Genomic DNA, 288358 nt, shown 5'->3' with positions numbered 1-288358 from the left:
GAGTATCTTACCCTACAGGAAAGTAGGGGAGAAGGGGATGGGGGGAGATAGAAGGGAGGGCAGATTGGGGGAGGAAGTAGTCAGAAGCAAACACTTTTGAAAAGGGACAGGGTCAAAGGAGAGAATAGAATAAATGGGGGGCAGGATAGGTTGGAGGTTTATATAGTCAGTCTTTCAAAAGATGATTATTATGGAAGTGTTTTGCATAACTCCACATGTATAAGCTATATTGAATTGCTTGCCTTCTCAATGAGGGTGGCTGGGGAGGGAAGAAGGGAGAGAATTTTGAACTCAATGTTTTAAAAACAAATGGTAAATTTTGTTTTTACGTGCAACTGGGAAATAAGACATATAGGCAATGGAGTATAGAAATCTATCTTGCCCTACAAGAAAGTAGTGGGGAAGGGGATAAGAGAGGGGGGTATGATAGAAGGGAGGGTAGATTGGCAGAAGGAGTAATCAGAATGCATGCCATCTTGGGGTAGTAGGAGGGGAGAGATAGGGAGAAAATTTGGAACTCAAAATCTTAGGAAAATGAATGTTGAAAACTAAAAATAAATTAATTAATTAAAAACACATTTCCATATATATATATATGTATACACACACACACACACACATATATACGTGTGTGTGTATGTATGTGTATACACACATATATATTTATATATGTGTATGTATATACATATATACACATACATATATATACATACATACACATATGTGTGTGTATGTATGTGTATACACACATATATTTATATGTGTATGTATGTATATACATATATATACATATACACATACACATACATATATATGTATATATGTATGTGTGTATGTATGTGTGTATGTGTGTATGTTAGCTTTCCAGGTTGTTTTGGGCTGGAGATTTGTTTCACTCTGTCTTTTTGTGGGTTGTGCTGCTCTGGAATTTGTTTAGAGTCATTTTCTACAGGTATTTGGAGGGGTTTGGGAGAGAGCTCAAGGAAGTCCTTGATTTTACTCCACCATCTTGGCTCTGCCCCACTAGGACCATTTCTTTCTCAATTTCATTCAAACAAAAACGATAGGAAGAGGAGATGATGACAATGTTGATTATAGTGATGATAAGGTTGATAATGATGTTGATGATGGTGGTTATGTTTTCTTAGAGGCAACTAGGTAATGCTTTGCGTAGAGCACTGGTTCTGGAATCAGGAAGATCAGAATTAAAATCGGGCACTTACTATCTGTGTGGCCTTGAGGAAATCATTTAATCTCAGCTTCCTCAATTTCCTCAACTGCAAAATAATGATTATTATACCAACTACCTCATAAGGTTGTTGTGACTATCAAATAAGATCATATTGGTAAAGTGTTTAGCACAATGATTGTCACATAGTAAGTTGTATATAAATTTTTGTTGTGATGATGATGATGACCATAATTATTATTTAGCTATGTCATACAGATTGTTAAAAATAACAATTTCTTCATTTTAAATAATTATGCATAAAAATTACTACAGAATATAGTGTCATTATTTTTGAAGTATTTTTTCACATGCAATAAGTACCAAAAAACAGGAGCAGCAGCAACCACAACAGAATAAGCATCATCACTTATTCTTCTTATTATTTAAAATGAAATTCATATAGAAATCATTCTGTTAGAAATGCTTTTACAACCATTACCACCATCACCATCACCACCTCATTCTTGTTATCTTTCTTAATAGAGTTTAGACTGAGGGAATTATAAAAAAAATCACTGGGCTGTGGGGAGGGATACAAAATATAGTTCTATTAATTAAAATAATATAAAAGTAGTGGTTGTTTCAGATGTGGAATACTGTATGCATTTTAGACTAAATAATTGTATTGTTAGGTTTTTTTGTTAAACCATACCTTTCAAAGAATAAGGGGTATCTGTAAATTTTTGTAATATAAAAACAAAACCCAACAATAAAACTTTTTAAAACAGCATTAATAATGATGATTGCACAACAAATCAGTCAAAAATTGGTTACATTTGAATTGCTACAAAATTAATTTGTTCAATTAGATGTGTTTATACCCAAATAATGTCTTAACAATAGCTGATTTTATATCGTGGCGTATGGATTAGCAATTACTTTCCCTATATTATGCCATTTGATTTGACACTCATGCTGTCCCTGAAAAGTTGGTGATCAAGTCACCTTAACCTAATCTTATAGATAAGTAGAGTAATTCTCATAGTCTATGGTTTGCCCAAGACAATACCATTAAATAAGAGAGTACTTAAATTGAGATTATTTGACTCCAAGTTCATTGTATCTTCTATTCCAACATGTGGAATACATTCTTTCCAGCTTTAAAATTCTCTGATTTTGTGATTGGTTTTTGGAAATGAGGTACACTATCAAATCACTTGGGAAGACTTGCTACATGCACAACTTCTTCCAGGTCTACTGGAGGCCTGGATGGAGGAAGTTATGCCTGCATCAATGCTGATTAATCCATGCCCTGAGTATCAGCTGCCTCACACAGAGCTCACTGTAACTTTAAATATTGATAACCAGGCTCATATATCACAGGCTAGGAGGATGACAGTTTCAGTGCATAATGGCTAAGGCTTTCTACAATAATCAGATATTCAATAATTCATGAAAATATATCCCCCCAAATCAAATTGGAAGCTATTTTGTGTAATATATTATTTAAAATTCAATATTATAATGCACACAAGTTCTGCTCAGCTAGCGAAGGACCATTTCAAAATGTGATTATGTGTGGACTCTATTTAAAAGTGACAATTTTGCTTTTCATTTGTTTAACAGCTTAAATGGAGGAGTTCAACTGGAACTAAGTCATCTGACAATGAAGTCAGGGCTGCCACAAGTAACTTTGAAAATAAAAAAAAAAACCTGACATTATGACCTGAAAAATATACATACAGGTAGATTTGGAGAAATATGTGCAGTAGGAAAAAGTTTGTTCAGAATGGGAGCAGTTTTTCTCCAAATCTTCTTTCTAAATTCTCTTCCTGATTTTGCAAATGTAGCAGTCTTTGCCACATCTGAATATTAGAATCATAGAATGTTGGAAAGGACCTTAGAATAAAGATAGAGTCATAAGAGACCATAGATCAATAAATGCCAGACCATAGTACATAAATTGTTAGAACAGGAAAACATTACAGAAATGTGAGCCTTCATTTTTCCTTAGATATTTTGATGGATTGGTGATTTCACTAGTGTGGACACTACCTACATTTATGCAAATCACAAATCATCCTACTCTTCTAATCCCAGTGCTTCCAAGGTGATGTCTTCTAGGGTGAACATATTTTTCTCCTACCTCTTATATTCTTCTCTCAATCCAATCCAATCTCATTACTCCACAGTCCTTTTTCCTACACTTCCACACATTTCCATTTTGCTCAATAGATCTTCTACTCAATTAGTAACAAGTTTTATGTTATATTTTGTTTCTTCACATTTACTCTCCTGTTATCTTTTTGGAGTCAGAGAGACCAGTTCTCTCTAGAAGACTCTATTACTAGACATCTTCAAAGTGCAGATTACTCCTTTTCTCAGGTTCTCTGACACACTTAGCCAAGAGGAAGAGGTGCCATGCTACTTGACCCCTGACTACTACCTCTAGATTTTACCTTTACCATTATCGTTCAAAAATGCTTCTCCTTTAAGTTTCATTCCCTATATTATCCACTTGTCATTCTTGCATGATACAGTGGAATGTATATTAGCTCTGGAGTTCAAGGCTATAGGTTGAAATCTATTCTCTAATACTTAATACATATGTGACTCTTCATGACATTTAACCTTCCCAGGCTTCAGTATTCTAATATGTAAAATGGGAGCAGTTTCTAGCTCTAGATCTGGTAACATTTAAATGTAATTTGCTGCCCCAAGTCACTCCAATTCTTTTTTCAAGAAGTTTGGTAGATTTGTAAGTTGAGCTGCTGTTTAAGAAGATGATGTCTGAAAAGGTATTTGGATTTCTCTGCCTTATCTAAAATTATAAAAATCATAGGACCCCAGAAACTAGAGACAGAATATGCCTTCGAGGTCTGGTAAGAACCTATTGGCAAAGAGCTTCATAAATCTAACCAAAAAGGCTTAAATTAGGGAAGAAAATGGCAGAAAGAAATAACTATATTGATCACATTAGATTCCATGGAATGATAGCAGTAATAATAATAATAAAAGCTAGCATTTATATAACACTTATTACATATTAAACATTATGATAAGAACTCTACAAATATTATTTTATTAAGGAAGAAGCTGTAATGATCCCCACTTTATGGATAAGGAAAATGAGCAGGCAGAAGTAAAATGACTTTCTCAGGGTCTCATAACCGATAAGTGTCTTGATGATCAATTGGAACTTAGGTCATCCTGACTCTAGGAGTACTCTAAACTCTGCATCAGTTAGTGGCCAAAAGATAACAACATAGGGTGGAGCCATGATGGCAGACTATAGGCAGGGACACTTGAGCTCTCCCCCAAAACTCTTTCAAATACATGAAAAAAATGTTAAACAAATTCTAGAGCAGCAGAAGCCACAAAAAAACAGTGTGAAACAAACTTCCAGCTCAAGCCAACCTGGAACATTGACAGGAAAGGTCTATCATACCAGGCTAAGAGAGGATCACAGCCCTATACTGGCAGCACCAGCAAGAACTAGGCCCTGACAAACCCAGAGCAGGCCTCAGGGGACTTGATCACTGTCAACTGTGGTGGTTTCCAGACTTTTCAACCCACAAATGTCAAAGAAAACTTAGAAGGTCAGTAGGAAAGCTCTGTTAGACTTAGGTGAGAGAGGAGCACAGTCCAGCCCTGGCCTCAGCACAGCTCTGGGGCAGCAGTACCAACAGCAACTGCTTCTGGAGCTCTCAGCCCAGAGACAGTAAGTGGATCAAAGAACTGATCAGAAGGAGATTACGGGGGTCTCTTTGCTGAAACTGAGGCAGGTTTCTGTTTCTTTGCCCATATTCACATCTGGGTCACATTTCTGGGTGGCAGTCCAGAGTTAAGGAGGAGCACTGGCACAGCAGAGCTTGTGGCAGCAGTGAAGCGGGAACCATCTTCACAGTTCCAGGGCAGAAAACAGTGCATGTAGTCACTCACAAATCATAGCACAGGCTTGTAGAGGAGTAAACACCTCTCCTTTGATCATACCACTTTGGAAAAACTGAAAACTTTCAAGTCACTGGATGTATCTCTGAAAACAGCTGAACAAATGCCCAAAATTTGGGACGGTATGCCATTCACACTGGAAGCAGAGTTCCACCTTAATAAAGAGTTAAAAAGTCAAGTAATTGGCTGGGAAAGTGAGCAAACAACAGAAGAGAATCAGACTCTAGAAACTTATTTTGATAACAGGGAAGATCAAAGCATACAACCAGAAGAAGACAATAAAAGCAAAGCTCCTAGATCTAAAACTGCCAAGAAAAAAATGCGAACTTGTCCTAGGCCATGGAAGAGCTCAATTTTTTTAAATCAAGTAAGAGAAGTAGAGAAAAAATTGGGAAGAGAAATGAAAGCAATGCAAGAAAATCATGAAAAAAGAGTCAAGAGTTTGCTAAAGGAGACCCAGAAAAATACTGAATAAAATAACACCTTGAAAACAGACTAGATCAAATGGCAAAAGAGCTCCAAAAAGCCAGTGAAAAGAAGAATGCCTTGAAAAGCAGAATTGTCCAAATGGAAAAGGAGATCCAAAATCTAACTGGAGAAAATAATTTTTTTTAAAATTGGAATGGAGCAAATGGAAGAGCTCTACTCTATGGGAAATCAAGAAACTATAAATCAAAACCAGAAGAACGAAAAAAAAGACAATGTGAAATATCTCATTGGAAAAACAACTGACCTGCAAAATAGATCCAGGAGAGATAATTTTTAAAATATTGAACTATCTGAAAGCCATGATAAAAAAAAAGCCTAGACATCATCTTTCAAGAAATTTTCAAGGAATCTAGAACCAGAGGGTAAAATAGAAATTGAAAGAATCAACTGATCACCTCCTTTTCCTAAAAGGAAAACTCCTAGGAATAACATAGCAAAATTTCAGAGCTCCCAGGTCAAGGAGAAAATATTGCAAGCAGCCAGAAAGAAACAATTCAATTACTATTGAACAATAATCAGGAAAACACAAGATTTAGCAGTTTCTACATTAAGAGATTGGAGGGCTGGAATATGATATTGTGGAGGTCAAAGGAGCTAGGATTACAACTAAGAAACACTTACTCAGCAAAGCAGAGTGTAAGAAATAAGGGGAAAAGTTAACATTCAATGAGGTAGAAGAATTTAATGTACACTGGAAATAAAACAGAACTAAATAAAAAAATTGACTTAAGTACAAGACTCAAGAGAAGCATGAAAAGGTAAACAGGAAAGAGAAATCACAAGGGACTTATTAAAGTTGAACTGTTTTCATTCCTACATGGAAAGATGATATTTAGAATTCATGAGATCTTTCTAATTATTAGGGTAGTTGGAGGGAATATATATATATATATATATATATATATACATGAATATATATATGTATTTATGTATATGTATATATACATATATAAAATATCTATACACATATGTGTCTATATGTATATAGACGCGTGTGTGTATATATGAATGTATACATGCATGTATGTATATGTGCACATATATAGACAGAGGGCACAGGGTAAGTTGAATACAAAGGGATGATATCTAAAAAAATAAAATTAAGGGATGAGAGAGGAAATGTACTAGGAGGAGGAAGAAGGGAGATGTAGGATGGGGTAAATTATTTCATATAAAGGAGGAAAGAAAAAGGTTTTTCAGTGGAGGGGAAGAGAGGGGAGGTGAGAGAGAATGAGTGAACCTTACTCTCATTGCAATTGGCTTAAGGAGGCAATAATGTACACTTTCAATTAAGCATAGAAATCTATTGTGCCCTACAGGAAAGTAGGGGGAAGGGGATAAGGTGGTGATGATAGTAGGGAGGGCAGAGATTGGGGGAGGGCATAATCGGAAGCACTCTTTTGAGGAGGGACAGGGTGAAAGGAGAGAATAGAATAAATGGGAAATGGGATGGCATGGAAGAAAATATAGTCTTTCACAATGACTATTACAGAAGTGTTTTACATGACTATTCATTTACAGCTTATGTCAAATCATTTGCCCTCTCAAGAAAGGTGGGTGGGAGGGAGGGAGAAAATTTGGAACTCAAAGTTTTAAAAACAAATGTTAACAACTGTTTTTACATGTAACTGAGAAATAAGATACACAGGCAATGGAGTATGGGAATCTGTTTTACCTTACAGGAAAATAGAAGAGGAAAGGGATAAGAGAAGGGGGTGGGAGATAGAAAGGAGGGCAGATTGTAGGAAGGGGTAATCAGAAGCAAAACACTTTAGAGGATGGACAGGATGAAATGATAGAGAGAATAGAACAAACAGGTGTAGGGGAAATAGGATGGAGGGAAGCACAGGTAGCAGTAGTAACTGAAAAAAAATTGAAGCAAATTTCTCTGATAAAGGTCTCATTTTTCTAAAATAACAGAGAACTGCATCAAATTTATAAAAATAAGAGCCATTCCCCAATTGATAAGTGATCAAAAGATATAAACAGTTTTCAGATAAAATAATTAAAGCTATCTATAGCCATATGAAAATAGTATTCTAACTCACTATTGACAGGAGAAATGCAATTAAAACAATTCTGAGGTACTACCTCACACATACTAGATTAGACAATAGGACAGATAAAGTACTTGACAAATGTTGGAGGGGATGTGAGAAAATTGAGACATTAATGTACTGTTGTTGGAGTTGTGAATTGATTAAACCATTCTTCAGAACAATTTGGAACTATGTTCAAAGGGCTATAAAACCATGCATACCCTTTGAAATAGAAATACAGCTACTGGTGGTAAAGAATTAGAAATTGAAAGGATGTATATCAGTTGCAGAATGGCTGAATAAGCTGTGGTGTGTAAGTATGATGGAATACTATTATGATATAAGAAATGATGAGCAGGATGATCTTAGAAAAAATCTAGAAAGACTTACATGGGTTGATACAAAGTGAAATATACTGGGCACAAAGTAATAGCAATGTTGTAAGACGATCAGCTGTGAATGACTTAGCTATTCTCAGTAATACAATGATCCCTGACAATTCTGAATGACTTAGGATAAAAACATGCTATCCACTCCCAGAGAAATAACTATTGGAGTCTGAACACAGATTGAAGTAACTTTTTTCACTTTGCACTTTTGAGTTTTTTTGGTCAATATTTTCGTTCACAACATAACTATCATGGATATATTTTTTCATGACTGCACATATATAACCTATAAAGAATTGTTTGCCTTCTAAATGCGGGGGAGGGAGAAAGGAGGGAGAGAATTTGGAATTCAAAATTTAAAAAAAATGTTTAAAAAGGTAGGAACACTTAAGGAGACTGATGAGTTAGTGATACTGAGAAAATCATAGAACACAGAATTGAAGAAAGGGAACTAGAAAGAAAATAATGACCTCAGGTATATGAATACAAATGCACAGAATAAAGGTAGCAAACATGATATACCATATACTTTAATTCAAGAAAGAAATAAATGTTACTTTATAGCTACCACTGAGATTGAATAGGATGAAAAACATGACTAGAATATGGCTGTAGAGATTTACTTTATTGAAAAGAAAGAGAATTTGTAAAAAGTTAAGAGGAATAAGTTACATGGTGTGAATATTAAATTTACTGTAGCTTATTGGTATCTTTTATTTTTCCATCACATTTATTTTTAACATATACCTTCCTTCCTTTTCTATACCCAGTGAGTCATACTTTGTAACAAAGATTAAAACAGGAAGATTAAAAATTATGTAGTTTGGCAAATTTGCCTAGCATATCAACCATGTCTGAAAGTATGTTCAATAATCCACATCCTTCACCTATGTAAATAAGGGAAAAGAGTTCACTTTCCATTGTTGTAGTCATTGTGTATACTGTTTTCTTGCTGTTGATTCACTTCACTGTGCTTCTGGTCACAAAAGTCATCCCAGGTTTCTCTGAATTCTTCATATTTGAGGTTTCCTACTATACTATATTACTCCATTGCATTCGTGTTGCATTGTACACTAATAAGATATACTTGTAAGTGAAAATTTAAAAATCAAAAGAGGAAATCATCATGGGATTGTGGATCCAGCACTGGAAGAGACCTTGTAGGACATCTAACCCAATATTTTCATTATTTTTGAGGAAATTAATGTCCAAAGACAGGAATTTACTTTCCCTAACTTTTTCAGATACTAAGGGTACAGAGCTTGAATTCAGGTCTCCTGGTTGCAAATGCAGGGTTTTTGCACTGTTCTATGCTGCCTCTTGTATGTTGGAAAACAATTGAGTAAAGATCAAAAGATACAGAAAGATAATAGCTATTTGTATTCATAATGCATCAGAGACCACCTCAATAGACAGGAGAAATAGATAAGCAATATGAGAATCATATCACTAATATGACAAGACTCATTTTCTTATAGTTAGGGAAGCTCTCCATTATTGAGGTATTTCTTGGAATTCCTTCTTTTTTTTATCTCAAAAAATTATCATTTAATCTCCACTGAATAAGACAGATTTTTAGGGTAGTATAAGATTTTTTAAATTGGCACGATATTTAATCAAGATCATAATACAGTCATGCACTTAGGTTCGAAAATCAACTGCACAAATACAAGGTGAAAGAGATCCATAGCCAGACAGCATTTCATGAGGCTTTGAAATGACTTCTAGTTTTATATGACACTAATGTAACTTGGCTATCATAAGAGATAATACAGATCAATAATGAAAGAAATTGAAATCCTCATTGTTATAAACATCTTTTAAGAAATCTTATACAAACACACATATATACATTTATGCACACACATATTTAAAAGATATGGTATATAATTTTGACATATACAAGGCAGACACTTTGAATCTTCAATGCCTCTGAAGATTTCTCTTACTGATTGTATCATAGCCTTATTCCAACATATTTTTCCTAATTGAATTCATATCACTATCCTTAAAAAAAAATTATGTTCCAGCCAAAATGGTCTGCTTGCTGCTTAAAGAACTGAGCCTTCCCTCTTGTCTCCATGACTTCATACTAGCCCACATTTCTGGAATGTATTTTCTCCTGACTTCTGCCTCTCAGAACCCTTAGCTTTCTTCAAGGCTTATCTCAGATGTCATTCCTGTGAGAAACCTTGATGATAGCAATGGTTGACAGTGTTTTCCACCTTTTCATATTATTTTATATTTTTGTCTGTGTTGTATCTCTCCAGTAGAATATAAACTCCTTGAAGGCAAGGATTTTTTGTGTGTTTTATTTTTATATCCCTAGCAAAGTCTTGCATTGATATTTAGACCATCTATTGTTTACTTGTACAATCTAACCCATAATGCAACTTCAAGTGCTAGCAGCTAATATTTTCAATTAGTCTTCCACTATGCTTTTAGGAAAGATACAAACTTCTCTGTTTGAAATTTAAAGTCATTCTGCCCTCAATCTATATCTCTAGGTTTATCCCACACACCTTTCCCTCCCTTCAAATATTCTACATTCCAGCCAAAATGTCCTACCTATGGTTCCCCAGAGAGTTCATCTCACATCTCCATGCCACTGCACATGTCATTCAAACCCCATGCCTGGAATGCACTTCCTCCTCACACTAGGCTTGCATTTTTAGCTTTCTTCAAGGCTAGGCTCAAGTGCTACCTTCCAAAGGAGACAAGTCCTGTTCCTCTCTACCTCCCCCCAATTACTTTTGCAGTTAACCCTCCTTCCTATCCCCACTGTAAACTCCCTGAGTGCTGCTCTTTTGTCTTAGTAACCCCAATATCTAGCACTCTGTAGGTATGAGATAAATGATTGCTGCAGGGATAGGATATTTTAGTGAACAAAGACCAAAAGATGCCATTTTAAATAATACCTCAGCCATATGGCAAAAAGAGTGACTATTAATGGTCCAAGAATAAATGGGGCTCCAAAAAAACAATTGTTTTAACTGATTAATTAATTTGCATAACAGGAATTAGATCTTAATCTTCCTAGATTCCCTCTGAAACCCACCAAAAATTGAGGCCTTTCTTCCCCAATCAAAACTGCCAAGTTGCAAATGAAAAATGTCAATTCCAAATAAGAAAAAAAATGTACTATTTGAGAGAAGAAATTTGAAAAATATTAATATCTATGGAAATACCATCTCAAGATAAGGCATTCTACCAAATCTTCTTTTTTCTGAATCTGTTCTCTAGACTTTATATGGAGTTATTTCAACTATAAAGATATCCTGAAATCATTCACAAATTATTTCAAAATTCTATATTCTCAAGTAGGAGTTCATAAGAAACATAACTTACAAGTTGAAAAATAGGGAGCAGGAAGGAAATTATGAACTGATGATTTAACAAACACAAATTCCATTACAAACAGACATTTAGTTCTATTCGATGAAAGTATATTAACAAACCTACGTAACGTTGCACAACTAAATATTAACCTTATTTTAAATGTGATAAGAGGCTATATGAGAATATTCTTTCACAGCATTAAACTGATTGAAAGAGTATATGGAATTACCTCTATCTCAACAATTGCTAAAGTCAGTTAATTTTATCTACATTAAGAAAAATAATCAAAGAAGACATTAACTACAAATAATTTCTAAATAAAATTTTATTTACGCCTGAAACTTAAATTTTTACTTTTTATGTTTACAGTCATTGAGCAAATTAAAAATCCTATGCCTTGCTATGAACTAGTAAAATATATATATATATATATATATATATATATATTATATATTTAATTAATTTATTTATTTGACATATTTGGTTTTCAGCATTGATTTTCACAATAGTTTGAATTACAAATTTTCTCCCCATTTCTACCCTCCCCCCCACTCCAAGATGGCTTATATTCTGGTTGCCCTGTTCCCCAGTCAGCCCTCCCCTCTATCATCCCCCTCCCCTCTCATCCCCTTTTCCCTTCCTTTCTTGTAGGGCAAGATAAATTTCTACGCCCCATTGCCTGTGTATCTTATTTTTTAGTTGCATACAAATACTTTCTTTGTTTTTGAACATCTGATTTTAAAACTTTGAGTTCCAAATTCTCTCCCCTCTTCCCTTCCCACCCACCCTCCCTAAGAAGTCGAGCAATTCAACCTAGGCCACACATGTATCATTATGTATAACCCTTCCACAGTACTCATGTTGTGAAAGGCTAACTACATTTTGCTCCTTCCCAACCCATCCCGCTTTATTGAATTTTCTCCATTGCCCATGTCCCCTTTCCAAAGTGTTTGTTTTGATTACTTCCACCCCCATCTGCCCTCCCCTCCATCATCCCCCTCCCTTTTATTTTTTTTTATCTTCCTCCCTCTTCTTTCCTGTGGGGTAAGATACCCAACTGAGTATGTATGGTATTCCCCCTCAGGCCAAATCTGATGAGAGCAAGGTTCACTCATTCCCCCCTCACCTGCGCTCTCCCCTCCTCCCACAGAACTGCTTCCTCTTGCCACCTTTATGTGAGATAATCCACCCCATTCTATCTCTCCCTCTCTCCCTCTCTCAGTATGATGCTCTCTCATCCCTTAATTTCATTTTATTTCTTTTAGATATCTTCCCTTCATCTTCAACTCACCCTGTGTCTGCTCTCTCTCTTTTACATATATATATATATATATATATATATATATATATATATACACATATATATACATATATATAAACACACACATATATATGTACACATACATACACATACATACATATACACATAGATATATACTTACATACACATTCACTTGTATATATACATACATATATATGCATATTCCCTTCAACTACCCTAATACTGAGGTCTCATGAATCATACACATCATCTTTCCATGTAGGAATGTAAACATAACAGTTCAACTTTAGTAAGTCCCTTGCAATTTCCATTTCTTGATTACCTTTTCATGCTTCTCTTGATTCTTGTGTTTGAAAGTCAAATTTTCTATTCAGTTCTGGTCTTTTCACTGAGAAAGCTTGAAAGTCCTCTATTTTATTGAAAATCCATATTTTGCCTTGGAACATGATACTCAGTTTTGCTGGGTAGGTGATTCTAGGTTTTAATCCTAGCTCCATTGACCTCCGGAATATCACATTCCAAGCCCTTCGATCTCTTAATGTAGAAGCTGCCAGATCTTAGGTTATTCTGATTGGGTTTCCACAATACTCAAATTGTTTCTTTCTGGCTGCTTGCAGTATTTTCTCTTTGATCTGGGAGCTCTGGAATTTGGCGACAATATTCCTAGAAGATTTCTTTTTGGGATCTATTTGACGAGGCGATAGATGAATTCTTTCAATTTCTATTTTGCCCTGTGGCTCTAGAATATCAGGGCAGTTCTCCTTGATAATTGCTTGAAAGATGGTACCTAGGCTCTTTTTTTGATCATGGCTTTCAGGTAGTCCAATAATTTTTAAATTATCTCTCCTGGATCTATTTTCCAGGTCAGTGGTTTTTCCAAGGAGATATTTCACATTGTCTTCCATTTTTTCATTCCTTTGGTTCTGTTTTATAATATTCTGATTTCTCATCAAGTCACTAGCTTCCACTTACTCCAGTCTAATTTTTAAAGTAGTATTTTCTTCAGTGGTCTTTTGGACCTCCTTTTCCATTTGGCTAATTCTGCCTTTCAAGGCATTCTTCTCCTCATTGGCTTTTTGGAGCACTTTTGCCATTTGACTTAGTCTGTTTTTTAAGGTGTTGTTTTCTTCAGTGTATTTTTCAGTATTTTTTTTGGGTCTCCTTTAGCAAGTCATTGACTTGTTTTTCATGGTTTTCTCGCATCCTTCTCATTTCTCTTCCCAATTTTTCCTCTACTTCTCTAACTTGCTTTTCCAACTCCTTTTTGAGCTCTTCTATGGCCTGGGGCCAGCTCATGTTTTTCTTGGGGGCTTTTGTTGTAGGCTCTATGACTTTGTTGACTTCTTCTGGCTGTATGTTTTGGTCTTCTTTGTTACCAAAGAAAGAATCCAAAGTCTGAGACTGAATCTGGGCGCGTTTTCACTGCCTGGCCATATTCCCAACCAACTAACTTGACCCTTGAGTTTTTCAGTGGGGTATGACTGCTTGTAGACTAACGAGTTCTATGTTCCACGTTTGGGGGGGAGGTGCCAGCTCTGTCAGACCTGCACTCCTCTTTCCCCAAGAACCCCCAGTCCAGACTGGGCTTAGATCTTCAGCAGGCTGTTGCACTCCTGCTCTGATCCGCCACTTAATTCCTCCCACCAGGTGGGCCTGGAGCCGGAAGTAACAACAGCTGTAGCTGCCCCACCTCTGCTGCCCCCAGGGCTGGAAGCCGAACCGGAACTCCTTCCACTCTCGCAGCTTCTCCCACTAACCTTCTCCGCAGTCTTTGGTGTTTGTGGGTCGAGGGGTCTGGTAACTGCCGCAGCTCACATATTCAGGGCACTAGGGCCCCCTCTGCCCGGCTTCTGGTCTGGATGGTCCATGCCGCTCAGGCTGGGCTCTGCTCCACCCCGTTCCCAGCTCCCAGCTCCCAGCTCCGAGCTCCATGTGGGATAGACCTCACCCAAAGACCATCCAGGCTGTCCTGGGCTGGAGCCCTGCTTCCCTCTGCTCTTCTGTGGGTTCTGCCATTCTAGAGCTCCATTCTATGGAGCTAGCTCTAGTCCCTGCTCACCAGCCGCCATCTTGGCTCCGCCCCCCTGGAATTCCTTCTTAAGGCAACTAATAAGTGGTTGAGTTGTCTTATTGATCACTTCATCATTCAAATGGTAGAAGAATCAATAATGGAACATTCTTTTAAAATAGATTTTCATTAATATAATTTGTTTTCAAATTCACTAGACTTTCCCTGTAATCCTGCATCTCCCACTTCCAGAAAACTCTCTCTTATAAAAAGGAATTTTAAGAGAAAAAGAGCAAGGAGAAGGGGAAGGGGAAGAAAAATAATCAGTTCCTATGTGAGTGCTGCATAAAAATATGACACAACATACAATGTTCCACACTAATGGGCCACCCCCACAAGCACACATATCCACAACAAAAAGGTAGGGGTGGTGTCATCTCATAACATTTCTTTGTAGCCAAATTTGTTTTTCAGAATTTTTCAACACTCATTTTCAAATGCTTTGAGGTGATTATTCTTCCATTTATATTGTGGTTGTTGTTGTGTATACTATTTTCTTGGCTCTACTTACTTCACTTAGCATCAGATTAAGGGAGTCTTTCCATGCTTTTCTATACTTATCATGTTCATCATTTCACACAGCATAATAATATAGTACTGTATATATGTACTGATTTATTTAAGCCATTCGCTGATTGATAGATGTCTACTCTGTTTCTAGTTCTTTGGTACACAAAAAACTACAAAGAATTTTGCATTTATGAAACCTTTCTTTTTGTCAATGCTTGGGATATACACCTAGCAATGGATTCTCTGAGCCAGATGTTATAGACATTTTATCTACTTTATTTGTCCAATTCAAAATTACTTTCCAGAATGGCTGTATGTATTCAAAGCTCTATCAAAAAGACAATAACTGTGTGCCTGTCTTTCCACAATGTTTCTATCACTGTCCTTTGTCATCTTTGCCAATTTCTCAATGTGAAGTGATACCTCAGGCTTGTTTTCACTGAAATTTCTTTTATTTTAATGAGTTGTGGCATTTTACATGTGGATAATAGTTTGTACTTCTTTGCCTAAGAACCATTTGTTTATAATCTTTGACCAGTTTTCAATTGGAGCATGGCTTTTGGTCTTACATATTTGTTAAATATGTACATATCCTGAATAAGAAATGCTTAACAGAAATATTTAGTACAAAGCTTTTTTTTACACAAGTAAATTTTTTCCCAATTCTCTTTTAATTCTGGATACATTAAATTTATGCATGTGTGACCAATGTTCATTTCATGTAATCAAAAATATCTTTTATCTTTGGCCATTGCTCCTGTGTTTGGTTATGAATTCATCTCCTAATTATATCTGTGAATGATGTGATATATTTTAATTTTAATAGTATTACCTTTAACATACAGATGAAGTAGCCATTTGAGATTAACTAAACACTATGGTAAATGATGTTGAAATGGAAATTCTACAATAGATCTGATTCTCACCAAGCCAAAAAAAAAAAAAACTTTGCTGCAGGATTTAAATGATTGGAACCATGGAAGAAACTGAGTGCTTCATTTAACAATTTGGGAGAATAAAAAAGAGAGAACTTTGGAACAGACTAAAATTTATCCTATATTTCAGAAGAAAAGAAAAGATTTTGGGGGGAGGGGGAGGGATAGGTAAGATTCTGTGACCTGCAGGGGAAATCACCCAATGAGATTGCAAGGTATCAGGACTGAAGTCCTCATGACAGCAAGAGAAATAAGTCTAATGAGGAGGAAAGAAGGGCATTATAAAAGAGACCATTTGGGATGCAGAGAAAATTTATTAACACACAGACATATTATATATATAGCATGTATGTGTATACATGTATATGTATATATTTAAAGAAACAAGATAGAAGGAGAAGATGGAAACAAAAACTGCTAATGGAGGATGAATACAAATTCATGGCATAATCCTATAAAAATAAGAAAGGTTTTATAAAGCTCAGAGTGAGCTAAAGCTGGATACCAAAGCAAAACATGACCCAATATGATTTTTTCCTTTTTGTTTTGTTTTCTCTTTTGCTATATTGGGAAAAGGGTTCCACAGAGTCCTACTCTAATGCCACATTTTCACTTAGAAGTGTCCCTTAGTTCTTAAAGACTATTCTAGTATAGTGTAAGCTATAGTAGATTTTACCATGTCAGAAAATTGTCAAATACGCCCTTTGCCAAAGACCAAGTCTGTTTTACAAGGACAAGCTTCGATGGGGCTCATTGCCAAAACACTGGTCAAAACAATCTATAAAAATAGAAAGAAATAAAAAGAAAGAAAGAAAGAAAAAAGAAAGAAAGAAAGAAAGAAAGAAAGGAAGAAAGGAAGGAAGGAAGAAAGGGAAGAAAGAAGGAGGAAAGGAAGAAAGAAAGAAAGGAAAAAAGGAAGGAAGGAAGGAAAGAACGAAGGAAGGAAGAAAGAAAGGAAGGAAGGAAGAAAAAAGAGAAAGAAAGAAAGATGGAAAGAAATAAAGGAAGGAAGGAAGGATAAAAGAAAGAAAGAAAGGAAGGAAGGAAGGAAGGAAAGTATAAAAGAAGGAATAAAAATTCATTTTTATAAATATGGTGGCAGAGAGTCAGAACAAAGGACAAATGATGTAAACAATCGCATAACATTTAAATTTTCACGATCATTAACTTAGCTATTGGCATGACAAAATATAAAAATTTTGACTAGGGATAAAAAATATTCATACTACTAAAGGGATGGAATATTATCAATCTCAGCATTTTCACTGCAAATGAAGGCAGAATAACAGGAGTCCCGGTTAAATGGAAGGACAACCAAAAAGATCTTCTTGATGGGTCACCTAAAGGAGGACTTAAAAGTCTTGCTATTTCATATCCAATGACAACAACAAATATAATTTCATCTGCTATTAGGCCACTTCACATTGCATTGTGCTCAATAAACATTCATGATGACCACAACGAAAAAAAAATTGCAGTTCATATTCAAATATCTATTGCAAAGGGTAAGTAGAAAAATTCTTTGAAAAAAACTGTTAAGGCCTTCTAAATGAAATTAATGTATGATTGAATAGCAGGTGGTTTCAGTGCAAAGGTGCTCATGATGAGGTTTAAAAAATGCATTAGAAAACAAAATTTAGAAATGGGAAATCAACACATTTATTTAATATACAACAGCTTTATGTCAATATAGTACTTTCTTCAAAAGTTTGAATTGGTTTGGAATGTAATGAACAACAAATAACACAACAAAAACTGAAAATGATTATACTTTAAGAGACATAATCAGTTTTCAGTGTTAGAGACATTCACCAAATATAAATTCATTTATTAAGCACTTAATATGTCTAAAGTACCATGCTAAACATTTGGAAAACACAGGGAAAAAATAAATGAACTTTCTTTTCCCTCAAGGAACTTAATGGGGGAGAAAACATTTTAAAAAAATCTTGTTACATGCAAGAGTGATATCCAAATCAGCTACCTAGATAGTCTGACAACTGCACTGTCAGAGCAAATATCAAAATTATTCTTAAACTAGAAGAAAAAATATGAGATGTGTCATGTAACAACTCCAGACGGACTTGTTTAAACAACTTGTTAATGTCAAAGTTGGTAAATGGATACAATAACACATATCAAGAGCAAGTTATTCCCATGTCTTAAGGAAGTTTGATGCAAGTCAGTTGTCACACCACAGAGGCCAAAGCAGCATGGAAACTGTATCATGTAGCAAACACTTGATTTTTTTTCTAAGTGGACAATTAGTTCACTCAAATGACAACATGCTTAAAAAATAAATTTATTTAAGATATTAAAGAAGAGGAAGGAAGGAAATTATGAGCAATATTGCTTTATAAAATTTCAAGCAGTGAAAGAAAAAAAAAGTTTTCAAAAAGTTCTGTATGAAATTCAGATCACAGAGAACATTTAAGGATGTACCTGGAAAGAAGAAAATTTGTAAAATATACTTAAAATAGAAAAAAGACTGAGTACAGGCCCATGGAGAGACAAAGTATTTGCCATCTGAAGGCCACCTTCCCTGTATGGGGAAAGGTTTACTACCAGAAGTTTGATTATCAGGTAAGGATAGAATGGCCACAGCCATTCATGAATACATTTTACTAAGGCATGGATTAGTTGTGATTTCACTCAGCAATATCATTGAAATGATACCTTGTAAATAATTTTGGGAAAAAATATACATCCTATCCCCCCACTTCTGTCACCTGCCACAGATATATATAGAATCTCCTCTGCAAAATATTCAAATTTTTATTGCTGAAATTTCTACACCGCCCCCCCCCCCGGCCACATCATACAAGCATGTCAAGGAAGTTTACACCTCATGTTTACATCTGAAACATCACCAGCCATACCATGTGCACACTACTCAGATTATCATCACCAGCCCAAAATCCATAATCAACTTGAGAGCGTGATAGCCATCGTGGCATTTGATGGGCAACTTTTGCCTTATTATGCTTGTTTTTAGGCCTCCACTATCTTTTGTGGACATTTATAATCATGCCCTTCACACACATTCCCTCCTGCTTTCTAGCTCCCCTTTATGTGTTGTCTTTCTTTTAGAAAGTAAACTTCTTTCCCAAATTGGGAAATTGTCACAGCACATGGACAAACAGCTTTCAAATGAAAAAAAAAATAAAGCTATGTATAGTCACATAAAATGCTCTATTGATTAGAGAAATGCAAATTAAAACCACTCTGAGGTACCACATCATACCTAGCAGATTGGCTAATGTGACAAAAAGAGAAAATTATAAATTTTGTAAAAGATGTGGGAAAATTGGAACACTAATTCAGTTTTGGTGGAGTTGTGAACTGACCCAACCATTCTGGAGAGCAATTTGGAACTATGCCCAAAGGACTATATAACTGTGTATACCCTTTGATCCAGCAATAGTAAGTATGTATTCCAAAGAGATCATTAAAAAATGGAAAAGGTCCCACATGTACAAAAATATTTATAGTAGCTCTTTTTGTGGTGGCAAAAAATTGGAAATTGAGGAGATGCTCATCAGTAGGGGAATGGCTGAAAAAATTCGGGTATATGAATGTAATAGAATACTACTGGTCTATAACAATTCTGAGGAAATGGATTTAAGGAAAAAAAACCTGGAAAGACTTACATGAACTGATGCTGAGTGAAGTGAGAAGAACCAAGAGAACAGTAACAGCAACAGTAACAGCAACACTTTGAGATGACCAGCTTCAATAGATTTAACTCTTCTCAGAAATACAATGATCTAAGATAATTCCAAAAGATGCATGATGGAAAATGCTATCCACATCCAGAAAAAGAACTATGGAGTCTGATACATATTAAGGCATATTATTTTCTCCCTTTTGTTCTGATTCTTTCATCACAACATGACTAATGTGGAAACATGTCTAATAGCATTTACATATATAGCCTATATCAGATTGCATTTCATTTTGGGGAAGGGTGAGGGGAAGGAGGGAGAAAAAAATTTGGAACTCAAAATCTATGAAAATGAAAGCTGAAAAAAAATTACAGGTAATTAGGAAAAAATAAAATACTATTAAATGTGTGGGACAGAGGAGGGAGAATGTAAACTCCTTGAGAGCAGATACTTGTTTTATTTTCACTTCTCACATTTTGGACAACATCTGGCACATTGCAATTGCTTAATAAATGTTTTACCATTTATCAAAGTAGACTCAAGTTACCATTTTGCATAAACACCAGTTTCCAACTTTCGAAAAAAAACCATCTCTATCTTTATCTCTTGGTACAAAGACAGTCAAACCCATCTTTTTTGTTTGTTTTTTTGTTTGTTTGTTTTTAACTTCCTAGCTATATACGTACCTTTAAGCTATCCTGCACTGAACATTCTACACTTAAGTGGCTTCTATATCTCAAAGAAAATGTGTTCCTTCTCTCTTCCCACATATATTCTTCCCTGTCAAACTCTCTTTATTTGTATCAAATTTAGGGAACTTTGTCAAGATCCGTAATACATAAATACCATGTTATCTGTTTATCTCCTTTGATTGTGTGGCTTGAAGAGACCTAACATTAGTAATGCTTGGAGGGGGCGGGCAGAGCCAAGATGGAAGATTAGAAGCAGAGACCTGCTTGAGCTCTCCCCTCAAACCCCTCAAAATCCTGTAAAAATGACTCTAAACAAATTCTAGAGCAGCAGAAGCCACAAAATGATGGAGTGAAACAGATATCTAGCCCAAGACAGTCTGGAAGGCCAAGAGGAAGGGTCTATTACACCATAGCTGAATAGAAAATTTGACTTTCAAACACAAGAATCAAGAGAAACATGGAAAGGTAAACAGGAAAGAGAAATCAGAAGGGAGTTATTAAAGTTGAACTGTTTACATACTTACATGGAAAAATGATATTTGTAACTCATGAGACTTTTCTCTGTATTAGGGTAGTTAGAGGGAATATGTGTATGTGTGTGTGTATGTGTGTGTGTGTGTGTAAAAATGGAAGGCACAGGGTGAGCTGAATACGAAGGGATGATACCTAAAAAATAAAATTAAATGTTGAGATGAATGTACTAAAGGGAAAGGGAGAGGTAGAATGTAGTAAATCATCTCACATAAAAAGTCAAGAAAGGGCTTTCACAATGGAAGGGAAGAGGGGGGAGGTGAAACAGAAGAAGTGAGCCTTATTCTTATCAGATTTGGCTTAAGTCAGGAATAATATACACACTCAAATGGGTATGGAGATCTGCCTTACCCTGCAGGAAAGCAGAGGGAAAGGGGATAAGAGACAGGGGATAATAGAAGGCAGATTGGGGGAAAGGATAATCAGAAGCAAACACTTTTGTTGTGGGACAGGTCAAAGGAGAGAATAGAATAAATGTGTGGTGGGACAGGATAGAGGCAAATATAGTTAATCTTTCACAACATGACTGTTATGGAAGTGTTTTGCATGACTGCACATGTATAACCTGTATCACATTGCTTGCTTTCTCAGTGAGGGTGGGTGGGGAGGGAGGAAGGAAGAGAATGTGGAATGCAAAACTTTAAAAATGAATGTTGAAAGTTGTTTTCACATGCAATTGGAGAATAAGATATACAGTCAATGAAGTATAGAAATCTATCTTGTCCTATAGGGAAATAGAAGAAAAGGGAATAAGAGAAGGAATGGGGAGGGCAGATTGGAGGAATGGATAGTCAGAATGCACCCTGTCCTGGGATAAGGGGAGGGGAGAGATGGAAAGAAAATTTGGAATTCAAAATCTTGTGGAAGTGAATGTTGAAAACTGAAAATAAATATTTTTTAATTAAAAACAAAAATAGTACTGCTTGGGTATTGGCTAGAATGCAGTCCACGAATGGCATGTATCTTTCTTTCACAGTGGAATATATAAGCACATTATCTGAGGTGTCCTACTATGCCCACCCAGAGAGATGTATAAATGCCCATTTTAATGAGAAAATAATTATAGTGGGATGCATATAGAACATGTTTAGGAAAGGCAACATGGGAAAGGGAGAGAGAACACTGTTTTCTATTGTTGTTTTATTTTGGGTTTTATTTTGTTTGTTTTTTGCCCTACTAAACCTTTATTTCTTCTAAATACCTGTCACCACCAATTTCTATATATGGAATCTTGAGCAAATTGCTTTAGCTCTCAGGTTCTCAGTTGATCTTTGGGAGCTATTCAGAGCCCCCAAATGCTTAAAGTGCTTGAAATGACACTGGGTTCAAACCAAATACATCTTGCTGTTAATAAGATCCAATATTATATGTTTAGGAGATATATGCCAAATGAGGGGTTCTGATCACTAAGATTGCTTTTCATCATAACTTTAAAAAAAGCATTATTTGCAGAAACTAAAGACTGACCATCAGAAGTATCTCACACAACCTCTCTCTCTATGGACAACCAACACAAGCTATCCCCCCCTAGTCAGGATGTTTTCCTGATTATGCTCTGCAAAGGATTTGCTCATTACTGCTTACTTGCCTTTGTTCCTGCTATTATCACATCATGGGGCAATTTTTCTCTCCAAGAAGTGTAAATGATTCTGTAGTTATTAATTAGTCTTGTATTTGGGGAAACTACATTGAAATTATCTTCAAAATGGAGCTTTTCCAAGATTTCCTTCTCTCTACCAGTACAACTCCTTCCTATCCTTAAAATCTTAGGTCATGTCCTGTCTTCTTCAAAACACTTCACTGACTACTCTAGTCTCAACAATGTTGATCATTTCATACATTCTCTACATACTTTATAATATATTCTCCTTCTGCCTCTCCACCAACTTCAGTTCAGAACCTAGATTTAGCTGTAAGTGCCAAGCTGTGTCAGCTTTCTGGAAATGCTTGGACCAATGACAAGAAGATCCACAGACCAAGGATGGCCACTAGTTCCTCCTTGCACAGGGAAGAGACTTCTCAAAATGAGTACCTTAATCAATCACTTGAGACCTGGTATGGTCCTATTGACTAGTCTAAGGTAAATAATTCAAAATATAAGGTTTTTTAATTTATATTTTTATAAGGCAAAGAGCTTGATGGACCCTTGGTGGTGATCTAGTCCAACCACTTCATTTTACAGCTGAAGAAACTGAGGCCCAAGGATGGAAGCAAGGTGGCAGAGTAGAAGCAAGGACTTGGTTGGGTTCTCCCCCAAGCCCCTCCAAATACTTGCCAAAATGACTCTAAGCAAATTCTAAAGCTACAGAACCTACAAAATGACAGGGTGAATCAAATATCTAGCCCACAACAACCCAGAAATCCAACACCAGGCTGGGAGTGGAGCACAGTCCAGCATGGGCCATGCTTGTACAGATGGGCTGGAGGAGGCCTCAGGGGATTGAATCACTGGCAGCTATGGTGCTTTCCAGAATTCTTAACCCACAACCAATAAAGACAAAGTAGAAGGTCATTGGGGAAATTCTGAAGGACCTCAGTGAGAGAGTGTGGTCCGGTTCCAGCCCTGAGACAGGAGAGGTAGTGGTGGTGGCAGCAGTTGCCATGGCAGCAACAGTTGCTACTTCTGGAGCTCCAGGCCCACAGATGGTAGGGGGATCAAGAAACTGATCAGAGGGGGATTGCAAGGATCTCATTACTGGCACTGGGCCAGGATTCTCTTGCTTTTTTATGGTAATTTATTTATTTATTTATATTTTTAGTTTTCAGCATTGATTGTCATAAGAGTTTGAATTACAAATTTTCTCCCCATTTCTACCCTCCCCCCCCACATCAAGATGGCATATATTCTGATTGACCCCTTCCCCAGTCAGCTTTCCCATCTGTCACCCCACTCCCCTTCATCCCCTTTTCCCTTACTTTCTTTTAGGGCAAGATAGATTTCTATGCCCCATTGCCTGTATATCATACATCCAAGTTGCATGCAAAAACTTCTTTTTGAATGTCTGCTTTTAAAACTTTGAGTTCCAAATTCTCTCCCCTTTTCCCTTCCCACCTACGCTCCCTAAGAAGGCAAGCAATTCAACATAGGCCACATGTGTATCAATATGCAAAACCCTTCCATAATACTTATGTTGTAAAAGACTAACTATATTTTGCTCCTTCCTATCCTATCTCCCTTCATACAATTATGTCCCTTGACCCTGTCTCTTTTCGAAAGTGTTTGCTTTTGATTACCTCCTCCCCCTATCTGCCCTCCCTTCTATCGTCCCCCCATTTTTATCTCCTTCCTCCTTCTTTCCTGTGGGGTAAGATACACAATTGAGTGTGTATGTTATTCCCTCCTCAGGTCAAATCCAATCAGAGCAAGATTTACTCAATCCCCCTCATCTGTCCCTTCTTCCCTTTCTACAGAACTGCTTTTTCTTGCTACTTTTATATGAGATACTTTACCTGATTCTATCTCTCCCTTCCTCCTTCTCTGAATAAATTACTCTCTCATCCCTTAATTTGATTTTTTTTAGATATCATCCCTTCATATTCAACTCACTGTGTGCCCACTCTCTCTCTATGTGTGTGTGTGTGTATATATATATATATATATATATATGTATGTATGTATATATATATATATGTATGTATGTATATATACGTATGTATGTATGTATATTCCCTTCAGCTACCATAATACTGAGGTCTCATGAATTATACACATCATCTTGCCATGTAGGAATGTAAACAAAACAGTTCAATTTTAGTAAGTTCCTTATGGTTTCTCTTTCTTGTTTACCTTTTCGTGCTTCTCTTGAGTCTTGTGTTTGAAGTCAAATTTTTTATTCAGCTCTGGTCTTTTCACTGAGAAAGCTTGAAAGTCCTCTATTTTGTTGAAAATCCATATTTTGCCTTGGAGCATGATATTCAGTTTTGCTGGGTAGGTGATTCTTGGTTTTAATCCTAGGTTCATTGACCCCTAGATTATCATATTCCAAGCCCTTCTAACCCTTAATGTAGAAGCTGCTAGATCTTGTTTTATCCTGATTGCATTTCCACAATACTCAAATTGTTTCTTTCTGGTTGCTGGCAGTATTTTCTCCTTGATTTCAGAGCTCTGGAATTTGGTGACAATATTCCTAGAGGTTTACTCTTTGGGATCTTTTTCAGGAGGCAATCAGGGGATTCTTTCAATTTCTGTTTTATCTTCTGGCTCTAGAATATCAGGGCACTTCTCCTTGATAATTTCTTGAAAGATGATATCTAGGTTTTTTTTGATCATGGCTTTCAGGTAGTCCAATAATTTTTAAATTATTTCTCCTGCATCTATTTTCCAGGTCAGTGTTTTTTCCAATGAGATATTGCATATTGTCTTCCATTTTTTATGCATTTGGTTCTGTTTTACAATATCTTGGTTTTTCATAAAGTCACTAGCTTTCACTTGCTTCAATCTCATTTTTAAATTAGTATTTTCTTCAGTGATCTTTTGGACCTCCTTTTCCATTTGGGTAATTCTGCCTTTCAAGGCATTCTTCTCCTCATTGGTTTTTTGGAGCTCTTTTGCCATTTGAGTTAGTCTATTTTTAAGGTGTTATATTCTTCAGTATTTTTTGCAGTCTCCTTTAGCAAATCATTGACTTGTTTTTCATGGTTTTCTCTCATCACTCTAATTTCTCTTCCAAGTTTTTCCTGTACTTGTCTAAGTTGCTTTTCCAAATCCTTTTTGCACTCTTCCATGGCCTGAGACCAATTCATGTTTTTCTTGGAGGCTTTTGATGTGGGCTCTTTGACTTTGTTGACTTCTTCGGGCTGTATGTTTTGGTCTTCTGTCACCAAAGAAAGATTCCGAAGTCTGAGTCTAAATCTGATTCCGTTTTTGTTGCCTGGACATGTTCCAAGCCAACTACTTGACTCTTGAGTTTTCCTTTGGGGTATTACTGCTTGTAGAGTAGAGAGTACTTTGTCCCAAGCTTGAGAGGCTGCACTGTTGTTTTCAGAGCTATTTCTGCACAGAAGCTCTGCCATACCAATGCTCCTCCTCCCCCAAGAACTACCACCCTGGACCACGACTCAGATCTAAGCAGGCTCTGCACTCCTGCTCTAATCCACCACTTAATTCCTCCCACCAGGTGGGCCTGGGGCCAGAAGCAACTGCAGCTGTAGTTCTGTAGCTGCACCTCCTCTGCTGCCCCTGAGGCAGTGGCCAAACCATGAACTCCTTTCATTCTGTCCCCCACAGTTTTTCCCACTAACCTTCTCTGTTGTCTTTCATGTTTGGGGGTTGAGAAGTCTGGTAACTGCCATATTTCACTGATTCAGGGCACTAGGGCTTGTTCTTCCCAGCTCCTGGTCTGGTTGGTCCAGGCACAGCCCATGCTGGTCTCTGCTCCCTCCACTCCCAGCTCCATGCTATAGACCCTACCTAGTGACCATCCAGGCTGTCCTGGCTGGGAGCCCTGCTTCCCTCCCCTTTTCCGTGGGTTCGGCAGTTCTAGAATTTGTTCAGAGCCATTTTTATCAGTGTTTTGAGGGTCCTGATGGAGAGCCTTAGGCAAGTCCCTGCTTTCCATCTGCTATCTTGGTTCTGCCCCCAGGATTCTCTTGCTTTTCAAGCTTGGATCTAGGTCACAGTCTGGATGGCAATCCTGGGGTGAGGAGGAAGGCTGGTGTGGCAGATCTTGTGGTGGCAGTAGAGAGGGAATGTTCCTCACAATTCCAAGACAGAAAAGAGTGCTTGTGGTCACTCATAGATCAGAGCACAGGCCAAGAGAGGAGTAAACTCCTATTCTTTGATCATACCACTTTGGAAGAACTGAGAATGTACAGGTCCCTAGAAGTATGTCTGGCAACTGCTGTGTGAAACCTCTGAAAAATTGGACAGAGCACTCTCCACTGTGGAAGCAATCCTACCTTGACAAAGAGCTCAAAAATGAAGTAATTGGCTGGGAAAATGAGCAAATAGTGTAGAAAAACTATAGACTATAGACTATAGAATCTCACTTTGGTGACAAAGATCAAAACATGCAACCAGAAGAAGACAACAAAGTCAAAGATCCTGTAGCCAAAGATTCCAAGAAAAAAAATGAATTGGTCTCAGGCTATGGAAGAGCTCAAAAAGGATTTGGAAAATCAAGTAAGAAAAGTAGAGGAAAATTTGGGAGTTGAAAGGAGAGTGATAAAAGAGAATACTGAAAAATGAGTCAGTATCTTGCTAAAGGAGACTCCTAAAAATATTGAAGAAAATAATACCTTAAAAATAGACTAACCCAATTGGCAAAAGTGGTCCAAAAAGCCAATGAGGACAAGAATGCCTTGAATAACAGAACTGGCCAAATGGAAAAAGAGGTCCAAAAGCTCACTGAAAATAATTCCTTAAAAATTAGGATGGAGCACATGTGCGTGTGTGTGTGTGTGTGTGTGTGTGTGTGTGTGTGTGTGCCTGCATATAGACAGAAGGCACAGAATGAGTTGAATATGAAGGCTTGATATCTAAAAAATCAATATCAAGGGGTAAGAGAGGAATATATTGGGAGATGAAAGGGAAATATAGAATGGGATAAATTATCTTACATAAAAGAGGCAAGAAAAAACTTTTACAATTGAGGGGAAGAAGCAGAAGGTGAGAGGGAGTGGGTGAACTTTACTCTCATCAGATTTGACTTAAAGAGGGAATAACATACACACTAAATTGGCTATATTACCCTACAGGAAAGTAGAGGGGGAGGGTTGGTAGAAGGGAGGACAGATTGGGGGAGATGCTAGTCAGAAGAAAACACTTTTGAAAAGGGACAGGGTCAAAGGAGAGAATATAATAAATGGGGCCAGGATTTGGTGAAGGGAAATCTAGCTAGTCTTTTACAACATGACTATTATGGAAGTGTTTTGCATAACTCCACATGTATAACCTATATTGAATTGATTGTCTTCTCAATGAAGGGAGGGAGGGAGGGAAGAAGGGAGAGTATTTGGAACTCAAAGTTTTAAAAACAAATGTTAAAATTGTTTTCTACATGCAACTGGGAAATAAGATATACAGGCAATGGGGTATAGAAAACTATCTCACCCTACAAGAAGGTGAAGGGAAGGGGATAATAGAGGGAATGATAGAAAGGAGGGCAGACTGGGGGAAGAGATAATCAGAATGTATTCCATCTTGGGGAGGGGTGTAGGGGAGAGATGGAGAGAAAATCTGGAGCTCAAAATCTTGTGGAAATGAATGTTGAAATCTAAAAATAAGTAAATGAAAGATTTTTTTTTAAAAAAAAGAAACACATTTCAGGCAGAGAGACACACACAGTAAAGGTAAGGAGCTGGAGCAGAATCTATTATGGCTCATTTAAAGTTAAAAGAAAAACTAGTATTAACATTTCTGATCTTAGACAAAGTAAAAGCAAAAACAGAGCTAATTAAAAGACATAAGGAAGGAAACTACAACTTTCTAAAAGTTACCATACACAACGAAGCAGTCAAATTAGAAGAGTAAGGAATAGCCTACCTGTCAGATCTATGGAGAAGGGAAGAATTCACTGCCAACAAGAGACAGATAGTATTACAAAATGTACAATGAATAATTTTGATCATATTAAATTGAAAAGCTTTTGTACAAGCAAACTCAATGTGACCAAGATTAGAAGGAAAACAGAAAGCTGGGAAACAATCTCTACAGGATGTGTCTCTGATAAAGGTCTCATTTCTCCAACATATAAAGAACTGAATCAAATATATGAGAATACAATCCATTCCTAAATTGATAAATGCTTATTAATAGGAAGGTTTTAGACAAAGAAATAAAATATATCTATAGTCTTATGGAGAAGAGCTCTAAATAACTTTTGATTAGAGAAATGCAAACTAAAAGAACTCTGAAATATCATTTCACATCAATCAGACTGGCTAATATAAAAATAAAGTAAAATGATAAATGTTGGAGAGGATGTGGGGAATTTGGAACACCGATGCATTGTTGGTAGAGTCATGAACTGATATAACCTCTCTGGAGAGCAATTTGTAACTATGTCCAAAGGGCAACCAAGTTCTGCATACCCTTTGATCCAGCAATACCAGTAGTAGATCTCTATCCCAAAGAGATTATAAAAAGGAGAAAGGACCTACATGTGCAAAAATATTTACAGCAGCCCTTTACAAGGTGGGAATATATTGGAATTGAAGGGATGCCCATCAGTTGGTGAATGGCTGAATAAGCTGTGGTATATGAATGTAATACAATACAATTGTGCTATAAGAATTAATGAACAGGCCGATTTCAGAAAAATCTGGAAAGACTTATACAAACTGATGTGAAGTGAAATGAGCAGAACCAGGAAAACATTGTACACAGTATCAGCAACATTTTATGAAGATCAATTATGAATGATTCAACTTTTTTCATCCACACAATGATCCAAGAAAAGTACAAAGGACTCACAAAAACTACTATCCATATCCACATAAAGAACTGATGGACTCAAAATGCAGGTTGAAGCATATTTTTTCTCACTTACATTATTCTTTCTCATGGTTTTATTTCCATTTGTTCTGTTTCTTTTTCTACAACTGTGATGAATATGGAAGCATGCTTTACTTGATAGCACATGTATACACTATATCAAACTGCCTATCATTTTCAGAAGAGGGGAGGGAAGGGAGCAAGGGAGAAAAATTTGGAACTCATAGTCTTCTAAAAATGAATGTTAAAATTATTCTTTCTATGTAATTGGGTAAAAACAAAAGGCTATTTTTTAAAGACAACTCAAATAACACCTTTAATAGGAAGTCTTTTCCAGTCCTTCCTGCTGCTACTTCCTTCCCCTCAGATATATACAAAGTATATAGCCTGTTGGTATCTAAGTATTTACATGTTGTCTCTCCCATTAAAATGTGAGAAAATAGAAGTCTAGGAAAATCTTAACTTTTTTTTATTTTTAATTTTCTTTATTTAATATATTTAGTTTTCAGCATTGATTTTCACAAGAATTTGAATTACAAGTTTTCTCCCCATTTATACCTTCCACCCCCCCCCCCACTCCAAGATGGTGTACATTCTGGTGGCCCTGTTCCCCAGTGAGCCCTCCCTTGTGTCACCCCACTCCCCTCCCATCCCTTTTTCCCTTCTTTTCTTGTAGGGCAAGATAAATTTCTGTGCCCCATTGCCTGTGTATCTTATTTCCTAGTTGCATACAAAAACTTTTTTTTTTGTTTTTGAACATCTGTTTTTAAAACTTTGAGTTCCAAATTCTCTCCCCTCTTCCCTTCCCACCCTCCCTCCCTAAGAAGTCAAGCAATTCAACATAGGCCACATGTGTATCATTATGTATAACCCCTCCACAATACTCATGTTGTGAAAGACTATATTTTGCTCCTTCCTAACCTATCCCCCTTCATTGAAATTTCTCTCTCGACCCTGCCCCTTTTTGAAAGTGTTTGCTTTTGATTACCTCCTCCCCCATCTGCCCTCCCTTCTATCACCCCCCTTTTTTATCTTCTTCCTCCTTATTTCCTGTGGGGTAAGATACCCAATTGAGTATGTATGGTATTCTCTCCTCAGGTCAAATCTGACAAGAGCAAGATTCACTCATTCCCCCTCTCCTGCCTTCTCTTCTCTTCATACAGAATTGCTTTTTCTTGCCACTTTTATGTGAGATAATTTACCCCATTCTATCTCTCCCTAGCTCCCTCACTCAATTTATTCCTCTCTCATCCCTTAATTTGATTTTATTTCTTTTAGATATCATCCTTTCATCTTCAACTCACCCTGTGCTCACTCTCTCTCTCTCCCTCTCTCTCTCTACATATATATATATATATATATATATATATATATACACACACACACATACATACATACATACACATATGTATATGTATATATATATACAAATACACACACACACACACACACATATATATATGTATATATATATATATATATATATATATATATATATATATATATATATATATATATATATATATATATATAATGCATATTCCCTTCACCTACCCTAATACTGAGGTCTCATGAATCATACACATCATGTTTCCGTATAGCAATGTAAACAAAACAGCTCAACTTTAGTAAGTCCCTTGCAATTTCTTTTTCTTGTCCTTTTTCTTGATTACCTTTTCATGCTTCTCTTAATTCTTGTGTTTGAACATCAAATTTTCTATTCAGCTCTGGTCTTTTCACTGAGAAAGCTTGAAAGTCCTCTATTTTATTGAAACTCCATATTTTGCCTTGGAGCATGATACTCAGTTTTGCTGGGTAGGTGATTCTTGGTTTTAATCCTAGCTCCATTGACCTCCAGAATATCGCATTCCAAGCCCTTCGATCTCTTAATGTAGAAGCTGCTAGATCTTGGATTATTCTGATTGTGTTTCCACAATACTCAAATTGTTTCTTTCTGGCTGCTTGCAATATTTTCTCCTTGATCTGGGAGCTCTGGAATTTGGCAACAATATTCCTAGTAGATTTCTTTTTGGGATCTATTTGAGGAGGCGATCTGTGGATTCTTTCAATTTCTATTTTACCCTCTGGCTCAAGAATTTCAGGGCAGTTCTCCTTGATAATTTCTTGAAAGATGATATCTAGGCTCTTTTTTGGATCATGGCTTTCAGGTTGTCCAATAATTTTTAAATTATCTCTCCTCGATCTATTTTCTAGGTCAGTGGTTTTTCCAATGAGGTATTTCACATTGTCTTCCATTTTTTCATTCCTTTGGTTCTGTTTTATAATATCTTGATTTCTCATAAAGTCACTAACTTCCACTTGCTCCAATCTAATTTTTAAAGTAGTATTTTCTTCAGTGGTCTTTTGGACCTCCTTTTCCATTTGGGTAATCCTGCCTTTCAAGGAATTCTTCTCCTCATTGGCTTTTTGGAGCTCTTTTGCCATTTGAGGTAGTCTATTTTTTAAGGTGTTGTTTTCTTCAGTATATTTTTCAGTATTTTTGGGGGTCTCCTTTGGCAAGTCATTGACTTGTTTTTCATGGTTTTCTTGCATCCTTCTCATTTCTCTTCCCAATTTTTCCTCTACTTCTCTAACTTGCTTTTCCAACTCTTATTTGAGCTCTTCCATGGCCTGAGACCAGTTCATGTTTTTCTTGGAGGATTTTGGTGTAGGCTCTATGACTTTGTTGACTTCTTCTGGCTGTATGTTTTGGTCTTCTTTGCCACCAAGAAAGATTCCAAAGTCTGAGAGTGAATTTGGGTGCATTTTCACTGTCTGGCCATGTTCCCAGTCAACTTATTTGACCCTTGAGTTTTTCAGCGGGGTATGACTCCTTGTAGAGTAAAGAGTACTATCTTCCAAGCTTGGGGGGATGTGCCAGCTCTGTGACACCAGCACTCCTCCTTTCCCAAGAACCCTCAACCCGGACTGGACTTAGATCTTCAGCAGGCTGTGCACTCCTGCTGTAATCCACCACTTAATTCCTCCCACCAGGTGGGCCTGGGGCCAGAAGCAACTGCAGCTGTAGTTCTGTAGCTGCCCCACCTCCGCTGCCCCTGGGGCAGTGACCAACCAGGAACTCCTTCTTTCAGTCTGTTCCCAGCAGCTTTTCCCACTAACCTTCTCTGTTGTCTTTGGTGTTTGTAGGTTGAGAAGTCTGGTAACTGCTATAGCTCACTGATTCAGGGCATTAGGGCACACTCTGCCTGGCTCCTGGTCTGGATGGTCCACGTTGCCTACCTTGGGCTCTGCTCCTCTCTGCTCCGAGCTCCGTGTGTGAAAGACCTCACCCAGCAACCATCCAGGCCGTCCTAGGATGGATCCCTGCTTCCCTCTGCTATTTTGTGAGTTCTGCAGTTCTAGAATTGGTTCAGAGCCATTTTTTTTAGTTTTTTGGAGGGACTTGGTGGGGATCTCACGCTAGTCCCTGCTTTCCATCTGCCATCTTGGCTCTGCCCCCCCATCTTACCTTTTTTTTTCATCCCCTGTTCTTAGCATGATTCTATGCATATGATGAGAACTCAATAAATGTTTTTTTTAATTGACTGATAGATTGGGTCACTTTTTGAACTAAATTATTCTGTGATCCTATTAAGCACCAAGTATATTCAAGGCCTTATTTAAAACATTGGAAATACAAAGATAGATACAGGCTCTGTTCTCAAGAAAATTGATTTGAAAGGGCTAGGCGGGGTAGGTCAGTGGCAATGTGAATAAATGTGCAACGAAGCAGAGTAAGGTTAATGCTAAAAAGAATTCCCTACCAGATTCTAAAATAATATTACTTTTTTGGTGTTTAGAAAGGAAAACAAATCAGCACAATTGCTCAGTATATTGGAAAAAGTCTGAAAACCTCTGCAACATACCACAATTTTAAGAACTTCCACTTCCTTGACAGGACAGGTTAGAAGAGACTTCTCATTCAAGTCCTGCTTCATCTTTATAATTTTATTACATTAATTTTTCAATTTTTGGTGTATAGTTGTTTTTTCTATTTACATGGTTGTAGTTACTGTTTATACTGCTTTCATAGTTTCACTCATTTCACTTCGTGTGAGTTCATGTAGTTATTTCCATGATTATCTGCATGCATTGCTCATATCATTTCTTATAGCATAATACTATTCATGACATTCATGTACCACAATTTGTTTAGCTGTTCCACAATTGATGGATAACTATTTTGCTGCCAATTATTCTCTACCACACAAAAATATTATTAGAAATATGTTAGTATATATGGGGAATTTCTTCTTATTGATGACTTTCTTGGAGTATAAGTATAGTAATGGAGTCCTTGTTTCAAAGGGTGTAGACATTTTAGGTATTTACATAATTCAAAATTATTTTCCAAAATGATTGTATCATTTCATAGTTCCACTCACATTTCACCACTCATTCTTAATTAATTATTAATTAATGTGCCTATCATTCCACAACCCCTCCAACATTGAGTATTGTGAATTTTCTTCCAAATTTGTCAATTTGCATGATGTGAGGAGAAAACTGCATGGTTTAATGATTTGCAGTTTTGTTATTGTTAGTAATTTGGAACAATTCTTCATGTGAACACTTTGCAGTTCTTCTGAGAATTGTTTATTCATGTACTTAAATCACTTATCTATTGTGGAATGGCTATTTTTCAATTACATAGTATATAATATATATATAATTATATGTAATATTATATGCTTATATGTAATATAGTTATAGATACTCTTTATATAGATACATATATATTTTAGATATAATACCTTTAATATATAATATATAAAGTATAAAATTATATAGTACATTATATAATATATAATTAAACACATTACAATAGTATCATTGTTTTTATATTGGCACAGTCCAGCCTTGAGCACTGAATATTACTCCAGCTATTTAAGTTATTATCTTTTATTTCTTTGAAGAACACTTTGTAATTTAATATATTCAAGTATTTTGTGTGCTTTGATAAGTCAATCCCAAGATATTTTATGCACTTTTTAGTTATTAAAGTGGGATTTGCTTTCTATTCTTTCTCCTTATAATTTATGTTTATTACATAGAAATGCTGTTAATTTTTGAGGGCTTATTTTGTAACTTGTAACCTTGCTGAGGCTATTAATTATTCCAGTTAGTAACTTTGCTAATCCCTTAAGATTTTCCAGGTATGCCATTTTATCTTCAGGAAGTCAAGGTTCTTTTATTTCCTTTTGAACTATTTTTATGCCTTTGATTTCTTTTTCTTTTTGTATTGCTGTTGCTAGCATTTCACAAACTTTATCAAATAATAGAGAGAGAGTGGACATCCTTTTATCACTCCTGTGTTATATATTGGGTGCCTATGTTATCTCATTCAATCCTCACAACAATCTTTTGAAGTAGGTCCTATTGTCACCCTCATTTTGAAGATGAAAAACGGAAGATTCATAGCGTTTAAGTGACTAATTGAGTGTAATACAATTACTCAGCATCAGTCATTCATTCTGTCGATAATCATTTGTTAAGTACGTCCTATGCTTCAGACACCACCCTAAGTCCTGGGGATAAAAAAAAATAGCAAAAAGCACTTCCTCTTCTTAAGGAGCTAACAGTCTAATGGAGGAAACAATATGCAATACAGGCTTTCTCAAAAGAAAGACACTAAAATTAAGGACTGGGAGTGTTTCCTTTTCTTTTTTTCTTTGCAGAAGGTGAGATTTTATCTAAGACTTGAAGGAAGCCAGGGAAACTACTTGGCCAAGATGATGAAGGAAAACATCCAAGCCCTGGAAACAGCCAACAAAAATGCCTGGAGTCAGAAAATGAAATATGCTATTTTAGGAACTCCAAGGACACCAGTATCACTGGATCACAAAATACATGGAGGGGAGTAAGGTGTGAGATGACTAGAAGACTAGAAGGGGCTAGGTTATGAAAGGCTTTGAAAGACAAGAAGATTTAGTATTTGATATTGGGGGTAACAGGGAGCCACTGGAGTTTCTCAAAAAGGTCAGACTTGTTTAAAAAGAGTGATCTGACAATCAATTGGAAAATGAATTGGATTTCAGAAAATAAGAGGGACCAATACAGAGAGACCAACCAACAAGCCATTGTAGTAGTCCAAGTGTAGAGTAATGAGGTATCTCGTAATGATGATTATAGTGTTAATAAAAAGAAGTGGATATAAATAAGAGAAATGGCTACAGGAAAAATGCCATAAATTTACCACTGATTGAATATAGGACCTAGTGAGAATGATGACTTGAAGATAATGACTATGTTTTGATCCTGGATTACTTGGAGCTTGAGGTACCCAAAATAATAATATAAAAATTAGGAAGAGAGAAAGATTGTGTTGGGAGGGTGGAGGGGAATAATTGTCTTAAATACATTTGAAGTGAGGTCTTATTGATTCAGTCCAGTATTTTTAATACACTATACCTTGCTATGTCCCAATGCATTTGGGTTTTCAAATTAAAGAATAAAAAATTAACTTTTATGAGCAAGTGAATTGCATCCTGTCTAGACCTCCACTTTATTCTAACTTTGACACTGTCTTTGTGGAGAGTGTAACATTTCAAAATTTTCTCTACCTCTAAGATTCTGGACCAATTCAATTTCCTTAAAATAGTATATTCTAGCAGATGCTAAAATATAGCTGTTTTGGCTTTGATGGTTGAAAAATTCATAATGATTTGCATGTTTCATTATATCAATAGGATCTTGTAGATAAAAGCACATTTGATAATATTTTTAAGACAATAAACACAGACAGAATCATAAAAGATGAGAAAAGTGCACTCTTCTAAGGAAAAAATAAACCAAAATTCAGTCCTGCCTCTAACTCACTCTATGCCTTTAGTCAGAAGACTTGGGCAAGATCCCTAGTGTTCCTTATACCTCTAACATTCAATGATCTACTTGACTATTGTATGATCTCAGTACATTTCCATCTCTGACTCTATTGTTTAAGATCCCTTCAAGTTATATCCTTTGCTGAACTTCAATTCGTCAAACTTTTTTTTTGAATCCACTATATGAATGTGATGTACTAGGTGCCAAATAATAAAAGACAATTACAAAGGAGTCTGTACCATTCAGGAGCTTACATTCTACTCAGGAGGAGGGGGTTGGGATTGACATATGTACATAAATTTAAAATATTCTAAAATTTATGATTTTGTGTATTCTAGTTTTCTCAAAGTTTACGGGTTACCAAGAAGGTTCTAAACTGCATTGGTAGAGCAGGTTGGTCAATGGGAATTCCCTATGCCAAGGAAAACACAGGTTCAGTCAAAAGCAAGTAAACAAACAAAAACAACAAAACATTATCTTAATTATCTCTTCTTCTAGTTCTGACATTCTACTTTCGGTTTTCTACAATTCCACATTCTTTATGTTCTCTGCTTTTCTATGTATAAATTCTATCTTCTGCCTTCTATGATTCCCTACTTCATTTTTTTTCCTTAAGGTTAGCCCTAGTCCTTTCTAAGCTCTTCCATAAAGCCTTCTCAGCTATTCCACTTGGTCAATGTCTCTCCTTTCTGAACTCCCTGCGATATGGATTTTCCTTGACAATTTCTTTTAGTCTAAATATCTCTTGGCCTATTACCCAAGCACAGCTTGATAGAATGGTTCTTGCAAAGCTGTGAGTCAGATCATAGGCAATCATTAAGTCCCGAATAGCCTTTGTACGTAAGTCACTGTCAGCAGACTTTCTTGGCATGAGCCCAAACAGCCTATGTGGTGCTTTGGCTACAATGACTCAGCCTTCTAAATCTTGACAAATGATTCAGTCTTTGTGTATTTTCACACTCTTTCTAAATTTGCTATCTAAGCTCTACAATCTATTTTTAAGTCCTAGTGACAGCATATTCAATGTAGCTATGCACACACTTATATACATATATATTGCATATATGATTTTACATTATCTATCATCATGTTTATCTACATATGTGTGTGTGTGTGTGTGTGTGTGTGTGTGTGTGTGTGTGTATGAATTGGAACAAAGCCTGAATCTGTAATTTTATTCTCATAGGGAACTCATAGGTGAGAAACTACTTCTATCAATGTAGATTATCACCCCTTAAAAATTTATTATCTAAGAGACTTGCCTAAAGAACAAAGAGATTAAGCAACTTGTCTGGGGTCACAGAGCCAATATGCCTAAAATGAGACTTGAAATTGAGTTTCCTGATTTCAAAGTCAGCATTCTATTGCTAAACCACACTGCCACTCTTTGAACATATGTCTGTGTACGTGTATATATGTATATATCTATGTATCTAAGTACGTGTGTGCATACATACACAAATATAAACATACACACATATACACATACACATATCAGCCCACCAGAATACTTGTCTTCATTAGAGAAACAGTATTCCTAACCTGTAACTCAAGTATCTTTTTGACCATCCATCCCACAATGATATCCTCCTCTCCACTCATTTTCTTTCACTCAGGCACTAATATTCTGATTTATGGCATCTGTTTCATTTGTCTTTATTGCATTTGATTCATGTATACTTCTTCTGATTAGATGAATCTCCTTTTCCCAATCAGAGTATGAACTCCTTGAAGACAAAGACTATACACCACATTTTCTTAGTAGACATCAGTTTTAAAATATTATATAGATCGTGGAAAAGTAAATATACAAGGCATCAGAAAAACTAGTTTTGAGTCTTGTTTCTTCCAGAAAATGAGTTTTGTATTTGAAATTTTACATATGAAATGGGGATTATAATAATTGTCCTAATTCCTTCAAAGGGTGATATGAGAATCATAGACAATCCTATTGTTCACTCATTTTTCAGTCATGTCTGACTCTTTTTGACCCCATTTAGGGCTTTCTTGGAAGAGATACTGGAGTGGTTTGTCATTTCCTTCTCTAGTTCACTTTACAGATGGCAAAAAGGCTAAAGTGACTTACTCAGGGTCACATAGTGAGTAAAGGTCTGAGGCCAGATTTGAACTCAGGTAGATGAGTCTTCCTGACTCCAGTCCCAGAACTCTATCCAGTGTACTACCTAGCTGACACTCCTTTGTAAGCCATCTATTTTAACCCCCTCATTTTTCTAGATAAGAAAAATGAGATCCGGAAAGGGTCCATTATTTTTCAATAATAATACATGTAGCAAATAGCAGAGCTGGGGTTTGAACCTGAATCCTCTGCCTTCATATACATAGCATTTGCATATTTAGTGATGGGAGAGACCTTCGATATCATCTAGTCTAACCACTCTCACTTTAAAGATTAAAACTGAGACCCAGAAATTAAGTAGCAGAATTGACATTTGAAAACAGGCTTTTTAACTACAAATACAGAGCTTTTCCCCCACTAGATCACAGTCTATAGAGCTTTACTTCCCCTTTATGTTCACACACTTAGTAAGAATACAATGCTCTGTAACTTTGAGTTATTATTAATTCAATTAATTTAATCTCAATGACCCAACTAGCAGGTGGGGGTGGGGGTGGGTATTTTGCAACATCCTCAAGGTTTAAGCTCTGGGACTATATCTTTCTTCACTTAGGGAATGTAAATCTTCCAAATGAGAATGCTAAAGCATTAGACTTGCCCCTTCTTTGGCCACCTTCAGTCACTTTTTTTTCGTGGATTCTCTTGATAACTTTTGCTCTTTTGTTATTCCAGATGTTTTGCAGTATACCTTTTCTTGCTTTATAAAATGATTTTTGGTACTTTGATTGCTATGGCACTGAAGAAATTAATTCAGGTAGAATTGCTATTACATTGGCTTGGCCTACCCATGAACAAATAATATATCTCCAATTGTTTAGATCTATCTTTATTCATGTGCAAAGGGTTTTGTAATTTGGTTCGTATAGTTCCTATGTTTGTCTTGAAAAATACGTTTGACTCAGTAAAGACGCCATTCTTTACCTCATTTCTTATGTAGCTTTAACCACTGAATAGTTGTTTCCTCAGTCAAACTGAGACCTATTAAAGACATTAGTGTAAAGAGGCCATGGTCTCCAGCTGGATCTAGGGTCGTCTCCAGTCATCCTGATCTATATCTCACCACTGGAACCAGATGACTCTGGAGAAGGAAGTAAGGCAGGTGACTTCACATAGCCCTCCCTCACTTAAAAACAATTCACTTGCATGTCATGACATCACCTCCCTGATGTTATGGTCCTCTTTGAGAATGCAGGGCAAGTAACAACATCTGTGAGTAGAAAATAAATGTCTTTCTTTTCCATTTCCTCTGTCCACAGAGGGAATAATACACTTAACTGTGAATGCTCTAACAAAAGGAATGTAAAATTTTATCACTGAAATGTTTTTTCTTAAAGACCATGCCTTAATCCCAAATCAGTTTGGTTCTCATTGATTGGCCAACAGCAGATCCCAGGCCAACCCTCACTTGGTCATTGTTTGGGCCCTGATTGGCTCAGAGTTAATGTTAATAATAATTATTTCTGTTTTGGCAAGAAACTCTGAGGGTCTTCCCCTCTCAGATTGATGGTTTTTTTTGACTAAGCAAAAAGGCCATTCTTTGCCTCATTTCTTACCTAGCCTTAATCTCTGACTGGCAGTTGCCTCAGACAAACTGAGACCTGTTAAAAACCTTAGCTTAAAAAAATCAGTCTTTACCTACACCTGTACCTTACCACTGGACCCAGATGGCTCTGGAGAAGAAAGTGAGGAGGGTGACTTTTCACAACCCTCCCTCATTTAAAAACAATTCACTTTCATGTCATGGCATCACTTCCCTGATGTCATGGTCCTCTTCGAGAATGAAGGACAAACAACAACAACCTCTGTGGCAGGTAGACTCCCAAGTGTTGTATCTGATCTTCAGTTATTTGAAAAGATTTGTTTCTATCTCTTGCTGGTGGGTTTGTTGATAATATATAGAAATGCTAATGATTTATTTTATTTTATATCCTACAACTTTGATAAAATTGCTTATTATTACAGCCTGTTTTTTGCATGATTCTCTAGGATTGTCTGTCTGTACTACCATTTCATTTGAAAAGAATGATAGTTTTGTTTCCTCATTGCTTACTCTTAATTCCTTCTATTTTTTTGTCTCATTACTATAGATAGCACTAGCATTTTTATTACAGTATAGTAACAGTGGTAATTATGTGCATCCTTGCTTCACTCCTAATTTTATTAGGATGTTTTCTAGTTATTCTCATTATAGATAATGTGGGATCATGGTTTTACATAGATACTACTTACTTTAAGGAAACCTCCATTTATTCCAATGCTTGATAGTATTTTTAAGTGGGAAAGAATGTTGTCTTTTATCAAAAGCATTTTATGCATCTATTGAGATAATCTTATGATTTTTCATTGTTTTTGTTTTTGATATGGTTAATTATGCTTCTATTTTTACTTAATATTGAATAAGCCCTGCATTCTTGGTATAAATCTTATCTGGTCACATTCATGTCTTTGAGATATCTTGCTATAATCTCCTTTCTATTTTATTAAAATTTTGGCATCAATATTCATTAAGGAAATTGATCTAGTTTTCTTTCTCTTTCTTTGCTCTTCTTGATTTAAATATCAGCACTATTTTTTTGTCATAAAAAAGAGTTTGGTTGGACCCCTCCATTACTTGTTTTTCCTGTATGGTATTAGAATTATTTTTTTAGGTTTGGCCACGCAATGGAGAAAGTGCTTCCTGATTTCAGTCAGGAAGACTCACCTTCCTGAGTGCAAGACTGGCTTCAGATGCTTGCTGACTGGGTGACCATGGTCAAGGCACTTATTTCTTCATCTGTAAAATAAGCTGGAGAAGGAAATGGCAAACCACTACAGGATCTTTGCCAAGAAAATCTCAAATTTGGGTAACAAAGAGTCAGACACAGTTGAAAAAACTGTAGACAACAACAACAGAATTCCTTTGTTACTCCATCTGGCAATATGATTTTTTTTCTTAGTGAGCTCATTCTTTTTATAAAGTAGGACTATTTAAGTATTCTATTTCTTCTGTTAATCTGTTAAATTTGTATTTTTGTAAATATTCATTTCACTTAAATTGTCAGATTTATTAGCATGTAGTTGGGAAAAATAGCTCCTAATAATTATATTAATTTTGGTACTTTAATCATTGGGCATGAATTCACCCTTTTCATTGTTGATACTCATAATCCTCTTGCTTCTTTCATTTTAAAAATCCAGGTTAAATAATGTGTATCTATTTTATTGCTTTCTTCCATAAAATCTGCTGAAAGTTTTACTTATTATTTATTTTATTCATTATTTATTTAGATTCTATATATTTTTTTTACTTTAAATTTTCTTTTTTGTTGTTTTTTGCTGGGGCAATTGGCATTAAGTGACTTGCCCAAGGTCACACGGCTAGTACATGTGTCAAGTGTCTGTGGCCAGATTTGAACTCAGGTCCTCCTGACTCCAGTGCCAGTGCTCTACTCACTGCACCACCTAGCTACCCCTTTAAATTTTCTTAATCTTTCTTTTGACTTTCAGGATTTCTAATTTGGTCTTTAACTGATAATTTTTAATTTGTCCTTTATTCATTCTTTAAAAAGAGCATGCATGGCCAATTCATTGATCTGCTTATTTTTCTTAGTTTTATTGGTGTAAGAGTTTAGAAATAATTTTTCTCATAAGGACTGCTGTACGTGCATCCTACAAATTACATCGTTGTCTTTCTCTTTAATGAAATTATTGGCATTTTTTTTATGATTTGTTCTTTTACTATCTCACTCTTTTGGATAACACCAGTCATCCTGATGAATATCTGGCCACTGGACCCAGGTGGCCCTGGAGGAGAAAGTAAGGCTGGTGACCTTGCACAGCCCTCCCTCACTCAATTCAAAGTCAACTGCAAGTCATGTCATCATCACCCTGATGAAATGGTACTCTGAGAACAAAGGACAAACACAACCGGTGAGTAGTCAGAGCTGCCTGAATGGGGACACAGTCAGTTGGGTAACTAAGCTCATCCTCTCTCTCTGCCTCTCCATCTCCCTCTCCTCTCCAAAGGAAAGTTAATTTTGATGGCTGAAAAGCAACTACTTAATTTGGGGTTTACTGGGTAGATTTATTTCTCAAAGACCAAACCTTAAACCCATTTCACTCTGGAGCTCATAGATTGGACAATAGGTCCCTGCCCAAGAATCACTTAATGGCTAATTTTGGGCCCTCCTGGCTCAGAGTGAATGTAAATAGTAACTGTTTCTTTTTTGGTCAGCAACCTTGAGGGTCTTCCCCTCCCAACTTGATTATTATTATTTTTGATTAAAGGGTCCATCCCTTGCCCCACTTCTTAAACAGGCCTTATGTCATTCAAAGTGTGTGTTATTCCCTCCTAAAGCCAAATCTGATGACAGTAAAGTTCACTCATTCCCTCTTATCTCCCCTTTCTTCCCCTCCATTGTAAAATATTTTTCTTGCCTTTTTTATGTGAGATAATTTATTCCATTCTACCTCTCCCTTTCTCCTTCTCCCAGTACATTCTTCTCTCACCCATTAATTTTATTTTTAGATATCATCCCTTCATATATAACTCACCCTGTCCCCTCTGTGTACAAACACATGCACATACACACACACACACACACACACACACAAACACATACACACACACACACCTCTGTTTCATTGAATTTCCATTTTTTTGCCCTGAAGGATTATACTCAATTTTGCTGGGGAGGTGATTCTTGGTTTTAATCCTGCCTCCTCTGACCTCTGGAATAAATATCATATTCCAAGCACACTGTTTCCTTCATTTATAAGTCTCTAAATGTTGTGTTATCCTGATTGTGTTTCCACAATAGTTGAATTGTTTCTTTCTGGCTACTTGCAACATTTTCTCCTTGACCTGGGAACTCTGAAATTTGGCTACAAAATTCCTAGGGGTTTTCCTTTTGGAATCTCTTTCAGTAGGTGATTGGTGGATGTTTTCAATATCTACTTCCTCGCCCCCATTCTAGAATATCGGAGCAGTTTGTCTTGATAATATCTTGAAAGATAATATCTAGGCTCTTTTTCTGATCATGGTTTTCAGATAGCCCAACAACTTTAAAATTATCTCTTCTGGATCTATTTTCCAGGTCAGTGGTTTTTCCAATGAGATATTCCACATTGTCTTAATATGTTTTTTTTCATTCTTTTGCTTTTGTTTTATAATTTCTTTTTTAATTTTATTTTCTTTGCTTGCTTTTTGGAGGGGAGAAGGCAGGGCAATTAAGGTTAAGTGACCTGCCCAAGATCACACAGCTAGTAACTGTGTCAAGTGCCTGAGGCTGCATTTTGAACTCAGGTCTTCCTGACTCCAGGGCCCAGTGCTCTACTCACTGTGCCATCTAGTTGCCCCTGTTTTATAATTTCTTGATTTCTCATAAAGTAATTAGCTCCATTTGATCCATTCTAATTTTTAAGGCAGTATTTTCTTCAGTGAACTTTTGGATCTCCTTTTCCATTTGGCCAATTCTGTTTTTTAAAGGATTCTTCTCCTCATTGTCTTTTTGGAGTGATTCTGCCATTAGGGTTAGTCTATTTTTAAGGTATTATTTTCTTCAGCATTTTGGGTCCCCTTTAGCAAGCTGTTGACTCATTTTTCATGATTTTCTTGCATCATTCTCATTTCTCTTCACAATTTTTCTTCTATTCCTCTTACTTGACATTCCAAGAAACTTTTGAGCTCTTCCATGGCCTGAAACCTCTATACATATACATATACATATACTTATACGTATATGTATACGTATATATAGGTATATATATAAATGTATAGGTATAGGTGTATATATGTCTATATATAGGTATCTATATATATGTATATATAGATATCTATATAAGTATATATGTGTATATGTATATTTATGCGCATGTATATGTATGTATGTGTATGTATGTATGTATATGTATGTACGTGTATATATGTACGCATATATATGATTAATTCATGTGTTTGTGTGTATGCATATATATATAATGCATATACACACATACATATATATTTTTTACTGGAAAAATTTTTTATTGTAGGTGGAGTGGGATAGCTGGACACAGTTTAGATGATCCGATTTTGTTGGCAACATCTAAATCATCATAGACTGGAGCAAGTCAGACATAGGCCTTCTTCTCTTCATCAGGCCAGATCAGTGTATCGACCTTGGCCATATTGACGTCAAACAGTTTCTTTACTGCCTGCTTAATCTGATGCTTGTTAGCCTTAACATGCACAATGAAGACTAGAGTGTTGTTGTCTGCAATCTTCTTTATAGCTGACTCAGTGGTCAAAGGGAACTTAATGATGGCATAGTGATCAAGTTTGTTTCTCTGAGGGTCACTTTTCCAAGGGCATTTGGCTGCCTTCAAAGTCTTAGTGCTTTCGGTATCTGAAAGGTGGGGAATGCTTGGATCTTCTTTTTGTGGTTATGGACACCCTTCAACACCACCTTATTGGCCTTCAAGTCCTTGGACTTGGCTTCTGTCTTGGGAGGGACAACGACTTCTTTCTTTGCCTTCAGTCCCATCTTGGGAGAAAGGCCAATTGATATTTTTCTTGGAGGCTTTGGATGTAGGAGCTTTGACTTTGTTGTCTTCTTCTGGTTGTATGTTTTAAACTTCCTTGTCACCAAAGTAAGATTCTATAGTCTGACTTTTTTCTCACTGTTCCCTCATTTTCCCAGTCAATTACTTGACATTTTAGCTCTTTGATAGAGTAGGTCTCTGCTTTCAGTGTGGAGGATGTACCTTCTCAAGCTTCAGGAGTTTTGTGTAGCTGTTTCCAGAGGAAGATTCCCTCTCCACAGCCTCCACAAGACCAGCTACACTTGTACTCCTCCTTGATCTTGGACTGCCACCCAGGATTGTGACCCAGATTTGAAATACAGTTAACATAAGAGAATCCTGCCTCTGTCCCAGCAAAGAGATCCCTGCAATGCCACTCCCAACCAGCTGTGGGCTGAGAGCTCCAGAAGCAGCCTCTGCTGTTCCCTCTGACTCTGCCACCCAAGCCTGGGATCTGGACGTTGTTCCTCTGTCACCCAGGTCCTGACAGACCTTTCCTACTGACTTTCTAAGTTGTCTTTTGTCTTTGTTGGTTGAGAAGCCTGGACAACACCACAACTGCCAGTGATTCAGACCCCTGAGGCCTGCTGTGGCCATCTGTGCTGGTGCGGCCCATGCTAGACTGCTCTCCTTTCTCAGGTTGGAGCAATAGACCATTCTTGTTGACCTTCCAGGTTGTCTTGGGGTGGGAATTTGTTTCACTCTGTCATTCTGTGTGTTCTGCTGCTCTAGAATTTGCTTAGAGTCCTTCTTTGAAGGCATATGGAGTGGTTTGGGGAAGAGCTCAAGCAATTCCCTCCTTTTACTCCACCATCTTGGTTCTGCCCCCCCTATATTAGGAAGGCAGAATTTATGATTTCAAAGAGAATCTCATATGTGCCTAAAAGGTCCGGAACCGCAGGATATAAGGAATTCTCTAGGCAGAAGGCAGGAGAACTAAAGCATGTATTTACACTCCACAATAACAAGCCCACAAACCAGCGTCCCCATTTTGATATTTTCATCAAAAGCTTCCAGGCCCAATAAGTCCGCCTTACAAGGGTAATCAGAAGGCCACAGAGAAGCGAGATGGTATAAGGCAAAATCGTATACATGCTTCCCCTCTACGGTAAGAAGATTACCCACTAGCCTCTAGTCAGCTCTGCTACCGGCAGCTCAGCTTCGGCTGTAGGTGTCTCTGGCTCCAACCGGAAAAGGAAAGGAGGATCTTCAAGCTGTCCTCTCCCCTCTTATAGAGTTTTTGACATCATCAAGCGCCGCCTGAACGACCAGGGCCGATTGGTTCTTGACTTGGCCCCTCCCCCAGCGTAGACCACGTTAACACACCTCCTCCCCTCAGCCAGCGCCGCGACTCATCACACAGGAAGCTCTGGTCCTGCCCTGGAAGAGCAAGCCCCAGCGTTCAGGGAAGCTCAACGAGGCGAGCTGAGTCATTCAAAGAAAACAAAGTCCATTCTGGCTACAACCCCCCCCCCCTTAATTTTTTTATTTATTTCAGAGATTTTTATGTCCTGCTATATTGTCTATTTTTGTGAAGGTGCCATGTACAGCTGAGGAAAAGGTATTTCTGTTTAAATTCTCATTCAATTTTCTCTAGAGGTCTTCTTCAACTTTTCTAAAATTCTATTTATATTTTTAACATCTTTTTTTAATCTACTTTATGGTTAGATTCACCTAGTTCTAAGAGGGAGAAGTTGAGTCCTACAACTAATATAGTTTATGATCTATTTTCTCCTGTAAATCATTTAACTTTCTCTTTAAGAATTTGGATACTGTGCTATTTGGTACATATATGTTCAGTATTGCTATTACTTCATTTTCTATGAAACTTTTTAGTCAAATGTACTTTCCTTGCTAATCTCTTTTAATTAGGTCTATTTTTGCTTTTGCTTTGTCTGAGATCATGATTGCCACCCCTGCCTTTTTTTTTTAAACTTTGGCTGAAGCATAATAGATTCTTCTCCACCCCCTTATTTTTTACTAAGTGTGCGTCTCTCTGTTTCAAGTGTTTTTTTAATTGTAAACACCATTTTGTTGGATTTCAGTTTCTAATTTATTCTGCTATCTGCTTCTGTTTTATGAGTGAATTCAATTTATTCACATTTACTGTTGTGACTATTAACTGTGTATTTCCCTCCATCCTATTTCGCCTCTCTTTCTCTCTCTCTCCCCTGTTCCTCCCTAAAATTCTGTTTTGCTTCTGACCACTGCAATGCTTAATCTACTCTACTTTCTCTGAGTACCCCTTTCTGACTTTCTCTTATCCCCTTTCCATTATACTTCCCTTTTGGGTAAGACAGACTTCTACACCCAACTGGGTATATTTCTTAGCCCAAGGGTGGGGATCCTGTAGCTTCAAGGTCACAAGTGACCTTCTAAGTCCTTGGGTATGACCTTTTAATTTAGTCCACGTTTTACAGAACAAATCCTTTTATTAAGTGGATTTATTCTGTGAAGTTTGGATTCAGTCAAAGGGCCACACTTGATGACCTAGAGGGCCACACGTGGCCCCGAGACTGCAGATTCCTTACCCCTTTCTTCGTCCCTATTTTAATCAATTCTGGTCAGAATGAGGTTGAAGCTTTACCTACAACCCAAACTTCCATTCCATTGTTGTGTTCCTCCTATATGTGAGATATTTTTCTCCATTCTTCCTCTTCTTTCTCCTTTTCCCAGTGCATCTTTCTTTCTCATCCATTAGTTTTCTTTTGAGATCACTCTATCATAGTAAACTCACACCCATGCAATCTGCCTATATATACTCCTTTAAACCAACCTCATAATAATAAAGTTTTTTTAGGTGATAAAAGTACCATCTTCTCATATGGGAATAACAGTTTAACCTTATTTAGTCCCTTATGGCTTCTCTTTCATTTTTAACTTTTTATGCTTATCTTGAGTCTTGTATTTGAATATCAAATATTCTGGCCGATGTGGTGGAGAGAAGCCAGGATGTTGCCTGAACTTTTCCCAGTTTCTCCCTGAACCAATGTTAAATTAAGCCTCTAAATGGATTCTGGAGGGACAGAACCTGCATTTTGATGGAGTGAAACAATTTTCTAGCTTAAGATAACTTAGAAGGACTTTGGGAAATGTCTGTCTCACTTGGGTAAAAGGAGAAAACAGCCCAGTGCAAATGGTGTCCAGGCAAGCCATAGGGGGTTCTTAGCTACAGCAAAGATCAGCAACCAAGGACTCATGGTCCTGGCTCAGCAGGACAGCAGTGAGGCCTCTAGCCCCATTGCAGAAAGCAAATTTTGAGCCTCAAAACCCTGGCAAAACATGCATGACTAAGCTGGACAACACCAGCGCTGTGGGCAAGCTGCAAGCACCTGAGGCCACAGAACAGAAAGCCAGTGACCAGGCCTCTGGCCCTGAGCATAAGAAACTTGGGAGAGTACACCACGTGCCCCAGAAGCAGAGTTCAATTTTAAAAGTTATGAAATAGGCTGAAAATGAATAAGAAACAGAAGAAAACCCTTCTAGAGTTTTCTAGGGAAACATGGACGATAAAACACAAACTCAGAAAAGGACAACAATGCAACAGAGCCTATATGTGAAGGCTCAAAAGGGAATATCAATTGGTCTAAAGCCCAAAAAGGCCTCTTGGAAGAGCTCAAAAAGAATTTTAAAAATCACGTAAGAGATGTAGAAAAATGTTGGGAAATATATGAGAGTTATGCAAGGCAATCATGAAAAACAATCAACAGCTTGGAAATGGAAGCAGCAAAACTGAGTGAAGAAACCAACTCCTAAAACAATATAATTGGCCAACTGGAAAAAAATCCACTGAAGAAAACAACTCCTTTAAAAGTAGAATTTGTCCAAATGGAAAATGAGATACAAAAGCTAACTGAAGACTGTAATTCCTTAAAAATTAGAACTGAACAAGTAGAAGTTAATGACTCTATGAAACATCAAGAATCATTCAAGCAAAATCCAAAGAATGAAAAAAGAAGAAAAATGTAAAATACCTCATTGGAAAATCAACTGACCTGGAAAATAGATCCAGGAGAGATCTTTTAAGAATTATTGGATTACCTGAAGATCATGATTGAGAAAAAGAGCCTGGACCAAATCTGTTAAGAAATCATCAAGGAAAACTGCTCTATTATCCTAGAACAAGAGGGTAAAGTAAGTAGTCATCGAAAGAATATACCAACTCCTAAAAGAGATCGCAAAATGAAAACTCTGAGAAATATTGTAGTCAAATTCCAGAATTATCAGGTCAAGGAGAAAATACTGTAAACAGGCAGAAAGAAACAATTCAAAAATGAAGGAGCCACAGTCAGTATCGCCCAGGATTTAACAGCTTCTGTATTAAAGGATCAGCAGGCTTAGAATCTGGGAGGCAAAGGACCTTAGATTACAACCAAGAATCAACTACATGGCAAAATTGAGCATAATCTTTCAAGGGAAAAGATGGACATTGAATAAAATTGGGGCTTTTCAGACTTTCCTGATGCATGGAACAGAGCTGAGCAGAAAATTCAGTCTTCAAATACAAAATTCAAGAGAAGCATGAAAAGTCAAATGGGAAACAAAAAAAAATATTCTATAAAATTACTGTTTCCATCCTACACAGGAAGATAATACTCTAAATGCTTACATGAATAAAATAGAGAAAGTGATCAATGAATTCAGTGTGCAACAAAAAAAGCTAGAAATTGAAGAAATTAAAAATTTTCAATTAAGTACCAAATTAAAAGTACTAAAAATCAAAGGAGAGATGAATAAAACTGGAAGTAAGAAAACTCTTGAACTAATAAGTAAAACTAACTACTGGTTTATGAATTTTTTTAAGAAAACAATTAAATAGATAAACCTTTGGTTAATTTGATTTAAAAATGAAAGAAAACCAAATTACCAGTATTAAAAATAAAGAGGGTGAATTCACCATCTATGTAGAGGAAATTTGAGCAATAATTAGGAGGTTTTTTTTTTGTCGAACTGTATGTTGCTAAATTTGAAAATGTTAGTGAAAGGGATGAATATTTACAAAAAATAAAAATTGCTCAGTTTATCAGAAGAGGAAATGACATACTTAAATAATGCCATTTTAGAAAAAGAAATTGAAAAAGCCATCAATGAATTCCATGAGGAAAAAAAATCTTCAGGGCCAAAGAATTTACAAGTAAATTCTACCTAACTTTTAAAGAATATTTAATTCCAATACTATATAAACTATTTAGAAAAATCTGTGTGAGAATGAGTCCTACCATACTCCTCTTATGACACAAATGTGGTGCTGATAACTAAAACTAAGAAAGAAAAGTATAGACCAATTTTCCTAATGAATATCAATGCAAATATTTTAATTTGAATATTAGCAAAGTGAATGCAGCAGGATAATACAATAGGAGCAGGTGGGATTTATGCCAGTAATTCAAGGCTGGTTCAATATTAGGAAAAATATAAGCATAATTGACCACATCAATAAGAAAACTAACAAATCATATAATTACCTCTATAGATGCAGCAAAAATTTTTGACAGAATACAGAATCTATTCCTATTAAAAGCACTAGAGAGCGTAGAAATAAAGGGACCGTTTGTGAAAATGAAAAGCAGTATCTATCTAAAACCATCAGCAAGCATTATATACAATGGGGATATGTTAGAAGCATTCCCAAAAGATCAAAGATGAAACAAGGATACACATTATCACCACTACTATTCAATAATTTTATAGAAATGTTAGCTTTAGCAATAAGAGAAGAAAAAAGATATTGAAGGAATTAGACTAGGACAGGCAGTGAGGAAACAAAACTATGACTCTTTGCAGATGATATGATGGTATACTTGGAGAATTGTAGAGAATCAACTAAAAAAAACTATTTGAAACAATTAACAACTTTGGCAAAGTTGCAGAATATAATATAAACCCACATAAACCATCAACATTTCTACTAACAAAGCCCAGCAGCAATAGATAGAAAGAGAAGTTCCATTTAAAATAACTGTAGATGATATAAAATATTTGAGAGTCTGCCTACCAAGATAAACACAGGAACTATATGAACACAATTATAAAACATTTTTCAAACAAAAGAAGTTAGATATAAAGAATTGGAAAAATATCAATTGTTCATGGCCAAGCCAATTTAATATAAATGACAATTCTACTAAATTAATTTTCTTATTCAGTGCCATAACAATTAAACTACCAAAAAGTTATTTTACAAAGCTAGAAAAAGTTATAGAAAAGTTCATCTGGAAGAGCAAAAGGCAAGGATATCAAGGGAGTTAATGAAATAATGCAACGGAAGGTTGCCTAGCTGTACCAGATCTAAAATTATATTATAAAGCAGGAATAATTGAAACTAATACTGGCTAAGGTGAGGTACAAAAGACACAGTAGTAAATGATTACAATAATCTACTGTTTGATAAACCCACAGTCTCCAGCTTCTGGGATAAGAACTCACATTTCACCAAAAAAAAAACCATACCTTCTAAGCAACCTGGAAAAGAGTATGGCTGAAACTAGGCATAGACAAATACCTTTCACCCTATAACAAGGCAAGTTCAAAATGGGTACATGATTTAGACATAAAGGGTGATATCATAAAGAAATTAGTGGAGCTAGGAATAGTTTACCTGTCAGATCTACAAAGAAGGGACAGATTTATGACCAAAGAAGATGTTAAGAACATTATTAAATGGAAATTAGATTATTTTGAATACATTAAAAAGTTTTTACATAAGCAAAGCCAATGCAACCAAGATTAGAAGGAACGCAGAAAGCTGGGAAAAAATTTTTACAGACAACATATCCGATAAAGGCCTCATTTCTCAAATATATAGAGAACTGAGATAAATTTATAAGAATATGTTATTCTCCAATCGATAAATGGTCAAAGGATATGTAGAGTCAGTTTTAGATGAATAAATTAAAGCTATCTATAATCATATGAAAATTCTCTAAATCACTATTGATTAGAGAGATGTAAATTATAACAACTCTGAGATACCACACCACACCTATCAGATTGGATAATATGACAGAAAAGGAAAATTATAAATGTTAGAGAAGATGTTAGAATATTGGAACACTAATGCATTGTTGGTGGATCTGTGAACTGATCCAACCATTCTGAAGAGCAATTTGGAGCTGTGCCCAAAGGGTAACCAAACTGTGCCTATCCTTTGATTCAGCAATCCACTACTAGGTCTGTACCCCAAAGAGATCATAGAAATGGAAAAGAACTGAAAGGTACAAAAATATTTGTAGCAGCTCTTTTTGTGGTGGCAAAGAATTGAAAATTGAGGGGATGCCCATCATTTGGGGGGAATGCCCAAACAATTTATTGTATATGAATGTAATGGAATACTGTTGTTCTATAAGAAATGCTGAGCAGGTGGAAAGACAAGCAGGATTATTTCAGAAAAAATCTGGTAAGACTTACATGAACTGATGCTTAGTGAAGTGAACAGAACCCAGGAGAACATTGCACACAATAACACCAATATTTTTTGATGAAGAACTTTATATCAGTTAGCTATTTTCATCAATACAATGATCCAAGACAATCCCAAAAACTAATGATGAAGCATACTATCAACCTCCAGATAAAGATTTGAGATTTATTGAATACATACTGAAGCATGCTATTTTTTACTTTCTTTCATTTTTTCCTTTTATTCAAATTTTTTGTCCAAAACAATGAATATGGAAATGTTTTACATAATTGCACATGTATAACCTATATCTGATTGCTTACCATCTCAGGGAGGGGGAAGAGAGGGATTAAAAATAGTGAATAGCAAATAAACCCACTTATTAAAAAAAGATTCAAACAGGATGAATAACAACAATATACAAAGCACAACACTAGATTGAGCATGCAAAGACTCTTCATACAAAATAAACAAGTCTCTGCAGTGTACACATTTGAGAAATGAGGCCTTTATCAGATACACGTTGCAATTTCCCCCCAGTTTTATGCTTTCCTTATAATTTTGATTGCATTGGTTTTGTTTGTGCAATAATGTTTTAATTGTATATAATTGGAATTATCAATTTTATAGTTTGTAATGCTCTCTCTATATTCTTTGGTTTTAAATTCTTCCCTTATCAATAAATCTGACAGATAAATTATTCCATGCTCTTTTAATTTACTTATGTATCATCCTTTATGTGTAAACCATGTACCCATTTTGTCCTTATCTTGGTATGCAGTATGAGATGTTGGTCTATACCTGTTTTCTCCAATACTGTTTTTCCTGGTTTTCCCAGCAGTTTTTGTCAAATAACTGGCTTTTGTTCAAACTGTTGAATCATACTTGTGAGCCTAAAAACATTATCATGTGTAGGGCACTGTGCAAGGCATTGCGCATACATAGATGAAATGAAAAATAGTTCTTTCAAGGAAGTTCCATTCCATGGACAGAATGCACTATATAAATATATAGAGGATAATTTAAGTAGGGACAAAGCATTGACAATTAGTAGAAAAAGTAAAATCCCCCACAGAATGTGGCAAATGAGTTGCTCCTTTAAGAAAAAAATAGATTTTACAAAACAGTTTTGAGGAAAAAATGTCTGTTTCCCACTATGATTATGAGATCTTGAGACTTTTTGGTCTTAGTCCTTTTCAAGGCCTCTTTCCATTTATTAGCTCACTACCACTGTCACTGTAGACTAAATCTTGCATAATATGTAACAATTACCATCCACATCAGATCAAGAGAAACAAAATTAATTATGTTCATCACCAAATACCAGGCATACCCTCCTTTTTGTAAATAATATGTTTTATAAATGAAGTATTTTCATCTCCAAATTATTTTTCATTAGATCTTTCGTAGTAAGGTGATATGGTCTAATGGTTAGAACAAAACTAGGAAAGATGGTTTAGAGGACCAAATTCAGATTCAACTGCCTTATGAGTTAGCCTGAAAATTCCTAAGCAAATGATTTTGTTCCTCATCACCTGGTTATGTCATAATGAATATGCTAATATTGCTAGTGATAATGAGCATTAGAATTCATATTCTGTATTAAAGCATATGTTGTGGTGATATTAATAACAGCATCCATAATATGTGGTGCTTCAGAGTTTATGTAAAGATATTGCATCTATTATGATTACCCTTACTTTAGAGTTAAGAAAATTGAGTCACAGAGAATTTAAATGTATTGCACATATTTTCTAGCCATTAGTTTTCCATATACCACAGGGAAAATGTGAGGTAAAGTTTAAAAATTCCTGCAGCAAAAATAGAAATAATCATTTGTGCTTCCAGGTCACAAAGCACTTCCAAAAATATTTCCTTTTTTAAAAATATTTTTATTTTATATTTTAAATTATGAATTAATTATATATAATTATATAATATAAAATTATAAATAATATAAAATTAATTATATATAAATTATAAATTAAGTATAAATTAAATTAAATTTATATTTTAATATTATATTTTAAAATATTTTAAAAATTCTTATGATAACTGTTCAAGGTAGGCAATGCAAGTATTCTTTCTATAAGAAGGATATTACATTCTTTCAAAAAGACCGTGGTTCAAGTCGGGACAATTCCAATTGCTCTTTTTAAAATTGTGGGTAAGCTACTTTTCCTCTCTGAAACTCACTTTCCTCACCTAGAAAATAAAGATAATACATCTTGGATTACCACAAATGGTTATTTTGAGGATCAAATGAGATAATGCATATGGAAAGTCTCAATAATTGCAAAACAATTTATTTATGTGCAATTTTAGTTCTAAATAGTTGGGTCCAAGATTCTTATAGGATAGATGAGTTACACTCTAAAGAATGGAACAGATCTGGACAGAGACAGAGGAGGGAGGAGAGTCTTCCAGACAAGTATATATTATGAACAAATATTTGACAATAGGTGAGGAAATTGCTCCTTCCTCATGCATGTCTTTCCTTGACTGAAGTCACTGGGATCAGGATACAAAAATTTTGGGGGTCTCTGATACAGAATGTAGGTGGATGAAGACCCTTTACCTGGACTGAGCAACCACCATTTGTTTACAGCACTAGTCTTGGGTCACTAATATTTGAATTAGATTGAAGTGTATATTATGTAATCCGTCTGATAAGTAAGCTATCATCCTTCTGGATCTGAGAGTAGGTTATTTACCAAGGACTCCCATTTTTAAGCCTTTTGTAAAGTGAATCTGTCTAAGTACATTTCTTCACACCCTTCCCTTTTCCCTCTCTCCTCATTGAATGTATTTATGCAGCTACCAGAAAAGTTAATCAATGGAAGAGACCTTAGAAACCATCTGCTACTGTCACTTTATAGATGAGGGAACAGAGACCCAAGGACACAAAATGACATTCTCAAGGTCACATAGATAATAAATAGCAGAGGTAGAATTTGAACTCTGACTATAGATTTATTATGTCTCACCAGTTTATGATAGTGTGTGTCTATGCCTTTATGATTACAGAATAATCAAATTTCAGTGCTGGAAGGAGTTAGAGCAAGGGTTCTCAACTTGCAATCCTTCACTTCATAAAAATAGTTTGATAACTATTACAATGAAATTGGTTTTCTTTGTACTCATATTTTTTATTTAATTCATTTAAAACGTTATTCTGAAAGGTGCATAGGTTTCTCAAGGTTGCTGTAGAGATTCTGGGCACAAAAGGTGCTAAGAACTCTTGGGCTAAAAACCCCATCTAGACTAGTGGCATCAAAAGCAAATAGAAACCAGGGCCACCAAACTGTACATGAAGATCTCTGTGGGCAGTGTATTGACTTAGGAAACCACACATTAATGTTACCTATGTTCTATTGTATTTTTAGATTTCATTAAATATTTCCCAAATTCATTTTAATGTGATTAAGGCCATACTTGAAGTGCTGTAGGAGCCTGGTTGTTGGTGCCTCTAATCTATACCAACTCATCATATGAATTCCTTCTGCATCATTCCTAATAAGTATTCCTTCATACTTTCTGATTATTTCTGCTTACTTAAGTCCTGTTTGCTATCTTCTGGGAAGAATACACTGCTGATAATTTAAATATTTCCTTTAAGATCATGAAAGATTTCCAAGGGGGGACACTCAGTAGTTCTTTTGATCTATGGAGGACCAAACATGAAGAAATAAGCGCAAGGTAAAGTTGATAGGATCATACTTGACAATAGGGAAGAACTTGACTTTGTGGATTCTTACATAAAATACATAAGAAAATTATGGTATATTTGACCTTGGGGAAATATTTGAGTTGTTTGGATATTAATCTGCCTAAATCAGGAAATTAGAACTGATGATCTTTTGATGTCTATTAAGCTGGGTAAGGAGAGTAAAGATGTTGACATTTGGGGATCAGTTTAACATTGGGGGTTTAGTCTGGACAAGTGTAGACATAGTGGGGATACGATAGCTATCTTTACCTATTTGAGTGATTGTCATGTCAAAAGGGGGTTAGAGTGGTTCTGTATGGATAAAACTAGAAGCCATAGATAGAAATTTACAGACACAGAGAGAGACAGACAGAGACACACATAGAGAGACAGAGACAGAAAGGAAAAAAGAGAGACAGAGAGACAAAGTGACAGAAACAGAGAGAGACAGACAGAGGTTGGTTCAATGTAGGGAAAAACTTTCAGGTAGTTACCCCTGTCCCCCAGTGGAATGGGTTGCTATAGAGGACAATGAAAGTCTTCAAGCAGAAGCTGGAGGTCCACCTGCCAAAGTTGTTTAAAGAGATTCCTACTGAAGCATGGTTGGATTTGATGACCTCTGGGGTCCCTTCAAACTCTCATCCTGCAGCTCTGTGATGCTGGAGCTAAAGCAGCTCTTCTGCCACACTTTATGCTACAGGTTCACTCTCCATGAGGTTAAGAACCCCCTCTGTGGTGAGGAAATGAAGTTAAGCAAGCTATCCTATACTCCAGCCTCTCCTCTCTCCCTTCCCACCTGATTTAGGAGAAGGTTTCTCCTGCTGTACATGAGTCCCAGCTGAAACCAAAAGAAAAATATCCAGTGATGAGTCACTGCCAGCTCTCAACATACTTGTCTCCCCCACCATAATGAGAGAGTTGGGAAAGCACCATCATTACCACTCAAGGTGCCATGGCACAGAGTCAGGCTGACAAGTGGAGGCAAGGACAATTTAGGGGCCCTTTGCCAAAAGTCTAGCAGGGCCGGTAATCAGCCAGATGGAGAGGAAATGAAAGCCCTGGGTGGGTGTCCAACCCCTGTTAACTAATGTAATCATGTAAGGCATATAATCTGAAAGTTTGAAGAGAACATAGAGGTCATTTAGTCCAAGCCCCTGCCTGATGGATGAATTTGCTTTATGGCATATTGGCAGGCAGCCTTAGCCCCTCCATTGATAGGGTACCCATTTTTCCTGACCTACTACTTCCATTCTGTGTGGTTGAACATTTCTCTTAATTATTTTTTTAAATCATGTACCAATATTATATAGGGTGTCACAAAAGTTTTGCTGAATTTTTAAGCTATGTAATGTTAAGGTTTACAAAGCAATTTCCCCACAACAACCCAATGAGTGTGATAAAGTTTTATTAGCCCCATTTTATAGAGGAGGAAATTGAGGCTAAGAGGGTTTCAATTAATTGTCCAGGGTTAATGTGCCAGTAAGCATCAGACTGGGGATTCCAACCTAGGTTTCTCATGATTCTGAGTCTAGCATTTTTGCATTATGTCACACTGGCTCTTATGATCTAGTTAAAGGAAATATCAAAGAAATAACCAAATTGGGGGCTAAATCAAGGTCTTGTCTAAAAGCAAAGAGGATTATATCAATTACAGGACAATAAGAATGCTGATATTTCTTATAGTGGGCAAAATTGTGCCACTCTGTAATCTTTCTCTTATTGGTTATAATCTTCTCTTCTGGAGAAACTCAGAACTATAAATAATTATACATTCTTCTAATATCCATTCATCTGTAATATTCCATTATGATTTCTCATTGTTGAGATAAGTTATTTGGCAAAGACTGTTTTGTCTCTATTTTGTCTTTGGGAACCTTTTCTACCCTTTGGAGTACCCTTTGAGTACGCCTGAGCCAGGAGAAGATGTCTCGAGATTCTAGCATTTGGCATTAGGCCATATATTGTTGGCTCCTGGAGATTTTTCTCCTTTTCTATGTGCCACCCACAGTGCTTGGAAACATAATAGACATTTGATGAATGTCAACTAACTGAATGATCAAGAGGTGGTGCTCATTAGCTTCTACTCTGGCCAAACTATAACTCCTGATGAGGCTGTAAATGGATGTAGTTTACCTCAAGTGCTTTCCCACCCAAGGTCTGTTGACAGCTGGGATCTGGAAGCTAGTTAATTGACTGCCCCCCTGCAGTCCAGCAGTGGTGAGCCATTTGGAGAGCCATGTTACACTCCATGAGAATGATGAACATCTAACCAATTTTTGGCTCAGATACGCTCAGAAGTAACTCAATAAGACAAGATTCATGCTTCATCTAAGGAGCGGACCAGATAACCTTTAAGGTTCCACAATCAGAGTTAAAAATGTCTTTAAGGTTATCTAATGTAACCTATAATTTGTAAAGCAATCCTTTACAGAATCCCCAACATGTGGTCATCCATTCCTCATTTGAAGGTCACCACTAGTAAGGGGGATCCCATTACTTCCTGAGGTATCTTAGCCCACTTTTACATAACTCATTTTAGGAACTTTGAATTTGTTTGGTCTTACTTTCTTATATCAAATCCTCAAACTGTCTCTTTGCATATCCTTCCCTTCGTACTTAGTTAGTATTGTCCTTTGAAGGAAAACAGAAATCTAATTTCTTTTTCATTTGACAGTCCTTTAAATGCTGAAGATAACTATCATGTTCTTCCAATGTATCTTTTCTCCAAACTAAACATTTGCAGTTGCTTATTGGTCTCCCATTACAATTACCACTCTAAAAATGTAGCTAATTAGGTGAGTTGCCTTTGATCCCAAATCTGGATGTGGATATACTGCTACTGGATGTGTGTGGCATATACCATCCCCACCCCCAAGCTGTGGGGTTCAATGAAGGAAGAAAACAAACAATTATTAAATGGCTACTATGTGTCAGACACTGTGCTAAATGCTTTACAAGCATTTTATTTGATTCTCATAAGAACTCTAGGAGATAGGTGCTATTAATAGCCCCATTTTATAGATGAGAAAACTGAAGCAAACACAGGTTAAAGGACTTGCATAGGATCAAACAGTTGGTATCTTAGGTTGTATTTGGACTCAGGTATTCTTGATTCAAGGTCCAGTTCTCTATCCAATGCACCACCTAGCTGACTGATAAACCATTCTAGTCTCTTGTTTGACAAAGTACAATGACTAACAAAAATACCATGGGAAAAATTGAGCCATATGTATATCTCAGAGTGCTTTAATATCCAGTATTACATTTTACATTCACAACTTTATAAGAAGCCAGGACAGGGGATTACTTATCTCCATCTTACAAAGAAGAATACTATAAAGTTCAGGAATAGTTATTGTCCAAGGTCACACAGCTATTAAATACCAGAGTCAAGATTCACACTTGAGTCTTCTGTTTCCTGTTTTTTTTTTCAGCATAACGTATTGTTTCTACAAAGTGTTATCCCAGCACTGATTCAACAAAGGCTCAGTTCAATCTAAGAGATATTTATTTAGTGCCTCTTATGTTAAATGCACCTTGCTAGGTGATATAGGAACAAGAGGGAAAAATATCACAGTCCTTTCCTTAGAGGAGCTTAAAAATCTAATAGTTTTCTATTGTTGTCTCCTGACTATACCAGTCCCCAGGGCTGATATTGTCCATTGGAAAGCTAGATCACACCCACAATTAGCCATCCCAGGAGAAGAAAGTTCTGGATTTGTTTAGATGAGAGGAGTATAATGCTCAAGTGAGGGAGAGATGAAGGAAAGTTCTCCAGCTCTGATTCTTGTTGTCAGGAGTTACATGGCTGATCATCCTTTGCCAGCGAGGGGGGCAGAACAAGAATTTTGAGGAAGTTATTTGCAGTGGGTTATTGAGGTAGGAGGTGGGAAGCAGTATATGGGTGGGAAACATACAATATACTCTCAGGCTCAGCTGTAACACTGATTAGTTTTGCTGAACTTCTTTCCCCCTTTCCTTTATAATTTTTGTTATATGAGTTGGCTTACTAGGTAATACAGGAAGAGTAATATATAAAGATGTTGTAAAAGAAAATGCATATTTTTAAAAATATAAAGATAAGTACAGGAAATATGCTGATTCCTAGACCTGAATCTTGTTGAAATTTTGAGAAAGTTTAAGGTTTTGAGTCACTTTATCAGCTTATAAAACATAGAGAGAGAAATTTTCTTCTTTCTCACTCTAAAAATATATCTATATATCTATATCTGTAACAATATTTTATGGTGAGATTCTTGGATGGACTACTGTAGATTCCATTGTTCTTGTAAAGATACTTCTGTAGTCACTAATGTAAGCAGTCTAATTGAACTCAAATATATGTTCATCAGATATGCATATACACCCATATTGAGCTGTATGGATGTGAGACACAGCATATCAGCTATGACAGTCAGATAGAAGGGGAAGGAGAAATTTGCCCCCTCCAAAACTGGGTGAGTCACAAGACTTCAAATGAACTAGCTCATTGAGTGAATATTCAGATAAATGACTGAAGAGTGAATGAGCATTTAATAAGTTCTCACTACCTGTCAGACACTGGATTAAAAATATAAAGAGCAAGATTGTTCCTTCCCTCATGGTGCTTACATTCTTATAGGTGAAGAGAACACATCTATATAAATTGTGGTCCAAGCATCATGTTTGGGGCTGAGGAATTACAAAAAAAAGTAAAAATATAAAATAATTGATTGACATGACATATTTTCCACAAAAGTTAATATTGATGTAGTTACTATTGACAGACCTGGAGGTGAAAGAGGGATAGAGGGATACCTATACATGGAGAATCCTCACCAGGTAAGGTGCCCAGGGCAATAGCTCAATTTCTGTTTTTGAAAGTTGAAAATATAGTGGGATGGCATGATCACTACAATTCCTTATAGCTAAAGCTCTTTCGTCAGGGACTGATTACATGATCAAATATTCTGGAAAGTTATGTAAGGGTTTGGGCTCATACTTCTGGTAGTAGCCATCTTCTAAGAGGTAGGCTTAACTGCATAAAAGTACTCCTACTGACAGGCAGGTTCAATTGAGAGACCCAGGTGTTCCTGACCTCTAAAATTCATAAAGTTCCATCCAAGGATGGAAACTTCCATCTTATTTTTGCTCTCCCTTGCTGATTGGTCCTGTACCAGGGAGGAAAAAAGAAAGAAGCCAACAACACAAAGCAAAGAAGAAGGCAGGGCCTAAAGATCTATGTGTTGTTGTAGATTTCTCATTCAACCTAAGGTTTTGAAAGGCATAAAAGGGGAAATAATTGATGGCAAAACCAGTTATCTGTGGCTTTTCCATCTTGAAAGCATCATTTTTTTCACTGTACAAAATATTTCAAGTAACAAGTCTCCTTGGGTGTGTGGAAAATATCTTGCTGTAATCTGTTTCCTGTGCTCTCATGCTAGAGGTTTCTGATAACATAGGAAATTCTACTGGAATTATAAAAAATTGGTACAGTAATTGTAAAATCCTTTTGCATTGTGTGAGCTAGCTTCTTATCCATTTTCCCAACTGCCAGGAAAGTGGTAGGTTTGTTTCAAATCATCAAGCAAGTCTATGACTGCCTGGGTACTGCTTATCTCTGGATTCCCTTCTCAAATGTAACTGCTAATTGCTAGTTCTTAACTTATTCTTAATTACTTGTGAGATATAGTAGGATTTTAGGAAAAGGAGAGTGGGGAAAAAATTCTGAGAAAGAAGGGAAAGCAGGTTGGAAGATGATTGGTAGATAAGAAGATTCTTTGTCCACACACTGCATAGTGTACATCTTATAATTTTATCCTGATTTAAAACATTACTGTTTCACAGAGATCATGTCCTCAAAGAAACTTTCCAGAATAGAGTATATAAAGAGGCTAGATTTTCCTGAAGGACACAAACTGTGTTATTCACAATGACCATCATGAGCTCTTTAAACTAGGTGGCCAGATTAATTTTTTAAGTGTAGATTCAGTAGCTTGGAAAGGAATATATTTATTTTTTTTTTACTTTTTCCAATATTTATAGGAGTTAACATTTTTAAGAGAAGTGAAAAATGCAATTATCCCATAAAGTGTGTCATTAAAACATCAGAGAGGATATAGAAAAATGAATTCCATTTCAAATAAGCCTCTTTCCCCAATTTTGCTTCATGGACCCTAGAAGAAAAGAGTTTAGGAACTAATGACAGGCAGACAGAAAGAATGGAAAGGGCCTTTAAGATCTTTCTCTTATGAGGGGGCAGAACCAAGATGTCAACTGGAAAGCAGGGACTTGTTTAAGCTCCCTAATCAGGTCCTTCCAAACACCTATAAAAATTTCTCTAAACAAACAATAGAGCTACAGAACCCACTAAATAGCAAAGGGAAGCAGGGTTCCAGCCCAAGACAGCCTAGATGGTTGCTGGGAAGGGTCTATCACACAGAGGTGGGAGCGGAGCAGAGCAGAGCCCAGCATGGGCTATGCCAGGACCAACCAGACCAGGGAGCTGGGCCGAACATGCCATAGTGCCCTGAATCAGTGAGCTGTGGCAGATACCAGACTTCTCAACCCACAAACACCAAAGACAACAGGGAAGGTTAGTGGTAAAAGCTGCTGGGACAGAGTGAAAGGAGTTTGTGGTTGGCCATGACCCCTGGGGTGGTGGAAGTGGTGCAGCCATAAGGCTGCTTCTAGAGTGCAGCTGCTGTTGCTTCCAGCCCCAGGACCACATGGTGGGAGGAATTAAGTGGCAGATTAGGGCAGGAGTGCAAAGCCAGCTTTGCCCTGCCTGGATCTGGGCTGCAATCTTGCTTGGCAGTTCTTGGGGGAGGAGTGTGGGTGTGGCAGAGTTTGCTGTGTAGAAGTAGCTCTGAAAAAAGCAGCACAGCCCCTCAAGCTTGGGACAAAGTACTCTCTACAAACAGTCATACACCAACAGAAAGGTCAAGAGTCAAGTATTTGCCTGAGAACATGAACAGGCAGCAAAAACGGACTGAAATTCAGACTCAGACTTTGGAATCTTTTTTTTGGTGACAAAGAAGATGAAAACAGACAGCCAGAAGAAGTCAACAAAGTCAAAAAGCCTACATTGAAAGCCTCCAAGAAAAATATGAATTGGTCTCAGACCATAGAAGAAGTCAAAAAAGGATTTGGAGAAGTAGAGGAATAACTGGGAAGAGAAATTAGAGTTATGTGAGATAACCATGAAAAATAAGTCAATGACTTGCTAAAGGAGACCCCAAAAAATACTGAAGAAAATAACACCTTAAAAATAGACTAACTCAAATGGCAAAAGAGCTCCAAAAACCCAATGAGGAGAAAAATGCTTTGAAAGGCAGATTTAGCCAAATGGAAAAGGAGGTCCAAAAGACCGCTGAAGAAAATACTACCTTAAAAATTAGATTGGAGCAAGTGGAAGCTTGTGACTTGAAGAGAAATCAAGATATTATAAAACAGAACCAAAGGAATAAAAAAAAATGGAAGACAACGTGAAATATCTCATTGGAAAAACTACTGACCTGGAAAATTGATCGAGGAGAAATAATTTTAAAATGATTGGACTACCTGAAAGCCATGATCAAAAAAAGAGTCTAGATATCATCTTTCAAGAAATTAGCAAGGAGAACTGGCCTGATATTCTAGAGCCAGTGGGTAAAATAGAAATTGAAAGAATCCACTGATTGCCTCGTAAAAAAGATCCCAAAAAGAAAACTCATAGGAATATTGTTGCCAAATTCCAGAACTCCCAGATAAAGGAGAAAATGCTGCAAGCATCCAGAAAGAAACAATTTGAGTATTGTGGAAACACAATCAGAATAATACAAGATCTAGCAGCTTCTAATGAAGGGATTGAAGGGCTTGGAATATGATATTCTGGAGGTCAATGGAGCTAGGATTAAAACCAAGAATCACCTACCAAGCAAAACTGAGTATCATGCTCCAAGGCAAAATATGGATTTTCAATAAAATAGAGGACTTTCAAGCTTTCTCAGTGAAAAGACCAGAGCTGAGTAGGAAATTTGACTTTCAAACAGAAGAATCAAGAGAAGCATGAAAAGGTAAACAAGAAAGAGAAATCATAAGGGACTTACTAAAGTTGAACTGTTTGGTTTACATTCCTACATGGAAAGATGATGTGTGTAATTCATGAGGCCTCAGTATTAGAGTAATTGAAGGGACTATATGTATATATATATATATATATATATATATATATATATATATATACACGTGTGTGTGTGTATATATATATATATATATATATATATATATATATAGAGAGAGAGAGAGAGAGAGAGAGAGAGAGGAGAGAGAGAGAGAGGGAGAAAGAGAGACAGAGGGAACATGGTTAGTTGATTATGAAGGGATGATATCTAGAAAAACTAAAATCAAAAGGATGAGTGAGGAATATATTGAGAGAGGGAAAAAGGGAGAAATAGAATGGGGTAAATTATCTCACATAAAAGTGGCAAGAAAAAGCAGTTCTGTTGGAAGGGAAGAGGGGGCAGGTGAGGGGGAATGAGTGAATCTTGTTCTTGTCAGATTTGACTTGAGGAGGGAATAACATACACAGTGAATTGGTACCTTACCACACAGAAAATAAGGAGGAAGGGGATAAAAAGTGGGGTATGATAGAAGGGAGCACAGATAGGGGGAGGAGGTATTCAAAAGCAAACACTTTTGAAAAGGGACAGAGTAAAGGGAGAAAATTGAGTAAAGCAGTACTGGAAAGCAGGGAGCAAAACATAGTTAATCTTTCACAACATGAGTATTGTGGAAGGGTTTTCCATAATGATATGCATGTGGCCTATGTTGAATTGCTTGCCTTCTTAGGGAGAGTTGGTGGGGAGGGAAGATGGGAGAGAATTTAGAACTCAAAGTTTTAAAACCTGATGTTCAAAATAAAAGTTGTTTTTGTATGCAGCTGGTAAATAAGATGTACAGGCAATGGGGCATAGAAATCTATCTTGCCCTACAAGAAAGTAAGGGAAAAGGTGATAGGGAGAAGTGGGGTGACAGAAGGGAGGGCTGACTGGGGAATGGAGCACTCAGAATATATGCCATCTTGGAGTGGGGAGAGGGTAGAAATGGGGAGAAAATTTGTCTTTCAAAATCTTGTTGAAATCAATGAAGAAAACTAAAAATGTTAAATAAATAATAAAAAATTAAAAACTAACCAAGGAAGGGGAAAAATAGATCCTTATCTTATAATAACTAACCCTCTAGAAACAGTTCAATCCAACAAATGTTTATGGAGCACTCATGTTGTGCAAATCTTTTGCTAGGTGCTAAGGGGAAAATAAATACATAAACAATCAAACAAATAAGCAAATACATGAATAGATAAAAAATAGATAAATATATAAATAAGGAGCTTATATTTTGTTTGCTGGTAGGTAATATATCATATAAATAGGTTAATCTATCCTAATTGAAGGAGTGGTATCAGGAAATGTGGAGAGAATGCCTTCCAGACTCAGGAAACAATTTGTGTAAATTCACAAAGTCCAAAGATGCTATGTTAAGTTTGGAGAAAAGAAAGACCAGTGTGATTAGCATATAAAATGTGTAAATGGTAGTAGTGTGACAGAAGAGAGAAAAGGAAAGCTGTGCCCACATTAGGGAGCTCTTTGAATATCACATTGAGGACACTGCATATTTTTGTCAAGGCAAAAAGGAACAATCGGTGGGTTTCAAGTGGGTAATGACATGTTTGAACCTATGCTTTAGGAAGTTTGTTTTGGCAGTTATATAAAAATGGTTTAGTGATGTGAGAGATTAGAATTCAATCCCCGGAACAGGGCTGAGGTGACAAAGGGAAGAGGTGATGAAGACTTGAACCAAGGTGCTGGTCATATATATGGAAAGAATGGGATAGATGCAAGAACTGTTGTGTCAGTAGAATCAATAAGACTCAGTGATTAATTGGGAATGGAGGTGGTGAGACAAACAATGGAGTTAAGGATAATCTTGAGGTTGCAAATATGGATGACTGAAAAGATGATAGAACTCTCAATAGAAATAGAAGAGTTTGAAGGGGAGTGGGTTTAGAGGGGAAGATAATGAGTTACATTTTGAACATGTTATACTGTAGATGCTTATGAGGCATCCAGCTTAATATGTATAAGAAGGAACTTTACTTTGTAAAAGAAAGTTCATGAGAGACCAGCACTCAATATAAATTTAGGAGTCAATTCTATAGACATAAAAATTCAACCTGTGAAAGCTAATTAGATTTGAGAGAGAGAGAGAAAGAGAGAGAGAGAGAGAGAGAGAGAGAGAGAGAGAGAGAGAGAGAGAGAGAGGAAAAGAAACAGAGACAGAGAAAGGTAGTAACAGAGAGGTAGACAGAGATAGAGACATACAGAAACAGAGAGACAGAGTATAGAGAAATAATAAAAGAGGACCCAAAATCACGTTTAGGGGAATACCTAACATTGGTTGATATGAAAGGAATGATGATGGATTTAACAAAGGGTGCTAAGAATCAGCATTTAACACAAAAAGAGGAGAATCAAGGGGGCAGGCAGGGGGCAGTATTACATAAACATAGAGACTGCTCTAGTGGCGTGGAACCAAGATGGTGGAGTAAAAGTAGGGACTTGCTTGAGCTTTCCCCAAAACTGCTCCAAATATCTTTAAAAAAGGATTCTAAACAAATTCTATAGCTATAGAACCCACAAACGACATACCAAATCAATTCTCAAGCCCAAGACAGCTCCCATGCTGAGAGCAGAGCACAGACCAGTGTAACCCATGCACTGTGACCCATGCTGGCACAGACAGGCTAGAGCATGCCTCAGGGCCCTGAATCACTGGCACCTGTGGCTGTTTCCATACTTCTCAAACCACAAACATCAAAGAAAACTTAATAGGTCAGTGGGAGACCTCTGTTGAACCTAGGTGAGAGAAGAGCATGATCTGTCCCCAGCCCTGGGGTGGCAGAGATGGCACCTACTTCTGCAGCTCCAGGCCCACAGATGGTAGGGGACATCAAGCATCTGTTCAGAGCAGGATTACAGGCTTCTCTTTGCTGGTGTTGAGTCAGGATTCTCTTGTTTGCCCTGCTTCAATCAAGGTTGCATTCCTGGGTGGCAGTCCTGGGAGGAGCACTGGTGGTACAAAAACCCTGAAACTTGGGACAGAGCACTCTCCACTCTGGAAGCAGAGTCATACCTTTACAAAGAGCTCAAAAGTCAGGTAATTGGCTGGGAAAATAAACAGACAGTGTAAAAAAAATAATTCAGACTATAGAATCTTACTTTGGTGACAAAGAAGATCAAAACATACAACCAGAAGAAGACAGCAAAGTCAAAGAGCCTAGATCAAAACCCACCAAGAAAAATATGAATAGTCACAGGCCATGGAAGAGCTTAAAAATGATTTTGAAAATCAAGTAAGAAAAGTAGAGGAAAAATTAAGAAAAGAAATGAGAGTGATGGCAGAGCCAAGATGGTAGCTGGAAAGCAAGGACTTTCTTGAGCTCCCTGCCAGGTCACTCCAAAAATCTATAAAAAATGGCTCTGAACAAATATAAGAACTGCAGAACACACACAATAGCAGAGGGGAGAAGGGCTCCAGCCCAGGACAACCTGGATGGTAGATGGGTGAGATCTATCACGCAAGGAGCTGGGAGTGGAAGGGAGCAGAGCCCAACATGGGTGGCAGAAGGACCAACCAGACCAGGAGCCAGGCAGAACAGGCCCTAGTGCCCTGAATCAGTGAGCTGTGGCAGTTACCAGACTTCTCAACCCACAAACACCAAAGACAACAGAGAAGGTTAGTGGGAAAACCTGTGAGGGACAGAGGGAAAGGAATTCACAGTTCAGCCACTGCCCCAGGGAAAACAGGGGAAGTGCAGCTACAGAACTATAGCTGCTGTTGCTTCTGGCCCCATGCCCACCTGGAATTAAGTGGCAGATCAGAGCAGGAGTGCAGACCCTGCTGAAGATCTGAGTCCATTCCGGGTTGGTGGTTCTTAGGGAAGGAGGAGTGCTGGTGTGGCAGAGCTGGCTGTATAGAAACAATTCTGAAAACAACAGCACATCCTCTCAAGCTTGGAACAAAGTACTCTTTACTCTACAAGCAGGCATACCCTGACGAAAAACTCAAGGGTCAAGTAGGTTGGCTGGGAACATGGCCAGGCAGCTAAAAAAACACTCAGATTCAGTCTCAGACTTTGGAATGTTTCTTTGGTGACAAAGAAGACCAAAACAGACAGGCAGAAGAAGTTAACAAAGTCAAAGAGCCTACATCAAAAGCCTTCAAGAAAAACATGAACTGATCTCAGGTCATGGAAGAGCTCAAAAAGGATTTGGAAAAGCAAGTTAGAGAAGTAGAGGAAAAATTGGGAAGAGAAATGAGAAGGATGCGAGAAAACCATGAAGAACAAGTCAATGACTTGATAAAGGAGACCCAAAAAATACTGAAAAAAATGCTGAAGAAAACAACACCTTAAAAAATAGACTAACTCAAGTGGCAAAAGAGCTCCAAAAAGCCAATGAGGAGAAGAATGCACTGAAAGGCAGAATTAGCCAAATGGAAAAGGAGGTCCAAAAGACCACTGAAGAAAATACTACCTTAAAAATTAGATTGGAGCAAGTGGAAGCTAGTGCCTTTATGATAAACCAAGATATTATAAAACAGAACAAAAGGAATGAAAAAGTGGAAGGCAATGTGAAATATCTTATTGGAAAAACTACTGACCTGGAAAATAGATCCAGGAGAGATAATTTAAAAATTATTGGAGTATATGAAAGCCATGATCACAAAAAGACCCTAGACATCATCTTTCAAGAAATTATCAGGGAAACTGCCCTGATATTCCAGAGCCACAGGGCAAAATAGAAATTGAAAGAACCCACATATCACCTTCTCAAAAAGATCCCAAAAAGTAAACTCCTAAGAATATTATTGCCGAATTCCAGAGCTCCAAAATCAAGGAGAACATACTGCAATCAGCCAGAAAGAAACAATTTGAGTATTGTGGAAACACAATCAGAATAATACAAGAACTGGCAGCTTCTACATTAAGGGATCAAAGGGCTTGGAATATGATAATCTGGAGGTCAGTGGAGCTAGGATTAAAACCAAGAATCACCTACCCAGCAAAACTGAGTATCATGCTCCAAGGCTAAATATGGATTTTCAATAAAATAGAGGATTTTCAAGCTTTCTCAGTGAAAAGGCCAGAGCTAAATAGAAAAATTGACTTTCCAACACAAGAAGCAACAGAAGCACAAAAAGGTAAAAAAGAAAGAGAAATCACAAGGGACTTACTAATGTTGAACTGTTTTGTTTACATTCTTACTTGGAAAGAGGATGTGTATGATTCATGAGACCTCAGTATTAGTGTAGCTGAAGGGAATATGCATATATATGTGTGTGTATGTATATATACATATATATACATATATTTATAGTGTGTATATATGTATGTATACATGTATGCATATATATCTATAGACAGAGGGCACAGGGTGATTTGAATATGAAGGGATGATATCTAAAAAGCAAAATCAAATTAAGGGATGACAGAGGAATGTATTGAAAGAGGGAGAAAGGGAGAAATAGAATGGGGTAAATTATCAGGCATAAAAGTGGCAAGAAAAAGCAGTTCTGTAGGAAGGGAAGAGGGGGCAGGTGAGGGGGAATGAGTGAATCTTGTTGTCATCAGATTTGACCTGAGGAGGGAATACTATACACACTCAATTGGGTATCTTACCCCACAGGAAAGAAGGAGGAAGAAGATAAAAAAGGGGGGATAATAGAAGGGGGTCAGATAATGGGAGGAGGTAATCAAAACAAACACTTTTGAAAAGGGACAGGGTCAAGGGAGAAAATTCAATAAAGGGGGATAGGTTAAGAAGGAGCAAAATATAGTTAGTCTTTCACAACATGAGTATTGTGGAAGGGTTTTACATAATGATACCCATGTGGCCTATGTTAAATTGCTTGCCTTCTTAGGGAGGGTGGGTGGGAAGGGAAGAGGAGAGAGAATTTGGAACTCAAAGTTTTAAAAACAAGTGTTCAAAAACAAAAAAAAGATAAGTTTTTGCATGCAACTAGGAAATAAGATACACAGGCAATGGGGCATAGAAATTTATCTTGCCCTACAAGAAAGGAAGGGAAAAGAGGATGGGAGGGGAGTGGGGTGACAGAAGGGAGGGCAGACTGGGGAATGGGGCAATCAGAATATATGCCATCTTGGAGTGGGCAGGAGGGTAAAAATGGGGAGAAGATTTGCAATTCAAAGTCTTGTGAAAATCACTGCTGAAAACTAAATAAATTAAATTAAATTAAAAAAAAAAAAGAAATGAGAATAATGCAAGAAAATCATGGAAAAACAACTGACCTTGAAAATAGATCCAGGAGAGAAAACTTAAGAAACTATTGGATTACCTGAATACCATGATAAAAAAAATAAAAAAAGAAACTAGACATCATCTTTCAAGAGATTATCAGAAAAACTGCTCTGATATTCTAGAACCAACAGAAAAAAACAGAAATTGAAAGAATCCACCAATCACCTCTTGAAAAAGATCCCAAAGGGAAAACTCCTAGGAATATTATAGCAAAATTCCAGATTTCCTAGGTCAAGGAGAGAATATTGCAAGCAGCCAGAAAGAAACAATTTGAGTATTATGGAAACACAATCAGGATAATACAAGATCTGTCAGCTTTTACATTAAGGGACTGAAGCACTTAGAATATGATATTCTGGAAGTCAAAGGAGCTAGGTTTAATATCCAGAATCACCTACCCAGCAAAATTGAGTATAATACTTCAGGGGAAAATATGGACCCTCAATGAAATAGAGGACTTTCTATCTTTCTTGATGAAAAGACCAGAGCTGAATAGAAATTTGACTATGAAATACAAGAATCAAGGGAAGCATGAAAAGGTAAAGAGGATAGAGAAATCATTAGGAACTTATTGAAGTTGAACTGTTTATAATAATAAAAAAAGAAAACCTAGAAAGAATAGGAGATCGAGAATAAAGGTAACAAACAACATTTTCCAATGCTACACAGGTGAAAGGAGGGACGATAAAAAGGAAAATACATTTTATGTTTAGAAATTGAGATATATGTTGACCTTAGAGACAAAAGTTTTAGTTGAATGATGAGATCAGAAACCAAATTGCAAATTGCTAAAAAGTGAGTTGTTTCATTTGAGTTTTGTCAAAATTGTTTGGTACTAATTATAAATTTTAAATATAGATCATTGTAACAGAATAAGTAAATAAGACATAGGATTTTGTTAATTACTGTGTTAAAAAAACTCAATGTTTAAAAAATCAATAACATAAACTTAAGTGGGAGCTAAATAAGGATTATTGGGGAAAAAAAAACTAGAGAGCAGATTCATAAAACATTAGTTTCCCACTAACAACTTACCACATACAAGATAGTAAGTTCAAAAAGGACACTCATTCTGAACATAACAGGTTACAAATCTTAAAAGTAAAATGAAACACAAATATGATTATGTACTTTACAAAACAATGGCTGGACAGAAGAGTAGAATGCTTAATCAATAAAAAAGAGAATATTTTCAAAAATATATTTATACCATATATCCATTTGGCCCTAATTGTGGAACATGGTGTAAATTTTTTTCTAAATATATTTCTTGGAAAAAAACAATTTTTAAATAGTTCTTTATAAGATAGGGAATTATTCCCCAAATTAAGTTCCTGAGTTTATTGAACAGAAGGTTTCTGAATTTTCTTCCTGACATATGGTTATCTAGCTTGAAAAATATAGGTATATAGATTGATATAGATATCAATATAGATTGATAGGTGGAACATTTACTAAGTGCTTCCTATGTGCCAGGCACTGTGCAAAGCACTAGAAGGTACAAATAAAAACAAAGAAAAAAATCTATTCCTGACATCAAGGAGGTTAAATTTAAATGGAATAGATTGCACAAACAGGGAACTGGTAAGCACTGAGGGAGACTTTGGTCTGGAAGTTTCTTGGAATGGTGAGTGGAGTCATGAGGGAATATATTGTTATACCATATCTGAGAACAATTGCTGAGTTGACTTGATCATGGTTCAGAATTCCAAAAATGAGGAAGGAACAAGAGAATGAGACAAAAGGGTACTAAAAGGACTGTGAGGTGAAAGAGATGGCAAGAGGAAAGGGAGTGAAATGAATCACAGCTGAGACTTTCCTGAAATAGTGGTCTGGGAAAGGCAGTTTTCCAATTAGGAAAGCAGGACCCCAGGGTGGAAATTCTGGAGCTAAGTCAAAATCTCCAGGGCATGGCCTCTGATGGAGGTGCCAAGGCCACTGTTCAGATAGTGGATAAGAGGGAAGAATCTAACCATTAGCAATAAGTATCTCTCTAATTATTTAATTTCAAGACTTTTAAATCATTTTCTGTCTTTTCTTTCTTTTGCTATAGCAATTCATATTCTTGTATAATTCTAGTAGATTCCAACCCCTTTAGGGGCTATTGTGTCTTGCATTTTCACTTCCCTTATTAATTAATAATAGCTTATATTTATATAGCTCTTTAAAAATTTACAAATCTTTTTACAGTTTTTGTTTCAGTCATTTCAGTCATGTGCAACTCTTCAACGATCCCTTTTGGGGGTTTTCTCGGCAAAGATACTAGGGTGATTTGCCATTTCCTTCACCAGCTCATTTTACAAATGAGGAAACTGAGGCAAACAGGGTTAAGTGACTTGCCCAGGTTCAAACATACTAACAAGTGTCTAAGGCCAGACTTGAGCTCAGGAAGATGTGTTTTCCTGACTTCAGGCCTAGCACTCTGTCGACTGTGCCACCTAGATTTCCCCATATTATTACAGATACTTCTAACTTTAAAATTTGTGTATGCATTTATGAATGTATGTGTATATGCAAATATAATAATTGTATGTGTATATGTGGGAATGTATGTATACACCCACACACACACACGCAAATATATATATCCCATTTTCCTACCACATGGGACATTGGTGCTATATTTTCTAAGTTAGAAGTGAGACTCAGTAGTATACTGTGTAGTGAGTGAAAAAAATGAAGTGAATAGATGAATAAATGAATGGGGAAAAGTATTTATTAAATGCCTACTATGTATCAAAGACCATATTAAGTGCTAGGTATAGAAAGAGAAAACTCAATATAGCCCCTGCTCTCAAGGACCTCATACTCTAAATGGGGATGACAACTCATAAAAGAAATGTTAGCTGTAAGGTAGATGGAAAAATCTAGAAGTATTAATGATGCAGTGTTGCCTGGATGATCAGGCCCAGTTGTCCTTAAGTTATTTAAGTAGTACATATGATAGGGTCCAGGGACTTCAAGATACAAAGGCAGGATAATTGCTAAGATCTACTGTTACATAATTCCCATCTCAAATAAGATTTATGAACAGTTAAGCAGCTTGGGCAAAGGAGGGAGATAACGGGGGAGGCTACCCCCACTAATTTAGCATCTTCTTGGCACCCAGAAATCCTGCATGGGCTCTGGGACAATCTAAATCTGTGGGAGTGAGGGTGAGGAGAAAACAAGGGAGGACGAGTACCCTTAGTGGTGGTAGGTCTTCTATCCAGTTCAGTAGTCCTATGTGGGATATGAGTGGTAGGGGGACACTTTTTTGTCCTACTAAATTGGTTTGCTTTTCCTTTATCTACATTTTGTTCTTGATGTTTTTTTAAAATTTAATTCTACATTTACTAGATGAGAGACATGCAGCGAGGCAGACAGACGAAACAGAAAGACAAAAACACACAGAGAAAATGAGAGAGAGAGAGAGAGAGAGAGAGAGAGAGAGAGAGAGAGAGAGAGAGAGAGAGAGAGATGGAGACAAAGATACGCAGATGCAGAGACAGAGGGGAGGACAGAGTCAGAGAGACAGAGATATTTCCATATACAAAAGTGAAAAAAAGATTATATGTGAAAGTCTGTTTCCCCATTCACTGTATTTTAAAATGTCTAAAATTCAATATATTACTTTCAAAGCCGCCAACCCATTTATTTCTTTCTGCACTTCCTTCAATTCTCTTTGACACATTAAAAAAAGTTTCCATGAAAATTGAATGAAGGGTTGGAACTAAGAACCTATTACTCCTTATTTAACTCTCCTTACACTATACTACATTTTCTCCTTAGACTAAGAACTGTCCTGCAATGGACAATATATAGATATTTCTGGAATTGATCAAGGGTGGGCTAGAACCAGCTAAAACCAACTTGAGAGAGACAAATGATAATTTTTTTTTTTAAAGTGGGAGCATCGGCACCTCAGACATCAACAAATAACACAAATGAGGGCTTGATTTGGTCTTTTGTTGTTTTTCGAAATTAAAGTGATGGAGAAAAGTTAATAATACATGTTAAAATTAAGAGTGTGTCTTGTGTAGATTTTCTTTTATTCTGGAGAGCCAGATGTTAAACATTTGCCATCAAATCTCTGGATCGAATTGAATTGCAAGTAGATCATGTAGTAGAGTGGCAAGAGGGATGACCTTCCAATAAGAAGAGGTCTGAGTTCAAATCCAGATCAAACTCTTAATGGCTTTGTTACTCCACTCAGGTCCCTTCATGTTTCTTCCATCATGTATGAGACTGAGGTAATACTTGCCTAGTGAATAGAACATTTACATTGGAGTCTTCCTGATGATACTTATTGGCTATATGATACTGGACCATTCATTAAACGTCTCGCTGCCTCAGAAAATTCTCTAAAACCATATGTTGCTGAGCAGTTTTGAATTTGCATTGGTAGAGGAAATTTCCTCACTGCTTGTTGCCCATGCAGACGAAATTGCGGGACATTCCCACCCCCCCCCCCACCAAATGTACTACCTATCCCATAGTGCCATTTTGGGGGAACATACTTTGTAAACTTAAAGAGAGATCTAAAAGTAAATCATCACATTTTATCCCTAAAACAAAAAAGACTGTAATATTTGAGGATATTGAAGATTCTTTAATGCTTCTCTTCTCCAGGAGGGTATGCTGTTCCTGACTGTCCCCCACCCACTGCAAAACCTTACTGATATTACTGGTTCAGAAATAGTTTTAACTACATATGTTTTGTCCATGCTTTACAAGTCTGATTCCATCCCCTCACCCTACACACTCTCCCCAATGTTTATAATCGCACATGCATGTTATAGGAATGACTTAAGGCCAAAAGCACTGGTTGAGGATGCAAGTTTCTCACCCCTCTTTCCCCCAGCTCCCACCTGATCTTCTCCCCCTTTTCATCTCATAGACTAGGAAAAGAAGGCCCCAGTCCCAGCTCACAGTAGCAATCTCAGTGGTGAAGCCAAGTTTCCTTGGCTCTGAAGGACTTGCCCTCCCAACTCAGTGCACCGTGGACCAAAGGTAATTAGGGCAACTTATTTAAAACTTACGATCTAATTAGTGGCTTTTTAATGGCATTTAATTACATTGTGAGCAACAAAGCAGTTACATTTCCAACTAAGCTCCTTTCTAGACAGAGGTGCAGGTATTTATCTGGGGCCATAAAGGAGAGGGGATACCACACTTAACATCTAATTACACAGAATTGTCCCAGGTAATTATGAGCAATGTGATTTTATTTATCTGCCTTAATTGTAGGGGCTCTGCAAAGTCTCTGACCTGGGTGACTGGTGAGGTAGACAGAAGGGGAATTAAATATGCTGCATTGCTTGGGCACACTTCTGAAATTGTCCACAGGACTGCCAAGGTGATATAGACAAAAAAAGCAAGAAGGACTGAGGAGGGAAGAAGTACAAAAAAGGTTTTCCATTTCCGAGAATGCTCTGTGGGTGTGAACTGGAAAGTGCATTGTTTTATGATTGAGTCAGGCCTTGTGAAAATTAAGTCGCTATGATGCAGTGGAATAATACTGACCTGAGGGTAACAAATTCATAGAGGGTTAGAGTTTAAAGGGATCTTCTAACATAGGTGGTTAGAATACAGAGTACAGGATGCTTGCAGTGGAAGAGAGACATTGGGACCTACGATGTTAGAATATTCCATTGTATGAATTATTTGGGATAAGGAAAAATTAAGTTTATTGACATGAATAAACCTCACTACTTTTTAAATAAAAAAGGTACAAAATGTTCCCCTTTTGCCACAGTTATTTGGTGTAGAAAAATTTGCATTGTGTTCCCAAGATTTTGTCATATAAAATTTCATTCTTCCTCTTGAAATACTTTTATCACATAGCAATGGAATAACATAGTGGAGAGAAAATGGAAGTCCTAAGTTCCAATCCTCCGTATAATGTATGCTACCTGTGTGATGATGGGCAAGTCACTTTTTACTTCCCTGGGCCTCATTTTCTTCATCAGAAATATGAAGACATTGGATTAGACAGTCTTCAAGCTGTTTTCAACTTTTGCATTTCTGATGCTAAAATTGGACCAGTAAAATATTTAGATATTAAACTATCTTTCAGGAATTGTCCATTTTTTTTAAATCTAGCAATGGGAATTAAATTAATTGAATTCTTAGGCCATTGAAGCATGTTTATCTGTATCTCTTGAATAAATTTCTTAACTCTTGTGCTATATGACATAGAGCAAGGCTATGTTACAGTATTTCATCTTCATTTGCCAATTTCTCTAATTCCAGAAAAATTCTGCTTGCGTATCTATCTATAAATTTATGAGAGTTAGAAATGTCCTTAATGGAGACCAAATGACATGAAATTAAATCCCAAAACATATGTTTTGGGTGGGTACTGTCTGATGGGTACTGTCTGATTAAGATGCTCAGATCTATCAAAATGCACAAGTTCAGCTGAAATTTGAAAGAGACTTGAATGGAGAAATAAAATGAGTTTTATAAATAAAAATTACCTTTTTCCAATCTTCATTACTGCAGTCTTAGGATTGTCCTGCCTAGGACAAAAGTGACTTTTATTCACTGTAACAATTAGTAGCTTGAAATTCCTTAAAATAAATTTAAAGTCATTATTCTTAACATGACATGGTAGAAGACATCATGTTCCAGTTCTTACACTTGGTTCTAATATTATTCACTTGATCTTTTAAACAAGTCACTTCCTCTTTGTAGGCTTCAATTTCCTTCTCTGTAAAATGAGTATTTCGTAGGATTTCTAAGTTACCCTTCAGCTCTGACATTTTATGCATCAGTGTGTTAGTGACTTTGGATTGATAGTTTCATTTTACAACATTAATGTTCACAAATAGATCTACTGACACTAGATTGGCTCAGAAGATCTGACATTGACTGGATTCAAATAAGTTTTGCTTTTTCTGTAGCCTTTAGCAAGTAATCTTCCAGTTGAGTGCCATGTTCCATGCCATACACATGATTCATTTCTCCTTACTGTCCCGTTTTTAATTCTCTGACTTCTTGGAACTATCCATAATACTGACTCAAGACTCTGGCTTCCTTCTGTCTTACGTATCACAGCTAGATATCAAGGGGTGAGCTAACTCTTTGCCTGAGAGCCACACTGGGATAGCCACCTGATTTAAGGACACCTGTAACTCCAGCCCTTCTTTTAATTATGAACAGTTTTTGATTCTGCTTCACCTGAACCCTGTCATCATCATGACCCTGTCTTGGTCCCAAGCCTTCATGACTCTTTACCAAATATATCACTATTCCCTCTTTTATTTTGCCACACTTCTCTACCCAACACAAAATATTCTATGATCTAGGTGATACTTTCTAACATTAGAGCCATTATAAAGTAGTACAGTCTCCTCAGTGAGTGCAGTTCCTGGAAATCTACATGTCGTGGCTGAATGATTATTTGCATATGTCATTGAAGGGATTCTTGTTCAAGTATTTATTGGGCTGGGTAATCACTGAGATCCCTTCCAAGTCTGAGATACTGTAATATCAAAAGACCGTCCATGGGAGAGCATGGTAGTTGTCTTCCATGGCATCAAAATCCAGAGGCAAGTGTTGTAACTTATTAACATTTTGTGTATTTATCATCCATAAAATAATTTATAATTAGGGTTTATTCTCTCCTAACACATCTAGCAAATGACTTTCCAGGTGGTTTAAGACTCTTTAATTTCTAGTGTTTGACCATTTGGCTTCTGACCATGATTGTGAAAGGCAGGGTAGAAGAAGGGGAATAGAAATCCTCTAAGACATTTCCACTGGATCCTTGATATCTCAAGGTTGGTTGTGACACTTCACAGACTTTATTGCTGAAGATGACAATTTGGTCCACAATCTGGAGAATGATGAAAAGACCTTGATGTCACAGGGATGAGTGCCTATCCCTGCATGACTGGGAGATTGCTGAGGATTGAGTCTTGGCCATTTTTATGGTTCAGTACCATAAAGCAATTAACAGTGAATGACTGAGCTTTCCCAACCTTTGCTAAAAGCGGTGGCTGTTTATCATTGTGTCAGGCTGTTGGCAGATTCAAGAAATCTAAATTTAACAGGTGGCTGGTTCTTCCATGCCCGACTGAAACCAATGGATCTTCAGGATGCCAACTCCCAGACAGCTAGCAGGACCAATGGCATGTGCTGCTAGAAAGAAAGTGAATCAATGAGACCGACATCAGAGTTCATCATGTGGGAGGCCTTTATACACCACTGCTACCTAATGGCTTTTTCAATTGATTTCAGCAGCCCAACTTTCGATTACTGATTCCAATTTTAGCCATGGTGGCAGAAAAATGGGTAGAGGAGTATTTTTAAAATAAAAATAAATGAAACACCCACCTAACTCCATTTACATCATTGCCTGCCTTTTCAGACTGTAAAATATACAGTAAAAGTTAAAGCTTTAATCCATCTGGGCCTGTTGATCTGTTTCTGTATGGAGAGATCAGCTTTAAGTAACAGATGTCATCCTATGTGATATTGCCAGACTTGGTCTTAAGATAGTCTTTAACATCTGGTAGTCGTAGAAAGCATCTTAGTTATCTGTCATGGTCAAATTAAAGAGTCAGAGATAGAGGAGGAATTCAGTAGCAGGCCCCCACGCAGGGCAGATGGGAGGGTTTGGTCACTCAGCACCACTCTACTTCACAAGTAAAAGTCAGGTATGTCTTGGTGGGTCCAGGAAATGCTCTTTCTCTCTCACTTCCTAAACAGCCCTGCTAGGCCACTCCATTTTCTAATTACCCATTTGTAGTATACTGGTGCTATCTCCACTGTTTCTTCTACATCTAAGTCCTCTGGTCTGCTTTATGTAAGACCTTTCTTCCTGAACTACGTGGTTGGATGTACTCTTTGGTTTACTGGTGCCATCCTCTTTGGGAGTGTTCCCACAAGTGCCATTTGAGACTTTTTAATCATCTTTCTGGGCTTATTCTCAGTTTACCTAGGAGACATGGAGGAAGTGGACAGGAGGGGAGGGAAAGAAAGGGGAAAACAATAGTAAAAGCCCCAGGTATAGCCCAGAATATGACCTCCATATTTCTTCTTGTTCCTCTGTGTTGTGGTATAAAGAGTTGTAAATAAAATAAAATAAAAATTGAACAGATGATAGTAATAAATATTTAATAACTCTTGTTTTTACATCTGCCCTATTGTCATAGATTGAATATATAATGTTTTGAACATGTGGCTTGTACTATGCTGAAAGCATTTGCAGACAGCCTGATGTGGGGTTTGAGCACAGAGAGAAACAGAGACAGAGAAACAGACAAAAATACAAAGACACAGAAAGAAAGACAAAGAATTAGGATTTTTGGAGAGGTTTGGGCAGGTGAAAAGGGAAGGAAGAGGGAAGGAAGGGTGTCCAAATGGTGATTCTTTTGTCTGTCATGACATTTCAGTGTGGGTAATACACTGATGTTTCTGTATTGGAAATTATAGACTTACTTCTTCCCTTTCATCTTATCATTTGTGAATCTTTTCAGTCTACCACTCTAGATCTGAAGTCAAATAACCTTGACGTAAATGTAAGTTTTGCTTCTGTCTATACCAGGTAACATCTCTGGTCCACAGTTTCCTCATCTGTAAAATGAGGGGGCTGGACTAAATAATCACTAAGTATTGCATCCATTTCTACAGACAGCTTCTCTATTCTTAACTCTTACCTTCCCCACCCCCAATCCCTTTCCAACTCTGGGGAGTGTCAAAGCCAGTGAATGAATCCATATCTCCATATGGCCTTGAATTAGGTGTTCTTTTTCATTGCCCTCAGAGTTGGAAGAAACCTCAGGGGCCAAGTTGTTCAATTCATGGATGATCAGGAAAGCTCTCTATGGCATCTCAAACAGATATTCATTTAGCATCACCTTGAAGACCTACAGTGATAGGCAACTCTCCACTTCTCAAAGAGGCTATTCCTCATTTATACAGTTCTAAGTATTAGGAAGTCTTCCTTATATTGAACCTAGTTCTGTTTCTTTGTACCTTTGACTCATGCTTCTGTATGGACCAAACAGAAGAGTTTCAATTCCTGTTCTATATGAAAGTGCTTCCAATGCTTGAAAAGAATTAACATTACATTGTCACCCCAAATCTTCTCTCATGTAATACAAATTCCATGCTATAATCATTCCTTCTAGCCCCTCCTAATCTGTGCACTCCCTCAAATATCATATGCCAAGCATTAAACAGCTGACTACAGCCACTGATTTTCCAACCCTGAACTAAATATTTTCTGCAAGGTCAAGGTCTATATCTTTGATTGAGTACCATTCAACTGCAACAGGCCTACTGCTGGACAACCCCAATCCCCCCCCCACACACACACAAATACTAATCAATGACTCTCCTCATCATCTGCTCCTTCATTGATGAGAGTTGCAGAGAGAACAACTTACCCCTTCCCCAAACAAATTGCAACACCTGTGTGCCTCTGCCTCTCAAATACCAGAAGCTTTCCAATGCATTGAGACACTCTACCAACACAGGGGTCCAGGGCAGAAAGAAAAGAGGTCTTATTTTCAACTACACTGATCAAGGCTACATTTACCAGCTGGCAGTTTTTGTCCTGGCTGTCTTACCTCTTCTGTCAGCCAGTCCTGAGTCGTGCAGGTGTTAGCCCCAGTTATTCTAACAGAACCCAAGGAGCTTTGGCCCCCTCATTTCAATGTTTCTGTAATCCAACACTGGACTGTTTCAGAGCCAAGAAAAATTGTCATCATTAGGGTCATTCCATATCTTTTTCCACTGAAGCTGGACAAGCTGGGGACAGTTAGCATTTATTTTTTTACATAAAGAATAGGCTATGCTGATAAGTCCCAGAGAGAAGATGCCCACAATCCTAGCATTTAGACATGGAAGGGACTTTTGGTATCATCTTCGTCAAATTTCTTCTCTTTACATTTATTTCCTCAGAGAGGGTCAGTGACCTAGTCAGGATCACATAGGTATAAAGCAAGAATAGTCAAGATTTTAATTCAGGTTCTGTGTCTCCAAGTGCAGTGCCTTCATACTGCATCTCATGGCCTTGTTGGAGGGCAAGGGTAAAAGGGAAACTGAAGAAAAGTATATGATATGTGCACCATCCCAGTGGTTATTATGGGAAGTATCAACTCTCTTCCTACCCTATTAGACTTGGTATGGTGGCAAGGGCCATGGATTTGGAATAAGAAAAACTTAGTTCAAAACCTAAATCCGGGGGGGCAGAGCCAAGATTGTGGCTGGAAAGCAGGGACTTGCATGAGCTCCCCACCAGGTCCCTCCAAAAACCTATAAAAAATGGCTCTGAACAAATTCTAGAACTGCAGAACCCACAAAATAGCAGAAGGAAGCAGGGCTCCAGCCCAGGACAGCCTGGATGGTCTCTTGGTAAGGTCCATCATGCACGGAGTTGGGAGCAGAGGGGAGCAGAGCCCAGCATGGGCTATGCAGACCAACCAGACCAGGAGCCGGGTGGAACAGGCCCTAGTGCCCTGAATCAGTGAGCTGTGGCAGTTGCCAGACTTCTCAACCCACAAACACCAAAGACAGCAGAGAAGGTTTGTGGGAAAAGCTGCGGGGGACAGAGTAATAGGAGTTCTTCCTTCAGCCACCACCCCAAGGGAAGCAGTGGTGGTATAGCTACAGAACTACAGCTGCAGTTGCTTCTGGCCCCAAGCCCACCTGGTGGGAGGAATTAAGTGGCAGATCAGAGCAGGAGTGCAGAGCCTGCTTAAGATCCCAGTCAGGTCCAGGTTGGTGGTTCTTAGGGAAGGAGGAGTGCTGGTGTGGCAGAGCTGGCTGTATAGAAATAGCTCTGACAATGACAGCACATCACCTCAAGCTTGGAACAAAGTACTCTTTACTCCACAAGCAGTCATACCCCAACAAAGAACTTAAGTCAAGTAAGTTGGCTGGGAACATGGCCAGGCAGCAAAAATGCACTCAGATTCAGTCTCAGACTTTGGAATGTTTGTTTGGTGACAAAGAAGACCAAAACATACAACCAGAAGAAGTCAACAAAGTCAAAGAGGCTACATCAAAAGCCTCCAAGAAAAACATGAACTAGTCTCAGGCCATGGAAGAACTCAAAAAGGATTTGGAAAACAAGTTAGAGAAGTAGAGGAAAAATTGGGAAGAGAAATGAGAAGGATGCGAGAAAACCATGAAAAACAAGTTAATGACTTGCTAAAGGAGACCTAAAAAAATACTGAAGAAAACAACACCTTAAAAATAGACTAACTCAAGTGGCAAAAGAGCTCCAAAAAGCCAATGAGGAGAAGAATGCATTGAAAGGCAGAATTACCCAAATGGAAAAGGAGGTCCAAAAGACCACTGAAGAAAATGCTACCTTAAAAATTAGATTGGAGCAAGTGGAAGCTAGTGGCTTTATGAGAAATCAAGATATTATAAAACAGAACCAAAGGAATGAAAAAGTGGAAGACAGTGTGAAATATCTCATTGGAAAAGTCACTGACCTGGAAAATAGATCCAGGAGAGACAATTTAAAAATATTGGACTACCTGAAAGTCATGATCAAAAAAAAAAGAGCCCAGATATCATCTTTCCAGAAATTATCAAGGAGAATTGTCCTGATATTCTAGAGCCAGAGGGTAAAACAGAAATTGAAAGAATCCACAGATCACCTCCTCAAAAAGATGCCAAAAAGAAAACTCCTAGGAATATTGTTGCCCAATTCCAGGGCTCCCAGATGAAGGAGAAAATACTGCAAGCAGCCAGAAACAAAGAATTTGAGTATTGTGGAAACATAATCAGAATAATCCAAAATCTAGCAGCTTCTACATTAAGAGATCGAAGGGCTTGGAATATGATATTCTGGAGGTCAATGGAGCTAGGATTAAAACCAAGAATCACCTACCCAGCAAAACTCAGTATCATGTTCCAAGGCAAAATACGGATTTTCAATAAAATAGAGCACTTTCAAGCTTTCTTGGTGAAAAGACCAGAGCTGAATAGAAAATCTGACTTTCAAACACAAGAATCAAGAGAAGCATGAAAAGGTAAACAAGAAAGAGAAATCATAAGGGACTTACTAAAGTCGAACTGTTTGGTTTACATTCCTACATGGAAAGATGATTTGCATAATTTATGAGACTTCAGTATTAGGGTAGCTGAAGAGAATATGCATATATTTAAATACATATATATATATATGTGTGTGTGTGTACATATGTATATGTGTGTGTCTGTATGTATATATGTAGGTGTGTATATGTATATATATATATATATATAGACAGAGGGCACTGGGTGAGTTGAATATGAAGGGATGATATCTAAAAAAATAAAATCAAATTAAGGGATGAGAGAGGAATATATCGAGAGAGGGAGAAAGGGAGAGATAGAATGGGGTAAATTATCTCGCATAAAAGTGGCAAGAAAAAGCAGTTCTGTAGGAACAGAAGAGGCGGAATGAGTGAATCTTTCTCTCATCGGATTTGACCTGAGGAGGGAATACCATACACCCTCAACTGGGTATCTTACCACACAGGAAAGAAGGAGGAAGAAGATAAAAAAAGGGGGATGATAGAAGGGAGGGCAGGTAGGAGGAGGAGGTAATCAAAAACCAATACTTTTGAAAAGAGACAGGGTCAACGGAGAAAATTGGATAAAGGGGGATAGGTTAGGAAGGAGCAAAATATAGTTAGTCTTTCACAACATGAGTATTGTGGAAGGGTTTTACATAATGATATGCATGTGGCCTATGTTGAATTGCTTGCCTTCTTAGGGAGGGTGGATGGGGAGGGAAGAGGGGAGAGAATTTGGAATTCAAAGTTTTAAAAGCAGTTGTTCAAAAACAAAAAATAAAAGTTTTTGCATGCAACTAGGAAAAAAAAAACCTAAATCTGTCACTGACTTGCATGTGACTTTGGGAAAGTGACTTCCCTCTTCTGAACCTCAGTTTCCTCCTTTCTAAAATCACAGGTTTGAACTGGATGATTTTTTGTATCTCTTCCAGCTGTAATCCTATGGCTCTTCTAAACTGTTCACAATATGAGCTTTGAAGGAAAAGGAGAAAAAAGAGAGAAACTTGGCAGAAGCAATTCCATTGAACCTACCCCATGTCACTCCTCCTTCCCCCAGTTGACTGTGCCAAGACAAGTGCCAACTGGAAAGTTCCCAATTAATTTGGTCCACCAAACACAGAGGAACTTTCTGGCCTGATTTCTTCTTCTCCTACTGCTGTGAAGTCGGCTGCATTGCCTGTACAAATATACCCCATGGTCCTTTGCAGTGCCAATGTGAACAGATGTGCATTTAGCACAACTTCCTTTAGCCAAACCACAGTCAGGGAAATCAGGAAGTCTCAAGACTGAAGCCTGGAATCTCAGAGTTGAAAGTGAACTTAGAAGCCATGTGGCTTGAACTGCTATCCACTGCAAGGATTTCTTCTACACTACATGCTTTATGTAGTCATTTAGCATCCGCATGAAGACTTCCAGTAACAAGAGATTTGTTACTTTAGTGGAACTCTTCATTCATTGTTTGCTAGTTCAAATAATTAGGAAGGTCTGCCTTATGTGGGGTATAAATCTACCTTTCTGTAAGTTTCTCTACTAGTTCTAATTCTGCACTCTGAAGAAATAAAGAATAAATATTTTCCCTATGCTACCAGACAGGTGAAAATGTATACATGTGTGTTTGAATGCATATATGTATATACATATATATGTGTGTGTATGTCAATACAGATATATATTATTTTCACATGTGTATTTATATGTGGAAAGGGTATTGCTTTATTAAATAGGTACAAATTTCTTTCAAATGTTAATTTAAGTGTTATCTAAGAAGTCTTTGGAAGTTTATCAGATATTTTCTGATGTGACTGATTACTTGAATACATCTACTCTCCCACTTTCTATCCATTGGCACCAAGTAGTAGCATGACTTTAATAATTTTTCTGTGTCTCTATTAGCAGGTGAGGAGGACCACTTCTTTTCTTTTTTACAAATTAGAATAAAGCTTATTAAAAAGACATGCTCTGTATAGAAGCCAGATGGTGCAGTGGATAGAAGTTTAGAGCTAGAATCAAAAAGACTTGAGTTCAAATCCAGCCTCGGATACTTAATGGCTGTGTGATCTTGGGCAAGTAACTTCACCTCTGTTTTTTCTCAGTGACTTCATCTGTAAAATAGCACCTAACTCCTAAGGTTGTTTTAAGTATCAGATAAGATAATAATTGTAAAGCACTTCACACACTCCCTGGAACATAGGAAGTGCTATGTAAATGTTAGTTGTTATTTTTGATATAATTATGATGTCCTTTACTGAGGTGGAAAGAAACAACAGTTGACACATACACAAATATGACTTTGTGGGACAAGTAGACTTCTGAATATAGTAAAAGCATGTAGGCAGACACCTGGGTAAACTACTGCTCACTCACTGACCTTGGGGCATTTTGTTATGTTTCAGAAGAAGGAACAGGAGCCTTTCTAATTTGCTAGTCTAGTATTCGCCTAAAGGATCTGAGACTCTATCATCTCTTTGTCCTTGTACAGGAAGTGGACAAAGGGATCCAAAACATAGGGATTTTATTTTATTATTCATTCAACACCAAAATGAAGGATTATTCTAAGATTGTCATAATTGTGTAGACAGGAATATACAGTGACTCACTTGCCACTAAAACTCTATGGTCTGATATTGATACACAATATCAGACAGTCTATCCAGCCAGTAACAAGGAAACACAGAAATTCTAGAGAATGTTAGGAACCTCAAAGAGTCATAGAATCTCAAGAATGAAAACAACCAGTACTTTGGACAGTTTCTCGCACATAAAAGACTTTTAATAAATATTTGTTGATTGATTGATTTATAAGCCTATTCAGATCAGCTTATATTTTAAAAAGGATTCCTTTGAAGCAATGAAACCAAAAAAAAGGAAAGGAAGGGGACCTAGAAGTACCATATCACAAAACATTATAAAACAGTAATCTGCAAAATTTTAAGATAACTTAAAAAATAGATGGAATAATTATGGAAGGGCAGCTATGGTGCAGTGGAAATAGTGCAGGGTCTGGAGTCAGGAAGATTCATTTTCCTGAGTTCAAATTGGGCCTCAGACACATTACCTGTGTGACCCTGTGCAAGTCACTTAAGCCTGCTTGCTTCAGCTCCTCATCTGTAAAATGAGCTGGAGAAGGGAATGTCAAACGACTCCAGCATCTCTGCCAAGAAAATCTCAAATGAGGTCATAAAGAGTTGTAAATACTGAAAAACTACTGAACAACAAAATTATTGGGATAGATTAGGTACCCTACAAAGAGTTTCAAATAACTTAGTAGTCTCGTGCTCAGTAAACTCAAAAAGCCCAAGCACTAGGGTATGAAATAAGTATTCTATAATAACTGTTAGGAAAACTGGAAAGCAGTCTGGTGAAAACAGGACAAAACCAGCATCTTACACCATTTAGCAAGATAAGCTCCAAGTGATTATGTGACTTAGATATAAAAGTATATCTATCTACCCATGTGTACATGCATATGCATATATACATATCTATATGTACACATAGCTTGTATGCAAAAACAAATACATAGATGTAAGTTAGAGGAGCAGGGAAGAAATTCCTGTAGAATTGATAAGGTTACAATTCATGACAAAATGAGGGATAGAGAAGATAAAATAGAATAAAATTGCTAATATTGATTACATAAAATTAAATTGATTACATTAAGTTGATTGCATAAAATTAAAATGATTTTGCACAAAAAATACAAAAAGCTAAGATTAAAGTAGAAGCAGATAATTGGAGAAAAACCACCACAATGAGTTTCTCTGATGATCTCATTTTCAAGGTAATATAAGGAACTGATTCAAATTTATAAGAATAAGAGCCATTTCTCAATCAATAAATCATCAAAGAATATGAATAGGATGTTTTCTACAGAAGAAATACAAACTGTCAATAGCCATATTGGGGGGCAGCGAATCCTTCCAAATCACTAGCAATTACAGATGCAAATTAAAGCACATCTCAAACTTTATCTCATTACTATCATATTGACAATCTTGAAAAAATGAATAATGACAAATGTTTCCGAGACTAGGGAAAAGAAACATATTAATTGACTGCTTGTGGAGCTGTGAATTGGTCTAGCTATTTTGGAAAGCAAGTTAGAATGACACACTAAAAATTTAATTAAATTGTGCATACTCTATAACTCAACATTATCACTACTGGATGTGTACCACAACTACATCAGGTTTTCTCGCTCCAAATTTAGTCCTCTTGTTAGAAAATTTTACCCTTCTCCCTTAAAATAAAGCCTTAATTTGCTTCTTGGCAATATGCATCCATTGTTCCTGCTTTTGCCTTTTGAGGACCAGCAAAATGAATCTAATCTTTTTTTCCACAGTTTTTCCAAGATTAAAAAAAAGAAAAACCTGACAAAAAAAAATCAGCACCTCCCTACCCACTCCCACAACCAAGTCTTTTTCTCCAAGCTAAAGCTAAGGATTCCTTCATCTGTTCTTCATAAAGCAGGAAATCAAAGTCATTCACCATACAAATTGCTATTTTCTGCATACCCATCAGTTTGTCAGTGTTCTTCCTAAGATATGATGCCAAGAATTGAACTCAATTTTCTGGATGGAATTTGACCAAACAACAGAGTAAGTGAGTAAGTAGAACTGTAGCCTTCTTATTCCTGGAAAGTACCTCTACCTCTCTCTCTTTCTTTCTCTCTCTCTCTCTCTCTCTCTCTCTCTCTCTCTCTCTCTCTCTCTCTCTCCTTCTTTTCTTCCCTCTTTTCACCAAATTAATCAAAAGAATGATTTTCTGGGTATGGAAGAGAGAAAAATGGAAGTTCTTATACATTAAAATCACTTCTTAATATGGTACTTATCACCTCAAAAGCAAATATATTTAATTATTTAGAGATTATCTAGGTGTAAAGTGTGACATATTTTTCTAAATATAAATCCTTCTATACTCCTGTGCCATTTTCTCAGCAGTTTTTGTCTAATAGTGATTCCTTATCCAATAGCTCAGGTCTTTATTTTATTTTATTTTTTGGACACTGGGCTACTAAATTAATTTTCTATATTGTGCAACTAATCTATTCTACTGATAGATCCCTCTATTTTTTAATACTAGTACCAAATTGATGTGAGAATTGTTGGTGGTATAGTTTGAGATCTAATGGTGGTAGGTCCTCTTTGTTCCCACTTTTTTCCCATTAATTCCCTTGAGATTTTCGTTTCCCCTCTGATAGCAATTTCATTATTTCTTGTTCTGAAAAGTAATCTTTGGTGGTTTGATCTGGTATGGCAATAAATATGCAAAATAATTTAAGTAGCATTGTCATTTTTATATGATATTGATCATTTTTTCTATGATCAATTAATATTTACCCAATTGGTTAGGTTTATATTTCTATAACCAGTTGTTTGTAGGTATATTCATATTGTCCTTGCATCTTGGTAAGAAGACTCCACTTTCTGCAGTGGATAATCTTGGCCTTTCTAAATTGAAGTCTTTTCCTGGCCTCAATTTGCCCCTGGGGTAGAGCTGGGGACAGAGGACAGATCACTAATCACAACTGCCCTCTTGCATACACAGAAGTGACGTTTTGTGTGATTTCAGGGTCCTCAGGTAGGTCTCTCTGTCCCTGCTATCCTTCTACTTCCCCTTCACATGCTTATTACTATCTGAATTCACTTTCATGAGGGTAAAGTTTTTCTGCTCCCCCAAGGAGAATGTAAATTCCTAAAAGAAGGAGCAGTATGGCTAATTCACCCCTTTAAGAATAGATGAACAGTACTGCAGTCTTGTAGGAATGCAAAGAATTATTATTAGAAGTAATAGAAGTAGTAGGATTATTATTACTATTAGTAGTAGTAGTAGTAATAGTAGTAGTTGTTGTTATTGCTGTTGTGATAGTGGTGGTGGTGATGGTGGTGATGGTGGTGGTGGTGGCAGCAGTGGTAGGAGCAGCAGCAGTAGTATTAGTAGTAGTAGCATTAGTAGTAGTTGTAGTAGTAGTAGTAGCAGTGTAATATTAGTGTAGTAGTATTGTTTTATTAATAAAATATTATTTTTATAGCACTTTAAGTTTTACAAAACTCTTCTCACAATAATCTTGTGAAGTAAGGCAGTATAAGTATCATTACCCTCATTTTACAGAAATGGAAACTGTGATTCTGATTCTCATTTACAGTCATACAATTTGTATCTAAGCCAGGTTTCAAACTCCTGTTTCTTTTGACCAAATAAAGAGTTCTTCGTACCACACCCCACTGGTGGAGGTGAGAGTACTGAGTGTCTAAAGGAGCACAGAAAAGGCAGACTGAGGATTCTGAAGACTTGCTGACACCTGAATGGTCTGGAAGACTCAAATTGCTTTCTATTTGTACATCACTTCTTCCTGTCTTCCCCCTCAGTTATTTTCAAATTGCTCTCAATTCTTATAGTGTGAGGAGCCTGCTAGATCCTAAGAATCACCTCCTTTATGCCCCCTCCTTGTCTCCCTTTAGCTTTTGACTGCAGAGAATGCTATTCGATAGCCCCATCCTGGGCCCCAGGAGAAGGAGAATAGGAGGAGGCTTCAGGTCATATAGTCTGATGCATGTCTGCTGGTTTTCAGTTATTGAATTAGGACAAATTGGAACCTTCATAAACTGTGATATAAATCATTATCTCGAGTTAGCAGATGCAGTCACACCAGGGGTAGAGCACTGCTAATAACTCTGCCGGATTAGGACTGATTGGAACAATTGGAAACTTGTTTCTCTCAGCTTGATCAGCCTCATTGTAACTGCGGCAATTATCCTGTTTCACTTTCAAAAGCTCAGCAAAGACTTGCTGCCGTTTTACATCCATCCTTCTTAATGAAGCTACTCCACCATCCATCCCTTTGTCGGCCTGCTACCCTATAATAACAAGAGATAGCATCAGACCCCAAGGGAGCCAAGTGATTGCTGATTGGGTGGGAGATCCCAGGAAATGTGCAAACTCCATTTAGAGTCTTATGATTTAAAGATCACTTATTCACCAAATACATATTTGACTGAACACCTGTGTGGTATACAGAACTGTCAGGGAATACAAAGATAGGTCCCTGTTCTCGTAGGACTTACAGTCTAATTGGGGAGATAAGACAAAAAAAACCTGACTAAATATAGAATCGGTGATGTGGGAAGAATCATGGTGTGATGGACAGATTGTTGGGCTGGGAATCAGGAGATTCTATTCCCCACATTGTGGGTGGACTTGGGCAAGCCTGTGCCTGGATCTGTGCCAAAATTTCTGCATCTATAAAATAGGGATTGTAGGGTATTTCTACGGCCATTTCCAAAACTAACAGTCTTTAAGTCTATGTTATTCATTTTGGATACAGAGTGCTATAGAAATTCAAAGGAAGGAGACATCATTTTCTGAATCTAGGGCTTGAAAGGTGAATTGCATATGAGGAAAGGAGCAAAGAAACAGGAACGTAGAAATAGAGATGAAGGAGAGGGAAGGGCATTCCAAGAGAAGTGAATGGTTTAGGAAATAAAACTGAGGAGGGCCAAATGTTTTGATTCTTCCCTTCTGGGGAAATGAATGGAAGTTCTAGGAAACTAGTAGGGTGAAGATACTCAGGTGATGTCTGTAAAACAATTTGTAAACCAGAACCTCAGAGAAGCAGAATTTTTCACAAGAAAGGGTGCTAGATATGAGATGGGAGACAAGGATTTAAGTCCCATTTCAATAATTGCTAATAAAAGCTACTATTTACCTAAAATGCTTTAAGGTTTTAAAAGCACTATAAATACCTTATTTCATTTGAGCTAAGTTCATTTACTTGGGCATGCCCTGCATGCCTTGGGTCATCATTTTTTTCTCATTTATAAGATGAATAGGCTCATATGTATTACCTCTAGATTGTCTCTTTCCATTCTTACATTCCCATCCTACATTTATAAAGGTTTCATTTTTTGGTCCTATGTGTGATACCATTAGTGAAGGGAAATAATAGTGTATTGCTTTCTCTAGATAAGCAGATTAGCACCCCATATATAATCTACAACTTTAGAGAGATGGAAAGGGTGCCTAGAGGGAACAGATAATTCAACTGATCCACTCATGATAATGAAATTAAAATTTCTCGGTGCCAGGATTTGCACTTTGCGCCTCCTTTGTTTGCACAAGTCGTCCCTACTGCCTAGAATGCACTATCTCCTTGTTTTTGCTGAATAAATCTTTCTTTTTTTTTTTGAAAAAAAAAATAACATTCTTTTCTTTTTAATTTGAGTTACAAATTATCTCCTTTCCTGATTGTGTATGTGAAATCATACAAATCTCCAAAAGCTAAGAAAATTGAAGTGAAAATTATTCTTTAATTTGTACTCAGAGTTCATCAAAGGGGTAGGGAACCTGCAGCATCGAGGGTACGTATTGCCTTTTAGGTCCTTGGGTATGGCCTTTTGAATGAATACAAGTTTTACAGAGAAAAAAATCCTTTTTTTAGGGGAATTTGTTCTGTGAAGTTTGCATTCAGTCAAACGACTGCACTTGAGGACCTAGATGGCCACATGTGGCCTTGAGACTGCAGGTTCCCCAACCCTAGTTCATCAGTTCTGTTTCTGGAAGTGGATAACATTTTCTTTTCCATTATGATTCCTTTCGGATTGTCTTGAAGTGTTGCATTGATCCGAGCTGCCAAGTCTTTTATAGTTGATCATCATTGCACCATTGCTGTTACTGTGCACAATGACCTCCAGGTTCTTCTCACTTCACTTTACAACAGTACAAATGGGTGTTACCATGTTTTTGTTTTTGTTTTCTTTTCTTTGTTGAAACCACCCCCTTGTCATTTCTTCAAGCACAATAGTACTCCATCACAATCATATGTCACAATCTGTTCAGCCATTGCCCAATTAATGAGAACTACCTCAATGTCCAATCCTTCGGCAAACAATAAAAAGCTGCTGTAAATATTTTTGTATAAATAGGTCTTTTTCCTTTTTCTCTCATCTCTTTGCAGTACAGACATAGTATTGGTATTTTTGGGTTAAAGGGTATGAGTATGCACAATTTAATAGCCCACTGAGCATAGTTACACATTGTTTTCCAGAATGATTGAACCAGATTACAATTCCACCAACATTTTATTGGTGTGCATATTTTTCCTCATCCCCTCCAGCATTTAATTTCTGATCAATGTTAGGGTGGAATCTATGAGTTGTTTTGACTTGCATTTCTCTAATCTCTAGTGATTTCGAACATTTTATATGATTATAGATAGCTCTATTTTGTTTTCTGAAAATTGCATGTTTATATTCTTTGACCATTTATCAATTGGGGAGTAGCTCTTATTTTTACAAATTTGACTCAGATATGCACACACAGGCATACACGTGCACACACACATATACATATGTGTGTATGTATGCATGCATGTATTTGAGATATAAAGTCTTTATCAGAGAAACACTGTAATTTTTTTTAAAATAAACATTGTCTATGGCACCTTTGTAGCAAAATGTAGTTTCCCTGATAACCTTTTTTAATGAATTTTTTTGGGTTTGGTGTTGTCTGAGATCAGGATTGTGACCCCTGCCTTTTTTTTTCTTCTTCAGCTAGAGCATAATAGATTCTGCCCCAGTACTTTACCACTGTTTCAACTCTATGTGTGTCTTTTTGTTTCTAGAAGGTCTCTTACAAACAACACATTGTTGGATTCTGGTTTCTAATTAATTTTTTGGGTCAGCTCATCCCATTACCATTTATAGTTATGAGTACTGTGTATTTCCCTACATCCTATTTTATTCTCTTGAAATATGATATCTAGGAAAGTTTTTAGATGACAACTTTCAGCTAGTCTTATTATTCTTAAATTATCTATCCCCAATCTATTTTTCAGGTCACTTATTTTTCCAATGGGATATTTCACATTTTCTTTTATATTTTAATTCTTTTCTCTTTCCTTTATTGTTTCTTGATGTCTCTTGAAGTCATTAACTTCCATTTGCCCAATTCTATTTTTAAGGGATTATTTTCTTTAGTGACATTTTGTACTTCTTTTACCATTTTGCTAATTCTGTTTTTAAGGCATATCTTTCTGCAGTGAATTTTTGTACTTCATTTTCCACTTGGCCTATACAGTTTTTTAAGAAGTTCTTTTCTTATATGTCTAATAGGAATGCATATGTAGAGCCTATGTTGGCCTGCATACCATCTTGGGGAGTAGGAGAGGAGGGAGGGGGAGAAAATTTAAAACTTATAGAAGTGAATGTTGAAAACTAAAAATGAATAAATAAATTTATAAAAAAAGAAGTTCTTTTCCTCAGGAAGTTTTTATGCCTCTTTTACCATTAGGCCAAGTTTAGTTTTTTAAGGTATTTTCTTCAGGGGTTTTTTGTTCCTCTTTTAGCAAGCTGTAAATTCTCTTTTTTGTAATTTTCTTGCATCACTTGTTTCTTTTCCCATTTTTTTCTCTACCACTCTTATCTCTTTCTTTCACTCATTCAGGAATTTTTGTTCAGCTTTGGTCCATTTAGCATTTTTCTTTGAGGCTTTAATTGTAGCTGTTTTTATATGATTGTCTTTCTTCTGAGTTGATGTCTTGGTCTTCCCTGCCACTTCAGTAGCTTTTTATGGTCAAGTTATTTGTTTTCATTGTTGTTGTTTGCTCATTTTCCAGCCTATTTTTTTAAGTTGAAGTTTATGTTAAATTTGGGCTCTGCTCACCTAGGAGTGAGGAGGCATTGTTCCAAGTTCAAGCTTTTTGTGCTGCTGCTGTTTTCAGAATTAGCTCTGAGGTTTGCTATTTTCAGTGTTTCCAAGGTGGTGTGATCTGGGGAGAGGTGTGTTCCTTCCCCTCTTGGTCTGGGCTCAGTCTTTACCCAAGAAGGACCACTGCAACCACAAGCAGTAGCACTTTTCTTGGCCCTGGAACTGTGACCATGACTCCTGTTCTTTTGTAACTGATCACAAACAGTCCTCTCTGAGCTGGAATTTCAATTCAGAGCTCTGCATAAGACAAAAGAGTTGCTGATCACTGTCAGCTTCACCCAGTGCCAGCAAGGAGTCATCTGTAAACTTTTACTTACAAGTTGTTTGACCCTCTCACTTTTTTTGTTCTGAGAACTCCTGAAGCAGTAGCTGCTGGTATCAAGGCCTCCATGGCCCACTGTTGGTGCTGCTGTCTGTGCTCCTGACCTGTCCCCACCACAGTATCATGGACCTCTCCTGAAGACCTTTTAAGATGTATTATGCCACAATAACATCTCATTATCATCTTTGTTGGCTTTGCCACTATTAAAGTTGATTTGAGGTATTATATTAAAGTTATTTGGAGGAGAATATGGGGAAAATTAAGCTGGGTGGCTGCTTGCAATATGCTGTTTCTGTTTCCAGAAAGCTTTCTCTTTTTAATTTAATTTGTTTTTAGTTTTCAACATTCACTTTTATAAGGTTCTGAGTTCTAAAATTCCCCCCTCCCTTTTCATCCCATCCTCAAGACAGCATGCAATCTGATATAGCTATAGATGTACAATCATATTGAGCATATTTCTACATTAGTCATGTTATGAAAGAAGAATCAGAACAAAGGGAGAAAACACAAGAAAGAAAAAAAATTCATTCAGATTCCATAGTTTTTTCTCTGGATGTGAATAGCATTTTCTATCATGAGTCATTTGGAATTGTTTTAGATCACTGTATTTCTGAGAAGAGCTCAGTCTTATCAAAGGTGGTTCCAAAAAGTTTTCTTAACTCAGACATTACTACTTTGAAACTTTCCCTTATTCTTGTGATTTTCTCATTTTTTTTCTAGGAAATTGTGCCTAGACTTATTCTCCTTTATCTGTACACTGTCTTACTTTAGTGTTTATATGTCGTACCTCTCCATGATTTTATATTCTCAACTCCTTGTGGATATGGATGGGGTAATTTTTCCTCTGGATATATTCCACACCAAGCATAGATCCTTACATGGTATAGACAGTTAATAAATATGTGCTGAATCGGATTAAATTAATTAAAATTACACTTTGTTTCTAACAGCTTAGTAAAACCAGCTATTTCTAGTTCTCCTTTTTCACATGTCATATTCAGTAAGTCACTAATCTTTTAAACTCTCACTCAGCAACAAGGAAAGACTGAACTTTGAAACAGGGAAAGTCCATTTTGGAGGCTGAGATTATCTTGTGGTGGGGGGAGAAGTCTGTGATATGTGTATCTACCTTGGAGCCAAGAAGAATTGGTGTATATGAAATATTGTGCTGTTGTAGCTTTTAGTTTTTGCTCTGGCAAGAACCCTTTTGCCCTGTCATCAGCCCTAAAGCAATCATTGTCCTGGCACTGCACAGTTGGAAATAGACAGAATTTGTGCTAAAGATACCTGTTGAAAGTCCTGCCATTAAGCCAGGTTGAGTGGAATTTCAGTAAAAGTCACAATGTCCTGAGGGGCACAGTGTAAAAGATTGGGAACCATTATATCAGAGCTACAGTCTCTTGAATGACGTGACTTTCATATGGAGGTAGCCATAGAAACAGAGGTGGAGTGACCCTCCTTGATGCCCCTGTGTAAAGCTCTTTCTGCAAATATGATAGAAGAGGGGAGTAGGGATAATGCTCAAATTGCCAAGGATTCATTAAGTGATATTGTATTTGGAAGCTAGAACCCTGAGTATTGAATATGTGTTGTTGGGAGAACTGGTTGAATTTATAGCATCATGTGAATACAGAGATGTTCAAATATCTATGCTCCTATATACTCAATGTTCAACCCAAACTTAAGTGATTACTTGTTGTTTATCCACACTCACTCTAAGGGATATTTAGCTTCATATATTGCTTTATTAGGGCATCTAGGGGGCACAGTGGGTAGAGTGCTGGGTTTGATGACAGGAAGACTAATCTTCCTGAGTTGGAATCTGGCCTCAGACACTTACTAGCTGTGTGACCCTGGGCAAGTCACTTAATCCCCTTTGCCTCAGTTTCCTAATCTGTAAAATGAGCTGGAGAAGGAAATGGCAAACCACTCCTGTATCTTTGCCAAGAGTGCCTCAATGGGCCACAAAGTGTCTGACATGAGAACAGGAATTTGCATGGTGACAAAAAAGTGGGCATCCTAGAGAAGTGTTAGATAGAAAGATCCTTGTCAGAAAAATAGTGCTTGCTTCCAATTAGCATTGGACTACCTTGCTATTTTTAAGTTCATTGGCCAACCCAGTTGTCTATTAAGAGTGATTGAGCCCAGATTCAATCTAGCTCAGCTTAGATTGAATCTGGCCCACTTGTGAAAACAGGCATCACAAAGGGTGGGATTTCTTAAGACAATCCATCATGGTGAATCCTTAATAAACTTTGTCTTTTCCCTTGGCTGAGAAGGCTTGAGTCAAATTCTTTCAGCAGAACCCGGCATGTAGGTATTTTGGGGTCTCCAGCACCCCTAGAAACCTATGGTTCCCTACCTAAAATCATTTTTCTTAAATCTCTTCATTTTTTTGGGTTCCCTGAGACTGGGAATACTGCTCATCTCAAGTTCTTCTCCAGCCAAGAATGGAAGATAAGCCTCTCCCTTTCCCAATCCCCTTCTCCCTCTCCAAGCATTTTGGAGGCTTTTTGGGTCTGACTTTCCAGGTCCCCAGTAGGTCAAACAGTTGCTTGCTGTCTCAGACTGAGCCTGATGCTCTCAGGTTCTTGGTCCAGTAGTTCATGTTCAAGGCCATGGACCTGGGCACACCTTCTGAAGCACAGAGGACAAGGATGGATGCCCTATCCAGAAGTGCACTCCAAATTTTCTCAATTCTCTCAGTGCTATGGAATAGTAAAACCCCAGGTGTCTTTTTGTGTTTATTTTTTCCTGTCTTGCTTTGTTCCTTTTTGAGGCTTACTCCCAGATCCTCCTTGCAGAGGAAAGGACTTCCAGTCACCCGAGCCCACAATGGGTCAATCCTCCTCAATCCCCAAAAATTCACCCTTGGGCTGTCTTTTACAAAATTGAAAAAAATTTAAGTTCTCTAAAGAACTTAAAAAGAAAAAGCTGGTGTTCCTTTACAATACTGTTTGGCCGCAATATCACCTGGAAGGTCATGAAGAGTGGCCTATTTTTGGGACTTTACAATATAATACTCTCTTGAAGCTAGAGCTATACTGCTGGCGAGAAGGAAAATTGAGAGAAATTTCCTATGTAATGGCCTTCGTAGAGCTCTCTCGGAACCTCGTTCTCAGAAAAGATTGTAAGATGCTCATAGCTAGAACCTCCCCTCCCCCAAAGGGGCAATGGGGGTCAACAGGACATTTTGGATAACCCCCTCCTTATGGCTCCCAGGGCTTCGGCCCCAGCCCCTCCTCCTGCTCCCCAACCTCCCTGGGGCACCCTTGTTTCCTGTGCTCCCCTTTCCATGGCCATCCCCTCTTTCTCTTGGTTTCCTGTAGTGCAACCCCTCTTTTCCTCCCTCCTTCACCGTCTAAGTGTCCTACCCTGCATCTCCTCCCATGGCCCCTCCCCCCTTGGCGACCCCTGCTCAGGTCCCAGCCAAGGGTCTTGCCCCTTCCCCTGAAGGGACCCCTACTCAGGTTCCAGCCTCAGGCCCTGCCCCCATGGCAGTACCTCCTCCCCTGGCCCCTCTCTCTGAGGTGACACCTGCTTGGGTCTCTGGGGTACCTCCCCCTCTGGCCCCTATCCCTCCTCAGGTACCAGCTGATCTTCTCCCTTGCCAGCTAGATGCCCTGGCCTTGCAGTCTAATCTAGGTCAGCCAGCACCCCCCAGCCCCTCCCTCACCAGAAGCCAGACTTCTTATATCCCTCCCCAAGCTGCAGGTCCCACAGTGGATTCAAGGCTTTTTCCTCTGAGGGAAGTTCCTGCCTCCCCTTCTAGGACAAGGAGAGTGCATGTTCCATTCTCCATTTCAGATCTCATTCAAATTAAAGAAAAACTGGGGAGATACTCAGAAGATCCCACTAAGTTTACTGAGGGTTTTAGGGATCTGTTCCTACAATCTGAACTTTCTTGGTGTGATTTGCATATCCTTTTCTCTACCTGTTGTACCACTGAAGAGAAGAGGAGAATCTGGGAACACGTTCAAAAATTTGGGGATCTTTTGGCTAGTCATAACCCTATGAAATATCCCTCAGGTGCGGCTGCTGTTCCCACTAGTGATCCATGATGGGATTACCAAAAGAGTGAAGATAGGGGAAAAAGAGACCATATGATAATTTGCCTGTTAGGAGGCCTAAGAATGGCATTTCAAAAGCAAATAAATTTTCAAAAAATTAGGGAGATTACTCAGGGAGAAAAGGAAAACCCTGTTCTTTTCCAAACCCGGCTAGTAGAAGCTCTTAAGAAGTATACAAATTTGAATCCTGATTCTATTGAAGGGGTGGCAATACTTAATATGTATTTCATTAATCAGTGTGCCCCAGATATTAGCAGGAAACAGCAGAAATTGGCAATGGGATCACCTCAGGCCCAATTACTGGAGACAGCCTTTGGAGTTTTCAACAATAGAAACCTGGTTGCAGCAGAGGAAAGAAAATGCAGGGAAAGAGCTAGAGACAGAGAACACGCTCAATTCTTGGCTGCTGCCATGGCCACGAAAAGACCCAAGGAGTGCCCTTTCAGGGTGCCCCCCTTGGAGGAAGCCCTGCCACTTGGGCAGTGGGGAAATCTGCTTTCAATGCCACAATGAGGGTCACTGGTCCAAGGAATGCCCCTTTAGGGCGCCCCCCTGGAGGAAGCCTCCAGGATCTAGGCCTCCAGGACCATGCCCAGCATTTAACCAGGAGGGACATCGGAGGAAGGATTATCCCTGAGGTTGGAAAAGTGGTAGAGCCTCCTCCCAGTACCCTGTCCTCCAGTCTTCTCAAGACTCAGAAGGAGGGGATTATGTATTCCCACTTTCTCCACCTCTCTTGTGGAGCCCTGGGCAAAGTCAAGGCTGAAGGTAAGGTTACCCACTTTATCATGGCTATGTTCTCTTGTTTTAATTAATTGCTCTGGCCCTACATGCCCCTTGACCTATGGGCATCAAGGATCTATTATTTGAATATTCCTTCCTTACACTCTCCTCTGGCCCTGCCCCTTGTTGGGAAGGGACCTGATGGTGAAATTGGGAAGCCAATTTTCTCTAGTTAAACCTCATAACTCCCTTTTCCCTCTGGTTACCAGACATCCCCATGCTTCCTTGGAGGTGTGGGAGAGGGTTGAACCAATTGTTTGGGGTTAGGGAATTCCTGGGCAAGCTAGTTCTGCCACCCCAGCCATAGTTCCCCTCCATCGCCTTCAATATACAATTAAGCCCAAGGCTTGGAAGGGACTGCAACCATTAATTGCTACTCAAGGCCCTGACTCACTCCCTCTATAGCGGGGACCCTACCAAGCAAAAGCTTTTAAGACTTTGAAAACTAAACTGACCACCACTCCAGCATTAGTTCTACCTAATCTAGAAAAAAAACTTTCGCTTGGTATGTTGTTGAAAGGAGAGGACTGGCTTTGGGTGTCCTAGCCCAGTCCTTAGGACCTGACCCCGAGCCACTTGCCTGTTTTTCAAAACAATTAGATTCTCTGACTGCTACAGCCATTCCAATTGAGGAAGCTTTTAAACCTCTAGCACACCAGCCCCTAGAAGCTCTGACTTCCCAGAGCATCCTAGAAGCAGAGTGCCACCAGTGGCTGGCTAGCCACAGGCTCACTAAAAATCAAGCCTTGTTCTTAGATACCCCTGACCTAATTTTTTGGGTATGCCATGCACTCCTGAACCCTGAAGCAGTGTGGCACACAGAACAAGTGATTAGGGGAGCTACGTATGAAATAGTCATCTTTAATTCCCTCCAGGGAAATTGTCTTTTACACCAGGGAAATTGTCCTTTCTCTATACTCCTATACTGCCTGTTCGGTGCTTGGTTGCTTAACCTCCTTGCCAGGTTTAACTCCTCTAGGCTCCAAGCCATCAAAACTCTCCTTGAATATTCCCACTTGATCTGGCCTTGGCCTGAGGCTATAACCTTACATTATCATTAGGCCCAAATCTCTACCTAGCCTTGCCCTTTATTGTCCAGCTAATTTCCACCCTTGATACTATCAATATCCATGCCTTCAGCTACTTTCCACCTTTAATCCCATTCTCTTGGTTCCTGGAGTCTGACCTCATCCTAGTCCCTGGAGTCTGACCTCATCCCAGTCCCATCAGGCTCCTCCTTAGACTCCTCCTCAAGACCCTCCCTAAACCCCTACTCTAGTCACCCCGGACCACCCCTCAATCCCTCCCACAATCTTTGTGTATATAAGTCTCATCTTGCCTCCATGAAGGCACTCAGATTCAATCTAGCTCAGTTTAGATTGAATCCAGCCCACTTGTGAAAACAGGAGTCACAAAGGGTAGGATTCCTTAAGACAACCCATTATGGTGAATTCTTAATAAACTTTGTCTTTTTCCTTGAAAAAAAAAGAGTGATTGAGTCTGAAGTAAGTCTTGGCTCCTAAGAAGTATTTGATTGTATTATGAACTCCAGTAGAGCACCCTATTTCTGTCATACTTTTGTCTGTCCTTGTGATACACTGACACATGGAAAGGATGTGAGAACTATTTGCTGAAACAGCACCTCTCTTGTCTAGTATACTGTAGCTAGACTTATTTCCTCCCTTTTCCTGAAAGCCATTCTTTTATGATAGGTGCACCTATACTTCATAGAGATCCTAGGCTTCATCTCTGAGACTATGACTAGATAAGACAGCTATATTGACTTTCATGTATACTGGAGAGTTCCAGATTTAATAGTCACACATAAAATGAAAGAGGTATGATGAAAATCTAAGTTTTCATATTCTGAGCCCTACCATCTTTTGTTCTACTATGCTAATTCTTCCATGCCATATAATGACTTAATATGCTGTCTTCCTAAACTTATGTTTATATTGAAAGAAAATTGCTGGAGACAATGAGATGAATCCAATATTGGTTGTGGAGTTCGGGCACCATGGTCAGTGATGGAAAAAAGTTTTGAATACAGAGATTTTCAGGGCTATCACACAAATTCTTTCCTCTAAGCATCTTTCTTCCTATGCAAAAAAAAAAAAAAATCAGTCATGCTCTCTGCTGCCAACATATCTGGGGAATGTACAGGCAGGCTGCAAAATGTCGGGAGAGGCGAGCGCACGGTGTTTAACAAATAACACAACAAAGACATCTGTCACCATGCCTCACCTTCTGTTCCTTAGAGGTTTCAGCCAGCCCCACTGCCTGCTCACTGCCTTTTCTCTTCTTCTCTGTTCATTCCCTCTAATTACTTGTGCTGTTCTCTCTCCCATTAGAAAATGAAAGAAGTACTTGTTTTGGCAGGCAAATGCAGAAGGTTGTCTGGAGGGAAAAATAAAAAAAAAATAAAAACCTCTGGTGCACATAGAATACATGATGTGTCAGAAAGACCATGAGTTTTGGAGATAGAACACTAGGTTTAAATTCCAATTCTACTATTTATTCCAACTACTAACTCACATTTTTATAGTAATTTAAGGATTACAAAGTACTTTCCTCACAAAAACTCTGTGAGGAATAAAAGTAAAAATAATATTATTTTATTTTCAAAGCTGAGCAAACTCAATAGAGGTCAAATGACATGTCTAGGAACATACAATGAACAGTACCAGGAAGGCATTTCACTTCTTCATGCCCTAGTTTCCTCATGGGTGAAATGGATGTAGCAATACAACCTAACTCATGGTGTTGCTTTGAGGAAAATATTTGTATACTGAAAACCTCTATATTCATGTATGTTATTACCAGTATAATTATTGAATTCAGAGACTTATGTCGTGTGGAAATTGGGCCAATATAGATATGTTTTGTTTATTTTTTTTATTATTCAACAGGTTTTGCTTTATTATTTCCTCTTTTTGAAAATTTATTTACTATTTTATTTTTCCCCAGTTATATATAAAAACAAATTTTGGCATTCATTTTCAAAGCTTTGAGTTCCAAATTCTCTCCCTTCTTCCTTCTGTAAGCCCTTACTCCACTGAGAAGGCAAGTAATTAGATATAGGTCATACGAGTGTAGTCATGCAAAATATTTCTGTAATAATAGTGTTGTGACAGAAAACATAAACCAAAGGGAGAAAATAAAAACCTCAAGAAAAATAAAGTTTAAAAAAAGTGTGCCTCAATCTGTATTGTGACACCATCAGTTCTTTCTCTGGGGATGGATAGCATTTTTCATCATAAGTCCTTCAGAATTGTCTCGGAACATTTTATTACTAAGAATAGCTAAGTTCATCATCCTACAATACTGTTGCTTCTGTATGTACAATGCATTTCACTTTGCATCAGCTCTTATAATTCTTTCTACGTTTTTCTGAGAGCATCCTGCTCATCATTTCTGATAGCACAATATCATTTCATCATAATAACACACCACAATTTGTTCAGCCATTCCCAGATTGATTGGCATTCCCTAAATTTATAATTCTTTGACCCCAGGAAAAAAAAAAACTGCTATAAATATTTTTGAACATATAGGTCCTTTTCCTTTTTTAATCTCTTTTGAGATATAAACCTGGTAGTGGTATTGCTAGGTCAAAGGGTATGCATGGTTTTATAGCCCTTTGGGCATAGTTTCAAAGTGTACTACAAAATGGTTGATTCAGTTCCCAACTCCAAAAACAGGGCATTAATGTCTCATTTTTTCCAACATCCCAACCACCATTTGTCATTTTCCTTTTCTGTTCTATGAGTCAATCTAATAGGTATGAGGTAATACCTTAGAATTGTTTTAGTTTGCATTTCTCCAATCAATAATGAGTTAGAGCATTTTCCCATATGGATATACATAGTTTTGATTAAATCATCTGAAAACTGTTCATATCTTGTAATCATTTATGAATTGAGGAATGGCTCTTACTTTTATAAATGGGACTCAGGTCTCTCTATGTTTGAAAAATAAGGTCTTTATCAGAGAAATTTGCTTCATTTTTTTCAATTACTTTTGCTAACTGTATTTCCATCCATCTGATTACCCTGGTTTATTCTTTCCTTTCTCCTTTCACCCTGTCCCTCCTCAAAATGTTTTGCTTCTAACTACTTTCTCCCCAATCTTCCCACCTTCTATCTCTCCTTCCCTAATCTTACCCACTTTCTCTCCTACTTTCCTGTTGAGTAAGATACATTTCTTTAACTAACTGAATGTGTATATTATTCCCTCTTCCAAACAATTCTGATGAGAGTATGGTTCACTAAATCTCCCACACCTCCACCCTCTTCCTCACCACTGTAAAATCTTTTACTTGTCTCTTTTATGTGAGATCATTTATACTACTCTACCTCTCCCTACTCTACCTCTCCTTTTCCCTTTCCCACAGTACATTCCTCTCTCATTCCTTAATTTCATTTTTTAAAATATCATCCCTTCCTATTCAATTCATACCTGTGCCCTCTGTCAATATATACTCCTTCCATCTGCCCTAACAATAAGAAAATTCTTATGAATTACAAGTATCAATTTTCCATGTAGGAATGTAAACAGTGTAACCTTATTAAGTCCCTTTTCATTTCCCTTTCCTGTTTTGGTGCTTCACTTGGGTCTTGTATTTGAAAGTCAAATTTTCTATTCAGCTGTGATCTTTTCATCAAGGATGCTGTTTCATTGAATATCCATTTTTCCCCTGAAGGATTATACTCAGTTTTGTTGATTAGACAATTCTTTGTAATCCTAGTTCCTTTGCCCTCTGGCATATCATATATCATGCCCTCTGATCCTTTAATGTAGAAGCTGCTAAATCTTGTATTATCTTGATTGTGGCTTCATGATATTTGAATTGCTCCTTTCTGTCTGCTTGCAATATTTTCTCCTTGATCTGGGAGATCTGGAATTTAGATATGATATTCCTGAGAATTTTCATTTTGGGAGCTCTTTCAGGAGGTAATTGGTGGATTCTTTTAATTTCTATTTTACCTTCTGTTCTAGAATATCAAGGCATTTTTCCTCAATAATTTCTTGAAAGATAATCGGTAGGCTCCTTTTTTGATCATGGTAATAATTTAAAAATTATCTCTCTTGCATCTATTTTCCAAGTTGGTTGTTTTCCCAATGAGATATTTTACACTTTCTTCTATTTTTTATTCTTCTGTTTTTTTTTCTTCTTATCATTCTTGATTTCTCATAAAGTCATTATTTTCCATATGTTAAATTCTAAGTTTTAAGAAATTATTTTCTTCACTGAGCTTTTGGACCTCTTTTCCCATTTGTCTGCTTCTACTTTTTAAGGAGCATTTTTTTTCTTTAATGAATTTTTGTTGCTCTTTTTCCATTTGACCAGTTCTTCTTTTTAGGGCAATGTCTTCATTGGCTTTTGTACCTTTTTACCACTTTGCCTAGTCTGCTTTTTAAGGCATTATTTTCCTCCATATTTTTTGTGTCTTCTTTATCAAGCTGTTAACTCATTTTTTATAATTGTCTTGCATCACTCTCATTTCTCTTCCCAGTTTTTCCTCTACCTCTCATACTTGATTTTCAAAATCTTTTTTGAGCTTGAATGGAATGGATAATTGTGAAGACTTCACAGGGTATGTCTAATGGAGTAGGAGAGGTTTGGGGATTTGGCCTTGTGATTCTGGAAGGTCAGGGCCTGGAGCTGTGGGCATGCCCTTCCCCCTCTCTCTAAGACGTTAGAAGATAATGAACTTCCTGTGAGCTATTTGTTCTCTGCTCTGGGAAGGTCTCTCCTCCCCCCTACCCCTTTTCTTCTCCTAGACTTTCAGATGCCACCCCCGCAGTTGAGTTCCAATAGGGAAAACCTGAATGGACTGGATCAACCTTGGTCCTCTATCTAGTTTTCATGCCTAGACTGTAAGCCCACCTCCCAGCCAATGGTGAGAAGGGATAGAGGTGGGTGGGAATCTTTTCATTAAGAGTATAAATTAAGGCAGGTTCCCTTTTACCTTGCCTCCTCCATTATGGAGGGGTGCCCAAATCTTGCAAGGTTTGTAAAATAAATTTACTTTGTTTCTCCTAAAGATGTCTCTCCTATTATTTGAAAATTCTATCCCATACAAGCTCTTCCATGGACTAAGATTAATTCATAATTTTCTTGGAGGCTTTGAATGTGGGAACTTTGACTTTGCTGTCTTCTTCTGATTGTGTGTTTTGATCTTCCCTGTCATCATGGTAAGTATCTATGGTCAGAATTTTTTCCTGTTGTTTGCTCATTTTCCTAGCCTCTTACTTGACTTTTAACTCTTTGTTAAAGTAGGGCTTTACTTCCAGGCCTTAGCAAACCGGGAACAGGGCTTTCCAGAGTACACTGTCTGAAGCTTCAGTGGTTTTGTGCTGCTGTTTACAGTGATACTTCTAGGGAGCTACAAGTTTTCAGTTTTTCCAAGGTTGTGTGATGTAAGGAGAGGTGTATTTTCTACTTTCCTGGCCTGTGTTCTGGTCTGTGAGTGACCACAATTACTCTTTTCTTCCCTGGAACTGGGAGGAGGGTTCCCACTCGTCTCTGGCTGCAAGTTCTGGTGTGGTAGTGCTCATACATGTCCTGGGCCTGCCACCTAGAACTATAACCATGATCCAAGTATGGGAAAAGCAGCATAGTTCTGCCTCAGTCCTAGCAAAGAGACCCCTGTAATCTCCTTCTGTCCAGTTGTTTGACCCCCTTACCATCTGGAAGATGTTGCTGCTACTCCTGATTCAGTGGCTCCCAAGGCCTGCTCCTGACTTGCTGGGGCTGGGGTTCCACTGTCATCGCCTACTCTGGACTGTGCTCCTCTTTCACTCATGTTGGATAGATCTTTCCTACTGACTTTCTAAGGTGTGTTTGGCATCTGTGGGCTGAGAGATCTGGAAACCACCACTGCTACCACTTATTCAGTCACCTCGAGCCCCATTTCTGGTTTGCTAAGACCTAGTCTGCACTTCTGTGGCCTTGCTAGACTGTGCTTGTCTCTTAGCCTAGTGCAACGGACCTCTCCTGCTGACCCTCCAAGTTTTCTTGGGCTGGAAAATTGTTTCACTCCATCTTTTTGTGAGTTCTACTGCTGTAGAATTTGTTTATAGTCGTTATTTAAAGGGATTTAGATGGGTTTGGGAGAGAGCTCAATTGAGTCCCAGCCTTTTCTCTGCCTTCTCGGCTCTGTCTCCTAATACAGATAAGTTTTACAGGAGGAGGAAGAGGGAAAGATCTAGAGACCGGATGTTCACATAACAGTTTGATCTTGGTTCTGATGTGGTTGGACTTGGAGTTGTAGCTTCTGACAAATATCCTAACTAGTCCCCAGGAAATTTTGAGATGCTGGATAGAAAATCCTGTGGGTTAAAGGAATGATATATAGTACATAGATGATTTTTATATCAATATTTAATGTTTAGAGATTTTGTGTGTCCTTGGGGGCTCCTGGCACACAATTCTCTCTTGATACAAGGAGAAATATGGGTCAGACATTACTGATGTTGAAATATCTGAATATTGGTACATCCTTTTTTGCTAAGATGGTTACAAGACCACTAAATGCAGAGCTCTGGTGCCATTTCTGTCAGCAACTAAGCTCTGTGAGCTGGGACAAGCCTCTCCCCTGTCCAGGGCTCCATCCCTTTCAAGTTAGTGTACTAAGAGTATCCCTCTGTCACACAACTTTAAAGTTCCAATATAGTCTGGTTATTGCAACCTTTCCACCACACATATGGCTACCAAAGGATACAGAAAGAGGAGGAGCTAAGTTGGCACCCACTTGTGTCCTATGCACTCAATTGAGGAGGAACCACAGATTTTCCCAACACTCCATTCATAGGGAGGGACTTGGTACATGCCAAGCCATGGAAAGCAAGGAAGCTGTCAGTAATTACCTAGAGACAGCTTGGTCTCCTTTCCCTTTGCTATAAATGATATTTAAAAAATCATCCTGCCTTATGCTTTATCCATTTCAGAGGTAGATGTTGTGACCAGGGCAAAGGAGAAAAAGGTAAATTGACAAGATTTTTTAAAAAAAACATATCATGGTCAGATATGATAGTAAGAATATGTTTTTATTTTATCTCTTCTATCCCCCAACAAATATGAGAGGCTACCCCCTTTCTCCATTCCTTTCCCTATCCATCATTAGTAGTAAAACATACTCTCTTCATATATGAAATATTCTGTGGCAAGGCTCATTTCTATTCTAAATCATTTTATTATAACTTAGTATCAATCAACAAAGACACATTTAAAATAAAAACAAAGACAAAATAAAATCTTCACACAAATTCAAAATTATCTACAATTTGATTAATATCTATATTAACTTAACAAAATTAAAATGTTCTATTTGCTTCCATATCTTTTCATAACACCTCTTTTTTCTCTATTTTTTTTTTTTTGCCAGTTTCTTGCTGTTGTCATTCATGTTCATTTCACAGGGTTGTAGTCAATTTGCAATATTGTTGTCCTAATTTAGTTTTCTTTGGTCTGTGCCGGTTCATATATTTCCCCATATTACTTTGTATTCTTCATATTTATCATTTCTTATGGTGTAATAATATTCCATTGCATTTATAAAACATGACTTGTGGAGTCTTTGCAATGTCCTTATGCATATAAGCTATTTCCACATTCCTACTATTAGGAATAAAGCCACTATCAATATTTTGATTCAGCTAGCTCTCTTTTATTTTTTTTTCTTAAGGTATGGTTCTAGTAATGAAATGATTGGGTCAAAGCGGATAAATGACTGTGTTGCTCTGCTTGCATATTTTAAAGCTATTTTTATAAGACATTGATAGATATACATACATAAATGCATATACATATATATAAACACACACTAGTTAATTGTAGCAATTAATTTTTTTTATAATGAAACAAATCTTCTTGCTTTCAAGTTTAATGGGAACTATACATGAGGAATACAGTATACTGCCTCGGCTTAGTATTTTTTTCCTTTGATTTGGGAATGTGGTTGATTAAAAATTACTATGGTATAGATAGACAAATGGATGATAGATAGATAGATAGATAGATAGATAGATAGATAGATAAACAATACCAAAATTTCCATAACACTTATCATTTTGCAGGATCTAGCTTCCTCTCTGTGTCATATCAGCTAGCAGCAGCAGCTAAACCCTTTATCATTCACCTGTACCAATATCACATTCCTTACCTTACATGAAAAGAAGGATACTTAAAAATCTGGCTATATAAAAAAAAAGAAAGCTTCAGTAATGGGGTTGATAGTCATATTTATTCTCAATGTTTCCAGTCTCTTAATCTGGACATTTCTTCTCTGCTTTCCTTTTTGCACTTTAATTTTATTCTAGCTGTGGCCTTTGGTTTAAAGCAAATCTCTTCATATGGATCTTTTTTATCTAATCCTTGGAGAAATCATACTATTCCTCCAGTCCTCAGTTTTCTCACCCATAAATGAGAGGATTGGTCTACTCTATAAGGCTTCTTTGTCAGGGATCCTTGAATTTAAATACATACATACATACTTATATTTATGATTATTTAAATATAATAATTTCCTTTGTAATCCTCTATATTTTGTGTGTTTAATATTACCATCTAAGATGTCTGTAGGCTTCAAAGGATGGCCGGAATGATCTATGAAGAAAAGAAAAGTTAAATATTTTTGGACTAGAGAATATGTGAGTTCTGATATTTTAAATTCTATGTTACAACATTCCCAGGGTCCATATAAATCCAGTATTCAGTGACTTTATGCCTATGTGACTATGCATTTGTCTATATCTTCCTGTTAGTATAAATTGTCGATATTCACCTTGGCTCATCTAATTAGACTTTGGGCTAAGCTTGTTATCTGCAGTTATGCTCTGACCTGTGACTAGGTCAATTCCATTTTTGGAATTATATTTGTAGTGATGATGGTGATGATGATAATGTTGATAACCATCATCAAAAAAACCCAGCATATATTTACAAGTATCTATTGTATATAAGGTACTACATGTTCACTCCTTCTTAAGTTTCTTATTAAATATACCCCATATGTACAAGGTTGCAAACATGAAGTATATGGGTGAGCATTTGAGAGGAAGGGTTAGTTGCTGGATTTTGTAACACCAAGGTTGCTAGCCTCCACTTCTCTGTCACCTACAGTACTCTCAGCATCCCCTATCCCTTCTTACTGACATTGTTATAATTACCTCCATCAGCAGAACCATACCCTGAACATGAAATCCACACTGTGGGCTGTTATTAGATACAAATTCTCTTGCCTTTCTGCTTAGAAACACATTATTGGTATCTTGGGAATTTCAGATTAGGTCAGATTCCTCAACTTTGACTCCGCAATCATTTTTTCTCCCAACAAGGAGAAGAAAGAAAAAGGGAAGCCAAGACAATGTATTTCAATAACAAAACAGGCAGTCCAGTTCCCAAAGGGGCTGGTAAACAGCAGAAAACTTATAACAGGGGAGGGGAAAAAGTTCAGCAGAAAGTAGTTTTAAAAATCTCAGGATATAGTTTGACAAACTCAAAGCTATTCCAACTCCTTTGCCACCACACTTCCATTTTCCTTCCCAGTGACAGTTTTCAATTACTAGGTGAGAGCAGAAATTGAGCTATACACTTCAGCAATGGGTATATTTCAACCTTATTCAATTTCTCAAAAGTGCCTAGGGAAAGTAGAAGAGTGCCTCACTCAGAACTAGGTTGGGCTGTCAATGGGAAAAAGGCCTAATATGGAAGTTATGTTTATAGACACTATAGGGAAGAAATAAAATGATCTAGAACCTATTACATGTCCATTCCTGTGCTAATCATTTTGGGAAATTCACCAAAACACCTGAAATTTCTATAGCACTTTAAACTTTCCAAAACCTTGCTTCATAATGCCCTGCAAAATAGGTAGCAAAAAAAAAAATCTACAATTAATAGATGAGATAAATGAGAGGGAAAATAGCATGGTCTAGATAAGGGTTGTCCAACCTTAAGTTTTTATTGAAACAAATAGAAAATATATTTTGATTTGCCATTTTAATAAGAGCTCTGCAGTAGCTCAGCTTTGTTTTCTAAAGCATTTGTACAAATTTTTATGCTTGTAGGCAGGCCACATAAATAGCACTGTGGGCTGCATGCTGCCTGAGGGCCACAGTTTATAGAGCCCTGGTCTAGATCACAAAATTATTAAGTAGGAGAGTTGCAATTTGAGACCCCATATTCTGATTCTGACTCTTAAGTCTAGTTGTCTTAGCTTTACGTTGTATTTAAAAGATTTTCATACCCCCATCTTTAGGTCTCTTACAATCTATTTGGAAAGAGGAAATTCATGGATGTACTAAATTAGTTATCCATCAAAAAGCCTCTATTATGGGCCTACTATGTGCCAGTCACTGTTCTAGATTTTGAATATAGCATTGAATATAACTAAAATCCTAAATTATTGGAGAAATATAAGAAAGGAGAAAGAAATTACTAGGGGCTGGAATAGTCAGGGAAGGCATCATGGACCAGCTTGAGTTGGGCTTTGAAGGACTGATATTATTTTCATAGACAGAAGGAGGAAGAATTTCAAATTTGAGGTTAAGGAGGACAACATCTCAGAAAGGCATTTGTATAGGTATATGGAGGCTGTGAGGGATAGACTTGTTTAGAATTAAGACTTTAAATACCTAAGGAAAAGTAAGGAGTTTTCTTGCCTCTCTTCTACTATCTATCTAGCTATGTATCTATCCATGTATCTATCTATCTGTATATATAGATTTTTACACATATATACAGTATAATGTGAGCTCCTTGAAGTCAGATTCTCCTTTGACTTGCTTATTTTTAGTGCTTATATGCAGTTGGTATTTGAATCATTTTTTGTTGTTGGGACACCATGGAAAATAAGTTTAGGAGGATATGATTCTAGGGGCACCTGAAATCTACACCGGGAGGTTAGATTTTATATGATAGGGATCATTGAATCACAACCACAAAGTTGAAATAGATCAAGTATAAGGTGTACCCAAGTAGAAAATTCCTCAGTAAAATAAGGAACCACAGAAGGCATTTAATTTTGGAAGGAATGATCAATTAATAAAAATGTATGAAGTGCTTACTACATACCAGGCCTTGTGCTAAGCACTGGAAATGCAAAGGGAGACAAAGAGAGTGCCGGCCCTCAAGGGGCTTGCAATCTGATGGGCAAAACAACATGCAAACAAATATATGCAAAGCAGTTTTTATATAAGATAAATTGGAAATAATTACCCGAGGGAAGAACCAGAATTAAGAGGAGTAGGAAAGGTTTCCACTAAAAATAGCCTTTTAGTTAAAACTTAAAGGAAGCCAGGGACGTCAGTAAGTAGAGTGGAAGAGGGAGAACATTTCACACATGAGGGAAAAGACAGAAAAATGCCCAGAGACAAAACATTGATCATTCAATTAGTGGAAGAACCAGGAGTCCATTGTTACTGGATTAAGAGTACATGTGAGGGAATAAGGTTTAAGAAGACTGGAAGTAGGCTAAGTTTTCAAGGGCTTTGTATGCCAAACATAGCATTTTGGTTTTGATCCTGGAAGTAACGGGGAGCCACTGGAGTTTATTTAGCAGTACACAAGATGAAAACAATAATTAAATGAGATTAGTCTTTGAGTGCTCTGGTTTGGATATGGGTGAAGGTTGAGGCAGGGAGGACACTTAAGAGATAGCTGCTTCACTCATTTATACCTAAAGCTATGAGAGTTGGCACTAAAGTGGTAGAAGTGGAAAGAGAGAAAAGTGGTAGATATAAAAGATACTTCTAAGAAAAAAATGAACAGGAGTAAGGATAAATGAAAGGGAAAAGTTTAAAAAAATGTGAATTCTCCCTGATTTTTCTTTTAGAAGACATTTCTTTAAACATAACTCCAACAAAAGCTTGGATTTAGAACAAGAAAAGAGAACTAAATGATAAGATTTCTAGTTTATTCTGATCATTTCACAGAATTTTAGAACTGGATGGTTCCTAAGTATGTAAGCACCTGATATAGCTTGGAGAGACCTTACAGCAGGTATTCATAACATCATTTTGCATCACAAACACTTTTGGCACTCCAAGGAAACATGTATCCCTTCCAAGAACAATGTTTTTGAATGAAAACAATGAAGGAAAATAATTATATTGAAATACTTAACAGTATCATTTTTAAAACCATCTTCCATATTGCTTGCTTTCTCAGTGGGTGGGGAAAGGGCTGGAGAGAGGGAGAGAATGTAGAATTCAAAATAATAATTTAAAAGGAACATGCTAAATAAAACAAACATAAATAATTATATTTTAAAGGTAAATTTGTCATTCCCAGATTTATTAATCCTTGCCTACTGTCTAGTCCTTCCCCATTCATTTTATAGGTGAGGAAATAGAGACAAAAGTTGCACAATTATTAAAAATAAGAGCTAGGATTTGAACCTTATCAATTTCTCCAAAACCAATTTTTCCACTGTGTCACACTGCTTAAAATGTTAGAAAATTGAAAATTGGATATTAAGGCCTTTATAAAATATAATAAAAATGTAATTTAAGCCAGTAAAGGTTAAACATTTGACCTTTTTGAATGTGAGGACTCTTTTCTCATTTATTTTTGTTTTTACAGATTTTCCCAAATGATTGTAGTTATCATATTATCATCTTTTTTAAAATAAAATATATAATGACAAGATATTAGAAATTCAGTAACATTGGGATAGGGTTATATTTTGTTAATCACAATAGGATCTTCTGCTTGTATTTGAAAATAATAATTCTTGTAGTGAAAAACATGAATTGTACTCTAGAAAATTGGAACACTTGCAATCAATCTGTCCCCCAGGGTTCTGTGTTCCTTCAATTGGAAACCACTGATGTGGATGGTTAGGGATGGAAGGACATTTAGAATATAGAATTTCAGAACCGGAATGGTCATTAAGAACACAGAATGTGAGACCATAGGAGGTTAAAGCTGAAAAAGGCATTAATAATGAAATAATTCAACAAAAACCCATGATTTCAATGACGACTAAATGATGCCAAGACACAGAGGTGACTTCTTTAACTACACTATCGTTTTCCAGTTTCAGCAGCTAAAGGAAATCAGGCAGTGTTGTGCACTATGGTCAAGTAATGTTCGGCATGCTCAGCAAAAATACATTATCAAGAGACAGTACTGACTATAATTATGATTATTATTAGTTATGATAATAGATTATAATAGCTTCTTCTAATGGCCCAACTAGAACTATGTCTAGACTGCATTCATCTGGACCACCGTAATTTGGAGCATGTGGTCCTTTGAATAGAGATGGATTGACCCTTTGCACAATCTATAGAGTTGCTTGGTAAAATAATAATGCATATGATATTGCAAGGAAGAATTTTCCTATTACTTCTAATACTTTTAATGGCCCTAACAGAATCCATTACACAAAAAACAATCTGTTTATTAGAAGCATGTCTTACCTGCTTATTAAAGAAGGTCTGACCTATAGGGACTCTACTCAGCAATACTTTGTTAGCCCTTAGTTTAAATTATTATAGGTACTAAAAAGGAATATAAACCCCATTTCTTGAAAAAGATGCTTTAACCTAGATGTTTTATTTCTTCATATTTGCCTTTCTTATGTTAGACAGAACTAGTAAGGTTTGCTATAAAAGAATGTGTTCTAAGGTGAAAGTTCACCAAACTAAGAGTCAAGAGACATTCACCTATTTTTTTCAACAAGTGATAAACCTCAGATTTCTAATCTGTAAAATAAGGACAAAATGCCTCTTTAGTTATCTTACATTGTGTGTTGGAGAGACTGGAGACAGGTAGAAAACTAAAAAGCTCTATTGTCTAGATGAAATGAAGTAATGGATGTGAAAGTGTTTTGGAAGTATAAAAGACAATGGAAGTTAAATATATAAATATATTAAGAAAAAGGACTAGTGAGTTTAATGTATTAAACTAATCTGCTTCTCAAGAGCATCATCTTACAGAATTAGAAACTTTGAGAAGTTAATGGGATTTCCAATTAACAAGATGGGTGCTTGGACATGATACTTAGCCTCCCGAGACCTGTGTTTCCCCTTTTGTACATAGCATATATGATCAGAAGATTTCTCTGCTCAATTTGATGAATATTCTCCTTTTGACTACTGAGATTTTTGTATGTAGACCTAATTGATGGAGGCAACGCTTACAGAAGAGTGCAACTATAGGGCAGATAGAAAGTCCCAGTGGTCTTTGGGGTATCAGAGTAGGATGGAGAGAAAGAGCTAGGGCTTGGTATATGCTTTTGGGAAGGGTAAATGCAGGTGGATTCTGGGTGTTTGGAATTCAGTGTGGGGCTTTCTTGGGAGTTTAATTTCTAGTACTCGTTCTTGGATTTTGACTTGTGTTTTGTCTCCTGTTAAATTTAAGATAAAGTATCACTTGTGTTGCTATCCTTACAGAGTGTTGATAAAGAAAATGCTATACAAATTGCTGTATAGAAGCATGAGCTATGATTACCATTGTCGCATCATGGTAATCTCCCAAGACACCAAGACCTGCTACATAGGAATACAGACAGCAGTGTAGAGACACCTGAGGGATGAGAGCGGACCCCATTTTGCTCATCTTTTTTGTATTCTACAAGTTACCTCTACTGAGGGGAAGCTTTCTGGGAATTTGAGGAGAATTTCAGCCAATAGCTCTGACAGGGATTGGAAAGGAAAGAAAAGTCTCTGACAATAAATGAGTGCATACAATTAATGCTAGTATCACCACACTTAGATGTCAATTATAAAAACCTATTCTGAAATATTGTGCGTAGTTGGGTGCATATTTAGGGGGTTATCGTTGGTGGTGGTGGAGAAAGCAATAATTCTTCATACATACCCATAACTACATAGCCCATGCCCCATAATTTACTGCAATTATGTCACTAACTCTATTTCAAGTAAGTGACATGTTTAATGTTAGAATAGGACCATCTATCCTATTAGCTCTGCGACAATAGGGAATGGTGGTGGATTTTGTAATAGTGACAATAATGAAAATGTGTGAGCTTAAACAAGAGACTCAAGGGTTGATGAAACATCTATTATTCCATCTCTGTACTCCATGTCTTTACTCTTGGGTGCTATGTGGCTTGGTTTAAATGTCTTCAGTTCTCTGGAGGATTCAGGTAAGATGACTGTATTACCTGGAGTTGAGCCTGTTTTGTGTAATTCTTTCTTTTTCATTTTTAGTTTATGTGGGACCTCTGAATGCCCTAAGAAGTTGCTATATTTAGCCACTGTTGCTGACAGTTCTTCAACCAAAAGCCCTTATTCTCTGGTATTTTCGAAAGTCATTAGATCTAAATTGTCATAGTAACACGAGAGAATAATGTTAAAGTTCAAAATGTCAATTTCTTTCTCCATCTTCTTTTTATAAAATATTTCAGCTCTTGCTCTGCATTAGGATCTATTAAAAGAAGGATGGTGGCCTAATGGTTCCTTAAGACCAACAGTGTGATTTGTTTGCATAAAGGCCGCTACTCAAGCTCTTTCTTGAACTCTCTGCAGCTGCTGATGTGGTTGATTAGACACTCCTTTTTAACACTCTCTCATGCTTCAGCTTTTCGGACTATATGTTGAAATTAACAGGATACAAACTCTAAGAAAGAAGCTTATAGCAAAATCCATAGATTGAAATGTATATGCATATATACACAAAGATTTGGTCAGAAATAGCTGAACTATAGGTATTAAGTCCAGAAGGCAAATTTGTCCTCATAATTATCACTATTAGTGAGATGAAACCTATGACTGCAATATGGCTCTGGATGGGTATTCCTTAATCAAAGGAAACAGTATAGATTTTTTCAGGGGGCGTGGTGCTTAATATTATTATTTTTGAAGAAAGGGACGGTTGTGGGTTTTTTTGTGTTTTTTTCCTAACAGAATTATAAAAACTGTAAAGACTACCTTCTTTTGGGTAGCACAGTCTTTTTCTTTTCTATCTGCCTATCTATTGTCTATCTATAACCTTTTCCAAACCATTTTGAATCTCCAAGACCTGAGAAAAGCCTAAAACCTGGATTGGCTAATCAGGAGGAAGACATTTTTGCCCACTCTGAGCTTAACTTATCAAAATGCTTTGCGTACTCTGGCATAACAGACATGCTTTGCTTTGCTGTCTGACTGAACTCAAAATTCCCCTTCCTGTGTCAACAACTGCAAGGCCAGATGAAGCCAACCAGGAGAATTTTTCTATTTATGACTACCAAAGAAAGGTGCCTTGAAGTAGACACTATCTTGAATAATGGAACTTTTCTTATCTTGGTATTCTACAGACACAGTATGTTATGTTATGTTATGTTATGTTATGTTATGTTATGTTATGTTATGTCATGTTAACGATAAAAGGAAGACAGACATCCTAGATCTATAATTTCAATTGACACTTTGACATTCTCTATCTAATTGTATTTACAATCTATCCACTTAAGAAATTCCTTTCTCATATTATGGTTAACACATATGGAGACTATAATTTTGGCTGACATAGACATCCTGAGCCCAGGAAGGGAGGGAGCAGTAAGAGGGAATTGCTCTGAAAATATAAGGTCCCCTTTCCTTATCGATCCTTGAGTTCATTGTCTACAATGAGTTCCCATGCAGATCTATAGGAATGTTCCACAAGCTTTGAAAGAAATAAACATACACATACCTCCTAATTGTTTTTATCTTTCTAAGAATGAACTCTATAATGATTGACACTATCTGTCTATCTATCTATGTATCTATCTGCCTGTCTGTCTGTCTACCTATTTTAATAGTACTTTATTTTTCCCCAATTACATGCCAAGACAATTTTTAGCATTGATTTGTGCAAGATTTTGAGTTCCAAATTTTTCTCTCTCCCTTCCCGTCCCCTTGTCTGAAGATGGTAGGCAATTTGGTATAGGTTATACATGTACCATCATGTAAAACATTTCCACATTAGTCACAGCTGTGAAAGAAGGAACAGATTAAAAGAAAAAAAACACTAAAAGAAAAAAAATATGCTTCAATCTGCATTCAGAGTCCTTCATTTCTTTATCTGGATATGGATAGCATTTTCCTTTGTGAGTCCTTTGTACTTGTCTTGAACCATTGTGTTGCTGAGAAGACCTGAGTCATTCATAGTTGTTCATCACACAATGTTGCTGACACTGTGTACAATGTTCTGGTTCTCCTCATTTCACTTTGTATCAGTTTGAATAAGTCTTTGCAGAATTTTCTGATGTCAGCTTGTTCATTTTTTGGTGTACAATAGATTCCATTACATTCATATAACACAGATTGTTTAACCCCTCCCCAATTGATGGACATCCTCTCAATTTCTAATATTTTACCACCATGAAAAGAGCTGCTATAAATATTTTTCATACTTAGGTCCTTTCTCTCGTTTTTATGATCGCTTTGGTATGTAGACCTAGGACTCACATAACTAATTATTTGCATAACTGTAATTAGACATGGTCACACCAATTTCTAGCCCACTATTTGGCTGCCTTTTGTTACCAAAATTTTATTTCTATTTACCTCTTCTACTCATGTTGGCCCCTATCAGAAATTTACCTTAACTCACGCCATATTGTCATCATTAATATCATCATCATTATCATAATCATCATCAGCAACAACAATATTTATACTGTGCCTTAGCAAAAATGTCAAATGCATCATCTAGGAGAGTGGGGAGAACCAGATTAAAATATAATAGGGGTATTTTTAACAAAATAATAAAAATACAATATGACATTGACAATGTTAGTTTGTGATTTGCTAAGTCAATATCTAGCTTGCAGGGGTTTATTTCCACCTTTGGAAAAGACTCATATGTCTCTTATATTTAATTTCTTCATTTTCCAATAAGGGAGTTAAATATCTCTGGCAATCTCTTACGTCTCCTTTTCCCTAGCATTCTATGTACTAACACTACTACAGATGCTAACTTTCTATGTTCTATGCTCTAACATTTTGTGTTCTAAAGTACTTCCAGAGCTTACATTTTACAATTTATGGTCAGTAGAAGATGCTTAATAACTGTGGATGGAAAAAAGGAGAAGTGCATTTAACAGGACTTTCCTCATCTTTCTTGAAGTTGAAATTAACTTGCTGGCCCTGTGACCCATGAAACACAAATGTTCTGCATTACTGATGCTTTCTGAGCCTCTGAGATAAAACAATAGAAAGTTTACTGCATCATTAGCCTGTGCTGGTCTGTGAGTGTTAAATCTAAGAAACTCAAACACATTCCCTGTTAAGCCTTCCTTTGGGGGCACTGCTGATAGGAAAAGAGTAATTCATTCTGGGGTGATGTCTGGTAACTGGGGGGTCATGTTCATTTCATGATGTGAAAATGGTATTCCATCAGCAATTGATGTCATCAAGGGCTACTGACTTTGATTGTTTCTGCTCCCTAATTAGCTGAGCTGATGTAGCATCTTTTGGAGACCATGTTATAGAGTCAGAGTCCTTGATTGGTGATTGTGCTTCTTAAAAGGATGGAAAAAATGAAAATAAACCCTTGGTTTTTGTAAGTACTGCCTCCTACTACCATCATTATTTTGCAGAGTGGGTTGCATGTTGATTTATACATTATCAAGTGGAGAAGAAGCATTAATAGACAAGAGGGAAATTGGAAGTTATAAAAAATAGATCCTCCTAGAGCTGTAGGATCATGGGACATGAAAGACAGTTTGATGAGGTGGACAAAGTGTACTTGAGTAAACCTAGCTTCAGGTCACACCTCTTCCTCTCAAAACTTGAGAACTCTAAGACTAACAAGTCCTTTAACCTTTCTGATACTTAGGTTTTTTTATCTGCAAAATGAAATAGCAATACTTACACTACTTTTATAATAGGAGTATTGTGAGAACAATGCTCAGAAAATGTATAGAGTTATTATTATAGCAGATTTTTATTCCTCTTCCCTTGTCTCTTTTGACCTAAGTCTGAGGCTAATCATTCCCAAAGGGTAAGAGGCATCGATGGTCACAATGATGACATGAACAAGGAAGCCTGAATGCTGATGTGAGATGCTCAATGAAATCACAAAAAAAATACCCTTACAGATTTTCTCCCCTCTCTTGGTATAAGGAAGAGGATATTGGTGTAGGAGTTTTAATGAAGACCTTTGATAGCTGTTCTTCACTATAGCTCCATAAAATTTGCAAACCATTTTCCATTTATTTTCTTATTTGAACCTTACAGATACCAGGAGAAGTCAGAATAGTAGGTATTATTATTATTATTATCATCTCATTTTTCTCCTTTTTCAGAGAAGGAAACTGCATCTTTGGAGTTGGTTGATTTGCCTGTAATTACATCACTAGCAAATTTCCATTCTGGGATCCAAACCAAGGTAGGTCTCTTCTGAACTCCAAGTCTAGTACTGTTTACATTAGACCTGATTCTACCTTGAAATCACTGAGTGTCCTCAGGTATGCCTGATCTTGGTTTTCCCATTACTAAAGTGAAGAGATTCAATGACATGAATTCAGCTTTAGCATCCTATGTTCTACAATTTTATGTTGTGTCTGTAGTGGGGGTGAAGAGGTTTTTGGTAAAAATGATGATTGTTGGGGAAACTATGGGTTTTTAGGGGTGACCACCGTGGTCCCAAAATGCCGACACGCCGGGGTCCTGCTGAAAGAATTCGACTCAAGCCTTCTCAGCCAAGTGAAGAGACAAAGTTTATTAAGGATTCACCATAATGGGATGTCTTAAGAAATCCCACCCTTTGTGACACCAGGCCAGATTCAACCTACTGAATTAGATTGAATCTGAGCACCTTCATGGAGGCAAGATGGAGATTATATACACAAAGATTGTAGGAGGGATTGAGGGGTGGTCTGGGGTGACTAGAGGAGGGGTTTAGGGAGGGTCTTGAGGGGAAGTCTAAGGAGGATAAGGTGGGGTCAGAGTCCAGGAACCCAGAGAATGTAATTAAGGATGGGAAGTAGCTGAAGGCATGGATACTGATATATCAAGGGTGGGGAAGTAGCTGGACAATAAAGGGTGAGGCTAGGTAGAGATTTGGGCCTAATGATAATGTGAGAATTGTGGCCTTAGGGAAAGGCCAGATACAGTTGGGAGATTCAGGGACAGTTCAAGGGGGCTCCCAGAGACTGTATTCCAGATTCAAGGGGGTTCCCAGAGATGGTGCCCTCATCAGGGGGGAGGATAGAAATGGGGAGAAAATTTGTAATTCAAAATATTGCAGAAATCAAAGCTGAAAACTAAAAATATCAAACAAATTTTAAAAAAGGATTTTTTTTTTCTATCTTTCTCAATGAGGTAAGGAAATGGAAGGAGGGAAAGAAGGTGAATTCTTGTTGATTAAAAAAAAATAAAAATAAAATTCTGTGTTTTAAGATTATTTTCCATTCCAGAATTTTATTTTAAGTATGTCTTTTACCAATATGTTTTTTATTACTTTGGATTACTCTCTCTTTCCTTTTCTATTTCTTCTTTAAAGGATTTCATCACAATTACATGGATTAACAATCATAGCTCTCTTCATTTTGAGTTCTTTCATCTTTAATAGCTTAAGCTTCCTGTGGAGTGACCCTAGATACAGTATAGTTTAGTGAAATTTGTGTTAGATTTGGCATCATGAAACCTGAATTTGAATTCTAGCTTTGCCACTTAATATCTCTGTGACATTATCAAGCTAGGTGGCAGGATGGATAGAATGCTGGGCGTTGAGTCAAGAAGACTGAATTTAAATCCAACCTAAGACAATTACCAGCTGTGTGACCTTAGGTAAGTCACTAAACCTCTAACTGCTTCAGTTTCTGCACTTGTAAAATAGGGATAAAAAAGTAGCACCTACCTGCAAGGGTTTTTGTGTGGACCAAAAAAAAAATAACTTGACAATATGCCCGGAATTCAGTAGTCACTTGTAATGGTAGTCAGTGCAGTACCTTTGGTTATTCTTTTAAGTGCCTTCAATGATTCTTGCCTTTCAAATGTAATGCCAAGCAAAATGGGACTTTTCACTGTTCTTTGTTTGGATGGGGCACATACTGTGGGATCTTTTGCCTTGGAGTATTTCTCAGCAGGTAGACAATCAGGAGTCCTTTACTTGTATATGATGTGATGCTGGGGATGGGGAATGTTCACACACCCAACCTGGGTGAGGTCAGAGCCCTCAGGGAACCGAACAGGATATAATTGAGGGAATCTTGGTGTTTGACTTTTGGGGCTCACTCATGGAAGTAATGTTGAGACTCTGCGCAAGCTATGTAACTGCCCCCCAGCTTTGATAACCCAGAGAGATATTGGTGTTTCTCTGGTAATTATGAATTGTGATTTGAATCAGACAAGGTCTGTCTGTTGATCTTTGTAATTTCTGTTTGTATTTGTCTTGAAATTCAGGGGCCTGCTCTTTTCCCCCTGAGCTAAGTAAATTATATATATATATATATATATATATATATATATACATATATATATACATATATATACACATATAGATAGATAGATATAGATATATAAATATGTAGATAGATAGATATTTAATTAAACTAAGATTTTTAACCCCTTAAAGTTACTTTCCTTAGAAAAACAGATCAAAGAATCTGTGTTAGCAGCCCTGCTATGTGCTGGTGTTATTGCTCTTACACAGCCACAGTAGCTGCTAGCAGGTTGTTGTTACAAAATGCCATAGTCATGGCAGGATCTGAAGATTGAAAGGTAAGTATGGAGTTCTGAGGTACTGAGATAGTGGTTGGCTGTGTCCCAGTTATTGGACTGCTCTTTGTACTTGTAGTGGCTATAGTTCTGTGGAGCCCCAGAGGCCTGAAGGAGAACTGGGAAGTAGCAGTGATGACAGTGGATTCCCAGCAGCCCAGATCAGGTGCCCGGGGAGATAACCACTCCTTCCGTCTCCCTATCCCACAGGAGGAGACAGGCTGGAGCAGAGGCTTGGGGGAGGTGTGGATGGTGGGAGTGAGGACTTAAGTGGATTAGCCCTGCTCCAGATTGTGCTGAAAGGGTGAATGTCTTGAGTGTGGAGTTTTGTGTGGAGTTTTGAAACAGGAGTGAAACAGGAGCCTTCATGCAGATTTGGAGTGAGCGGATGGTGTAGAGAAAGGAGAAGCAGACAGTGGTTGCTGAAATATTAACCCAGATGGAGCAGAAGGCTGCTTGCGTGAGAACTTTGGAAAGGTGAGAACAGTGAGCTGGCTTCAAACCAATTTTGGTGAGGTGAGCACAATGGTGGGGAACTATTGGGGTCCTCTACCCCAACACCCAACTTGTTGCGGTCTGTTATCCCCCAACACCCAGGCCTTTGTCCAGCAAAGGACCTGATCTCACAGACAATGAATGGGGCGGGAGCCAAAGATGGACAGTAACTCCGATTTATTCAGGTTAAAAGCAAACTTTTATATCTTTGGTTACGTAGGCATTAGGGCCACCCTGGTTCCGCCTACTCTCCTCCCCTTCTCTTCCCGCAGTAACCCGAAGTTCCCTGGGGTCAGGCAGTCCAGACAATGAACCGGAAGTTCCATGTGCTCTGGCAAGCCCAGACAAAGAGCTGGAAGTGCCATGTGGTCAAGCAGGTCTGGGCAAAGACCTGGAATTGCTACAGAGGCAACAAAGGCAAGACCCCTCCTCCTGGCTCCACCCATATCACAGAGCCCTGAGTTTACCTCAGCAGGCTCTGGGCGTGGAGGTCTGAGGAGGGCAGGGTTCAGCTCTAACTCAGCTCTAACTCACCCTGTAACAGGGAACCACCTATATCAAGATTTTGGCAGAATCCAGGAATGGCCAGCAGGGTCTGGATGACCAGGAACCCAGGAGTTTGGTGTTCAGCCCTGGGGCAAGATGGAAATTTTGTAGCAAGGTGTTGAGTGTGCTTTTTTGCTTCCTTCTCCTGGGACTGTTTGGGACCCAGGAGGGAGGGGTGGAGTTGACTATGGTGGGTGGAGTGAAGTGCCATAGACCCCCAGGACCCCACCCTGTCGGCTTTGTTGCCCAGCTGCCCCTCAGGACTTGGAAATGGGGTGCTGGAGCAGTGTGGGGAGAAGGACACATCCCCAAGAGAGCTCTATTTGGACTTTTTTGTTTGAGACTTTGCTAATTAAAGCATGCAGGTACCTGAGGGTGCCAGGAGGAAGCCTGCAAGGGCTGTGTGGGGAGGACATACCCTCAAGAAGGACTTTACTTGGACACTCTATATTGACTAAAGAGTTTACTTGCTTTGACCTAGGGGTGGATGGTGTATTTTAAACAAGTATTTTGTAGATGATACTGAAAGATATGTCTTGTTATAGTTCTGAGATTGATTGGATCACAATTTATAATGCTTCTATTTTGTTCCAGGATCCATGGCCATTTAATTTAGATATTGTTAGGCCAAGGATCTTGGAAAGGGGTGGATTATGCAATGGTCATCAGGGTGGGGCTTTTTGCTGTTCTCTTAAATGCCTTTAATGATTCTGGTCTTTGTTTGAATGGGGCTGGTAAAATGGAATCTTCTCTTGGAATGTTTCTCAGCACTAAGACAATCAGGAGTCATATATGATGTGATACTGGGGATGGGAACTTTCACATACCCAGCCTGGATGAGGTCAGAGTGCTCAGGGCTCTGAATAAGACATAATTGAGGGGATCTTGGTGTTTGACTTTTGGAACTCACTCATGGAAGGAGGGTTGAGACTCTGGGCAAGCTGTTGTAACTGCCTCCCAGCTTTAATAACCCAGACAGATATCGGAATCAGACAAGGTCTGTCTGTTGATGTTTGTAATTTCTGTTTGTATTTGCCTTGAAGTTCAAGGGGCTAATATTTTCCTCCTGAACTAAGTGATTGATATATGTATGTTTGATTAACCTGAGATTATTCACCTCTTAAAGTTACTTTCCTTAGAAAAGCAGATCAAAGAACCTGTGTTAGCAGCCTTTCTATATGATGGTGTTATTGATCTTACAAAGCCACAGTAGGTGCTACTAAGATTGTTGCTGCATCACTTTCAGTCTCTTTTCAGTAGTGTTTGACTTTTTGTGACTCCATTTGGGGTTTTCTTGGTAAAGATACTAGAGCGGTTTGCCATTTCCCACTCCAGCTCATTTTACAAATGAGAAAACTGAGCAAACTGGGTAAGTGACTTAAATGCCCAGGGTTGCGCAGATAGTAAGTACCTGAGTATAAATTGGACTCACAGAAATGAGTCTTCCTGAGTCATGACCCAACACTCTATCCATTGTGCCACCTAGGTGACCTGTAGTAGGCACTTAATAAATGCTTGTTACATCCCCCGTCCCCCATCCAACTCTGAGATTCAGTTTCTTCATCTGTAAAACGAGGGAGTTATGCTCAATCACCTTTACGCCCCTTTCCAGTTCTAGTTCTATGATCCTATGAACCTAAGTTCTCTGACTCCAGATGAAGTACATTTTCTATTGCCTTTGTAATACAACCCTCTAATTTCACAAATGAAAGAAATGAGGCCTACACAGGTTTAGTAATTTGCCCGAGGACACATAGGTAGTAAGTAGAAAAGCTAGGATTTGAAATCAATTGTTCCGACCCCACATTTCTGCTTTCCCATAGCATCAGTTGACTGATGGACCTCCAGAGATCATTTCATCCACATTATTGCTTCTAGGTAGGAATTCCAGTTCAGAGAGCCGTCCAAGGAATCTCTAGTTTGTTTTCACTCAGAAATTGTCTGCATCTAGATTGGGTTTCATCATCGTTTGTTTTACTCAATTAAAAAGCCACAGAGATTAGCTTCCTGCTGCTCCGTGGAAGGATTCTTTAGCATTGTGATGATTTATGATCTACTAGACAGTGTTTAACTGAATGTCGTCCAAAGTCTGGAGACGCTTATCATAGGATTGGTCATTTGTGTTAATGAAAAATGGATTCCCAGCAAGTCACTGTGCAGTTGAATTTCGATAACAAATGACATATAGCAAGATGGAGGGACTGGGGATGGGGGGAGAGAGGGAAGAAAAAGCTTTGTAATTAATATTGTAATATTATGTAATATTAATAACTATAGAATCAGGTACAGACTAAGTTCCAAGCCCTGAAGTAAAACACACACAGTACTTATGCTTGCACACATCTGCGCATACATGCATGAATGTACATATATACACATGATCTCCTGTGTGGAATCGTGTAATTCCAATCATACCTTCTCTCCACCAATCTTATTACCTGAGGGGAGGGGAGAGAGAGGAGAAAGAACAGAGAAGGGAGAGAGATTAAATAGTCATTTTCTTGAATTTAAAAATCAGCAAATAAATCAGCAGGCAACTAGGAGATGCAGTAGATAAAGCACCTGCCCTGGAGTCGGGAAGATTTCAGTTCAAATCTATCTTCAGATACTTACTACTTATGTGACCCTGGACAACTCACTTCGCCCTGTTTGCCCTAGTTTATCATCTGTAAAATGAGCTGGAGAACGAAATGACAAACCATTCCAGTATCTTTGCCTAAAAAATCCCAAATAGGGTCACAGAGTTGGAAATAACTGAAAAGATCCAACAATTATAACAATTTTTTATTTTAAAATGATTGATTTATTTTGATGAACTTCATAAAAAAAAGTCATCTCCAGATTTTTTTTTAAGCAAAGGAGTTTATTAGTAATGAAGTATAATCTCATGGTTCTGGATTATATGAGGATAGGAAGGAAGGGTGTGGTCCACTTGAAGTAACCTTCTTAATGGGAACCAGAGGTTACAGGGATTGTAAGCTTACTGCTACCTCCACTATTATTGTTAAAATCTTAGAAAATTGAGGGGCTTAAATAGTTAACCCAAGTTACCAGGAAAATATCCAACCCTAAATTAACAAAAGTAACAATGTCCTTCATTTCTTTTCATTTCATGGAACAGGAGACAGAAGTGTAAATGGAAACAGCACTGTTTCTGGAGGAAGTGTGCCTGGATTAAAATCCCACCTCTGAAGCCCACTATTTGTGTTATGTTGCACAAGCCCATTAACTTTGCTTGTCTTTAGGTTCTTAACCTGGAAAAGAGGAAACTAGAGTAGATAATCTCTGAAGTCTCTTCCAGCTCTAGAGCTATAATCCTATGAAAAAATTATAAAATGTTGGCACATGAGAACACATTAGAATTTTGTTTTAATATAAATTAGAACATCATCAAAACTTTAGAGTCCAAAAAAATTTAGAAAGGAGAATTTTTGAACACAGAAATAGGTTGTCAAGACTGAAAGAGGTCTTAGAACATAGAATATTTGAATACAGAATGCAGCTAATTAGATCTAGGTGGATTTTAGAAATTAACTAGTCTTCTCTCCCCATGTAAGCTTCTTAAAGACAGTACTCTATCTTAGTATTCATAATCTCTGGAAAACAATAGGCAGCTAGGTGGTACAGTCAATAGAGTGCTAAACCTAGAGTCAGGAAAACCTGAGTTCAAATCATTACTCAGAAACATATTAGCTATATGACCTTGGGCAAGTGACTTAATCATGATTTGTCTCAATTTTCTCAGTCATAAAATGAAAATAATGATAGTAGTGCTACCTCCTGTGGTAGGAAAAAAAAATATGAGAAAATATTTTAAAGTACTTCGCAAATCTAAAAGTACTATAGAAATAGTAGCTATTATTATGTAGTAGGTGTTTAAAATATTTGCTGATTTTTTTGTTTGTTTTAGTTTTGTTTTTTTGGTCACCATGACAGCCTCCAAGTTTTACGCTGTTTAGAAGCTCTTTAAGGATTTCAAAGACAAATAAAAAATAACTGTCAGGTTCCAAAAGAAATAGTATAACTTCTCTTTTAAACTCACAGTTGCACGCCCATCTGAAAACTGGCATTTTATAAAAGCAACATATATATGTAGAACCATTTTCACCGATATAATATTGATTGATTTATTTTATCATTGTCCAAGGGCAGGGGCTGGAAAGGTAGAAGGTCCTTCAGAGATAGGAGAAAAAACCCCCATGGGCATATTGTAAATGGGACTTGAAAAGAGAAGTAGCCAATAGCCATTTGAAACCTAGGGCTAAGTGCCTGCTGGCCCTGCTCAGCAGAATGCAAATCAGGTCTTGTTCCCAATCAGAGGCGTTGCTCTTAATTTTGCAATGAGATGCATGAGTCTCTGCAGCTCTGGGTGCATTTGCAAAATTAAAGACATAATTTATCCACAAAAAGCAATATCCTAGTTTCCCATGTGACTTAAGTTTGATGAACAACTGGAACTAAACAATGCATACATACAGTCACCATCATTTAATGTCTGGCCTGGAAAACAACCACAGAGACAACCAACTCCAGCATTCCTATTGAAACACATTAAGCATCACAGCCCTTCTCTCTTGCCTGACAAAACTTTAGGTGAGAAGTGAACACATGCCCTTACCTACTTAAAATCACCCACTTGTGTGTTTTAAAATTCTATGGAAACTTTTACATCATAATCATTTTAAGATATACCACTCTTCCTGCCCCATGAGTAAACTTTATCTTGTAACAGAGAAAAATAGTTAAGACCAACCCATACAGGGACAATGTTTTGCAATATCCCCCCCATCCACAGCACCCCACCTAACCAATGGAAAGAAGCCAGCATATCTCCTCTTCTCTTCTTCAGAGCCTCTTCCCTGACTTCCTTCAAGTCACAACTAAAATCCCCCCTTCTATAGGAAGTCTCTCCCAATCCCTCTTAATTACATTGCTTTCCCTCTGTTGATTTTTTCCATTATTTTTCCTATATTATCCTTTGTACATTGTGTGTGTGTGTGTGCATGTGCATGCCTGTGTATTTTGTCCTCCACTATCCTGCAAGCTTTTTGAGATCAGGGACTTTTATTGCCTCATTTTTTATCTTTGGTACCTAGCATAGCGCCTAGTAAATAGTAGGTACTTAATAAATTATTGTCTAATTGAAAGATAGCTTATTATATACTCAGATGATTAAGAGAATCATTTTTTAAATTTTTTTGTTTTACCTTATTGATGTCATTGTTTGTATTGTTTTCTGGTTTTAATAGTATCATTCTGCATCAGTTCATGCAAGGTTTCACATGGTTCTCAGAATTTCTCATTTTCATTGTTACTTATGGTGCTCTTTCCAGCTATATACCACAATTTTTTCAACCAAGCCCTATGAACAGGAAAGCTACCATGAAAATTTTGTGTAAATGAGGTGCCTCTTTCTGTCCTTGAACTTGAATCAAAAATTGCCTGCTGATGAAATGATCTCATATATGCGCTGAATATATCTACAATTTTCCCAAACAAAGATTGATATGAAAAACTTCAGTATGTCATAATCATCCAAAGTGCCATCAGCTCTCCTCTCAAGTCTTCATCTTGAAATAATGACAACTGGCATTTGTATTATTCTTTAAATTTTGGAGAATACTTTATGGACATTATTTCATTTTGCCTTCATAGTAACCCTGTGAGGTAAGTTCTGCAAAGAGTATTAGTTGTACTTTACAGATCAGAAAACTAAGGGTCAGAAGGGTTAAGTGACTCATTCATGTATAACTACTAAGTAAGAAAGGAAGAGGAATACTTCCCGATCATCTCAACTTCACATCTAGGACTCTTTTGACTAGACCATGTCAGTATTAGACTTCAGAATTAAAAGATATGTTTACACAGAAAGGACTTGCATCTAAGCCCATAGCAACTCAAGATCCACACCCTCCCAAGGATCTGTATTCTCCACATTACTTATAATAGTGTCTCTTGGGCCAGGACTGAACAAGAGTGAAGGACTAAGTCCATAAAAATCCTAGAGCAAGAGAGTTAAGATTTCCCTCCTTCCATATCTCACACACAACTTTTCTCTAACCTTTTTTGAAGAGTCCTTTATAGTAGTCATATGAACAAAAGGAGGAAGAGGAGGAAGAGCAGAAGCTATAGTAGCAGTGTTAATGATGATGATGATGATGGTATTTATATGGTGCTTTAAGGTTTTATAAAGGCCTTAAAAATATCTCACTTTATCTTCAAAATGACCTTGGGAGACAAGTATTATAAATATTGCCATTTAACAGATGAGGAAACAGAGGCAAAAGCGGTTAAATGATTTATCCAGTGTCATATAGCTGTCAATTGTCTGATACCAGATTACAGTGTTCATAATTTATATGATCCCACTGGCTAGAGATCCTGCAGAGAAAATGACCTAGTGCTTTTCCCTGTTGTTCTACTAATTCAATCTTTATAGTTGGTGCCTGAACCCAATGCTCTGCTCTAAAGTTAAAGCCACACAAATGCTACTCACTTCTATTTCTGTTCCTTACATGGTACAAAGCCTTCAGCCTATAACTGTTACTTCCCATAAAATAGGTATATGTACGTCCTCTGCTCAGTCTGCACTGGATCCAGAACCTAGCTTTCAGACATGAGTGACAGAATTGCTCTTCTTGCTTCCTGCAGAGTGTTGGACCCATCCATGCTGGATTCAAGACTGCTTCTTACCCTAATACACAACTTAATGCCCTTGTTAAGGCCGTATACTGGATGGTTCTATGTATTGCCCTCCTGGTTGGACCCTTAACCACAAGGTGTGTAAATCTCTGTGTAGACCTCCAAACTAAGTGGAAATATAACATGAATTTTTCCCCTGGATTTCCTGATCAGAACTCAGTCTGGTGCTCCTGTTGGAGTAGTCATAGGGCATAATTAGTATGTAATGTTTCCTCATAAACCACTATATTTGCTGCATCAAGTGTTCCTCCTTGATAGCTAGGCCACATTATTTGAATTACCCTTTGCTGCTTCTTATATTTCTTCAAAAGGGAAGGGGGGGGGAGTGAGATAATTTTTGATAATTCTTCCTTCTCCACTCCTCCTCATCATACACATTCAAACATAGTCTCCTACTATCTGGTCTTTCACACTAATTGGGAAGGAAGGGGAGGCACTTTTCCTTGTCAAAGTCAACTCCTTTTCATGTAGCCTTGATCTTATTCCCTCCTGGCTTCTTTAGCAAATTGTCCCCACTGTCATCCCACACATTTTCTTATCTTTAGTCTCTCCCTATCTATTAGCTCTTTTGCTGTTAGCTACCAACAGGGTCTTGTTTCTTCAATTCTAAAAATAAATAAACAAAATAAAACAAAAACCACACTTGATCCTATTCTTCCCACTTACTATCATTTTGTTTTAATCTTTTGGGCCCTTTGTGGCTATCCTCCTTGAAAAAATCCATCTAAGTTTTATTCATTCACTTTTTCTCACCTCTCACTATATTCTAAACAACCTGGAATTTAGCTTCTGGCTTTAGCATTGAATGGAAATGTCCATATTCACAATACATCTCAAATATATCTCAATTGACAAATCAAGTGACTTCTTAATTCTCATCTTTCTTGATATTTATGCAACCTTTGAAACTTTTCAGTACCTTCTGGATACTTTCTCCTAAGTTTTTTTTTTTTTTTAATGAAACTACAATTAGTTACTTCTCTTCTCTGTCTTATTATACTTTCTCAGTCTCCCTTTATGCTTCTTTATCCATGTCATATCCACTAATAATGGGTGTTCCTCAGAGTTCTGTCCTGGACTATCTTCTCTTGTCTTTTTACAGGATCCCTCTCAGATATCTCATTAACTCCCGTGTGTTAAATTATAATTTCTCTGTCGGTGATTCCCAGGTCTATAAATCCAGCCTTAGTCTCTCTTCTCAGTTTCAGTCCTACACCATCAACTGTCTTTCAAACATCTTGAACTGAATGCTTTGTAGGAATCTCAAATTCAGCATTTCCAAAATAGCACTCATTGTCTTTCCCTCTAAACCCAGTCTCTTCTTATCTTTCATTATTATTGTCAAGGGCACCATGACCTTCCCAGTCATCAAGGCTCACAAACTTGTGTCATCTTTGATTCTCCACTCTCACTCATGACATATATCCAATTCATCAATAAATATTTTCATTTCCACCTTCAAAACATCTCTCATGTTTATACTCTCTTCTCCATCTACATAACCATCACCCTATTAGATGTTCTTATCATCTCTTAGCTGTACTATTTAATACCTTCTAAGTGACTTCCTGTTTCAAATCTCTACCAGCCCCTCAACCCCCATTCTTCCTTCATGAAACTCCCAAGGTGGTTTTTCTTAAGTATAGGTATTCCCATCTTTCCTACCACCACTCCCCCATATATAGTGCTTTGTTTGGCATCTATGAAACTTCATATCCTGGCTGCTTCCTACCTTTCCATTGTTCTAACACTTTACTTCCATTACACATTGTATGTCCTAGTAAAACTGTTCTATTTGCGGTTTAACATCACACTCCATTTCCTGTCTCCATGCTTTTACACTGGCTGTATCCTATAATTAAAATGTTCTACCCCCACTTTTCTTTGTTTCTTTCAAGTCTCAATTCAAATTCACCTTGCTACAGGAAGCCTTTCCCAGCCCCTCCCCCCCAGCTAATAATGCCTTTTCCTATCAAACTGAGACATATATATATATATATATATATATATATATATATATATATATATATATATATATATATATATATATATATACATACATAAACACACACACACACACACACACACACACACACTTATTTAGTTGTTGATTCTCCCAGGAGAATGAAAGATTTTTAGGGCAGGGATTATTTGTGCCTTTCTTCATTGCTTAGATAAGTGCTTGTTGATTTGACTTGATTTGTCAATCAAGGAAATACCTATAGGCTATAACTATAGATTTAGCCACAAAAATATGTTTTTAGTTGTCTATTCTAGCTCTCATATTCTATATAATAATAAAATTTTATATATATATATATATATATATATATATATATATATATATATGTGTGTGTGTGTGTGTGTGTGTGTGTATACACACACACACATTCTATATAAAAAAACTGTGGGTTTTTTTGGCTGTAAATCTTGGGTTGTCTATTGGACTGACTATGGACTCCTTCTCAAAATAATGTTTATAAATGCATAAAAAACCCAAGGATGTAAAGGAAAACAATTATATTAAAATAAGATTATCAAAACTCCAAAAAAGAAAAGCAACTCATAGAACTTAGTTTAGGATCTCTTGTTCTATAATATCCTGTCTTCTGATTTCCCTTCTATCCCTAGCATTCCGTCATAAGTACAGACTTGCAAAACAAAACAAAGCAAAACAAAAAAACCTGGGGCCCACCATAAGAAATGTAGCTTTGACTTCACTCACTGTTAATAATTGATTTTAATTGAAACTAATTCAGCCATATTTAATGATCACCTACTACTCTTTGTAAGGATCTATTCTAAGTGCTAGAGGAAAAGCAAAGGTAAATAAGATAGGCTCCCTCTCTTCAAGAGTATTCCAATATGAATGATGAAATATGTATATAATTATAATATGGGAAAATCAATAAATCAACATGCATTTATTAAACACCAACTATGTGCCAGATAATGTACTAGGCATCAGTGATACAAAGAGTAAAATTGGGGGTGTGGAGAGACTGTGACATTAAGGAACTAATTGTCTACTGGGGAAAACAAAGTGTGTATGTTTAAAAATAGATGCAAAATATATTACATAAAGATTTCATGTTGGAGGTGACATTAAGCTGGCATTTGAGGAAAGCTAGAGATTCTGGGGCACAGATGAGAAGGGTGTGCATTTCAGGCGAGGAGGAGAGGGTCACTCTGTGTAAAGGCATGGAAATGGGAGTTGACATCTCATGTGTACAGAACAGGAAAAAAGGGCAATTTGACTGGACTCAAGTCATTTAAGGGGAGTGATTTATAAATCTGAAAAACTACATTGGAACAAGGTTATGAAGGATTTAAAAAGCAAAACAAGAATTTGCATTTGATTTTAAAGACAAAAATGGAGCTTATTCAGCAAAGTGACATCATCAAACCTATGCCTTAGGATTAGTGCTTTTCACCCAAAAGCAATTAAACATTGTAACACCGGTTTTGATTAAAAAACAAACAAACAAACAAACAAAACAAGGACACCAACTACAGGGCATGGAATTCACATTTTTTGCTGGGAAAATTGGAAAGTAATATGGCAGAAATGAGATTTAGACCAAATACAAATGTATAAGCATGTGGTACAATAACCTCCAAATAGATAAACAACCCAAATTTGAGAAGGATGGAAAGACATACAGGTTTTAAAGTGATAGACAGAGGAAGAGTTTCTGACCAAACGTGGTATATAAATGTTTAAAGGAGATTAAATGAACAATTGAATTGCTTTAAAGTTGAAAAGCTCTGGTACAAACAAAATCAGAACAGTGAGAATTAGAAGAAAAAACTGTTAACTTTGAAAAAATGCAGCATATATAGGGAATTCATATAAATAAGGAAGATTTAGAGACCTTTCCCACAGATAAATGGTAAAAAGTTAAGGAAAATCAGTTCTCAAAGGAAAAAAAATGTAAATGATCAATAGTCAATTAAAAAAAACTCCATATCAATAGTACCTGAAGAAATTCATTTTTCAGTGATCTGTCATTCTACCTCACATGTCTCAGATCAGCAAAAATAACAAAAAAAGGGAAATTAAAATTGTTAGAGGGGCTATCAACTGTGGATGGCATTATGAATGGATCCAACCATGCTGAACTATACCCCGAAAGGCACTAAATTGTGCATATCCTTTATTCTCGCAATATCACTTCTAGGCATATACCCTCCAAAGAACAAAGAGAGAGGTAAAGTACTGATATATACAAAGCTATGTGTAGTATCATTTGCCATTGATACAAGGACCTGGAAACAACGTGGATGGCCATTATTTGGGGAATGGTTGAATAAATTGTGATATATGAATGTAACGGATTATCATCATTCCATAAAATCTTGTGAGAGGACCAGTTCAGGAGAGAAAAATTTTTAAAATAATTTATGAACTAATTCATAATGAGGTGAGCAGAATCATGAGATCAGCTGTTTCAAGGACTACAATATTGCAAGGAAAATCATTGTTGAAAAACTTAAGAACTCTGATCAACATAATGACCAATCACAGCTCCAGAAAACAAATGATGGCAGAAAGGTAATGGGATAGAGGTGCCAAAAAAGATTTGAATTTTCAGAGAATATTTATGTTTGAATTTGCCTTGCTTTTGTATTCTTATTTGATATAAGAGAGGACTTTGATTCATCTGGGTAGGTTATGATAGGAATTTGGGCATACTGATTGTGATGCCCTAAAAATAAGAAAAGAATGATTAGAGTTTCAATGAAGGGTTTTAAAATATGCAGAAAACGGCAGAAGGAATCTCAAATGGGTTCACCAATAAGCAGGACAGTGTTAGTAATGTTGTGTTAAGTGTAATAACTATTTTGAAAGCTATACATAATAAAATTTCAGTTTCACATAAATTCTTCTTTTTTTTCTGTTCCTTGCATGGTGAAATGTTTATATCTATATTTGTCAAGTTCATAAAAAAATGTTTTTAAAAAATGGAATATCAATTTGTCAGATTGTGTAAAATGGTTTATGGAGACAAATTATGAGATTATTGAAATAGTCAAAGAAAACGTGATGAGTGTCTGATCTATGGATGTTCTTGTATTAATGGAGAGAAGGGGACAAAAGCGAGGACACTGAGAAAGTATAATCAATAAGACTTGGAAAATAAGGAGATATGTGGTAAGATGGGGAGTAAGTAGTCTAGGTTGCAAACTTGAGTGGCTAGGAATAGTGCTGGAGAACTGAATGATGGGGAAGGTAAATTATATTTTGAACCTTTTCTATTGGAGGTGCCTATAGCACATCCTGATCAAAGTGCCTAGTAGGCAGCTGGTAATATTAGACTACAGCTCATTAGAGGGGCCAGGAATCAAGAGTTATGCCCATAGGGATAAACCCAATGGAACTGATGAGGAAAGAGAGTGTGGGAGGGGGGAGGGAGAGGGAGAGAGAGATGAATGAGAAGAAGTAGGAGGACTAAGTGAAGAGAGGAGAGAAAAGAATAATGCGATAGGTATATAAAAGAACTTGGGAGTACACCAAAAGAGCACTAGATGTGAAATCATGTAAATTCAACAGACATTCATTAGATGTCACATATGGGTAGGCAAATAGATGAAGATCTAGCTTGCTATGATGACTCTTATTAGTTCTGTAACTTTTGAAAATTAATCTAACCTCTCTGAGTTTCCTCCAACCATATCCTCAAAAAAAAAAAAGGCTGTGGTTAATGTCATGCAGAACAGTAATACCTCTAGAATGATAGCAACAGAGTGGTTATCAAAGTCCCCTTATGCTCTAGAGAGTCATGAAAAAAAAAAAAGATAGTGAGAATGTTGAGAAGTTCACTGGAAAGGTAATTTAGTGACTGCCAGAAAATAGCAAAGAGAAATTAATGTCCAGAGAAGGAATTCTGCGCTAAGAGACAGACCTGATTTCATTCACCACATGGAAGCTGCCACTCAGCTTTCATGAGAGTCTGATTCACTAGCAATAATTGTCATCCCCTACCCCCAGGTGTCAAAGTATGTATTGTCTTTGTGAAAAGAACTGATGAGACAGTAGATGAGAACAAAAGACTCTACACAACTTAACAGGATCAAATGGGCTTCTGGGGCTAACCTCAACTGGTCTTTAAATTAAATACTTGTAAATTCTTCTGTCTGAATGCAAACAGAAATGATTCAAATGTTCATTTCTTTCCATAATGTTAGAGCTCTTCCATTAACTACCATTCCCTCATTCCCTCTCTTAGGCAGGTGTAATCACTAACCTAATCACGGAACCCAACCCCTCTGTTTAGTGCTTTCCACACCCTCTAAGTAATCCATGACTTAACATAAACTATGCAAGAATTTTAGGGTTGAATCAAAGCTTGATCTCAAGATCAGTTTTCACTTATAGTGTCCATATCGATATTGCTTTGCCTTGACTAACCTCCCTGTCTATCTTCATTTTTTTCTGCCCTAGCCATTGATAGGAGGATAGATGCTTTTTTTTTTTTATTTTCTAGCTTGAAAAGTCACCTCATTGAGTACTGAGTTTGTCATTTGGATTTAGTCGACTTCAACACAAGGATTTACTTTCTGTCTTTGTCTCATGATATATTGTTAAGAAAGTGATGAATTCTAATTAATGCTAAGGGCTGAGGTGTGGGTGGAATGCCAAGATGGAAAATGCTGGTGGTCAATAACCTTACTTGTCTTAGGGGATCACTTGGCTAGTGTGAAACAAAATGGTCAATCAACATGTATTTTTAAACTACTTACTATATGTCAAGCACTGTGTTAAGCTCTGACTATACAAATAAAAGCAAAAATAGTTCCTATTTCCCTCATTTTCAATGTGAAAATAAGATGAAAATAATTTGGAATATTCAGGATATATGCTGAGTAGATGGAAGCTAATCCTAGAGGAAAAACTATTAGCCTGGAATCTATCTGCTAAATATTGCTAAATTGGCAACTAGAACCTTAGAGTCAAAGATGTGAAGAATGTTGGTCTCGGAATAGACCTTAGAACATAACAATTTAATGACTAGAACATAGCATGATAGAAGCAGAAAAGGGACTTAAATATTATCTCTGATTTCATGAAAAGGGGTTTTCAAGTCAGAGAATCATTTATTTTTTTGAGTTTTGCCCTCCAGATAACTCTAAGGAGCCACAGATTTGTTGTCAAATTTCTAAATTAATAACATTTTAAAAAAAAGCCTCAAGTTTAATTTTGCCTTTTACTTCTTAAGGAGTAGAAAGAGGGAAAGGATAAAAGGAGGATGGTATAGAACAGGACTGCACAAAATATGCCCACAGCTGCCAAAGGATTTCAGTCACCCCACAAAAAAAATGTAGGGTTGCCACTGTGCACTCTCCAGTTTGTTATGTGACCTGAGGCAGCTAAACATTGTCAGTCTGTCTCTAGTCTTACCTATTTGGCATTCAAAGAAGTTTACAAGGTGTGCAGGTCTGGTATAGAAGAAAGGGTGGAGAGATGATAAAATCACAATCAGTCCATTCCAATACTCTTTATAGCAATACTTCTTAGAGATACCAATTAGGTAAGAGATTAAAAACAATGCCTAGAGTGAGAAATGAGATTATCTGTGATTTCCTCTTTCTTAGCATCCCATCTAGTAGCAAGGCCACTCAAGAATTTGGCATATTTATTCAATTCATTAAAAACCCAAAGCCTCCAATGGAATTCCCTCTGGGAATATTTACTGAAATAAACACAACAGATTCCTCTTAATCTCCCTCACCTGGGAAGATGAGATTGCAATCTAAAACATTTATCAGCCGATTCCTCAATAAACATAGGTATGGTGTTTTGATTCATTGTGTTTTTTAACCCATTCCACCTCATAGTGGGCAGAATTCCACATAGACACACATGAGATGATCATTATGTAACTCTGCATATCATTAAACTGAGTTATTATAATATATCACTGAACTGCAGTAAACTGAAGGTGGAGTGAAAGGTGTTCTGCATTAGTGTTTAAGACCTAGATTCACCCACAGAAAATGGAAGTAATAATCATCAATCTAACCATTAACTCATTGTGTGACTTTGGCCAAATCATCTCCTTTCTCTGGGCTTCAGTTTCCACTGAGGGCTTTAAGCAAGATGATTTCTATGATCTGTTTCAGTCACTTTATCCTGTAGCTTAAGATAGTTTCTAGATATCAACATCTACACTTTAAAATCACATCAATTGGTCTATGTTGTATTACTTGACACTAGATATAAAGTCAATCTTAAAATTAATGCTGCTCTCAGGGACTTTACATCCTACTCAGAAGAAGCAATGTGAACAAAGATAAGCAAATTTGAGGTAAATTGAGGTGGGGGGAGAGAACACTAAAACAAAAAAAAAGTCTGTGAGGGAGTAGAGCAGGGAAAGTATCCCATAAGCTAGTTAGAGGGGAAAACAGTACTCAGAGGTAAAAGTGAGAAAGAATCACATTCTAAGAACTTTGTGTCATCTTACGAATAGAGTACTGAGTTTAGAGAATGAACAGTAAATGAATTTGGCTAGGTCATAGAGCCAGTGAAGGGGATTTGTATTAAATATGGCTGGAAAAGTTAGGTAGTGGATAGATCATGGAGGGTCATGGATGAGGAATTTGTACTTTAGTATGTACAAATGAATGATAGCAAAAACATTTATTTTCCACATTCAAACCACTGTGACAAGGGCTAGAAATGAAAACAGAAAAGCATGAAATTCTCTGTTGTCAAAGTGCTTACTTTTGAATGGAAACAATCACACAAATAGGAGACTTCAGCTGCAAGTTAGGTGGGAGAACCTGGTGGACCTTAAGGTTCAGTGACAAAGTCATTTTCTTTAAGTTTACCTGTACTCATAAAAACATTTCTTATTTTGAGCCACTTGACAATTCCCAGGACTTTGGTGTTGAGAACTTTGTTTTCCAGGTCTTCAGTAGCTATAGATGCTAAGAGGCTATGGGCTACAGCTCTGGCAAAGACCATTGCCAGTTCCTATTCCCCTCCCCTAAAAGGACTGCTTCCCTGGGTAATGAATGTCTGGGGGTGGGGGTGGGGGCAGGCTGAAAGCAGAAAGTATCAACAGAGAAGCCACTAGAAGTTTTTAGCAGGGGAATGACATGCTCAACCCTTCCCTGGAAGGTTATAATTATAATTACAGCTTGCATTTATATAGTATAATTAGAAAGGAGTCAACATAAATAGTATCACTGGGTCATAATACAAATCTTCGGAGATAAACAGTGTGGCTATTATTATCCCCATTTGACAGATAAAAAAAACTGGGATCTGAAGGAGAAGGGGTATATAGCTAGTAAATTATAAAGTCAGAAATCAAGCCTAGGTCTTCTGCAAACAAACAACAATGAGCAGATGAAAACAGAAAACAGCAATAACCATTAGCCAACAAAAAAGGATGTTGGTATATCATGATTTATACATTTCATGCATATAAATCTGACACTAATTATTCATTTTTTTTAATTTAAGGACTCTCCACAGAATTCCTTTAAATTTCGGTTTCATCTACTTCCTTTAAATTATGATGTTAAAATTCAAGTGCTTTTTTTTTCCGGAAACTGAAGAATTTTCTAAGCAAGTTACTGCTAATGATGTGCAAACAGTATATAAACAGAATGGAGCAAAAATAAGTAATGGTCAATGCAAATTGAGCTTTTTCATGGTGGGATTCATAAAAGACAGGAGTCAAGCTGTAAAGAATAGAAAAGAAAAAGAAAAGAAAATGATGATTAGCAAAATTTGGGTGTCTAGATTGAAAAGTCCTTGTTAGATGAGAAATTAGCTAGGTGGTGTAGTGGATAGACAAGTGGGCCTAGGGACTGGATAGATCTGAGTTCAAATCCATCCTTGGACACTTTTCAGCTGCTAGTGACTTTGGGCAAGTCATGGGTGTTGGTTACCTCATCTATAAACTGAGGATAATAGTAGCACTTACCTCACAGGGTTGTGGTGAGGATCAAATGGATACATTTTCTAACATATCTGGAATACAGTAAGTACTATATAAATGCTATTATTATTATTATTACTATGGGGATGTGTTCCAATAATAGCTCTAATTCTGCAGATTTTTTTTCTTGATCTGTGTTTTATTATTCTCTTTTTCATTATGCTAGAACCTAATAGTGAGACCATCCCATAAAGGGCTCCAATCAGTTGCTAGTATAGATTTGTTTTCTGGTTTTCCCCAGTAGAATTTTGATGTGTTGTCAGTTTTAAAAAAAATTTTATATTGTTTCATTTTGAAAAATAGATCTTTTTTTTACTTACCTCAGAAATGGCTGCATGTGTCCGTGTGTGTGTGTGTGTGTGTGTGTGTGTGTGTGTGTGTTTTTCATACTCAAGCTTTCTTGTGTTGAGGTAAAGTATACATGATAAGCATACATAATTGGAGGACAGAACGATGCAATGGAAGCCAACTAAATGATCAATAGATAACCATTTTATGTATGTACAATATTCTGAGTACTGTACTAGTTCCTGGTAATACAATGACAAAATCCTTCCCTATCCTTAAGGAGCTTGCATTCAATCTAAAAGAAAATTGAGCTAGAACTCAATGCAGGTGGATGCTAATTATGGTTCTGCTAATCATTCTCTATGTGACATTAGGAAAGCCACTTCATCTTCAAGGCTCTCAGTTTCCTCATCTGTGAAATGGGAGAATTAGGTGATTTCTAAGGTCTTTTCTAGCTATAAATTCCATGTTCCATTCCCTCCACCCAAACTCTGACATTTTATGATTTGCAGCTTAAATTCTACTCAGTGCTGGTACCACCATATTAATGTGCTCTTTGGGTTTAAGATATTTGGAGATCTATCCAAACAGAAATACTTTGCATCCAACTTTTTGGAATGTATACCAAAGTTACAGATTGCTGGTTCCATCTAGAAAAGTACATTTTACCTGACAATGGAATAGGATTAAGAATCCACTCACCCCAAATGACCCTTACAATAGCAACCTCTATCTTTTTAATGGTTTATGAAGTCTAGGCGTGGTAAGATCTATTGAAGTTATTTTTGCTTTTTGCTGTTGTTCATTTGGTTTAAGGATGGGACTTTGGGCATTTTTGAAGACAGAAGAGAAAGAGCCAATAGATGGGGAGAGATTAAGGATGGGTAAAAAGATGAGAATGGTGATGTGGGCAATCTGCTAGAGAAAGCAAGATGGGAAGAGATCATGGCTACATGTAGACAATTTGCCTTTGGCAAGTAAAAGGAATACTTCATTATCACAGACTGGAGTGAAGGAAAAGATATTGAAATGTTTTGAGTAAGAGAAATAAGTCATTAGAATTCTGCTTTCTGGATATGAATCTGGTATCATTTGAAGGATGGGTTCAAGGGGTAAGAGACTGAAAGCCAGGAGAACTACAAATAGAGCTTGTTTCAGTAGTCTACATGAAAAGTAATGAGGTGCCTGAAGTGGAGTGGGGAAGTGAGAAAGGGAAGGAGAGAATTGATGCAGCAGAAACTATTATTGTGTGAGACCAAATTAAATCAACAAGGTGTCCTGACATCCTGTAAATCACTGGGATCTGATTTTTCCTTAGCTGCTCAATAGTTGTGTGACCTTGTGTTGGTCTTGCTTACCATTCAAAGCCTTATTTTCCTCATCTATAAAATGAGAAAAAAAGACTTGGTAATCTCTGATACCCCTTCTAAATCTGGGATTCTATAGCTCTCTCCCACTCTCATGCACTGAAGCATATAGGTAAGAAATGAGCAGCCTAACTATCAGTATGTCTCAAATCCAACCAGGTAGGTAATGCCTTAATCTGTATAAACTTGGGGCCAAGCTTTGCTGAATTTCAATGGCAGCTAGTGACTGTCCTATCAGCCAAGCATCTCTATGATACCTGGCAATACAGAGCCCTGAAGATAGAAGATAATGGATTGCTAATTGTTACCTTTGCAGCTGTGGCTGGGAGCAGCAGCCGCTGAGATCAGAACCATCAACAAGCAGGAGCTTTCATTTTACAATGCATGAATTAAATATCCAGGGAGTGCTGCTTGCTACAATGTGTGAAAAGTGTAGATAGGTGGCATTGGAGAAGTGTAATCAGGAATGGATATAGGCATAGGCCATGGAAAGTCCCCCGTAGAATAGCTGATTAGAGAATGTGGCCTGTTTACTGATCAGAGACCTCTTTAAGCAAACAGCAGGTTCATGCAGGGCTTTTTTTTCCACCTATGTTGTCCCAGCTGGCTGGCTGCTTCCCCACTCACACCCACCATGGACTGGGCTTTCATAGAATCATATAGTGTTAAAGCTGAAAAGGCCCTTGGAACATATAGCACATCAGAAGTGAAAGGGACATTTGAACAGATTGTTGGAACACAGATTGTTAGAACTGGGAGGGACCTTAGAACTCAGAAGCGTTGAATTCCAAACATAGGGTGCCAGAGTTAGGAAAAAAAAATATCAGAGGCTGTCTAGTTGAGCTCTGTTATCTGGCAAATGGGTGTTGGAGGATGAATAAGTTTGGTCCAGGAAATAAGGGACTTTTCCAAGTTCATATAGCAAATAAATGGCAGAAAAGGAAGGACCAGTAGTCAAGTTTCCCATTTGCCAACCCAATATTCTTTAAGACTTCTAGCTCACAAAGAAACTGGTAGCCTTAAGCCCTTATAGCAGCATATGTAAAGGAATATAGATTGTCAGAAAGTTGGTAGTAGCTAATACTATAAGAAAAAAAGAGGGGGAAAAGTCTTTTCTACTGGAGAGCCATCATTTCCTTTTTGACATATGCAGAATGCCCTGGAGCACCACATTAAAAAATGGGGCAGACTACAGGATTTTAAGCTGAATCCTGCCTTGTAAATTGTTTCCACTTAGCCTGAGTTTTCACATGGCTGTTCACAAGATGGATGATAACTCTGAAAAGAATCCCACCTGGTTCTTCTTTGTGAATTCTGAAATTGGCCAGAGATAATAACAGTCTTACTTCACTTCATATTGCATGTAGGGAAAGCTTTTCCTTCTAGCAATTGTTACTTAGATATTTCAGGTACTAGTCCCCCTATTTTATAGATGAGGAAATTAAGATTCAGAAACAGTAAATTACTCACGCATGGCCACACAAGACTCTAAGATGAATGCTTACCCTTTGTCCTTTAGTGTCTGGGCTCCCAGTCATCACGTAATTATAGAATCAAAGACTTTAGAGATAGATGGCACCTTCATATTGACTAGTCAAGCCCTCTCATTTTAGAGATGAGGAAACTGATGGGGGGCTTGACTGACTCGGGTAATGCAATAGATCCAAAACTATAGGCCAGATGTCTCTGACTGCAAGTTTAGTACTCTTTCTACTACATGACCTACCATCATTTGCAGTGCCTACTGGATTGGTTGTTCTAATCCCAAGGACTGAAATGTCAAACATAGCCCAGTATTAGAGTTTGATTCTCTTTGAGGTAAGATAAATACCAGTGGCAACAGCTGCTTGCCTGAGCCAGTGTCATTCGTCGTTCCTTAAGCTGCTGGTAGACAGTGACGTGATACAGCAAGCTAACTCTGAAATCGGGTAGCAGCTGAACAAGAATCATAAAGCCCGTGATTTACTGTGTTGTCTTTGTAGTTCAATGCTGCCATTCCCACATGGAGGGATATGTGTAAGTGGGTCGGAGATGAGATCTCAAGGGAGTTGGTCAGGGACAGTCATGCTGAAGAGAGGGAAATTGATGGCTCTCTTTCCAAACAGCTGCCAGGAAAGCAGCTAGGTCTAAGAGGGTCAGAGGAGTTATTATTAATATTTTGATGGCTCTGTGATCTAGTGTGGGTGCTCTGTCCACTACTACTGATCAAAACTGATTTGTGCCTTCTTATCCTGAGCAACTCTTGTACATGTCTTTCAATTAACTCTCCATAGAGAAGGTCTTCTTCTGAATTATGTTTCGTTTCGAATATTATGTAGATACCAGTACAAACAGTGCAAGTCAGACTTTCAATTATTATACTTCATGTCAACTTATCTTATTTTCAAATCATTTATGTCCTTGAGGATACCTTTAAGATACTTTTTTCATACAAGTCATCATTGGCAATAGGTTTCAAGATGGTAAATAATTTTTACATATGTATGAGAGACATCTGATTGGAGGAGAAGCTTTAAGACTGGGTTGTTCTATACTATTGCATATTTCATTTTGCTTCCAAATCAATAAGGAATAAAAGTTGTGTGATTTCTTATCCTCTGGGACTCTGAATCATTTGTGTAATGGTAAAATTGTGGTCTGATCTATGGAATGACCTATAAAAAGATTGTTTTCTACTCATGTTTTCTCTTAGTTTACTCTCAATGAGTGTATTGGTCAGTCTCCCAAGGATTGTGTAGATCCCAGAGAGTAGGAATATGGTTGAGTAAGATTAATATCTTCTCAATTATCTTTCCTTGATTATAATACTCTCCATGGTAGTTTATATTCATTTAGAAGTTTCTCTTTTTTATTATATCTTTAATATCAATTTCTGAATTAATTTAGACCTCTGTCAACACTAGCACAGATTTTCTTTCTACATATTTCATAAACTTGTTTGTTTGTTTGTTTGTTTGTTTTTCCTCAAGTGTCCTTTTTTTTACCAGCAATTCCACTTCCTCACATAACACTTGTGTAATGAGGCACTAAAGGTTCTACTGTTTCTGTTGATGAGAATAGATTGCTAGTAATATTAGCAGTTCTGTTTTATTTAATTTCAATTTGTTGTGTCCTTTCTTGGTTCTCCTACAAATTATTTTAAGATTATATGGCATAGTTGGGTCTTATGCCAAGCTTTCTGCAACCTCATTTTATCCTCACCTGCTTAATGGAATGCTCTTTGTTCTTTACTTATTTTCTTCCTCCCTTTTTCCCTCCCTCCCAACTTCCCCTATCCCTCCCTCCCTCCTCTTTCTCTTTCTTCCTCCCTCCCTTCCTTTCTTCCTCCCTCCCTTCCTTTCTTCCTCCCTCCCTTTCCTACCTTCCTTCCTTCTTTTCTTTCTCTTTCTTTCTTTCTTTCTTTCTTTCTTTCTTTCTTTCTTTCTCTCTTTCTCTTTCTCTCTTTCTTTCTCTCTTCCTTTCTTTTCCTTTTTCAACTAATTGGAACAGTATATATAGCAGTATATCTAGATTCAGGAAGACAAGAGTTCAAATTGAGCACCAATCATGTACCAGTTTCTGTCCCTGTTCAAGTCAGTGAATCTCTACCTTCCTTGATTTGTTCAACTGTAAGGAAGGACCAAGGGTTATTATCTAGAATGATAAAATGAGATATTTGTAAAGCACTTCATAAACCATATTCTATAAATGCTAGCTATTTTTTTCTTACTGAGTCTCCCTATTTTATGTAGGCTGTAAGTACAACGAAAACTCACAAGACCAATCTCTCTACTAACTGGTATAGAAACTTTGCTCCATTTCTGACCTGGACTACTTCAATTCTCCTTAGCCCATCTGCTAGTCCTCCATTCTAGCCCTCTATGAGGAAGGGTGGTGTGTCCCTATCTCAGAATTGGACTTAGCCTGAAAACATGGGCATTAGCCCTACTAAACTTGGAACTCCTAAGCTCAAGTGATTTACCAGCCTCAACTTCCCCAGTATCAGGAATCATAGGCATGCACTACCATTGCTAACTGTACTCTTACCTTTGTAATATTTTGAAAATTGACTTGTATTATAAACTGGTGTTACCCATGGTTGCTATTCATGTTCTTAGTAAGGAGATCAAACCTATATTTGCAGTACCTTTCTTCCTTTCATCTCATTTTAGTGGCAATTATTTAACATTAGTCAAACTTCTTTCAAAATCCTCTGGAATAAAGATTTCTATTGAAATGGAATTGGTTACTTTTTCAGGGAATTCTAAAGTCATACTGTTGTAAGAGTCATCTAATTCCTACCTATAAAATAGGGGAAACCCTCTTTCAGCAATAATTATAATGTACTTCTTTATATCGAGTCAGGTTCCTTCTTTCAGTGTTCATACAATTTGGATATCATCCCCATTTATCATGAACATTTCACTCTAAGCAATTTAAAAGTCATCCTGTTGGATTTCTCTGCTCCTTGTACTTTTTCCAAAGTTGAATGCCAAATTATTTGAATTTTTCAAAGTCAAAAGGGACTTAGCTCTGTCCTATCTAATATCATTAGCTTGTGAGAGTACAGGAAATGGAAGCCCATGGATATTGCCAATGGAAAGGTTTTCCCAGACAAGGGCAATATTTTGGCCTTCATTTTCTTGCTTTTATAACTGAATTGTAAAGGAACAGTGCATGGGAACTATTGGACTATTGTTATGCCAGATTGGCACAATGAAGCTTCAAGTAATGACAAATTTTCTCTCTAGCTATAGATACTGGGGTGGAGAATATGTAGGGAGGGAGGGGGATGTGGTTGGCAAAAGTTTGATAAAATTTGGTGAATGGAGGAGGGGACTGAAGGCAAAATAAAATTATGAAGGACCCCTTTGATTGTATTCCTCACAAGAAATTGAACAAATTCTGGAGGTTGTATGAGCCTAGAGAAACATGCTATTTCTCTATCTCTACTCAGTTTCATCATTTTAGTAATGATACTAGTAATGCCTGAAGTACACCTCATAGAGTTGTTATGAGGATCAAATGAGATAGTACAGTTTGCATACCATGAAATCACTATATGAATGTAAGCTATTAATATTATTACTCATTACTTATCACCCCACATATCCATTCTGACACCAAATCTTTTTTACTATACCTACACAACATCATGACATCCCCTCCCTTCTCTCTGCATACCAGCAATGACTTTAGTTCAGCCTGAATTATTATAATAGCATATTAGTTGATATTTTTCCCCAAGTCTCTATATTGTCAATAAACACTTGAAATTAATAATGACGCATTTAAAGAAATTAAGAAAAATATGTTAAATAGAAGATACCATACCAAATATTCGTGACCTCCCAGTTACATGACATGGAAAGATTTCAGAGTATGCAAACATAGAAGAAATCAACTTCATATAGGATCAGAATGATATCTACACCATTTCTGCTGTTCCGTATGCTTTGGAGTTGTCCAAAACTGTCTCGTGATTCTAGACTACACAAGGTTATATATCAGTACCTAGTTCAGTAAGAAAAAGCAGTTATTTCATCAATCCCTAAAACAGTAAGTAGAACTCTCTCACATTTCTGTGTGGGTCTTTGGATATATTTATGTACATACTTGCACATATATAAATGTATACAAATATGCACACATATTTATATGTATTTATATGTATGAGTATATACACATAATTCACATACAAATATATGCCCTTGTGTTTATGTACTGTGAGGTCCAGTGAGTTACCTAGGGTCACAAGGCCAGTATTTTATATCAGAGGTAGGAGGTGAACTCTAAGTTGTCCTAGCTGTAAGACCATGTCACTCAGATTAAGATATTTGTGCATGTTTGTGTGTGTGTGTGTGTGCACGCACGCGTGTGTCTATGTATCATCAGCTAAAACTTGAAAACACGTGGTCCTGGGTCCAAAATTCAAATATATATATTTATTTGAAAGAGGCAGCTTTAGAGCCAGGAGAACCTCATTCATACCCTCCTTCTGATACAAAATACTGTTCACATAACCATAGTCAAGTCATAATCACTTCGTAGTGTTTTAAACAACTAAGACCACGGATTGTTAAAAAAAAAAAAAGTACAGATTTTCTTGGAGAGAGGCAGTTTCCTCACTAGTATATTATCTTTACCAATTAAATCACAGATCCAGTTCCTAATAATTACATGTATGCATGCATACATTTGTAACATGAACACATGTATATATTTGTGTGTGTTCATGTACACATGTGTGTATGTGTGCATATGTGTGTATACACATATAGTTAACGTTTTAATGTCACATATTATACTTTTCAAAGTATCTCCATATCAATCACACCCAGGTCTCTGTAGCATCCCCTGTGTGAGAAACAAAGTGCTGGTCTTCTTCATCCATGCCCAGAGCAATTTCTGCTATGTCATGGACTATCTGACCACATCAAAATTTCATTCTTTCACCTTGGTTTTCATTTGATCTTCCTATTGAATAACGTTCCTGACTGCAAGCAAGTATTCCTTTTTACTTGTGTTTTTAATAGCATTTTATTTTTTCCAATTATATGTAAAGACAATTTTAAATGTTCATTTTTTATAAAATTTTGAGTTCTAAATTTTCTCCCTCACTGCCTACCCTCATCCATGTGCAATCATGTAAAACCTATTTCCATATTAGTGATGTTGTGAAAGAATGAACAGTGTGCAAAACAATTACAATTTGCAAAAGTAAAAACTACTAAAAAATAAAATGAAAATAGTATGCTTTGATCTGCATTCAGACTCCATCAGTTCTTTCTCTATATGTGGATAGCACATTTCCCCCTTTTTTATTTTTGAATTTATTTTAAACTTAATTTCAAAAAAGAAAAGAAAAGGAAAAAAACACTACCATGTACATAACAGAACATTAGTGAGGATTCAATATAAAGCAATAAATTTCCATTTCAAGAAAATCTATATAATAATACATATTATTTTCAACCTCTCTAACTTTTGTTTGCTTCCTTGTGTGTTTTCTTTTGTCCTCTGCTGTTTACTTTTTGCTTTATTTTCCACTCCCCCTACCCCAGTACTCTATAATTAAGTAGACAAACACACACACATACATGTCTGTATGTATGTATGTATGCATGAATGTGTGTACATCTATATATATATACCCACACAAATATGCATACATATGCATAGATATCCATAAACTCATATATATACAAATATACACCCAAATGCATAAACATAAGACCATATTATGCTTATTTTCTTTTTTTATTGCATACTTTATTATTTAATATTTTTTTAGTTTTCAGCATTGATTTCCACAAGATTTTGAGTTACAAAGTTTTTACCCTCCCCACCCACTCCAAAATGGCATATATTCTGATTGTTGATTCCCCAGTCAGCCCTCCCTTTTATCACCTCACTCTCTCTCCCCCACCATCCATTTCCCCTTACTTTCTTGTAGGGCAAGGTGCCCCATTGCCTGTATATCTTATTCTATGCCCCATTGCCTGTATATCTTATTTCCCAGTTGCATACAAAATCAAATTTTTTGAGCATCTTCTTTTAAAACTTTCAATTCCAAATTCTCTCCCCTCTTCCCTCCCCACTCAGTCTCACTAAGAAGGCAGGCAATTCAGCATAGGCCACACATGTATCATTATGCAAAACACTCCCATAAATAGTTATGTTGTGAAAGACTAACTATATTTCCTTCTATACTATCCTGTCCCCCTTTATTCAATTTTCTCCCTTGACCCTGTCCTTTTTCAAAAGTGTTTGCTTTTGATTACTTCTTCCCCCTATCTGCCTTCCTTTCTATCACCCCCTTTCTTATCCCCTTCCCCCTACTTTCATGTGGGGTAAGATACCCAATTGAGTGTGTATGCTATCCTCTCCTCAAGTCAAATTCAATGAGAGCAAGATTCACTCATTCCCCCTCACCTGCCCCCTCTTCCCTTCCAATGAACTGCTTTTTCTTGCCACTTTTATGTGAGATAATTTACCCCATTCTATCTCTCCCTTTCTCCCTCTCTCAATATATTCCTCTTTCATCCCTTAGTTTTATTCTTTTAAGATATCATCCCTTCATATTGAACTCACCCTGTGCCCTCTGTCTATATATATATATATATATATATATATATATACATACATACATATATATGTATGTACGTATGTATGTATGTATGTATGTATGTATGTATGTATGTATATTCCCTTCAACTACCCTAATACTGAGAAAGGTCTCATGAATTACACATATCATCTTTAGATGTAGGAATGTAAGTAAAACAGTTTCACTTTAGTAAGTCCCTTATGATTTCTCTTTCTTGTTTACCTTTTCATGCTTCACTTGATTCTACTGTTTGAAAATCAAACTTTCTATTCAGCTCTGGTCTTTTCACTGAGAAAGATTGAAAGTCTTCTATTTTGTTGAAAATCCATATTTTGCCTTGGAGTACTACACTCAGTTTTGCTGGGTAGGTGATTCTTGGTTTTAATCCTAATTCCTTTGACCTCCTGAATGTCATATTCCAAGCCCTTTGATCCCCTAATGTGGAAGCTGCTAAATCTTATGTTATCCTGATTGTGTTTCCACAATACTTGAATTGTTTCTTTCTGGCTGCTTGCAGTATTTTCTCCTTGACTTGGGAATTCTGGAATTTGGTGACAATGTTCATGGGAGTTTTCTTTTTGGGATCTTTTTCAAGAGGCAATCTGTGGATTCTTTCAATTTCTATTTTACCTTCTGGTTCTAGAATCAGGGCAATTTTCCTTGATAATTTCTTGAAAGATGATGTCTAGGCTCTTTTTTTGATCTTCGCTTTCAGGTAGTCCAATAATTTTTAAATTATCTCTCTTGGATCTATTTTCCAGGTCAGTGGTTTTTCCAATGAGATAGTTCACATTGTCTTCCATTTTTTTCACTCCTTTGGTTCTGTTTTATAATATCTTCATTTCTCATAAAGTTACTAGCTTCTACTCGCTCCAATCTAATTTTTAAGGTAGTATTTTCTTTAGTGTTCATTTAGACCTCCTTTTCCATTTGGCTAATTCTGCCTTTCAGGGCAGTCTTCTTCTCATTGGCTTTTTGGAGTTCTTTTGGCACTTGAGTTGGTTTATTTTAAAGGTGTTATTTTCCTTAGTATTTTGGGGGTCTCCTTTAGCAAGTCATTGACTTGTTTTTCATGATTTTCTTGCATCACTGTCATTTCTGCTTCCTTCTGCTATTTCATGGGTTCTGCAGCTCTAGAATTTGTTCACAGCCATTTTTTTACAGGTGTTTGGAGGGACCTGGGGGAGAGCTTAAGCAAGTCCCTGCTTTTCAGCCACCATCTTGTCCCCTTTCTTATTATGCTTATTTTCACTTGACCTCTGTTTCTTTGAAGGTGTATACCATCTTCCTTCATAAATCCAAGTTCTTCCATATTTTTCTAAATCTACCATCTTGTATCCTGTACCACAACAATATTCTGACCCAATCATATTCTATGAGTGTCTATGAGAGTTTTTTCCCCCAATTTTTTGCATTACCTCTGTTCTTGGATAGCATTTTTCATCATGAGTCTTTTGGAATTATCTTGGATCATTGTATTGCTGAGAAGAGCTAAGTCAATCATAGTTGATTATCATACAATATTGTAGTTACTATGTACAGTGTTCTCCTGGTTCTGCTCATTTCACTTTTCATCACTTCATTTGTCTTTCCAGGTTTTTCTGACATCTGCCTGCTCATCATTTGTGATAGCATAATAATCTTCTGTTACATTCATATACCACATGTTGGAATATGAATGGCCATCCACTCAATTTCCAATTTTTGCCACCACAAAAAAGTTATGACGAATATTTTTGCACATGTAGTTCCTTTTCTCTTTTTTATGACCTTTGGAATACAGATCTAGTAGTTATTATTTCATCATTTGCTCTAAACAAAACCTTTAAGTTACTCATGCAATTTTAGAGAGTCAGATTACTCACAATGGCTTTGTAGCATCATTGGGAGCCCTTTAGTGCAAACCCAGTTGTTCATTGGAAAAGTGGACGTCCCACAAAGAAAAAGGACTCATCATATAGGACAATTCATATTTTAACTCAATTTCTCAGACTCCACATGAAAGCCACATTCTATTATTCAATTATGGTCAGTGGAAAGATGGCTTGCTTTGGAGCCAGATCACCTGGGTTTAAGACTGGGCTTCATTCACTCATTCATTTATTCATTCATCAATCCACCTATGTATTTATCTATTTTTTCATCTACTTATTCATTTGTTTATTCACTTGTTCATGCATTCATTTGTTTATTTACAATAAATATTTTTGATGAATAAAATAAACTACTTTGTATTACAAAGAAAATTAATTATATTGAAATATGATTATCAATATATTTTTAAAACAATTTTTCCCAAAGTGAAAAACTCCTGGTTTCTAGTCTCAAAGTCCAATTCCTTATGTTTTTTTGAAAAGATTTGTTTATTTTATAGCAAATTAAAAACAATTTTTAATAATCTTTTTAAAAAATATTGAGTTCCAAATTATTTCCCTCTGTCCCTCCCTATTTCACTATTTGAGAAGGCAAGTAAATTAATATAGATTATATATGTGCAGTTATGCAAATATATTTCCATATTGGCCATGTTGCAAAGAAAACACAGACCAAAAGAGAAAGGAAAGAAAAAAAAGAAATAAAGTAAATAAGAAAAAATCCTTCAATTCAGACTCCATCATTTCTTTCTCTGGTGATGGATAGCATTTTTCCTCATAAGTCCTTCAGAATTTTCTCAGATAATTTTATTGATTTGAATACCTAAGTCATTCACAGTTTATTATTATACAAGTTTGCTGATATTGTGTATAATGTTCTCCTGGTTCTACTCACTTCAATTTGATTCAGTTCATGAAAGTCTTCCCGGTTTTTTTTTCTGAAATCATATTGCTTCTCATTTCTTAGAGCACAATAAAACCCAATCCCAATCATATACCTCAACTTGTTCAGCTGTTCCTTAATTGATGGGTAGTCCCTCAACTTCAAATTCTTTGCCACCACAAGAAGAACTTCTATAAATATTTGTGTGTATAAATATATCTATATACCCTTTTCCTTTTATTTTTCTTTTTCAATTTTTTTTAAATTCTTTGAGATACAGAGCAAGTGGTGGTGGTATTGCTGGGACAAAAGGTATGCATAGTTTTAAAACCCTTTGGCCATAATTCCAAAATATTCTCCAGAATGTTTGGATCAGTTCACTAACACTGCATTAGTGTCCCAATTTCCCCACATCCCATTCCAACATTCTCCCTCCCACCTTCTCCCCATGCATCCCTCTTTCTCAATCCTTAATTATGTTTTAAATCATTCCATCATGGTCAATTCACACCCATGCCCTCTGTCTATGTATACTCTTTCTAACTTTGCTAATAATGATAAAGTTCTCAGGAGTTACAAGGATCATCTTCTCATGTAGGAATGTAAACAGTTTAAACATATTGACTCCCTTGTGGTTTCTCCTTTGTATTAATCTTTTTAAGCTTCTACTGAGTGTTGTATTTAAAGTCAAATTTTCTATCAAGCTTTGGTCTTTTCATCAAGAATGCTTGAAAGTCCTCTATTTCATTAAATATCCATTTCCCCCTAAGGATTATACTCAGTTTTGCTGAATATGTGATATTTGGTTATAATCAGAAGCCCTCAGATCCTTCAATGTAAAACTGCTAAATCCTGTGTTATCCTTACTGTGGCTCCACACTATTTAGTTTTATTTATTTACTTTTTCTGGCTGTTTGCAATATTTTATCCTTGGTCTGGGAGCTCTGAAATTTAGCTATAATATTCCTGCAAATTTTCATTTGGGAATATCATTCTGGAAGTGATTAATTTCAGGAACAATTCATAAATTTCCTCTCCTTGATCTATTTCCCAGGTCTCTTCCCCACCATGAGATATTAGACATTTTTTCTACTTTTTTCATTCTTTTAATTTTGTTTTATTGTTTCATTTTTAATCTTTCATTTAGTATTTTTTTCTCCAGTTACATGTAAAATCAATGTTTAACATTGATTTCTAAACCTTCAAGTTCAAAATTCCCTCCCTTCTCCACCCCACATTCCCCCATTGAGAAGGCAAGCAGTTTGAAATAGGTTATATACGTGCAGTCATGCAAGACATATCCATAATAATCATGTTGTGAAAGAAAGAATATGCAAAATATTTTCTATTTTCCCCTCTGGTTCTAGGATATCAGGGCAATTTCCTGGATAATTTCTGAAAAGAGGATGTCTAGGCTCTTTTTTTTTATCATGGCTTTCAAGTAGTTCAATAAATTTTAAATTGTCTCTCCTTGATACATTTTTCAGTTTGGTTGTTTTTCCAATGAGGTATTTCACATTGTCTTCTATTTTTCCAGTCTTTTGATCTCATTTTATTGTTTCTTGATTTCTCATAAAGTCATTAGCTTCTGTTTTATTCCATTCTAATTTTCAAAGAATTATTTCAGGGAGCCATTGGACTTCTTTTATCCATTTGAACAATTCTGCTTTATAAGGCATTCTTCTCCTCATTGGCTTTTTGGGCCTCTTATACCATTTGGCTTAGTTGGTTTTTTAAGGGGTTATTTCCATCAATATTTGTGTGTGTGTGTGTGTGTGTGTGTGTGTGTGTGTGTGTGTGTGTGTCTCCTTTATGGAGCTGTTGACTCATTTTTCATGATTTTCTTGCATTACTCACTTTTCTTCACAATTTTTCCTCTCCTTCTCTTACCTGATTTTCAAAAGTTTTGAGCTCTTCTATGGCCTGATACCAATTCATATTTTTCTTGTAGGCATTGGATATAGGAGCTCTGACTTTGTTATCTTCTTCTGAATGTGTTTTGATCTTCCTTGTCACCATAGTAACTTTAAATTATCAGAGTTTTGTTTTGTTTAGTTTTAGTTTTTTTTTTTCTGTTTTTTGCTCATTTTCCCAGTCTATTAGTTGACCTTTAAGTCTTTGTTAAAGTAACTACTTCTATGGTGGAGGGCACATTGTCCCAAGCTTCACAGTCCTTGTGCAACTGTTTCCAGAGATAATTCTAGGGACCTCTAAGTTTTCAGTTCTTCCAACATGGTATGATCTGAAGAGAAGTGTTGACTATTCTCTTGGCCTGTGCTCTGGTCTGTGAGTGACCAGAATCATTCTTTTCTGTCCTGAAACTGTGATGAGGGTAGCCCCTCCACTGTTGCCACAAGCTCTGCTCTGCCTTTGCTCCTCCTCACCCTAGGAGTGCCATCCAGGACTGCAACCCAGATCTGAGTATGGGCAAAACAACAGAATCCTGCCTCAATGCTAGCAAAAAGACCCCTGTACTCTCTTTCTGACCAGTTGTTTGACCCCCTTATTGTTTGTGGGCTGACAGCTCCAGAAGCAGCCCCTGCTGCTGCCACTACTGTTTCAGTGTCTCCCAAAGTCTGCTCCTTGTTTGCTGTTACCAAGGCTTGGCTGGAATGGCCTGCACTGAACTGTACTCCTCTCTCACACAGTGGTAACAGACCTTTCCTTCTGACCTTCTAAGTTGTCTTTGTTGTCTCTGGGTGAGAGGTCTGGAAACCACTATTGCTGTGAGTAATTCAGTCACCACAAGGCCAGCTCCAACTTTGCTGGTGCCCAGTCTACACAGGCACTGCCTATGCGGGGCTGCATTCCTCTCTCACCCTGGTGCAGCAGACCTTTTCTGCTGATGTTTCAAGTTGTCTTGGGCTGGAAATGTGGTTCTCTCTCTTTTGTTGGTTCTGTTGCTCTAGAATTTACTTAGTCATTTTAAAGGTATATGGAGGGGTTTGGGGGAGAACTCAGATTAGTTCCTGCCTTTACTCTGACATCTTGGCTCCACCTCCCTGTTTTATGGTTTCTTTATGTCTCATGCAGTCATCATCTTCCACTTTCCCACTTCTACTTTTGTCAATGAGGGTGAATTTTTATTTTTCTTCTTTTATCAACATTTATTTATGTATTTTCAGTTTTCAACATTTACTGTTACAAAATTTTGAGTTCAAATTTTCCCCCTCCTTCCACTTTCACCTCCCCAAGACAGCATGCAATCTGATATAAGCTATACATGTATGATTATATTAAACATATTTTTATAACTCTGAGGTCCCACCTAACACCTATCACATTGACTAATATGACCAAAAAATGAAAATGAAAAATGTTGGAGGGGACACTAATTCACTGTTGGTTGAGTACTGAATTGATACAACCATTCTGGAGAACCATTTGGAACTATGCCCAAAAGGCTTTATAACTATGACTATCTCTTGATGCACTACTTACTAGGTCTTTATCCCAAAGAGATAAAAAGGGAAGGGGACCTAAATGTAAAATACAATTTATGGCAGCTCTTCTTGTGTTGGCAAAACTTGAAATAGAGGGGATGCCCATCAATTGGGGATTTTGTGAACAATTCCTGGTATATGATTATGATGAAATACTATTGTTCTATAAGAAATCAACTGCAGGATACTTTCAGAAAAACCTGGAAAGACTTATATGAATTCATGCAAAGTGAAGTGCGCAGAATCAGAAGAATAGTTTAAACACTAACAGAAATATGGTATTATGTTGAATTGTGAATGACTTAGATTTTCTCAGAGATACAATGATCTAGGATAGATATGGAGAACCTGTGGCCTCCATGCCACATGTGGCCCTCTTTGTAAACAAGTGTGGCCCTTTAACTGAATCCAAACTGTGAAGTTCAGATTCAGTCAAAGAGCCACACTTCAGGACTGAGAGGGCCAGGTATGACCTGGAGGCTGCAGGTTCCCACTCCTGATCTAGGGCAATTCTTAAGTACTGTGGTAAAAATATGCTATCCAGCTCCAGAAATTCTGAATGCAGATTTAAGTATACTTTTTGTAACTTTATTTTTTGGGGTGGTGGTAAGTATTTTCTTTTGTAACATGGCTAATAGGGAAATATGTCTTGCATAACAGAACATGTACAACCTATAAAAATTGCTTACATGCTCTTGGGGGATAGGATGTGTTCAGCAAGGACTGTGATGGCTGTTGAGCCCTTTTCAGGGCTGCTTTCCACCTTTGGTGTTCACCTTTTACACCCAACTCTCACCTGTGCCTCCAAGAAGCTGTGGCATGCACAGTGGCCATACCTGATAAACCATTTTGGCAGATGGGCTGAACCAGCCTGAGGGTAACTAAAGAGTCTCAAAGCCATTGATGATTTAGGGGGATGTCTACGCCAAGCATGTGAAGACTTCCCCTGGTGGAATGGTCAGACAAGAACAACTTGTTCCAACAGCCAAGAAGGCAGCTGAAGCACACTCTGTGGAGTGCTTAGAGCTTGGTTAGACATCGAAGACACCAAGGTAATCCACTGCATCTTGAGTCATCACCAGTTGTCTTGATTCTGTCCTGCCACTGGACTGTGATGACTCTGGAGGAGAGAGTGAGGCTGACAACTTCGTGCGACTCTGCCTCACTTAAATCAAATTTAAGCATGAATCAAAAAACATAACCCATACCATTTTACCATTATACCTATCTCAAAGTCCTGTGGTGACTGGCAATTGATGAAGCAGCAGGTGCAGATACACTGAGAGCTGCAGTCACAATCCTGCACACAGGTGGCCCAGGCCATAGGGTCATTTCTCACTGGAAGCAGCAGTGGGATTTGGCAACCCCCTGGGTGTCTGACCAGCCTTTTAAGGATAGCACTGCTCACCTCTTGATGTGAGGAAAGGGCTAGAAAAGGTGCCCTAAAAATTGTATGCTTACCCAATCCTGGCCTGATTACTGCAGCAGGCTGAGAATCCCACTCTGGTTGAAACAGAAAGAAATGTACAAAAACATCTACAAAGATGTTTCCACTCACTATTGGCACATAGAATGTGCTCACACTTAAAGACAACACAGAATCCAGTATACCTGAAAGGCAAACAGCCCTTGTTGCAAGAGAACTCAGTAGCTATAGAATCCAAATAGCAGCCCTGAGTAAAACAAGGCTGGCGAGTGAAGACCAGCTTACTGAAGTCAGAGGTGGATACATGCTTTTCTGGAGTGGCCTCAGTGAAGGCTAGTGCTCTGAAGCTGGTGTAGGTTTTGCAATAAAAACTAACCTATTTGACTAGCTTGTATGCCTGCCAAAAAGAGTGAACAACAGGCTCATGACAATGCAACTGCCACTTGCAAGAAAATGCCATGCCACCATCATCAGTGCCTATGCTCTCACCATTATGAACCCTGATGATGTTCATAATGGTGACAGTGGAGACACTTATCATCAGTGTGCCAGAAGAGGACAAGCTTATAATTCTGGGTGACTTTAATGCTAGAGTAGGCTCAGACTACCAGACTTGGCAGGGAATCCTAGGGAGGAATAGAGTTGGAAACAACAACAACAGTGGTCACTTACTACTGAAAACTTGTGCATCTCATAAACTTCTCATCAGCAATATTGTCTTCCATTTACCTAAATTCAATAAAGCTTCATGGATGCACCCTCAAAACAAGCACTGGCATACAATAGCCTATGTGATTGTAAGGAGAAGAGACAGGTAGGATGTGAGAGTCATGGAGACAATGTTTGGTGCAGAGCGCTGGACTGATCATAGACTTATCCTTTCCAAGCTAAATATTCACATTCAGCAAAAGTGGTACCTCTATGGTGAAATGACTATCAGAAGAATTAATGTCAACAAATTAGAACTCTTCTCTGAGCAGGAATAGTTTGCCATTAACATGGAGGGAAAGTTGAGCGAACACACAGTTGGCAACAGTGGAGCAGAAAAAGAATGGGCAGCTTTCAGATATTTGGTGCATAGCACTGCATTTGCTCTTCTGGGTCAGAACACTTGCAAACACCAAGACTGGTTTGATGAAAATGATATGGAAATTCAGAAGCTGCTAAATAAAAATGGGAACTACACAGGGTTTACCAGCAGGATATCTTACCCATCTCTAAGAAGGCTGCATTTAACTCCTTCAAAAGTAAAGTACAAGCAAAGCTTAGAGGGGATTCTTGGCTCAGTAAGAAGGCAGATGAAATTCAGTTTTATGCTGATTGTCATAATTCAAAGCACTTTTATGATGCCCTGTAGGCTATTTATGGGCCAAAGGCCTGTGGCGCATCTCAACTACGCAGTGCTGATGGAGCCACATTTATTAGTGATAAGGACATGATCCTTCAGAGATGGTCTGAACACTTCCATATTGTTCTCAACAGACTATCATCGATCAATGCTGAAGCCATTGACCATGTGCCTTAGGCTGAAGTCAATCCCTCCCTAGCTGAAGCTCTGACTGAATAAGAGGTTTTGAGTGTCATTAGGTTCCCTTCATGTGGCAAAGCACCTGGTGCTGATTCTATTCCAGCTTAGATTTACAAGGTAGGGGGTCTATTGCTCATACAAAAGCTGACCGAAATTTTCCAGGTTATATGGCAAGAGGAGGTTATCCCCCAGAAGTTCAAGGATGCCTCTATTGTCCATTTCTGTAAAGGTAAATGAAATAGATTGCTCTGTGACAATCACAGTTCTGGGGCAGGGTTTCTCTCTTAGTCATTGCTGGCAAGGATCTTGCCAAATTCCTCCTTAATAGATTGATCATTTGCCTAGAAGATGTTCATCTACCAGAGAGCCAGTGTGAATTCAGAAAGGGCCAAGGTACAGTCAATATGGTATTTGCTTCCCGACAACTCCAGGAGAAATGCAAGGAGCAGAACAAAGGTCTGTATGCAAGGTTTGTAGATCTGACCAAGGACTTTGATATCGTTACTCTGGAGGGCTTATGGAAAATTATGTCGAAATTTGGTTGCCTGGAGAAGTTCATCAGCATTGTACGTCAGTTTCATGATGGCATGCTTGCCCAGGTTCTAGATAATTGACAATGCTCTCGTGCCTTCCCAGAAACCAATGGAGTGAAAAAAGGCTGTGTGCTTGCATCCATGGCTTTTAGCATGAAGTTTTCAGCTATGTTGTCAAATGCTTTCAATGAGGATGAACATGGCATCATCAGCTACTGTACTGATGATAAATTCTTCAACTTGAAAAGGCTGCAAGCCAGGACCAAAGTAGAAGGAGTGCTGGTGCATGACTTTCTGTTTGCAGATGATTGTGCACTCAATGCAGCCTCTGAAGCTTAGATGAAATGAGGTATGGATCAATTCTCTTCTGTTTGTGCTAATTTTGGCCTAACAATTAACACCAAGAAAATACAGGTGTTCCATCAACCACCACCACACCATCCATCCATGGTATCATCAGTTACAGCAAATGGAGAAATTTTAAATGCTGTGGATAAGTTCTCTTACCTTGGTAGTACACTTTCCAGGGATCTACACATTGATAATGAGGTTGATGCATGCATTGCCATAGCTAGCTCAGTGTTTGGGAGGCTCCAAAGGAAAGTATGGGAGAGAAAAGGTATTAGACTGATTACCAAGCTGAAGGTCTACAGAGCTGTGGTGCTGACTCATTGTTGCATGCCAGTAAAACCTGGACAGTCTATCAGTGCAATGCCAGAAAACTGAATCGCTTCCATTTGAATTGTCTTAGGAAGATTCTGAAGATCCCCTCACAGGATAAGGTACCTGACACTGAGGTCCTTACTCGAACTAAAATGCCAAGCATTCATACTCTGCTTCACAGAGAGGTGGGCTGGCCACATTGCACTTGCCAAAAAGACTATTTTATTGAGAATTCACCCAGGGCAAATGTTCACATGGTCATCAGAAGAAGCGATACAAGGTCTCAAGATCTCTCTCAAAAACTTTGGAATTGATTGTGTGACATGGGAGACATTGGCACAGGACCACTCAGCATGGTGTGCCCATGTCAGAGAAAATGCTGTGCTCTATGAGCAAAGCAGAATTGAAACAGCTCAAAGGAAACACAGGATGTTCAAGTTTGGTGTATCCACCTCAGATGTTCCATGGACTATTTATGCCCAACCTGTGGTAGAGCATTCCGAGCTTGTATTGGCCTGATTGGCCACAGGCAGACACATTGAATCTTGACTCAAGTATAGTGATGTCATTTTGGTCCTCCTCGAGAATGAAGGAAAACAACAAACCAAACCAGCTTGCCTTTTCAATGAGGTGGAAAGGGAGGGAGGGAGATAATTTGGAACTCAAAATTTTAAAGAAAATAATTTAAAAATTGCTTTTACATATAATTGGAAAATAAATTATTAAAAATTGCCAAAGTGAGGACATGTTTTACCTCTTAAGGCAGCTTATTCCACTTAACTAAAATACTAATTATCAGGAATATATTTTCTTATTTACTTAGTTCAATGATATAGGATGTGATCATCTTTTAGCATCTGAAAGGATTGTAGAGAATGAGAAATAGCTAAAAAATGGGAAATGTACTTTGCTCCAATTTTCCTGGTCTACACTGAGTTCTTTGAATATACTTAAATTTTTAATTTTCCTTTCATTCCATTCTTTCTACATCTGTCTCTCCTCTTCTCTCTACCTCCTTCTCCTCTCTCTCTCTCTCTCTCTCTCTCTCTCTCTCCCCCTTTCTTTTTTTCTTTCTCTTCCCCCTTTCTTTTGTTTCTATTTAGTTCTGTTTTTTTTTCCTATCCACCCCATCGGGTCCCTCCTTACATGAACAATTCAGTGACTGATTTTCGATCTTCATTTTTCTACTGCCCTTCAAGCTCTTATTTTAAGGTACTTTATTTTGCTATTCAGTTATTTAAGTTTTCCTTTGTTTTGTCATTCATGAGGAAAGCATGGCAAGATAGAAATTTTACTTTGTCATATGAGTTATCCTGTGTCTTAGGTAATGAGACCTGTTGCTACTCCCTGCCCTGACACAATGACCATTCTCAATATCCATAGCATCTGTACTGCAGTTACAGTATCCTACTTAGGGAGGTAGAAAACTATCAAAGAAGATTGTCTCTTAATATTCAATTTCCTCCAGAAGTAATGTATTATAATGTCGCAGTCTCTTACTGCTCAAATATTTACTCTTCATGGAAATGTTCTTTAGTGGTACTTTTTTTCTATGTTTTATTTATTTTGGATATAGATATATTGTAAGGATAATACGTAAGTGAAAAATGTTTCCCTCCCATTGAATAGGCCTCAAGTGGGGACGACAAAGGAAGGTCCATTTAGAGGCAGGCCTTCATCTTTGTGATACTGATCAGGGATTAAAGACTCTTCCTATCCCCTCGATAGACCTCAGATGGGGCCAACAAAGGGAGGCCTGATTAGAGGTAGGCCCATATTGCCTTCAATACCTAAGTGTGAGGCCCCAGGCCCTACACAGGGTATAAGAACTTTGAGGTTGCTGTTTTTGCCTTTGGGGGCACACTCAATGGAAAATTGTTGGTGGGTAGCTCTGGGTAGCTGAAGGAGCCCCAGGGCTTTGAAAACCCATCTGACAGCTAGAAGCCTGTCTACTGGTTTATTTTATTTGTTCTGTTTATATAATATATGCTTGTAATTTCTGTTTGTATTCTCTCTGATGTTCTATGTGCTGGGATTTTCCCCTGAAATAAGTGAATGGTATAAGTATGTGTAATTAAAGTAAGATTGTTGATCCTTTAAAGTTGCTTTGCTCAGAAAAGCAGATCAAAGGACCTGTGCTAGCAGCCCTTCTGTGTGCTGGTGTTATTGGTTTTTCACCCCCACAATAGCTGCTAGCCACCTTGTTGTTACAAATGCAAATATATGTGTATGTATGTGTGTGTGTGTTTGTATGTGTGTGTGTGTATATATATATATGTATATATACATACGTATATGTTTTCAATTTTCTTTTTCTCCCATTCTTTTTAGTTTAAAATCCTTTGGGTTAAATTTATGAAACAGCTAATAAGAATCTGCACACACACACACAGACACGCGTGCATGCACGCTTATTAGCCTTTTTAAAGCAATCTACAAGCTTGGCCAGGACCCTGTCATTTCCATTATTTAAACCATGATACAGAAATATGAATATGATTCTTAGACAAGGTTTTATTACCAAAAGCTATTGACTTAGTGTTGAAAATATCACCTTTGACAAAATTATCTTCCATTTCTTCCTTGACTTCACCAGTTTTGTCAAAGCTGTCTAGATTCTGACTATTTTTTTTATCCATTTATATCCCTGGAATTGGAAAGAATTAATCTGTTTGGAGAATGCTTGGGAGCATAAGATCATGGATACATAACTAGCAGAGACCTTAGAAGCCATGTAGATCAACTATCTCATTTAACATATGAGTCACTTTAAGCAACTTGCCCAGAGCCACACCATCTTGGGACCTTTCTGTTACACCTTGAGTACATGTCTCAGGAAGACAACAATTTTTTCTACCATCATTTCATGTTGAGAGATACTTTAGTACCCCAAAGAAAGAAGTCACCAACCACTATCACCCTTCTCTTTTTACCTCTGACTCTTATGTACATCTCATCTGACAGATTTTGAGGACACTTGCTTGGTAGAGAAGTATATTGCTGTTGATCATTACCACTTCCTGCCAACCTAGCTGGTATTGTCACTTGCCTTTTTTCTGCCTAACTCTTCATGGATCAAAAGATTTCTTCTCTTTTGGTCAACTACTAAGATACTCTTAACAGAAATGCCTGGAAGGAATTCTTGTTTCTAAAATTCCAGCTGTGACTTCAATTTGCTTGGTATATTCTTCTAAGGGTTCCCTCCCATCCAAAGTTTCCAGTGCATAGCTGGTACACAGATGCTGGGTCATTGGGATTCATTTTGAATCAAGAATTATGTTTATAGCCTGAAGAACCCTTCAAATTCATCTAGTCCAACTCTCTTATTTTATATATGAGAAAACTTCAGCCCATAAGGACAAAAAATGACTTGCCAAAAGACACACAATGAACTTTAATAGCACAGCCAGAACTAAAGTCCAGGTCTCCCAAAATCTAGTGCAGTGTGCTTTCATTAGTATTTTGCTCCTCTCATAGTTCTCAATATGTAATAGGCTTTCAAAATTATTTGTAGTTCCTTGACTTAGGAATATTATACATTTGCTCGGTGGCCATATCCTGGATTTGAGCTAAGAGTTCATTAATTCACTTTGAAACATCAAGTGTGTGCCCATTTCTATACTGAAACATTCTTCAGACACACCTACCTTTCTGACCTCCCTTTCAGATCCCAGTGCAGCATAGAACTCATCAAGACTCAATTTTTCCACCATCTTTACAGATGATACAGATTTTTTCAATATCTTTGAGCCATTCATAGATACATCTACAAAACTTTCTCCAAAGGATGATTTTCTTGCTCCTAGGCAACATTTCCTCTTCTCTCCTGCCCAACTGGTTTCTGAATCATCCATTTGGAGTACATGGTGAAGAGATTATGAAAGTCTGGGATTTCTTGATCACTTTTGCTCTTTGCTTTTAAGTCTTCATCTCTCTCTCTCTCTCTCTCTCTCTCTCTCTCTCTCTCTCTCTCTCTCCCTCTCTCTCTCTCTCTCTCTCTTTTTCCCTCTGTCTCTCTCTCTCTCCGTCTCTCTCTCTCTCTGTCTCTTTCTCTCTCTCTCCAAGAAAATATGTGCATGTGTGTCTATGTATATACATATCCACACATAATACATACACACATACATACATACAATTACTCTTATCCTAATCACCATCTATTGGAAAGTAGTAGTGTCTAAAACCTGGAAAGATCATCTCAAGAGATATTTTAATTTTAAATTTTACCCCCCCCCGTCCCATTTTTCCAAGTGAAAGGGGAAGGACTACTTAGACATTTCAGTGGACTTACCCTCCTTTCTACATTTAATAATAAAATGTTAGTAGTATAAGAATAGTAATGGCTTTTGCATCTATTTTGCATCCCTTTGCATTAAACTAATCAGACCATTGCCTGAGAGATGGCCTGGGAACACTGCCATTTAGAGGCAATTTGGTAGTGGCGCAACAAAGAGCATAGGTTCATAGGTAGAAATGAAAATCATCAGCATGAGACATAAAAGACATTCAGACAATATAGAAGTTGTTCTGAAGTAGAAACTTCTCCAAATGCTTCCAAGCTCTGCAATCACATTTTGCTGAATGATAGAATGTAGAACATGAGAGTGAGGAAGACCTTAGAACATAGAATTTCCAGTCTAGAAGGAATGTTAGAGCCCAGAATCCCAACCTAAATGGAGCCTTAAGCTCTAGAATATCAGGGTTGGAAAAAATCCTAGACAAACAATTTCTGAGGTCGACTGATGACTTCAGTGCGATCATTTCTTCAATAATTCCTCCTGGTTGATAAGAATTGGATCCAGAATGGCAGTTCCCTGATTTGATTCATCCACTTTTGGAAGGATAAAATTATCACTTAAGCAAGCCAGGAAATTATTAGCTACTCTGCTTTTGGCTGAAAGAGAGCTCCAACAGATGTCCAAATAATTGAAGTCCCTCATCATTACCATAGCATGACTCCCTGCCAGGCTTGTGATCTATTTCACAGACTCCTCATCTATCTCCTCTTTCTGTCCAGGTGGTCTGATGTTTACTTTGATGACAATATCACATCTGTTTCTGCTTTCATTTATCTACATCCAAATGTTCCTTCTATAGTTTCTGGATTTCCTCATATTAGTATTTCTTTTTCATATTAAATGCTACTCTGTCCACATTTCTGCCTATTCTCAGTTTGTTATCATGTTCCAGAGCCATAGTCAAATAATGGGTTTCATGCCACCAAATCCCAGTGATATTTATGATGGCAAATTTGACCCCTTTGAATTAGAAACTTTAGTTCACTTTGCTTGTTATTTATTTGTATCTAATAGAAGTGGTTCATTTTACAATTGAATAAACTGAGGCCCAAAAGGGATAAATTGGGTTGCCTAAAATGCAAAGAAAGTTTTTTTTTCAGATAAATTGAAACAGTCTCATTGTCATTGAAATATTTTAACCATAGTGCTTAATGCACCAGTATTCTGTTTATATTCATTCACCTATGTTTTCCCCTGCTTACTATCTCGCCTTCTTACTGTCCATCATATTATGAGGATGAAAAGACACACAAGCTATTAAGCGCACAAAAGTATTTTAGGATGAGAGGGCACGGAGTGAAATGATTTTTAAAAGAAAAAGAAAAGAAAATATGAAACAGCAAAAAATAAAAATACTTTAAGGCACCTAAAACTGCTTAATTAACCTGGTTAACCCTCTGCCCCCTTTATTCTCAAGGCAAACAGATTAGAAGGATTAAATTCACTCACTCAGGTGCGTGCACATGAGCACACACACACATGTGCACACACATACACACACACACACACATTCACTGCTGGTTGAGACCTACATGAATGAGAATAAGATTTGCAGCTGAAATGTAGAGCTGCTGTGCATGAAGTTTAGACTGTGAATTAAGAGGTTTAAATTGCTCAATGATATTATTGTCCCGATTCTTTCTAATTTCAATGCTAGAAAAAAGGGATTATTGATAATAAGTTAGCAATTAGGGTGGACAGTTTTCATTCTTGTGATGGATGTGGGGTTCTTCCATGGAAAAGTAAGAATATTTGATACTATAAGAATATAGAGAATACAGTCCCTTATCTATATGTAGAAAGACATATGTATGCGTCTAGTATGACTTTCTCCAAATGAACCCATTGTTCTTACCCAAATGTCAATTGTATAGAGATATCAGAAGGGTTGATTCTGACCACAGAAGGAAAGGATAATTAAAACTTTGTGCAAGCAGAAAATAATTCTACTGACATTTTTGATGCTGTAACTTAGTAAAAGCAACTTTTCGATCTGTACAAAATTATAAGTACCTTCCAGTGGGTTTTGCTTTTTTGTTTGCTTCTTTTTCTACTGAATTTATTACAAATAGAGATCTCCTGGCAGACAGTGTTGTATGGTAGAGAGTATGATAACTTTGGAGTCAGAGGATGGGGGTTCAAATACCACTTCTGATGTTTACTACCTGTGTGACTTGAACAAGTCATGTAACCTGTATGGATATCTATTTCTTGAATCATAATTGAAAAGGTTGAACTAGATAGCTATGGAGGATCTATCTATTATATTGACATTTTATTTTCTAATTCTTTTTCAAAGCATATATAATATATATGTATGTACATATTCACATGCGTTTGCAAATACATATGTATATATGACTATATGTACATATACCATATATATGCATGTATTTATGTACCCACAGATAGAAAGATAGATATGCATATAAACATTCATATGTGTATTTAGGCAAAGCAGATTAGCCCATGAATGAACAGTCATGTGTTTGTATCCTCAGAATCCTAATAATGGATGACGAAAGCAGTAAGCTTCAGTGGTCATCATAGAGAGCTCCTGATCACCTTTGAGAGAGAGCTGCTTCTGCCTCCCTGCATTCAGACAAGTCAATGTCTAAATCTCCTAGATCATGTTGTTATCTCTTCTCTCTTATAAAGACCTCTATGATTGAGGAAAACAAATTAGTTACTCATTCCAATTAGCTTCTTCCTAAAGTATAGTGCAATGTAGAAAGATCAGTGGCTTGGGAGTTAGAAGCTCTGTATTCAAATCTTAAATCTGCCACTTCTTAGCTAAGTGACATTGGACAGTAAAATCATTTTCTGGGTCCACAGTTTGTTCATCTATGAAATTAAGGGCTTGGACTAAATGATCTTGAACATCTTCTCTACCTTAAAAATCTTACAATGTTATACAGTTTTTCATTATGTTCATCTGAAATCTTTTTGTCTTTCATTCAAATCCCTTTCCTTGTTCAATTGACTTAGATGCATCATATAAGTGTTCATCACATCCTCATTAAGACTTTTCATGTACTTAGAAAATAAAATCAGATTTCACCCCAACCCCCTCCACCTTGACCTTCTCTTCTTGACTTTGCTGACTGTTAATATAATTATTAATTGGCATACTTAAGTGGGGTTTCTGATTAACTGATGAATGGACTGAAGAATTTATGAAGCACTGATTAGTCATGATACTTGGGGACTTACAAGGCATTGCCATTTTTTAAATGGTAGGTCTCATTTTAGAGGCCTTTTGAATTATAAGAAAGAGATGAGCATAGAACTTGGAATCAGATGATTTGGGTTGAAGTCTGAACTACCTCATTCACTACCTGAGTTGCATGGATCAAGTCCCTTCATTTCTCTGAGACTCAATTTTCTCATCCATTGAAGGAAAATCACTGTAGCTCCCTAGTACATAAAAAGGGGAAGTTGGATTAGGTGATATGTAAAGCCCCTCCCAGTTCCAAAGTGTACGTTCATATAAGCTACCTCAAAGAAATGTCACGAAGAGAGAATAAGTTAAACTCTTATAACAGGACAATTTTGTGAATTTCAATGCTAATGGTGGTAATAGTAGACATGGCTGTGGTGATGATGTCTAGTGGCTAATATCCTGGAACATTTGATGATTTATAACAGTTTTACTATAGAGTTCAGCCTATCAGCTCTCCAACAGGCTTGTGCTTTATTGGGACTTGTCTCAGGGTTAAAAGAATGACTTGCCGACTGCCTGGAACCACAGGTTATATTCCCAATTTGGCCATTTGATTTCTGTTTAGCCCAGCAAACAAATCACTTTCTTTCCTGGCGCAATAATGTAGAGATCTGTGTCCAGCTCACAAGGGCGTTGTGCAGTTTAATAAATATGGGTAATGCGGTGAGGAGTTGTTGCCAGGAGGAGCAAGGAGAGTGTGAAATAATATTAACCTCATTTTGTTGCACGGCTGCTTTGAATTTGATCAAATGCATGGCACATCTCTTCAAGACGTACATGGGGAAATCGGCAATATATGTAAATTGTAATAAACTTCCCCAACATTTATGATCCCTGTTAGAAGCCGAAGTATTTTAGTTGTATTGTCAAATGCATTCAAAAACCACATTTGGTAGTAGATAATGGATGGAGGGGAGAAAGGTATTTCCTCCATCTGAGAAGATTCATTTAAAGTTCTGCTTTATGATTGATGCTGCCAGAGCCAGCTGGTATGGAACAGGCTCATTGTGCTAGCTCAAAGCAGAGGCCACTCCTACCCTCGCAGGCTGATCTGAATTCCATCCTTGCCTCCTTAGAACTGGGATTTTCCCTCCCCTGTTTGAATGCAGATCCAACTTGAACTTTACCTGCTGTTCAGTGCTGGCTCAGGATATACCTCTCTATGCCAATTTTGCATCCAAAGTTTTAGATATCACCAGCCACCCTGCTGAATTCTCTTAATACCAGGCGGGCACTAGCCTGATCTTCAGCAGTCCACTGTAAACAAACAAGAATTTATCACTTGGAATAAACATCTGATTATCCCAGCAGAGATCACAACAAAAACAGAGCAAGTGAAAGGGGAGCTGCCTGTTTCACTGAATTCCTTCCAGACCCTTGATTGTTGGGGAATCAGGCTGCCTTCCCATTTGGCACAAGGACATGCATGCCAGGTGGTGCCAGGTGGCAGTGGGATGGGGTGCTAGAGAAGGAAGAGACATCTCCTCTTGCTCATGTTATCAGGAAGTTAGGCCTCTGGTGACCCATATATTCAAATACCATATCTCTTCCAATTCCCAAGTGTAACCCCACCTAAAACAAGATGTAGAGATGAGGTAGAAATTGTGTCTCTTCCTGGATAGCATCATTCAACTATCCAGAATTGACCCTATATGAGCTCCTGTTTGCCTTTAGACTTCTACAGGGAACTATGGCTATGACATGGGCTATGAAATTTAAGATGGTAATTCTGAGAGCTTCATCATAAAAGAAACTTAGAGTCAAGGTATATTCAAGATCCAAAGAAATCAATCTATAGTGGTAAAATTATATGCATTCTGACGGGTAGGGCAAAACATATTTGGGGTCATAAGGAATTTTTTTAATAGCAGAGTTCAAATTGTAACACCTACTGAATCTGCTCTTAAGATTGGCCCTAAAGTAACACATAGATTATACCCGTAGAGGATTTCTGAATAACTTACAAATAAATAAAATGATTAGGCATAGTATTTGGGGATGTCCAAACTGGTTCATGTCATGTAAAGGCTAGGTGACGGGAGAGTCATATTGTCCCCCTCGCCCCGAGTTCCCGCACGGATAAAATAAGAGTTTGACTAGTTGGTCTCCAAGGCCCCATTTTAACTTTCTACATTTTCATTTCTAGCTTGGTGGAGGAGTGGATAAAGCACTAGGGCTAGATTCAGGAAGACCTGAGTTCCAATCTGGTCTTAGTCACTTATTAGCTGTGTGAACTTTAGCAAGTCACTTAACCACTGTTTGATTCAGTTTCCACATCTATACAATAGACATAGTAATAACTCCTATTTCCCAGCATCATTAGGAGGATAAAATGAGGTGACATTGTAAAATACTTTGCAAACCCTAATGTGCTACATACAAGCTAGCATTTTGAATTTTTTGCATTTGAAGATTCCTTTCAACCCTAATAGTTGTAAGTGTCTTACAACTCTAATTTTCTCTGTTCTAAAGCCCTTTACAGCTCAAACAGTCAATGTTTTAATATCAGTGGAAGTTTTAACAGTATTTTTTCATTCCTATTTTAATAAAAATATCACGATGTATAAATCTCTCTCTTTCTCTCTCTGTCTCTCTGTGTGTTTGTGTGTGTGTGTTTATGCACATATATCCTTTGCAGAATACCTTCCTACAACAATTATGGAAGGTAGTGATTTAGTATTCCCACATACTAGATGAATGATAGGTAAACTGAGTCTCAGAAAATTTGTGAACTTTGCCCATGGTCACACAACTAAAGTGGAAGCTAAAAATAAAAGCCAGTTTTCCTGACTCGAACTCCAGTACTCTTGCTATTATAGCATGCTGTCTCTCCGATTCACTACACTTGCCCTTTGGTACTGGAATCACATGGGCTCTACTTCCTTTGCTTAAAGACGACATCCCTGACCTGAATTATCTTCTGTGCCTTACACTTCACCATTCTATGGTCTATTATCATCCCTTTTAGCTCCCAGTTTTGTTGTTCAGAAGCCAGGAAACCTTTTGGGATTCTCATAAGCTATTCTTAAATAGATTTCTGCTGGATTCTATGGATTTTAATTTTCTGTCTTTCCCTTCAGGCATTTTCTACCTTTTTTTCTATTTTTTTTCAGTCAGCCTCCTTGAAGTTGAGTGCTCCAGCATTACCTCCTGATATGATCCCCCAGTGAGGATGTCAAACTTAATTATAGAACCATCACTGTGCCTTAGCCCTCAACCTCATTTAATGCCTCTGATGACACTGAGGTTTTACTCAAGCCTAAGAAAATAATATCTTTTTGTCTTTTATACCTCAGAGTGAACTTATCTAAAAGACAACTCTGTACAGCAATGTGGAAGCACCTCCACAAAGTGTGTGTCTCAATGTGACATTCATTTTTGGCACTGTCCGGCCGGACGCCCGCCCCACCCCATAGTTCCTCTCGGGATTTGTAAGAGTTCACCTCCTCTTTTGAGTGTGTTCTGCCCTTCTGCTTTATATTATTGTCTTTTAGCAAATGATTGGAAGATTTTACGATGTGTTTCCTGGGTCCTGTGGATAGATTCTCATGGAACTTCCTTATGCATTGTTCGCTATCTATGTGACCTTGGATAATTTATTTATTCTCTCTGAACCTAAGTATCCTCCTCTATGAAATAAACATAATAAGAGTATCTACTTTACAGAGTTTTTGTGAGGATCAAATGAGCCAATTTATACAAAATATTTTTCAAAGTGTTTTTTTGCGGGGGACATGATTTATACTTGTGATTTCTTTGGTGTAGAGAGCCACTGGTGAGATCCTCTGCCAGTGCAGATTACCAGATTCTCTATAATTTATAGTCTTTCTTAGAGAGATACATAGAACTCTGGGGAAATGCAAGGTTGAATGATTTGCCCAGGGTCACAAAGCTAGTATGTCAGAGGCAGGATTTGATCCTAGCTTTCCTAACTTGGAAGACAACTTTATTCGCTATGACATGCTGCCTATAAGAAATTCTAAATTACTACTTGAATGTGAGCTATTATTATACTATTATGCAGCATTTCCATTATTTCTAGATTTCCAAGTTTCGTATCATCATGATTTATATATAGATTGGATCTGTAGCTAAGTTTCTCATTCAGCCAATAAAGCCAACATCATGAAATTCAGTGTCTTTTTACACCTTAGGTTTGTTCAGCTCCCCAAGCCTGGTTAGCTATGGTACAGATGTGCATCAAAGGAAAAAAATATAACTGTGTCATCATAATCCGTCACTGTGTTTAGAAAAAAACCCTAAATTCTGGAGTGCTGGAGCTGAAAGAGGACCTACTGCATAACATGTTAGGACTGGAAGGTATCTTAAAGCACAATGTCAGGGATGGTACCTTAGAACGTAGACTTCTAAGGCTAGATGAGGCTTTAGAAACCAATTAATCTAATCTTTTTATTTCATAAATCAGAGTATTGTGGCATAGGGATGGAAAGTAGCATATTGTATCCCCTGAGGAAAGGCTTCTCAAGGCCAAGTTAGGGATCTTCCATCTGCCCCAAAGCAACCATTTCCATCTGTACCAGCACACAATGTTATACCAGCACCTCTTGCTGCCAGCCCAATCTCCCAACTGGAATGTGGAAAACCTCCAGTGCAAAGAAGAGCCAATCTCCCTTTCACTTCAGGACTTCCATCTCCTACTTCACCTCTTCTTTAAAAGTAGAGAAGTGGAGCTCTCCTTTCAGTGATGGACATTCTTACACCTGGTCATACCCTTCCCATCTTATTGACTCTGAAATCCTAGAGAACACCATCTAAATCTCATTCACCACCTAATTATAAATTTCCATCCCTGTCTTTCTTCCTACCCCAAAGTTTTATCCTAACTCTAACCAGCCTTTACACTGTGTCCTCTAGAATTTCTAGGTAACAAATTTTCCTTCATCTTGACTCTTTTCAACTCCCTCTTTTTCTGTCTACTAGCTCTTAATGAAGCTTACTTTTCTGTGATGATGCAGCTTCCTTAGCCATCCTTTACAGTAATGATTGCACCTTCACTCATTCACCTCCATTCACTGGTCAAGGTACAGAAGTTGGAATACCTTTGCTCCCCATTTCTACTTCCAGGTTTTTTCCTCTCTCCTATTACTCAGTAACCTCTCTGCCTTTGAGGTTGATGCTATTCATATCTACCACCCAATCAAAATCCTAGTAGCTATTGTTTAAAGACCTTGAGGTCACTCCCTTTCTTTCCTCAATGAGTTTGATACCTGCTTAGATTTTTATTTTCTTCTCCCAGTCTCCTCCTCTCATGGTAGGGGAATTCAACATATATATATATATTGATTCTCCCTCAATTACCCTAACCACACAGTACTTCAACCTACTCCCCTCCAATACTACTTCACCCCAAGTCAGCCACACAAAAATGATCATCCTTTTTATCTTGTCTTTACCCATAAATATACCACCTCCATGCTCAAGAAATCTGAAACCCACTTATCCAAAGTCAATCTTTTAGCTTTTCACCTTTCCCTTTGTCTTCCAATACAGAAACCTCTTCATCCACACCATAACCTCTAATATCTTCACTCCTCAATTTTCTCTCAGAACATCTCCTGTGCAATGACCAGCCATTCCTGTTCTCCCCAACTTGAATCCTTGGTTAACCAATTGAACTCTACTCTGTTCACCTTTCCTGAATCCCTAGACTCCTTACTAAATCACTGGTTACAGCCAGCCAAGGCTCAGCCTTGTATCACTACCACCATTCATTGCTTTCATTCCTATACATGTGCTGCTGAAGGGAGAGAAAACTACATAACCATTATGACTAGATCCAAAACAAATTTGTGTTACATAGCCTCAACTGGGTCCTCACTGCTGCCTAGTCAATTCTACTATATCTCAGTTGTCAACTCACTATTCCACTCTCCACACTGTCTCTTCCAAATCTGTTCCTCCTTCCTCAGACCTCCCATGTCTCCACCATCCCCCCTCTCTCAGCTGAGGAGTTTCCTCAATATTTTACATAAAAAGACTTGAAGTCATTCACTATGAATTCTGTCTTCTCCCCTCTACCTTGTCGCCTATCACTCAGGCTTCTTCCAGTTTTTCTTCCTTCACTCCTGATAAAGACAGCCTTATTCCTTACCAAGGTTAACCCATCTACTTGTTCAAGTGATCCTATTCCTTCCCATCTTTTCATATTTTCCAACAGATCGTCCCCTCTGTCATCCCTACTATTTCATTTATTCTCTCTCTCTGTCTGTGTCTCTGTCTCTGTCTCTCTCTCTCTCTCTCTCTCTCTCTCTCCTTTCTTCTCTCCTCTTTTCTCTCTCCTTCCCTCCCCCCTCTCCTTCTCCCTCTCTCTCCTGGCTCATTTTATCCTGCCTGCAAACATGTCTATGTTTCTTTTATCCTGAAAAGACCCTCACTTGATCCTTCCATCCCTGCTAAATATCATCATTTTTCTCCTTCTGCCCTTTGCAGCTAAACTCTCCCCAGAAAAGCCATTTACAATAGGTCCTTCCACCTTGTTTCCTCTCAATCTCTTTTTAACCCCTTATATTCCAGCTTATGACCTTATCATTCCACCAAAAGAACTCTCTCCAAAGTTTCTAATGATCTTTTAGTAGTCAAATCCAATGGTCTTTTAACAATTCTAATTGTCCTTGACCTCTTCACAGCCTTTGACACTGTTTATCACTCACTACTCCTTGATATTCTCTTCTTCCTAGGTGTTCGGGACACCATTCTTTCTTTTTCTCCCCCTACCTATCTGAGCTCCTTCTCTGTCTCCATTGCTTGATCATTCTCCAGGATATGCTTTCTAACCATATAGTTCCCCCACAGTTTTGTTCTGGGCCCTCTGCTCTCCTTTCTCTATCCCCTGGTAATCTTATCAGCTCCCATGGATTTAATTACGATATTTATGTTGATGATTCTCACATCTCCCTTTCTATTCCCAATCTCTCTGCTAAACTCAATCTCACATCTCCAACTGCCTTTCAAATATCTTAAACTGGGCATCCAATAGAAATCTCAAAAAATGATATATTCAAGCTAGAGCTTATTATATTCCCCCCTAAACCCTCCTGCCCCACCTTCCTTTTTACTGTAGAGAGCAATGCTATTCTCTCAGTCAATCAGGCTTGTAACCTAAGAGTCATCCTGGATTCCTCACTATTTCTCACCTCCCATATCCAAGCTGTTGCCAAATCCTGTCAATTTTATTTTTACATCTCTTGAATATGCCCCATTTTCTTCTCTAGTGCTGCCACCATTCTAGTGCAGATCTTCATCACCTTACATCTTCATTACTGCAAGATGTAAGATGTGGCTTTCCCTGTTTTGTCTCTCCCTGCTCCAGTCCACTTCTCTCTACAACTCCTAAAATAATTTTCCTAAAATGCAAGTTCAGTCATATCGATAAACCCCAGTGGCTTCCTAATACCTCCAGGAGAAACTATAACATGTTCTGTTTGGCATTCAAATCCCTTCATAATCCAGCCTCCCTCTTCCCTTTCCATATTCTTATACCTTACTCCTTAACATGTACTATTTAGTTCAATGACACTGGCAAATTGGCTATTCCAAAAGCAAGACCTATTTCTCAGCTCTGGGAATTTTTGTTGGTTGTCCCTTGTGCTTAGAATGCTCTCCCACTTCCCCTTCAACTACTATCCTTTTTGTCTTCCTCAAACCCCAACTAAAATCTACCTTCTACATTAAGCCTCCCAAACCTCTCTTAATTCTAATGTCTTTCCTCTATTATTTCATATTTATCCTGCACATAGCTTGATTTGCATATATTTGCTTAAATGTTGTTTCCCCATTAGACTGTAAGTATAAGGACAGGGACTGTCTTTTGTCTATTTTTTATCCCCTGCCTGGCATCTACTAACACTCAATAAATTTTTTTCTTAATTGATTGATTGCTGAAGGTCATGTAGTGAATTTATGGAAAAATCTAGAACTTAAATGCAGTTAAAGGAAAATTATACCTCAAATGTTTATGGCAGGTACAGAGCCATATATAGGTGCACCAAGTGGACTTACAAACTCCTAGAGCAGATTGTGAACAGACATGACCGGATAGCATAAAAGGGAATCTCTGGATTGGTACCTTAATGGCCATCTGGTCCAACCTCTAACCTACTTTGAGAATTCTTTCTATGATATATCTGATAGGTGGCCATCCACATGATACTTCACACATAGTATGCTTGTTGATTGATTAATTGTTTTAGGCTCAGTTTTGAACACTCAAAGTGACTGAGAGTGCACTATTTCATAAAGCAGACCTTTCCATTACTGAGCAGTTCTGATTGATAGAAATTTCTTATTTTATATTAAGTGGAAAAAACACTCACCTTCCTTTGAAAATCCTTCTCGTAGCCTGGCCTCTTGGATCAAGCAGAGCAAGCTTACTCTCTCTCCCCAAACATTTTTCCCAGATGTTTTCCCAAGATAACAATGTTTTCATTTTCATAGGCATCTATTCTCATACCCTGGGGAGTTCTTTTATTGACGGCCATTCATTTATGCTGTAGTCATCTTTTGCCACAATGGACTCATTGGTCTTGAATGCTTTTCATGACTTATAGCCCAATCCATTCCAAAACACATCCCCAGGAGTGTTATATGGGGATGGAATGAATTCTCACACTCTTAAGCCACCATGGAAGCAAACACTTCTAATTTATGCTACCTTTTTATTCCATACATAATTTTGATTTTAATGTTCCATCTCTAGAGCATCAATATCCTTTTGCTAGTAGCAATTGAAAATAAAATAAATATTTTTCTTCTATGATGGCCAGCTTAAAAGGATCCCTAGTTTGAGTGAGGGGAAGAGAGTCTATGGTTCACATATCTCCAGATATAGATTGACTAATACCCATAGCTTCTGCAGAAAATGAAAGCAGAACAAATAAAAATAACACATAGTACTAAATATTTCTGGCTAGTTTGAAAAGAATAAGGAGGAGAAGATAAAAGGATAAACTACACGGCTTTCATGAAAGCAGGCAAACTTAATGGAAATAGCATTGTATATAGGTTCTAGAGCTCAAAGGGACATCAGAGATAATTTTGTCCAATTCCCTCATTTTTGCAAGTGAAGAAATAGAGTGCCGCTGGGGTTAGGTGAATTGCTTCAAGTTAATAGAGATAATATGTATGATAGGCTGAACCTGAACTCATATCTCCTGACTAAAGAGAGTGTTTATTCCACTGTACCATACTGCCTCCAAAACCTGGTTCTGCCACTTACTGAATATTGGTCAAGCCATTTTACTTCTTTGGCCCTCAGCTACTTCATCTGTAAATTGGGGATCAAATTACATGTATTGTATATTGCCTACCTTCCAGAGTTCTTCTGGTGGGGGAAAAACAACTCTGTCAAAGGATTGAGTACTATGTAAATGTGACTTATCAATATGCATACAAATTGAAGCTTTTTTTCTTTCCCTGCCAATGTGATTTGGCCCAAGTAATAGATTTTCCAGAGATGAGAATTATACTCAATTGTACAAAGCAACATTTTAAAAAAATTTATAAAATAATTAATTGTTTAAATAGCAATGCTCTAGGCAACTCTCTAAAAAAAGACTTTAAATTGCAGAGAAGGTGCTGACCTGCATTCGTAGACTTGTCCTCAACCAAGACTTCCTTATACAAGCCCAAAATTATTTATGTGTGTGTGTGTGTGTGTGTGTGTGTGTGTTTGTGTGTGTGTGTGTGTGTGTGTGAGAGAGAGAGAGAGAGAGAGAGAGAAACGGGGGGGATAGGGACATGATAGTAAATGCAAAACAAAACCATAGAACCATTAAGGAGGGAAAGAAAGGTTAGGGATAAGGAGAATGTGGCATTTTCCTTCCCTCAGAGCCTCAGGGAACCATGATCCAACCCACAAACTGAAATAAATCAGGGTCTCTGCCCGTGGCTGCTGAGCCACAAACAAAAAAATGGGTGCTATTGGAGGGGTAGAGAAGGGGGCCCAGAGACGGTGGTAGCTAAAAGGAATTCTGGTGCCATCTAGTGGGAAAGGGGATGCCAGTCTGGCCCAGCATAGCCCAGCACAATCAGACCTGTAGTAACTGGACTCAGTTCACTGAGAAGTTCTTAATATTTTTAAATTCATGTTCCCCTGCCAGTGATGCCTAATATGTCTTCTTATACATACTCTCACAGCTATTCTTTTCCAGTAAGAGGATTTAAAAGAAACAGTGTGGTATTGTAGAACAGACAAATGACCTTAAGCCACATGTATTTAGATTCTGCCTCCACTACCTGCTAATGTGGCACCTGTAATCAAGTCACTTTCACTGTAGGCCTTGGTTATCTCATTGATAAAATGAGGTTATATTCCCAGGTTGCTATTTCTGACTGCTTCCCTTTAATGATCTTATGAGTGATTTTTCCAGTAGGCCCATCTCCTGGACCAGAACAAGCTACCTGTCTCCAGACTTAGGTCCTAGCCCCAGGGCCTTTTCCAGGACACCTATGATCATCCTCTAAACCAGACTCTGAGCTGACCCACTTTGCTCTGCTACTTCCTGCTTTGTTACTGACTTTTCTTGGGATATAGCTCTGCTTGCATCTTCTTTGCTGAGAAATGATCATCCCAAGACTTCATAATCTATAGGCAACATCAATAGGAGGTCAAGAGGTTGAACCTCAAGAGAAGACCTTGAACTATCTACCTCCTTCTCCTATTCTTTTTCTCACTACTGGTTCTCTGTCTGAACTCATTCTACTGTAGTGGATGTATTTGTGCCCTTTCATGCTCATTATTCCATTGGTTCTGAATCCCTGATTATACATTACTTATTCCTAGATCCCTTACTCCAACCCAGCTCAACCCTATGTTACTAATTGTTCCAATGTAAATCTACCTACTCCTTCCATTATGATTTCTGCAAATCCTATACCAGAATTATAAAATTTCTTTTTCTACCATATCCCACTTCATTCAAGTCTTACATGAATATGTGACATTTTCTTTACCAAAGCAAGGAGTTCTATATGATGTAGATTGTTATCTCTTCCTAGGTTTTCCTAACATGGTTCTCTCTTGGTTCTCCTCCTATCTGCCTAACTGCTCTGTCTCAGTCCCCTTTGTTGTGTCTTCATCCAAGACATGCCTGATAATCATGTAGATCCTCCAAGGCTCTGTCTTGGACATTTTTCTATGCTTCCTCAATATTTTATCTCTCCTTAAAACCTTTACACAGATGACTTCTATATGTATATATCTAGCTCTAGCCTCTTGTCTATGCTGCCAGAACCACACCACCCACTGCCATTTGGTCATTTTCACCTGAATATCACATAATCACATCAAACACAATATGTCCAAAAAGGAACTAACATCCCTAAAATCCTTTCCCTTTTTAAAATGTCCATTACTGTTAAGGGAAATACTCTACTTTCATTCACCCAGGCTTACACTCTTGTTGTCATCACTGAATCCTCACTCTCATTGATCACTTATACGCAATCTATTGCCAAACCTTGTCATTTCTGTGTCTCCTACAGAACTCTCTCTACTCCCACATCCACAATTCTAATTCATGTCCTAATCACCTCTCACCTGAACTATTGCAATATTCTTCTTCCTGCCTGAAGGTTCTCATTCTCACATATCCTGTGCTTAGATGCTGAAGTGATTATCTTAAAGTGTAGGTCCAACCATATCATCTACTCAATAAATTCCATTGGTTTCTAGCTTCTTCAGGATCAAATATAAATTCTTCTGTTTGGCATTTAAAATGTTTTACTATCTATCTCTTTCCTAACTTTTCAGTCTTCTTGTACTTTACTCCCTTCCATGCACTCTATGACTCCACCGCACTGGCATACTTGCTGGGCTTTCCATTTGGTGCTTTGTCTGCTATCTTCTTGCCCTTGAAATGACTATCCTTCATACCCAGAATGCTCTTCTTCCTCATCTTTACCTGTTAACTCCCCTGGCTTTCATTGGGACTCAGTTTAATCTTGCCTTCTTGGATGACCTCTCTCTGTCTCTGTCTCTCTTTTTCTGGGTGTCTCTCTATCTTTCTCTCTCAGATTGCTTTCAAGCTATAATGTAAATATGTTGTATGTATAGAGTTATTCACTTCTTCTTTCCCCTGAGGGTCTTCCCCTTTCAGTTGTTTTTTTGTTCCTTGGGCTAGGTTAATGAGGATATTTTTTGCCTCTTTTTTTGCCTAGCCTTAATCATTGATTGAGCTTTGCTGCAGTCAAACTGATTCCTGCTAAAAAAAAAAAAACCTTAGCTTTAAAAGGTCTTCCACTGCATCTAGGGCCTTCTCCAATTGTCCTGATGTGTATCAGGCCACTGGACTCAGATGACTCCAGAGGAGAAAGAGAGGCTGATGACTTTGCACAGCCCTCCCTCACTTAAATCCAATTTCCTTGCATGCCGTGGCATCACCTCCATGATTCTCTTTGAGAAAGTAGGACGAACAGCACCAACAACAAGAACAACCATCTTCTCTCTTATTAAAATGTGATTCCTTAAAGGTTGGGACATTTTGTTGGTTTGTTTTTAATTCTTCTTTCTATCTCCAGGGTTTATCCCATGGCTGAGCACAGAGAAAGTGCTTCTTAAATGTGGGTTGACTTGATGTAATAATAGCTGTAAGTTTTAGAGTGATTGATGATTTATAAAGACTTGTCATCAGAACTACCCTGTACTTGTTATTCTATTCAAGTCAATTAAACAAGCATTTATTAAGTGTCCATTGTTTATCAAACACTGTACTAGACATTAGGGATATAAGGGGAAAAACAAAATTTTACATCAGCTTATTTTCTGTTCAGTCACTATTGTCCCTGTTTTATAGATCTTGAAATGGATGTTCTGAGAATTTCAATTACTTCTCCAAGGCCACACAACTAATAATGGGGGAAGATTAGATTTGAACTCAGTTATATGACTCCATGACCAGCAATCTTTCCTTTATTTAAGTTCCTCTCTCCCCTTGCTTCTCTCTTCCCCTGCCCTGGGAATATAACTCTGATATCCCAGCAGAGAAAGGGAAGGGAAGAAACAGATATCTAGCACCTGCTATACACCAGGCACCATGAGATTACTGGCATTTTATCTCATCTGATCCTCAAAACACTGTGAAGTAAGTGCTGTTATTATCCCCATTTTAGAGTTGAGTAAACTGAGGCAACCAAAGGTTAAGTGACTTGCCCAGGGTCATACAGCTAGTAAGTATTTGAGGCCAGATTTAAATCCAGGCCTTTTTGACTCCAGGCTCAGTCATCTATCCATTGTACCACCAGCTGCCTGCTAGCTTGTGTCCTAGCACATACAAGCTTTAAATCTGATAAGATTCCTGGACATAGTGTCAGAAGTTCTTGGTTTGAATTACACATTATGAGTGTTACTTATGTTCACCAACTCAGTGACTTCCCTGAATGACACTTTTTTTTTTCATCTCCCAAAAGGGAAAAACAACTGTACTACCTCCCTGAAAGTTATTGTGGAGAAAACATTTTCTAAAATATATGTGAGTTCTTACTTTCCACATCAGGAAACCAGAATCAGCCAGCATTTGGATGTGCTAGTTGGAATCAAAATGTAACCTCTTACAGCTTTGATTATCCCATTGAGCAAATGTATGAACAGGGTCCTGCTTCAAAGTTTTCTTGTTGGTTCTCCTCTGCTACAAAAATTGGCCACTTTTATTCTTTAGGCTATAACATTCATTTAGATGTATCCTGTGTACCCATGCTCCAGGAAAACAAATGAAAAATCTTCATTAAGTATCTACCATGTTCTAATTCCTGTGGTAGGGCCCAAGAGGAGAACTGAAGTGAATTCTAAGAAATGTTCCTTCTCTATAGGGAGCACACAGTCTCATAAAAAGGACTAAGATCTATACAACAACCCAGCGGGAAACCCAAGAAGGGCATATTGTTGGTCTTGGAGAATTATATTTTGATTGGAAAGGAAAAAGAAGAACTTCAATCTCCAAAACTAATAAAGTTGATGGCTGATATGTATGTGCAGCATTCCTTTATTGTAACTGAAAGAAGGGCTAAGGAAAGCATATAGATAGAAGGCTTTCCTTACATGTGGCATTAGAAGGACCTGGCAGAGACTTTACTAACAACAAAGTGAGTACAACTTGTTTAGACAGGCAATATAGATCACTTAGATGCCAAAAAACATTTTAAGTTTTTAGAGGTGGAATAGGGAAGTCCAACCTATACATATACTGACATATATATATATATATATATATATATATATATATATATATATATATATATATATATATATATATATATGTACACACACACATACATATACATATACATATATACATATATATACATATACATATATGTGTTTGACTATATATAGATGCATGCATGTACATGCATAGTTAGAATACAAGATTACATGCACACACAAACATATATGAATACATGTACATATATGTGTCATACATGTTTGAATATGTGTATGTACAGTGTGACAATATAACTTTTCCTCTCTTTTTACATACCACATTGCCTAAAAATCCACCTTAAGTGACATTGCTTTGGGTTAAGCATGGTGACATCAAACTTGCCTTGTGGTCCTCCTTCAAAATGAAGCTACCATTATTCGTTGAAGAGAGGACCTACAGGTATGCAACATTTTATGTGTTGTCAGATTTCTTGGTTGATGTATTGGTTAGTTTTGTTGAATTGCTATTCCCCTTCTTTCTTTTCTATTCTTTGTTACAAAGGATAGATTTATGGGTTGGGGAGGGGGAAGGAATATATTGGAAATGAAAGTGATGAAATAGCAAAAGACATCAATATTTTTTTTCAAAGACAAAAAAATAGAATGAGTTGGCTCTTTGTAGGACTCAAGGATAACTGGACTGGAGATTTAGAAGACATGGGTTTGAGGTCTAAGCCACATCCTAGCTATGTGATCCTCAGCAATTTGCTTTGCCTCTGTAAGTCTCAATTTCCTCATTTGTAGAGTGAAAAAGACAGCACTTGGACTACTATGTCACATAAGAAGTTACAGCACTTTTAAGTTCCATGAAGGTAAGACCATATTGTAATTAAAATGTGCATCTCCTAGCACTTAGCACAGAGTTCTGCACACATCAATTTATTAATAAATATGTGTTTTATGTAGTTGAATTAAATAAAATTATGTTCATAAAATTCTTTGTAACAATAAAGTTGATGTGAGTTGATGTTTTTATTCAGATTATAGTACTTAGCTATCGAGCCCCTAACACTTCCTTATTAAGTTTATCCAATCCTTTTTCCTTCAGATAGGGGATAAAGCACAAGGATGCCCCTGAGTGCTTAGAGGAACCCTAAAATAGGACGTCATCAAAAACTAAATAAAGCTATCAATTTCATGAAGAAGTAGCCTGTCTAGGGTTAGGGTTCTGCTGTTCTCTCAGTATTATTATATTATTGAACTGAATTATTCAGCAAATGGACTCAAATCTCTACCCTCCTTGGCCTATGTAGAGAGATGCAAAATCTTAGGTTCATGAGACTCTGTCTTTGAGTTTGTCATTGAATAGTCCTGTCTCTTTCCTTCACATTCCAAAGGAATAACTAAGTCACGGCTATGTCCTCTGAGTTCCCAGAATAGCAACAGAATAACCGGAAACTGAGGTAACAAAGTCAGTTCTCCCAAAAAGGAGGATCTTTATAGTGTAACCTAAGAAGCGCTGAAACCTCACACTCCCCATGCCCAACTTCCGACCAATGCACACATGCAGAAATACCTCCCCTATCTGCTCACAACAGTGTCTGAATGGTATATGCTTCAAGTTAGTCATGTCATTGAAGCTATTGTAGAAAACAGTTGATGTTTCACTTTAATTGGGTGTGGTGGGTGGTGGGGGGTGGGGGGTGGGGTGTAGTAAGAGAAAATTAGAAGACAGAAGGTCTAATTTCTTGTCCCAGCTCTGCCCTAATTCACCTTAGAGACAGTCACTTTTCCCCTCTAGGCTCCTTTCTCTGCCCGAAAATGGATTTCTCTGTCAGGAAATGAATAGTGTACTTTAGCATTGGTCTTCTAGAAAAATGGTCTGTCACCACATTGATCAGAGATTTTGTAATTTCATAAAGATTTTAAGTTTCCTTCCTTCCTTCCTTCCCTCCTTCCTTCCCTCCTTCCTTCCTTCCCTCTTTCCCTCCTTCCCTCCTTCCCTCCTTCCTTCCTTCCTTCCCTCCTTCCCTCCTTCCTTCCTTCCTTCCTTCCTTCCCTCCTTCCTTCCTTCCTTCCTTCCTTCCCTCCTTCCTTCCTTCCCTCCTTCCTTCCTTCCTTCCTTCCTTCCTTCCTTCCTTCCTTCCTTCCTTCCTTCCCTCCTTCCTTCCTTCCCTCCTTCCTTCCTTCCTTCCTTCCTTCCTTACTCCCTTCCTTCCTTCCCTCCTTCCTTCCTTCCTTCCTTCCTTCCTTCCTTCCTTCCTTCCTTCCTTCCTTCTTTCCTTCCTTCCTTTTTTCAGAAGCAATCAGGATTGCATGACTTGCCCAGGTTCACACAGCTAGAAAAGTATCTGAGGTCGGATTTGGACTCAGGCCCTCCTGACTCCAAGGACAGTGCTCTATTCATGGCACCACTTAGCTGCCCCAATTATAAGTTTTTCAAAATGGTTTTTGTCTTTATAATAGTGTCATTATCATATAAATTATTATTCTGGTTCTTACTTAACTGAAAAGATGCTTTTATTTGGTATCATTTCATACAAGTCTTTCCAAAATTCTCTGTAACCATACCTTTTCTCATTTCTTTGGCACAAATTTATTCTATTGCATTCATATATCATACCCAGTTCAGTCTTCCCCCAACTGATAGAAACCTTGTTAGTTTTCCAGGTCTTTGCATTATGGAAAGGGCTGCCATAAACAGTTTTCCCTTTTTTCCTTGATTTTTCCCTATTTCCTTGATTTTTATTTTTATATTTTTTGAGGTATAGGCCTAGCATTGGTATGTATGGGACAAAAGACACTTTTTACTAACTTTTTATGTTTGATTCCAAATTGTTTTCCAAAATTTTTGTACCCATTCATAAGTTCACAAACAGGACATCAATGTTACGCCTTGGTTTATTAACTGCAAAATGAAATGTTTAGACTAATTGCTTAGATTCCTTTACAGTTTTGACATTCTGTTCTATATTCTAGCATTCCATATTAAGATTTTCTTTCAATTTTGTTTTCAAACATTCCATGTTCTAAAGTTCTTATCAGATTTGATTTCCTATGATTGTCTACATTCCTTTCCAGTTCTATGATTCTCTAGCTCTATTCTCTAGCTCTATTTAGTCTCAGGGCCCATGAAAGAGCAGTTTCAAACAAATAGCAAAGCTAACACTGAAGGGGTAATGTGGAATAAAGGGAAAACCAAAAATGTAAAAATAATATGTATCAGGGGAAGAAAGGAAGTGTAAATCATCTGCTTTTCTATATCAAAGAATTTCCAAAGTTATTAAGATGTTGTTGAGGAGTGCGGAAATGGAATTTAGAGGTAGTTAAGTTTGGCCAGTTATCCGTAGATGAAAGAGAGAAGAGTTACTTTTGTTGGAAATAGTGTGTTTAGGGTAGAATATTTGAGGAATATTCACCTAATAGCCTGCAAAAATGATAAAGCACCTTTTTCTAGCCTTCCAGGGAGTCAAGATTGCTCAAAAAGAGTCCATGCAGAATAAAGCTGACCCTGGTGAGTCCTTATCACATAACCATGCACGTCAAGTAATGTGAAGAATTCCTGAAAGAGAAAGAGAGTTAAAAGTCTTAGCTTCGTGCATCATTGATGAACGGGAAGTTCGAAAAGAGAAACGGATCTTGCCTTGCACAGAAAAATGATGGAGCAAGGAAGCTCTTATCATACCACTCTCTGTGCCTCATAAAATATGAGGAAACTGTAGTAGAAACTCTGCACAGGGGAAAAATATGCAAAACACATATAGACTTGTGTGATTGCACAGGCACAGGGAGAGATAGGATGAACAGAAAGCCAGAGATTCATTCACTGAAAACAGAAAGATGAGCGATAGGAAAAAAAAGAAAAAAAAAACAATTGTCCAAATTCTGGCCATATTTGGTATCTATACTCCCTACTCATACCTTCTCTTTTCATGCTATTGCATACTACCTCTGGGTCCTAAAGGGAAAATGATGAGTTTATTAATACAACCTCTAGTAATTTGGAATTGATAATCATACATCAAATCATAAATTTTAAAGCTAGAAAGTACCTTCAATCTAGTACTCACTTTCCATTTTACAGATGAGAAAACTGAGGCTAGTAAAGTTCACCCCAAAACTCATACAAGTAGTGTTTAGTGTAGGAGAATTTGAACCCAAGTATTGTCAACTCAGTCCATTGCCTTTATTTAATAACTATGGAGACAGAGATGATGTTTCCTTTTGTTCAGGCAAATACTCCCCACATTGACTTAATCAAATAAGGAGTTTCAAACAAGGCAGCAAGTTTGAATATTTACACTTCTGATGTCAGTGTGAAGTTTTCAAACGCAAGGAAGAATTTAAGAAGTACAATTCCTATGTCATTGGATTTATTCAAGGGGACTGCATGAGCACTTGTGAAGGGTGTTGTTGAGGGTACTCCCTTTTTAAATATTTGTGAGGCTAGATGCCCTCTGAGATTCCCTTAGCCCTGAGCTTCTGTGACATAAGAGGATGAAATAATAAATGGCAAGTGGCATAGTGGAAAGCTCACTGGACAGGGGTGTAGGATCATGGCTCTTTGTCTGCATATTGTACTTGGAGTCAGAAAGAGCTGCTTTCAAATCCAGCCTCAGACATTTACTAGCTATGTGACCCTGAGCAAGTCATTTAATCACAGTATGCCTTAGTTTCCCTTAACTATAAAATCAAGATAAAAATATCACCTATCTCTGAGCACCAACTTGTGAGGATCAGATGAGATTAGATAGAGAGATAAATGGATAGATGAATGGATGGATGAATGGCTGCCTGGCTGGCTGGCTGGATAGACAGCATGCTTTGGAAACCTAAAAGTGCTATATAATACCTAGCTGTTATCTTTTTATTTTAATGGAGCAGGTAGATGGCTCAGTGGATAGAACACTGAATTTAGAGTTAGGAATATCTGACTTCAAACCATGTCTCAGATACTAGTTTATGATTATGGCAAGTCACTTCAATTCTCTGAACTTCAGTTTTCTCATTTATAAAACGTGGATAATAATAGTACCTGCCTTACACTGTTAAGGATAAAATGAGATAACACATGTAAAATACTTTTGAAAATAAGGCATATGTAAAATTAGCTAATATTATTATTAGCTCTAAAATATTTAGCTAATCACTTAGCCTATTTGTGCATCAGTCTCTTTAAATATAATATGGGGAAAGTAATAATCATTATTAGACCACTGAGAGAAAGTATGGTTAGGGCAGGGCTGTCCAAAATGCAGGCGGTGGACCACATGCATCTTGCAGTGTAATTTATATGGACTGCCTGCAAGCATAGAAATTTCCATAAATGCTTTAGTAAACAAAGCTGAGCTACCTCAGAGCTCTCACTAAAATGGAAAATCAAACTATATTGTCTATTGTTTCAATAAAAACCTAAGGCTGGACAGTCCTGGTTTAGCAGATAGAGAGATTCCTATAAAGTCAGGAAATCCTAAGTTCAAGTCTTGCCAGTGATATATACTGCCTGTGTGACCTTAGGCAAATCTTTTAACTGCTCATAGCTCTAGGCCATTCTGCAACTGTAAATTTCAGAGAAGGTAGAGAATTCTTGGAGCTTGCTCAACAAAGCATTCCTCACACCCGTGAAATCACAGGTCCAGTACCTGTCTCTCTCCTATTTATGCTATTATAATTACATGTGTGCTTTCTATCTCTCTGTTATAGAAATCAAACAAAATATTTTCCTTAAAGCAAGTTACTTCAGTTTCCTTATCTATAAAATCAAGGGTTTGGAATGGATGACTGCTAAATTCACTTCCAGTTCTTATAATCTATATTCCAATGTACCATGTTCTGTGGTTCCTGTGTTGTTATACATCTGTGCTCCATTAAACTATGAATAATAAAAACAGTCCTATGATTTGGGTGTGCCAAGTTCATTGATAATCCTGGAAAATTAGAGCCCCAAAAGACCTTTGAAATTATCTAGTCTACTCCTTGTCACTTTCTAGGTGAGGAAACTGAGGCACAGAAAGTGGAGGTTACTTGTCTCAAATCAAAGAAAAATTAGTGGTTAAAATATGATTAGAACCCTGGTCTTCTGGTTCATAGTCCAGTCCTCTTGCCATTATTCCATACTTATCACTCCCCTCTAAATTAAATGACTTAAGAGAAGAAGGAAATACACAAAAATGAATTCCATTCAACTATCATTCATTTATATGCACATGATATGTGAACCTTTTTCTATATAATGCAAGTTTTTTTTAATCTTCCCCTAACCCCCTCCCCCAAAGCTCCCCTGCCTCCAAATAGCTGCTAAATAAGATAGTTTATTCCAGGTGATTGATTACAGGAGTGCTGCTCATACATCCAAAGCCTGGCATTTTAAATCACATCTTCTTGTCAATTGAAAGGAATGAAATGATTTTCATATCCTGACATGATTGATCATTTGGAAGCTGCAGCCAAAAATCTATATGAATTCAATCTATAGCTCCCACGAACTGATAGCACATTATCAAAGCTTATTAAAATCATGCATAGTCGACTTGCAGTCACATCTCTATATCCACAGCTTTTGAGTATAATGGGGTTTTGCCTCACAATCACGCTTTTGTATTAATGCACAGTTTGATATATCTATTATGGGAAGGATTATAGGTGATGTAAATTTTACTGTTATAGATAAAGAAAGACACCTTTGTGTTTCCCTTCCATAAGAAGTGAGAAATCTAAACTTGTACTCTGGCTGAATGTTTATTAGAGGCAGACTGTGAAATGTCTTCAGTGCTGAATTGTTTGCCTCATTTGGATGCCTAATTTTCTCAGGAAAGGGTACCTTGGTCACAGAAAATCTGATTTCTCAATACAACTTCTCCTCTTAGTAGGTGTTTCAATGGACAAATCTCCTTTCTTTTGAAACTTGATTTCCTTAACTGTAAGATTATAATAATACTAGCATTAAGAACTACAGAGGAATATTGTGAAGGAAGCGCTTTGTAGAACGTAAAGCAATCATTTACATTCTCAAAGCCTTACTTTCCTCATCTGTAAAATCAGAGTGTTCAGTTAGATGATCTCTCAAATCCCTTTCAGCACCAAAACTTTATGATCATGTATAAATGGAAGGTGTTCTGATTTTCTTCTAATTCCAGCCCTTAGAGACATTTGAACTACAGGCATGAGTCATCTACAGCATCCCAGCTTTAATTTTCATACTCCAGCAACAAGCCACCTTATTGAAGTTGAAGGTTTCATTCATCTAAAGTTCCTTGGCAGGACAGGGAAGTTAGATACCAGCCACTGTTCTTTGAGGTTGGCACATTTATGGGAAAATCAATGCCTAAGTTATCATTTTCCTGGTTTTAATTATACTTCCAATTTTCTTTTGGGATGGTGTAGGTCAAATAAAAAAGGGGCCGTGTCTCATCATTGTAAACATGGTGCTATAAATCTGGGGTCTGCCATTTGCTAGGCTCCACAATATCAGATTAGCTGACCTCACTGAATCTTCCCCCAGTAGTACTGAATGGCCCTGTTGTGAGGCTTTACTGGTTTCTTTTGGCATGTTGTACCCTGACTATATATACACAGGATGCATATTGTACCCTGGCTAAACAGGGACTTCTCAAATTTACATAGGAAGGAGATGTCCTTAGCTATCTTGGAATACAAAGGTACCCCAGGATAATGCAGGCTAGTCTCATTTTAGGTAGGGAAATTGAGGCCCAGAGACGCAAAATCACATCATCTTCTTTCTAATCAATTTTCGACGAAATAAAATTTCAAAATCATTCATAAACTCATAAAGCATCAGTCCGAAGAAGGATCTAGGAAGTCATCTAGTCCAAATTCTATATTTTCCAGATGGACAACAGAGGCCTGGAGAGGGGAAATATCTTAGTCAAAGTCTTGACATTGACCATAGCATTTAATCACTCATTGAACAGATATTTGTTAGACATTGACTTTTATTTCCCAAAGAAGGTTTTAAATACTAAACATGTTTACAATGCATCTATGAAATTGATAATAGTTATTATCATTCCATTCTGAAGATGAGGAAACCAAACTCCAGAAGGAATTTACTTGCCTAAGGTACACAGTGAATGGCACTGCTGACAGATGCTAGATCTTGCCTCCTAGAAATAATTTTTCCCAATATACCAGTTCTTATATTCTATGGTTCTTTGTTATTTTTCTAAGGTCCCTCTAAGCTTTAATTTTTTCTTCTCCTTATTGTTGTAAGGTTCCTCCCAACTCTATAATTCCACGTTCTAAGCTTCCTTTCTATATTCTTCTATGAATAGCATCTTATGTACCTTGTAAGCCTATTTTCTGTCTGCTGTTTCATAAAACCCCATCTAACTCTGAATGTTCTGAGTTTATAATCGATGAATTTACCTTTTCAAAGGAATTTTTAAAGAAGGAATAATATCTACTAGATAAATTATTATTTCCGTTAAACTTAATGGCCAATTTTGTCCTCTTCTCCTTTATTTTGACTTTCCAGCCTATATCCTCTTCCTAATCCTCCTTTGGCATAGTAAATGAAACCAAAACATTCTTTTACCATATTCCAAAAACTATAAATTAAATGATGCCAATTGGGCAATATCTGAGCTGAACATGTTTTGTTTCCTCCCATTCACTAGTTACTAACCACTTCTATAGTCCACCCTTTGAAAATATTTGACAGCAGCAAAGATTAGTCTCCAAACACTGAACCCAAGAAATCATGAAACAATTGGAACTACATGATATGGGAAACTGAAGTTAGTGTTGAGAATATAAGATAATGAGATAATACCTTTTGCCCCAGTACAGAACAGTCTTCGTATATTTAATGGTGAAAGGAGGGAGTCAAGTCACACACCATACCAAGGTTGAAAATATGGCCATTTTATTTAAAAGAGAGGTCACTGAATCTTTGGGAGCAGGAGTAACTGGCTCAAAGGACTCATATATGCATTAGAAAAGTTTAGTATAGAAGAGGGTGAGTATGAATAATAACATTAGATTATTCAAATTGTAAGAGCTTTCAACTGGCCTGATTTTTTTCTATTTGTGTTGTTTTTAGGAGAAAGAGAGAAATGTAACAGAATATTTGAAATCAGGGATGTGTTCACACACATATATGTGTACCCTACTTTCCAAACCATGCTCCAAGTATGTGTGTGGTGTGTGTATGTATGTGTGTGTGTGTGTGTGTGTGTGTGTGTGTGTGAGAGAGAGAGACAAAGAGAGAGAGAGAGAGAGAGAGGGAGAGAGAGAGAGAGAGACAGAGAGAGACAGAGACAGAGAGAAAACAAGAGACAGAGACACAGAGACAGAAACAGAGAGAGGCAAAGACAGAGAGAAACGGAGAGACAGAGAGAGACAGAGGCAGAGAGACAGAGACAGAAAGAGACAGAGAAAAACTGATGGATAAACTTAGGAAAATAAACTTAAAAGCTGAGACTGGCCAGAAAGCTGAAACCCCTGAAACTATGGCCACTCAGAGAAGCACATGCAACTTACCATGTACTTCTCAGGTAAATTATCATTTTCTGCAAAACACTGAAGGAAGATGCTTTCATTCAAACCACACTTCTCACTCTAGTATGGAAGTTTAAGGAAAATAAATCTTATGAAAGTACCATCAAGTCATTTCACAACTTGACCACAGGAAGATATCTAGGCCTCAGTAAGTCCATCTCTAGAGGCAGCCCCAGTTCTGAAGATGCATTAGGTACATGCATGCATCCCTGACTAATCACCCATAGATTATGATTTAACAGAGCCAGCAAAGGGTATATGAAAGTAATCAATGCCTTTGACTTTCTTCTTGTAGTTATTCATCTCTACCATTCCTACATTTTGTTTTGTTTTGTTCTATATATTTGTGTGTTTATTTAATTTTGGAAATTAGCATGTGACCCCAAGAATTAGGGTAACTAAGTAAGCATTTTACTTAAGAACTACATGGAAATTAAAAGAGATCCAGAGAGGAATTTGAAGTATACTTCTGAGCAGAGATCTTGATGATTCTGGTAACTAAAATACTCACAAATGCATTCTCTAACGCAATTTTGAAGACTAGAGTGGCACAATAAGTCTGTCTTTGTTCTCAAAATCTATCACTTACTGATGCAAGTTAGCAGCATCCTTTTAGCTTTATGAATGAAAACAATTTAAGGTCCACCTACTGGGTTATTGCATCTTAACATCTGTGTGAACTGAGAAGTCCTCGTGTGATGGAAGGAATAAACAAATGAGGGCCAAATGGATATGATTTTATTAAGCAATCTAAACATCACTTGCTGACAAAAGACCTTGCCTTAAGTGCTGGCTGTGTGACTTACTTTTTGAGTGGTCATGGATGAGCCTCTTCATTTCTCTAAACATCATTTTCTTTAACTCAAAAAATAGTGATAATATTATCTGTCCCAGCCTCCCTCACAGAAATGTTCTGAGGAAGCTGAAAAAAAGTGATTTTCAGATTGTGAAAGGTTGTATGGATTGCTATAGTTGATCCCTTGTAGCACACTTGTGGGAGGATATGAGAAGAGTGACACAATTTGAGCAGGCCTGGGAGGTTTATGATTCTATACTGAAAAGAATATCCAAATAAAGGAGTTTGCAGATATGAGAATTTGAGTAGAGGGTTTTATAATGAGGAGTCATTATTGTTGTTAGCCTCATCCTCATCATCGTCGTGATCTTCTTAAATGGAGTTCAGATAAAATGGTCCTGCAATGAGTTGCTACTCAACTATTGTCGTTTTATATTTAATATTCTTCAGACTGTTACCCAGGTAAATAAAATTGAAACTTTTATAATTGAACAAAAGCTTTGGAATAACAATCATAATAACAGAAACAAGAACATTTATTGGAGCTATAAGGTTTGCAAAGTGATTTACAAATATTCACTTTTGTGAGCACAACAAACCTGGGGGCTGGGTGCTATCATTATCTTCATTTTATAGATGAGAAAACTGAGGCAGAGAGAAGTTGAGTGACCTGCCTATGGTCACATAGGTAGTAAAGGTGTGAGGTTAGATTTGACCTCAAGTCTTCTTGACTCCAGGTCCAGTATAGTATCCACTACATCAACTAAAATCCTCCAGAGTTCATCTTCTGTGGTTCCACTAAAAGCATTTTTGTGGTAACTCCAATAAAAAACAGAACAACAGCCATGATAGGTAATAAATAACTTCCCTTATGATTTTGATACCTTTGTTTGGGTCTCTATAGTTTAAAAACTTTCCATTTCATGTAACTGGAAGGTTCTGAGCATTTCGTATGGCAGCATCTTTATAAATGTCTTCTCCCAGAAACAGATCTTCAGCATCTCCCATATGGGTAAATCCATCTTAGGTGATCTGGACACGTGCCAAAGCCTTGTTTAATTAACTTTAAATTTGTGCTTCCTGTTCAATGCTGATACTCAATATACGATGTCCTTAACAGCTTTAACACTCACAGCCACAGATTTTACCTTGATAATTCTATGTGTTTTCCCTGAAGGAAACCAAGGTACTTGTAAGTTTTGCTTTCATCTGTTACTTCAATTTGACTTCCAGATTCAAGCTCAAAGTCTTTAGTCTCTATTTTCCTTGACAAGCATTAAAAATTTTATGCTTATTGAATCTAAATGATATTTTGATATCATTGTAGGGAGAGTATAAAAGATAAAAAGATGTTTAATGTTGTCAGTAGAATCATATCACTTCGTGTCATCTCTTAACATCAAGCAATTTTAAAGAGATTTGATACAACTTACTCTTTAACTTTGTAGTTTAATTCAATTCTATTTAAGAGCATTGATAATAGGTTTTAAACTAGGTAGAGTATCTCTCTAAATATCCCATGTTTTGCATTAATTGTTCTTGATATGATTGTTTTGATTGAATGTTTTAGAAACAAATTTTCGTTCAGATATCAAATGCTCTAACATTCTCTCTATCCTTGGGGCAACTTAATATAAAAAACAATATATGAACAACTCATGAGTATGAACTGAGTCATAGGCTCAGCAGTAATCAACGAAAGGCATGTAAATGTTCCTGGAACATTTATGTAGCTTGTTTAATAATTACCAAATTGAATATTAGTTGCTCTTTGTATTCTTGTGACTTTTATACACACTTTTGATGCCTCACTTAATACATTCTTTTCTTGTAACTGTTTATAAATGTGTGTGTGTGTGTGATATAAACAATGCATACTTTATATAGAGCGTACAAATATATAATTGGCCCCTATTTGACAGGATTACTCTTCTCTTCCTAGTATATATTTCATACTTTCCATTAAGGAAGTGGAATTAGGATTATGTTTGAAAGAAAGCTGCTAAAGTACCTTGGTAATGGTTCGTGCTCTACTGTGATGCATTTGAGCCAATAATTATGGTTCTTATCTGTGCCCACCTCATTCTAAGTTTGTAGGAAATCTAAAGTTTCACTTGACTCCTTTGACATAGATGTTGTGTTATTCATTATATTAATTATGTACACACCTTCTGCTTCATTTTTATTCAATCTGAACTTCCTTTATGTTGGATTTCTTATCACTATATGAATAACTAGAAATTTTCAATATCAATCTTCTTTGGAGGTTATCTCTCCTTTAATTTTCTTGTTTCTCAAGATGTAATAACATCTTTTATTGATTTTCAATTGCTTGTTCTGTTCTTTCCACTTATTCAACTCTTGGAATCATCTAAATCTTTTGATTTTTACTTTCAGTTGCTTATTAAAAGAATATTGAATTTATGATAAGCTTTTGTTCTCTAGATTCTATACCATGTATCTTATTTGTTGTGTTAATGGGACAAAATGCTATTCAAAATGTATCTCATGTCCATGCCTCTTGTATATTGATACAGTTTTCCACTGTCTTTATGCAGGTGATCAAAAACAGTGCCAATCATGCCTGCCTTTGAATTGTTCAATACCAGACAGACCTTGAGATTATTCCATGATAACTTCACATTTTTCTCCAATAGCTCTTACCTTAGCAGGTGCTATACAATTGTAGGCATGCCCTCAAATGTTTTTTTACCATTTTGCTGAAATGTCATATTAAAGTTATGTTAATTCCTGTTAGTTATAAAAGGTATAATCTCTCTCTCTCTCTCTCTCTCTCTCTCTCTCTCTCTCTCTCTCTCTCTCTCTCTCTCTCTCTTCCTTCCTCTCTCTCTCTCTCTCTCCCTCCCTCTCTCTCTCTCTCTCTCTCTCTCTCTGTCTGTCTCTCTCTCCCTCTCTCTCTGTCTCTCTCTACCTCTCCCTTTCTCTCTCTCCCTCTCTCTCTCTCTCAGTATATTTTGTCTGTCATATTAATTTGCACTGTCTAAATTTAGAAAGGGTTATTTTTTTTTAAATTGTATTCGACATGTGCCCATCTCCTTTACAAAATCATTTGGAACTTGGCATTATTTTTGGCATCTGTTTACCTAGTGGATGAAATTACTGGAGTTTGCATTCAAAATGAAGAGTTTCAATTACTTCAGTTTCTTCAACTTTTCCCTCTTTAGATTTAAGTGCACTTAGCACTCATTTAATAGAATATAGATTTAGGAATGTAGGTGTTTTTATGATTGCCTGCATTGGTCTGAAGTACGTTGTCTTTTGGCTTGAAGGTGAAGGTGTCATTGATTAATTTTAAAAAAAAGTGTATGAAGTTCTTGCCTGCAGTAGATTAGATGTTTCCAAATTAATCATGGTATAATACTTTCACATTAAAAATGTATTTAGTCTCTTTTGTTTGCATGCATGATTTGCTTATCTTAGTGGCAATGCCACGTAAAATGAAGCATTTCCAGGCAGTGTGGTATTTGCATGTTTGTCTTCCTTTTATGTGGTTCAAGAAAATGAAGAGATGCTACTTGCTCAGCTGTCCTTTGTGTTAAGCTAATCATCACAACAGTTCCAAGTAGGACGAGCCATAAACCCGATACCATTTTGCCTATTTGTTCATTTCTTAGGAGAAATCACATTGCACTGACCAAGGCACTAACCTAAGTCCTATCACCAGAGGACAATTCATCAGTATTTCAGTGTTCCTTCCAGTCCTTCACAGATTCAATAGCAATCTCAGGATACCTAAAATCACTGCAATTTATTACCATAGCTGACATTCTGCTCCTTTCATGTGGCTTCTTTCTTCTCTCTGGTTCTCCTCTCCCCCCACATAATACTAGGACAATAGGTTAGTCTTTGAGAAATTTGTTGTTATTAGTTTGGGGAGGTGACATGGGTTTTTGCTCAAGTGAGAACTATTTCCGAATGATACTGCTCCTCTTTTCCTGAGACTTCTATAAATTACCTATCCTCAATATCATGTACTTCATAGTAGAATACTCTATTATCTACTCTATTAGTCACCTACAGGGCACTCTGAAAATGGAATAAGTTGTTCATACTGGATCAGTCTTCTAATTCTTGAGGTTAGAGGATGCAATGAAGGTAAAGTAAAAGTTTAGATTTATTCAAGGTCTTCAAACTTCTAAAAAAGTAAAACTCTAGAAGGGACCTTGGGTTTCATAATGTCTTAATAAGGAATGTTAGAACAAGGAGTGACTTAGATATCATTTGTTGGAATATTCACATTTATCAATCACAAACATACAAAATTATCAAGATTGAAAATTGGAAGTGATTTCAATAGATACCCATTGTAACATGTCAAACAACTAGTCATTCAGATTTGGCATGAAGATCTTCAATTAGGATGAATTCATTACCTCTTGATGCAAAGTATTAAATTTATAAATAATTTAGTTTTTTAGGAAATTTTTTTCTAACATCAAATCAAAATTTGCCTCATTATAACTTTAACCCATCGGCCCTTGTTCTGCTATTTGGTCAACAAAGAAGAACCATCTTGCACATGATACTCTTTAAAATATTTGAACAAAGCTGTATTTCTTTTCCCCAGCCTCCACTCTCCCAATTCTTCTCTACTTGGCGCTAAATATCCCCACACATGACATGGATTCAAGGCTCTTCACCCTTCTAGTTATAATACTTCATCTGTGATCTGACTATGGTATGGTACAAAGCAATTATCACCAACTTATTCCTGTATATTATCCCACTCTTAGTTGGAACCAAGGTCACATTAGCTTTTTTTGTCTGCCACATCACAATGCTACTGAACATTTGGGGTGGGGGGAAAGTGGAGCAGATAGGAAACACTTCATATCTATGATTTCATCAAGGAAGGAAGCTCCAAGTAAACAATTTCCTCAACTATGGCAGATTAGCTCTCAATCTATAATTTATAATCTTAGAGTACTGCCATGGGTCCTAAGAAGTTAAATGACTTGCAAATGGTCACACATCCAAGATATGACAAAAACAAGATTTGAACCCAAGACTTTCTGACTCCAAGGTCATTCACTCTGCCATGTGGCACATTTATCTTAGAGTTCCTCAGATCCCCCCTATCCACTCCAGGTAATCTGCTGCCTAATCATGTTTCGCTCATCCTGTAGTGGATTGTTTTTCTTCCCAAGAGTTTAATTTTGAAATTCAGTCAAGAGCTCTTAACTGTTAATATTTTTCAAATTTGGTTTGTTTTAGGAAACAGATAAGGGGAAGAAGATCCAGAATTTGTAAGTACTTTGCTTGGGGAAGCTGAAGCAGTCTTGCAAGGGCCTTGACTTGAACCTAGTTCTCTAACTGTTGGACCAATACTCTTTGAAAGCCAGTAGTGCAATCTAATCCCGAAGGAATTATTCTTTCCTTTCCTCTCAGATGACTGGGAACCAAATAATGCCATCTGAATTTCTGGTAATAAGGGAAAACATTAGGACAGTATCAATCTTAGGAATAATCAGTTTTCTGTCATAAACATATCCTGTCACTATAGTAACTAGGTGCTCATTTTCTCTTATCAAAGGATATGCAGTACTGCTCTGTGTCAATAGACCCTCTTTAAAAGAAGGCTCCCATTACTGTGAGATCTAGTTCCAACTCAGTCACTAAGTAGCTATGTGACCTTTTTCAATTTCCTTAATCTTCCTGGAACTCAGCTTTCTTGTGTCACATGCCAACAACACTTGTCCCACTCATATCACAGAGGTCAATATTTGAATCAAAGGGGCTACCCCCCCAAAAAAAAAGTAATCATAGAATGTTCAGATTTGTCTCTATATGATTCAACAATTCTATTTTGTAGATGAAGATAATGAGGGCTAGGGGTGGGTGATGATGGTGGATGTCTCATTCAACGTCATACAGTAATGGAAATTCATTGACAAAGTATTGTGATTACTGTATCATTGTGAGTTGTTATAAATATGCCTCCATTAAATTCTTCCTTCAATTTATCATTCTAAATCCTTCCATTCCATTCAATTCAATTCACATGACAGAGATGCAATATAACTTATTGAAGGCTGTAATAGGAAAACATGAGTTCTGTCAGGTACTAGAAAACTGGAAAGACTTTAAGAATGGTCAGTGCTTATCTTTGGGTACCCACTCATTCACAAAGCGAGACTGGGCCTCAGTCAAATTCACTTTCTCTGTGGATATGATATTGCCCTAGGACCAGCTTAGCTAAGTGCTAAAATTTTCATCATTAGTTACGTTCACTAGATGTGCTCGTTATTAGTGATGTACAGAAAGGTTAACTCCAGAATGATGAAAATGGTGAAAGCTTTGGTCACATTGAGTCACAAAAGCACTTACTAAGACATGATACAAGAGACACGTGTATCAGTGGTAGGAATACCCACAGGAGATGAAATCACGTGTCTTTTGAAGTACTTGATTATTATTAATATGATGATTACTCCTGCATGGTAGGGGAAAGGGCACATTTACAACCCACAGAGCAGAGCAAGTCTTCAGGCTTCAGAGATAAAAATGTAACTAGGTCTTCAAGCTTTAGGGCTACCACCCAGCTCCTTCAAACACTCTCCCTGTGTGTCTCCTGCAGACTCTATTTCAGTTACTAAGCCCTTGAGTCCCACTCAGTGTTTGCAGCAACTGCAGGCGATAGGGAGGTAATTGGCTTGTGCCAACGTCCCTGTCTTTACACAGTGTATTTGTAATTGTTATGTCCAGCACTGAGAGAACTAAGAAGTACTGACATGCTGGGATTTAGCCAGCTCAAGGAACACACTGTAGTTGAATCCAAAATAAGGCCTTTTTTGGAAAAGACTGTTCAGCCAAATCTGGTGTTGAGCTGGGGACCTATGGCTCAAGAAGCATTACTTCCTGATTTGACAATCAGGGAACATTCTTCATGGGAAAAAAAAGTCTTCATATTATAGTGAAGCTAATTAGTAAGTACCCTACCCTTGGGAAATTCTGGGAGATCAAAAGAATAGAAGGCCATTCAATAGGGTAAGAGAGAGACAGAAAGGATTATGGGTCACCATTCATGTCTCAGAAATGGATATCAGTGACTGTAAGAGGTACTTGAAAAGAGTTCGAGACTGGGAATAAGGTAATTTGATTCAGAAGCAGCATGGTAAAAATGGGAGCCCTGAATTTAGGGACCAGGAGTACAAAGTGAAAATTTGGTCCCTGTTACTTATCATTTTTATCTTATTCAAGCCACATAATCTCTATTTCAAGAATTCTTGAACTGGGTTAAGAAAACTTTTAAAAAATACTATTTATTTATTCATTTGTTTGTTTAACTATTTTGATAAATACATTTCAGTGTAATTAGTTGTTTGTCTTTTGTCATCCAGTGTACTTTATTTTATTCAATCAAAAACATTGTTCTTGAGGGGGTGGAGCCAAGATGGCAGCTGGAAAGCAGGGACTTGCATGAGCTCCCCACCAGGTCCCTCCAAAAACATATAAAAATGGCTCTGAAAAATTCTAAAACTGCAGAAACCACAAAACAGCGGAGGGAAGCAGGGCTCCAATCCAGGACAGCCTGGAGGGTCTCTGGATGAGGTCTATCGTGCATGGAGTGGAGGGGAACAGAGCTCAACATGGGACACAGCAGGACTAACCAGAGCAGGAGCCAGGCAGGATGAGCCCTAGCACCCTGAATCAGTGAGCTGTGGCAGTTACCAGACTTCTCAACCCACAAACACCAAAGACAACAGAGAAGGTTAGTGGGAAAAGCTGCTACGGACAGAGTAAAAGAAGTTCATGGTTTGGCCACTGCCCTGGGAGCAATGGAGGAGGTGCAGCTACAGAACTACAGCTGTAGTTGCTTCTGGCCCCAGGCCCACCTGGTGGGAGGAATTAAGTGGTGGATCAGAGCAGGAATGCAGAGCCTCTTTAAGATCTGAGTCCAGTCTGGGTTGGTGGTTTTTGGGGGAGGACAAGCACTTGTGTGGCAGAGCTGGCTGTATAGAAATAGCTCTGAAATCAACAGCACATCCCATCAAGCTTTGAACAAAGTACTCTTTACTCTAGAATTAGTCATACCCCAATGAAAAACTCAAGGGTCAAGTAGTTGGCTGGGAACATGAACAGGCAGCAAAAATGGACTCAGATTCAGACTCAGACTTTGGAATCTTTCTTTGGTGACAAAGAAGACCAAAACATACAGCCAGAAGAAGTCAACAAAGTCAAAGAGCCTACATCAAAAGCCTCCAAGAAAAACATGAACTTGTTTCAGGCCATGGAAGAGCTCAAAAAGGATTTGGAAAAGCAAGTTAGAGAAGTAGAGGAAAAATTGGGAAGAAAAATGAGAATGATGCAAAAAAACCATGAAAAATAAGTCAATGACTTGTTAAAGGAGACCCCCCCCAAAAAAAAACTGAAGAAAACAACACTGTAAAAAATAGACTGACACAAATGGCAAAAGAGCTCCAAAAAACCAACAAGGAGAAGAATGCCTTGAAAGGCAGAATTAGCCAAATGGAAAAGGAGGTCCAAAAGACCACTGAAGAATTGGAGCAAGTGGAAGCTAGTGACTTTATGAGAAATCAAGATATTATAAAACAGAACCAAAGGAATGAAAAAATGGAAGACAATGTGAAATATCTCATTGGAAAAGCTACTGACCTGGAAAATAGATCTAGGAGAGATAATTTTAAAATTATTGGACTATCTGAAAGCCATGACCAAAAAAAGAGCCTAGACATCATCTTTCAAGAAATTATCAGGAAAACTGCCCTGATATTCCAGAGTCACAAGGCAAAATAGAAATTGAAAGAATCCACCATTTGCCTCCTGAAAAAGATCCCAAAATGAAAACTCCTAGGAATATTATCACTAAATTCCAGAGCTCCCAGATCAAGGAGAAAATACTGCAAGCAGCCAGAAAGAAACAATTTGAGTATTGTGGAAACATAATCATCATAGTACAAGATCTAGCAGCTTCTACATTAAGGGTTTGAAGGGCTTGGAATATGATAATCTGGAGTTCAATTGAGCTAGGATTGAAACCAAGAATCACCTACCCAGCAAAACTGAGTATCATGCTCCAAGGCAAAATATGGATTTTCAATAAAATAGAGGACTTTCAAGCTTTCTCAGTGAAAAGACCAAAGCTGAATAGAAAATTTGACTTTCAAACACAAGAATCAGAGAAGCATGAGAAGTTAAACAAGAGAAATCACAAGGGACTTACTAGGGTTGAACTGTTTTGTTTACATTCCTACATGGAAAGATGATGTGTATGATACATGAGACCTCAGTATTAGGGTCGCTATATATACACATATATATACACACATATATATGTATATATATATATATACACACATATATATGTATATATATATATATACACATATATATGTGTGTGTATATGTATATATGTATGTGTATTGTATATATACATATATGTATATACATATTTCATATATATATATATATATATATATATATATATATATATATATATATAGACAGAGGGCACAGGGTGAGTTGAATATGAAGGGATGATATCTAAAATCATAAAATAAACTTAAGGGATGAAAAAGGAATATTTTGAGGGAGGGAGAAAGGGAGAGATAGAATGGGGTAAATTATCTTGCATAAAAGTAGCAAGAAAAAGCAGTTCTGTAGGAAGGGAAGAGGGGGCAGGTTAGGGGAAATGAGTAAATCTTGCTCTCATCAGATTTGACCTGAAGAGGGAATAACATACACACTCAATTCAGTATCTTACCCCACAGGAAAAAAGGGGGAAGTAGATTAAAAAGGGGGGATGATAGAAGGGTGGGCAGATAGGAGGAGGAGGTGATCAAAAACAAACACTTTCAAAAAGGGACAGGGTCAAGGGACAAAATTCAACAAAGGGGCATAAGTTAGGAATGAGCAAAATATACTTAGTCTTTCACAACATGAGTATTGTGGAAGGGTTTTACATAATGATATGCATGTGGCCTATGTTGAATTGCTTACCTTCTTAGGGAGAGTGGGGGAGAGAATTTGGAACTCAAAGTTTTAAAAAGGATGTTTGAAAAAACGTTTTTGCATGCAAGTAGGAAATAAGATACACAAGCAATGGGGCATAGAAATTTATCTTGCCGTACAAGAAAGTAAGGAAAAAGGGGATGGGAGGGGAGTGAGGTTACAAAAGGGAGGGCTCACTGGTAACAGGGCAACCAGAATATATGCCATCCTGGAGCGTGAGAGAGGGTAGAAATGGGGAGAAAATTCATAATTCAAACTCTTGTGAAAATCAATGCTGAAAAGTAAATATATTAAATAAATTAAGTAAAAACAAGAAAAAAACATTGTTCTCAGAAGGGATCCTTAAACTTCACTAGCCTCTCAAAGGAGTCCAGAAGCCTCTCAAAATTCTCAAGGGGTCCATAGACTCTGGGAGACTGCTAGAGAGTTTCATTACCCAAAAAGTGTTAAGAACCCTGCTCTGTGAGCCTCAGTTTGCTCATATACAAGGTAATAGTATAGTAATATCTCATTAATTTATTCCCTCATTTACATATATTTATTAAGTTCCATCTGTATGCAAAATCATTGAGGGGGATAAAAGATTTCATAAAACATAATTATTGCATTTGTGAAACTTGTAATCCAGTGTCAGGTATCATTTATGTGGCAAATGTGAGTATTCAAATACAACCAAAGACTTGAAAGGATGCAATTAAAGAAATTAACCAAATTATCAGTGCCTATTTTCAGCAATAGACTACAATATATGTTGGTACAAATAGAATACAGAAATAAAAGTCCTCTGAATTGTTAAAATAGATTCACAAATGCCAATAACTAAATTCATACACTTTACTTAGAGGCAAACTTCTAAATCCTTCCTTCAGAAACTAGTCACTCTAATTTCATAGATACTTTTCAGATGGTAGGCTATCTGATTCCCTCTGGACATTGCAGATTGGTAACAACAAGCTGGAGATAGAGTGGCTTCTAGGGCAGTATTGCTGAAAGTAGCAGTGGAGTGGTCTAGTCTAAAAAGTACTAGATTTCAGAGGCAGCTAGGTGGTGCAGTGAGTAGAATACTGGTCCTGGAGTCAGGTGGACCTGAGTTCAAATCTGGCCTCAGACACTGGACACATTTACTAGATGTATGACCTTGGGTAAGTCACTTAACCCCAATTCCCCTGACTTCCCTCCTGCAAAAAAAATGTAAAAAAAGCTTTAGATTTGGTGTTAAGCACATGAGTCCAATTTTCATTTTTCCTATTATATGACTAATACGACTTTGAGAAAATTAATTGTCTCTGGGTCATTTTTTTCACCTGTAAAATGAGGAGGTTGGACCACATGATATTTAAAGTCTTTCAGGTTCTGAATAATATGTTCCTTTGATCTCAAGTCACAACTGAAAGGCAGGTGAGGCAGCACTAAAAGGCAGAAGAGGGAAAATCACAAAAAGCAGTCAGTAAGAACTTAAAGACTTTATCATGAGGTCATTTATTTCAAGACCTAACATTCATAAAGCATTTTTCATCTTAAGGGCTTTAAAAGTGTGTTGGATCATAATATTGCTAAGCACATCTAAATCATTCACAGACGACCATAATACAATATTGCTGTTCCTGTGTACAATATTCTCCTGGTTCTGCTCAATTCATTTTGCATCAGTTCATGTATGTCTTTCCAGGTTTTTTCTGAGAGCACTCTGCTCATAATTTCTTATAGAGCAATAGTTTTCCATCAAAATCATTTACCACTCTTTTTTCTGCTATTCCCCAATTGATGGGCATTCCCTCATTTTCCATTTCATTGCCACCGAGGAAAGAGCTGTCAAATATTTTTGTACACATAGTTCCTTTTCCTTTTTTTTGAAATCTCTCTGAGATACAGAACCAGTAGTGATATTGCTGGGTTAATGGGTATGCATGATATCATAACCTTTTGAGCATAGCTCCAAATTGCTCTCAGGGATAGTTGAATCAGTTTACTACTCTACCAACGATGCATTACTGAATCAATTTCCCCACATCCCTTCCAACATTTGTCATCTTCCTTTTTTTCTCATATCAGTCAGTCTGGGAGATGTGGGATGGTACCTCAGAGTTGTTTTAGTGTGTATTTCTCTAATCAATAGTGATTTAGAGCATTTTTTCATATTACTATATGTAACTGATTTCTTGATCTGAAACCTGCTTGTTCATATGCTTTCACCATTTATACATTGAGGAATGGCTTTTTAAAATAAATTTAACTCAATTCTCTATATATTTGAGAAATGAGAACTTTATCAAAGAAACTTGCTGCAAAAATGTGTACCTCTATCCATCCTATTTTTCCACTGTTGATCCTACTTTCTCTATCTTTCCACCTTATCCTTCCTAAAAAGTGATTTGCTTCTTAATACTGCCTCCCTCAATGTGCCCTTTCTTCTATCAGCTCCACCTCTTTTATCTTCTTTTCCTCCTACTTTCTAGTATGGCAAGATAGATTTCTGTACCAAAATGTGTATTATTTTATTCCCTCTTTGAGCCAATTCAGATGAGAATAAGGTTCAGTGTTCTCCATGACCTTCTTCATCTTCCCCTCCACTAGAAAAGTTTTATCACAATTCATTTATGGGAGGATATGATCAATGGATTCTTTCAATTTCTATTTTACTCTCTGGTTCTAGAATATCAAGGCAGTTTTTCCTTGATAATTTCTCAGGCAGTCTAATAATAATTATCTCACCTTGATCTATTTTCCAGATCAGATTTTTTTTCCAATAATATATTTCTCATTTTGTTCTATTTTTTTCATTTTTAAAAAAAAATTGTTTTATTCTGTCTTCTAGTCTCATGGAGTCATTAGTTTACACTTGTCTAATTCTAATTTTTAAGGAATTATTTCTTCAGTGAGCTTTTGTTCCTCCCCCTTTCCCAATTTGATCAAATCTGCTTTGTCAGGAGTTCTTCTCTTCAGAGGATTTTTCTGTCTCTTTTACCATTTGGCCTATTCTGTTTTTTTTTTTTTTTAGGTGTTAGGCTTGACATTATTTTTGTGCCTCTTTAACCAAAATGTTCATTCTTTTTTCATTATTTTCTTCTATCACTTTCATGTCATTTCCTATTTTTTCCTCTACCTCTCTTATTTCATTTTTAACATCATTTTCGAGACTTTCCAGTAATTCTTTTGTGGGACTAAGACCAATTCACATTTTTCTTTGAGGCTTTGGATGTGGCAGTTTTGACTTTTTTGTCTTCTTCTGAGTTTGTGTTTTGATCTTCTTTATCACCATTGTGGCTTCCTATGGTCAAGTAATTTTTTATTGTTTTCTCATTTTCCAGCCTATTTCTTGACTTTTAACTTTATGTTAAGGTCAAGATCTGCTTCTGGGGTTTAGCAAACACTTCCCCAAGCTTCAGGTTGTTTGTTTGTTTGTTTGTGTGTGTGTGTGTGTGTGTGTGTGTGTGCCTGCATGCATGTACACAACTTGTTCTGGGGGTCTGCAAGTTTTCAGTTCCTCCAGGGTGGAGTAACCCAAGGAGAAGGGTGTTTACTATTTTCCTGTCCATTCCTCGGGTCTGTGAACAACCACAAATACTCTTTTCTATCCTTGAGCTGTAAGCATGGTCCCGGATTTTCTGTTTCTACAAGCTTTGCTATGCTAGGGTTCCAGCTTGCCCTGGGATTATGACCCAGGATTATCACCTGGATTCACATTTGGGTAATGCAACAGAATCCTCCACCCAATGCCAGCAAAGGGACCCCTGTGATCTTCTGATCAGTTAGTTTTCTGACCATTTTACCATCAGTGAAATGAGAGTGTCACAAGCCAGCATTACTGCTGATTCTGTCACCCCTGAAGTCTGTTGTTGTTTTGTTGGGGCCTGGCCTGCATTGTCACAGCCTGTGCTGAACTGTTCTCCACTCTCGCTTCAATGAGACAGACATTTCCTGCTGATCTTTTAAGTTGGAGTTGGAAATTTTTTTCATTCCTTCTTTTTGTGAATTCAGCTACTCTAGAATTCATTTTGAGGGATTTTTTTTTAAAAATGTTCATAGGGAAATTTGGGAGGGCTCGGGAAAGTCCTTGCCCTTTCTCCATCATCTTAGCTCTATCCCAATCTATACCTAGCTTTTGTCCAATTGCTTCGCGGTTTCCCAGATTTTTTTTTTTTTTGTCAATAGTGACTTGTTCTCCTAAGAGCTTGGATTTTAGCTTTCTCAAACAAGATAACTATGACTATTTAAAAGTGTGTATTGTGTCCTTAATGTAGTCCACTGATCCACCAATCTATTTCTAGCCAGTAGCAGATTATTTTCATGATTACCTCTTTGTAATGTAGTTTAAGATCTGGTACTGCTGGGTGGCCTTCCTTAACATATTTTCCTTTTTAATATTCTTGACCTTTTCTTCTTCCAGATTAATTTTGTTATTCTTATTATCTTCTAGATCAATAAAATATTTTTGTTAATTTGATTGATATGGCACTAAATAAATAAATTAATATAAGTAGAATGGATTATTTTAGTATACTTGTTCAGTCCACCCATGAGCAAGGAATATTTCTCCAATTGTTTAGATCCATCTTCATTTGTATGAAAAGTGTTTTGCAGTTTTGTTAATATAATTCCTGGGTTTGTCTTGGCAGGTAGACTACAAATTATTTTGTATTGTTTGATGTTATTTTTAATGGAATTCCTTTTTTCTATTTCTTACTAACTGGTTTTATTGGTGATGATTTATGTGAGATTTTTTATATCCTACTACTTTACTAAGGTTGTTAATTGTCTCTGCTATTTTTTTAACTTGATTCCCCCAACATATAAACATATCATTTGTAAAGAGAGTTTATTTTGTTTCCTCATCGCCTATAGTACTTCTTCAATTTATTTTTCTTCTTTTATTATTATGACTAGAATGTCTAGTATCATATTGAATAACAGTGATGACAACAGCTAGCCTTGCTTCACCCCTGATCTTATTAAGAATATGTCTAGCTTATTCCCACTACAGATAATGTTTGTTCTTGGTTTTAGATGCACACTACTTATTATTTTAATAAAAGCTCTATTTGTTTCAATACTTTCTGATGTTTCTTTTTTATTTTATTTTATTATTTTTTCTTTTATTCTTTTTTCTTATTTTTAGTTTACAACATTCGGTTCCACATAATTTTGAGTTCCAGATTTCCCTCACTCCCTCTCCCCCTCCCTCCCCAAGACAGCATGGAATCCCATATAGCTTCCACGTATAACTTCACATTGAATTAATTTACACACTGGTCAAGTTATGGAGAAGAACTGTGATCAATGAAATGAATCATGCAAAAGAAGAAACAGGACCAAAAAAAATTAACCCAAAACCAAAAAAAAAAGAGAGAAAAAGAAAAAAAGGTGGGGGGGAAGGCTAGCATGAAGTGTGCCTCAATCTGTATTCATACTTCATAGTTCTTTCTCTGGATGTAGATAGCATTCTCCATCGTGAGTCCTTTGGAGTTGTGTTTGTACCTTGTGTTGCTGAGAAGAGCGAAGTCTGTCAGGGTTGGTCCTCACAGAATCCATATATCTGTGGTTGTGTATAATCTTCTCCTGGCTCTACTCCACTCACTCAGCATTATGTCATGTAGGTTTTTCCAGGTTGTTATGAAGTCCGCATCATCCCCATTTCTTATGGCACAATAGTATTCCATTACCTTCATATACCACAGCTTGCTCAGCCATTCCCCAATTGATGGGCATCCCTTTGATTTCCAATTCTTAGCTACCACAAAAAGAGCCACTATACATATTTTTGTACATATGGGTCCTTTTCCCGCTTGTGTGATTTCTTTGGGATACAACCTTAGAAGTGGTATTGCTGGGTCAAAGGGTATGAACATTTTTATAGCCCTTTGGGCATAGTTCCAAATTGCTCTCCAAAATGGCTGGATCAGCTCACAACTCCACCAGCAATGTAACAATGTTCCAATTTTCCCACATCCTCTCCAGCATTTATCATTTTCCTGTTTTGTTATTTTAGCCAATCTGACAGGAGAGATGTGGTATCTAAGAGTCGTTTTGATTTGCATTTCTCTAATCAGTAGTGATTTAGAGCATTTTTTCATATGCCTATAGATATCTTTAATTTCTTCCTCTGAAAACTATGTATTCATATCCTTTGACCATTTCTCAATTGGGGAATGACTTCTATTCTTATATATTTGGCTCAGTTCCCTGTATATTTTAGAAATGAGGCCTTTATCAGAAACACTAGTTGTAAAGATTTTCTCCCAATTTTCTGCTTCCCTCCTAATTTTTGTTGCACTGGCTTTTTTTGTACAAAACATTTCAATTTAACATAATCAAAATTATCCATTTTGCATTTTGTAATGCTTTCTATCTCTTGTTGGGTCATGAATTCTTTTCTTTTCCATAAATCTGATAAGTGAACTATTCCTTGCTCTCCCAAATTACTTATACTATCAGCCTTTACTCCTAAATCATGAACCCATTTTGACTTTATTTTGGTATATGGTTTAAGATAGTGGTCTATACCCAGTTTCTGCCCTACCATTTTCCAATTTTCCCAACAGTTTTTATGAAATGGTGAATTCTTAGCTCAATTTCTTTTTCTGAGATGGGGTTATTTAGAAATTTTACTTCCTTTTCTGCTAACCTGGGCAATTTATGTTTTTGTAGATGTTCATCCATATTTCTAAGGTTGTCAAATTTATGGGCATACAATTGGGCAAAATAATTCCTAATTATTGTTTCTATTTCCTCTTCATTAGAGGTGAACTCACCCTTTTCATTTTTGATACTGATAATTTGATTTTCTTCTTTCTTTTTTTTAATCAAATTGACCAAAGCTTTATCAATTTAATTGGTTTTTTCATAAAACCAGTTCTTTGTTTTATTTATTAATTCAATAGTTTTCTTAGCTTCAATTTTATTAATCTCTCCTTTGATTTTCAGTATTGCTAATTTGGTATTTAATTGAGGATTTTCAATTTGCTCTTTTACTAGCTTTTTCAGCTGTATGCCCAGATCATCTATCTCCTTTTTCCCTATTTTATTCATGTAAGCATTTAGGGATGTAAAACGTCCCCTAAGAACTGCTTTTGCTGCATCCCATAAGTTTTGGTATGTTGTTTCATTATTGTCATTCTCTTGAATGAAGTTATTAATTGTTTCCTGGATTTGTTCTTCAGCCCACTTATTCTTTAGAATTAGATTATTTAGTTTCCAATTAATTTTCAACTTATTTTTCCATGGTTCTTTGTTACAAATAATTCTTATTGCATCATGATCTGAAAAGTATGCTTTGACTACTTCTGCCTTTCTGCACTGGATTGTGAGGTTTTTATGCCCTAGAAAATGGTCAATTTTTGAGTATGTGCCATGTACCACTGAGAAGAAAGTATATTCCTTTTTATCCCCATTCAATTTTCTCCAAAGGTCTATCATATCTGCCTTTTCTAAAATTATGTTTACCTCCTTAACTTCTTTCTTATTTATTTTGACGTTAGATTTATCAAGTTCAGAAAGGGGGAGGTTGAGGTCTCCCAATATTATACTTTTGCTGTCTATTTCTTCCTGTAACTCCCTTAACCTCTGCTCTAAGAATTTGTATGCCATACCACTTGGTGCATAAACGTTAAAGAATGATATTGCTTCATTGTTTATGGTGCCTTTTAGCAGGATGTAGTGTCTTTCCTTTAAAAAAACTTTAAAAAATAGAAAAGGGAAAATGGTAAAAACAGGTCCAAAAATCCAATGAGGAGAAGAATATCTTAAAAAAGAGAATTGTCCAAATGGAAAAGGAAATGCAAAGGTTTAATGAAGAAAAAAGTTCCTGAAAAATCAGAATGAAGCAAGTGGAAGCTAATGACTTTATGAAAAATCAAGAAAAAGTAAAACGAAAAGAATGGAAAAATGGAAGACAATGTGAAATATCCCATTGGAAAAACCACTGACCTGGAAAATAGATCCAGCATAGATAATTTATAAATTATTGGAGTACCTGAAAGCCAGCATCAAAAAAAGCACCTAGACATCATCTTTCAAGCAATTACCAAGGAAAGCTACCCTGAAATTCTAGAACCAGAAGGCAAAATAGAAATTGAAAGAATCCACTGATCACCTCCTGAAAGAGATCCCAAAATGAAAACTCCCAGAAATATTATAGCCAAATCCCAGAGCTTCCTGGCAAGGAAAGAATATTGTCAGCAGCCAGAAAAAAAAATTCATGTATGGTAGAGACACATGAAGAATAAAACAAGGTTTGGCAGGACTTGAAATATATTCCAGAGGGCAAAAGAAATAGAATGACAACGGAGAATCACCTACCCAGCAAAACTGAGTATAATCCTTCAGAGGGAAAATGGATATTCAATGAGATAGAGGACTCTCAAATATTCTTGATGAAAAGACCAAAACTAAATAGGAAATTTGACTTTCAAAAACAATACTCAACAGAAGCAGAAAAAGGTAAACAGGGAAGGGAAACCATAAGGGACTTAATAAAGTTAAACTATTTACATTCCTATATGGGAAGAAAGGTCATAAGGCTGTTCTCACTATTAGGGTTAGAAAGAGTATGTATACGCAGAGGGCACAGGTGTGAGTTGAATATGGAGAAATGCTACATGAAAATTAAAATTAAAGGATAATAGAGGAATATACTGGGGGAAAGAGAAAGAGAGAGGCAGAATGGGATAAATTTTCTCACATAGAAGAGACAAGATAAAGCTTTTACAGAGGAGGGGAAGAGGCAGGAGGTAAATGGAGTAAATGAGCCTTATCCTCAACAAAATTGGCTTAAAGAGGGAATAACATACACACTCAGTGGAGTACAGAAATCTGTCTTAGCCTACAAGAAAGTAGAAGGGGAAGGGGATAAGAGAAGGGAGGTGATAGAAGAGATGGCAGATTGGGAGCAGGGTAATCAGAGGCAAAACACTTTTGAGGAGGGACAAAGTGATAGGAGAGAGAATAGAATAAACGGGGGAATAAGATGAAGGGAAATACAGTTAGCAATCGTAACTGTTAAAAAAATGAAGCAATTTCTCTAATAAAGGCTTAATTTTTCAAATTTATAAAATTTATTAAAATAACAGCCATTCTTCAATTGGTAAATTATAAATAGTTCAGTTTTCAGATGTAGTAATGAAAGCTATCTATAGCTATATGGAAAAAAAAATACTCTGACTCTCTAATGATTAGAGAAATGTAAATTACAACAGTTCTGAGGTACTACCTCATACCTACTAGATTCACTAATAAACAGAAAAAGTAAATGACAAATATGGGAGGGGATGTGGGGAAAATGAGACTTAAATGCATTGTTGATGGAATTGTGAACTGATTCAACCATGCTATAGAGCAATTTGGAGCTATGTGCAAAGGACTATAAAGCCACGCATACGTTTTGACTTAGCAATACCACTACTACATCTATGTCCCAAAGGAGATGAAACAAAAATGAAAAAGGACCTATACATACAAAAAAGATATTTGCAACAACTCCTTTCTTGGGGGAAAGAATTAGAAATGGAGGGGATGCCCATCAATTGGGGAATAGCTGAACAAGTTTTGGTATGTGATTACGATGAAATACTATTGTACTATAAGAAATGATAAGCAGAATGCTCTCAGAAAAACCTGGAAAGACTTGCATGAGCTGATGCAAAGTGAAATGTTTTGTGTACAAAGTAGCACTATTATTGTAATATGATGATCTGTGAATAACTTGGATATTCTCGGCAATAAAACTATCAAAGACAACACTGAAGGACTTATGATGAAAAAATGCTATTCATCCACAGAGGAAGAACTGATGGTGTCTGAATACAGATTGAAGCATCCTTTTCATTTTAACTTCTGTTTTCTTGAGGGATTTTTGTCTATGCTTTCTTTCACTATATTGGTATTATAGGTATGTTTTGCATGACTGGGAATGTATAACCCATATCAAATTGCTTTCCTTCTATGTGAAGGGTGGGGAGACAAGAAGGGAGAGAATTTGGAGCTCAAAGTTTTTAAAAAGAATATTAAAATCATTTTTACTTACAACTGGAGAAAAATGTTTAAAAATAAAAAAAAGGAATTTTGAAGAATTTGGATGCTTTATCATTTGGTTCATATAAGTTTAGTTTTGATCTTACTTCATTGTCTTTGTTTCATTTTAGCAAAAAATCCTGCTTCTCTCTTTCAATTAGTCTATTTTTGCTTCAGTTTTGTCTGAGATCATGATTGCCAACCCTGCTTTTTTTTACCACAACTAAAGCATAATAGATTCTGCCCCAGTCTCTTACTTTTACTCAGTGTGTGTCTCTCTGTTTCAAGTGTTTCTTGTAAACAACTTTTTATTAGATTCTAGTTTCTAATCCACTCTGCTATCTGCTTCCATTTTATCATTGAGTTGATCCCATTGTTTAACACAGTTATGATTACTACCTGCGGATTTTCCTTCATCCTATTTTTCCCTGTTTATCCTTCTCTCTGTCTCTCTTACTCTGTGTCTCTCTTCCTCTCTCTGTCTCTGTCTCTCAATCTCTGTCTCTGTCTCTCAATCTCTGTCTCTGTCTCATCTCTCTGTCTCTGTCTCTCTGTCTCTCTCTGTCTCTCTCTCTCTCTCTCTGTCTCTCTCTGTCTCTGTCTCTCTGTCTCTCTCTCTCTCTCTCTCTCTTCCTCTCTTTCTTTCCCCATTCCTCCTTTCCTCCTCAAAAGTATGTTTAGCTTCTTACCACTATCTCTCTTAATCTACCTTCCTTTCTAGCATCCACATTCTCATAACCCTTTCCCTCCTGCTTCCCTGTTGGGTAAGATAGGTTTCCATACCCCAAAATTAGTGTGAATATCATTCCCTTTTCGCATTAATTCTGATGAAACAAGTTCAAACTTTGACTGCCACCCTCTCTAATTTTCCCCTCCATTGTAAAAGCTATTCCTTACACATCTCTTTTACAGGAGATAATTTTATTCATTCTATCTCTTCCTTTCCTCTTCTCCCAATGAATCTCTCTATCTCACTCCATTTTTTTCATGTAATGCCATCATATTCAACTCAAACCCATTCCTACTGTCTATGTATACTACTTCTAACTGACCTAATAATGGTAAAGTTCTGAGTTAAAAAGTATTTTCTTTCCATATAGAATTGTAAACTGTTTAACCTTCTTGAGTCTCTTATGATTTCTCTTTCATACTTACCTTTTTCTATTTCTCTTGATTCTTTTATTTGAAAGTAAAATATTCTATTCAGCTCTGATGTCTTTATCAGAAATGCTTTAAAGTCCATTATTTCATTAAATGTTCTCTTTTCCCCCTGAAGCATTATATTCATTTTTGTTTAGTAGATTATCCCTGGTTGTATTCTTAGCTCCTTTACTTTCCAGAATATTATATTCTAATACTTTCACTCCTTTAATGTGAAAGCTACTATAATTTGTATGATTCTTATTGTGGCTTTAAGATATTCCTGTTGTTTCTTCCTGGCCACTTGCCATATTTTCTCATTGAACTGAGAGCTGTGGAATTTTGCTATAGCATTCCATGGAGTTTTCATTTTAGGATCTCTTTTAGGAGGTGATTGATGGATTTGACAATTTCGATTTTATCTTTTGGATATAAAATATCAAAATAGTTTTCCTTTACAATTTTATGAAATATGATTTTAGGCTCCTTTTCTGATTGTGGCTTTCAGATAATCCAATATTGCTTAAATTATCTCCTCTTAACCTATTTTTCAGGTCAGTTCTTTTTCCAATAAGATATTTCCCATTTTTTAAATTTTTTTTCATTCTTTTCATTTTGCTTTATTGTTTCTTGATGTCTCATAGATGAAATATCTTCCACTTGCCCAATTTTAATTTTCAAGGAATCATTTTCTACAGTGAAGTTTTATGCCTTCTTTTCCATTTGGCCAATTCTGCTTTTTAGAGATTTCAGTAAATTGTTGTGCCTCTCTTACAATTTTTGCAATTCTGTTTTTTTAAGCTATTATTTTCTTCAGTATTTTTGTGCATCTTTTACCAAGATGACTCTCTTTTCTCAGCCCAGAGATTGGAAAAGGGTTGAATAACTTGTCAAAAAGAAATCCTTTTGCTGGCACTAGGTGAAGGAAACTATTGCATTGCCTATAATGCAGTTCCAGATCCCAGTTGCAAGGTGAAGAGGAGGCCTAGAGCTGGTGACTATAAGGGAAGAGGGGTTTTATGGCATTACTCTCATTTCTTTTTCCAATTTTTCCTCTACCTCTCCTATTGGATTTTTTAAAACTATCATTTCTGAGCTTTCCCCAGAATTCTTGTTGGACTTTTGTCCAATTCACATTTTTTTTAAATTTAGATTTTTGATATCTTTCGAGTTAGTGTTTTGATCTTCTCTGTCACCATAATACCTGTTTATGGTAACATTCTATTTCATTGTTCTTTGCTTATTTTTCCAATCTATTTATTAACTTTTAACTCTTTGTGAAAGTTGGGCTCTGTTTCTGATTTGGAGTGGGCACCATTCCAAGCTTTATGTTTTTCATGCTCCTGTTTTCAGAGCTAGTTTGGGGGGAAGAGAGGTCTGTGAGTTTTTAATTTGTCCAATGTTGTATAAACCAAGGAGAATTTTGATCACTGACTTCCAGTTTTACCGGGAAGGGATGTTGCTCATCTGCAACCACCAGTGTTAGTGTTTCTCTTTTCCCTGGTACTGTGTCCAGGTCCCCTGCTCTCCTGAAGCTGCAAGTACTAATGTTCCTTTCTCCTTTACAACTGAGACAAGGTTCTCTGCTCCCTTGTGAGTGATCAGAAGCACTCTTCTCTCCCTGAAATTGTGACTAGGGCCCCCACTCCCCTGAAGCTTCAAAGGCTGGTGCTCTTCTTGGCCCTGGAATAAGACCAGGTACTCTGCTCTCTTATAAGCAACCAAAAGTGCTCCTCCTAGTCCTGGAACTGTGAATAGGACCCCTCCTCCCTTATAGTCACCAGCTCTAGGCCTCCTTTTCACCTTGCATCTGGGATCTGGAACTGCATTATAGGCAATGCAATAGTGTCCTTCACCTAGTGCCAGCAAAAGGTTTTCTTATTGACCAGTTATTCAACCCTTTTCCAATCTCTGGGCTGAGAGTACCTGAAGCTACTACTCTTGCTGTTGTAGCTGCCTCCAGTGCCTCATTCTGGTGTTGTTGTGACGTGTGCTGTGTTGTCATCTGTCCTTCTACCACAGTATCATAGACCTCTCCTCCCAACTTCATAAGTTATTTTGGTGAGGAAAATGTCTCACTCTGACTTTATCACTCCATAATTAGATTTGAAGCAATGGTTTCAAGTTATCTGAGGGAGAATATTAGGAGAGTTCAGCTGAATTTCTCCTGGTACTCTATCATGCTGGCTCAGCCCAAATGAACCTAATGTAGTTTTGAAGATCTCTAGACTGGGGCTATTATCACAACTTGAAACTCTTATCTTGGCTTTTATTATAGATCAGTATTAGGAAATAGAGGTGGAAAAGGCCCTTCAAAAAATTTTAATCTAACTCCCTCATTACACAAATAAGTAACCTAGGTCTCGGATATGATGAATTGACTTGCTCAGAATTACCTAGCTAGTGATAGTAGAGCAGAAATTCAAATATAGATCATTTGACTTCACATCCCTTTTCACTAGTTCATGCATGTAAAAACAATCTTGTTAAGTGATTAGATAGGACCATGTGACAAGGGAGGAGGGGACAATGAAAGAAGCTGAAATTATTGTCATTATTCATGAGTCTTTTCTAACCATGAAAAAGGGGGCCACAATAAGTGAGAAAGGAAATATAACTCAAAATTTTTGGGGTCCCTCTGTAACTCTACAGAAGAAATGTTCAAAACTTAGAGGAAAATGATAAGTATCTTTTCATTTATTAAAGAAAATGTGCTTGTCTGCAACTCATCAAGCTGTGCGGATTGGGAATCCTCTACATCAGTCTATCAGTCAATGAATATTTATTGACTGCCCACTATGGGCCATGCTAGTCTGTCTAAACAAGATGTTCAGAACAAGACAAAATGAGGTCAGAAAGAAAATGGAGGAAAGCTGACAGCTAAGAAATAGTTATATTTTTTCCAATGAACCATTTATCATTGGTATTCTACATTCCCATAAGATAATATTTTCTCTTATTTCCCATGCACAATCATTTCTTTAAAAGTCTCTCTCTCTCTCTCTCTCTCTCTCTCTCTCTCTCTCTCTCTCTCTCTCTCTATCTCTCTCTCTGTCCCCCACAAAATATTTGAGTACCTCGTGTTGTTTGTCATGGTGTAATATCAAAGGTACTAGGTATATGAGGTTTTCTTTGTAATGATGCTGAAGTGGTTTGTGATTTCCTTCTCCAACTCATTTTATAGATGAGGAACAGAGGCAAGCAAAGTTAAATGACTTACCCAGGGTCACAAAGCTTGTAAGTGTCTAAGGCCAAATTTGAACTCAAGAAGATGAGTCTTCCTTATTCTAAGCACAGAGTTCAGTCTACTGGGCCACCTAGCTACTCTCATAGTACTGGGTCAGTTCACTTTATAGGAAATCTTGTCCAAGGTGTCTCCATAACTCAATGCATGAGAGTCTTGAGTATGTCATTTCTTTGCCTGAACTTAAATTTTCTCATATTTAAAGAGGGAAACATCTTGCCTTCTCTATCTATCTTAGAACACAGTTGTGAAGACCTAGAAAGGATGTACAATCATCTACATTCAAATAGAAAGGTCCTCAGCATATTCTTAGCCTCATCTGATATATAAATCTATCCTACAACATCCACAACCAGTGATCATCTGGTCTATGCTTAAAATGCCTTCAAGGATGAAGACCATCTGAAGACAAGTGAAGCACCTTCAATTTTTAGGCAGTTACTCAAATTATGCTATTTTCCATCTATACATAAAAATCCTTGAAGATTCCATGACATATGAAACTTTGGTAAAGTCTTTGCTAATAGATTCATTTGGCATTGTTATCAAGCAAAACATAAAACAAAGAGAAATATGGTCATTAAAACTGTTTTAGAATGACATGGAGAATGTCCTATGTAAAATCAAAATAAAATAGAGCTTCCCTATAGATGCAGGTGTTCTTAAAATGCACCCATTTTCCTGAAGATATGGTATGGATTTCCCTGGGTGTCAAATAGTCCAATACCTCTCCAGTGAGATCAGATTTCACTTGGAAGAGATTGGCTTAGCTATTCACAATGGAAAAGTTTTGCACTCGGATGACACTGGCTTAAGCATCCATGCAAAAAAAAATTAAAGTGGGTGATGATGATATATTAACCAGAATATGAAATTCAAATGATCCTACAACCAATTGAATTAGTGCATTGTTATGTGTTACATATAATGCACATGTTTATATGCATGTGTTAACACAAATATATATGCATATGTTAACATGTATATACATGTATGTGCAAAAAGACATATGTCGATATACATAATCTATAGATATGTGTATACAGGTATGGATACATCACTATAAATATTCTTCCAAAGGTGCTACATGGATATGAATCATGGAACATTATGGTGACAGAAGAATCAAAATTCTGAATTTTGGTACAAAATGCATACAAGGAGGCTGAAGTATATTACCAATGAGCGTTTGCACATGAGAAGTGTTATGAGAGGCATCATCAAGGACCTCTATAAGGGGACCTGGTCATGTAGTAAGAATTAAGATAACAGAAGGGTACTCCAAATAATGCATATTACCCATGAAACATTTTTCAAAATTTATTGACTTCTTATTTTGATAGGATTTAATTTACCAATATAACATCTTCTGAACACCCTCCCCTGCCATTGAATTATCTCTTAAAAGAAGTAAAAATGATTAAGGAAAACACGTCCAACAAACTACTTCTGGCAGCATATGTACCTATGATTTCTACAAAGATAATATGTATGTTATATCATCTGTTTTCTGGTTACATATGAAGCAGTGAAATAACAATAGAAAGGATTTTAGCAATTTACCAATTTCCTTAGAAGAATTTATGAAAACACATGAATAAGATATTTCGCAAGATGAGAAGGCATGGAAGAGCTGAAATCTGTACTGATGGAGAAAGTGCCCACACTGAGGACAACACAGAGCCATCAAGGCATTGAACTGTTAAAACGGTCTTTCCAATAATAAATCAACATATGTTTTCCTGTAATTTCCACCTAATGATCTTATATTGTGTTTGTGGGTTTTCCCCTCTCTACAGCCACACAGTCTAATCCTTCTCATATTTTTTTTTAAATATTGAGCATACTTGAAATACATGTGAAAATATAAGGAAAATTATGGTGTAAATGGAAGAAACCAGAAAGATTAAGCAAAAGGAAACACAAGAGTACTTGGTGGACAAATATACTCTCAAAGCACACATCTGATCATGACATCCCTCCTGCTCCAAGCATAATCAATGGCTCCCTCTTCCCTCCAGGAATCAAATTTGAGTGTTCCACTTTTGAAACCATTAACAAGTTTGTTTCAGCCAAACTTTCCAAGCCTTGCTTTGATTACTTTCCTTCATATTGTTATTCCCGCCAATCCATCTTGCTGTTGTCCATACTCTATTTTCTGTCTCTTGCCTCCTTGCCTTTGTCCTGGCTATTCATATCTCAAATGCATGCCCTCTTCACTTCTATCTTGTAGAATCCCTAGCTTTATTTAAAACTCAATTCAAATGCTTCTTCCTATAGGAAATCTCTGCTGATTTTCTTACTTTCTAGGGCCCTGACAGTTGAAATGCCTTGCAAAATTTTGTGTTTATTTTTTTTGCAATATCCCTATTGCTTGCCACAATAAAATGTAATTTTAATAGGAAAAGTAACTCTCATTTTTGTCTAGCATGCATTAGGTACTTAATAAATGCTTTTTGAATCAATGTATGAAATCAATGAATGAAACTTTGACCTGAATTTTTCTTCAATAGACTTTCTTCCCAAATCAATGGCAGACTTAATTAGCATCATGTTTTTCAAAGAGGACTTCTATTTTTTTTCATTCCTGTCTCCCCTTTCCCCACTTTGTCTACTCATGTTGCACTCTACAATGTGGGGGTGGAGTGGGGCAGGGATTCTTAGAGCAAGCATTTCTTCCTTCCTCTCCCCACTCTCAGAAGCTTGATGGAGTACAAAGCTCCACCTCCCAGATTGGAGGACCTCTTCTACCCTGCTTCAAAGAAAAGAAACAAAGGATGTCTCAAGAACTCCTTTGGAAATTCACTATCCAATATGATGAGGCTTTGAGCTGTTTCCATGGCAATTTAAGCTTTTTTTTCAACATGGGAATAATTTCTGAAAATGGAAATTTTCCTTTCTCTCCTAATGTCAGTATTCTTATTGCTTTGCTGTGTATACATACAAGTACACCCAAACAGGAATCTTTGTTAACCTTTCTATGTTCTAAGGACTCCTTATCCCTTGATTTTGTTCATCCTTCTAAATTAACAGACTGTCTATATAGGGACCAGAGGAAGAATGCCCCCTACTACTAAGACACTTATTCAGGTGCAGGACCTAGAATTGAGAAGACATGAGATTAAATCCTACCTCATACAGTGATGCTATGAACCTGGGCAAGCCTCAGTTTGCTTATCTGTATAACAGGTGTAATATCGTCTAGCTCCTGCTGTTATTTTGAGAATATTAGGAGACAATATATGGAAAATATTTTGCAAACCTTGAAGAGCATACATATAGACATAAATATATAAGGAGCATATGTATTTATGTATACATGTATATTTGCACACATATATATGTATATATGCATGTACATGTGTGTATGCAGATGTATACAAAGTGTTATATATTCATATAAGTGTGTATATATGTATATATGATATACATTTTCTTTACGTATGTGTGTATATATAAAATTACGGATGGCATTTCTCAGCTACCTTTCAGAATGCCATAGGAGTTCAAAGGAAAGTTTATTGCCAATTAGAAGCTCTACAAAGAACCAAGGAGAAGAACATCCCTTGCTCTATGAAGTTGGTCCATGTTGAAGAGAGAAAATAATAATAATGATAATCATTCACCTACCCAGTCATAAAATTATAGACCTTTGCGGTTGGAAGGATCCTTACATGCTGAGAAAAAGCTATTGACAACAAATCCCACTGGACGTATGCTTTAAGGTTTACAAAGCTGATAAAAACTGAGTGAAATAGGCAAGTAAAAATATTGCTGCCTTCATTTGCAGCTAGAGAAATGAAAGAGAGATCAAGTGTTTTGCCCAGGCTAACCAAAACAGCAAGTACTGCTTGAGCCCAAATTTGAACCTATCTCTCATAAATCAACATTTAGTACTCTTTCCTTTAAACCCTGCAATTGCTCCACAACTCATAATTTTCACACTACTTTCACCCTAACCACTCTGCAAGGTATGGAATGCAAGAATTTTAGCTCCATTTTATAGATGAGAAAATTGGGGCTCAGAGAAATGAAGCAATGTTTCTGTAGCTACACTGTAAGTAACCCATTCAAGATTTAAGCCCACATCTCCTGATGCCAGATCAAGCATTATTTTTAATATTGCATCCAACCTTTCATCCATAGCATTATCACCATATAGGTATGGCACATCAGATCATAAGAGTTTAGAAACAGAATGAGCTTAAAGAACCAGTCAATTCTTTTGGTTTTACAAATCAGAAAATCTATGTCCAGATATAATTAAGAAACTTACCCAAAGTCACACAGGTAGTAAGTGCCTGAGCTATTATTTGAACTCAGCTCCTCTGATGTCCTATCCAGTACTCTTTCTATTAGACCATGTGGGACATTTTTAGAGTATAACAACAATAACAACACTTTGCATATTCACAGTGTTTTAAGGTTTAACAAATATTTTCCTCATAAAAACCCTAGAAAGCGAGGAGTTTATACATTTTATCCCCATTTTACAGATGAAGAACCTGACTTGCCACAGAATTAATGTAAGAGCTAATGTTAATTGCTTTTTTCCAGGACACAACACTCCAGAAATTGTGAGAGGCAAAGCTTTCCATTGGCACAAGTGCTTTTCCATTCTGTGTACCCCTCCACCTTCTTCCAGCATGGCCTCCTTACTCCTTAATCTGAGTGATTATTCTTCATAGACAATGCTTTAGGTTTAAATTAAGGGAGAAGAGACTTAGGCTGAATGTGTTGCCCAATATAATATGGTACTGTGAATTATAATTATCTCTTGGGGATTTTTCACTTTATAATCCCTTCAGAGCAGGAATCATGTCTTGTAATAACTTCTTATCTTTGCAAAAACTTAGTGGGTTGGCAGGTGTAGGGATAGGTGGATGAACAGATGGAAAGGATAAGTAGATGGGTGAATATGGATGGATGAATAGGTGAATGGATGGTTGCATTAGCATGTCCCAATCAAAGGGATCACATATCTGAAAAATGTGGAGTTCCCATTTGAATATATCCATATGGAAGAACAAGTTACATTCACCTTGTCTACACTAATGCTGAGGGTTTTTATTCTACAACTATATGTTTATAGCTTTTGGACCAAGTGGTTTTTATCAGGTTCTATGCAATTGATGGTTATATAAAGGGTGTTAATCACCTACTTAATAGTTGCATGATATTTAACTTAGTTTTTCCCCTTTGCTGTATCTCCTCTGGATGGGGCTTTAAAGTCTTGGGTCTTCTTCCTAGTGTAATGAAAATGCATGGATTCACAATCAGGATAATTGAGTTTAAAATCCTGTTCCACCCCACATAAGATCTTAGCCTTCAGAGCTAGAAGAATCTGGGAGATTATATAGTCTAACTCTCTCACTCTCCATAGGTAATAAATGATAGAGACAAGATTGAAACCTTCTTCTACTGATTCCAAATCCAATATTCTTTCTACAACACCAGGACCTACACCCTATATAACCTTTTCTAATTAATTTCTCCTCTCTGTCCCTTAGTATCTTTATCTATGTAGTTAAGAGACTAAACTAAATGATTATCATAATTCCATGTTCTGTGCTCTGGGCTACCTTTTGAAAGTCATTCTTATAATGTTACTGTCTGGCCTTAAATATTACAGATTCATTCAATTAAGATTATTTTCTTTTGGTCTAGGCCAAATCCCCTTCCTTGATCTTCTCCCAACTCTAGCCTTCTCAATATGACCAGATCATTTTCAAAAGTAATATACCAAGCACTAGAAGTTGAGCAATGTCCAGTGATTTCCTCAGAACCTGAAATAGAGATGTGCCAAACAGCCTGACTGCCATAGCTTTTGCTGTGAGGAAGCCACCCATAAAAAGAAAGGTTTATTTTCTGTCCATTTTCCTCATTGCTGTTATATTGTTTGTTTCAGTTTGTAGGAAAGAGTTCTTCTCTCAGTGCATGCCCTGACTGCCTCTGCTTGCATAAAACATGATGTTATATCTTGAACAATGCTAGAATACATTACATAAATTTCCCTTTGATATCCAGCATGTTTCCTGCTATAATAGAATCTGAACAAAATCATACCGCCTTCCCCCCAGTGTTCCCGATGTGCCTCATAACTCTCTCCCTCTCTCTTTTGTGAAGCCAATAACCATCTCCAAGCAGTTAAAGGGGATAAGCATCAATGGAATGAGAATGCTTCAGTAGGGCAAAGTCAAATATGATGTAACAAGAAATTATATGTGACACAGAGCCAAAGAGAAAATGAAACATGATGACTATCTTTGGAGTAAGGTAGGCATTATCATATTCAAAGAGTACTGAATTTCAAGTCAGGAGAGCTAGTTTTGAGCTCAGAGTGGCCAGTTACTAGTTGTAGGGCCTTGGGTCAGTCGTTTATCCTCACTGAGTAATACTTTCCTTATTTGTAGAATAGAGATAAAAATGCCTGAATTATGTGACTCATAGGATTATTGTTGTGGCCCTGTTGAGATACTGTGTCTGAAAGCGTTTTAAAAATAATAAACACACGCAAATTTCACCTATCAGGATTATTAACAGGAATAGGATCATTGAGTGATATAAATTATTTAGAGTTGGGGGAAGGACTAGGACATCATCTAACCTAATCCTTTGATTTTAAAACTGAGAATTCTGGTTAGTTTTGCTCATTGAGTTTCTGGTTAACCAAGAGTAAAATTCCATCTTATTTCAAATTTTGTAGTAAACTGATTTGAAATGTTGATGTTTCCTTTTCTGCTTTGGTAAATAAAGTTAATTTGGAGACATCTTTGCTAAATAACTGCAAAGTCCAAAAGTCACAAATCTATGATTTAGAAAGTCTAAATCTAATATTTGGAAAATAATCCAATACAACTAGACTTGACCAAGAATACTCTCAAAATGGTAGTCATTTTGTATATATAATATATATACATATATGTATATATACGTGTAAACATATATGTACGTGTATGCATATGTATATGTGTATGTATATATCTGTTTATACACAAACATATATGCAGATATACATATATGTATGCACACATACTGCCCAAGTCTCTAAGAAATGATAGAGAAATAACCAATTAAGATATATATATATATATATATATTGAATATCAAAATCCTAAATCCAGTCATGTGTTGGGCTCTCTGGGAGAGATGAAGGAACTAAAGACAAGATCCTTGCCTTTGAGGACCTCAGAGCTGAGCTTGGGAGACAGAACTATTAACCATGAAATAATGAGGCAAGAATGAAGTGCTTAAATATGTGACACTGACCAATAATTCCAATCAGAGTTCAGAAAAAGGAAGATAAATGAAAATTGAAGAAACCTTGGAAGACATTCCTTAGGAGATGGAACTGGGTGTTACCTTCAAAATTGAACCCAGAGGGATTCCAAGGGAGTTTTAAGGTATGAGGACAGCTTCCAAAAATTCTCCTTGCTTTCCCTTTTAAATGTTTCTGATGAAAAAAAAAACAGCAAAAACAGCAACAAAGCTTCTGAAATCCAGGAAAAAGAACAGCATGTGACTTGTAAGGTCAGACATTCAGTTAGCAGCAGAGTCTAGAATAGAACCCAGGTCTTCTGACTTAGTTCAATGCTTTAAAATAGCAACAAATGGTATTTACAACTCAGGACTTTAAAAATAGAATGGATCTTTGAAAAAAAACAACTTATGATTCAAGGAGTCTCTGAATTCCTCTTACTAATAGAAAGTGTCTCTCAGGTACTAGTTGCTCAGGTGCCCTCAATGAAAATCTAAATCGTTCCAGAGATGCCAATGTATCAACTGACAAATGGCCAGTCAATGTGCCCTTGGGCTAGTCCCAGAAGTCTTCTAGGGAGCAGAACTCTGCTTGTTGCCATTGATTGGAGGGTGAGACATTCATTGGTCCAAACAGAGGTTGCAGGTATATTCTCCCAGAGCAGTTTTAAATAAACACAATCAGTCTACCCAGCACTAAGCAACTATTTCTGAAGGCATGTTGGTAAATGTGTTTATAAAGCAAGAGCTTCCAATCCATCAGCCCTCAAAGAGTCTAATCAATATATTCCAATTTGATCTTAGAGAAGTTTCGCCGCTAGGAAGTTTAATTTATTTCAACTCATGACCATGAAAAAATGAACAGTCGGAGCACTTTGACAAAATAGAAAAAGTGGACGTTGTTGTATCCAACACCAGCTCCATTTCAATTTTCCATTTCATCAGAACAAATCACCTCCTGACTGGAATGACCATGAAGTCTGATCAGGCTGGAGGCTAAGGACTTGAGGCCAAGGTGGAGTCAGAAGGGATAAAATATGGATGGCAGTCATAAGAAGCAGTGGTGTAATCCATAGCTTCCCTGTACTGTTAGACAGTCCTTCCTTTATCATGGGGAGCCAGAGCCTTGAGGATGGTCTTGCCATTTTATCTTCTTGATAAATAATCATTTAACAGTATTTTTAAACTAGGATTAACAGCAACTCCATTGACAGGGAAGGTGGCCCTGAAGAACAACTCCCCAGATGCCTTCAAGAGATGGATAACAAATGTCAATTCCCTTTTAGAGCCTGGCATGGTAATGACATAAAGAGATCCCAAGATATTATTCCATACATCTATGCAATTAGAATAGAATTCAGTTCTGTCATCTACATCATAACATTCTGACTAGTCCCAAGGGAAATATATACAGAGTGGTGGAAATGGAAATATGTTAGATGGGGTACTTTAGTATAATATTGCTTCATCACTAGCAGATGGGATAAAGCTGTTTACTGTATTTGGGGAGGCAGGATGATCTATAATCAAGGTCCCTAAGTTTAAGTCCTAGTTCTGCCATGTACTATCTATGTGTCCTTAGTCCAGACACTTAACCTCTCTGAACCTCAGCAGTTTTGTCACCTGTAAAATGAGAAAAATGAGACTGCTACCTCAGATAGCAGTCAAAAGGAACAAATGAGATGTGCATAAAATGCTTCATAATATTTAAAATGCTGTAAAGTTGTAAGTTATTATTCTCAAAAAATTCAACAAAATAATGTTTACTGCCTTTAAGTGGAAGAGATAAAAAGATAGAAAATCACAAAAAAAGAAAGAAACATATAAGGTTGGGGATGATTGATGTTAAAACATAAAGGGATGTTGAAAGATTAACAATGGGGGCAGCTAGGTAGCGCAGCGAGTAGAGCACCAGCCTTGGAGTCAGGAGGACCTGAGTTCAAATCCGATCTCAGTCACTTTACACACTTACTAGCTGAGTTAACTTGGGCAAGACACTTAACCCCAATTGCCCTGCCTTCCCTCTTCTAAAAAAGTATTAACAATGACAAAATATGTACTTATTTATATAGACAGATAAGGGGACATCTGAAAACCATGGCACATGGTAGCAAATTTCAGGTATGTTATAGAAAAAATTTCTGCATTTGAGCGGAGGTTAAACTAGATATCCTGTGATATGTTTTTCAGTTCTGGAGTTTATGCAATATGAGGATTAGTTAAAGGAACTGGTAGTGTTGATAGCCTGAGGGAGAATAGACTTAGGGGAACATAAAAGATGTCTTTACATATTTAAAAGATGATAATAAATGGAAAGGGATTATATTTGTTCTGCTTGACCCCTAAGGGTAGGAATAGGAGGGCTTGCATTTGGTGGAAGTAACAAAGAGTATAATTTATGCCTGATATGAGAAACACTTCCTAACAGTTGGAGCTAACCATTCTTTCCTAGTCCTTAGTGAGTGAATAGGCATCGCCTCCGACAAACTGAGACCAGGGAAAGACTTTAATTTAAAAAGATCAAGGTCACCCACTGCAGCCTGGGCCATCACCAGTCACCTTAATTTCCGTCTTACCACTAGATCTTGATGACTCTGGAGGAGAGAATGAGACTGGCAACTTTGCCCAGCTCTGCCTCAGTTTAATCCAATTTTATACAAAAGTCAAGGCATCATCCTGATGGTGCCATTGGTCCTCTTTGAGAACAAAAGATGAACGATAAAAAGATAGGATGAACATTTGGTGAGTGTGTTGTAGAATGGAATTATTTTCAAGTACATGTTGGACTAGATGATCTCTGAGATCTCTTCTAACTCTGAAATTCTGTGATTTCATCTAATTCTGAAGGGTGGGGATATGAGAGGGAAAGGAAGAAGGAAGAAAGTAAGAGTAAAGCCTCGACAGAAGTACAGCAGTGACTTTAAAAATCCTCTAGAGCTCTTTTAAGGGTTGAGTCTCCAAGCCTACTATGTTTTCTTTTTTTACCAAGCAGGGCAGGGCAATTGGGGTTAAGTGACTTGCCCAAGGTCGCACAGCTAGTACATGTGTCAAATGCCTGAGGCCAAATTTGACCTCAGGTCCTCCTGACTCCAGGGCCAGTGCTCTACTCACTGTGCCACATAGCTGCTTCTTATGTTTTTGTTTTTCTCAAGCCCCTAGGACATACCACAATGCCTGACATATAGTAAATGCTTCATAGGATGAATACAGACTTGACTCACTACCCAATAAATTTTAGTAAAAAATAATCTTCCATCCTGGAAATATTTTTGACTTAGCTGAAGCCAGAGGTCAACTAGATTACCCCTCAAAATTCCTACAAGTTCAGAGTTTAGTATTGACTAATAAGAGGAGACAGGACAGGAAAGGTGACCATTACCTTTGACTTTTGTAGTATATACTAAAATATCTTGGAGTTTTTGGTATAGGTTTTTTTCTTAAGGACCATGACTTAAACCCAAATTACTCTGGCTCTCATTGATTGGCCAACAATAGGATTTTTTTCTATTTTAGCCAGAAACCCTGAGGGTTTTCCCATCCCAGACTGACATTCTTTTTACTAGATAAAAGAGGTCATTCTTTGCCTCATTTCTTACCTAGCATTAATCACTCAATGACCATTGCCTCAGTCAAATTGAGACCTGGGAAAGACCTTAAATTAAAAAGGCCATGGTCTCCCAGAGTATCCAGTATCATCTCCAGTTGTCCTGATCTATATCTTTCCAGTAGACCCAGATGGCTCTGGTGGAGAAAGTGAGGCTGGGGACTTTACACAGACCTCTCTCATTTAAATCCAATTCACTTGCAAGTCATGGAATCACCTTCCTGATGTCATGGTCCCCTTCTAAAAGAAAGGACAAACAACAACAGCAATATGTACACAATAACTTTCCTGATTGTATGACTGCACTTTTTGTTTACTCTATTTTCCATGGAAAACTTGTCTCAGGGGATCCCTTCCTCTCATTGTTCCCTCTCTTTTTCCTTTCCACTTTGCTCATTCATCTATGAACCTCAATTTTAACAGCAGTAACTGACCCTGAAACGGAAGAGAAACCAGTCAGACCACCCACTCTAGGATACAATTAGAGTAGGTACACTTTCTGATTAATGTCCTGCCCTACCTTTCCTTTTAGAATCCCTCTGTCCCTTCCTGGAATCATCTCCATTATATAAGCAGTTCAACAACATGAGAGATCATTTTTGTGGCATTTCCTCATGGCACATCCATGATAATGGCCCATCCCCGAGACAGAACTAGAGCCAGCTTGTAGTCCTAACCTAGGGGACTAAATCAAGATTAGGAAAAGACTTTCCTCACTATAAGCCTCAGTTTCCTGGAGAGGTGAGGAAAGAATGAAATCACCTTTAAAGCATCCTACATATCTAATAATCTATGCTTTCTTATTAAAGGACACCCCTCTCATATCACACACACACACACACACACGCACACACACACACACACACACACACACACATACCAGTTCCACCTCTGCATCTCCTTACTGTCTGTTTGAGGCCTTGTTCTTAGTAAGTCAATATATTGATTTTTTTGTATGACATCTAGGTAGATTAATCCCATCTTTACTCTATTTAAATACCTACAAAGTCTTGTCACACACATGGGAAACCTGCTGTCAAAACCATGATAGAGATTTGGGTGGGTTGTATTCATATATAGGAAGGAGCCCATCACAACAAACGCTGAAACATTGTAGTAGAGAATAGCCTGCCTAGGAGGTGACCTGCTTTCAAAATCACCTTGTCAAAAGGGACATTTTCTCTCAATAGCTGACAGGGATTGGGAGGGGTGGGTAGGGCAGTGTTTGGATTCAAGCCAGTTGCACCGACTTCTGGTCTGCTATAGAAGTAAGTTCACTTGCTCAATCAGTCATTCAAAAATGTATTAGGTAAGCATCCTGAAATTAGCAGAGTCTCTAGATGGTTGAGAAATAAGAATGATATGTAGTTCTGCTATCAAAAACAATAACATCATGACCATGATATTGGAATGTACAAATAGGAATATGACTTTTAGGATCCTGGCAGTCTTGTGTCTGTGGCTATTCTGTATATACCTGTGTTAAAAATTCCTTTAACTATTGATTCTGTTTAGTCTACAAATATATTGGGGTCCAAGGACTCCTGGCATCTTTTGGTCTTGATCTCACTATACTAGCACAGAATGTGAAAGCTGAAAGAAACATTAGATTTCATTTAGAAATCCAGTTGGGTCAAACTCAAATAGAAATATCAACCACCAAACCATACATGAAGATATGTGTGGGCACATATTGACTTAGAATCTAAAACAGCTTATTTGCATTATTTATTTTATTGTTTTTTAATTTATCTTCTCAAATATCTCACAATTATATTTTTACCCTGTTAAGGTTGCACTTGGGAGTGTTGTGGCATGTATTTGGCCCATAGGCCATCTATTTAGCACTTTTGATCAAGTCTAACCTAATGTTAGAAGTGAAGAAAATCAGTTCCCTGTACTGTTTCTTGTAGATATTACATGCAATTAAAAGCCCAAGGATGTGATCTTTGTCTTCAATATTATAAAGAGCTTATTATGAAGGCAAACCATTCTTTAGGTCTATGACATGGGGGTACATGAGTGGAGAGACATACAAGTAGAAAGGGGATCCCCAAATCATGAAAAATTCTATGCACACATATTTGTCCTTAATAGTATTCTATTTTTCCAATTACATGTAGAGATAGATTTAAAAATTCAATTTTGTAAAATTTGAGTTCCAAATTTTTCTCTCTACTTCTCTCCCTTCCCTCCTTGCTCCCAAAGAGAGCAAGAAATCTGATATAGGTTATACATGTACAGTCATATTAAACATGTTTCCACATTAGTGATGTTGTGAAAGAAGAATCAGAACAAAAGAGAAAAGCCATAAGACAGAAAAAGGTAAAAATAGTATGTTTCAATCTACATTCACACTCTGTAGTTTTTTCTCTAGATGTGGTTAGCATTTTCCATCATGAATTTTTTTGGAATTGTCTTGGATCATTGTATTGCTGAGAAGAGCTAAATCTAACACAGATAATTGTCACATTTTATAGCTGCGGCTGTGTACAATGTTCTCCTGGTTCTACTCACTTCACTATGCAGCAGTTCATGTAGACTTTCCAGGTATTTTTTTCTGAAATCATCTTGCTTGTCATTTCTTATAGGACAATAGTATTCCATTTTGTTAATATACCACAACTTGTTCGGCCACTCCCCAATTGATGGGTATCCCCTCAATTTCCAATTCTTTGCCATCATGAAAAGAGCTGCTATATTTTTGTACATGTGTGTCCTTTCTTTTTTATGATCTCTTTGGAATACAGACCTAAAAGTGGTATTGCTGGATCAAAGGATATACACAGGTTTGCACCCCTTTGAGCATAATTTCAAACTGCTCTGCAAAATGGCTGGATCAGTTCACAACTCCACAAACCATGCATTAGTGTTCCAATTTTCCCATATCTTCTCCAATATTTATCATTTTTCTTTTCTGTCATATTAATCAATCTGACAGGTGTGAGGCAGTAACTCAGAGTTGTTTTAACTTGCATTCGTCTAATCAAAAGTGATTTAGTGCATTTTTTCATATGATTATAGAAAGCTTTAAGTTCTTCCTCTGAAAACTGCCTGATTATATCCTTTGATCAATTGTCAATTGGGGAATTACTTATATTCTTATAAATTTGACTTGGTTCCCTATATATATGAGAAATGAAGCCTTTATCAGAAACAATGGCTAAAAAAATTATTTCCCAGCTTTCTGCCTTCTTTCTCATCATGATTACATTGGCTTTGTTTGTGCATTTTTTAAAAATTTAATGTAATCAAAATTATCCATTCTGCATTTCATAATGTCTCAATCTCTTGTTTAGACATAAAATCTTCCCTTCTCCCTAGATCTGACAGGGAAACTATTCCCTGCTCTCCTAAGTTCCTTATTGTATCATCTCTTCTGTCTAAATTATGTACCCATTTTGACCTTATCTCGGTATAGAGTGTGAGATGTTGGTCTATGCCTAGTTTTTGCCTTACTATTTTCCAATTTTCCTAGCATTTTTTTTTGTCAAATAAAGAGTTCTTATCCCAGAAGCTGGGGCCTTTGGGTTTATCAAACAGTAGATTACTGAAGTCATTGAGTATTCTGTCTCATTTACCTAATGTATGCCATTGATCAACCAATCTATTTTTTAAACAGTAACAAATAGTTTTGATGACTGCTGCTTCCTTGGCATTTTTAATTTGCATGTTGTTATTGCTTTTATTTATTTCTATAAAATATTTTTTGCTTGTCTGATTAATGTGCCATTGAATAAGTAAATTAATTTAGGTAAAAATCACCATTTTTTTTTTACATTAGCACAGCCTACGCATGATCAAATGATATTTTCAAATTGTTTAGATATGATTTTGTTTTTGTTAAAAGTGTTTTGCAATTGTGTTCATATAGTTCCAGATAGACTGCCAAATGTCTACAGTTATTTTAAATGGGATTTCTTTTCCTATCTCTTCTTTTGTGGCTTTGATGGTAATATATAGAAATGGTGATGATTTATATGGGTTTCTTTTATCCTGCAACTTTGCTAAATTAACAAATTGCTTGAAGAAGTTTTTTAGTTGATCCTTGAGGATTCTCTGAGATCATATCATCTACAAAGAGAAATAGTTTTGTTTCCCCATTGCCTATTCTAGTTCATTCAATTTCTTTTTCTTCTCTTTCTAATACAATATCGAACAATAGTGGTGATAATGGGCAACCTTGTTTCACTCCTGATCTTACTGGGAATGTTCCAAGCTTCTCCCCATTAAATATAATGACTGCTGACGATTTTAGATAGATGCCACTTATCATTTTAAGGAAAACTCCATTTATTTCTGTGTTTTCTAGTGTTTTTTTAACAGCAACGTGTACTGTATTTTTTCAAAAGCTTTTTCTGCATCTATTGAGGTAATCATGATTTCTGTTAATATTGCTATTGATATAATTATGCTGATAGTTTTCCTAATTTTGAACCAGCTGTGCATTCCTGGAATAACTTCCACCTGGGCATAGTGTCTTATCCTGCTGTAATATCTTTACTAAGATTTTATTTAAAATATTTGCATCAATATTCATTAGGGAAATTGGTCTATTATTTTCCTTCTCTGTTTTGGCTCCACTCGGTTTAGGTATCAGCACCATATTTGTGTTATAAAAAGAATTTGGTAGGACTCTGCCTGTTTTCCCAAATAGTTTATACATTTTTGAAATTGTTGCTCTTTAAATGTTTGGTAGAAATCACTTAGTAATCCACCTGACCCTAGAGAATTTTTTTTAGGGTATTCAATTTTGGTGGTTCAATTTCTTTTTTTAATGGGGTTAAGTATTTTATTTCCTCCTCTGTTGATCTGCAAAATTTATATTTTTGAAAATATTCATCCATTTCACTTAGATTGTCAGATTTATTGGCACATATTTTGGGAAAATAGCTCCTAATTATTCCTTTAATTTGCTTTTCATTGCTGGTGAATTCATTCATTTCCTTGCTGATATTGGTAATTTGCTTGTCTGCTTTTAAACAAATTAAGTAAAACTTTATTTTATTGTTTTCATAAAACCAGCTTTTAATTATATTTGTTAGTTAAATAATTTTCCTGTTTTCAATTTTATAATCTCTCCTTTTATTTTCAGAATTTTTAATTTGATGTTTACTTAGGAATATTTAATTTGGTCTTTTCCTAGCTTTTTTTTATTTGCATTGATCTACTCTTTTTCTATTTTATTCATATAAGCATCTGATGGACACCCCCTTGATTTCCAATTCTTTGTCACCACAAAAAGAACTGCTATAAATATTTTTAAACAAAGGGTCCTTTTGCCACTTGTATGCTTTCTTAGGGATACAGCCTAAAAGTGGTATTGCTGGGTTAAATGGCATGCACATTTTTTTTTAAATTTAAATTTATTTATTTAACATATTTGATTTTCAGCATTGATTTTCACAACAGTTTGAATTACAAATTTTCTCCCCATTTCTACCCTCCCCCCCCACTCCAAGATGGCTTATATTCTGGTTGCCCTATTCCCCAGTCAGCCCTCCCCTCTATCACCCCCCCTCCCCTCTCATCCCCTTTTCCCTTCCTTTCTTGTACGGCAAGATAAATTTCTACGCCCCATTGCCTGTGTATCTTATTTTTTAGTTGCATGCATAAACTTTTTTTGTTTTTGAACATCTGATTTAAAACTTTGAGTTCCAAATTCTCTCTCCTCTTCCCTTCCCACCCACCCTCCCTAAGAAGTCGAGCAATTCAACCTAGGCCACACATGTATCATTATGTATAACCCTTCCACAATACTCATGTTGTGAAAGGCTAACTACATTTTGCTCCTTCCCAACCCATCCCGCTTTATTGAATTTTCTCCCTTGACCCTGTCCCCTTTCCAAAGTGTTTGTTTTGATTACCTCCACCCCCATCTGCCCTCCCCTCCATCATCCCCCCCCCTTTTATTTTTTTTTTATCTTCCTTCCTCTTCTTTCCTGTGGGGTAAGATACCCAACTGAGTATGTATGGTATTCCCCCTCAGGTCAAATCTGATGAGAGCAAGGTTCACTCATTCCCCCCTCACCTGCCCTCTCCCCTCCTCCCACAGAACTGGTTCCTCTTGCCACCTTTATGTGAGATATTCCACCCCATTCTATCTCTCCCTATCTCCCTCTCTCAGTATGTAGCTCTCTCATCCCTTAATTCCATTTTATTTCTTTTAGATACCTTCCCTTCATCTTCAACTCACCCTGTGTCTGCTCTCTCTCTTTTACATGTATATATATATATATATGTATATATATATATACATATATATATATATACATATATATATATATATAAAAACATATATATATATACACATACATACACATAGATATATACATACATACATATTAACTTATATATATACATAAACAAATATATATATATATATATATATGCATATTCCCTTCAACTACCCTAATACTGAGGTCTCATGAATCATACACATCATCTTTCCATGTAGGAATGTAAACAAAACAGATCAACTTTAGTAAGTCCCTTGCAATTTCCATTTCTTGATTAACTTTTCATGCTTCTCTTAATTCTTACGTTTGAAAGTCAGATTTTCTATTCAGTTCTGGTCTTTTCACTGAGAAAGCTTGAAAGTTCTCTATTTTATTGAAAATCCATATTTTGCCTTGGAACATGATACTCAGTTTTGCTGGGTAGGTGAATCTAGGTTTTAATCCTAGCTCCATTGACCTCCAGAATATCCCATTCCAAGCCCTTCGATCTCTTAATGTAGAAGCTGCCAGATCTTGGGTTATTCTGATTGGGTTTCCACAATACTCGAATTGTTTCTTTCTGGCTGCTTGCAGTATTTTCTCCTTGATCTGGAAGCTCTGGAATTTGGCAACAATATTCCTAGGAGATTTCTTTTTGGGATCTATTTGAGGAGGCGATCGATGGATTCTTTCAATTTCTATTTTGCCCTGTGGCTCTAGAATATCAGGGCAGTTCTCCTTGATAATTTCTTGAAAGATGGTATCTAGGCTCTTTTTTTGATCATGTCTTTCAGGTAGTCCAATAATTTTTAAATTATCTCTCCTGGATCTATTTTCCAGGTCTGTGGTTTTTCCAAGGAGATATTTCACATTGTATTCCCCTTTTTCATTCCTTTGGTTCTGTTTTATAATATCCTGATTTCTCATAAAGTCACTAGCTTCCACTTGCTCCAATCTAATTTTTAAAGTAGTATTTTCTTCAGTGGTGTTTTGGACCTCCTTTTCCATTTGGCTAATTCTGCCTTTCAAGGCATTCTTCTCCTCATTGGCTTTTTGGAGCTCTTTTGCCATTTGAGTTAGTCTGTTTTTTAAGGTGTTGTTTTCTTCAGTGTATTTTTCAGTATTTTTTGGGTCTCCTTTAGCAAGTCATTGACTTGTTTTTCATGGTTTTCTTGCATCCTTCTCATTTCTCTTCCCAATTTTTCCTCTACTTCTCTAACTTGCTTTTCCAAATCCTTTTTGAGTTCTTCTATGGCCTGGGGCCAGTTCATGTTTTTCTTGGAGGCTTTTGTTGTAGGCTCTATGACTTTGTTGTCTTCTTTAGGCTATATGTTTTGGTCTTTGTCACCAATGAAAGAATCCAAAGTCTGAGACTGAATCTGGGTGCGTTTTCGCTGCCTGGCCATATTCCCAACCAACTAACTTGACCCTTGAGTTTTTCAGTGGGGTATGACTGCTTGTAGACTAACGAGTTCTATGTTCCACGTTTGGGGGGGAGGTGCCAGCTCTGTCAGACCCGCACTACTCCTTCTGCAAGAACCCCCAGTCCAGACTGGGCTTAGATCTTCAGCAGGCTGTTGCATTCCTGCTCTGATCTTCCACTTAATTCCTCCCACCAGGTGGGCCTGGAGCCAGAAGTAACAACAGCTGTAGCTGCCCCACCTCTGCTGCCCCCGGGGCTGGAAGCCGAACCGGGAACTCCTTCCACTCCTGTAGCTTTTCCCACTAACCTTCTCCACAGTCTTTGGTGTTTGTGGATCGAGGGGTCAGGTAACTGCCACAGCTCACATATTCAGGGCGCTAGGGCCCCCTCCGCCCGGCTTTTGGTCTGGATGGTCAACGCCGCTCAGGCTGGGCTCTGCTCCACTCCGTTCCCAGCTCCCAGCTCCGTGTGGAATAGACCTCACCCAGAGACCATCCAGGCTGTCCTGGGCTGGAGCCCTGCTTCCCTCTGCTGTTCTGTGGGTTCTGCCATTCTAGAATTGGTTCAGAGCCATTTTTTATAGGTTTTTGGAGGGACTTGGTAACGGAGCTCACTCTAGTCCCTGCTTACCAGCCGCCATCTTGGCTCCACCTCCGGCATGCACATTTTTAAAGCCCTGTGGGCAAAGTTCCAAATTGCTCTCCAGAATGTCTGGATCAGTTCACAACTCCACGAACAATGTGTTAGTGTTCCAATTTTCCCACATCCTCTCCAGCATTTATCATTTTCCTGTTTTGTGATGTTAGCCAATCTCACTGGTGAGATATGGTACCTAAGAGTTGTTTTGATTTTCATTTCTCTAATCAATAGTGATTTAGAGCATTTTTACATATGACTATAAATATTTTTAATTTCTTCTTCTGAAAACTCCCTGTTCATATCCTTTGACCATTTATCAGTTGGGGATGACTTGTTTGCTTATAAATGGGACTCAGTTCTCTGTATATTTTAGAAATGAGGCCTTTATTAGAGACACTGGCTGTAAAAATTCTTTCCCAATTTTCTGCTTCCCTCCTATTCTTTGTTGCATTGGCTTTGTTTGTACAAAAACTTTTCAATTTCATGTAATCTATATTATCCACTTTGCTTTTCATAATGCTCTCTGTCTTTTGTTTGGTCATAAGTTCTTCCCTTCTCCATATATCTGACAGGTAAATTATTCCTTGCTTTCCCAGATTGCTTATAGTATCAGCCTTTTTATTTAAATTGTGAACCCATTTTGACTTTATTTTGGTATATGGTGTGCAATATTGGTCTATGCCCAGTTTCTGCTCTACTATTTTCCAGTTTTCCCAGCAGTTTTTGTCAAATAATGAATTTTTATCCCACAAGCTGGAGTCTTTGGGTTTATCAAACAGTGGATTACTATGGTCATTGACTACTGTGTCTTGTGTACCTAACCTATTCCATGGATCCACCACTCTATTTATTAGCCAGTACCAAGTAGTTTTAATGACTGCTGCTTTATAATACAGTTTAGGATCTGATGTGGTAGGCCACCTTCTCTAGCATTAATTTTCATTAATTCCTTTGATATTCCGGAGCTTTTGTTCTTCCAGATGAACTAGGTTATTATTTTTCCAGCTCTGTGAAATAATTTTGGCAGTTTAATTGGTATGGCACTAAACAAGCAAGTTAACTTAGGTAAAATTTTCATTTTATTATAACAGCTCGGCCCAACCATGAGCAACTGATATATTTCCAATTATTTAGATCTGACTTTATTTGTGTGAAAAGTGTTTTGTAATTGTGTTCATATAGTTATTGGGTTTGTTTTGGCAGGTAGACTATCAAGTAATTTACAATGTCTACAGTAAATTTAAAATTTTAAATTTAAAATTTCCCTTTCTATCACTTGCTGTTGGTCTGAAGATTGAATTTTCTGTTCAACTCTGGCTTTTTCATCAGAAAAGTTTGGAAGTCCCCTATTTCATTGAATATTGTTTTTTTGCACCAAATGATTTTGCTTAATTTTGCTAGGTAATATTGATTCTTGGCTGTAATCTAGGGTCCTTTGCCTTCTGGAATATCATATTCCAAGCCCCCAATATCTTAACGTAGAAGCTGTTAAGTCCTATGTAATTATGTCTTGATATTTGTAACAATTTGTAATTATGCCCTGATAGTTGGATTGTTTCTATCTGGATGCTTGGAGTATTTTCTCCTTGACCTGTTCATTCTAAAATTTGGCCACTATATTCCTTGGAGATTTTATTTTTGAATCTCTTTCTGGAAGTGATTGGTAGATTTGTTCAATGACTATTTTACCTCCTGGTTCTAGGATATCAGTGCAATTTTTCTTGATAATTTCTTGAAAGATGCTATACAAGCTCTTTTTTTTTAATTTTGTGTTTCTTTTTTATTTTTAGTTTACAACACTCAATTCCACACGTTGTTGAGTTCCAAATTTTCATCCCTTTCCTCCCCCCTCCCCCCAAGATGGCATGGAATCCAATATATATTCTACATATACCTTTGCAATAAACATTTACATGATAGTCGAGTTGTGAAGAAGAACCATGATCAATGGAATGAGTCATGAGAAAGAAGAAACAAGATCAAAAAAAAAGATATAGAAAAAAATAGAGCAGATAGATTCCTTCACTCTGCATTCATATTTCATATTTCTTTTTCTGGATGTAGATAGCTCTTTCCATCATGAGACTTTTGGGGCTGTCTTTGAACATGGTGTTGCTGAGAAGAGCCAAGTCTATCTGAGTTAGTCATCGCAGAATCAATATGTCTGTGGTTTTGTATAATGTTCTCCTGGCTCTGCTCCTCTCACTCAGCATCATATCATGTAGTTTTTTCCAGGTTATTATGAATTCCGTATCTTCCTCATTTCTTATAACCCAATAATATTTCATCATATTCATATACCACAACTTGTTTGGCAATTCCCAAATTGATGAACATCCCCTTGATTTCCAATTCTTTGCTACCACAAAAAGAGCTGCTATAAATATTTTTGGGCATATAGGTCCTTTTCTGACTTGTGTGATCTCTTTAGGGTGAAGCCCTAGAAGTGGTATTGCTAGGTTAAAGGTATGCACATTTTTATTGCCCTTTAGGCAAAGTTCCAAATTTCTCTCCAGAATGGCTGGATCTGTTCACAACTCCACCAACAATGTAACAGTGTTCCAATTTTCCCCCATCCTCTCCAGCATTTATCATTTTCCTGCTTTGTCATGTTAGCCAATTTGACAAGAGAGATGTGGTACCTAAGAGTTGTTTTGATTTGCATTTCTCTAATCCACAGTGATTTAGAGCATTTTTTCATATGCTTATAGATTTCTAATTTCTTCCTCTGAAAACTGCTGGTTCATATCATTTGACCATTTCTCCACTGGGGACTTGTATTCCTATAAATTTAGCTCAGTTACCTGTATATTTTAGAGATGAAGCCTTTATCAGAGACACTAGTTGTAATGATTTTCTCCTAATTTTCTGCTTTCCTCATAATCTTTGTGGCATTGGATTTGTTTATACAAAAACTTTTCAATTTAAAATAATCAAAATTATCCATTTTGTATTTTGTAATGCTCTCTATCTCTTGTTGGGTCATGAATTCTTCCCTTTCCCATAATTCTGATAGTTAAACTCTCCTTTGCTCTTCCAAATTGCTTATAGTATCAGCCTTTATTCCTAAATCATGAACCCATTTTGACTTTATTTTGGTAGATGGTATAAGATACTGGACTATGCCCAGTTTCTGCCATACCATTTTCCAATTTTCCCAGCAATTTTTGTGAAATAGTGAGTTCTCAGCCCAGAAGCTGGATTCTTTCGGTTTATCAAACATTAGATTGCTATAGTCGTTGACTACTACGTCTTGTGTACCTAACCTATTCTGATGATCTACCACTCTGTTTCTTAACCGGTACCAAATAATTTTGATGACTACTTCTTTATAGTATAGTTTAATATCTGTTATGGCTAGGCCATCTTCCCTAGCATTACTTTTCATTAATTCCCTTGATATTCTGTACCTCTTGTTCTTCCAGATGAATTTTGTTATTATTTTATCCAGCTCCGTAAAATAATTTTTGATTTTTCAATTGGTTTTGCAGTGAATGAGTAAATAAATTTAGGTAAAATTGTATTTTTATTTTATTAGCTAGGCCTAAGCCTAGCTATACTAGTGTCTATAGTAACTTTAAATGGAATTTCTCTTTCTATTTCTTGCTGTTGGGATTTGTTGGTAATATATAGGAATGCCAAGGATTCATGTGGGTTTATTTCACATCCTACAACTTTGTTAAAGTTGTTTATTATTTCAAGTATATTTTTTCTTGATTCTCTAAGTAAATGATCATATCATCTGCAAGGAGTGATAACTTAGTTTCTTCCTTGCCTATTGTAATTCCTTCAATTTCTTTTTCTTTTCTTATTGCTAGAGCTAACACTTCTAGTACCAAATTGAATAATAGGGATGATAACAGACATCCTTGTTTCACCTTTGATCTTATTGGGAATGGATCTAGCATATCCTCATTACATATAATGCTTGCTGATGGTTTTAGGTAGATGATGCTTATAATTTTAAGGCAGACTCCATTTATTCTTATGCTTTCTAGTGTTTTTAATAGGAATGGATGATGTCTTTTGTCAAAAGCTTTTTCTCCATCTATTGAGATAATCATATGGTTTCTGCCAATTTTGTTGTTGATATGATTAACTATGCTGATAGTTTTCCTAATATCGAACCAGCCTTGCATTCCTAGAATAAATCCTACTTGGTCATAGTGTATCAGTCTCATGATAAATTACTTCAATCTTTTTGCTACTATTTTATTTAGAATTTTTGCATCAATATTAATTAGGGCAATTGCTCTATAGTTTTCTTTCTCAGTTTTGACTCTACCTGGTTTGGGTACTAGTACCATATTTGTTTCATAAAAACAATTTGATAGGACTATTCTTCACCCATTTTCCCAAATAGTCTGTAAAGTATGGGATTTAATTGTTCTTTAAATGTTTGATAGAAGTCACAAGTAAAACCGTCTGGCCCTGGAGATTTTTTCCTAGCGAGTTCATTGAGGCTTGCTCAATTTCTTTTTCTGAGATATGGTTATTTAAGTATTTTATTTTCTCTTCTGTTAACCTGTGCAATTGATATTTTTGTAAATATTCATCCATTTCCCTAAGGTTGTCAAATTTATGGGCATATAATTGGGCAAAATAATTCCTAATTCTTGTCTTAATTTCCTCTTCATTGGAGGTGAATTAACCGTTTTCATTTTTGGTACTGGTAATTTGGTTTACTTCTTTCTCTTTTTTTTAAATCAAATTGACCAATGGTTTATCAATTTTATTGTTTTTTTATAAAACCAGTTATTAGTTTTATTTATTAGTTCAATATTTTTCTTAATTTCAAATTTATTCATCTTTCCTTTGGTTTTGAATATTTCTAATTTGATATTTAATTGGGTATTTGCAATTTGTTCTTTTAATAGTTTTTTTTTTCAGTTGCATGCACAATTCATTGATCTCCTTTTTATCTATTTTATTCATGTAAGAATTTAGAGATATAAAACTTCCCTTAAGAAGACATTTTGCTGCATCCCATAAATTTTGGTATGTTGTCTCATTATTGTCATTCTCTTGAATGAAGTTATTAATTGTTTCTATGGCCCACTCATTCTTTAGGGTTAGATTATTTGGTCTCCAATTAATTTTTAGTTTCTTTCCATGGTCCTTTATTACAAATAATTTTTATTACATTATCATCTGAAAAGGGTGCATTGATTATTTCTGCCTTTCTGCACTGGATTGTGAGGTTTTTATGCCCTCATACATGGTCAATTTTTGAGTATGTGCCATGTACCACTGAGGAAAAAAAAGTATATTCTTTTTATCCTCATTTAGTTTTCTCCAGAGGTCTATCATATCTACTTTTTAAAATTCTATTCACCTCCTTAACTACTTTCTTATTTACTTCGAGGTTTGATTTATCAAGTTCAGAGAGGGAGGGATTGAGGTCCCCCACAAGTATTGTTTTCCTGTCTTTTTCTTCCTGTAATTCCCTTAGCTTCCCATCTAAGAACTTGCATGCTATACCACTTGGTGCATATCGGTTAAGTAATGATATTGCTTCATTTTCTATGGTGCCTTTTAGCAGGATATAGTGTCCTTCCTTTTCTCTTTTGATTAGATCTATCTTTGTTTTCTCTGAAATTAGGATTGCAACCCCTGTCCATCTTATTTCCTCCCCTGTTTATGCTTTTATTTCTCCACTCCTCCTTCCACTCCTCACAAGAATTTTGCATTTGACTGCTGCCTTCCTCAGTTTACACTGTCTATGGATTTCCCTCCCTTATCTTACACTGTTCCCGTTGCTACTTCTTCCCTCTCATCTGACCACCCCCCCCTTCTTTCCCCTTGCCCTTCCTACTGCCTATAGGACAAGTTTGATTTCTATATTTCTCAGAGTATGTTATTCACTTCTAGAACCAAATTTGATGAGAGTAAAGCTCAAATATAGTTCTCCCTCCCTCCTTTTCCTCTACTATACTATGTTTTTGTGCCTCTTCCTGTGATGTAATTTACCCTTTTCTACTACCTCCTTACCTCTTCTCCAAGATCCAACCCTTTACAGCCCTTAGTTATCTTTTTTATCATTATATCAGTTATTTTATACTCACATCCACAGTCTATGTATATCCCTTTCAATTATCATAATAACTATGCTATTCTCAATCTTGAGAATTGTATATATAGTATGTATACACACACACATTATATATATATATATATATATATATATATATATATATATATATATATATACATAACATATATAAAACAATATAATCCTGTATATGGATATAAACAATTTGCCCTTATTGATTAAGAAGGTTTCCCACCTCCCACCCCCTGCATTTACATTTTTATGTCTCTCTTTAGTTTTGCATTTGAAGATAAAATTTTCCATTGAGCTCTGACCTTTTCATCAGGAAGATCTGGAATTCTCTTACTTCATTGAATGGCCATCTCCTTGCCTGAAAAATTATGCTCAATTTAGCTGGGTAGTTGATCCTTGGTTTTAGCCCAAGATCCTTTGCCTTTTGGTATATCATATTCCAATTTCTTCTATCATTTAAATTAGAAGCTGAAAGATCTTGCATGATACTGACTTTAATTCTGCGATATTTGAATTGTTTCTTTCTGTCTTCCTACAGTATTTTTCCTTGACCTGATAATTCTGGAATTTGGGCATAATATTTCTTGTAGTTTTCAAGTTGGTATCTCTTTCATGGCATGATCGGTGGATTCTTTTGATGATTATTTTGCCCTCTGGTTCTAGGACCTCAAGGCAGTTTTCCTTAATAATTTCTTGGAAGACACTGTGCAGGCTCTTTGTTTCATCGTGGCATTCCAGTAGACCAATAATTCTTAGATTGTCTCCCCTGGATCTATTTTTCAGGTCAATTGTTTTTCCAATTAGATATTTCACATTTTCTTCTATTTTTTCATTCTTTATATTTTATTTGATTGACTCTTGATGTGTCATAGAGTCATTAGCTTCTACTTGCTAATTCTAATTTTTAATGAATTGTTGCTGTCATTTTGCTTCTAGGCCTCCTTTTCCATTTGGTTTATTTTACATTTCAGGGCATCATTTTCTTTAACTAGGTTCTGAATCTCCTTAGTCATTTTGCCAATGTTACTCTTTAAGTTTTGTTTTCATCAGCAAATTTTCTTTCCATTTTTTCTTTTACCTCTCTAATTTGATTTTGAAAATCTTTCTTGAGCTCTTCTAGGAATGCTTTTTGGACTTGAGACCAGTTCACATTCCCTTTTGAGGCTTCAAATGTGGGTATACTGTCCATGCTGTCCTCTCCCAAATTAGGTTTTTGATCTTCCTTGTCTCCATAAAAAGTGTCAATGGTCCTCGGTTTCCTAGAGTTCTTCTTCATGTTGGTTAACTTTCTCCTGGCTTTAAAGTGGGTTTCTGCTTCTGGGTTCTGGGGGCTTTGTCCCAGGCTTCTTCTTCTGGAAATTGTGGGCATAGTTATTGGTCTTTTTTTCCTGGCCTCTGGTTTCCTGAGGTGTGGGGGAGGGGTAGTTTGGCTGCTGGAAATCTCCTCTCCCCTTAGGGCTGTGGTACAGCCTTTTTCTGCCCTGGTGTCTGATGTCTGCCACTTCCCCTGGCTGTGTGAAGGCAAGTCTGGGGTCCTGGTTTTGATGATTGCTATCTCCACCCTCCTGAGGCTCAAAAATTCCCACTGTTCTTCTGAGGTGGGGCCTGTAGGGATACTTCTCTTCCTGCACTAGTCTCCTTCCACCGCCATGACAAGGGCCCTCTTCCCAAATTCTCAAGCTTAAAGGCTACTGAAGCCCCAATTCTTCCTCTTCTATTTCAAAATTTCTCCTGAAGGAGTATGTATTATCTGGGTTATGGAGGGAGGGAGGGATGAGAGCCATGTTAGCTGACTCCAGGAAGTTCAAGAAGGTGAGTTTCAAACCTTTAGACTGCTGGTTCCAAGCCTCTGGAGTAGTTGTTCTTGCAGCCTCAGGTGCTCTGCTGCTTTCTGCTGTAGCTCTGACAGACTCCAGTCCTGTGCTAGGAGGCCTGGGGATCACTACCAATTTCACTGCCCAGTGTTTTTTCAGCCTGGATTGCTGGCTGATTTCCACAGCTGCTTCAACTTTGGTGTGGTCTGGCGCAGCTCCATGTGCTGTGTGCTCTCCCAGACTACAAATCCATCCTGTCAACCATAAAAAATCTCCTGGCTTGGAAATTTGCCACACTCAGTCTACAAGTGGCTTCTAACTCTCTCAAACCTGCTCAGATTCACTTTTTTTAGAGGTATCTGACAGAATTTGTGTGAGAACTCTTGTAAAATGCTGTTTTCACGTGGCCATCTTGGCTCTGCACCCATCTAGGCTCTTTTTTGACCATGGCCTTCAGGTAGTCCAATAATCCTTAAATTTTCTCTTCTGGCTCTACTTCCTGGTCAATTGTTTTTCCAATGAGTTGTTTTACAATTTCTTCTATTTTTTTTCGTTCTTTTGATTCTGTTTGACTAATTCTTTTTTTAAGGCATGTTTTTTTTTTAATTTTTAGTCTAAAACACTCAGTTCTACATAATTTTTAATTCCAGATTTTCATCCCCCCTTACCCCGTTCCTCCCCAAGATGGCATGGAATCCAACATATCTTCTATGTATAGCTTCTCATTGAACTTATTTACACACTAGTCAAATTGTGAGGAAGAATTATGACCAATAGAATTAATCATGAGAAAGAAGAAACAAAACCAAAAATACCCAACCCAAATACAAAAACAAAAGAGAGCAATAAAGGGGAAAAAGGTGAGCATAAAGTCTGCCTCAATCTACATTCATTCCCCACAGTTCTTTCTCTAGATATGGATAGTATTCTCCATCATGAGTCCTTTGGAGTTGTCCCCATACCTTGTGTTGCTGAGAAGAGCAAAGTCTATCAGGGTTAGTCCTCACAGAATCCATATATCTGTGGTTGTGTACAATGTTATCCTGGTTCTGCTCTGCTCACTCAGCATTACATTGTGTAGGTTTTTCCAGGTTGTTATGAAGTCCATATCATCCCCATTTTCCATAGCAACCAGTATTCCATTACCTTCATATACCACAAGTTGTTCATCCATTGCCCAATTGATGGGCATCCCCGTGACTTCCAATTCTTAGTTACTACAAAAAGAGCCACTATAAATATTTTTATACATATGGGTCCTTTTCCCACCTGTGTGATCTCTTTGGGATACAAGCCTAGAAGTGGTATTACTGGGTCAAAGGGTATGAACATCTCTATAGTCCTTTGGGCATAGTTCCAAACTGCTCTTCAGAATGGCTAGATCAGTCCACAACTCCACCAGCAAGGCAACAATGTTCCAATTTTCCCACGTCCTCTCCAGCATTTATCATTTTCCTGTTTTGTCATTTCAGCCAATCTGACTTGACTAGTTCTTGATGTTTTTTAGTGTCATTAGCTTCTACTTGCACATTTGTAATCTTTAAGAAATTATTTTTGCTTAGCTAGCTTTTGTACCTCCTTTTCCATTGGGCCTATTTTACTTTTAAAGAAGTTGTTTTCTTCAGTGGATTTTTTTTTTCTATTTAGGCCATTCTATTTTTTAAGGAGTTGTTTTCTTCAGTCAATTTTTGCATTACTTTTTCCAAGCTCTTGACTTTTTTCATAATTCTCCTGGATATCTCTCACTCTCTTTCCTTATTTTTTTCTACCTCTCTTACTTGATTGTTAACATCCTTTTTGAACTCTTCCAAGAGGATTTTTTGGGTTTGAGACCAATTCATATTTCCATTTGAGGACTCATATGTAGCTACTTTGAAATTGTTCTCCTCTTCTGAGTTTGTGTTTTGCTCTTCTTTGTTGTCATCATAGCTTTTTATGGTCATGGTTCCTTCATGTTTCTTATCCACTTTTCTGCCTATTTCATGACTTTTAAAGTTGAGCTTTCCTCCTCAGGCAGAGGTAGAACTGAAGCCAGGGACCTGGTCACTTGCTTTCCATGCTGGTGCCTCAGGTGTTTATGGCTTTCCTACTATATTGGGAGTGGCCCAGCCTGATTGGTTTTGTTGTGCCAGGGTTCTTGGGGTGGGAATTTTTCTTCTGTGCTGGGGCTAGAGGCCTCACTGCTGATCTGCTGAGCCAGAACAGAGGGACCTCGGTTGCTTTTCTGTACTATGGCTAAGAGCCTCCTGCTGGCTTGCCCAGATACCATCTGCTCTGGGCTGCACTTCCCTTTTACCCAAGTGAGACAGACCTTTCCTAAATTTCTTCCACGTTATCTTAGGCTGGAAAACTGTTTCACTCCATTTCTTTGTGTTGTGTCACTCCAGAGTCCCTTTAAAAGCTTGATTTAATGTTGTTTCAGAAGGAAACTAGGAAGAGTTCATGCAATTTCTCAGCTTCTCTCCATCATCTTGGTTCTGCCCTTCACACATATTCTTTTTTAAAAATTTTGTCTTTTATAAAAAGGAAATATCACCCAATAGATAATCAATACTGGTAATAAAACACTGAAGATTGGGTTCATCATTCCTAATGACCTTCAAGTCAAACTATGTACTGAATGGCTTGAAGAATCCTCTCTTGAATTTGGGGGACTGACCAGTGTGTGATAGTATTTGTTGCCATTCAGTCATGTCTGACTCTACGTGACAAAGTAATGAAGTCCATAGGATTTCTTGGCAATGATATTAGAGTGGTTTGCCACTTTCCGGCTCATTTTACAGATGAAGAAATGGTTGCAAATAGTGTCAAATGAATTACCCAGGGTCATACAACTATTAAGAATATGAAGCTGGGTTTGAATTCAGCTCTTTCTGACTCAGTCCTGGTGCTTTTTCTAATGCACCATTTACCTATCCTTGTAAAATAGTATGGTAGTGTGCAAAAAAAAAAGCTGCTAGGTTTGGGGGATGAGTGAAAGTGACTCTAGAATCTTACTCTGACACTTACTATCTATGGGACTCTGAGAAAGCAGTCACTTAACCTCTCTAAAACTTAGTTTCCACTTGTTCTAACACATGGGTTATTTTGACAAAAATGCTTTGTAATTCTTAAAATTCTATATAAATTCAAAGTTTTATGATCATGATTATGGTCTATCGAGTTCCGTCCCTGTTGTCTGGTTCTGTGATGTTACTATACAGTGTCTTTCTGAGGGAAGGGGATGATCAAATAGCATTCTGATTAAAAGAAACAGTTAGCTTTCTGGACCAGAACACATGCCAGTTTTTGTCCTCCCCCAGTTGACAAACTCTTCTTTGTTATTGCCAGTTATTTGTTGCTCAGCTGACAGGATTCATAGTCACTTCAATTGGAATTAATTTTTCATGTAAGATTCTTCAACTGACTTGATTTTCTAAAAAATCAAGATATATTGTATCAACTCTGTTCCTTCCATCTACTAATCTTCTAATTCTATCAAGAAAGTAATCAAGTTTCCCTTGCATGATTTATTTTCTGTAAACTCAGCTTGCTTATTGCTCATGGCTCTGTGATCATTGAAGTGCTGGCATAATTTCTGTCCCTTGACACTTACTGTACTATTTTCCTGTGCTCTGAATTTCTATGAAAGATCATTGGGAAAGTCGCCATTACTGTGCAATCCTTTGAGGAATTTCTGTGCTACATCATGTCATTTGATTTCTTCATATCTAAACCTACCGGTTTAATGATCCCTGATGTCCCTACCAGGTCTCATACTCCATGTTCTAATACTCTTCATTCCAAGTAACCCTCCAACCTATTAAAGTCTATGTCTTAATATCCTTTCCAGCTCTAACTTTCTGTCTTCTGTTCTGTCATTCTTGTGTTCTCCAGTTCCTCAAACTTCTCATAGTCTATGAGGGACCTGAAGTCAGGAAGACCTGAGTTCAAATTCTACCTCAGAAACTTATTATTTGTGTAATTCTAGACAAGTCACTTAACCTCTATCTGCCTCTGATTTATCAACTATAAAATGGGTGTAATAATTGGAACTACTCCCCAGGGTCTCTGGGAGAATTAAGTGAGATAATATTTGTAAATCATTTAGCACAGTATCTAGCACATAGGAAGCACTTAAACATTTATTTTCCTTCTTCTCTATGCTTCTATTATATATTAAGCTCAACTAAACACAATGTAAAATTGCATGATACATTGGTTTGCCCTTATTTTAAGAGATAGGACTTTTACTATAATCTACAGCATTTACTGTAGGACTAGGAAGACAAATAATTAATTGAATGAATGATGTATTTGTTAAGAACTTACTTTGTACAAAGCATTGTACTAAGCACTGAGGATACAAACACAAAAGCAAGATAGCCCATGTTCTCAAGAAGCTCAGATTCTAATGGGGAAAATCATCACATATGGAAGATTTCCACTGCAAGTCAGATGGGAAAGAGCCATGGTCCTTAGGATGTGGTGGCAAAGCAGATGATAATCTCTTCTAAAATAGCATTTCTATTAATGAAATCTTATCATTTGACAGGGACATGGGGTTTAGAGACAAGAACTTTTCTTGTTCTGCAAGACATGTGTCTGGAAGAGCCTGCAGGAGTGATTCTTGGGCTGCTTCTCTATGTGGGTTACTGCCCGGGACAATGGTTTAGCATACTGAACTGGAAGCATTGTTATGCCAAAATTTCTTAGGTCTAGAGTCCTGTGTTATCTCCACCTGGGTCTGAGGGGAGATTGGGGTCAAGGTAGTTGTCAGTAGTAGATTTGTCAGGCATATTCTTCCTATCTCTCCCTCAAGATGTTTCACTATTTCAGCTAGGCTGGTCTTTTTGACCTGTGAATGGCAGTTGGTTGACAGTTGATAGGGATATCTGGTCCCTTCTCCATAGGAACTGCCTTCCCATATGATGGCTATAAGGACTGGTATGGAAATAAAACCTGTGGTAAGGGAGATTCTGTCATTCCCAAGGTCCCTGTGCTCATCTTGCTGTGGTGGTTATTTAGATATAGTATATTCTTACTAAGTTTATGTTCAGTATATCCTTTTATAATTGTATTGCTATACTTTTCTTTCATTTGCTACATTTTCAAATGAATCACTTCTTCCTCTCCTGCACAGAGGAGCCAGTTTTATCCTCTCCCTTGCCAAAAGTAACCTGGAATCTGCATTCTATTTCTGAAGTGCCAGAGGTGGGATCCCTCCAGGTCTTCTGGAAAGTAAAGCAGACATAGCTATTCACATCCCTTGGTAAAACAGGGAATCACCAAAAACCATATTTCTTCTAGTAATATGGAGGACCACTAGATCATACCATTTTCTCTACCATAAGCATCCTATGGAACTGTTGGCCTTATCATCTGCCCCACAACTTGGCCTTGCAGACCCCTTGTACTACCATAATACTTGACTACTCATCTTAATGAACCCCAGACCTTGACATTTGTCTTAATGTTGCCTTCTTAGGATTTCTCAAGCTTCCATGAACCTCACAACTGGCAATAACATATGTGCTGTCACCTTCATTTAGAGTGTGAGCTCTTTGACAATTCAGACTCTCTGTTCTATTTGCATCCTTAGCACTCAGTACAGTGTTTAGAACATAGTAGGTGCCTTAATAATGCCTTAAAATGCCTTCATTCATTTATGATATGCAATAGTTCCATTGCCACCTGCATAGTAAGGGATAACCAAGTTTGGTCATTGTCATTATAAGATCCTTAGTGTACTTTCACTTGTTGTCATTCTTTCTATTTTACAATGTTATACTCATTGTGTGCATTGTTTCCTGCTTCTTTTCCTTCATTTAGCAGGAGATCTTGTACTACTTCTCATATTTCTCTATGTTCTTCAGGATATTTATATTCCGTTGTATTCATGTATACACCTTATTGAGCTATTGCCCATTGTTGATCATCTAATTTAATTTTGATCTTTGCTAATTCAAAAATTACTGCTACAAATATGTTGGTGCTTATGGGATATATATTTTACCCCTTTTGTGTGTAAACCTAGAAGCGGGACTTCTAGTTTGAAGGGTATGCACAATTTAACACATTTCGTAGCATAGTACCAAATGGCTTTCCAGAATGATTGGACAAATACACACCAACATTAACAGTATTGATATTCTTGTCTTCCCACAATCCCTCAAATATGTCTTTTCTAGCAAACTTCAGTGATTGAGTTTGTATTTAACAGAATAGCGTTGAAGTGACCTATCCCCTACTTCTTCCAAACTAAAGTGTTATAGGAATTTCAGCTATTATCATGAAGACAGGGTGACTTTTTAAGTATTAAAGAACTTAAGAAACAGTTTGATTAATTCAAGGCTCAATAGTTTAATGGCCTCATGATCTAATTAAAATGGGTGCAGGTAATATCTAGTATTGCAGTTCATAGACCATCCTGGTCCATGTGTTCTTAAAATGAGTAATAGAGGATTTAGCTAATGTGTTGAGGACTTCTTTCAGACCTTTTCAAGATTTTAAAAGATACCAATATCGTACTTAGCATGTCTATTTCCTACTAACTCTTCCTGCTATATGGTTGGCCTATAACCTTTTTCAATCATTTATTTCCTGGATGATATTTGCTTTATATTTGTATACCAGTCACACCATTGCAATATATTGCATCATGTATCGCTGTTTTAATCACATGAGCAATATTTTTTTTTCCTCAGAGATTATGATGTTCCACATCCAAAGTCATATGACATCACCAGGAGAATATATATGTCAAATAAGAAATTTTTCTATTATAGAAAAATTGGGTACTGGGGAATAATTGTTATTGTATCAAGTCCAAGAATATCATGGGAGCTACTCAACACTACTAAACAAAGGAGATTGATCTCCCAAACTATGCAGGAAAATCAAGTGGATGAAGAATTCCTTTTGCCCTGGGAGAGAAAAAAAGACTATGCATTTGGATAGGCAATCCACTGACTCAGCTATATCTAGTTAGTGAATAGAAAAACACAATGACTTGGGCCCATAACTGAATAGATGGAAGAGAATAAGTGGCATTATATTTGGGAAAATGTGTAGCAATTTATTTATATATTAGTGATTTTATTTAATATTTTAGTTTGCAACATTGATTTCCACAAGATTTTGAGTTAAAAATTTTCTTCCCATTTCTACCCTCCACTCTATTTCCAAGATGGCATATATTCTGATTGCCTCATTCCCCAGTAAGCCCTCCCCTCTTTCACCCCATTCCCGACCCCATCCTCTTTCCCCTTACTTGTTCGGCAGGATAGATTTCTATGTTCCATTCCCTATATATCTTGTTTCCCAGCTGCATGAAGAAACAACTTTTTTTTCATATTTTAAGCATCTGCTTTTAGAACGTTGAGTTCCAAATTCTATTCCCTCTTCCCTTCTCACCCTCCTAAGGAAGGCAAGCAATTCAACATAGATTACCCATATATCATTAGTAAAACACTTCCACAATGCTCATGTTGTGAAAGGCTAGCCATATGGTCTTCCATCCCATCCTGTCTCCCTTTATTCAATTTTCTCTCTTGACCCTGTCCCTTATCAAAGGTGTTTGCTTTTGCTTATCTCCTCCACCTATCTGCCCTCCCTTCTATCATCCCCACTTTTTTATCCCCTTCCCCTTACTTTCATGTGGAGTAAGAAACCCAATTGTGTATTGAGTGTTATTCCCTCCTCAAGTTGAATCCCATGAAAGTAAGTTTCACTCATTCCCCCTTATCTGCCCCCACTTTCCTTCTAACAGAACTGCTTTGTCTTGCCACTTTTATGTGAGATATTTTACCCCATTCTATCTCTCCCTTTCTCCCTCTCTCAATACATTCCTCTCCCACCCCTTAAAAGTATTTCATTATTTTGATATACTCCCTTCATATTCAACTCATCCTGTGCCCTCTGTCTATATTCCCTTCACTCCCCTAATACTGAGAAAAGTCTCTTGAATTACATACATCATCTTTCCATGTAGGAATGTAAACAAAACAGTTCAACTTTATTAAGTTCCTTATTATTTCTCTTTCTTGTTTACCTTTTCATGCTTCTCTTGATTCTTCTGTTTGAAAGTCAAATTTTCTATTCAGCTCTGGTCTTTTCACTGAGAAAGTTTAAAGTCCTCTATCTTATTGAAAATCCATATTTTGCCTTGGAGCATTATACTCAGTTTTGCTGGGTAGGTGATTTAATCCTTGCTCCTTTGATCTCCGGAATATCATATTCCAAGCCCTTCAGTCCCTTAATGTAGAAGATGCTAGATCTTATGTTATTCTGATAGTGTTTCCACAATATTCAAATTGTTTCTTTCTGGCTACTTGTACTATTGTCTCCTGGAAACTCTGGAATTTGGCAACAATATTCCTAGGAGTTTTCTTTTGGGGATCTTTTTCAAGAGGAGATCAGTGGATTCTTTCACTTTCTCTTTTACCATCTGGTTCTGGCATACCAGGGCAGTTTTCCTTGATAATTTCTTGAAAGATTGTGTTTAGTCTCTTTCTTTTGATCATGATTTTCAGGTAGTCCAATAACTTTAAAATTATCTATCCTGGATCTATTCTCCAGGTCAGTGGTTTTTCCAATGAGATATTTCACGTTGTCTTCCATTTTTTCATTCCTTTGGTTCTGTTTTATAATATCTTTGTTTCTCATGAAGTCACTAGCTTCTACTTGCTCCAATCTAATTTTTAAGGTGGTATTTTCTTCAGCGGTTTTTTTGGACCTCCTTTCCCATTTGGCTAATTCTGCCTTTCAAGGCATTCTTCTCCTCATTGGCTTTTTGGAGCTCTTTTTACATTTGGGTTAGTCTATTCTTTAAGGTGTTATTTTTTTCAGTATTTTTTGGGTCTCCTTTAGCAAGTCATTGGCTTGTTTGTCATAGTTTTTTTTTTTAGTTTTGTTTGTCTTTATTTTGATGTTTAGCCAGGTTGCTGTTATTTGTGCTTTACCAAGGATGGGATTAGGGATTTTTCCCCCTAAAAACAAACATATGAGCATTTGTATTCATTAGCAAGCAACATTATTTACAACTTTCACTTCAATTATTATCAATGTCCTTTTTTCTATCACATTTGTTACTAAATATAACCACTTCATACCCCCCACCCATGGAGCTTCTTCTTTCTTTTTTTAATTAACAATAAGGATAAAAAAAGATAACAGTTCGGTAAAACCAAACAATATATTATCCATATATAACAGCACATGCATTCTACCATAGCCATTCTATCTCACTTCTCTAGCAAAGGAAAGAAGGGAGGTTCATCATCTCTTCCTTACAACCCAGTTTGGTCATATTAATTATATAATATTGTTTTCCTTATATTGTTCTTCTCATTTATATTGTTTAAGATTTAAATTCCTGGTTCTACTTTCCTGTTAGAACTATTTGCTCGTGACCACATAACTAAGGGGGCCTATAATCTTGGTCTTAATCTATTTTTAATAATTCCATATATATTTTAAATATCAGATACTTGTCAGAGATATTTTTTGTAATTTATTTTTTTTTATTTTTTTATTTTTTTAAATTAATTTATTTAACATATTTGGTTTTCAGCATTTATTTTCACAACAGTTTGAATTACAAATTTTCTCCCCATTTCTACCCTCCCCCCCACTCCAAGATGGCATATATTCTGCTTGCCCTGTTCCCCAGTCAGCCCTCCCCTCTATCACCCCCCTCCCCTCTCATCCCCTTTTCCCTTCCTTTCTTGTAGGGCAAGATAAATTTCTACGCCCCATTGCCTGTGTATCTTATTTTTTAGTTGCATGCAAAAACTTTTTTTTTGTTTTTGAACATCTGTTTTTAAAACTTTGAGTTCCAAATTCTCTCCACTCTTCCCTTCCCACCCACCCTCCCTAAGAAGTCGAGCACTTCAACCTAGGCCACGCATGTATCATTGTGTATAATCCTTCCACAATACTCATGTTGTGAAAGGCTAACTACATTTTACTCCTTCCCAACCCATCCCGCTTTATTGAATTTTCTCCCTTGACCCTGTCCCCTTTCCAAAGTGTTTGTTTTGATTACCTCCACCCCCATCTGCCCTCCCCTTCATCATCCCCCCCCTTTTATTTTTTTTTTATCTTCCTTCCTCTTCTTTCCTGTGGGGTAAGATACCCAACTGAGTATGTATGGTATTCCCTCCTCAGGCCAAATCTGATGAGAGCAAGGTTCACTCATTCCCCCCTCACTGCCCTCTCCCCTCCTCCCACAGAACTGCTTCCTCTTGCCACCTTTATGTGAGATAATCCACCCCATTCTATCTCTCCCTATCTCTCTCTCTCAGTATGTTGCTCTCTCATCCCTTAATTTCATTTTATTTCTTTTACATATCTTCCCTTCATCTTCAACTCACCCTGTGTCTGTTCTCTCTCTTTTACATATATATATATATATATATATATATATATATATAAGCACACACACACACACACATATATATATACCTACATACACATGCATACATATACACATAGATACATACATACATACACATTCACTTATATATATACATAAACATATATATATATATATATATATATATATATATATATATATATATATATATATATATATATGCATATTCCCTTCAACTACCCTAATACTGAGGTCTCATGAATCATACTCACCATCTTTCCATTTAGGAATGTAAACAAAACAGTTCAACTTTAGTAAGTCCCTTGCAATTTCCGTTTCTTGATTACCTTTTCATGTTTCTCTTGATTCTTGTGTTTGAAAGTCAAATTTTCTATTCAGTTCTGGTCTTTTCACTGAGAAAGCTTGAAAGTCCTCTATTTTATTGAAAATCCATATTTTGCCTTGGAACATGATACTCAGTTTTGCTGGGTAGGTGATTCTAGGTTTTAATCCTAGCTCCATTGACCTCCGGAATATCGCATTCCAAGCCCTTAGGTCTCTTAATGTAGAAGCTGCCAGATCTTGGATTATTCTGATTGGGTTTCCACAATACTCGAATTGTTTCTTTCTGGCTGCTTGCAGTATTTTCTCCTTGATCTGGGAGCTCTGGAATTTGGCAACAATATTCCTAGGAGATTTCTTTTTGGGATCTATTTGAAGAGGTGATCGATGGATTCTTTCAATTTCTATTTTGCCCTGTGGCTCTAGAATATCAGGGCAGTTCTCCTTGATAATTTCTTGAAAGATGATATCTAGGCTCTTTTTTTGATCATGGCTTTCAGTTAGTCCTATAATTTTTAAATTATCTCTCCTGGATCTATTTTCCAGGTCTGTGGTTTTTCCAAGGAGATATTTCACATTGTCTTCCATTTTTTCATTCCTTTGGTTCTGTTTTATAATATCCTGATTTCTCATAAAGTCACTAGCTTCCACTTGCTCCAATCTAATTTTTAAAGTAGTATTTTCTTCAGTGGTCTTTTGGACCTCCTTTTCCATTTGGCTAATTCTGCCTTTCAATGCATTCTTCTCCTCATTGGCTTTTTGGAGCTCTTTTGCCATTTGAGTTAGTCTGTTTTTTAAGGTGTTGTTTTCTTCAGTGTATTTTTCAGTATTTTTATGGGTCTCCTTTAGCAAGTCATTGACTTGTTATTCATGGTTTTCTCGCATCCTTCTCATTTCTCTTCCCAATTTTTCCTCTACTTCTCTAACTTGCTTTTCCAATTCCTTTTTGAGCTCTTCCATGGCCTGGGACCAGTTCCTGTTTTTCTTGGAGGTTTCTGTTGTAGGGTCTTTGACTTTATTAATTTCTTCTGTCTGTATGTTTTGGTCTTCTTTGTCAGCAAAGAAAGAATGCAAAGTCTGAGACTGAATCTTAGTGCGTTTTCGCTGCCTGGGCATATTCCCAGCCAACTAACTTGACCCTTGAGTTTTTCAGTGGGGTACGACTGCTTGTAGATTACAGAGTTCTATGTTCCACGTTTGGGGGGGAGGTGCCAGCTCTGCCACACCAGCACTGCTCCTTCCCCAACCCCCAACCCGAACTGGGCTTAGATCTTCGGCAGGCTGTGCACCCCTGCTCTGATCCTCCACTTAATTCCTCCCACCAGGTGGGCCTGGAGCCGGAAGTAACAACAGCTGTAGCTGCCCCACCTCCGCTGCCCCCAGGGCTGGAAGCCGAACCGCGAACTCCTTCCACTCCCACAGCTTTTCCCACTAACCTTCTCCACAGTCTTTGGTGTTTGTGGGTTGAGAAGTCTCGTAACTGCCGCAGCTCACTGAATCAGGGCGCTAGGGCCCCCTCTGCCCGGCTTCTGGTCTGGATGGTCCACGCCGCTCAGGCTGGGCTCTGCTCCACTCAGTTCCCAGCTCCCAGCTCCCAGCTCCGAGCTCCGTGTGGGATAGACCTCACCCAGAGACCATCCAGGCTTTCCTGGGCTGGAGCCCTACTTCCCTCTGCTGTTTTGTGGGTTCAGCCATTCTATAATTGGTTCAGAGCCATTTTGTATAAGTTTTTGGAGGGTCTCTGTACGGAGCTCACATTATTCCCTGCTTACCAGCCGCCATCTTGGCTCCACCCCCCCTTCTGTCATAGTTTTCTTGCATCACCTTCATTTCTCTTCACATTTTTTCCTCTACTTCTCTTACTTGCTTTTCCAAATCCTTTTTGAGCTCTTCCATGGCCTGAGACCAGTTCATATTTTTCCTGGATCCTTTTGATGTAGGCTCTTTGACTTAGTTGACTTCTTCTGGATGTATGTTTTGGTCTTCTTTGTCACCAGGGAAAGATTCCAAAGTCTGAATCTGAATCTGAGTCTGTTTTTGCTGCCTGATCATATTCCCAGCCAACTATTTCAACCTTGAGTTTTTCATTGGGATATGACTGCTTGTAGGGTATAGAATACTTTGTTCCAAGTTTGACGGACCAACTCCACAAGTTTGAGGAACTGCTACTCCACTGTCACCCCAGGTTCTGTCACAGCAGCGCTCCTCCTCCCCCAAGAACCATTAACCAGGACCACAATACAGATCCAAGCAGGGCACAGCAAGAGAATCTGCCTTTGTGCCCACAAGGTGCTATTTGTACTCCTGCTCTGATCTACTGCTAGATTCCTCTCACCTTGTGAGGCAGGGACTCGGGAAGCAGCTGATACTGGTGCTCTAGAAGCAGCCTCAAGTGCTTCCTGCTGCTGCCACCACCACCACCACTACACCACTTCCTCCATCCACAGAGCTGGCAGCCAGGCCACTCCCTAACCTTCTCTTTGGTGTTTGTGTGTTGAGAAGTCTGGTAACTGCCACAGCTCACTGTTTCATGGCCCCAAAGCCTGTTCCAGCTGGCTGACTCTGGGTCTGGTCTGTCCTGGTGCTGGGCTGTCCTCTGCTCTCAGCACTGTGTGATAGACCCTTTCTGGTGACCATCCAGGCTCTCCTGGGCTGGAGACCTGTTTCTCTCTGCTAATCCATGGGTTCTGCAGGTCAAGAATTCGTTCAAAGCCATATTTGCTAGTGTTTGGAGGGATTGGGAAAGGGGAACTTAAGCAAGTCCCTCCTTTCCAGCTGCCATCTTGTCTCTGCCCCACAATGTGTAGCAATTTAACTGATCCCAAACTGTTTCATGAATTCATAGCATAAGTAGTTATCTCTGACTTTATTTTTTCTTTGTTATTTCCATTACCTTTGAAGTACTAGCCACTCATCATAAGAGTTCATATTTATACAATGGGTCATAAATTACTTTTTCCCGCAAAAACAATAACAAGAACAAAAAATATGTTCATGGGGTAAGTAGCTCATGTTCCATATCTCCCACTTGTCAGACAAATCATAAACTACCAAACTTGTACAAGTTGGCCCATGGAGTAAGATAACATCTACTGCCAATTACCCTAATTAGGACATCAGCCTCTCTTCTACTCTGAATCTCCCTACTGACTTCAAATTAAAGCAAGGGTAGCCAAGATAGGCAAGACCTCTCGGTTATTATTAGGCAAATCATTTTACTATGACTGTGGAGCTTAATATGTTGCAAGGAACGAGAGTGAGCAAAGCAGTTGAGAACAATTTTAGCCAAGCACTTCAACTTTTGGTAATGTTGTTACCTAGGTTGCTTTCCACATCTCTCTATGTTTTTATTCCCCTATGTTCTATGTAAGGACAGCTATATAGCTCAGTGTACAGAGTGCTGGCCTGGAATAAGGAAGTCCTCTGTTCAAATCTAGCCTCACCTGCTAGCTATGTGACCTTGCGCATTTCTCTTAACCTCTGTTTGCCTCAACCCACTGGAGAAGGAAATTGCAAACCATCGTGGCATCTTTGCCAAGAAAATACCATGGAGAATATTGGTTTTCTATGGTCCATGGGGTCAGCAAGAGTGAGACATGACTGAAAAAGTAAACAACAATAACATGTTCTATGCATCCCTGGAGAAGCTGAATAGAATGCAGCGTGAATTGGAATTCTCTATAAGTTGTTAGAGATCATAGGCAGAAAATATGTCAGATTCTTGGGTGATGATGATCCAGTGCAATAGAGTCAGTGAATATTTCTCTGTTCTATCATGTGGAGGAAGTAGAGTTACAGAACTATTGCAGTCATAGAACTAAGTCAGTGCAGTGTTCAACAAAATAAGTCACTGGATTTGAAGTCAGAATCCATATATTCATATATGACTCCTGTCACTTATACCTTGTGACCTCAAGCAAGCTACCTAAACTTTTTTAGGAATCAGTTTCCATAGTTGGACTAGATTACCTCTAAGGTCCTTCCTGGCTTTCTCTACTCTTATGATCCTAAGTGATTAGTCCAAAGGTTAAGTGAACAGTAAGTACCAAAATTAAGAATGAAACTCAAGTTTACAAACTCTTAGTCTAGAATTCTTTCTGATATACAGTATCACTCTTTAGGGTTTTGAAAAATTCCATAATTAAGTCACAAGGGTGAGTTCTTCCTTTCACAGAGAAAATCCAAGATCACAGTCCATTTTGCCTCAGTCTTTAGTCAGCCATGAGTACTAGTGTGAGGGATAAAAAATAATAATTTGTCTATTGTTGAAATGGTATATGTCATATCCAAATAGTTATCAAAAGATTTTTTAAATCAGTATAAAATAAAAGAATACACTTAAGAGTCCTGGGAGCTTCATTAAAATATTTTTCTTGCTTCCTTGTTCAATAAAATGATAAATGACCCCCTTTAGAACTTTGATCATTCCATGTCTTGAAGTATTATGTGCAAGAGACTATTGATCACAGAATCCCAGATGTGGAAGGGACCTCAGGGACACCTACATAAATATATAACTGAACATCAACCCTCTCTATAACATTCTCTAAAAATGGTCACTCATTCACATCTAAAGGCTCACCAGAAATGGAGAACTCATTGCCTCCTAAGGCAGTTTCTTCTACTTTTGGAAAACTTTGATTGTTAGGAAGCTCTTTCTTAATAAGCCTAAATCTGTGTCTCTAACTTCTATCAGTTTCTTCCCACTCCATCCTCTAGGAACAAGTAGAACAAATATCATCTCTTTTCCACATGTTAGCCATTCAAATACTTGAATGAGATCACTATCAAGTCCATGTAATCTGCCCCTCTTCTAGAGGTTCCTCAGTTTCTTTAATGGATCCTTGCATGACATAGCCTCTGATTCTCTAATGATCACTGCCACTTTCCACTGGATGTGCAATAACTTCTCCATATCCTTTGTATTATGGGATGCCCAGAACTGAACAAGATGTGGTCTTTTGGGAGCATAGTATGGTGAGACTTTACTTCCCTTGTTATAGATGCTATGCCTCCCTTATACAACTTATGATCATATTTTTGTATAAAACTGAGCTTGTAGTGTGCTAAAACACATAGATCTTGATACAACTAGGTGGCACAGTACTAAATCTGTAATTAGTAAAACCTGAGTTCAGATCTACCCTCAGACATGTACTACTTTACTCCTGAGCCATTCTGAGTGCATTCTATACTCCTGAGCCATTCACTCAACCTACCTCAGTTTCCTCATCTGTAAATTTGGGATAATATTAACACCTGTTGTTTCCAACAGAGTTTGGCCTGTATAAAAATATTATATTCCTGGGGAAATGGATGTGCCTATCAGCTTTCATCTGAATCACTAGATCTGTGGTCAATGCTTCCTACCCCCAAAGGATTGGGGCCCCCTGATGATTTCTCCTAATGCTTATTTGTGAAGATGAGAATCTTCTGAAGAAAGCAAATGCAAATCACTTGTTTATCTGGTTGCCAGCAAATGTTGAAAGCAGAAACAAATGTGTTGATTCTCTCCCCACCGACCGCATCTCATCCTAATGCTTTCTGCTTTGATGCGTCTTTCCCGGTCATATTTGATATAGTGGCACACCGTCTTTTTTATGTCAAGCCTTTGCTTCAAAGCCTCCCATTGCCAACACAGCTTGTCAAAAGTTGGAGAGAACACATTTTAAGCATTCAGTGAGCACTCTTCTGAAAAGAGAACCACTATTTCTAATGAGCATGGGAGAGTGTGGTAGATTGCAGAAACTGTTTTCTAAGATCTGTCACAAATGATTTAGTTTTATTAGTTTTAATAGCCCTTAGCTACAGGCATGGAATATCAGTGAAAATTAAGATATTTTTCATGAGATGAAAATAGATTTCAATCAGAGACGGTGTTTTGTTTTTGTTTTGGTTTTTTTCTTCCTTTGCCACCCCAACCCCATCCTTTCCTAAAAAATAAATGGCGGGGGGGGGGGGGGTTGGCAGATTATCCTGGTAACCAAGAAAAATAAAACAATGCTAAGCAAAATAGGCACACAGTCATACCCTTCCAGAAGTCTAAAGGTCTCTCTGTATCAGCTGCTGTCATATTCTAATCGTCCACAAATCATTTTGTCAAACTTGCTAGCAATAATGTGTACAAAGGGTTTAATGTGTCAACCTGGAGTATTGTCCTGGGCAGGAACACAGGAAAGCTATTTTTAATCACAGCAAAAGGCTTGTCTTCCATGCTACTGAGCAGTGAAATAGCCATGAAGCCAAACCATTCCTACCAATTCACAATGCTTTTGCCTGACATTCTTCCTGCTCTGAGGTTATGTTCTGCTCCTAGGTTTCTTTTATGTTCTTTCATTCACACTTTCCTCCCTTGCCTTTCATCACTCATTGAAAAGTACTGTGACTTGAGCAGGTTTATATATTGTTTTCTTTTAAAAATTACTTAAAGGGCAGTCTGTTTTTTGAAAATGTTCAGACCACTTGTAGCAGACTTGATCCTCTATCTCATATTCTTTTGTGCTTATTGGTTTGTAGGAAATTTTAGGAAAAAGGTGAAATTTCACTTTTCAAAATTCATTCTCCTTGATTTCATCACTCTATTGCTTTTTTCTGTCATTTTAACATGTAGACAGTATGGTGGCTGGATTTTATAATGAGGCCTAAAGTACCATGGGATTTTCTATTGACCTTCCTTGTGCAGTTGCCTATCACGTCAGATTCATATACAACTCAGAGAATATTGATTTAGGACTAATTCACTTACCAATCCCATCTGAGCTAGAACCAAGAATACGTAGCTTTTGTGAGTCTATAAATTGCTATCTGCAGAATGGACTATGGATAAGTAGAGAATCTTAGCATTAAAAGGGACCTTAGAGATCCTCAAACATAAGAGGGAAAGTATTGTCTAAGCACACTTTCTTTACTGGTTCTCTGAAAGTAGTACTTGAAAAGGAAGCCCATAGCTTTAATTTTACAAAACCATTTTCTAACTATAAATAGAACTATAAAATGTTAAATTTGGAAGCAGACCTTAGAATGCCAAAAGTTGGAACAAGTAGAAACCTTGTAGAAGTGAAGTAACTTCAGAAATAATCTAGTCTAATTTCCTCATTCTAGAGTTGAGGAAACCAAGACTTTTGGAGATAAAGTAACTCATCTGAAGTCACAGAGTTTGTGAGAGGTAGATTTGGGACTAGAATCCAGATTTCCTGACATAGTAGTTTAGGATTGTTTTTACTATACCAGGCTGCTTCTAAGCCAACTTACTGTACACAAAATTGTGGAGATCATACTAGTTGCAATTGTTTTATCTTATTTTTAATGCAAACACTTAGCTATTTAACCACGAACAAATCATACTAAGCCTCAATTTCCTCATATGTAAAATTCCTCATATGTAAAAATATTCTATGACTCCCTTATATACCTTATATATTCTTTGTGTATCTGTTGACTGGAGCCCCTTTTCTAGAATGGGCTGAAGCAGTCCTCTGAATATTAACTTTTGAGGGACAATTTTACAGATACATATCTACAAATTGTATTTAAATGTTAATAGTTCTATAATTACTAAGAGTGCCCCCAAATCTTATTGCTTTGTGTGTGTTATATTCAATATATTCCATGTTGGATGCACAAGAGGTTTAGACTAAGCGAAGGAGATAACTGTGTTCTGAAAATGTCTTTTATTTTACTCTGAATGAAGGGATATAATTGGGCAGTTAGGTAGTACAGTGGATAAGATACCTAGTCTAGAGCCAAGAAGACCTGAGTTTAAATCTGATCTGGGACAGGAACTGTGTGATCCTGGGCAAGCCACCTAACTCTGTTTGCATTAGTTTCCTCATCAGTAAAATGAGCTAGAAGAAGAAATAGCAAACTACTCCAATATCTTTGCCAAGAAAACCCCACATGGGGTCATGAAAAATCAGACACAACTCAAACAACTAAACAAAAAAAATAACAATTACAACCAAAAAAGTATTTCAGGCTGTTGTCTCAAGCTCAAGAGTTTTCATAATGAAGAACTAACTCAGGGGAAAATACATCAGCTCAAAAGAATTGTGCTGTTTTCTCAGTCATTTGTCTTGCAGCAGAGCGAACTCTACCATTACAATACCCAACGTTGATGCTAATTTTCAGCCCCCCATGTGCACTTAACCCTTATTATTGTCAATTAGAAAAGAAAATCAACTCCCAATGATTATTCTGGAAAACGTTCTCAGAATCTATTATGAAACTGACTCTGCCTTAGGAAATCAAGCCTTAATTTCTCAGGCAAGGAACTTTATCATTGAACTCCAATTCCATCCCTAAGTGAAGTAAAAAAGTATACAAAATTGCAGATAGGTATTCATTCATTCTAGGATTCTTACAATCTCTTTTGATGCCTGTCTTCCCAAGGAATCATGGCTCTCAAGACTGGAAATATATAAATCTAAAAAGCAAAAAGGAACGAGGTATCATCTAATCCAAGTAACTCATTTTACATAGGGGGTAAATGAGACCCCAAGAAAGAAAATGCCTTTATTATGAACTTTCTACTTGGTACAGAGCCAAGAATACAACCCAGACCTCTAATTTATAGAAAATAATGTACTTTCTTTAGAGCCACTCTGCCTCTCTGCTTCTCGATGCCTAAAAATAATGGCCAAGTAGAAGTTCTTATGAAAAAGTTATAGCTTTTATAACTTTGTAACCATATAACTATGCATATACATATACATATACATAAAACCTGAACCTGAATATCTTAACCTAGAATGGGGAGGGAGGGGGGAGGGAGGGGAGAAAAACTGGAACTCAAAACTATGTAGAACCGTGTGTGGTAAACTAAAAATAAATAAAGAAATTAAAAAAAAAACCTGTGAACTGCTGTAATTCCTTTCTTTTGCAGATGAGTCTTCAAAAGTCTAATATATATATATATGTGTGTGTGTGTGTGTGTGTGTGTGTGTGTGTGTGTGTTTATATGTGTGTATACACACATGCATATGTGTGTGTGAGTATCACTATCTGTTTTGAAAAGGTAAAAATTTAGTATAAGTTACAGGTCATAAAAGGTAATGTGATCTTATACTGAATTATTGAAATATAATGTTCAGAGGAAGAACAGTTACCTATACTAGTCAGCCTATATCTTATATTAAGAAGACTTTACACTAAAAATATGGAAGTATTTATTGACAAATCTCAGACTTCCAAAAATAGAATGAATGGCTTGCCTCATAAAATAATTAAGGGTATACAAAAAGGCAAGATTGCCACTGAGGGTGGTGGTGGTGGTGGTTTGAAAGTGTGCGTATATATCTCAAACTAGGTTAATTCAAAATACTGTTTCAGCTCAATGTAAGCCTTTGTGTTGAATGACTAGGAATAATCATATATAAATGGAATGGAAAAACATGTAATGGAAAATTAGAGATCTATCTATAAACAACACAAAGAAGAGGGACACTGGTAAATTGGAGTGTATCCAGCAGAGGGTAACAAGAAGGGTGAAAGGACTCAAAAGCATCCCATAAGGAAATAATGTTTAAAAAAAAAACTGTGCACCAAAGAAGAGCCATAGGAGGAGCAAATGGAAGACAAAACTATATTCAAATATTTGAAGAGCTTTCATGTCATAAAGTGTTTAGACCAAATCTCCTTTGATCAAAAGAGTAGAACTTAGAGCATTAGTTTCAGCCATTTCCAATTGATGGACATCCCATCAATTTCCAATTCTTTGTCACCACAAAAGAGCTGCTATAAATATTTTTGTACATGTGGGTCCTTTTCCCTTTTTATGATATCTTTGGGATATATAGCTAGTAGTGATATTGCTGAATTAAAAGGTATGTAGTTTGCTTGCCTTTTGGACAGAGTTCCAAATTGTTCTGCAGAATGGTTGGATCAGTCTACAACTCCACCAACAAAGGATTAGTGGTCCAATTTTCTTACAGCTTCTCCAATACGTATCATTTTTCCTTTCTTTCATGTAAGACAGTATGATAGATGTGAGGTGGTGCTTCAAAGTAGTTTTAATGTGCATTTCTCTAATCAATAGTGATTTAGAGCATTTTTATATGGTTATAGATAGCTTTAATTTCTTCATCTGAAAACTGCTTGTTCTTATCCTTAGACTATTTATCAACTGGGGAATGACTTCTAGTCTTATAAATTTAACTCAGTTCTTCATATATTTTAAAAATGAGGCCTTTATTAGATATGCTGACTCTAAAAATTATTTCCCAGATTTCTGTTTTCCTTCTAATCTTGGGTGAATTGCTTTATTTGTGCAAAAACTTTTTATTTTAATCAAAATTATACATTTAGCATTTCACAATGCTCTCTATCTCTTGTTAGTTCATAAATTCTTCCTTTCTCCATAGAACTAACAGGAAACTAGTCCTTGCTCTCCTGCTTTGCTTATGGTATCAACCCCTATGTCTAAATCATGTAACCATTTTGGACTTATCTTGGTATACAGTGTGAAATGTTGGCTTATGCCTAATTTCTGCTATACTGTTTTCCAATTCTCCCAGCCTGTTTTGTTCTTATCCCAGAATCAGGAGTCTTTGGGTTTATCAAACAGTAGATTACTGTAGTCATTTACTACTGTATCTTCTGTACCTAACCTATTCCACTGATCCACCACTTTATCTCTTAGCCAATACTAAATAGTTTTGATGGTTGTATTTTGTAATATGGTTTTAGATCTGGTACAGCTAGGCCTCCTTCCTTTGCATTTTTTTTTGTTAATTCCCTTATTCTTGAATTTTTATTCTTCCAGATGAATTTTGTTATATTTTTCCCCAGCTCTATAAAATAGATTTTTTGGTAGTTTGGTTAGTATGGCACTGAAAAAGTAAATTAAGTGGAATCATATTATTTATTATATTAGCTCAGCCTACCCATGACCAATTGATATTTGTTCCAACTGCTTAAATCTGACTTCACTTCTGTGAAAAGTGCCTTGTAATTGTATTCATATAGTTCCTGGGTTTGTCTTGGCAAGTAGATTCCCAAATATTTTATGTTCTGTATAGTTATTTTAAATGGAATTTCTCTTTCTATCTCTTGCTCCTGGGCTTTATTGGTAATATATAGAAATGACAATGATTTATGTGTGTTTATTTTATATCCTGCAACTTTGTAACAGTTGTTGTTTCAAGCAGTTATTTTTATTCTCTAGGATTCTCCAAGTATACAATCATGTCCTCTACAAAGAGTGATAGTTTTGCTTCCCCATTGCCTATTCTAATTTTGTTGATTTCTTTTTCTTCTCTTATTGCTAAAGCTAATGTTTCTAGCAAATTTAAATAATAGAGGTGATAATAGGGCATCTTTGTTTTACCCCTGATCTTAATGGGAATGCTTTTAGCTTATCCCTATGACATACAATGCTTGCTGATTGTTTTATATAGATAATACCTCTCATTTGAAGAAAACTACATTTCTTCACATGCTCTCTGGTGTTTTCAATGGGAATGAGTACTGTGTTTTGTCAAAAACTTGTCCAGCATCTATTCAGATAATCATGATTTCTGTTAGTTTTGTTATTTCTATGGTAAATTTTACTGATACTTTTCCTAATCTTGTTATAAATACCACCTGGTCATAGTGTATTATCCTGGTGATAAATTGCTGTTATCTCTTTTCTCATATTTGATTTAAATTTTTTGCATTGAATCTCATTAAAGAAATTGGTCTAATTTCTTTCTGTACTTTTTGCTTTTTCTGGTTTAGGTCAGCACCATATTTGTGTCATAAAAGGAATTTGGTAGGACTCCTTCCTGCCTATTTTTCCCAAATAGTCTATATATTGTTGGAATTAATTGTTCTTTATAGGTTTGATAGAATTCACTTATAAATCTACCTGGCTCTGGAGATTTTTTCATAGGGAGTTCACTGATGTCTGGTTCAATTTCTTCATTTAAAATGGGGTTATTAAGTACTTCATTCCCTCTTCTGTTAATGTGGGAAAATTATTTTTTCTGTAAATATTATTCCATTTCACTAAGATTGTCAGATTTACTGGCATACAATTGGGCAAAATAGCTCCTAATTATTGCTTTAATTTCCTCTTCCTTGGTGGTGAGTTCACCCTTTATATTTTTGATACTGACAATTTGTTTTTCATCTTTCTTTTTTAAAATCAAATCAACCAAAGGTATATCTATTTTATGATTTTTTTTCATAAGTCATCTTTTAGTGTTATTTGTTAGTTCTATATTTTACTCTTACTTTTATCAATTTCTCCTTTGGTTTTCAGAATTTCAAATTTGGTATTTAATGGGGAGTTTTTAATTTGTTCTTTTTCTAGCTTTTTAAGTAACATTCATTGATCTCCTCTTTCTCTATTTTATTCGTGTAAGCACTTACAGATACAAAATTTCCCTGAAGAACTGCTTTGGCTGCATCTGGTTAGTTTTGGTATGTTATCGCATTATTTTTGTTCTCTTTCAATAAATTAATGATTGTTTCTATGATTTGTTGTTTCATCTACTCATTCTTTACTATTAGATTATTTAGTTTCCAATTAGTTTTTACTCTATCTTTCCATGGCCCTTATTACACATAATTTTTATTGCATTAAAAACTGGAAAGGATGTATTTAATATTTCTAAATTTTTATGTTTGATTATGAGGTTTTTGTGCCCTAATACATGGTCATTTTTTGTGTAGGTGCTATGTACTGCTGAGAGAAAGGTACATTCCTTTCTACCCTCATTCAATTTTCTCCAGAGATCTACGCTATCTAACTTAAAAAAATCTATTCACCTCCTCAACTCCTTTCTTGTTTATTTTGTGTTTAGATTTATCTAGTTTGAGAGAGGGATATTGTGGTCCCCTACTATTATAGTTTTGCTACCTTTTTCTTCCTTTAACTCACTTAACTTCTCCTCTAAGAATCTGGATGCTATATCAGTTCACACATATATTTTTAGTATTGATTTTATTTCATTGTCTACAGTAGCTTTTAGCAAGATGAAGTTTCCTTCTTTTTTAATTAGATGTAATTTTGCTTTTCATGTGTCTGTGATCAGGATTGCTACCCTTGCTTGTTTTTTTTTTACTTCAGTAAAAGCATAATAGATTCTGCTCCACAGTTTTACCTTTACTCCGTGTGTATCTCACTGCTTCAAATATATTTCTTGTAAACAACCTATTGTAGGATTGTTTTTTAATCCACTCTGCTATCCACTTTTGTTTTATAGGAAAGTTCATCCTATTCACATTCACAGTTATGATAACTAACTGTATATTTCCCTGCATCCTATTTTTCCCCTGTTTATACTTTTCTCTCCTTTCATCCTGTCCCTCCTCACCAAAGCATGGTTTCTGACCACCACTTCCCTCAGTCTGCCCTCCGTTCTAATAACCCCTTTTATTTCCCCCTTTCCCTCCCACTTTGGCCCTCCCTTCTATCAGCCCACCCCTTTTAACTTTTCTTTTCCCTTTCTCCTCCTACTTCCCTATAAGATAAGATTAATTTTCATACACAACTGATTGTATATGTTATTCCATCTTTGAGCCAAATCCAATGAGAGAAAAGTTCAAACAATGCTCACACCTCCTTTCTTTCCCTCTATTATAATAGGTCTTTTGTGGTTTTTCTTGTGATTTAATATACCCTGTTCTGCATCTCCCTTTCCTCTTCTCCGAGAACAGTCCTTTTTTCACCTCTTATTTTTTTAATATCAAAACATCAAAGTCAACTTATACCCATTCCCTCTATGTATACTCCTCTCAATTGCCCTAAGAGAGATATAGTACTCAAGAGTTTTAAGTATCATCTTCCTCTGTAGGGGAAACAGTTTAAATTTTATTGAATAATATGGTTTTCTCCAGTTTACCTTTTTATGCTCCTCTTGAGTCTTATATTTGAAGATCAAATTTTCTGTTCAGCTCTGGCCTTTTCATTAGGAAAATTTGAAAGTCACCTATGTCATTGAGTGTCCATCATTTGCCATGAAATATCATGCTCAATTTTGCTGTGTAGTTGATTCTTGGTTGTAATCCAAGTACCTTTGCCTTTTGTAATATCATATTCCAAACCCTCAGATCCTTTAAGGTTGAAGCAGTTAAGTCTTGCATAATCCTGTGGCTCTTTGATATTTGAATTATTTCTTTCTGGTTGCTTGAAGTATTTTCTCGTTGACCTAACAATTCTAGAATTTGGCTCCAATATTGTTTGGTGTTTTAATTTTGGGATATCTTTCAGGAGGTGATCAGTGGATCCTTTCAATGACTATTTTACCCTGTCTTTCTAGGATATCAGAGAGGTTTCCTTTAATGATTTCCTGAAAGATGATTTTCAAGTTCTTTTTTTTGTCACCTTGACCTTCAGTAGTCCAATATATGTTCTGGGTCAGTTGTTTTCCCAAAGACTTAGTTTACAATTTCTTCTACTTTTTCATGTTTTGATGTTGTTTGCTTCAACTGCATATCATATAGCCATTAGCTTCCACTTGCCCAATGAAACATTTAAGTAATTCTTTTCTTTTTTTTCAAAGATGAAACAAGATATTTATTCAGATATGAGAAAGCCAAATCCACCATAGTAACAAAGAAGTTTGTACACATTACCAATGCAGGGAGTACCTCCATCTCCAAGCCTTCCCTCTGTCAGGCCCCACCACAAACAAGTTCCTTTAGGCAAAATTCCCCTCTCTCACTCACAGTGGCTGCTCTGCCTCTGCCTGCCTCTCTCTCTCCCAGCTCTGCCTCACTCTCTCCTCCTGCTCTGTCCATTTGGCAAGCTCCTCCTACCACAGTCTCCATGTGACTCAAGCTCAGAGCAGGTCACGTAGGAGTATTGATGGATGGGAAAGATCTTCCCATTGTATTACCATTAAAGTCACCCACATACTGGGATTATGGAAAAAAAAAGTTTTGCCCTTTTTATTTCTCTTTCTTCTTTCATTTCTTCCTCCTTCTCCTCTTCTTCCTCCTTCTATCCCTCTTCCTCATTTTCTCAATGGACCAGGTGTTCCCTGTGTTAAGGATTGTGACTTCGGCTATTCCTTTCTCTCAGTTGCCTTTTTTTTTTAAAAAAAATTAATATATTTAATTTTCAGCATTGATTTTCACGAGAGTCTAAATCATGAATTTTCTCCCCATTTCTACCCTCCCCCCCACTCCAAGTTGGCGTAAATTCTGGTTGCCCCATTCCCCAGTCAGCCCTCCCCTCTGTCACCCCACTCCCCTCCCATCCTCTTTTCCCTTCCCTTCTTGCAGGGCAAGATAAATCTCCACGCCCCATTGCCTGTGTATCTTATTTTCTAGTTACATGCAAAAACTTTTTTTGTTGTTTTTGAACATCTGTTTTTAAAACTTGAGTTTCAAATTCTCTCCCCCCTTCCCTTCCCACCAATCCCTCCCCAAGACATCAAGCAACTCAACACGGGCCACATGCGTGTCATTATGTAAAACCCTTCCACAATACCCATGTTGTGAAAGACCAACTATATTTTGTTCCCTCCTAACCTATCCCCCCTTATCCAATCTCCTGCCATGATCCTGTCCCCTTTCGAAAGTGTTTGTCCTTGATTACCTCCTCCCCCGCCTGCCCTCCCTTCTATCATCCCCCCCTTTTCTTATCTTCTTCCTCCTTTTTTCCTGTGGGGTAAGAAACTCAATTGAGTATGTATGGTATTCCCTCCTCAGGTCAAATCTGATGAGAGCAGGATTCACTCATTCCCCCTCACCTGCCTTCTCTTCTCTTCCTGAAGAACTGCTTTTTCTTTCCACTTTTATGAGAGATAATTTACCCCATTTATCTCTCCCTTTCTCCCTCTCTCAATATATTCCTCTCTCATCCCTTAATTAGATTTTATTTCTTTTAGATATCATCCCTTCACCTTCAACTCACCCTGTGCGCTCTCTCTCTCTCTCTCTCTCTCTCATTATATATATATATATTTACATACATACATACATACACACATATGTATATATATATACATACACACACACATATATACACACACACACACACACACATATATATATATATACATATATATATATATATACACACATATATATATATATATATGCAGTATTAGGGTAGCTGAAGGGAATACTCATATATGCGTATTCCCTTCAGCTACCCTAATACTGAGGTCTCATGAATCATACACATCATGTTTCCATGTAGGAATGTAAACAAAACAGTTCAACTTTAGTAAGTACCCTTAGATTTCTTTTTCTTCTTCTTTTTCTTGATTACCTTTTCATGCTTCTCTTGATTCTTGTGTTTGAAAGTCAAATTTTTGATTCAGCTCTGGTCTGAGAAAGCTTAAAAGTCCTCTATTTTATTGAAAATCCATATTTTGCCTTGGAGCATGATATTCAGTTTTGCTGGGTAGGTGATTCTTGCTTTTAATCCTAGCTCCACTGACCTCCGGAATAACATATTCCAAGCCCTTCAGTCTCTTAATGTAGAAGCTACTAGATCTTGGATTATTCTGATTGGGTTTCCACAATACTCAAATTGTTTCTTTCTGGCTGCTTGAAGTATTTTCTCCTTGACCTGGGAGCTCTGGAACTTGGCATCAATATTCCCAGGCATTTTCTTTTTGGGATCTATTTGATTAGGTAATCTGTGGATGCTTTCAATTTCTATTTTGCCCTGTGGCTCTAGAATATCTGGGCAGTTCTCCTTGATAATTTCTTGAAAGATGACATCTAGGCTCTTTTTTGATCATGGTTTTCAGGGAGTCCAATAATTTTTAAATGATCTCTCCTGGATCTATTTTCCAGGTCAGTGGTTTTTCTTTTCTTTTTTTTAATGCAATTTATTTATTTAACATATTTGGTTTTCAGCATTGATTTTCACAACAGTTTGAATTACAAATTTTCTCCCCATTTCTGCCCTCCCCCCCCACTCCAAGATGGCGTATATTCTGGTTGCCCTGTTCCCCAGTCAGCCCTCCCCTCTATCACCCCCCTCCCCTCTCATCCCCTTTTCCTTTCCTTTCTTGTAGGGCAAGATAAATTTCTACGCCCCATTGCCTGTGTATCTTATTTTTTAGTTGCATACAAAAAGTTTTTTTGTTTTTGAACATCTGATTTTAAAACTTTGAGTTCCAAATTCCCTTCCCTCTTCCCTTCCCACCCACCCTCCCTAAGAAGTTGAGCAATTCAACCTAGGCCACACATGTATTATTATGTATAACCCTTCCACAATACTCATGTTGTGAAAGGCTAACTACATTTTGCTCCTTCCCAACCCATCCCGCTTTATTGAATTTTCTCCCTTGACCCTGTCCCCTTTCCAAAGTGTTTGTTTTGATTACCTCCACCCCCATCTGCCCTCCACTCCATCATCCCCCCGCCCTTTATTTTTTTTTTTATCTTCCTCCCTCTTCTTTCCTGTGGGGTAAGATACCCAACTGAGTATGTATGGTATTCCCCCTCAGGCCAAATCTGATGAGAGCAAGGTTCACTCATTCCCCCCTCACCTGCCCTCTCCCCTCCTCCCATAGAACTGCTTCCTCTTGCCACCTTTATGGGAGATAATCCACCCCATTCTATCTCTCCCTATCTCCCTCTCTCAGTATGTTACTCTCTCATCCCTTAATTTCATTTTATTTCTTTTAGATATCTTCTCTTCATCCTCAACTCACCCTGTGTCTGCTCTCTCTCTTTTACATATATATATATATATACACATACATACACATACACATAGATACATACATACATTCACATTCACTTATATATATACTTAAACATATATATATATATATGCATATATATATATATATATATGCATATTCCCTTCAACTACCCTAATACTGAGGTCTCATGAATCATACTCATCATCTTTCCATGTAGGAATGTAAACAAAACAGTTCAACTTTAGTAAGTCCCTTGCAGTTTCCGTTTCTTGATTACCTTTTCATGCTTCTCTTGATTCTTGTGTTTGAAAGTCAAATTTTCTATTCAGTTCTGGTCTTTTCACTGAGAAAGCTTGAAAGTCCTCTATTTTATTGAAAGTCCATATTTTGCCTTGGAACATGATACTCAGTTTTGCTGGGTAGGTGATTCTAGGTTTTAATCCTAGCTCCATTGACCTCCGGAATATCGCATTCCAAGCCCTTCGATCTCTTAATGTAGAAGCTGCCAGATCTTGGGTTATTCTGATTGGGTTTCCACAATACTCAAATTGTTTCTTCCTGGCTGCTTGCAGTATTTTCTCCTTGATCTGGGAGCTCTGGAATTTGGCAACAATATTCCTAGGAGATTTCTTTTTGGGATCTATTTGAGGAGGCGATCGATGGATTCTTTCAATTTCTATTTTGCCCTGTGGCTCTAGAATATCAGGGCAGTTCTCCTTGATAATTTCCTGAAAGATGGTATCTAGGCTCTTTTTTTGATCATGGCTTTCAGGTAGTCCAATAATTTTTAAATTATTTCTCCTGGATCTATTTTCCAGGTCAGTGGTTTTTCCAAGGAGATATTTCACATTGTCTTCCATTTTTTCATTCCTCTGGTTCTGTTTTATAATGTCCTGATTTCTCATAAAGTCACTAGCTTCCACTTGCTCCAATCTAATTTTTAAAGTAGTATTTTCTTCAGTGGTCTTTTGGACCTCCTTTTCCATTTGGCTAATTCTGCCTTTCAAGGAATTCTTCTCCTCATTGGCTTTTTGGAGCTCTTTTGCCATTTGAGTTAGTCTATTTTTTAAGGTGTTGTTTTCTTCAGTGTATTTTTCAGTATTTTTTTGGGTCTCCTTTAGCAAGTCATTGACTTGTTTTTCATGGTTTTCTCGCATCCTTCTTATTTCTCTTCCCAATTTTTCCTCTACTTCTCTAACTTGCTTTTCCAAATCCTTTTTGAGTTCTTCTATGGTCTGGGGCCAGTTCATGTTTTTCTTGGAGGCTTTGGTTGTAGGCTCTATGACTTTGTTGTCTTCTTTAGGCTGTATGTTTTGGTCTTCTTTGTCACCAAAGAAAGAATCCAAAGTCTGAGACTGAATCTGGGCGCGTTTTCGCTGCCTGGCCATATTCCCAACCAACTAACTTGACCCTTGAGTTTTTCAGTGGGGTATGACTGCTTGTAGATTACAGAGTTCTATGTTCTACGTTTGGGGGGGAGGTGCCAGCTCTATCAGAGCCGCACTCCTCCTTCCCCAAGGACCCCCAGTCCAGACTGGGCTCAGATCTTCGGCAGGCTGTGCACCCCTGCTGTGATCCGCCACTTAATTCCTCCCACCAGGTGGGCCTGGAGCCAGAAGTAACAACAGCTGTAGCTGCCCCACCTCCGCTGCCCCCGGGGCTGGAAGCCGAACTGCGAACTCCTTCCACTCCCGCAGCTTTTCCCACTAACCTTCTCCGCAGTCTTTGGTGTTTGTGGGTCGAGGGGTCTGGTAACTGCCGCAGCTCACATATTCAGGGCGCTAGGGCCCCCTCCGCCAGGCTTCTGGTCTGGATCATCCACGCCGCTCAGGCTGGGCTCTGCTCCACTCCGTTCCCAGCTCCCAGCTCCCAGCTCCCAGCTCCGTGTGGAATAGAACTCACCCAGAGACCATCCGGGCTGTCCTGGGCTGGAGCCCTGCTTCCCTCTGCTGTTCTGTGGGTTCTGCCGTTCTAGAATTGGTTCAGAGCCATTTTTATAGGTTTTTGGAGGGACTTGGGTACGGAGCTCACTCTAGTCCGTGCTTACCAGCCGCCATCTTGGCTCCGCCCCCTGTCAGTGGTTTTTCTAAAGAAATATTTAACAGTGTCTTCCACTTTTTCATTCCTTTGTTTCTGTTTTATAATATCTTGATTTCTCATCAAGTCACTAGCTTCCACTTGCTCCAATATCATTTTTAAGGTAGTATTTTCTTCAGTGGTCTTTAGGATCTCCTTTTCCATTTGGCTAATTCTTCCTTTCAAGTCATTCTTCTCCTCATTGGCTTTTTGGAGCTCTTTTGCCATTTGAGTTAGTCTATTATTTAGGGTGTTGTTTTCTCTGTATATTTTTCAGTATTTTTTTGGGTCTCCTTTAGCAAGTCATTGACTTGTTTTTAATGGTTTTCTTCCATCACCCTCATTTCTCTTCCCAATTTGTCCTCTACTTTTCTAACTTGCTTTTCCAAATCCTTTTTGAGCTCTTCCATGGCTTGAGACCAGTTCATGTTTTTCTTGGAGGCTTTTGTTGTAGGCTCTTTGACTTTGTTGACTTCTTCTGCCTGTATGTTTTGGTCTTCTTTGTCAACAAAGAAAGATTCCAAAGTCTGAGACTGAATCTGGGTGCATTTTCGCTGCCTGGCCATGTTCCCAGCCAATTTACTTGACCCTTGAGTTTTTCAGTGGGGTATGACTGCTTGTAGTGTAAAGAGTACTTTGTTCCAAGCTTGAGGGGATGCACTGTTGTTTTCAGAGCTATTACAGCCAGCTCTGCCACACCAGCACTCCTCTTTCCCCAAGAACCCCCAAACCGGACTGGACTCAGATCTTCAGCAGGCTCTGCACTCCCACTCTGATCCATCACTCAATTCCTCCCACTAGGTGGGCCTGGGGCCAGAAGCAACTGCACCTATAGTTCTGTAGCTGCCCCACCTCCACTGCCCCTGGGGCAGTGGCTGAACCACAAACTCTAACTCCCTCTCCCGAGCAGCTTTTCCCACTCATCTTCTCTGTTGTCTTTGGTGTTTGTGGGTTTAGAAGTCTGGTACCTGCCACAGCTCACTGATTCAGGGCACTAGGGCCCACTCCCCTGGCTCCCGGTCTGGTTGGTCCACACGGCCCATGCTGGGCTCTGCTCCACTCTGCTCCGCTCTCAGCTTCATGCCTGATAGACCTTACCCAAAGACCATCCAGGCTGTCCTGGGCTAAAGCCCTGCTTCCCTCCACTATTTTGTGGGTTCTGTAGTTCTTCTCTGTTGTCTTTCATGTTTGTGGGTTGAGCAGTCTGGCAACTACCACAGCCACTGATTCAGGGCGCTAGGGCCTGCTCCACCCAGCTCCTGGTCTGGTTTGGTCCGCACAGCCCATGCTAGGCTCTGCTCTGCTCCTCTCCACTCCCAGCTCTGTGTGCGATAGACCTCACCCAGCAACCATCCAGGCTGTCCTGGACTGGAGCCCTGCTTCCCTGTGCTATTTTGTGGGTTCTGCAGTTCTAGAATTGTTTCAGAGCCATTTTTATAGGTTTTTGGAGGGACTTGTTGGGGAGCTCACACTAGTTCCTGCTTTCCAGCTGCCATCTTGGCTCTGCCCCCTCTCAATTATTTTCTTCAGTTAACTTTTTTTACTTCCTTTTCCTTTTGGCCAATTCTCCTTTTAAAGGATTTGTTTTCTTTAGATTTTTTTTTTCATTTGGGAAATTCTATTTTTTCAGTTGTTTTCATCAATCAATTGTGCTTCCTTTTCCAAGCAGTGGACTCTTTTTTCCCATAATTCTCCTTCAAAACTCTCATTTCTTTTCATCAATTTTCTGTTTCTTCTCTTACTTGAGTTTTAAGATCCTTTTTGAGCTCTTCCAAGAAGACTTTTTGGAATTGAGACCAATTTGTCTTCCTCTTTGATGCTTCACAGGTAGGCACTTTGACATTGTTGTCCACTTCTGAAGTCATGTTTTGATCTTCCCTCTCACCATGTTAGCTTACTATGGTCAGGGTTGTTTTCAGCTTCACACTCATTTTAAGCCTATTTAGCAACTTTTGAAGTTGAACTCTGCTCCTGGGGCACAGGGGGCACTACCCCATGCTTCTTTTGCTGGGGACCAGGGGCCTGATCCCTGGCTTTCCATGCTGGGCCTCTGGTGCTTGTAGCTTGACCAATGAGCTGGGGGTGGCCAACCCTAGTTTAAACTGTTGTGCTGGCATTCTAGTACTTGCAATTTGCCTCTCTGTTCTGGGGCTAGATGTCTCACCACTGGGCTGCTTAGACAGGTCCAGGGGGGTTTCAGCTACTTATCTATGCTGTGGCTAAGAGGCTCCTGCTGGCTTGCCCAAATATCATCTACACTGGGCTACACTTCCCTTTTACCAAAATGAGACAGATGTTTCCTGAAGTCCTTCTAAATTGTCTAACAGTAAAAAAAAATCACTCTGTCTTCTTGTGTCTTCTATCCCTTCAGAATCTGTTTAGAAGCTTGATTTAATGTTGGTTCAGAGGGAAACTTTGGGAGAGATCAGACAACTTCCTGAATTCTCTCTACCATCCAAGCTCTGCCTCTTGAAAGGGATATTTTCTTTTTCCCTCTTTCAACTTTCTTTCTTTCTTCCCTTATTTCTTTCTTCCTCCCGCCCTCCCTCCCTCCATTCCTTCCTTTCTTCTTTCCTTCCTTCTTTCCTTTCTTTCTTTTTCTTTCTTTCTTTCTTTCTTTGTTTCTTTCTTTCTTTCTCTCTTCCTTCCTTTCTTCCTTCCTTCATTTTTCTTTCTTTCTTTCTTTTTCTTTCTTTCTTTCTTCCTTCCTTCCTTTCTCTTTCTTTCTTCCTTCCTTTCTTTCTTTCTCTCTTTCTTTCTTCCTTTCTCTCTTTCCTTCTTTCTTTCTGTCTTTCTTTCTTCCTTTCTTTCTTTCTTTCTTTCTTTCTTTCTTTCTTTCTTTCTTTCTTTCCTTCCTTCCTTCCTTCCTTCCTTCCTTCCTTCCTTCCTTCCTTTCTTTCTTTCTTTTTCTTTCTCTTTCTTTCTTTCTTTCTTTCTTTCTTTCTTTCTTTCTTTCTTCCTTTCTTTCCAGTTTTTAAAATTCACATTTATAAGATTTTGAGGTCAAAATTTCCTCCCCCCTCAAGAAGACAGGCAATCTGATATAGGCTATACATGTCAATCCATATTAAACATATTTCCACATTAGTTGTGTTGTGAAAGAAAAATCAGAAGCAAAAGTGGAAACCATGAGAAAGGAAAACAAAACAACACAAAAACAGAAAATATCATAGTTTGATCTGAATTCAGAATCCATGGTTCTTTCTCTAGATGTGGATAGAATTTTATATTATGAGTCTTTTGGAATTTTCTTAGATCATTGCATTCCTTAGAAGAAATAAATCTATCAAAGTTGGTTATCACACAATGTTGCTGGTACTATGTACAATGTTCTCCTGGTTTTGCTCACTTCACTCAACAACAGCGCATGTAAGCCTGTCCAGGTTATTCTGAAATCCACCTGCTCAGCATTTCTTATGGAACAATGGTATCTCATTACATTCATATACCAAAACTTGTTCAGACATTCCAAAACTGATGAGCATCTCCTCAAGTTCTATTTCTTGTCACCAGAAAAAGAGCTGCTATAAATATTGTTATACATATGAGTCCTTTCTCCCTTTCTGAGCTCTTTGGGATACAGATGTAGCAATGATGGTGCTGGATCAAAGGTTTTTTGGCTGGCCTTTGTGCATAGTTCCAAATTGCTCTCCAGAATGGAATGGTTGGATCAATTCACAACTACAGCAATAATGAATTAGTGTTCCAATTTTCCCACATATTCTCCAACATTTATCATTTTCCTGTTTTGTCAATCTGCTAAGTGTGATGTAGTACTCCAGAATTGTTTAAATTTGGAATTGTTTAATCAATAGTGATTTAGAACATTTTTATATGAGTGTAAATAGCTTTAAATTCTTCACCTAAAAACTGCCTGTTTATATCCTCTGACCATTTATCAACAGGGAATGACTTCTGTTAATTTCACTCTATTCTCTGTATATTTTAGAAATGAGGCCTTATTCAGAGACACTGATAATAAAATTTATTTTCCAGCTTTCTACTTCCCTTCTAATCTTGGTGGCATTGGCTTTCTTTGAGCAAAAACTTTTAAATTAAATGTAAACAAAATTATCCATTTTGTGTTTCATAATGTTCTCCATTTCTTGTTTCATCATAAATTCTTCCCTTCTCCTGATCTGACAGGGAAACTATTCCTTGCTCTCCTAATTTGCTTATGGTATCAACCTTTATGTCTAAATAATGTGCCCCTTTTGATCTTATCTTGCTATGTGATATAAGGTGTTGGTCTATATCAAGTTTCTGTCTTACTATTTTCCATTCTTCCAAGTAGTTTTTGTCAAATTATGAGTTCATCCCAGAAGAGGCAGTCTTTGGATTTATCAAACGGTAGATTACTGTATTCATTGACCAATGTGACTTGTGTACATAACCTATTTGAACTATTCCACTTATCTACCACTATTTCTTAACCAGCAACAAATAGTTTTGATGGTTGCTGCTTTATGATATAATTTTAGATCTGGTAGGTCTAGGCCAACTTCTCTTGAATTTCTTTTCATTAGTTCCCTTTATATTCTTGACCTTTCATTCTTACAGATGAATTTTATCATTACTTTTCTAGCTGTATAAAATAATATTTGGTAGTTTGATTGGAATGGCACTGAATAAGTAAGTTAATTTAGGTAGAATTGTCATTTTTATTATATTAGCTTGGTTTATTCATGAGCAATTGACACTTTCCCAATTACGTAGATCTGACTTTATTTGTGTGAAGTGTTTCGTAATTGAGTGCATGTAGTTCCTGGGTTTGTCTTGGCAGGTAGACTCCCAAATATTTTTTTTTAATTTCTACAGTCACTGTAAATGGGATTTCTCTTTCTACCTCTTGCTGCTGGACTTTGTTAATAATATATAGAAATGTCAATGGTTTATATGGGTTTATTTAATATTCCACAACTGTGCTAAAGTTGTTAATAATTTCAGGTAGTTTTTAGTTGATTCCCTAGGATTTTCTAAATATATCATCATATCATCTGCAAAGAATGACTGCTTTATTTCTTCATTGACTATTCTAATTTGTTTACATTTTTTTTCTTCTCTCATTGCTAAAGCTAATGTTTCTAGTACAATATTGAATAACAGTGGTGATAATGGACATCTTTGTTACACCCCTGATTTAATTGGGAATGCTTCTCTCTTATCCACATTACATGTAATACTTGCTGATGGTTTTAGATAGCTGCTACTCACAGCTTTAAGAAAAACTCCAGGGGCGGAGCCAAGATGGCGGCTGGTAAGCACGGACTAGAGTGAGCTCCATACCCGAGTCCCTCCAAAAACCTATAAAAAATGGCTCTGAACCAATTCTAGAACGGCAGAACCCACAGAACAGCAGAGGGAAGAAGGGCTCCAGCCCAGGACAGCCTGGATGGTCTCTGGGTGAGGTCTATTCCACACGGAGCTGGGAGCTGGGAACGGAGTGGAGCAGAGCCCAGCCTGAGCTACGTGGATGATCCAGACCAGAAGCCGGGCAGAGGGGGCCCTAGCGCCCTGAATATGTGAGCTGCGGCAGTTACCAGTCCCCCCTCGACCCACAAACACCAAAGACTGCGGAGAAGGTTAGTGGGAAAAGCTGCGGGAGTGGAAGGAGTTCGCGGTTCGGCTTCCAGCCCTGGGGGCAGCGGAGGTGGGGCAGCTACAGCTGTTGTTACTTCCGGCTCCAGGCCCACCTGGTGGGAGGAATTAAGTGGCGGATCACAGCAGGAGTACAACAGCCTGCTGAAGATCTAAGTCCAGCCTGGACTGGGGGTCCTTGGGGAAGGAGGAGTGTGGCTCTGACAGAGCTGGCACCTCCCCCCCAAACGTAGAACATAGAACTCGTTAGTCTACAAGCAGTCATACCCCACTGAAAAACTCAAGGGTCAAGTTAGTTGGTTGGGAATATGGCCAGGCAGCGAAAACGCGCCCAGATTCAGTCTCAGACTTTGGATTCTTTCTTTGGTGACAAAGAAGACCAAAACATACAGCCTAAAGAAGACAACAAAGTCATAGAGCCTACAACCAAAGCCTCCAAGAAAAACATGAACTGGCCCCAGGCCATAGAAGAACTCAAAAAGGATTTGGAAAAGCAAGTTAGAGAAGTAGAGGAAAAATTGGGAAGAGAAATAAGAAGGATGCGAGAAAACCATGAAAAACAAGTCAATGACTTGCTAAAGGAGACCCAAAAAATACTGAAAAATACACTGAAGAAAACAACACCTTAAAAAACAGACTAACTCAAATGGCAAAAGAGCTCCAAAAAGCCAATGAGGAGAAGAATGCCTTGAAAGGCAGAATTAGCCAAATGGAAAAGGAGGTCCAAAACACCACTGAAGAAAATACTACTTTAAAAATTAGATTGGAGCAAGTGGAAGCTAGTGACTTTATGAGAAATCAGGACATTATAAAACAGAACCAGAGGAATGAAAAAATGGAAGACAATGTGAAATATCTCCTTGGAAAAACCACTGACCTGGAAAATAGATCCAGGAGAGATAATTTAAAAATTATTGGACTACCTGAAAGCCATGATCAAAAAAGAGCCTAGATTTCATCTTTCAAGAAATTATCAAGGAGAACTGCCCTGATATTCTAGAGCCACAGGGCAAAATAGAAATTGAAAGAATCCAACGATTGCCTCCTCAAATAGATCCCAAAAAGAAATCTCCTAGGAATATTGTTGCCAAATTCCAGAGCTCCCAGATCAAGGAGAAAATATTGCAAGCAGCCAGAAAGAAACAATTTGAGTATTGTGGAAACCCAATCAGAATAACCCAAGATCTGGCAGCTTCTACATTAAGAGATCGAAGGGCTTGGAATGCGATATTCCGGAGGTCAATGGAGCTAGGATTAAAACCTAGAATCACCTACCCAGCAAAACTGAGTATCATGTTCCAAGGCAAAATATGGAGTTTCAATAAAATAGAGGACTTTCAAGCTTTCTCAGTGAAAAGACCAGAACTGAATAGAAAATTTGACTTTCAAACACAAGAATCAAGAGAAGCATGAAAAGTGGGATCCCATGATCACTACACTACCTGGTTTATACCTGGTATCTGTTGGAATTGTAAAACCTGCCACTTGGATCATTGGATGGTCTCAACACGTAGTCTGCTCCATAGGAATGCTCAGATTTGTTAATCTGCTCTTCAGTGTTGGCAACTTCTATTTACTCTATTTACTTTTTTGCAAGTTACAACAGAGGAATAAGGCTGTCTCAGGTATCCAGAGAATTTTGTCAGCTTTAACAATGGCAGTTTTTCCTACGCTCTATTTTTTTAACTTCCTCTATTATACAGACACAGGATCAACGTTTTTCACTCTTTTTGCCTATTTGATGTGCCTTTATGGTAATCATAAAACTTCAGCTCTACTTGGATTTTGTGGCTTCATGTTTCGCCAGACAAATATTGTTTGGATGCTTTTCTGTGCAGGAAATATTATTTCAGAAAAGTTAACAGAGGCTTGGAAGATTGAGCTACAAAAGAAGGAAGCTAAACTTTCATCCATCAGAGGACCACTTTCAGCATGTAAGAAGATACTGTGCTTTCTTTTTGATTATGCCATGTCATTTAGGAACTTGACTATGCTTATTGTTTCAACATGGCCTTATATCCTTTTAATAATTATATTTATTGCTTTTGTAATTTTAAATGGTGGAATAGTTGTTGGTGATAAGAGTAACCATGAAGCCTGTATGAATTTTCCTCAGCTGTTCTACTTTTTTTCTTTTACTCTGTTTTTTTCCTTCCCTCATCTGCTGTCCCCTGCAAAAATTAAAACTTTTCTTCACTCAGCATGGAGAAACTGGGGGCAGTTTGTTGTACTTACAACTGTCTCCTTATTTTTAGTCTGGAAATTCACTTATGTTCATAAGTATTTGCTCGCAGACAACAGACATTATACATTCTATGTATGGAAAAGAATCTTCCAGAGGCATGACTTTGTAAAATACTAGTTCCATGCTATTTGTTCGCTGGTTGGAGTATTGCTGATTCATTGAAATCCAAATCCATTTTCTGGAACATTATGTTTTTCATATGCTTATTTACAGTCACAGTTCCTCAAAAACTTCTTGAGTTTCGTTACTTTATATTGCCTTATATCATCTATAGGCTTAACCTTCCTATGCCATCCCTGCCCAAGCTCCTTTGTGAACTGGGTTTTTATATGATTATTAATTTTGTAACATTTTATCTCTTCCTGAACAAGACATTTCGATGGCCAAATAATGATAGTATTCAAAGGTTTATGTGGTGACAAAATGAATATCCTGCTTCATGTAAGCAAATTAATATTTGGAACTTTTCCCCAGTGATGACTGGACTTTGTTTAATAGCAAGCCAATTGATGTTAATGTAGTTGGAAGCAATTAGAAAATCTAATCTGCTCCACTTGATGAAATATTGAATTAATGCAAGTGTTTAAAGCCCTTTTATTTACATTAATGAATCAATAATGTCCAAAAATTATGAAAAAGAATAGAAAATAAGAAATGTTTATATTTACTTTGACATATCTTAGAAAAAAAACACCTTTCCTAACCATTAAAAAGACTTAGAAACTTCTCATATATACACTTAAGAAGGATGATTATACCTAAGTGGTCCCAACAGTTGCTTTATTTTTACATCCACTAAAATAGTAAAAGAAAAGAAACCAGATATTAGTGTGTGATTAGACTGTGGATAGCTTCAGAGGCTTCAGATATTTCAGTGTACAGTCAGTGTTATCCCTGTAGAGAATTATATTAATTTAGAGAGGTTGGAAATTATGTCAATTTAGGAAGGTTTAAGAATCAGATCATTATTTAGAGTTTAATATATATTGATAGTACAGATCTTTAACATATTCTCATTTTGAAAATAAATGTCATGACTAAATTGCATTGAATAATGCTTATTCAAAAGGGGATGGGATCATTGAGATGCATTACCAAAGAAGTATTAGAATAAAAAAAGTCTTAGAACCAATCTCTTTATAAGACTTTTTAAAAGTACAACAGTTTACTTTCTTGAATCATTTAATTGCAGCTCCCCTAGATAAAGAAAGATATAGACAAGATGACTTTTTGAGGTTCTTTTGATTTGGTGATTATATATTATAGTAGGAACTTATAAAGCTCAGTTTTAACTAATTTAGTTTCTTGTGGGTTTTTTGATGCAATGTATAAATCCTTTTGCATTATTCTTTTAAACCATTTTCACATTTTCCAAAATGATTTGTGAGTTTTGTTGCATGGAGAAATGGCTGTTTTTTTTTTTTATAACTTGTATTATCTTCCTATGAGAGAGTCTTTTCACTTCCCCTTTCAGTTAACAACTGAGTTTGGAAGATACTCTACATTTGTTACTGCAAATTTATTATTTATTATTTTTAAATAAACAAACTTGATTTTTCATTAAAAAAAAAAGAAAAACTCCATTTATTCTTATGCCCTCTAGTATTTTTTTTTATAAATTTTTATTTTTAGTTTACAACATTCGGTTCTACATAATTTTGAGTTCCAGATTTTCTTCCATCCCTCCTGCCTCCCTCCCCAAGATGGCATGGAATCCGATATACCTTCCATGTATAACTTTGCATTGAATTAATTTACACACTAGTCAAGTTATGGAGAAGAACTGTGATGAATGAAATGAATCATGTGAAAGTAGAAACAGGACCAAAAAAAAAAACCCCAAAAACCAAAACAAAAGAGATAAAAGGAAAAAAAAGGGGGGAGGGGTGGAAAAAAGGCTAGCATGAAGTGTGCCTCAATCTGCATTCATACTTCATAGTTCTTTCTCTGGATGTAGATAGCATTCTCCATCGTGAGTCCTTTGGAGTTGTCTTTGTATCTTGTGTTGCTAAGAGGAGTGAAGTCTGTCAGGGTTGGTCCTCACAGAATCCATATATCTGTGGTTGTGTATGATGTTCTCCTGGCTCTGCTCCACTCACTCAGCATTATGTTATGTAGGTTTTTCCAGGTTGTTATGAAGTCTGTATCATCCCCATTTCTTATAGCAAAATAGTATTCCATTACCTTCATGTACCACAGCTTGTTCAGCCATTCCCCAATTGATGGGCATTCCTTTGATTTCCAATTCTTAGCTACCACAAAAAGAGCCACTATAAATATTGTTGTATATATGGGTCCTTTTCCTGCTTGTGTTATATCTTTGGGATACAACCCTAGAAGTGGTATTGCTGGGTCAAAGGGTATGAACATTTTTATAACCCTTTGGCCATAGTTCCAAATTGCTCTCCAAAATGACTGGATCAGCTCACAACTCCACCAGCATTGTAACAGTGTTCCAATTTCCCCACATCCTCTCCAGCATTTATCATTTTCCTGTTTTGTTATCGTGGCCAATCTGACAGGAGACATGTGGTATCTAAGAGTTGTTTTGATTTGCATTTCTCTAATCAGTAGTGATTTAGAGCATTTTTTCATATGCCTATAGATATCTTTAATTTCTTCCTCTGAAAACTGCCTGTTCATATCCTTTGACCATTTCTCAATTGGGGAATGACTTGTATTCCTATATATTTGGCTCAGTTCCCTGTATAATTTAGAAATGAGGCCTTTATCAAAGACACTAGTTGTAAATATTTTCTCCCAATTTTCTGCTTCCCTCCTAATTTTTGTTGCATTGGCTTTTTTTTTGTACAAAAACATTTCAATTTAACACAATCAAAATTATCCATTTTGCATTTTGTAACGCTTTCTATCTCTTGTTGGGTCATGAGTTCTTTCATTTTCCATAAATCTGATAAGTGAACTATTCCTTGCTCTCCAAAATTACTTATAGTATCTGCCTTTACTCCTAAATCATGAACCCATTTTGACTTTATTTTAGTATATGGTGTAAGATATTGGTCTATGCCCAGTTTCTGCCCTACCATTTTCCAATTTTCCCAAAAGTTTTGTGAAATAGTGAATTCTTAGCCCAGAAGCTTGCCTCTTTGGGTTTATCAAAGAGTAGATTGCTATAGTTGTTCACTTCTCCATCTAGACTATTTGGGAAAATAGGTGAAGAAGGAGTCCTACCAAATTCTTTTTATGACACAATTATGGTACTAATACCCAAACCAGGTAAAGTCAAAACACAGAAAGAAAATTATAGACCTATCTCCCTAATGAATATTGATGCAAAAATTTTAAATAAAATATTAGCAAAAAGATTATCATGAGAATCAAACACTATGACCAGGTAGGATTTATTCCAGGAATGCAAGGCTGGTTCAATATTAGGAGAACTATTAGCATAATTGACCATATCAACAACAAAACTAGCAGAAACCATATGATCATCTCAATAGATGCAGAAAAAGCCTTTGACAGAATACAACACCCATTCCTATTAAAAGCACTAGAAAGCATAGGAATAAATGGGAGCTTCCTTAAAATTATAAATAGCATCTACGTAAAACCATCAATAAGCATTATTTTTGATGGGAATAAGCTAGATGCATTCCCAATAAGATCAGGGGTGAAACAAGGATGTCCGTTATCACCCCTGCTATTCAATTTGGTACTAGAAATGTTAGCTGTAGCAATAAGAGAAGAAAAAGAAATTGAAGGAGTTAGAAGAGGAAAAGAAGAAACTAAATTATCACTTTTTGCAGATGATATGATGATTTATTTAGAGAATCCTAGATAATCAAGTAAAAAACTACTTGAAATAATAAACAACTTTAGCCAAGTTGCAGGATATAAAATAAACCCACATAAATCTTCAGCATTATTATACATTACTACCAAAGCCCAACAGCAAGAGATAGAAAGAGAAATTCCATTCAAAGTTATTGTAGACAGGGAGACTGGGAGTCTATCTGCCAAGACAAACCCAGGGCCTATATGAACATAATTATGAAACACTTTTCACGCGAATAAAGTCAGATCTAAATAAATGGAAAAATATCAGTTGTTCATGGTTAGGCCGAGCTAATATAATAAAAATGACAATTTAACCTAAATTAATCTATCTATTCAGTGCCATACCAATTGAAATACCAAAAAATTATTTTACTGAGCTGGAGAAAATAATAACAAAATTTATCTGGAAGAACAAGAGGTCTAGAATATTTAAGGTATTGATGAAAAGAAATGCTAGAGAAGGTGGCCTAGCCATACCAGATATTAAACTGTACTATAGAGCAGCAGTCATCAAAACTACCTGGTACTGGCTAAGAAACAGAGCTGTGGATCAGCCCTCTAGCATTTTTAACAGGAATGGGTGCTCTATTTCTGTCAAAAGCTTTTCTGTGCTTCAATTGAGATAATCACATGATTTCTGTTAATTTTGTAATTCATATGGTAAATCATGCTGATAATTTTCTTAATGTTGAAGCAGTCCTACATTCCTGGTATAAAACCCACCTGGTCATAGTGTATTATCCTTGTGATAAGTTGATGAAATCTCCTTGTTAATATTTTATCTATTTTTTTTCTTTTTCCTCAACATTCATTAGTGAAATTGTTCTATAATTTTCTTTCTGTTTTGGCTCTTCCTAGTTTATGTATTAGCTCCATATTTTTGTCATGAAAAGAATTTGGCAGAACATCTTCATGCATTTTTACGAATAGTTTTTTTTTTTTTTTTTGGTATTGGAATTAATTGTCTTTAAATATTTGGTAGAATTCTCTTGCAAATCAGTCTGGCCCGGGAGTTTATTTTATTCATTGATGGCTTGTTCAATTTCTTTTTTTGGAAGGTGGAGCCAAGATAATGTAATAAAGATAAGGACTCACCTGAGCTACCTCCAAATACCTTTAAAAATGACTCTTAAAAGATTCTAGACCAGCAGAACCTACAAAAATATGGAGTCAAACAAATTTCTAGCTCAAGACAACTTGGAAAGTTGGCAGGAAAGGTCTGTTGTTCCAGGATGAGAGAAGAGCACAGTTCAGTGCAGACCATGCCAGCACAGCCCTGGCCCCAACAAACCAGAAGCAGGGCTTGGGAGTCACTGAATCATCTGTGACAGCTATAACAGTTGCTTCTGGAGCTCTCATAGCACAGATGATAAGGGGGTTGAACAACTGGTCAGAAGGAAATCATAGGAGTCCTTTTTCTTGCACTGAGGCAGGATTCTGTTGCTTTGCCCACACTGAGATCTGGGTCATAATCTGGGGCGGGGGCAATGTCAGTGCATGGAGAAGCACTAGCATAGCAGAGCTTGCAGCCACTGTGGAAGGGGACCCTCCTCAGAGTTCCAGAGCAGAAAAGAATGCTTGTGACCACTTACAGACCATATATGTCTCCTTAGATAGTGTAACCTTGGAAGTAATTGAAAGTGTATGGGTCCCTAGAAGTGTTTCTGAAAACAGCTGCATAAAATCCCTGAAGCTTGGTACAGTGCACCCTTCACTCTGGAAACAGAGCCCTATTTTAACAAAGAGTTAAAAGTCACCTAATAGGCTGGGAAAATGAGCAAATAACAGGAAAAAAAAAACAACTCTGACTACTGAAAATTACCATGGTGACAAAGAATACCAAAGAACACACTCAGAAGAAGTCAAAAAAGTCAAAGCTTCTACATCCAAAATCTCCAAGAAAAATATGAATTATTCTCAATTTCTCTTTCTGAAAGGGGGTTTTGTATTTTAATTTCTAATGTGTTAATCAGGAAATTTGTATTTTTGTGATTGTTTATCCATTTCACTTAGATTGTCAGATTTACTGGCGTGTAATTGGGCAAAATAGTTCTTAATTGTTGTTTTAATTTCCTCTTCATTGGTTTGGAATCCACCCGTTTTATTTCTGATATTGTTAATTTGATTTTCTTCTTTCTTTTTTTAATTAAATTAACCAAAGAGTTATCTTTTTTATTTTATTTTTCATCAAACCAGCTCTTAGTTTTATTTATTAGTTAAATAGTATTCTTAATCTCAGTCTTATTGATCTCTCCTTTGGTTTTCAGAATTTCAAATTTGATATTTAATTGTTTTTTTAAAATTTTTTAGTTTTTTTTCTAGGTTTTTCAGTGGCTTGCCCAGTTCATTGATCTCCTCCTTCTCTGTTTTAATCATGTGAGCATTTAGAGATATAAAATTTCCTCTAAGAACTGCTTTGGATATGTCCGATTAATTTTGGTATGTTGTCTCATTATTGTCATTCCATTGGATGAAGTCATTGATTGTTTCTATGATTTGTTGTTTGACCCGCACATTCTTTAGGATTAGATTATTTAATTTTCAATTAATTTCTAGTCTATCTTTCTATGACCATTTTTTCATGTAATTATTATTGCATCATGATCTGAAAGGGATGCATTCAATATTTCTGCCTTTATGCATTTTGTTGTGAGGTTTTTATGCCTAGTACATATTCAGTTTTTGTGTAGGTGTCACTCACTGCTGAGAAAAAGGTATATTCCTTTCTATCCCCATTCAATTTTCTCTAGAGGTCTGCCATATCTAACTTTTCTAAAATTCTATTCACTTCTTAACTTCTTTCTTGTTTATTTTGTGGTTAGATTTATCTAATTCTGAGAGAAGGATTTTGAGGCCCTCTGCTTGCATAGTTTTGTTGTCTATTTCTTTCTATAACTCACTTAAATTCTCTGAGAATATGGATGCTATGCCACTTGGTGCATATATGTTTAGTATTGATATTAATTCATTACCTATGATACCTTTGAGCAAGATGAGTTTTGTTCTTTATCCCTTTTAATTAGATTTATTTTTGCTTTTGCTCTAAGATCAGAATTGTTACCTTTGCTTTTTGTTTTTTACTTCTGCTGAAGCATAAAAAATTCTGCCCTGGCCTTTCACTTTTACTCCATACGTATCTCATTTCTTCAAATGTTTTTCTTG

General features: G+C 37.2%; 1 protein-coding gene across 1 annotated transcript; it reads left to right on the top strand.

The window, feature by feature from the left end:
* The first annotated feature begins 141983 nt into the window (after positions 1–141983).
* On the top strand, positions 141984–282882 carry LOC118842176 (dol-P-Glc:Glc(2)Man(9)GlcNAc(2)-PP-Dol alpha-1,2-glucosyltransferase-like). The gene is given in 3 exon segments (XM_036749792.1): positions 141984–142094; positions 280547–281507; positions 281510–282882. Coding segments are annotated over 3 exon segments (1377 nt in total). The 3' UTR covers positions 281815–282882.
* Positions 282883–288358: the final 5476 nt, after the last annotated feature.

The sequence above is a fragment of the Trichosurus vulpecula genome, chromosome 3, assembly GCF_011100635.1.
Source record: "Trichosurus vulpecula isolate mTriVul1 chromosome 3, mTriVul1.pri, whole genome shotgun sequence".
Lineage (NCBI taxonomy): Eukaryota > Metazoa > Chordata > Mammalia > Diprotodontia > Phalangeridae > Trichosurus > Trichosurus vulpecula.
This window is presented reverse-complemented; position numbering and strand designations above follow the sequence as displayed.